We start from the raw sequence: 214,113 nt of genomic DNA on the forward strand, positions 1-214,113 counted from the left end.
CATTGTGGCCTTAACGGTTCTTTCCTAGCTAGTCCCGGATCTAAGCTTCTGCGCGTGCGAAATTCCGACAACAACCCGTCGTCCGGGACTTCCACCACCACCGAGGCGGCGATCCGTAAGGGCTTCGGCGCACGCGCCGCTCTACCGCCCTCGACGGAGCCCCTTTGCGACGAGATGGCGGAAAACTACACTCCTGCTGTCTCTGCCCGTGTTTCCCCAGGGCCGTTATTGGACTACAATTCCCATCAGCCCTGACCACTTGGGCCTGCTAGCTGGGCTTGATGGGAGTTGTAGTCCCCCCAAAAAAAAGGCCTGGAGACCCAAGTTGTGGAGGGGGAAAGCAGCCTAAAGCACCAGTGAGGGGACAGACAGAAAGGGGTCCACAACCGCGCCCAGACCCACGCACCCCGTTCGAGTACCACAAAGCCGCTTCCGGGCCAGACCGGAAGCGGAACTGGCGGCGAGAAGAAGAGTGGGTGAGGAAAGCGCAAGGAAAGTGCTTCCGGCGGAAGTGCCGCGCGCCGCAGCCTTGTGTGTCGGCTGCCCCTCGCGAGCCTTTCGGCAGCCTCATTCCCTGCCGCAACCGTCGCGCGGCGCGTGAGGAGGGAGGGAGGGAGCAAGAAGTCGGAGCCGCTGCCGGCGCTACGCGGAGCCTCCTCCTTCTTCGCCGGCGGCGGGTTGTCTGTCATCCCGGCTTCCCTCCCCCCCCCCGACCCTCTCTCTGAGGCGGCAGCGCTGACGGTTCGCCTCCGGGCGCCTGAAGGGATGTTGTGGCGGAGGCGGCGCCGGTGGTCGCCGTTGCTGTAGTGACGCGGGCGGCTGTGGAGGAGCCGCCCGGGGCGGGACGACGAGGGGGTGGCCGCTTCCCGCCGAGGCTCCCGTGTCGCTCTCGGTCCCGTTCCTGGCAACCTCGGCGCGGGGCGGCAGTTGGGCCGCCCCTGCCGTCTCCGGCCCGGAGCCCTTCCCCTTCGAGGAGGCGCTGCCTGGGCGGCCTTTGACGGGGCTTCCCCGCCATGGCTTCTTCCTCCGGGAACGACGACGACCTGACCATCCCCCGCGCCGCCATCAACAAGATGATCAAGGAGACGCTGCCCAACGTGCGGGTGGCCAACGACGCCCGGGAGCTGGTGGTCAACTGCTGCACCGAGTTCATCCACCTCATCTCCTCCGAGGCCAACGAGATCTGCAACAAGTCGGAGAAGAAAACCATCTCCCCGGAGCACGTCATCCAAGGCAAGGGGCAGCCTGCTCTCTTACCTCTTTAGTGCCCAACCGGAACAAAGCCCTTCACTTGCCACCCTCTGGTCTCATGCTGTGGGGTAGCTCAATCGGTACAGCATCTCGATCTCAGGGTTGTGGGTTCAAGCCCCACATTTGGGAAAAAGGTTCCTGCATTGCAGGGAGTTGTGCTGGGTGACCTTTGGGTCCCTTCCGACTCCACAATTCTGTTATTCTCCGTAGGCTTTCTGTTGCTACAACTTCAGAATTGGTTAAGCGGTGCATCCAACCACCGCCACACTCTTACAGTGTGCTGTGTAGCAGAGAATTACAAAAGGCTGGATTGCCTGGAGGACTCTGGTGAGCTGTAGACTAGATAAACATTTCACCCCTTCAGGCAACTGCGTAGCATTTGCTGAGAGCTACAGCTTCATTAAGGGCTAGAAACGCAGAAGATCTTTGTGTCATAAACTCCCAGGCACGTCTGAGAAACTTGCTGATGTCAGTTGAACTTCCAAGTAAAGTTATTTAAAACTCCTTGCAAATTATAGCTATAGGTTTAGTAAAGTGAGCACTTTTTGTGTTTAGCTACATGAATCTGAGTTGAAGTAAAATCCTCTTGTTTTGGGGTTTTTTAGAAACAGGATGTAAGAGTTTAAAGAGTATTATGAGAGGGGAGTTCGCCATTATGCAATTGTTCTCACACGTGTTCATTTTTTCCACTACTTTTCATTTAGCTAGATTTCTAAACCACTTCATCAATTAAGGCAAGCAATCCTAACCCCACTTACCTCAATAGGACTTACTTCTTTGTAGATGTGGTTAGGATTGAACCTTAAGATCCCAGGGTAGTTTACAACAATTACACCAAAACAATAAAATACAATATGTTAAAATCCCAGAAAATATTAATTTTAAAAAATTATTATTTATTGAATTTATATACCGCCCAGTATCTGCAGGTCTCAGGGCAGTTCACAGGATAAAATCAGAATACAAAACCGCAAAATACATAATCAAAATAAAAACAACTACAACCCAATAACCCCCTCCAAACACATTTTAAAAGGCATAGGATGTCGATGACATCAATTATAGCCAACATTACTATAGATTCCTTGCAGTTTGTTGGAAACAACTTTTTCCTCTCTTTATTTCCTTATCTAATTGTTTCCATTTTATAAAACTAGAGGATTTTAGTCAAATATATATAGTTGCTCTTTCCTACAAAAAGGAGGGCAAATTTCATTAGGCTATTACTTTGTTTTATGTTACTTTCCCTTTAAAATTCATGTTACTCATGTTCAGTTCAGCATTCAGAACAGCAAAAGTGAAAGTAGCTGGAGTCTTGGTTTCATTCAGCTGTTGCTTAATGATACTACTTTCAGCATTAAGAAATGTAAGATGCCTGAAATGAAAATTCTGTTTTTAGAGTGTAAGAGCAGTACAGCTGGATTTGATCAAGGGCCTGTCAAGTTCAGCATCCTGTTTCCCAGTGTCTTTGGGAAGCTCTTGAGCAGAATATGAAGATAATCATCATTTCCCAGCAACTGGTATTCAGTGATATGCTGCCTCTGGGCCTGGAAGTAATGTATGGTTGCCAAGGCTAGTAGCTGTTGATAGCTATAGCCTTTCAGGGTATTACTGCTTCATCTTGACTTTTGTGCAGTGCTGCACCAGAGAAGTTCTGCTTTCATAATGGCACATTCGTATCAGCTATGCCCCTACAAAATCGGCTCTGGAGCTCCCCTCAATTCGCTGGAACTGATTTTGAGATCACAGGGAGGGTTGAAGGGGACAGGAGAGAGAGAGGAAGTTCTGCTACATGAACAGAAGTCTGTTGCATGCACAGAGCTGTAGCACAGGAAATAGCTCTTAAACTTTTTTTATTGTAATAGGAAGACCCTAATACAGTATGGGAAGATACTTTGGATGATATACAATGTTAAGTCATTCTAAGCAGACCCACTGAAATAGTGGGCTTAGAAATATTTGGATATCACCCTGTATTGAGAGTTGTGTGCCACTTGTGTCCCTGACATATGTAAATTATGCTAATTTCTAAGGTTCTTTTGCATAATTGCAAACTGTTGTTATAGGAGAAACAATGAGAAATTATGGGCACTGAAACGATGACGACTGGTTAGGCTGCTTAGTTTCATCGGGCTGTTGTGAGCAACCTTTCCCAACTGCTGCTGTACCAGATGTTTTTGGATTCCAACATCACCCCCAGCCAGCAGGGTCTGTGGAGAGGGATGAAGGGCAACCAGCTGGGGAAAGCTGCTCTATAGAGTTCCATCTGTTTTTGAATGCTTATCTTCGCAACTGAAAACACATATCCAAAAATGAAAACTAAAGTCAGGATGTTGAAATATGAACCCGATATCAAATTCTGCATTTTTTTCCTGGTAGAACACACAGAAAGCTCTGGATTCTTCTGAGTACAAAGTTAACGGGCTTGTAGAAAACTACACAGGGCCCACACACATTCAGTAAGTAATGTCTCCAACTCATCATTTTGTGCTGGGTTGGATGATCGATGAGTAGAATCGAGGTTTCCATATATAGGTGCAATATACACCATAGGTTTCAGCACCCGCTACTGGATCATTACCTGATCTAACATGGGTTGCAGCAACAGCACTGTCATCATACAGATACATGGTAAAAATATTAAGGGCTTCCACACTGATGGTTCGGTTAAAGGAGAATCCCAGGTCTGAAAAGGTTAAAAATTGCTGACTTATTTAATTCACCTTTAAGATGTTCCATCATCTTGCAAATAACAATTACTGCCTCCTAAGAGAGCACCCCAGTGGATAACTGATGCCATGGTGGCCGTATACATAGGGTTCTTTCTAACTTCTGGCCACAGAAGCATTGTTATTTGACCACTTACAGAACTAATAATCATAGAATCGTAGAGTTGGAAGGGACCACGAGGGTCATCTAGCCTAACCCCCTGCACTGCTGGAATATTTTGCTCAACATTGGGCTCGAACCCATGACGCTGAGATTAAGAGTCTCACGCTCTACTGACTGAGCTACAAGGGTGGGGAACTTTCAGCCTGCAAGCCTAATTAGCCGTCCCAGGCCTCCCCATTTAGCCCACGAGGCCTTTTCGACCAAGCGATGCCCATCTGCTGCACACCTGACATCTGGTGTGGGAGAGGTAGAGTGTCTGGACCAAGAAAAGGGTTTGTGGGTGTAGCTGATTGGGGGCATCTGCAAAGCCCTTTGCAGGGTTATTTGAAATCCTGATTATCAGCTGGTTGGGCCTCAAAGTGCGGTGTAGGGCTTTCTGCAGCCACTGAGCTTGTTGGGGCTTGAAGAGAACCATGCACAGCCAAATCCCTGACAATCAACTGAGAATGGCTGCACTTGTCTGTCCCGTAAACTTTTTCACTCTTTCCAATGGTGTTACCACTAAACCACAAACTTGAGCAAATTGGGCCACTGCACTTTCAGTTTTGGTTTTGACTTTTTATATTCACTGTGCCTGGCTTAAAACACCAAGACAAGCTGTGCAGTATCTCTCTGCAGGTTTGGAGCTTATGTTTCCTCCCTTTCAACTGCTTGCTACCACATGTCGAATTCTATACTGTCTTTGGGGAAAGTTCTTTGTATCTAGCTTAGTCATTTTTGTTTGCGTTTATCAACACATCTTTGGTAAACTTAAGTCTGACAATGCTCAATGTAGTCACTGCTGTTAATTTTTCTTCTCTTTAAATTAGATTTTTTAACTCTTTATATGTTGGATATAATTTGCACACCATGAAAATAAGGAGGGATAGCCTTAGTTGGTAGAGTCTGAGACTTTTAACAGTCTCTTAATATCTGGTTTGCGGGTTCGAGCCCCATGCTGGATGAAAGATTTCTGCATTTGACTAGATGAGCCTGTGGTCCCTTCCAGCTCTACAATTTTGTGAATGTGTTTCTATGGAGTGATCCACTCATTCAGCAGTGCATTCCTTTAGGTTTGCTACTACATGGTTTAGAAATAAATATTTATTATATCCTGCAGTTCCCAATCATTCTCTTGGATCCACACATGCTTAGCTTCAACACATCAGGCATTCTCAGGCCATTTTCATGTTTCCCAGTGTTAAACATCTTGTGTATAAGTTGAATCCAGACTTTCATGGAAGGGACTTAGATCCAGTGGATGCTGCAACTGGAGGAAGACAATTCGCTGCTGTCACTCATTCCCACTTCCCTTGCAAACCCTCAGCATCGTATCCCACTGTTTTGGAGGGTTTCCGCAATCCTCCAGAGCAGATTTTTAGGGGGCTGCATAGGGAAGGGAGATCTGGTGAATATCAGCCCCCCCCCATTTGTCAGCATTTATTTTATTTTTTAATATTGATAGTCCACCCTTCATGAAAAGACCAAAGGGCAGTTTATAACATACAACATTATAAGCAATATATGTCAGTATATAACCTAATATCCATACAATACAAGAAAACCAGAACAGTTATATAAAAACAGTTCATACTAATAAATAATACATAATTATTAGTTATTATTACTCATCCCAGCACTGAACTCCACAACGCCTGTAAAATGCAGTGTTTCATGGCAAAAGTTATTACCTACTTTTCTCAGGTGCAATTATGAAACATAATGCATATCTAGTAACAACAGCCTTCTGAAAAAACATGGAGAAATCAGCAGCAGAATATCTAAAGTGCAGAAACAGTATACAAGTACATATACTTATCTGCACAAAACTAGCTGTTAATCCCTTTGCCCAATCTCAGAAAATGAGAAACCCAGCTCTCACCTGGGATCTTTCCTTTGCTCTCAGGTTCTCACTTTGGGAAATCTTCACTTCCTTGCTTCTCACCCAGAACTGTTCCACCATCAGTCTGCCATTTTCATTGGGTACTTGCCTCCTGTTGCGCCCCATGAAGGGGAGGCACCAGAGGGGTAATTTCCTGTGGACTTTCCCCCTCACGGTGATCCCCACTAGCAACAGCCTGTCATTGGACAGCCTACTGCCTGCAGAATGCCCACCTTCTCTCTCCCCATCTTGAAAAAGACCTTAGGTTGGGTAGTCTGATCTGCCTGCCTTTGTGCAGCAGCCGCCGCTAAACAGTACCATCTCATGTACCAAATTGCTCGTAAAGTAGAAAAGGCTTCCCTGTCAACTTGCATATATCCACCCCATACATAGTCTATAACAGATTGTTACTCAGCTAGTAGAGGGATAGAAGTCAATAATATGTCACTTACTTGCGAGTGCTGCCCAGTATAAGGAATTGTTTTTGATAAAGGTAAAGCTTGCTTAAGTGAAGCTTCAGATCATATAAAAATATTCGTTCCAGTAGCACCTTAGAGACCAACTAAGTTTGTTATTGGTATGAGCTTTCGTGTGCATGCACACATCTTCAGATACCTGATATCTTCTTTAGATATCTGAAGCTCATACCAATAACAAACTTAGTTGGTCTCTAAGGTGCTACTGGAACAAATATTTTTATTTTGTTTTGACTACGGCAGACAAACATGGCTACCTACCTGTAACTTCAGATCATATGTTCTTTGTCCTTTTAAAAGAAGTGGCCTGACTTAGATATGTCAACCTGTGGATTTCTGTAGTCCAAAATTACTCCCTCCCTCAGAAGGTAACACTATATAGCAATCATTGTATGTTTTTTTGTGGTAGTGGCAATTGTGTCTGATAGGTTAAGTTGGTGTCTTGTTGCCTAAAATGCTTGAATTTTACTAACTAGAAACCTTTTTTTTACCCTAGCACTTGAAAGCTTAGGTTTTGGCTCCTACATCAGTGAGGTAAAAGAAGTTTTACAAGAATGCAAAACCGTAGCACTAAAGCGAAGAAGGGCTAATAATCGTTTGGAAAATCTTGGCATTCCTGAAGAAGAGCTCCTAAGGCAGCAACAAGAGTTATTTGCAAAAGTAAGTGAGGAAACAATATATGCAGTGCTTATCTTTCCACATTTAATTGTGGAAAGATACACAGTTTGTGAAGATGAATCAGCTAAGCATCCTAGACTTGGATATTGCATACAAATCTAAATTTTGGAAATGACTTGAGTTTTCATTCTTTGAATATGCAAAACTTAATTCATTCAGCTTGGGTATAAATGGATGTGACTGTCTCAGTATGTATTAGCTTGAAATAGCTACATCAAATAATGTGTCAATGCAAAAATATAGGGTTGCACCTGAACTTCGTATACTCAAGTGAAATCAATGGGACTTCAGTTAGTTATGACTGACTTAATTCTCATTTATTTCTTTGGGTCTCTTTTAAGTACAGATAATTTTTGGGAACTAATTTGGGCTGTAATCCTGTGCACACTTATTTTGGAGTAAACACCATTTGATTCAGTCAGACTTCCTTGGTGTCCTTTCCACTTCAAAATCAGGATATCATTAAAAGCCTGTCTCCCAAAATCCATTTCTGACAAGGGTTAATGTAATTGAAATGGTATAGGTTTTGGGTTCTCTCTGATTAATTCCAGATTGCAGAATCTATCTGGAGTTATACATTAAGCATACCTGACAGCAATGCAAATGGCTGGGATTAAGGGTTGGATTAGGTGAAGGTGTCCCTGTGTCCTGCTCTCCTTGCTCAGCTGGCCTCTTGCTGGCTGCATGAGTGGGCAGGTATGGCCCCTGCTAGTTGTATCCCTGCCAGTGGAAATCTCTAAAATTGAGTGTTCTGAGGGAAGGGCTGAGTTGGCTGAAAATTCACTGGATTCCAAGACACTGTGTGTCATGTGATGGCATCAGGTCCATTCCAAGTCCATTGGTTGTGCCTGCCTGAAGCCTTAGTTGACAGAACTGTTCCTACTTTTAAGCCCTTCTTGTACTGAGAAAGGAAGTTGAAATGGGAAAGATGCAGGAGTCGAGAGGGAGAGGAGCGCAGTCCCTGTTCTCCCCACAGCAAAGGAGAAGTTGTGGAGGGGAAACCAAATCTGACTAGTACAAACCCCTTCTTCCAACCAACCTGAAAAGTGCAGTGGGACAGGGGAAATGATCTCTTTCCCATTCTCCCTGCATTGTCTGAGAAAGACACTCTTCAATCTAGGGCAGGGCTTCCCAAACTTTGGTCTCCAGCTGTTTTTGGACTACAGCTCCCATCATCCCTAGCTAGCAGGACCAGTGGTCAGGAATGATGGGAATTGTAGTCCAAAAACAGCTGGGGACCCAAGTTTGGGAAACTCTGCTCTAGGGAATTTTAGCTCTTCCTAAAGTTCTGTACCTTTGGAAATACTTTTTCTCATGAGCATTCCTCATTTGGAGTTTGTGTCAAACCCAGCAATATGTTTTTTTAAACACGACGGGAAGTTCTCAAGTGTGCAGCAGGGTTAGGCAACCTATGGACCCACGGATGATGATGTTGTTTCACTTGTGAAGTAGTGGTCCTAATTTCTTCTCTCGAAACAGATCACGAGAGGATGCCATAATGTTCTTGGCTTACCTCTTGCACTGATCTCCCCGTGCGCATGTGTGTGTCTGTGCACAACTGTGTTAGGTCATGCTATAGACACTGAACTTGTGGTTTTGTGTCCCTAGGCTAGACAGCAGCAGGCAGAGCTAGCCCAGCAGGAATGGCTACAAATGCAGCAAGCGGCCCAACAAGCACAGCTTGCTGCTGCCTCGGCCAGTGCATCCAACCAGGCAGGCTCTTCTCAAGATGAAGATGATGAGGACGACATCTGATATCTTTTGGGCTGAGTTTCAGTCCCCGCAAGGAAATAGTTTTCGCTGGTTTTGCTGTGCAGGACATGAATGCTTACCCGTAACTTTTGTCTGCATCTTGGACCGGCCGTTGGTATTTTAGGGATGTCTGCTGTTGTGTGCTGTACATGTCGAAACTGTCTCTTTGAACTCTTGAAGACTTAAGGTTCAGTATCATATCAACTTTGGATTTTTAATGGTGTTTATGGAAATTTTAGATAGCAGTGTGTCACTTATTTGATCAACAAACAGTGTTACAATAAAGTTTATAAAATATAGCAAAATTTATACAGAGGCTCTAAATTCACATTTGCATTTCTCTTCCCTTTTAACCATAGAATCTTCTGTAGAAATTTTTAATTTGGGTTTTGTTTTGGTTTATTGGAACGGAGCAGCCAAGCAAAGGGTTCGGCATAATTGAATTCTTTATCTTCAAAAACGATATATATATGGCAATATATACTCTGTGCTCATATACCACCAATCTTGAAAAATGATACGTTTTTGCCAAACTAGGAAAATATATGTTTAATAGTTGTACAGATTGAATTTCTTTTGTATAGAGGTGAAAACAAACCCAATACTTTATTATGTCATCAATTCAGTGTCATGAGCAACATTAATATTTCATTTCAAATATTGTCTGCTTTGAAGAATTAAATCTGTTCCTGTTTCACAGCCATTTAATTTTAACTTTAGGTGGTATTAACATGCATCGTGCATGTTCCAAGTGTTCAAATGGAGTTTGGTGGAACAGAGTTGTTTTAATTCTGTTTTGACTCAGAATGCTGAAATAGTCAGGCCTATGAAAGCAAATATTGGAACTAATAAGCATGCTTGCAATGAGAGGAATCTTCATTTAACTCCAATGTACTTTTTTTTTGTCAGCACAATATTAACACGACGTTTTCAAGACTAGTGTACCAATAGAGAAGTTTTATCTGTGAAACTGGCTGCTTCTACATTAGAAACTAGTAGGGTACTAGTTCTAAGTGTTGCAATTCCAAGTTCAGTTTGGTGACTGAGCCCCAAGACTGACCAACAAGACCTAATTATTCTGGGGCATTATAGGTGTGGATTTTATATATATAACAATGCTTAGATTGTTATTTGTGTTGATAATAAGGAACAACAGAGTCCTTTTTAGAATCTGAAAATATACTTGAAGATACATCAGCATATTTTTCTGGTCCTTGCTTGCAGGGAGGTAGAATCTCATGCATTGCATATTAATGCATCATGCAACATTACCAAGACTGCAATTTTTAAAAAAACTTTCTAGCACAGCCTTGATGGCTATAGAAATTTATGCAAGAGCTGAGAATGAATGGAGAAAGTCTTGTCTCTGAAGCAGAGAGCCAAACTGAGAATCAAACTACGATCTTGAATTGCAGTTAGCTGAGTTTTATGGAGCTTCACCTGAAATAACTTGCACCCTTATTTATACACTGGTAGCCGAGAGATAAATTAGTTTGAATGTTAAGCTGAAACACATTTGTGGGTTCAGCAGGAAAAGTATTGGGGCAAAATCTGGTGAAAGATTGTCTTCATTAAGGTCGAAGTACAAAGGTAGAAACACTAGGCTAGTAAAACCAAGTTAATGTGCAGTGTTGGCTTTTCTAATTTGTACTGTAACACCCTTGCCCTTCCTATTTGAAATAAGTCTTCTTCTTTTTTTAAAGAAAGATATACATTTTCACACTTCTTTTCTGATGCAGAATTCAGGTTAATATTTTACTGCATCTGGTATGTATCATAATATGTTTGAATCCCTGTGACCTTTCCTTTGGACATTCTTGTGCTTTTTCATATGCTGTATTCCTCAAGCAATAAAATTCAAATGTGTTTTTATATTCCACGTTTCAATATCCAACTTTCACGGTTTGTCATATAATAGAGAAACTTAATTTTGTTCTGCCATGAACCAACTTTGCAAACTTCACGGGATCAAGATGTTCTCACCAAAGAGATGCCTATAATCATCCTTCGTGTTAGGGCTGGTTCTTTTCAATTTGCATAATTTTCTTCCAGGGACAGAACGTATTCTGTCTAGTCGCATCACGTACAGTTTGCTCGTAGATCCTGTACCATTTCAGCACGTTTTGGACTACCATGCTAATCACACTCACCTGGGTGTCAGCCCCAACAGGACTTCCAAGAAGACATGGTTAGGAGTGTGCTGTTTTTTAAAAACAAATCTGTCTAAGTAAGTACTTTTTAATTTGTTTAAGGAACCACATTAATTTACTTTTATAGTTTGAGATGACTATTTAGATATTTTGAGAAAGTGTTATTGATATGACTTACTGGCTATGATCCAAAAATCCAGTACATATATGGAGACTTCCCCTGACGGGAGCTTCCATTCTTCTCCATGATAAATTTCTGGTATGCAGAAATACAGTGGTACCTCGCAAGACGAATGCCTCGCAAGACGGAAAACTCGCAAGACGACAGGGTTTTTGGTTTTTTGAGTTGCTTCGCAAGACGGATTTCCCTATGGGCTTGCTTCGCAAGACAGAAACGTCTTGCAAGTTTGTTTCCTTTTTCTTAACACCGTTAATACAGTTGCGACTTGACTTCAGGAGCAACTCATAGCACGCGGTGTGGTAGCCTTTTTTGAGGTTTTTGAAGAGTTTGGTGATTTTTGAAGCTTTCCCACAACTTTTCCGAAATCGTGCTTCGCAAGACGAAAAAACCGCAAGACGAAGAAACTCGCGGAACGAATTAATTTCGTCTTGCGAGGCACCACTGTATGTATGTGCTGTATTTTCATCTCAAGCAGGATTAAATTCATTGTGTATAGAATGCAAGATAGATCACTTTTTTCATGTCAGTTTTAATGGTTTTCTCTTAAATACAACATTATGTCAAATAAATGCCGGATTTGTGAATAATTCAAGAAGTATATCAGCTATTGTATAGTCTTGCGTTAAAAGAAAATTGCAATAGAAGCAAGACAATGTCAGAGTTGGAAAATCTCCAGTTTCCGCCAAAGTAATCAGCTCCTTACGTTTTGTGTGCAAATGTTCTCTTTGGATCCGCTATTTAAAATTTCCTTTCTGGTATTAATTTGCGCTGCTTTTTAAAATTTCTCAGCTTCTGGAGTTGAATGTATGAAAACGGGCATTTTTTGTTGCGGAATTCCAACGCTTGCGACTGGAAGAAGAACTAGAAGTATGCTAAGAGCACAGAAAGACCTGCATGGCCCAGAAATTGCAAAGTAAGAAATTATAAAATATCCTGAAGTTATTTTCCTACAGTACTCCCAACCTCCATCTTAAGTAATGTTAGTCATAATTGCAGTAATGCTATTGTGTGGTTTGGGCTCAGGTTAGAAGCTGTTTCCACATCCATCTCCAAAGCAGTTCGTTAATAAATTGAGTTGGGTGTGCATTTAATATTTGCTGCTTAGCATGTGTAACAGCTTTTCTGGCTGCAGTGCACTAGGCAAAGGTTAATGCAAGATCAGTCCCAGGGTGGTGATGGCATAATTAAATGTTCCCAAGCATGCTTTGAAATGAGAACTTGGGGCCTGGGAAAGTGTGGAAGCATGACGCTGCCTTGCATAGGAGAAGACCTTGGCTGCGATCCAAAATGCTGCGCAAGTACTTCCTCCGTGCTCAGAGAGGCCTTTGGACTCGCTATCCTCAAACAGAACCTCTCCCTGCCACATGGCAAACTCAGGACTTTCAGAAGCGGTTTCCTTTTTGTCTTCAGTGGGAGGCTCCTGTTCAAAGAAAGCAATAAAAACAACTCAGCAACAATCCTGCTGGGTGTGCCGAAATCCTTGGGTGTGCCTGAAGTCGCTCTTTGGATTCCAGCCCTTGTCCTGTTTTCACACAGGAGGGCATTTTCTCTGCTTAATGTCGGAATATGTGCATTACCAAGCGAGCAGCCTTTTAACAACAACGAAAAGCTTTATCCCCAAATCAGATGAGATGAATTCTCAATTTAATTTGCTTTGTTTTCCTTCTGTTCCCTGCCCAAGCCTTGAGCCAGGGGTAGTTTGTAGAGAGACAGACAGGCAGAAGCGAGGATCAGAATTTTTTTACTTAATATAAAAAAATCCTTGCTGGATCAATCTAGCTTTCTGTCTCCTGCAGTGATGGACCCCATTTCTCCTGAAGTAGAATATAGTGGTACCTCGAATTAAGTACTTAATTCGTTCTGGAGGTCCGTTCTTAACCTGAAACTGTTCTTAACCTGAAGCACCACATTAGCTAATGGGGCCTCCAGCTGCTGCTGTGCCGCCAGAGCCCAATTTCTGTTCTTATCCTGAAGCAAAGTTCTTAACCTGAAGCACTATTTCTGGGTTAGCGGAGTCTGTAACCTGAAGCTTATGTAACCTCAAGCGTATGTAACCCGAGGTACCACTGTAGTAATCTTAGCAAGACCAGAAATTTGTACCAAAGGAATGCTGTGTGTTCTGCAGCGCAAATTTCACCACAAAGAACCAAGCGAGACATGTTGCGGACTTCCTTTATCTCCTTTGCAGAAAACAGCTGTTTTATGCGTAAGGGTGGGTATATAATTTTCAGCACAGAAACAGCAAGAGGGGTGGGGAGGAGTTAAGCAGCCCCTACCCTGCTTTCAGCTTCTCAAGAGTGGCTCAAGGAAAATCACACTCAAATCCATGCATTTAAACAGAAATAAAATTTAAATTTATTTAGTTCTTCAATATATGGTACATGTTATTAACTGACTTCTTCTGTGTCTCCTCCGCAGTCTTGTTTCTTTTAAAAGTAATCAGCAAAGAAGCTCCACCTAGTGATCAGCCTGTGTTTTCAAAAGCGATGAACTAGAAAGTAAGTGTGAAACTAGGGCCGTACGTTTCTTTCCTGCTTTGAGCAATTCCCTGCGACAAGTGCTACACATAAATTTAATTCCACAATGTCATGCTGTAAGTTCATTACTATAATATACAAAAAACACTGGGCTACTCAGTGAGCTGCAAGTACTTGATTAGCAGTTTTCTGAAGGGAAATTCTCAAGTATGTCTGTTGAAAAGAGCAAATGCTTTCATGAAATATCTTGACTCGCACAAGCTTCCTGGAGGACAAAATTTTTTTGGGGTCGTTTTGTGGATGTCTTGAGTGCAATTAGTTCCCGCCGAACACTCGAAAGCTACTGGCCCAGTGTTGCTGCAAAGGTTTAAGTTACAGGATCTGCTGCACAGCAAAGTGATTGGTTGTTACAACTGAGCCTCCAATCTCCCCAGAGACTAACTCATAACTACTGTCATCTACTCATGCAAGAAAAATTATTTTGTGTGTTTCAAATGTAGTTATGTTTGGGTGGGTGGGTGGGTGGACAGCTGTAAGTATGTTGTCCCACTAGGTACCACTAGGTGGCGCTCATGCATAACACAATAATTTATTGCGGCTGCCTGAGAAATGACGTTTCATAGTGAAACTTTCTATCTTAAGGAAACTTTCCTTTAATTATTACAAAGGTTTGATGATTACCTTTAAAGAAAAACAGGGATATTTTTTTCATAATAAGTATGAGTATTTTAAAATGTTATGTGCGTTAATCTCAGCATTGATTTTAACAATGTAGGGCCCAGATATCCGAAAGATCAACTCATTTTCTACAGGCCCTCTTGGGTGTTAAAAGACTATCCGAGTGGGCCCAATTGGTAGTTCCACCACTAAATTAGTTGTGAATGGAGGTGGAAGCTCTATAGTTATTAAATTTGTTCCCCACAGAAGTGAGTCTGGCCCCTTCATTATGAGCTTCATGTGGTATGCTGAATATATATATACCTGAAATATAGATATACATAGATATAGATAGGTAGATATATGGGCTATTCTGTTCTCTTGACTTTTTTGCACATTGAATGATGGGTAAGAAATTGAAATTTATCTGTATTTCACGAGATTTATATGCTGCTTGATGGTAATAAAATGTCAAGGCAGTAATAATAATAAAAAAGCTAAAAACAACTATTAAAACATAATTAAAATCAGTGACAAGCTGAAGGCCAGGTTGAAACACACGTCCACATCCTATGCAATAATGAAATAAGCAATTCTATATTTATTGTTCATTAGGGGTTTGGAGCCATGTTACTGCTACCCAACCTTTCTGAATGCATTTTGATACTTCTTTAAAGCTGAAATCTGCATCAGAAACGCTGAACAAAGTCCAGGGGATTGTGGGTTGAGCAATCTTATACATAGCATTCACCAGTTCAGAGATAGCACTGCTATGTTGGTGGAATGGCTTGCCAAATCCTATGCCCCTCAGTTTAGGCAGAGAGGGTAAAAAGGAAGAACAGTCACAGAGGAAATAGAAATGAAATATATATATTTGGTGGAGGAAGCATGTTTACAAATATGCATCTACATATGAATCTTCAGGCACACTACTCTTTTTCCTGCATTGCCGGGGGTTGGACTAGATGACCCCTGAAGGGTTCCTTCCAACTCTACAATTCTATGATTCTATTATTATTTTGCAAATTAATATGGAAGTGCAATGGAACAGACTTATGGGTGAGTCCACATGAAAGTGACACAGACTAGAATTTGACTGATCTGGCTATTCTTACCCCAGAGTGGCACTCGCTTTATTTGGTTTCTTGATCCGAGATCTACAATACAGGACGGGGTATAAAAATTAAATCAAAAATTCAACAAAGGATTAGTGGTTACTGACAGTCAGTTAGATTAGCTGTCTCCCCGTACATTTGCATAATATCTTTGCACTTATGCACAGACATCTTTGGCCCCTAGCCTATGTATTTTAAATACATTTTGATTATCAAATAAAAATTTCCTAATAATGAAGAATCAGATATATGGGTAGCATAGCTTATGGGACAGGATATAGTATTGCAAGAGTACGCTTCCGCTTAGCACAATAGAACTTCACCTTCCTCTCCTCTCCCCTGCACCCCCCCCCAATGCACTCCCAAAATCTTTTCCAGAGGGTCCACCAAACCCCCAGAACAGATTCTAAGGGTGTCAACAGCACTGGACACATTCTGTGTCTTTGGCAGCACTGCAAAAATATGCATGGCTTATACTGGACGTCGTTTGCCAGCCAAACCACTGTGATCTATTTACTTACTGATCTATAATTGCCTGCTCCTCATTAATGCATTTTCCTGAACTTTGCCTCGGCAACTGGGGATTTCCATCATCTCCTGGGGAGATTTCTTATAACCATACCACATGCAAATCCCTGCTTTCTGGCACAAAGCTATAAGCAAATCATAGCAAGAAATGTGCGCCGATTATGCTAATCCAATGTTGCGATTGACATTTTGGCCTCTGAACTCCTCATCCATACATCTACATCAAACATGGCAATTACAAAGCATGACAGCTGATGTCATGCTCCATATGCGAACCACTGTTAAAAGAACAGTTTAAAAAGGGATTGTGCATTTCAAAGCGAGTGTTGTGTGTGCTCTTTTGCTTGAGAAACCTGGGAGTACTGCTAGATCTAAGAAAAGGAGGAAGAAGCTATATATTTTTTCCACTTTCAGCAGTTGTTCTGTACATTTTATTTATTTAAAATATTTACAGGCCATTATTCACGACCAAAATGGCATTGCAGAGCGGGTTACACTATTAAATTCTTCAAACGCCAACATGAAACAAAAAAAAAAAAAGCAGCAAAAACAGTATAATTTCATCAGAGCAGGCTTCTAATCCAGTAATGACAGCAATATCCAGTCACATAAACAAGGTACTTCCAGTTCCTTGATTCTCAGAGAATTATATCTTATCAGCAGGAAGCATACTTAAATTGTATCATCAGGATTTTGAGATTCCCTTATTATGAATCATCAGATTGTTATGGGAAGATGAGGTGCATTTTCAGCTCCCCCCTCCCCGTAAAATGGTACCCTTCTACTGTATGCCACTTTTATCTGTTTTAATGGTATGCTATATGGGTTGCGAAAAAGGACTGAAAAGAAGCATGGAACCCCACACCCCTCATTTTTCCTCCTAGCATGGGAAGGGTTGAGGTGGCTATGCTCTCGCCCTGCTTCCTTTTCTCTGCAAACAACAGGAGCTGTCTGCATCGCCTGCGCTCCTGAGCAATGTTCCACTGTAAACAAAAGGTTGCCAAATAATGGCAGCCTCACAGAAAGAATAATCAGCGTGTATCCTGGTGATAACTTGCCCCTGAAAAGCTGCCAACGTTCAGATGTGCCAGAACTTTCCAGAGTTTTCATTTGCAAGGGGCTAAAACAGCCAGTTTGTTCAGTCCCAGAACGGTTCAAGCAGAAAGGTGAGGGACAAGACTCAGAAGAAATGAAGATGGAGCACAACCTGCCAGCCTCAGCAGCAGGGAGGAGGAAAACACTGCTGCTTCGTCCCGTCTAGTAGCAAGAGAGAGGTTGTGTGAGCAAAGACCCCTTGTTTAAGAACGCTTTGAAGACCAAAGGGAGACCGCACCTCTTTAGAACTGACACAGCTAACACATTTTTTTTTAATGCACTTCTACAATGTCACATCAGGGGCTTCAATTCTCCTTTTTTCCTATTTTACAGAAGTATTGTTGTGGTACCGATTTTTCTGATCTTTTCTTATTTTAACAAAATATCCTTCCAGTGTAGGTGTGCTTGAATCTGTGGCATGTTTCCAAGGGATTAGCTTCCCCATGCATATTTCCTTTAATTAGTCTGCACAATGTGTTGTTTTTCTTAGAGGTCTTCCTCCCAAGTTAACAATGTCCTTGTTTTCACATTCCTTACTTTATGAGATTTGATCCAGTCCTCCACGGAGATGCTGTACAAAAATGCAACTTCCTTTTTTTAAGGGTGGTAAATTTCACACAAGACTCATGATTCTTTTTTACCATTCACTTCTCTCTCTCTCTCTCTCTCTCTCGCTGCATCTATTATTTATTCTCTTTAAAAACATGATTTGTCTTGCTTTGTTTTACGATTATGGTTTATCCGTAGAAGCCTATACAGTGGCACCATACAGAGTTATATGGGTTTCTACCAGGGGTGCTGCTAGGTAGTTAAAAGATCTGGGATGGCACAGGACAAAGTTTTGCCTCTGGGAAGATTCAGGTGGCTGGGATCTCATTGGCATGGTGCTTTGTAGTGTGCCCAGCCACCTTGTAAGCAGTGGCTGAAAAGGGGGAGGAAGAGACTTAAGATCTGGGGTCCAGAACAAAAGACTTTGGGCTTGTGCCCCATTGGGCAACCCCCAACAATGCCCCTGGTTCCTGTCCCCCAAGGAGCTTAAAATCTAATAGATGATGGGAAGGGGGAAAAGGAAGAAAAGTAATGACACTGGTAAGGATGAATGAAAATAAGCAAATATAGTAGCTATTCAGAATGTGGATTAAGGGAATGAACCAGTGACCACAGAAGAAGTGGGTTTGGTTTCAAGAAGAAAGCCTACAAGAACATTTGTTGGCATCTGTTTGCCTCAAGATACAATGGTGTGCTCTTCCGGGAGTGAAGTCAAACTGCTGTGTTAGCAGCACGTCGTGATCTCTCCTAGGCACAAGCCTGGGCAGTGTGTATGAGGTCCTGGGCTGCCCAGACAACAAGACCCACATCTTGGCCTCGCTAATGTCATTCAAAGGATATCAGAGGTCCTGGGTTGCAGCAGATGCCAGAAGGAGGTGAACAGGGCTCCATCCAGCTGTCTTGGGGACTCCACTCTGGATTTGTGTGGGGTTTACTTCTTAGCCTTTTCTTCTCCTAAGACATGGGTAGGCAAACTAAGGCCCGGGGGCCGGATCCGGCCCAATCGCCTTCTAAATCTGGCCCGCGGACGGTCCGGGAATCTGTGTAGAATGAATTCTGAGTAGAATGTGTCCTTTTATTTAAAATGCATCTCTGGGTTATTTGTAAGGTAAAGGTAAAGGTACCCCTGCCCGTAGGGGCCAGTCTTGCCAGACTCTAGGGTTGTGCGCTCATCTCACTCTATAGGCCGGGAGCCAGCACTGTCCGCAGATACTTCCGGGTCACGTGGCCAGCGTGACAAGCTGCATCTGGCAAGCCAGCGCAGCACATGAAAACGCCGTTTACCTTCCCGCTGGTAAGCGGTCCCTATTTATCTACTTGCACCTGAAGGTGCTTTCGAACTGCTAGGTTGGCAGGCGCTGGGACCGAGCGACGGGTTATTTGTAGGGCATAGGAATTCATTCATTCCCCCCCCCCCCAAATATAGTCCAGGCCCCCACAAGGTCTGAGGGACAGTGGACCAGCCCCCTGCTGAAAAAGTTTGCTGACCCCTGTCCTAAGATATCCAGCAAGGCAAAACAAGGGACTTGGAAAGTGGTTGGGTGATGGATTGGTTTGAAGTTTGCGGCACAGCTACAACTAGGCCAAATTGTGGCACACATTGGGCTTGTTGGAAATATGTGAGTTGCCTTGAAGAGAGGACAGCCAGTCATTAAGAGTTCAGGGTGGGGGGTGGGCATCTTTTACTTGAACCATTAAGCTGTATGACCCAGCTATGCCCCACTGAAGCAAATCACACAACTTAATTTTAGCAATTGACTCATCATCATCTAATTATCCAATCATGCTTGAGTAGTTCATAAGTTTCTGTTATGACTCAACCTACCTGTCATTTGTTTTCCTATTTTGCAATCTACCCCTCATTTAAATACACAGAGTATGCTAGGTGGCATCTTTCCTCAGACTAGCAACATGTTTTTGCTTATGGACGTCTAGCAATGAAAAGATGTCACTGATAAGGCTGAAGATGTTTTTCTTGCAAAAATTTCGTTTGAGAGGATTTCCCTTTCAATATATTTTCTACCAGTTTGCCAGAGGTGGTGCTGGGCAGACAAGTTGCTTTTGCTTTCCCTTTGCCAACTGTAGTCTACATTGGCTACACCTTCCCTTCCTTTCTCTTTTGGATAGCTGCAAGGGTTCTCAAGAAGTGCCTGTGCTCCAAAATTTACCTCTACACTACTGCTTGAAAGTCAACTGCACGAACGCCAACAGAACTTTCTTCAGACAAATCTCGCTATTTTTCTTTCAGAAATCCAACATGGGAAACAAAACTTGCTTCCCCATAAATGCACTTTACCTTTTCCGCAGCCCCACCCCCTCCAATATATATTTCTGGTGCTACCTCTGCAGTTTAGAATTTAATGGACCTAAGGTAGCCATGTCTGCTATTTTCAATGGGTCTACTCTAAGTAGGATCAACATTGGGCACAGCCCAAAGAGTTTCTTTATATATTTGTCCAAAGATTTGTCCTATGGTTTGCCAACCCTTTCCAGTGTTCATATTGCCCTCTGGTATCTCAAATATCTGGAGGCTAGAAGTGTCCCACTTCTCTTCAGAAGGTTACAAGAGGCCCAGGATACATTCCTCTACATTTAAGTCAATGCCAGGGCAGTATCGTAACAAACGAGGTTAATTCGAGGCATGGTCATTGCTAATGGGCTGTTTTAATATGGCTGTTTTAAGATACAGCACCTAAGCACATTCTACTTAATTACCAGTCCATTCACATGGCTCCTAATTACTGTATTTTCTAATTTGCTCATTAAAGAATCTCACTACTACACTGTTCCTTTGTTGTTGTAAGAAAATGGAAGTGCCCATTAACTCACCTGTATGAGACAATCCATACTACTTAGTATTTTGATTTTTTCCCCCTGAAGAAGTGTAATGCAAAGAATTTCCACTAAAGCCACTTCCGGCCTGCCCAGGAGGTGGGGTTGCGGGCTTCACGCCCACCCTCCACGTGAGCGGGGGCTGGTTTCAGCCCCCGCGAGAGCAGGGGAATCCCGGCCGTGTCTGCCCCCCCAGCCAGCCAGTCGGCTGGCTGGGGGGGTGCGTGACCTGCCCTATTTAGGGCCGACGCAGAGGGGGCTCGCCCTCTTTTCGCCGGCTAGCCCCCACGTTTTCCCACCCTCCCTCCCTTTAGGTAGGCTTTAGGTAGGTCTCTGACTTTGCTATGGACTTCGGTCTGTCGCCGCAAGGGGCATGGTAGGAATTTTTCCCAATTGGCAATTTCAGCCATTTGGTTTTTCGCCTACCTCGTAGCAACTCGTCACAACTTTTCGGCATTGGCGGTAGGCATTGGTAAGAAGGGGTTAAGAGGATGTGGGGGGGGAGGAACGCCATCACCTCCCCCCAGTGAGCGAAGGGTGGTCCGTTAAAGGACTCCGGGGGTCGTGGCCCTGTCCGAAGCCTATGGAGGTGTGGGCCAAAGGCACGCCCCAGAGCGGTGACCCGGGGGAGCTCCTAGTCGACGTGACTCGGCAGGAGACTCCCCCGATATAGTGTTAACCCTTCCCCGTGTCTCCAGCAAATGGGCTGGAGCCGGATAGTCGCTAGGACCAATGCCTAAGCCAATGCCTCTCATTCCTGAATTCAATAAAGTTGTGGCCTAATTCGCCCATTTAACCTTAAACTATGGTGTCTCGTGTCTTTATTTATCCTGGTGGGGGGCGGGAACTCGCCACGCAACAGTTAAAACCATTATTTCTGATCTTCGTACTTTGTGTTTCCTGTGGTTAAAAGCAAAAAAATATAGGGGTGCTAACTGTGCCTGTGTGACTCATACAATGCCAGCTTTGATTTGTTTTTACTTACTTTTGTATTAGATGTTACAGTTCTCCTAGCGTGTACCACATTTAGATAAACTGAGCATTTGGGGATAAGAGTTTGTGACAAGATTTAAGAGTGTCCATGAGGGGTATAAAAATCCTTATAAATCCACAATAAATTATTTCAGATAAGTTGCCTAAACCAGAAATAAAATTGAGAACACAGGCCATAAAAATTAATGACCAATACCACCCTCAAGACCAATCTTTAAAACTGGGTGGGTGCAGGCAACAGATTCAAATCCCCATGCAACCATGAAGTTCATTAGAGACCTAGCCTCAGTTGCTATTTCTTAGACTAACCATTGCACAGGGTGGTTGTGCAAATGCAAAGTTTTCAAGTTATCATATTGCTTCACTTCCAATCAGTGCATATCCTGTAACTTTTAATGCTGAAATCCTGTAACTTTTCATACTCCAAATGTGCTGTGGGGGTGTTGTCCTGCTTTCATTGCACAATAGTCTTTTCAGACAGTGAAAACGTAAAATTGGGGAAGCATCACAGAACTAATAAAGCAGAAGAAACCCACCACTAATGTGCTATTATTGTATCAAGAACGCGTCACATCTGGAGAGGCCTTTTATTCACTCATTACTATACAGTATCTAGTCCTGGAGCACCTTGAATCTGACTTCTGTGGAACTGAATGTTTTGAGGTTTACAGAAGGAGGTTACATTCACACAAACAGTTATGCTGTTTAGCACTCTAATTCTCATGAGCCACCAAGTCATTCTATGCATTCAATTAGTGGTCCTATTCATGTTTCCCCCACTTGGCAAAAGGAAGATGGGCTGCATTTGACATTACTAAAATGGTGCAGATGCGTAGGGAGTAGCATAAAGAAACCACTTCCTATTCTGTTCATTCCTTGATCAGAAGGACTGGCCAGACCTGGAAGTATAATGAGTGCAAACCAAAAAGTGTGCACTCCTACAATCTTTCCTCATTCACAAGTACTAATGTTGAACAGGGGAAGTCAGGAGGGTCTACTTTCTCTCAAACAGTTATTGCTGGAATAACAATGTTTCACTGCAATCAAAAGCAAACTAATAGTAATTTGTGAGGCGGCCTATAAGGTACGGGTGGGACGTGGGTGGCGCTGTGGTCTAAACCACAGAGCCTAGGGCTTGCTGATCAGAAGGTCGGCGGTTCGAATCCCAGCAACGGGGTGAGCTCCTGTTGCTCAGTCCCTGCTCCTGCCAACCTAGCAGTTCGAAAGCACATCAAAGTGCAAGTAGATAAACAGGTACCGCCCTGGTAGGAAGGTAAACGGCGTTGCTCTGTGCGCTGCTCTGGTTTGCCAGATGCGGCTTAGTCATGCTGGCCACATGACCCGGAAGCTGTACGCCGGCTCCCTCGGCCAGTAAAGCGAGATGAGCGCTGCAACCCCAGAGTCATCCACGGCTGGACCTAAAAGTCAGGGGTCCCTTTACCTTTACTTTTATAAGGTATACAATGATGGAGCTTTTTTCAAAGTGGGACTTCATCCCTGGTATTACGGCTATTAGATGAGAAGCCACTTTGAACAGGGACCCTGCTTATCTTAAGCAATGCACTGAGTGCACTGAATTTTAGATTTCACTGAAGGTAGTGTGACTTCCACACTCAAAACAACAATTAGCAGCCAACATTTTTGTTTCTTCACTTTGCTCCAGCAGCTACAAAAAATTCCTGGCCATCTCCTTCCTCCTCGAGCTTGGCAACTTTTACTGGAACCTATTCCAGACCGAGTGTTTCTAAGCATGTGCAGAGTGACCTTTCTTTCTGAAATGGAAGATTACTAGCTTCTGTCTTTAAAAAAAGACCCACGGATGCATTACCCTTCAAAAATGGCTAGAACCTGTACTTCCTGTTCTGAAATTTGGCCAAGGGCTTGGTTGAAAAAAGCTGCCTGCCTTCACCTTGAGGCATTATCGCAGTCTCTGACTGTGCTCAGATAAAACGAGGTGGCCGAGTTTAAGGTGGTCGTAGCGTGGATTTTACCACTCAACGTTTGGAATGCCCCCTCTAATTAAAAACAAGAAGCCCAAAGCACCTAACTAGGGAAGCAGCAGGGCAGGGAACGGTCTGTGTGCTAGAACCTGGATGTCACAGCCAGTACCATCATTAGGCTAACTAGGCATCAGCCTTGGGCACAGTCCTCAGAAGGGCTCAGTACTAACTTTTGAGGGGCACAGTTATGCAGATCCTCCAAGTGTCCCTATTTTCCAGGGACAGTCCTGGATTTACAGAAGCCATCCCGGTTTCTAATTTGATCCTGGAATGACCTGCTTTTCCTTAGGACGTCCCTATTTTCATCTGAGAAATGTTGGACGGTATAGAGTTATGCGACTCCCGAGCCAAGTAGATAAGTAACTATAGTATATAGTATAAGTATATAGTATATAACTATAAGAAACAAGACGACATCTGAAGGCAGATGAAGTTTTCTTAATGTTTTATTATGTTTTTATATATGTTGGAAGCCACCCAGAGTGGTTGGGGCGGGGTATAAATATTATTACTACTACTACGGGATAGGACCTACCTTTTTCAACGGAGGAATGTTGGAGAGTGTGTTTTATACGGATTATTTTTGTTGCCTCATAAATTTCTGACAGTAGTTCATTTTATATTTCGAATAATTTTATCACTTTTAAAGGAATTCATACAAAGACATTCCTTTTGAAAATCGAAGCTAGTCTTTTTTTATTGTTTTGGAGAGGGGTGCAAGCAGTCGGCCTTGCCGCAAAAGAGCCTGCCACCTGCGCTGCTTGGCGCGCTAAATTCCTAGGCGCAAAGAGCGGTTTGCTCTCAGGAGGAGCGCAATCCGCGCCTCGCCTGCGCTCACCTGCCACCTGAAGCGACCCAGCTGCCGCCTCCTCTTACCTCCGACTGCCGCGCCTCCTCCCGGCGCTGCTTTGCGCGCGGAGGGCGCGTCCCTCGGGCGGGAACAGGAAGCGTGCCGCCCAAGCCACCCCCGACGGAGCCGCAGCCTCGGCTCGCGTCTTGTCCCAGGGCCTCCCTGAGGAGCGGCGGTGGCGGTGGCCGAGCCCGCCCCTCTCCCAGCCTCCATCGCGGCTGCCCGCCTTCCTCCTCCTCCTCCTCTCCCAATTCCCATCCCCAAGCAAGGCGGAGCTGGAGATTGAACCTTCGGCTGCCGCTACCGCCGCCACCTCTCCGCCCGTCTCCCAGGCGCCCGAAGCGAGACTGCCACCCCCTTCCCTCCCGGTGCTTCTTTCGAGGGGGCGACGCGGGGGCAACAAACAAGGGGCGGCGGGGGTCGCGCCTTCTCCGGCGGCAGCAGCAGCAGTAGCCGAAGCCGCAGCAGCGCCCTGACGAGGAGCGCCACAAAGGAGCGCCAGCGGCGGCGGAGCTTTGCGCCGCCTGCGGAGTCGCCATGAGCTGGGGCACGGAGCTGTGGGTGAGTAGTCCGCCCTTTCATTGTGTCTGGTGGTTGGGAGGGGGGGTCGGGTCCACGCTCTGAGGGAAGAAAAAAGAGGGAGGCCGGCTTCGTTTGGGGGGGGGCGCTCCTTTGGGGAGGCGCCGTGCCGGGGATGCGCGCGGGTGGTCGGGGCGCCTTTGTCGGAGGAAGTGTTGTGGGGAGGGAGGAAGTGTTGTGGGGAGCGCCTGAGGGAGGTAATGGGTACTGAGGGGAGGCGAGTGGGTTTTTTTAGGGGGGGGCGGGTCGGGGAATTTTCCCTGGATAGCCGAGCAGAGGGCTGAGGAAGGGCGGGGGACACCACACAAATCCTCATTTGTAATTTTCTTAGTGGAGGCGACCCCCTTATTCCTCTTCCACCCCAATCTCCTTCTGGCGTGTAAAGCGGGGTGCCCCTCATTTCAGGACCCTGGGAGCGGTGAAAGGCGGGTGAGACCCCCGCATCGGCGCCCCCTCCTCCTCCTCTATGGGCGGTGCGTGGGTTGCTCTGGTTTACTTGCCATGCAGGGCCCCCCCCTTTCCTCTTTCTCTGTCTTCTTTCTTAAACAAAGGAAAGGTGTTCGGACACAAGCCAGCAGTGGCACATTGAATGCACGGCTGGGTGAGATAAGCCGGTGGCTCTGCGCGCAGTTTGTGTATGTAGCGAACCCCTCCCCTCCCCCCCCCCCCGCTTAAGAAAATAAAGGTGAAAATGACTTTCAGGTTTGATTGCTTCCCTTTGGTGTGAGTCAGCTGCGCCTTGGATCCTGCTTGAAGAGTTTCAGACAATACTGGGCCACTAGGGTAGGGCTACGAAGAGAAAGCGATGTGCTGGGGGGGGGGGGAGTCGAAAAAAGACAAGGCGAGGGGCTTTTGCTGAGGGCGCTGCAAGCTCCGTTTGGAAGACAAGTTGCAGATCCAGCCTTTATTTGCGTTCATTCGAACTCTAGGGCTAAAGTCAGAGGAATTGCAGTCTTATTGTTGATGCAGGTCAGGCAGGCAGGTCTGAGTCACTGGGAAACCCATATATTAACATTCTAAGACGCTGCTCCTTGGTGCAGAAAATTTTGTGCATAGTACTACAGTGTTTTCTGACAAATCCTTGGGTGGGTCAAGAAACAGGCAAGCGGTTCGTTTTGCTGTTCAGGACCATGCAGTCTCCTTTCTTGAAAATCTCATTAGTTAGAGCTTGCTGATTGCGACAAGGGTAGGAAAGCCAAGGTAAAAACAGCTCCATGGAGCCAACATGACATAGTGCCTAAGGCACCAGCTGCCACTGGTCCGTTGTACAGATGACCACTCCCTCTGTTGGTTCAATAAATGGAAGGAGGCTCATGGTGAACATTTGAGGTTGGGGAAATAATTTTGAAGCCCAATTCTGAACCATATAGTGGCTGGTGCATGACAGTCTTTGACTAATAAAAATGACGTAGGACTATTAAAAATAGGTTTTTGTTGTGTGTATGGGCTATCAGCATGCCCTGTCATTCAGTGGTTATGCTTGGCTCTAGCTTAAGGGGTACTTTGATGTTGGCTTCAGTAGACTGCAGAGATTTTCCCGTCACCATCTGCATTATATTCCAATAAGCATTTTTACAAAATTTAGTATTATATCAAGTGTTTATACACACCATTAGCAAAATAAGGACACAGAAATACTGTATAGTCGTACCTTGGAAGTCGAACGGAATCGGTTCCGGAAGTCCGTTCGACTTCCAAAACGTTCAGAAACCAAGGCGCGGTTTCCGATCGGCTCCAGGAAGCTCCTGCAGCCAATCAGAAGCTGCGTCAGACGTTCAGGTTCCCAAGAATGTTCACAAATCAGAACACTCACTTCCGGGTTTGCAGCGTTTGGGAGCGAAAACGTTTGAGTCACAAGGCGTTTGGGATCCATGGTACAACATGCATTTGTTCACAAAACTACATTAGCTACAGAAGGAACTCATGTTTCCGAAGAGTAAGCTTCTTAACATTTTATAGCCTGTTGGTGTCATGTCAGGTTATAGTGTTTCCGAACCTGTTGGTTTGAAAATAAAATACATATTTTATGTGTATGCGGGCAGCATCAATAAAGCTTGAAATGTGTCTGTTCATAACCCCTCTTTTGGAGGGATAGGTAAAGGAATCAGGCTAAGCATTAAGAATATGGTAAGCAAATCTGCAATCCTAACCCTGTTTGGGAGTTAGCTGCAATGAACTCAATAGGAGTTTCTTCTGATTGGTTACAGTCTGATTGACTGGATTCTGCCATAATATGCTACTTGAAGTAGCCCTAGGTATCATCTTTTTTACTGTGTGTCTTTGTGTGTACCTGACTGCAGTATAGTACATAGTGGCAGGCTTTATTCAGAAGAAACAGTGCAAAACATGTACTGTACGCATTTGTTCTTTACTATGTCATTTACCAGATTTTTCAGGTTTTCTTATTGTTTTCTCATTTTCTTGTTTTTCTGGATTTAAAGCTGACCTGGAAAATCCTTTGAAGATACAAATAAAAAACCTAAACTTTCAGTGTGTTCTAAAACACTTAGTTTATTCTTAAAATTAGGCCTACGTTTATTCCTTGACTTTCTGTATGAAATAAACCTAAGCCTATGTCTTTCAAATTGCCGAAAAAACAATGCTTACCATTCCTCCTGTTGACTTGGTGCCATTTGTTTCAGGTTGTCAGACCCTCTTGACCTGTGTAGATGATCTGCTGATACGTTCCTTTCTAAAACCCTGTCCTGTCTTGTTCTATGCCTCCTGAGTCATAACAGCTTCTGAAGGGAAAAGCGTGCCATTTCTCTGTCAATATATATTGGGCAGTAGTGCAAGTAGCTGCTGCTGCTTCTTCTTCTTTGGCGATCACTTTTAGCCGAGTAAGATTGTCTTCCATAAACACGGTTTTAACAATGAGTCTGTGAGTGACTGTGGAGGCCAGTTCTGGATCCACACGTCCTTCCATAGTGGGGACATATGTTTCCGGGCGGGAGTTGATCACGGTGAGGGTTTGCCAAGCGTGCCTTCCTCTTAGTATGGTTCTCCCTTGCGTCCTGAGTTCGAGTGTCTTCAAAGCCCATGACACCTTTGGTAAAGGCTGTTCTCCAACTGGAGCGCTCGCAGGCCAGTGTTTCCCAGTTGTCAGTGTTTATACTACATTTTTTTTAGATTTGCCTTGAGACAGTCTTTAAACCTCTTTTGCTGACCACCAGCATGACGCTTTCCATTTTTAACTTCGGAATAGAGTAGTTGCTTTGGAAGACGATCATAAGTAGCACTACTATTCTGGCATATGCAGTATTAATTGGAACCAGAGAAAAAATATTTATGCAAAGGCAACAAAGCATTCTTCTGCACAGCCAGTAGAAATGGGCATTTATTTATGCTTGTATTATTTTTATTTGTCACCTACTCTTCACCTGTTATGGTCCCAGGATAGGTCACAACAATTTAAATTGCTTCATTAGAAACAGTTTTAAAACTTAAGCAATCACAAAAAATAGGGTGGGTCCTGAAAATATATACCTCAAGTGTCAGAGGCCAGGGTAAATGAAGCCTTTATAATAGAAAGCAGTATCGAATCTGCTAGGTGAGTTTACCATCTGTAATATCACCCGCCGACTGCAGATTTCTCCTGCTGCCAGTGCCACTGCTGCTTTTGTGTACAGTGGTACCTTGGAAGTCGAACGGAATCTGTTCCAGAAGTCCGTTCGACTTCCAAAACGTTCGGAAACCAAGGTGCGGTTTCCGATTGGCTGCAGGAAGTTGTGAACGCTGCGGGTTGCGAATGTGCTTCCTGCATGGATCACATTTGCAACCCGAGCGTCCACTGTACTAGAATATGGAGTACTGGCCTTAGCTGGAAGCAACCATAGCTGGAAATACTTGTGCCTCATGTGACAGTTTTGGAACCACCTGGGTTCCTAGCCTCCTGCTTCCATGTTCCAGCACAACGGAGTTATAGTAAAAACTTTCCACCCATATTAACCACTGAACCCTTGTGTACTGGCCAAAGATTGAGGTTTCTGGCAAAACATGTCATCTTTGGTATAATTTATATCATGGTAACATTTAGTCTTTAGCCCTGAAGACAGTTGCATTAGCAGGTGTGTCTCATTAATTTAGATGGGGATCAGCATATGTATCTGGGACAGCATTGGAGCTCTAAAGCAGAATAAAGAAGAGAACTAGTGTGTAAAAGTAGTAGCTTTTCTCAAGTCTTGCTATGAAAATCGTAGAACTGTGGAGTTGGAAGGGACCACGGGGGTCATCTAGTCCAACCCCCTGGGGCTCTCTTTTGCCCAACGTGGGGCTCTTCCACTGCTCCAACACTTTTATGGGAGATGAACAAGAAAAAATCCGCTCTGCACCTGAGAATTAGGATTAGCTCCTGTTTGCACAAATAATGATGAATTAGACATTTGAAGGATTGCAGATTTTGATAACATTGATGGCAAAGGAAGACATGTCATGAATTGTGGTGGCAGACTGTCTAGAATCTGATTGCAATGAGTAACTGATAAATTTCGATTTGTATCTGTATTTCTAATAGTATATGCTATTGTATATCTGTTGTAGATTAGTGGGGGTTTTTTGTTTTAAAAGCACTTTACGAATTTGTTCTTCTGGCTATACTTTGTGCCTCATAACATTACTTATAAAACAAGTGCTTCATGTGTAAGGATTTACACTGTGTGCTCATAATACTTAGATATTTTTGTAACTTTTGATACAGAATTGGAGTCTGGCAAGTTCCAAAAATGATAATGACACACTTCACAGCTGACCTTTGGAAAGCTATAAATCTGTTTCTTTATAGTGCAGGAAAATGGCTTCAAGGCTTCTTTTGAGATGTGTGTCCCCACAGATTATAGGCACTCCCTGAAATGGCTTAATCTCTGGTGTGTTGTACGCACTTGCTTCCCCTCCCTCCATGACCATGTTTTTATTTTTGCCTTTTATGTACCAACAAATGATGTATATTCATTACCTCGATTTGACTACCTTGTTTTGGGAGGAATTCAACATTTGCCAAGGTGAACTTTCCACCAGTGCAAGCATTTCAGCTTGCTAGGCACAATGATCCCACCTCTCCTCCCACCTCCTCTCCTGGCTCCCCCAACCACTGGGGGGGGGCAAGTGTGGGGAGGAGAGGGGGCAAAAGTTCTTGCACAGGGCTCCTGGTAACCGGACTTGTTACATGGATCCTGCGCTTTGTAATTAAACAAATGATTGAGAATTAGCTGAGGGGCTTAACACATTTAAATGCACGCCTGCTCAACAGTAAACCCCACTGATTTCCCAAGCAGTGTTAGAAATTAGCCAGGCGCCAGGTGCGTTTTGCAACTGGCACAGGTCCACATGTGACCAGAGATGGATATCTCTGGATGCGAGGTTGGGGACTGACATCTTCATCTGGCTGGTTCCTCCATCTTTCTTAAGCAGGTCTGCAGAACAGCTGATTTATTCCATGGAGATTCCCACATTTTTCTCCAAGGTGTACATGGTTCAACCCCCCCCCCCAGTTAATCCCTATAACACCCCTGTAAGGTAGGTTCAGAGGCTGTGACTGGACCAGGGTCACCCTGTAAGCTTCATGACTGAATGGGAATTTGAACCCTGACCTCGTCCGGCACTCTTAACCATTGCACCACACTGGCTTCCTACAGTTATTCTGCTCTGAGGTAGCTTTATAAATTAAGTAGGTAAATAAATAGGGTGAAAGCAAAATGCCACTTAAAGAAGGATCTGAAATATTTTCCTTGAAGCCTGGATTGGTTTTATTCTGTATTGTTCTATTTGATGTTCTAATGTGTTGCAAACCGCTTTGAGATTTTTTTTCTTTAAAATATACAGTGGTACCTTGGGTTACATACGCTTCAGGTTACAGACTCCGCTACCCCAGAAATAGTGCTTCAGGTTAAGAACTTTGCTTCAGGATGAGAACAGAAATTGTGCTCAGGCGGCGCGGCAGCAGCAGGAGGCCCCATTAGCTAAAGTGGTGCTTCAGGTTAAGAACAGTTTCAGGTTAAGTATGGACCTCCGGAACGAATTAAGTTCTTAACCTGAGGTACCACTGTAAAGCGGTGTAGAAATGAAATGAAAAACAATAATAAATGCCATTGCAAAAAGGCACCTAGTCATTCTATGGCAGGGACCTTAACCCAGGCTTAAGGTGACACAGCATCCTTTGTAAATCCTTTGTAAATTGCCTCCATGTTGGGGCATCTGAAAGGGTCCTGAGGAGACCCCTAAGGAATCCATCTTTGACTTGTAGCTTAACTTACATTTTACTAGCCCCCCCCCCCGACAGTGTATTTGGAAAAGAAAAATGCAGCAACTGTAACTCTATCTATTAATTTCTTTCGGAATGCTCTCTTGTGCTTAAGAGTAGGAAACTGTAATGGAATGTGGTTGTGGCAGATAGATTTCTCAGCCACGTATTGCAAAACGTTATGACTCTGGACTATGATGCAAGGTTTTTTGTGTGTGTGTGTGTGCTCTTGAGTGAGTGCTTTTACCTTTTTAACCGTGTTTTTTATTTATTTATTTCATGTGGATGCTTTCAGACTTGAGCTGATTCTTAGATAAGGGCTTTTTCCTCTGCAAGTTCCGTAATGGAACCGACTCCCTTTGCTTCAGTGCTGTGGATAGATAACAGAAAGCCCACAGAAATGTTACCAGTTTTCCTGCTCATACCGTAGAGGCAGCTTGAGTGACAGGTTAGGTGAGTTACTTGCCTGGAAGGAATTGTTATTGCCCACAGGTGAGTTGGGTAACTGTAATGCTACCTTACTCTAGAATGGCAAAGTTCGTTGAGGCATGAAAATGTAATGGGGGGGGAGCAACTTACTAGGCCAATTGCTGTTCCAACTGAATTTTGTTTTACTTCACCCTGTTAGTCAATATTTTTCCAGCAGTTGTCTGAGTCCACGGACATGTGTTTCCAGGGAACGTGAATCACTGATCCTGAGGGTTTTTGTTTTTCTCCATTAGTTAAATCTTCCAGATTGACAGGGATATTCCAGTGGTTTTCAACCAAATTGTTCTAACTTATCTGCTGAAGTAAAAACTCTTCTCTTCAATTATAGTTTATCTAGCTCAGTAGTTCCCAGAACTATTTGCAAAGTGGACATGGTATTATTTTTCAAAATAATACCATCTGTCCCCATTTTTACTTTACTAAAACCACGTAGCTTCATTTTTTGCTTCTTTTTTTTAAAGTTAGATTGTCTACACTTAACAACCCCCTGCTTCTTAAGAATTAAAAGATTTCTGATAAGAAGCTACCTGTCAAAATATCTGGCATATTTGAGACCACTGAAGTGCAATTATTCCATCACAGCTGGGGGTGAAAGAATGAGGGAGGCTAATATCAAATTAAGCTTGAAACCATGGCATAGTGGAAACACAAATACCGGTAATACATTCTGACAGCGGGATTTGTGAGCGTTGGCTGGGATCCAAAGGGCCACACAAAGTGTTCTGGATGTGCACTGAAGCTTTTCAAACTCTTCCTCCACCATGATCACCCAAGTTCTTTGTATGCTCTGAAAAGCCAGTTCTGAATGCCAGGCAACCCACCTGAGCGGTTTTCATTGCCTTGCAAAAAGTTGCATCCGGAAGAGGGGGAAATTAGCAATCCCTTCATGTGCGGGTAGTGAGAAAAGGAGAGGCCTAGGTGGTGGTTGTAATGGCTACTACTCAATTTATTTATGCACCATTAAAATCGCAGAATGGTTTACGGGATTAAAGCCAGTTCATCAAGTAAAATTATAAATGCTTAAACTGGCAACAGCAACAGAGTATTTCCTGTAGGCACAAAGCAGCTTGATGGAGGTTGAGCACCCAGGTGGCTGTTCTGGTCCATGGGATCATAGAATTGTAATGTTGGAAAGAGACCCTGAGGATCATCTAGTCCCACCCCCCTCTGTCCCCTGCAATGCAGGAATTTGCAGTTGTCCCATACTGGGATTGAACCTGCAACTTTGGTGTCATCAGCAGCATTCTCTAGCCAGCTGAGCTATCCAGGTCCTTTTTGGAACTTTGTCCTGGCATGGATCAGCTAACTGGAGATAGAAACAGTGGGTTAGACAGAGGGACCTTGTTGCATTTCCATTCTGCGCAGCGATAGCCCTTTCAGTATTGCACAGCAAAGAAGTTGACCGGGGACAAGGACAGGGTTCTCTTCCTCCACGGTCTGCTTAGTATTTCTGAGCTTTGTGTCAACTAAAGGCGAACCAAGTTTCTGTGTGTGAGAATGGGATGTGAGCTTCAGCTTTACCCACTTTGAGGTAAGCAGCCTCCAACCCACTTTCCCCTGGGAGAATGTGTCCATTGGTGGCTGTGGAGAGACTTTATCCCTCCTTCTTTAGTGTGTAATGAAACACCGTGTCTGTTCAGTTCCATGTTTCCAGGCTTTGATTCTGCAGTTGTGAGTATGTGGCCAGCAGTGGCAGTGGTTGGAATAGAGTGCGTGCACATTACCTGCTTGTGAGGTTTCATGTCCATCAGCTTCCCCTCCCCTCCCCTTCTGCACCGTGCAAGTTTACCTTTGCACCATCTCTGTGGGAGACATTGGTACTAGCTGTTAAAATCATAGAATTGTAGAGTTGGAAGGGACCACAAAGCTCAAGAACCCATGACTCTGAGATTAATCTCAGCAGAGCTATCCATCCCAGTGAGAAAGCATTGTTTCACCACTGCAGTTTAGTGAAGACAGCATACACTTCAGAGAGAGGGAGACATGGGAGATGCCCTGGTTACTTGCGCTTTGTCCTTCTGTCCACAGACGTAGGCAGATGCTGTTGGGGACTCGTGTCTGACAGTACACTTGAAGTGGTTTGGAGTTTGCAGTGTTCTCTTAATGTTTGTACAGAATGCTGTCTTTTAGTGCATAGTACCCTTTATCCAGTTTCAGTCACCAAAGTTTCCCCCTTCTGAGCTCTGCAGTATGCATAAGTTTAAGCTGCAGGCATATATAGCCCATGCTGTTCACACTGGCTGGAGCTAATGGGAATTATAGTCCAAAACATTTGAATGGCACCAGATTTTTGCAGCATCACATGCTGTTTATTAGTGAGCTCTGTTTGGTGCCTTGGCAGAAAGTTTGTGTACTCATCCTTTCGGGCAATTGTCATTTTTTCCAGCTCTATAAAATCTTGAAAAGGAGGGGGTGGGAACAGAAGGGTATAATTAAATGTGCGCCCTCCATACTGACTTTTATTGCCCAGTGCAATTGGTCCCCCAAAGTACAGAATCTTGGCTGATCTTTGTAGCTGTAGTTCCGTCTATAATAAGTGTTGCTCAGCAGCAGCTGGGTGATCCTTGATGAAATGAAGGCTGTCAAACAGCAGTATTAGGCACAGGGCTCCTCACATTTCCAAACACCAAAATGGTACCTCATTAAAATAAAATAAAAAGTTTGGTAAATGAAAGACGTTTTGTCAAATGCATAGATTTTCCATAACTCTGAAACGGGTGTGGAATCTGCAGTCCTCCAGATGTTATTGGATTGCAAATCCATCTCTCTGACTGTTGGCTATGCTGATTGGGACTGATGGGAGTTCGAGTCCAACATATGAAAGACTTCAGACCCCTGGATCTCTGTTCTCAAACACTGCTTACTTGCTCTTGTTTTGTATGCTGTGAAATCACACTGGGTATTATTGTTCTACGAATCAAACACTTCCTTTGTATGATACTCTCGTAAAAGACACATTGTAAAACATCAGCCATTGAAAATATCATCTGTTTCAATAAACTGGTTTATTTTCTGGTACATAGTATTTGCTCTTTAACACTTATGCTTATCTGATATTTGCTGAAGAGAGAGGGAATGTGGCAGAGGTTTGGGCGCAACAAATAATGCTTCGTGAATGCTCCATTCAAACTCTAATGGATTTGCATGTTTCCACCATTGTGAGGCAAATTGCCAACTGCTAATAGAGGAGGCCATTGATAACTAAATTATAGATATATAAAGCACTCTCGAACATATTTATAGCATTAACTATTACATAAGTAATAAGACTAACTCTACGGTCTTTGTACTCTTGGCAGCTGCTACCCTGTTTTGATGCTGGCATAATGTGGTAACAGGGCTGTTCAGCCAGCAGCAGAGTCTACATCACTGCAATAGCTGCAGAAACCGCAATTTACGCTGATAGCTAGTTCCACAATCCTGGGAAGTTCTGTCACCAGTAGTTGAGCACAGTGTTGCATGCTGATTGCGCCCACATTACTGAGCAGAAAAGGCAAAGAGATCAGCAGCTACAACTACAATATACAGCTGTCTGCAGCTCAGTGGGAGAGGGCAACGTGAGAGGAAGAGAATATCGGTCTTGGGAGTCCTTTCACTGGAGGTGTAAATGTGTCCCCGGCAAAGCAAAGCCTATCCTGAGATGGTCCTGCCAGCACCGGTAATTTCAGGGCATGCATTTCATGGGTTTGAGTTTATTTGTCACTGTGCGCTTAAAGACCACATTCAAAAATGGACACATTGGCTGCAATGAGGACACACAGCGTCTGTGCTTGTAGGCTCCTTTAGTCTGTTCTATGAGCCAGGGAAATCCTCTCTGTGCCTTGGGGACAAATGTATGAAAATGGGAAGCACACGTGTATTTGTGTGTGTGTATGTAGCTCTGTTTGAGTCTGTTTGAGTCTACAGAGTTTTACGTTGTGCTATTAATAAATCTTTGACTAGAACACCGTCTGTGTTCGACAAGCTTAAGCCTGTTTTAATCACTTGTACAAATACGTTAAATGTAAGCAACTCGTCCTACAGTTGTTGTTGTTGGGTTTAATTGGTGGCAGCATAGTTAATATCACAGCAGTTGATTAAATATTAAACGGAACTTCTGGTTCAGGCGTTATGTATGCTGACTTAGCTCCACATTAAGAAATGGATCTACTGTTCAAAATACATGATCGATACAAATTTGCTCAGCGTGGATTAACGTACCACTTCCTTCTCTGTCAAACTTGTAGACATCTTCCAAAACAATGTTAAGATGGGCTGCCAAAGAGAGGCAGATGAGAACTCCCACTGTGAACCATGAAAGTCTTAACACATTTAGATAAAATGGAAAAACTGGTAGTTAACTGTGAGCATTAGAAGTCTGTGCTCTCCCACGTATTACTGAAATCTGTTGGATGGGAAATTAACCCTGTATCAATTGTGTCCACCAGGTTTCAAGATATAGCACCAATTTAAATTTGAGGAAGCATAGCCCTGGTCACTACGTACTCCTGGTCAGGTACCCTGTTCAACAGTTGGCCTGTTTTTAGTTCTGTACCTGGTATCTGTTTTAATCATATTGTTTTATATATTAATGTGATTATTATTAATTTGTTGTAGTTTAAGGAAAGGTGTTTGAATCTCCTTAAATTATGGATAGGAGTGAATGATTGCACCTTAGCACTCCAGTTGGATATGGGACAGGTAAGGAAGATAATATCATGTTTCTGTTTCTAGTCCAAAGCATAATCTTAACTTATATTTTAAGGAGCTGTTTATAGTCTCTGGGCAGATGTTGATTTTGGTAGCAGTATTTTCCCACTTTGCTTTTTTGAAGAATGAAGAAAGAAAGAGATCCTTGGGACTACTAACAACACCACATGTCACCCGTGTTTGACATAGCTATTGATGTCCAAATGGGGGTGGAGTGGGGGATCTAAGATGGGTAATCATTTGGCCTGGTGGGTCAGAAGCCTGCTAGCCTACCATGTGCTTGTGGGTGAGACTGGTTGGGAAAGAGATGGGTAGGACTACAGTTAAAGAAGCCAGCTAAGACATCTGGCTATAAAATACATGCTTGATTGGTATAACTTTTTGCAATATTACATGAGCAGCCATAATAATAATAATGCTTTTGTGACCTTAGGAGGCTGGCATACGTTGACTGCAGTGATTCACTAGCTTGGTGGGTTACAAGTTTCAAAGCCTGATATAAGACATAGGGGGAGTTGGGCTACATGTCTGCTCTGTTCTACTCCTGATATATTAAGCAACTTCAACAGCACTGGGGTGAAAACAGCAACAGCTGGAGTCATTTAGGCCAATATGGAGAAATGGTATTGCCTGGTTGCACCACATGGTAGCTTGGTTAGTGTGTACACACACACACACACACACACACACACACACACACACAAGTCCTGCCTATTGTACTCCTCACTCCACCTATAGAGTATTGCCAGGCAGGCCAGTATAATGTAGTAATATTCTGCTTGTGTGCCTAGAACTTCAGGCATGAAATGGTTTGCAACATCTATCTGGGTAAGGCTCAGATAAGGCCACCCAGTGGGATGTGAAACTAAGTGGATTCAAACTCTCACACATTCAAGTCTACAACACACCACACTGTTATATGCATTGCATATAAAGCCTTTGCTTTTTTAGGATGGAAAAATGAGGTTCCCACCCGCATACATTCTAAAGAGCTTTATTTTTTTAAGTTCAGAGACCATGCTCAAGTGGAGTTGGGAGAGCAAACTGACTGACTTTTTCTTTTCTTAAGGCTTACTAAATGCTTTAAAATCAGCAGACTAAGGAATGTGGAAGATGTATTGCTGTATCTAGTCCCAGAGACTAAGAAATATAAGGCACTTGCTTAACTTTGTGGCCCAGGGAGGATAGAACACCATTAACGTGACTAATATCATTGTAGCTGTTAAAGTGACCCACCCTGTCCCTAACTGCTGGGATAAAAATGAGTTTAACACTTCTGGATTGCTTTGTAAGTCTCTTTTTTTGAGGGGGGGGTCATTATTTCACAATAACGTGGGGATGCCTCTAATATTTATGTAGGCACTTGCAGTCATGATGTCAAATTGATCAGAAGGTCGGCAGTTCGAATCCCCTTGACGGGGTGAGCTACCATTGCTTGGTCCCAGCTCCTGCCCTCCTAGCATTTTGAAAGAATGTCAAAGTGCAAGTAGATAAATAGGTACTGCTCCGGCGGGAAGGTAAACGGCGTTTCTGTGCACTGCTCTAGTTCACCAGAAGCGGCTTAGTCATGCTGGCCACATGACCCGGAAGCTGTCTGTGGGCAAACGCCGGCTCCCTCGGCCTATAGAGCAAGATGAGCGCCGCAATGCCAGAGTCGTCTGTGACTGGACCTAATGGTCAGGGGTACCTTTACCTTTAAGGCTGCAATACTAATCCATTTACCCGCGAGTAGGCTCCATTGAATTCTGTAAGTCTTACTTCTGAGTGGACATGGTTCGGCTTACAATGTGAGTCCTGCTTAACTCAGTGGAACTGACATCTGAGTAGACATACCTAAGATGGTGCTGTGAATTTATCTCTTGGAAACTCATGGAATAGTGAGTGACGCTAAATTTTTCTGTTATGTTTGCTCCAAACTAGGATTGTATATACAGTGGTACCTCGGGTTACAGACGCTTCAGGTTACAGGCGCTTCAGGTTACAGACTCTGCTAACCCAGAAATAGTACCTCGGGTTAAGAACCTTGCTTAAGGATGAGGACAGAAATTGCGCGGCGGCAGCAGGAGGCCCCATTAGCTAAAGTGGTGCTTCAGGTTAAGAACAGTTTCAGGTTAAGAACAGACCTCCAGAACGAATTAATTACTTAACCTGAGGTACCACTGTAATGTAAATGGAAGCCAGATGGGCCAAATAATAGTTCCTTCAAGTGAGCCACTTGCTAAGATCTACCCCTCAAACATCCCTTTTCTGTCCAGATATATAATAGACCAGTAGGCTGGTAAAGTTTTGGACACATCTTCCAGACTGTCTTATATAATTCTGTGCTCTGTGACACCTACCAATGGATAATTTCATGAATGGAAGCTATATGAAATATAGCTGACAAATAGATGACTAGCTTTAGTAATTTATTTCAGTTTCAACTAAACCCTGGACAATCTTGTTCAACAGACAATTCAGAATTTGACAGCTGCCAACGTGGGTTAGTCTTTTCATTGTCTACTAAATATGCTTAACACATTGTTCTGATTTCTACAACAGACTGTCCTTGCTGCGAAAAAGTTAGTAAATCAATACGCTTGCTTGACTGCCCTATCTGGGAATGACTTTAGATGCATATAAAGCATACAAAGCCTTTTTCATAACAACCAGTGTTATGAAAAAAATGCAAGGTGATCATACAAGGCTGTATAAAGTACTGAACTTTGCTTCTGAGTAGTATGACAGTAGCTGAAAAGAATGTTACATCATACAGTACAGATTGTCATTTACTTTTCTTTCAGTTGTTATTTACTTTTCTTTGCTTAACGGGGCTTCATCCTCAGTGATGCAGTTCTAATTAAGAAATGCTGCTGTCAGCTACTTTGATGTTCGGAATAAAAGTGCAGATAGGGTTCTTTTTTTAAAAAAAGAGGATGTAAGAAAAGCTGCTGGGTTGGACTATCGGGTCAGCAAACTTTTTCAGCAGGGGGCCGGTCCACTGTCCCTCAGACCTTGTGGGGGGCCGGACTATAGGGGGGGGGGAATGAACGAATTCCTACGCCCCACAAATAATCCAGAGATGCATTTTAAATAAAAGCACACGTTCTACTCATGTAAAAAACACCAGGCAGGCCCCACAAATAACCCAGAGATGCATTTTAAATAAAAGGACACATTCTACTCATGTAAAAACATGCTGATTTCCAGACTGTCCATGGGCCGGATTTAGAAGGCGATTGGGCCGGATCCGGCCCCCGGGCCTTAGTTTGCCTACTCATGGACTAGTTCTTCATCCTGCTCTCAGAGTTCACAATCAATTAGCTATGGAAAGTCCTCAAGCAGCACATTAGGGCAATGGCCCTGTCCCTTTGTGGTCTCCCAGAAACTTGTGTTCAGTGAAATATTACCTCTGATCCTGAATGTAGCACTTCAGTAGCCTTATTCTCCATGAATTTATATTGATTCCCTTTTAAAGGCATCTAAACTTGCAGCCGTCGCTTCATCTTATACGTGCTGTGTGTAAAGAAAGCGCTTCTTTTTAATCTGTCTTGAATATCCTACCATTCAGTTACATCAAATGGTACCCTATTATCAGTTTTCTTCACAACATGCATAATGTTATAAATAAATCTGTTATGCCTTTCCTTACTCATCCTTTTTTTTTCTCTCAGCAAAAAAAGCCCCCAAACATTTTAATTTTCCTTGGTTGCGTCAACTTCCCCAATCATTTTGGTCACAATTTGCTTTTGGTTTTAATTTATCTTGCTGAGCTTGTTCCTGATGGAAAGCTGGGGTTTGTAAGAGGTGGTGTGGTTACTGCCCTGGCTTCCTTGCCCCCGTTGCTAAACTTGGGTGCTTCAACTTCTATTCTCCTTGCTAGTTTCCTCCAACTTCTGCAGACAAGGAAGTCTGCAAGATATTTTGGAAACGTAATTGTTCAAAAAGTAGAAATGCCAGAAATATCCCTAGTAAGTTTGCAAGCAAAGTGGAGCAATGGGGGAAGGCACCAGCTGTTGGAAAGGAAACTGCTAAATATAGGAATGCTGGTTAGGGCTGTGCAAAATTTTGTGGGTGAGATGGAGGGATGTCGTTGGGGTGTGGGGGCAGGGGAGGGAGAAGGGCTGCAGCATTTCCAATGACTCGGCATAAGCAGAGTCATACTTGGGGAAATACCTTTGCATTACTAGGGCTATTGGTGCGGACAGAACAATTAACATGTCCAGAACTGCTCTGACAGATTCCCCTTAGCTTGCTGGAAATGCAAATCAGAATCTCTTCTAGCTTCCCCATCCAAGCAATGGGGTGAGAGAGAGGGAGGAACAGAAAAGCATGCAAGGCAAAGCCTTCCACGCCCACTGAAACTCACTCCTTCGTCAGGCTGTGTGTCTGCGTTCCCACTTTGCCATTGCTCAGCTTCTTCCCAAACAACTGAGCTGCAGGGGTTAAATCTCCCCAACTCAAACTGCTTAGTAGCCGATACAGAAACAGCTGATTTAGGGCCAGGAGGGTAGTAGTTCTCCCACTCAGGGTGCTGAGCCAAGGGGGGTGCAAAATTGAGAAGATCCATACAGTGGTACCTCAGGTTAAGTACTTAATTCGTTCCAGAGGTCCGTTCTTAACCTGAAATTGTTCTTAACCTGAAGCACCACTTTAGCTAATGGGGCCTCCTGCTGCCGCCATGCCGCCAGAGCATGATTTCTGTTCTCATCCTGAAGCAAAGTTCTTAACCTGAAGCACTATTTCTGGGTTAGCGGAGTCTGTAACCTGAAGCATATGTAACCTGAAGCGTATGTAACCCGAGGTACCACTGTAATTAAGAAGATGCATTTGGGGGGTGCCAAATTTTGGCCTTGCATAGGTCACTATATTACGAAAGATTATCCAATATGCCTCTGCCAATTTTCTTCTTTGTCTTTTATATGCTGTAAGTGCAGCAGTGCTAACTGTGGCACAGAGAACAACACCTCAGCCCAGTAAAGCAGAACTCAAGGCTACTTCGGGAGGAGAAAAGAAACACTGAAATAACTCTGCCAATTTTTTATTTTATTTTTTTGCTGGAGGAAAGAGAAGAAGTGGAGCTCTGCAAGTGTGAAAGCGGCACTTCTAATTCCTTGAACCAAAGATTGTATTAAATGCTTGACTGGGATTTACAAACATACCAGCTTTTCTTAGTACAATGGGTTGATGAATGTGATATTTTGACCATTTGCAGCCCCTTTTAGCAGAGTTTACATCAACATTTTTGCAATTTATTTTTTAAAAATGATTTTGTTGCTCACTTTTTATTTTAACTTTCAGACCGCTCAGGAATTGGTGTATTTGCTCTTATTCCCAGCTAGTAAAGCTTCTTTGCCACTTAGGGAGGAAAAACCAACAACATTAAAATTGACATAACAGATTCTTAAACTCTATTGTAAGTTCTGTAATTCCCACAGGTGATTCAAAGGGTGTTTTCTCTTCACTCTTGACATTGGTATAAAGAAGATTAGCATGTGTAAATAGGTTATGAATTTCTCAGTACGCATTAAGGGCAATGATGATTTTCAGTTTTCACCATATTGTGGCTAAGATGTTAAAGGCATGTTCAAAATACCGACCCCCAATATTCTGCCTGGAGGTAAAATTGAGAGTGGACCTCAGTGGTCCTTTATAATCCCTTCTCCGACTCATTCTGGAAAGAAAGTTACAGGTCAGCTGGAAGGTTCTCTGTTTGTTTGAATGCATCCTGGAAGGCATCCTGTGTTCGTTTGAATGTGTTACTTTCTTCCCACCCCCCCACCCCCCATGGACGGAGCATAAAACAAGATGCACACTTCTCATTTTGGAGAGCCAGGTAATATCTGAACAAGCGCTAAGAACTAAGTACTTTTGAGAATAAATCCAAGCCACCATTAACTTTGTCTCAAAACAAACTCTGTTATGCGAGATGTAGACCTTAGTTGTCAGCAGTTGCAGCTTTGATATGGATCATTTAACAAGTTTCTGACCGAGTAATTGTTGTATTGTGGCACCTTTTTTATTGAGATATGATTTCTCAGAGTAAGTTATATTGTTCAGCGTGGCAGGGGGGGAAAGCTGACTCCAGGAGTTTTACCACTAAACAATATAACTTGCGTAATTTTCCGTAGCGATAGCTATCCTCTGAACAACGTGAAGGAAAATTGTGAATAATGAACTGAGAAACTATGAGCAAACAGCAAAAGAAGCCATTCCTGATTTAGGACTTCTTTCCAAAGATGACATTTTGGAAGGAGTTTACAGATCTTACTCACTTCAACGTAATGTGTAAAATTACAACACAATGATCATCACAGTCTCTCAGGAAAAAAAAAAAAAATTCCAACCAGACAACTTTAGGACCAGAACTCTGTGTAGCTGACCTGGTTTTCAGCTGGCAAGGCTGTGGTTCAGATATTCTGTAACAGAGGTGGTGTCATTGGGGGTCAGTCAGCAGATTTCAGAAGAAAACAAAATGTGAATTCAGCTGGCTTTCCATAATAGAAGGTTTTACATAAGTGCTTGACAATGACTTACCATTGGGCTTTTTAGAGAGTGCAAGTTTAAACAGGCAGATCTGGAAGGAGTCCGCTTAAACATATAACTACCTGAACTTTGAGAAGCCTACATAATACAGTTGTTTACACTAGTGACTTCTGGATATTTCAAGCATTTAGTGTACAAAGAAAGAGAGAGAATCTGGCAGTGAGGTTTCATTTGTTGTGTCTTAGATCTAGAAAAGTAGGATTTGACTCATGGGAGCTGGTATGATACAGAATGATTGTACAATTAGAAAAGTTTTGACAAATATTTAATACTAGCAGGTACTGAGTGCCCAGTGCTGCCAGGGTATTCTTAGAAGCCTCAGAGTTGTGATTTTTAAAGAGATAATATAATTTGTGAATTTTGACCTGTCGGGTAATGTGTTTTTATCTTGTATTTTATTCTGTGAACCACCCTGAGATTTCGTGATGAAGGGCAGTATAATAAATTCAATAAATAACAATAGTAGTAGTAATGTCAAAAATCAGGTCAAGTTACACACAGGTAATGCTCAGTCTACCATCTTGATTCAGAATGGCACCTGGCACTCCCCATCTCAGTTCATGCCAAATTTGGCAGCTGAACCTATGCCAGAAAACAGGTGAAGTCATGCCAAAGTGACATTTCACTCCACAATATTGATTCAGCATGGTGCCTGGCGTCCATATGACATTGAAGTCCACCACCCATGCCTCGGAAATCCCTATGCTGAGTTTAGTGATGATACCCTGACAGTCACCCAAACACAGAGACCACAAACAGACAAACCATTTCCCAACATATATTGTATATATAGTTAGATGCGAATTTAAAGGCCACTAGGGAAGAAGGTGCCAGGGCCTTTAATTACCACACTTTGAATGTTTTATTGAAGTCAAGGAAGAGGATAGATCTAGAAACCTATCTTAGATATTTAAGAAGTCAGTACTTGGGCTACTGCACAGTATTTCTGGATTAGTCATCTTGAACAGGAGCACCCATAATACGTTTTCTGAAGCATCCAAGTGACCTATGCAGATCAAAGCTTCAAGAAAAACACAATTATCAAAAAGTGATTTGCAAAACTAAAATGTTTTTCTTTTCTAGAAAACTTAAGCACGGGGTATTTTGTATAGACGTTTTTGAATGAAGATGGAGCTACATAAGGCAAGAGGGGAAGCCCTGTGTGGAGTGCTGATATAACTTACTGGTTATATTTGGTGTCATTAAGGTGGACATCTTTCTGCCAATGACATGTAGTGGGACACATAACCAAGTGTACTAACTTAAGATAATAGGAATACCGTTTTTGGTGGTGACGCTGTATTCTGTTCTTAGTCTCTCCTGAAAGGAGAGTCTTTTTGGATGGGCAGATGTTGGTATTTTGGAACGCTTTCAACATAGTTACTTCCTATGACAACAAGTGAGCCATAAAGGGACTGTGCATATTAGTTCCATGTGTACATTTTCAAATAGTCTAAATTGTGGAACAGTGACTCTTAAGCGTGTCCTTTCCAAAAACCATTAAACAGCTGCAGAAATGTAAATTCTCAGTTAAAGTACTTCCTTTTGAATGCTCCTCTGCGATTCATTATAGGCCTTAGTAGACTATGACTCTCTCTTCTGGTATGAAAGCGTTGAGCTTCATTCTGTTTGAAAGCTGAAGTTAAATATCTGCTAGGGCTCATCATCATAGCCCAAGTGACTTAATAATGATAAATGCAACATTAATTAACAAGTCATACAATTTATAGTTTTATTGTTAGGAATAAGTGTTGTATTAGCTGGGGAGGTGCTATGCTCTAACTCTGGCAATAGCAGACAAGTATAATTAACCATAGCAATATTTTCCACAATTTTCTCTCTCTCTCACTCTCCCCCCCTCAATCCTGTCTTTAGTACTCATCGAAGGCACCCTTCACATGCCTCATGCTGATTTAAGATTCTTGGAAACAGATACTTCAGTCACTATGTGTTGTCAGTTAGTCAACTGCCCATTGCTGTTTGTTCCAGCACTCAGAATGTATTGCAGGTGAATAGACCACTTCTTCAGTGCTTATTTAACTTAGTTCCCAAAGGAACATGATTGTCTTTTAAGTCTTAAATTCCTTGAGGATTAATGTTGGGGGCGACCTAAAAAAGGGGGCCAAAAGCCACACCTGCAAAGGTTATCAGCCATCCAGGATCATAAATACTCTGCAGGTGTACATATCCCTGTCATTCTTTATAAGTCCTTTCTTTTACCTGTGACAACTGAGGTACACAATGGAAAAGATTAAAAGGATCAGTCCTAGTGGGTTAGATAGACCTAGTTGGATAAGAGTTAGAATTAGATAAACCCAATGAGAAATCCTTCCAGAAATAAAATATCCAAGCTTGAGTTCCTAACTGTCTTGGGTTCAGCTTCATTATTAGGTTCTATGGAGAGTGGTAAATACATATATTGTGTCCACCTTGGCCTAACCACCATCTTAGGGATGTGTACAAACAGGTTACCACTGCATATGTTTTTATATTATTGTAATACGATGCTCATACTTGGTCCCTGTTCATTACCTTGTTGCATATATATTTTTTGTATCAAGTGAAGGTTGAGATCCTTTTTGAAGGCAGCACTACATATTATACATCATAGCAACCTTACATTGACTTACAAGAACATGAATCTTTGCAGCAAGATCATCCTTATCCATAACAGGGTGCAGTTGGTGCACCAGATGATGTTGGTGGAAACTGCTTTGTACTACAGATGTCACTTGGGTAGCTATAGACAAAGATTGATCACCACCACCATAAAGGGAAAATGCAGCATTGTTCAGCACAGGCTGAACTCCTACATCCTGGTTAAGAAAAAACAAAAAGCCTTGCACTTATAGTACTTCCTTTGGAAACCTACAGGGAAGCTCTTAATATTCAATTTTCATATAGGATGGCCCTGTGGTTCCTTCTGATAGTTTGAGAACCTCTAGTCTTCCTACATGCATTAAAGCAATTCTCCACTTGCAGTTGCAAAATATGCCAATCCCTGTTGACTTTGCTTTTATATTCTATTTCAGTTTGTGGTTGTAATATTGATAATGGGTATATTCTACTTCTACTTTGCCTTGCTTATTTCCTGCGCAGTAGAAAACTGTGTGATAAGATGCCACCTTCTTCTGCTCAATGGTAATGAATGCTGTGTTTGGCTGTAGGAATTCTGAGATACGTTTTCTATTGCCAGTGTCTCAACTCTTAATATGTGTATACCCAGTCCTCCTTCAGTCTAATCTGGGGGTGGCCAACCTGTGGTCCTCAAGATGCTGCTGGACTTCAACTCCCATCAGCCCCAGCTGCATGGCCAATGATCAAGGTTAATGGGAGCTGTAGTGAGGCAGCATCTAGAAGACCACAGGTGAGATGCTCCTGGTCTAATATCTCTAATCACAGGGGAACATGGAATCTGGGCATAAAACTGAACACCAGTTCTGAGAGTAAGAAGTGAACCCTAACAAATGACAAAGCCACTATACATATTTCATCTTGTGATAATATTATCACAATAGTTAACTTGGGCATGGTGCAGTGTAGATTGATCTTTGCTTTGCTGCCAAGTGAGCCTGGTGACTTCAACTTCTAACAAAAATAATGTAAGAGGAGCAGTGCTGGATCAGACCAAACAGCTATCTGGTCCAGCATCCTCTTTCTCACAGTGGCTAACAAGTTGCCTCTGGAGAGCCCCAAAACAGGACTTGAGGGAAATAGCCCTCTCCTGTTGTCCCCCAACAACTGGTATTCAGAGGCAAAGTCATGAACTGAGAATTCTCCTGGATTATGAGAGTGACAAGGTATGAGATTTTACTCCATTAATCAGATTTGTCTTGATCAAGTTGCACTTTGGGATCCAGTGGTAGGAAAGTAATTGCTTACATTGCCTCTCCCCCCCCCCCAATTTGCTTGAGTTCTGTTTGTGAGGAAATCTAGCAATGTTTTTAAAAACGGCACTTGACTAGTTTTCCACAGACCTGGCAGCTTGTCAGAACAGTGAACTAAGAAGTCCAAACTAGGACAGCAAAAGCATTGTTCTTGTGTTCACGGCAGGAAGCTTGTTCTAATGTCTCTGACTGTTGGTTCAGTTCCAGAGCACCTTATTGGAGTTTCAGTGCAAGGATGAAATAGTCAAAGCAAATGGATAAAAGCAGAACAAAATGGAGAATAGCCAGATTCTAGTAACTATTAACTTAAAGAAATGCATTATGATGAATGGATGAGATAGTTATTTCAAAGCTGTACATGCGACGTTACACCTTCCCCCACCCAAACGTTGCCTTGCCTACTTCCCAGCGCATACTTGGACTCGTGATTTAAGATCCATAGTGATGTGCTAGTACCGTATCACACAGCACAGACAAGGCTGTTGTCCAAGAATGGGTGGTGCTCTAGCAAAAATATGGCCATATTTCAAGCTAGGTTTTCACTTACGGTAAATTGTGTGGTGCAGATGTATCACGTCTCTGTGTGGTTGAGGCAATGGATTTATGGAGATGCTCTATTGTTGTTCTTCCCCCACCCCCAAAATGCTTCATCGTTTGCAGAGAACAAGGTTCCTGGATTATTAACCTCTTCAAGCTAGAAATGCTTAATATTATTGAAGAGTAGAGCACTACAGTGGCCAAGCTGGTCTTTAAGGATCCACTGTTTTGAGTTTGTCAGCAGCACATCTTCACATTCCTTCTCATTGATTCAGTGTTAGTCCACATACTTGGGTTGCAATGAAGAAGTAGATGAATTATAATGTGGTTGGGATGTAATATATGGCCATATTTACCCAGTATGCTGGATATAACTGAGAGGATAATAATAGAAACCTGATAGCCTTCATTCTTTTTAAGGCCGAGTTTTGGCTTCCATTTGCTGCCTCATATCGCTTTACCATCTACCATTGCCATTAATTTTTATGTATCGTCTAATCTTCAGGTGTTATATATATATTCTCAAATATATTGCATGTAATGTAAAATGGCTTTAATGGCAGTCTGAGACCATGCACATGTTTGGAATATCAAACAGTTAATTACTAGGTTTGTTGAACATTAAAGCTAAAGTTGCAGTTGAAGCAATCGTCTTAAACAAGGCAAACTAATAAAAATGAAATCAGCCTGAAGCGCAAGTTTCAATTATGGGCATGCTTTTAGAACTAAGCCTCTTGGCAATCATGAACAGTTCAAGTGTAGTCTTTGTGCACTGAAGCATTGAGGTTTCCCTTTGTCTCATCTTCCTCTTCTCTGTGGCCCAAACAGTAGCTACAGAGCCTTGGTTTATTTACTTCATATGTACGGTTTGCTCCTCTATGTTGAGCCCACTCAGGTTCACCACACTGTGGCGTATATATTGGGGCACATTGAGGCCAGGAGATAAGCATAAGTAGAGTCTGAGGGAGGCGACAGCCACAACTCTGCCACAATTGTAGGGCCTGGGTGTTTTTTCTAAAGTGGGGGGACACGGGTAAGAAGGAGCTATCTGCCAAAGTGAACTCCACCGCCATTACTAAGGAGAGAATCCAGTAGGGACTTCGACTGAGCTCAGAAAGCACTACAACCCCAAACCTGGGTTTCCAGCTGTTTTTGGACTACAATTCCCATCACCCCCAACCACTGGTCTTGCTAGCTAGGGATGATGGGAGTTGTAGTCCAAAAAACAGCTGGAGACCCAAGTTTGGGAAACACCACAATAGAAGGTTCCTTCATGCTCAGCTATCTGAATCCTAGAGCATATTTCAAATATGTACTATAATCTGTAGTAATTCTATGTAATATACAGTGGTACCTCAGGTTAAGTACTTAATTCGTTCCGGAGGTCCTTACTTAACCTGAAACTGTTCTTAACCTGAAGCACCCTTTAGCTAATGGGGCCTCCTGCTGTTGCCGCGCCACTGGAGCACGATTTCTGTTCTCATCCTGAAGCAAAGTACTTAACCTGAGGTAATATTTCTGGGTTAGCGGAGTCTGTAACCTGAAGCGTATGTAACCTGAAGCGTATGTAACCTGAGGTACCACTGTATATTACACTGTATATGTAAGTGCTGTGTGAGAGAATCCAGCAACCAGGTTGCTCACTTGGGTGAGAAGGTTTGAACATATAATGCCCATCCTGGCCTGACTGCACTGGCTGCCAATTAGTTTCCAGGCCTGGTTAAAATGCCACCTGCTCCCCTATAAAGCCACAACGGCTCGGGACCACAATACCTCAAGGACCACCTCTCCCCATATAAACAGACCTGGACCCTGCAATCATCATCTGAGGCCCTTCTTCATGTGCCTCCTTCATGAGAGGCCCAGAGGGTAGCAACATGAGAAGAGGCCTTTTCTGTGGTGGCTCCTCACTTGTGGAATGCTCACCCCAGAGAGGCCCGCCTGGTGCCTTTGTTATGTATCTTTAGGTACTAGGCAAAACCACTCCTCTTCTCCCAGGCCTTTGGCTAATTAAACAATCTATGGCCTTTAAAACTGTGTTGGGGGGCATGTTTTTGTTTTTGTTTCTAAGTATGTTACATATTTTTGTGTTTTTATTTTGTAAACTGCCCTATGATCCTTGGATGAAGGGCAGTATAGAAAATTGATCAATAAATAGAATAAAATAAATAGATACACTTGGTACAGAAACCTCCAGTGACTCACTATGTAGGATGGGCATTGGGTTGCTGAACTAGAGATGAGAAATTGGTCCCTAGCAAGGGGGTGGGAAGAATATGGCTCTTCCAGGGAACAGGGGAGCTAAGTCAGCAGCAAAAGAGTAACAGAGCCTGGGATTAAAATATATACTGCAAACTCCACAGTTCAGCTCCTTCAATCTTGACCCCCGACCCCCCAGCTGGACCTCCTTTTCAAAAAATGCTGAACTAGATAGACTGTCAATTTCATTCAGCAGGACTGCCCTTATGATTGTGTCTTTCTACAAACAAAAAAGTACCTTCTGTATTGAAGTACTGTATCCTAGTATCTGTTTTCTTTGTGTGATTATGTTTATATTTTCAATTCACTAAATGTGTAGAAGACAGAACGTAGTATCTGAAAACAATATGGGTATGTGTCATCTTGTTCAATTTAGATTTTTTCCCTGGCTTGTGTTTTACAGGATCAGTTTGACAATTTAGACAAGCACACACAGTGGGGCATTGACTTCCTGGAAAAATATGCAAAATTCGTTAAAGAAAGGATAGAGATTGAACAGAATTATGCAAAGCAATTGAGGTAAGCTTTATTTTACAAGTTCCATTACCCTTTAAACTTCTGTTACCTTTTAAACTGTTTTGGTGTTTTGTTTTGTTTTCATTTCCTAATTATATTTTTAGTTAAAAGTAGTTCCTGTACTGTAGGAGAAATCGAATATGCAAATATTGTTGTCCTGGAAGAATAGCCATACTTGATCCACGTAGCCAAAATCATTTTTTCTTTTCCATCTGAATTGGTTACTCCTTACTACAGATTCATGGGCAACATGATTTTTTATCCCCCTGTTGCGGCAAAAGTAGAGACATGTTTGTCATTCAGCACAAACAAACACAAGCTTGCAAGTAGCATAGCATGCTTTGCAAAGCAAGCAAGGCAGAGATGGACTATCTTGATCAATATGCATTGAATGGAGGAACCCCTTAACTGTGTTACACTGAGGACTGGTGCTGTGGCTCACATTTCTTCCATTATGGTTGCTATGGGGAAGGGTGCCCGAAAAACCTCTGAATTAAAATTCGAGCGCTCCCTTATTTTCTTTTAAGGCTGTAAAGCTTATCTGTGTGTAAAGGCGTAAATATACTCGCATCCAGAATTGCTTTGCTGCATCCACTGCAGCTGCTTTGTGTTGCTGAAGAGGCAAGCTGTGTTGTTTTTGTGCTTCCGTCAGCATGTGGTGCAAACATCAAAGAAACCTCAGCATTTTCCTCTACTATCTTCATTTTCATTTGTGGGTAGGCACCACTGGCCACCTTTGGAAAGCAAGGGGAAATCCTGTTGCTCTAGTTTTTCTAGCCAGTTCCCCTTGCATGTACTGGGAACTGTAGACATGTTTATCCTGGGGCTTTTGGGTGAGTTGTAAGAGGCACTGAGCAGTGACCCTGCTCTGAAAGAAACCCTTCTGCAGCACTAAAGTACTGCATGGAGACAGCCTCCCCTCTGAGTCAAAACAGTAGTGCTGAAGACTTCTGTTAGTTTTATGTAGGAGCATAGAAGATCAGCAGGGAATCTTGTAATGGATTCTGGAGATCCAGTCCTTAAATATGCACAGCAAAGCATAGAACAGGGTTTGGCAGGGTTTACCTTGCCTGGGCCGGTTCACTCCAGCAGAGATCCCTCTGTGGGCTGGATTGTGCGTGCGCCTGCGATTGTCTGCGTAGAGGTGATTTCCAGAGTCTTTGCAGATGCTATTTCCGGCATCTGCGCAGATGTGATTTCCTGCGCCGCAAAAGTGAGTCCCCACAATGCGCTGCGCCACTTTAGCGCAGCGTGCGGGGACTTGCCAAGCGGGCGGCTCGGTTCAGGGGCAGCTCGTGGGCTGGTTAAACAACCCCTGTGGGCTGCTTGTGGCCCATGGGCCTTAGGTTGCTGACCCCTGGCATAGAATCAAATTATTTGACCCATTGAAATGAATGAACAAGATAGTAATATTGATTAATTTCAGCTGGTTGCTCCACGAAAAAGAATGAGTTGGCTACCACCTATCATGTCTTCGCAAACGAAGCTTCAATTTTTTTTTCTTGTTTTGACACATGCAGAGTCTGTATCTCTGTATTATCAGAATTGCAGGAAAAATAAATGTAGGGCTGCACATTAAAGTGTGTGCACTGCTTTTCTCTACCAGTTTATTGAGTGGCCTTTTGGCTGTGAACTTTTCCACATGGAACTTAACCGATATATTTTAAGCCTCTTTTCCATGAACAGTGTAAACAAGTAATCTGCTTACATGTATTATTTTCTGTGCGGGGGTCCATAGGTAAAAAGCGACAACTGTTTTAAGTGTATGCGTATCTTAATCTTCGGTGTTAACTGGTCTACTATATATATGCATTTTTTAAAAGACTTCACCTGTCAGCTTTCAAGTAACCTGGGCTTGTAGTTTCTTCTGAAATGGTAGTAATTTGGGATGTATGCCGATGTGCTCTATTTTTACTTCAATCTTGTCTTAGAAGCTAGTACTGTAAAGAAAAATCGGGAATTACAGGATAAATAATGGGGAACAGTCTTGATTCTCAGAAAGTTCTGGATCTGAGCCTCAGTTGCTCTTACCTTCTCTGTCTGCATTCAGTTGCAAACAGGACCTGAGCCCATTGTGGAGTTTTTGTTTTTGTTTTGTAATTATCCATTCTAATCCTAGATACATAAGGATACATCAAGTTATCAGCTGTTGTTTATGATTAAAGTAGCCAATGTTGATTTAAAAGGGGAAACAGTTTGTTCTGTTTACTTCCTCTCTTGACTACAGCTAAGTGTTCTAAAGGCTAACTTACTTTCTTCTTATAAGCAACTGTTGTTGTTCTTTTCACATTAATACTCATGTCCTGAGTTCAGCTTCGTTGAGCTGTATATATAAACGCTCATCTTCATAATAACTGAGTGGCTAGGAGACAAAGGTTTTGCGAATTTGCCTGACTTTTTCTCTCTGAAGAAATGAGTAATGTGTATTCCATATTCTAGATTTCCAGTCAAGGACAATTCCGTTGTAACACGATACAGCAAGGTATCTAGAGGGAATTCCTTGATTTGGAAGCTGAAGAAAGTTGCTTAAATGGCTTGATTATCTTCTGCAGTGGGAAACTATGTAATTGTGCACAGCCAAATGAAGATTTAGTTACCTAAATGACTATATTTAGAAACTTGGCAAGCTGTCTGGATGCTCTACTAGTTTGAATTCTAAATTGGAAACAAATGGTCACGATGTGGGCCCTTGTTTCTGAAGGCTGTTCTTCTTTAATTGAAATTGAAAACATAAGATGTTGATTATTATCCAAATGTAGATGTGGCAGACTTTCCTTGAACAACTGTGCAAATGGACTCTTATTCAAAAGAGTTTCTGTGCTGAAAGTTATTCCTCCCCATTATTATTTACAAAAGTTTTTATCGGAGGTAGAATGCCTTTGTTTCATGAACAGAATGCTGCAGCTAGCCTGGTGACTGGGAGCAGCCTCCAGGACCATATAACTGGTCCTAAAGGATCTTCACTGGCTCCCAGTATGTTTCCAAGCATAATTCAAAGTGCTGGTGCTGACCTTTAAAGCCCAAATGGCCTTGGCCAAGTGTACCTGAAGGAGTGTCTCCATCCTCATTGTTCACTGAGGTGAGGTCCTCTTCCGAGGGTCTTCTGGCGGTTTCCTCACTGCAAGAGGTGAAGTTACAGGGAACCAGGCAGAGGGCCTTCTCGGCAAGTGGCGCACTCCCTGTGGAACACCCTTCCTTCAGGTGTCAAGGAGATAAAGAACTACACAACTTTTAGAAGACATCTGAAGGCAGCCCTGTATCAGGAAGTTCTTAATGTTTGACGTTTTACTATGCTTTTATATGTGCTGGAAGTCGCCCAGAGTGGCTGGGCAAACCCAGCCAGATGGGCCGGGTGTTGTTGTCTAGTCGTTTAGTCGTGACCGACTATTCATGACCCCATGGACCAGAACATGCCAGGCACTCCTGTCTTCCACTGCCTCCCGCAGTTTGGTCAAACTCATGCTGGTAGCTTCGAGAACACTGTCCAACCATCTCGTCCTCTGTCGTCCCCTTCTCCTTGTGCCCTCAATCTTTCCCAACATCAGGGACTTTCCCAGGGAGGCTTCTCTTCTCATGAGGTGGCCAAAGTATTGGAGCCTCAGCTTCAGGATCTGTACTTCCAGTGAGCACTCAGGGCTGATTTCCTTCAGAAATGGGCCGGGTATAAATAATAAAATTATTACTATTATTATTATCATTATTACATGCAGTGCGCAATCCAGCCAGAGTTGGTTCTGAAGACCCGTTGATTTCACTGAGAAAGTTAAGCAAGTGTTTAAATTTCTTCCAGTGAAACCTAATTAAATACAGTGGTGGTGGCAAATTCTTTTTTCCGTGGAGCATTCTGGAGATAAGGCAGGACACCACTGTGAAAAAGGCCCTATTTTTAGTCACCATTCAGCTATGAAATCGTGCGTCTGATTCATTACTATGTAACCGTACAAAGTGAAATCCACTAATTAGCGTTCCTTTTCTTTTGTGAATGCTGTAGATAACAATAGTACTAGAACTCTGATCGTAACCATTTAAATTAGATTTGTGACCATCACAAACTAAAAATCTCGGGTGAGAGTTCTATATGAAGTTGAATCTGAGCAAGCAAAAATAGTACAGCTTCTATCTGAATTATTTTTTTTAAGTCTTCAAATCAAAAGATTCCAGGGCAATGTACAACATTAAGAAGACGTTTTACAGAGCATAATACTAAAAACATAACAAAAACCATAATACAATAATAATAATAAAATAACTATAACAACAGTCTCTGCCCCCCACCTCCGCCCCCCAGCTTTAACAGGCCATAGATTATATAATGGCCAACACCATGGGTAAAGAGGAATGTTTTGGCTGGCACTTAAAGATATATAATGATGGTGTCAGGTGAGCCTCTCTAGGGAAAGCATTCCACAGACAGGGAGCCACCACAGAAAAGGCCCATTCTCATGTTGCCACCCTCTGAATCTCCTGAGGACTTAGAGAAGGGCCTTGGGTGACAAGCACAGGGTCCAGGTCGGCTCATATCGGGAGAGGTGGTCTTCATAAAGTATTGAGGTCCTGAGCTGTGTAAGGCTTTATAGGGAAGTGGATGGCATTGTGGTCTAAACTACTGAGCCTCTTGGGCTTGCCGATCGGAAGGTTGGTGGTTCGAATCCACGTGGCAAGGTGACCTCCCGTTGCTCTGTCCCAGCTCCTGCCAACCTAGCAACTCAAAAGCACACCAGTGCAAGTAGATAAATAGGTACCGCTGTGGTGGGAAGGTAAACAGTGTTTCAGTGCGCTGTGGCACTCCTCACGGTGCCCCGTTGCGCCAGAAGTGGTTTAGTCCTGCCGGTCACATGACCCAGAAAGCTGTCTGTGGACAAATGCCAGCTCCCTTGTCCTGAAGCGAGATGAGTGCCACACCCCATAATCAACTTTGACTGGAAATAACCATCCAGGGGTCCTTTTCGCCTTTGCCCCCTTTACCTTTAGAGGTCAACATCATCACATTGAAACTACTTGGCGGCCAGTGCAGCTGGGCCCAGATTTCTAGTTGTCCTGGTGGATTTTTATGCATTGCAGCCTTTTTAGGAATTTAGTGCCAATACTACCGTATTGCAAAATGGCAGAACCTGGATTAGCTATCTGCATGGCAATTAGTAATCTGCAGTTGTGACCCTCCCCCACTGTCAGTCCAGTCTGTCAGGGAGTATGCATGCGTGTGCTTTCCTGGTAAGTATTTTCCATTCTTATCTGCAACACACCAGAAAATCTCTTCAAAAGACTCTCTTGTGCAGTTGCCTGGTTACAGCATTATTGTTTCGTCTCCTGAATAATAATGAGTTAGATTTTAAGCCTTCCCACTTTGCTCAGCTCTGTGCAGCAGACATAGAGATTAAAGATGGATAACGTAATGTAGAAAGGTATGGCTTTAGGTAGCTTAAGAATGACATTTCCCTCTTTTGGGCCAGATCTATCGTCGTCAACCTTTAGTATATGTTTTCCCAAAACAAGCGATGTAGTCCAGTATCTAAAAATTCTTCAATATATTCAGAGTGCTGCCCCATGCCATAATAAATTAATATTTATATTTGGTAATGGGATTTTTATTATCAAAATCTGAATACTGAGACTTCCTGAAATATGGAGGGAAGCATCAGAATCATGTGCTTTGTCATAACAGTGTATCTAGTAGGTGGGGAAACTGGTGAGATAATAAATACCCGACAAATTCTACAGGGACACATTTCATAGCAGGCTGTAAAGCAGGGGTCGGCAACCTAAGGCCCATGGGCCGGTAGCGGTCCACGAGGCTTGTCTAACCAGCCCATGGCGACTCTCGCTGCCCACTCTTACCGGCGCAGCGTGGGGACTGACTTCTGGGTTAATGGCGCCTGTGCACATGCACACGGGTGCTCCTCCAACCCGGATGTGCGCCGGAAATAGCGTGCGCACATGTGTGGGATGGAGAAGCGCATGTGCATACACTATTTCCAGCACACTTCTGGGTTGGAGGAGCGCCGGAAATAGCATGTGTGCATGTGCACGGGCGCTGCTCCAACCCGGAAGAGCACATGTGCGCACATGCTCTTGCCCATCCTCCGACGGTCGTAGTGTCGACCCACCCATCCTCGGATAAGGTTGCCAAACTCTGCTGTAAAGGATTGTGCCTACCTCCCCAGAACCCTTTTCACCATGGGAATGCTTTCAGCTGGGGTTGTCAGCCAGCTAAAGTTTTTTTAAACTGATTTATCATTTTCGTCTTTGCCAGTTTGTCAATTACCTAGAAATTTTGGGGGGGGGGCGGGATGGGAAGGTGGCATGGGGTGGGGAACGGAATAGAGTATCCCAAAGGAGGGTGGCTGCCTAGCTGAACAGGAGCACTCCTGTTCGGAGGTAAGGCTACACTGCAACATTGTGTTGCCGGTTGCTTTGTGTTAACGAAGCCTCTACAAAGGTGCCTTTTGAGATATTAAAGGACGTGTTAATATAATGTATGACTTAATGAACAAGAGATACTACTTAAGAAAGGTCTTTTAATAGCTGAAAAATTGTTCCCTTTACAGTAACGTATCAGAACCCAAGGAGCCTTGAAAAATAAACATAAGTATCCTTAACATTCAGACTCGCTGATTAAAATTGTCTCCTTCCCCCCCCCCCAACCTTGATTTATCAACAGACTAAGCTGATTAAAACTTGCATTCCGAGTTACACCATTAAGGAAGGTAAAAAACCTAACAAGCGCCTTCTAAAAATAACTTGTTTTTGCAAGTAAAATCACGGCTGCAAAATGCACAGGCTGTTACGGCTCAGTGCATTATTTGTGTAAGGCAACTTCCCTGTTGTATATTACTGAAGCATGAGAGTATAATCTGAATTTTTAAATGCACAAAACTATAGCCCACTCAAATTGCTGCATAATAGTGAACTCTTTACTATGTGCACTCAGCGATGACTCAAACCTTTGGGATGCAAACCTTTGGGATCCAGTGGTGCACCTTCAGTGTTCTTAGGTTACATTGGTCCTGTTTAACAGGGCTGTCTTACACATATGCGGCGCAGAGGCGGCGCCCCCCCCCCCGGTTGCCCAGTCTCAGGTGCGCAGGAGGGCGGAGCCGCCTGCCCGCTCAGCATCTCACTGGCTCGGTCGCCCCCGAACTCCCGGTGCAAAGCAGCACTCCGACCAACGGGTGGGCTCTTCCCCAGACTCGACTCTCGGCCTGACAGCCCTGAGCCCGGGTGCTCTGCACCCCTAGCGCTTATGAGTAAGACAGCCCTGCTGTTTAACTTGATATGTTATAAGTGCATGGTTTTCTTCCACACGTGTGGAAGATGGAGTGTTTCATTCACTCAATTCTTTCTTCAAATGAACGAAACAATATAGTTTACCTTCTATCCCTGGCAAGCACATACTTGGTTTGTTGAACATTAAAACTAGCCTATTTTTTCCAATCCGTTGTTGTTGTTGTTGTTGTTGTTGTTGTTGTTACAACAGAGTTGGTGCCTGTTTTTCCCCAAATAGCATTAAATTGGAGCGTTGCCCTACCTCCCCCTTAGTATGTAAGTGTGAGCATCCAGATAACCTTATTGTCTGTTCCTTGTGTAATATATTTGGAACCCCTGCCCTTATCTTATATTTGACATTCCTGTTGAGCCCAGTAGGATTGGGTTTGTGGCACCTTACGTTGACTGTGGACCAACTAGAGCCAGTGTGGTGTAGTGGTTAAGAGCGATAGTCTCGTAATCTGGGGAACCGGGTTCGCGTTTCCGCTCCTCCACATGCAGCTGCTGGGTGACCTTGGGCCAGACACACTTCTTGAAGTCTCTCAGCCCCACTCACCTCACAGAGTGTTTGTTGTGGGGGAGGAAGGGAAAGGAGATTGTTAGCCGCTTTGAGACTCCTTAAAGGGAGTGAAAGGTGGGATATCAAATCCAAACTCTTCTTCTTCTTCATGCGTCTGGCTTGGCTGTGCTAGTTCTTGGTCACGGAAAAAAAGCAGCTGCACAAACAAAGCGATTTGTCAGAAATTCAGAATTTTCCTGGGAAAGTACTGTCAAGTTTGCAGCTATTTTCCCCGAGGATGAAATTTAGTAAAATGCTATTTCAGGACTTTGGCATGTTTGTGTGTGTTGTTGTGTTTCCGGATCTTATAATTCTGCTTGCATCCGTTCTTGACATCTATTCCGTTCTGATAAATTCCAGAAAGTCTTGCTTGTGTAGCTGCACCTTCTTTGCATTACGTGGTTGTGTTTCCATTATCTATATTGCCCTAGAAACTATTTGGCACTTACATAATGCCACTAAACAAAAGTGTGATTTGTGGGAGTCTTAGCTTTGGAGTGGGCCTTCCATACTGCAATAGTAGGGTTTCCTAAATTTGTCGTAGCCAACTGACTTTCCCTTTGGAAAGAAAACCAATTTACTGCCATAAGGAAAAAGGGAACTAAATATCACTGTTTGCTGTGATGTATCACACAATTCTTTCTTTAGTGTGACCTAAACAAAGCTGTTAGCTTTACATTTCACATACAGTCATACCTTGGTTTTCAAACAGCTTAGTTCTCGAACGTTTTGGCTCCTGAACGCCACAAACCCGGAAGTGAGTGTTGCAGTTTTCAAACATTCTTTTAGAAGCTGAACATCCAGCAGGGCTTCCACAGCTTTCAATTGGCTTCAGGAGCTTTGGTTTCCGAACGTTTTGGAAGTTGAACAGACTTCCGGAACGGATTCTGTTCAACTTCTAAGGTACGTCTGTACTAGTAGACACAAGTGCTTTTTGAAGAGATGGGTTGAGAACCCAGATCTCTGGTATAACAGAATACATTTTCATCAACATTCTATCATGGCCTCTTAAACTGAATGTGTTAACCATATGTTAACGTTTAAATCAAACCATCTTCCATAGTTTCCCTTTGTGGGGAAAGTTTCCTATTGTCATCAGCTCTTGCTATTTTTAAATAACTCAAAAACCTCTTTATTTCTTCATTGCTAACTTCTGTGACTTTTCTTTCCCTGGGATTATGTGAATGTTGTAGTGTTTAGACGCAATATAACTTTTATATACCCAATGAGTATAGCAAGAGAGTTTGACTTTAAGGTTTGATAATAAAACCAGGATCCGTAGTGGGACTAATAGCCCAAGGGGAAAGTTGTACAGAAGTTTAGTTCCATTTCTTTAATGCATCGCTTGGGGAAAGAAAATAGATTTCCTGCTGAAGAACATGAAATATATACATTATTCCTTTGTGGGAATATTTGTGGGCAGTGAAGTAACTTGAGGCCTCTGGAATCCTTGGAATTCCTGCTGAACTCTTTAAAATGTATTAAACTAGGCATTCTGTTACTGCTGCTGCTCTTTAACATCATCTGGAGAATAGCCTATTCTGTCTGGCTGAAAGAAGGCATCTTTTTACCATACTGGAAAGAGGCTGCTAAGAAGTATATTATAATTATTCATTAGAAATTAATTTGCAGTGTCTATAGGACAATTCTCATTCTCTCTCTCTCTCTCTCCCCTCCCCCAGTTTTTGGCCCCCGTCTTTGTTTTAGTCTTTCTACTCTGGATAAGCATAAGATAAAAACAATAGGTTGGCTTTGTTCCTAGTTGCTCAGCGGTGGAACAATTTTCACTCCTTCCTGCTTGAAACATTTGCGAGAATTCAGGCACCCATGTTTATTAGTACCAAGGGCATCGTGCATTTATTTTGTCCAGAAACGGATAGATATTAAAACATGCACCTCACTTTGATGCTTTTCGTCAATCACTTCATTCTCCTCAACTTATAATATTGTAAGCAGGAAAATAAGCTTCTTTTCTGTTTTGGTTTCTGAGAAGAACAAATTGTGACTGTTTCATTATCATAAACTTTATCTTTAGCGTGTACTCCTGGATCCTTGTTTCTGATAAATTATTTATTGTCAAGAAAAACATCTTAATGTTGTGAGGAATCGAGGTATATTCTGACGGAGGTGCTGGCATTCAGAAAGGATTACATCACAAGGTGTTTATTGAAGTAGGTCTTCTTCACAGGAGATATGTGAACTGTAAAGTGAGGACAAAGGGCTGTTTCCTTATTCACCTAGTTTTGAGACTGATCCTTAGACAAATACTAACAGAAATTTATTAATGTCCTTATTTAGTAGAACACTATGTTTTCTTCCCTTAACAGAAATCTGGTGAAGAAGTACTGTCCTAAACGTTCATCCAAAGATGAAGAACCCAGGTAAAATGAGCATTAGTTTTCTATTGTCTGTCAGGAAGAAAAATATCACAGAGTTCAATGACTGTTATTCTCTGGAAATACTTTGAATGAGGGCCTCAGTCCTAAATATTTTTACACGTCTGTACCTTTGTGATAGGCTGGTGTGTTTTGTTTACCTCCACTTGCGTGGTAATAAGCTCAGTTTAATTCAATAGGACTTACTTGCAAGTAGACCTAGTTAGGATTGTTCCATTAATTTCATACCAGCTTACATCAGAGTTTGGTTTTTAATGACCAAATATAAGGGTTCTGTATTCAGAAATCAGAAAGCGAAGGCATTATTAACACTTTCTGCACTGCTTTCCAAAGGATGTTGAATATTTAAGTTTTGAGATCATGTTTAACTATTCTGAGAATCCCTAACATGTAGCTTTGCTGTGAATTCTAAGACTTGGTTCTCACACACAGCAGATGAGGAAGTAAATTAGACTTTGGGCTGTACCACATATTTTAGGTGGGAAGTAATGGTTGAATGCTCTACCATCCAAAAGAAATTTCATATGCAGAAAACTGGCATATTGGGAAGAATGCTAGAATTCTTCTCCCTTGACATCTAATTTTCTTTGAGGAGTTAATCAGTAGTATTCTGCATTACTACTCCTCATGAGTAGCCCCATTGAAGTTAATTGACATGGCTAACTTAGGTTGAGAAATTTTAACGGATCTGGTCTAAGTAGGACTTAGTTGAATATCACCAAGTGTTTCGTAGGGAGAATCGCCAAACCACACAATCTCCCATCCGGTATCTGAAATAGGTAAAGCCCAGAAGCTGTTTTATCTCCTCATTTTTGCTGTTTTGCCAACTAGACCTGAATTCATTATTTTAGCAATGTTCTTTTTGTTGCATTTCTAGACACCAGCCATGGCACATTAATTTTCTTTAGCTCAAAGCCAAACTTAAGTATGGTGACACTTTGCAGTGTCAGCACTCCCTGATTAAAAGGGGGTGAGTTGAGTGCTACAAAGTGTGTGTTTTTTGGGAAAAGGTTCCTTTGTGAAGCTGTACATTGAAAATACTATAGAGGAACGCTGCAAAGCTGTATGTCCTTGTCAGTCTTGGCTTTTTGGGTGGGGTAACTTTCTCTCTATTCTGTACTTTATATAGTTAACAGTCTTTCAGCATAGTATAAGGGAAAAAATAGCAAACACTCACCACCAACAACCTACTAACATTGATTGCTTGGCCATCCTTAACACAGGGGCGGAGAGTGAAATTCAGGTTATGTTATTCCATTATTACCAGTGTGGACAGCACAGGAAACATCAGTTTTTTCAGATGCCCTGGTCGGAGATTGTTCAAGGCTGATTTTACAATTGAAGGCTCTCACTGAAGGAAGACAGTATTCACTGGGTTACAAGAGACCAAATTTGGTCATCTAGCCCAAAATCCAATTATCGATGAGATTTAAGTTTCATCAGCCAAACACTATTTCTCATGGAAGATCATTTTGAGCCCCTCTGCTTCATTTTAACCTTTTTTTTTTAAAGAACAAAACAAAACACAAACCTAGATGACAGGACTTCCAAGAAGCTGATATGGAGCTCAAGACCTGAACATTTAAAAGAGATGGCAAACATTCCACAGGCTTATGAGGTCTTAAAAAAAAATAAAAAAAAAATACAGTGACATGTTTGTTTGTTTCTCCCTTCCATACACATTTTCTCCCCTTATTTTTTCCTCCTCCTTCCCACCCTGCTCCCCCCTTTGTTTTAGTGCCAGCAATAGTGTGGCACCCTTCCCCTCCAACCAAAGAGGTGAGCAGGCAAACAGGCAGCTGTCTTCAGAGCTGGTAGCAAACTTGTTCAGTAGATCCATCCATCGGGGTGCATAGGAGTGGCATGGTTGGCATGTTCCACCCTCAAGATCAAGCAAAATCATCTCTGCAACAAGTTCAGCTTCCCAAGCCTAGGAAATTAAGTCCATTCCTAGGCTCAGTCCTTCCATTTCGCATCTTAGGAGATACCACTATACTGCAGGGCTTTCCAGGTAGTGTTCTTTACTCTTTTCTACCTTTTGAAATCTGTTTTCATTTTTAAAAAAAAAAAAAAAACAACCAATGTGTGTGAAGAGAAGTGTATTTGGGGCATCTCCACTGTTCATCTTTCTGCAATTCGTTTTATCAAGGTTGTATCCCATGCTAACTGTGACATGTTTTATGGTCCATTTATGGAACAAAAGCTGTAACTTCCGGATAAACAGAAACATGACATTTGTTTCCCTCCTTCTTCTTCACTGTGTATTGCCAGGTTTACCTCATGTATAGCCTTTTATAATATCCTTAACGAGTTAAACGACTACGCGGGACAGAGAGAAGTAGTAGCAGAAGAACTGGGACATAGGGTATATGGAGAACTGATGAGATATTCCCATGAACTCAAAACAGAAAGGAAAATGGTAAATCACGAGGGGTTCACGATTGTAGAATTTATGCGATTATTCTTTTCACTGTTCTCAAGGTCTCGTCTGTTCAACCAACTCTTCTTCGGTGTAGTAGTGGTGCACAAATTTGAGTTGCATGGTTTTTTCCATACTTCTGTGACAAGAGAACAGTGTACCACAAAAGCATGCATGCTTCTGAACAGAATGAAAGGCCGCCCAATTTAATAAAGCATTGCTTGCTATGTTATCTTTCAGAAAGTTAGTGTTTGTGCAGTGCATTCCTCCAGGTGCCTGCTTAGAAGCCAGTCGCACTGCAGCGCATTAAGGAATAACGGCTTGTCCCTTACTTGGGTGTGTTTTAGTATTGCAGCCTTTTTTTTATACTTCGATTGTATGCCTCCTCAGGTGTTATGGAGAGTCGGAATACAAATGACTGAAATAAATAACTTTGTGTTTTTGATTCTGTGGACAACTGTTGTCTGTTGTAAAGGCATTTAAAGTACAGTCGTACCTTGGTTCTGGAACGCCTTGCGACTTGAACGTTTTGGCTCCCAAACGCCGCAAACCCGGAAGTGAATATTGCAGTTTGCAAACCTTTTTTGGAAGCCAAACGTCTGACGCAGCTTCCGATTGAGTGCAAGAAGCTCCTGCAGCCAATCGGAAGCTGAGCCTTGGTTTTTTAACCTATCTGGAAGTTGAACAGACTTCCAGAACGGATTCCGGTTGAGAACCAAGGTACGACTGTATCTTTTAATTCTCACATATTGGTCTGAGAATTAAAACGTGTGTCACAGCCCAGAGCCATGCATTTAAGGGAGCTGCACGTGCATTCGCTGGTCTTTGCCACTGTACGCCAAGTTATTTTTATTCAGATTATAAAGTCATGAGCCTGGGCCCTTGTAGATTTGAATGTTGCTGTCTGGTGCTTGGAACATTTTAGGTGCTTTTAGAATAAAATGCTAACCAATGATACTGTTATGAAGATGCTGTTGAGTTTTAATAACTTGACCCCATCAGGCACAGGAGATGCGGTATCAAAAACTAAAAGACAAAGCCCCAACTGCATTCATGGTGCAGTTTTCTTGTGCACATTTATAATGTCACCATAGAAATAAGGTAATATTTTCAAGTAGAACTGATGTTTGTCCAATTGTTTCACTTTAACAAAATGGGTGGAAATCCAGTTCCTTCTGCTGTATTTCAGTAGATTGGAGAGCAGTGGAAAGTGTGGAACGTTTTTCTTTTGGAGGAAGCAATGTGCACTGTGGTTTGCTAAAACAGGTTTGTTTCCTCCATGCAGTAGTGAGGAGAAAATAAACAGACCAAAGTAGGTTTACTTTGAGGTGCAAACTAGGCCACTGTTGTTGTTTGGGTTTCTTTAGTACACGCAAGTAAAAGACTGTAAATACCATATCATATTTTCAAAGAAAAAGAAATTAAAACCCTCTCGTTCGTAATTTCGCAGCACCTTCAAGAGGGTCGAAAGGCTCAGCAGTATCTTGACATGTGTTGGAAGCAGATGGATAATGTAAGTTTTCTTCTCTCTTCTCGCCCCTATCTTTTCCTGTTTACTTTTAGGATTACAAAGTTTGGTGGGCAGTTGTTCAAGAAATTAACTGAAGATTAGCTTTGTTATCATTGTTATCTTTGTTAAATAGACCAGATAGATTGCTCTGTTTGCAGAGATTATTACAGCTCATAACTTCTCAGTGTGCAACCTATTACACAATTCAATGCACAGTTCAACAGGAATTCTGCCTTGAAGGATTTACAGACTTCAACTATGTCAGAATTTATTGAAAATGCCTCCCAGCTCTATGATTCTTAACATGGTTGCTGAAATCAGCCCCCAGCACAGTAGAATGGAAGATCTAAATATATGTTGCTTTCGGGATCTTTTAAAAACAAGTGAGAATTTTGCAAGTGTCTTTTATTAGGCTTGAACTATAACTTCAGTGTTCGTTTACTTTTTTGTTTGGCTTTGCATAAAAATCAAAATGAACTACGTAAGACAAAACCTCACTTTTGTTTAAAAGTTGTCAGTCATAGTATAATAGAAATTAGTGGGATTCCACCATATTAAATAGTTGAGTGAGAGCAAGTATATGAGTGTTTATATGGGTATACACATGTGAACTTTAGTGTGTCTTTTTATAGTATTTTGTAAAACAACAACAACATGATGATGATGTTACCATTGCAGAGTAAAAAGAAGTTTGAGAGAGAGTGCAGAGAAGCAGAAAAAGCACAGCAATGTTTTGAGAGACTGGACAATGATACTAATGCCACTAAAGCAGATGTTGAAAAGGTAAATATTATTATTATTATTATTATTATTATTATTATTATTATAATATTCCTATTACGGTATTTGCATTTTTTCAAATAATGCTATCTTATTAAAACTTAATGTGCCAGCCAAGGGGACAGTGAATCAATGGCTGCATTCAGACATCATGTTTTGTTATTCTCCAAAGGTTCGGAGGATCAGGAACAAATTCTGTGTGTATGTGTCCCAACACCACCACCTTCATAGGGCCTAGTTTATTAGAACGGTTTCTCATTTGATCAAGTCACGGTTTGCTGTTACATCTGAATTGCCAGAGCGTGGTTTGTGCAATCTCTTCAAACCAGAATCGCAAGCCACAGTTTGCTCTTGGTTTGCCGTTCTGTTTTGGAGGGTTTGCCAAAGCCATAGTTTGCCGATTCAGAAGTAGCAGAGAACTGTGGCTTGATCGACCAGGACGTTTTGTCCAGTGGAAGTTGCAGTTTTCTGGATGGTATCATCTTGGTTGCCACTGGTGAAAAGAAAACTTTAGTGGCTGAAATAGGAACTTTCAGCAATATGGGGTTGTGTGCCATATTTGTTGAAATGAATGGAATTGTACAAGTAATGTTGGTGAGACAGTCACATATTGTCTCTCTTTCTATACGTGTACATGGCAGTTCCTTATTTTTGGTCATTTTAAAATGTTTTGTTTGAGAATAGCATGGAGAGATGTACATGCCCAGCTTAAAAGATGCTTTTCTCTAAATAAGAACAAGCTACTACAAATGTTTTGGAGTGGTTATGAATGTTTATAAAGAGAAGTTTATATACCTTAGGTTGTATTCAAAGTCCTGTGGTTCCTCCAATCCACTGAAGCATATTTGGGTACAACACAGGGCATACACAGGGGAACAAAAGGTGGAAAAGTCATTCTGCTCATGCATTTATATAGTTGAATACTGTCTACTGATCCTGCAAATGCTAATGTAAGGTAAAGGATACAAGGGCATCTCCAGGGCTCATGAAAGGTGGTGGCATTTCACTTACAATGACCATGTTGCTAAGTAAGATTTTGTTTAAGCAGAAGACTTCCAGAAAACACTGTCATTGAACTGTCTCTTATTAGGCAAAGCAGCAATTAAATCTCCGTACACACATGGCTGATGAGAACAAAAATGAATATGCTGCCCAGCTGCAAAATTTCAATGGTGAACAGCACAAGCATTTCTACATTGTCATTCCTCAAATCTATAAGGTGAGCTTTAGATCTAAATTTTGTTTCAATCTTTATTTATTGCATTCTACTGGGTGCCCAAAGTACTTTACAATTGTAAATATATGGAGGGGAAAACATTATTTAAACTGCTAAAAGTGTGACAGTGACTTCTAAGCTCATTCCCACTGCTGCTCATCACATGATTTCTAGGCACAGGTCAGAAATGTTTTCCTTTTGTTCCTTCGCTTTCCCCAGGAAAACCCACTGTTTAGTGCTGAATCAAAACAAACATCAGTCTGAAGAAAACTCAATTGACGTTTGTTCCCATTCAGTGCTAAACAGCCACTTTTCCTGGGGAAAGTGGCAGGAAAAACCTTTTGGACCCATGCTTGGATTTGAGATGGTTTGAGAACACTGCTGTAAACATAAAAATTATAAATGTTTTATCAGCACCTTACATAGTTCTGCTTTAATCCTTCACTGTTAATTTACATTAAACTATGGTTATACAATATTTGAAAAGATATTTACAGTAGCATATCATTTGTCTTGCTTCCTGACATTCCCTGTTGTTTTTAAATGAAGTAGATTATTGATTTCCATTCATTTGCTGTTCCTGTATACTTATTTTTAACTTTGCAGTATTCAGTTGCTCTCACAACTCCTGGTTCTAATTTCCTTGGCACTTAAAATTCTTGCCATTGCTAAAATATGTAGTACTTTTGTTTGATATATTTGTGGAACAAAGCAACCATGCAGATAAGGGTTGAGATGGTGAGGGGAAAGAAAAAAGAAAATAAATCCTTTATTAAGTTACTATAGTCCCAAAATCATTCACCTTCTGGTACTTCCACTGCAAATGATGAATATCACCTTTTCTTTCTACACAAAACTAGCAATTACTTTCTCTGGTTTTCTTCATCATTTTGAACTTCCATGGTGACTGTGGCCATATTATCATTATACACCTTTAGGCGCCAGGCAAAAACGTTCCTTTTTAACCCGGCCTTTGGTTGATCTTACTGACATCCAACACCCTTTTAGAATGTGGCTTTTGGAGGTGGGGGTTATTGGGTTATTGCTTTTGGTTTGATTTTATATGTTGTGATCTTGTTGTGAACTGCCCTGAAACCTCTGGGTATGTTGTTGTTGTTTAGTCGTTTAGTTGTGTCCGACTCTTCGTGACCCCATGGACCAGAGCACACCAGGCACTCCTGTCTTCCACTGCCTCCCGCAGTTTAGTCAAACTCATGCTGGTAGCTTTGAGAACACTATCCAACCATCTCGTCCTCTGTCATCCCCTTCTCCTTGTGCCCTCCATCTTTCCCAACATCAGGGTCTTTTCCAGGGAGTCTTCTCTTCTCATGAGGTGGCCAAAGTATTGGAGCCTCAGCTTCTGGATCTGTCCTTCCAGTGAGCACTCAGGGCTGATTTCCTTAAGAATGGATAGGTTTGATCTTCTTGCAGTCCATGGGACTCTCAAGAGTCTCCTCCAGCACCATAATTCAAAAGCATCAATTCTTCGGCGATCAGCCTTCTTTATGGTCCAGCTCTCACATCCATACGGTGGTGTATAAGTTGAATAAATAATAGTGGCATAGATTGCAGCTATGGAGAATGTTACCCAAAACAAGTAAGCAAACAAAAAACAACGCATACATCATCTGGCCCATACATCTCTAAGCATGTATCATTGTTTTTGAAAATGAGTTTGTATATTTTGTGTAACTTGTGTTCCTTTTAAAAGCAGAAAAGCCTTCACAGCTACCTTTTTGCAAGCCAAAGTTTCTCATTCCTTATATTAATTTTTTAACTCGGTTTCCCTCTGTTTATCCTTCGCTTACGTTGCAATCTGTTCAAGGGTGTTCTCATTTGATGAACCAATAGAAAAACTGTTTGTATTAATCTGTACCCAGCCTGATATATGCCACTTACCCAAACATTGAACTTCCCTAGTTGTGTCCCATATTAAACATTCCTTCACTAATATTATGCTAAAGGGGAAATTTCTGATGCTAGCACTTCTTTTTAAATCTATCCCAGGTTTTTAAACATGTGCCAATAACATAATTGTATCTGTTACAACAGTTTTTCCTAGTACTTCCATTCATAATAAATTCTTTACTGTGGTATTCATTGCTGTTTCTTCCATTGGTCTATATAATAAGAGTTTTTGTTCCTAAACAAAAGGACTCCAGCTCTACAATAGCTCCATTAAATCCCCCTCTTTCTATGCCTTACAGCTTACATTTTTAGGTTCCTTAGCTCTTTTTAACATTCCATATAAATACATTGTTTCTGCCATTCTTGAATAATTTGGCCTGAGATTTTGGAGCAGGAAATTTTGGCAGTGCACAGACTTTTATTGTGTTGGTTCTCCCCAATAAAGACAGTTTCAGGTTTTCCCCATCTTCATATCTGTTTCATTAGCATTATGTAATTAAGTTCACACAGATCCTCTAGATGTTTTCTTTAGCATTGGGTTATTGGCAAGGGAAGTATAATGTTTGCTGAGGGGCACCTACACACTTGTGCAAATTAATTGAAACAAACAATGTAGTTTACTGTACAAAACTCACATATACCTGTACAAAACTCACATATACATACATTAGTAACGGATATGACCTCCGCTATTTTTAAGCAGCATTTGAACATGGTTTGGCATGGAGTCTACTAGTTCTGAACAGTCACTGTTGATTTTCAGATCTCTGTACCACACTTGAATCAGAGCCTGAATGAGCTTCTCCATAGTCATACAGTCTGCAGCATGGAGGCGACTTTTGCATATAGCCCACAAAATTCTCAATGGGATTACATCTGGGGAATTCCCTGGCCAATCAAATACCTGTATTTGCTGCTCTGTCATGAATTTCTTCACCACTTTCAATGTGTGACAGGGGGCTAGGTCCTGCTGCAGTATCCCAGTATCGTCAGGATACCTCTTTTCCAGCTCTGGAATAACTCTCTTTCGTAGAACCTCAATATATTGTGGCGAGCGCGTCATTCCTTCTATTGGCTGCAGGCTTCCGACACCATAATGATCAACTGATTTTTCGTGTTTATTTTAAGTACAGGATTACAAGTAAGATAGAAAACATCCTTTGTTTCAATTAATTTGCACAAGGGCATACATTGTAGCAGATGGGGCATCAAGTGGCTGAAAGAAGTTACCTCTTCTGAGCTCCCCCCCCAAAAAAAAACAAAAAAACAACCCTGAGTAGCTACGTCAATGTGCTCTCACACCTGGTGGTTCTGTTGTTAAATGCCAGGTTAGAGAATGATATTCCTTGCCAAGAAACCTATTTGCCTGGCAGCCAGATGTGAGCTACAACTCCTCGTGTTGGGCCAGAGAGACAGAACTGCTTGTGGTGGTCTTGCAAGACTTCAGGGACCATACCTGGTCCGCCTCAACTGCTCTAGCTCAGCACTTCATGGTCACCGTGACAAACATGGAGCTGTCTCAATATATTGTGGGGCCAACACATATAAGTCATCCCCTCAGTCTGGTTTTTGCAATGGAGCAGATGAGGTAGCTGTCAGGGGAAAGTGTGCATAGGATTGCAGCCTCTGGTTTCTTTCTGAGGTTCTTAACCACATCCCCCAATTATTTTGGGTTTTTTCTTCATCATGTTTAATACAATACCGGCAAGCCATTGCAAATGAACAAAATTCCACTGGAAGGCTATCGTAACATTTACAAGGAAATACTCTGAAGGAAAATCATGTTTGCTTCATAAACATGAGCAAATTTTCAACAAAATATTTGTTACAAGATAATATAGAAGCTGCAGCAGTAAAGTCTGCATTCCGTACATGTAAAAACGAGCCTTTTATTTATGATGTAAAATGAATCTTCTATAGATGACAGGTAGTTAAAACAACATAAAACATTTATAAACAATAGTTTTTCTCAAGCATAAAAAGAAATAAGTAAATGAATGAATAAATTACTAACTCACTATGAAACTGAAAGTGGGAGCTTTTCATTGCCTTGCAGATGCTAAAGAGGGAAGGGAGCCCTGGTCTTATTTTCCTAACAGGAAACCGTGGTTAGGTTAACCTAACCATGGGTTCAGTTAAAATGAACTTTGGTACACTCCTATGTCACACCAAGCCTAGGTAAAGGTTCTTTATTAAAGAATCTGGTACAGGAAAGCAAACTCAGCAAATTGGTGATGCTTTAAACAAAATTGGGAGGAAATGTAGCCCAAATACACAAGTATCTGTATAGTGCTGTATTGTCATAAGAATACTCAGGCTTTTTCTTTATAATTGTAGCATCTTCAGGAAATGGATGAACGAAGAACCATCAAACTTAGCGAATGTTATAAGGGGTTTGCAGATTCTGAGCGCAGAGTTATCCCAATAGTCTCGAAATGTTTAGAAGGAATGACTGCTGCGGCAAAATCGGTTGATGAACGCAGGGTAAGTTGACTTTATTTTGTAGGATTCAGATTATCAGTGTAGAACTCATTGCTTTGGAAGTAAATCTAACTAATTGTGGGTCTGCTCATGTCCTACCACAACTAGGCAAGGAATTAGTCTGATCAAGCCTATGAAACTTGTTTTCCATGAAGCCAAACCAACAGAGGGTTTATCAAGTCTCTTGCGTGCCATAACTCTCTGGCAAACAGCTTTGTTGGGTCATGAGACCTAGTGCAAGTAATTGTGGAAAGGAGTCTGTGTTTTATTCAGACTTTTTTTTATTTTACCCATTCTCTCTTTAACCTCTCTCCCTCTTCCTCTTATTAATTTATGATGCCCGAATAATAGATTACTTTATTGATTATAGATTACTGTTGATTATACAAGTCTATTCTTGCAGACTTTGTTGTTAATCTTGAGATGAAATTTCTTCAGCGGTCTGAGTAATCCCAGGGTTTGGGACTTCACCTTGGCAGCTTATGCATTTCCTGGATGGAGGTACAGTGGTGCCTCGGGTTTCAAACACCTCAGGTTACAAACACTTCGGTATACAGACTCCGCTAACCCAGAAATAGTACCTCGGATTAAGAACTTTACCTCAGGATGAGAACAGAAATCACATGCTGGCAGCACGGCGGCAGCGGGAGGCCCCGTTAGCTAAAGTGGTACCTCAGGTTAAGAATGGACCTCCGGAATGAATTAAGTTCGTAACCAGGGGTACCACTGTATATACAAAAGTTTCATTTCGGATGTGATGGGATGTGGAGGAGCGGGATGCTCAGGGCACAAGCATTGTTTGTTCTCTCTGCAAATGCCCTGTAAATGCCCTGTAGATGGTAGTCTGCAATTTCCCTTCTGTAAACGGACTTAATTCTTTCTGGAAGATCAGTAATTTCTCCTGCTGTTTTAAGTTACTCATTTTTCATCTGCTGCATTGGTAATAATATCATTTCAGTTAAGCCATCAGCTCTCTTGAGTAATCATTTTTTTAAATAAACATTGCATCTCTCCCATCAAGGACTCTCAAATAGTAATAGACTCCTTCAAGTCTGGTTTTGAACCTCCTGGAGACTTTCCATTTGAAGATTACAGTCAGCACATTTACAGGACTGTTTCTGACGGAACAATCAGTACACCAAAGCAAGAAGGGGTGAAAATCGATGCAAAAACCACCGTGGGCAAGGCTAAGGGCAAGCTGTGGCTTTTTGGAAAGAAACCAAAGGTACAACTTTTAAAATATATTTCACATGAGAACACACTCAGGATTTGTGGTTAAGGGATCAAATGTAGTCCTTTGGATCAAAATAATGTTGTTTTGACCTTATATAATTTTGAAAGACAGTTTGCATTGCCCCGACTGTCCATTTAGGAACTTGGTTTTGGTATTATATGTCTGTTTTGCTCCACCTCAGCTATAGTATTCTAGCAGCACAGGAAACCAGTACAACTGGGGTAGCAAAATGCCGCACAGTAACTTAGCTGCTGGCTTTGCTGGAGCAATTACAACAGTAGTTAGTGACCAGGAACTGCAAACTCCTGGTAACATGTTCCACCAATACTCAAGCGCAGGTCTTGCGAAGGAGCCTGCTGCAACTATTTTGACCAGTAATAGCATCCTCTGTGGCTTGTGTATCCTCTGTATATGTTGGAGTTTTGCTATTGTGTTGAAACTGGAGGGAGATCAGATCAGTTGATTCTGATGGGTGTGTCAATCATCTCTTTAATATCAGAGATTCAGCCGCCTTCTGGCTGTGGTCCATTTAATTGTTTTAGGTACTGGAGGAACTTGCATCCTGCCTGTAATGTGCAATTTTAGAAACTGATGTTTCCGTTCGAAGTGCATGGTTTTGGCAGGTCAGTTTAAAGATATTCAAAGGCACTTGAAGGTTAAAGCAAAGCAGGTGATATATTCAACACTGATTAAAATTTCATGCAGTGTGTGAAAAAATTGTGTAGAACACATGAGAACGGAATAACCTTCCTTTTCCAGCTGTGCAGTACATCTCCATTACCTTATGAATGCCATTCCTTAAGTCTTCCTTTCTGCCCATACGATTTGAGGATATAAGAATTTTAACATTAGAACACTTAGAATAAATTTTACTGGGGTGCTTTTTTTTTGTAGGGGATATGTTTTAATTCTTTCAAAAAGTTCCTAGATGTAAAACAAACAAATCTAAAGCCTGTTATCTTTCAGCAATGTGTGTTATCTGAAGGGTGGTTCTTGGTGTTGTTTCGAAACTCGCATGTAAAAGGACATTTTAAACCATTTTAACATCGTAACTAAATAGTCACCCTCTCTTACTTTTTAAATTTCTTACTGTGTTGTATATTTCTGATGGTGAAAACAGCAGAGAGCCTAGTGACACCTTAAAGACCCAACACATTTATTTGTTATGCCTTCAGCTTTCTGATTATAATATCTGATGGTGGTTGTTATGGGGTGGGGGGAGGGCGGCTGGGACCGATGGTCTGCTTCTGTATTGAAAGGGGGGGGGGAGACAGAATTTTCAGTTCAATGTTTGCCTTATCTGTTCCTTTCTTTATTTCCGCATCAGCCGCAGTCCCCTCCCCTTACCCCTACTAGTTTATACACGTCCAGTACTTCTAATGGTTCCCAGTATCCCTTATGCTCGATTGAACAAGTCCATTATTGCATGAGTGAGATAAAAACAGGGAAGCCCAGAATTTCTTCTTTCAGAAGCCTCAAAAGAGGGGTAAGTTTTATGACGGGTTTTAGGTGCATGATAGTGCTATGAGCAGTGTGCTTGTGGTGTGTGGCTTTTCCCAGTCTTCTCCACCCTCATCATAAGGCTGAAGATCCTATCAGAGGTCATTGTGCTTTGTAGCTCCTTGTTCAAAATAGCTGGCTCTTCGAAGGGTGCTGGGTCCGCGTTCTCACAATTTTCTCATTCGCAGCCATGAGTGTGTTTAATGCATAATATGTTTGGGGGAAGGAGAAGCCAGGCCATTTTAAAGAACAGAACAATAATTACCGTATTTTTCGTTCTATAGGGCGCACCGGCCCATAGGACGCACCTCGTTTTTTGGGGGGGGGAAATGAATAAAAAAAATTTATTCCCCCCCCAGCCGCGGCTGCCGCCCCAAGCCTTGCGCACACCTGCCCGAAGCACGGGGCGCCCTCCGGAGGGCTCCGCATGCTTCGGGGTGCAGGCTGCCGCCCCAAGTCTTGCGCGCCCGGCGGGAGCTCCCGCCGGGCGCGCAAGGCTTGCAGACACTCGCCCGAAGCACGGAGAGCCCTCCGGAGGCCTCCCCGTGCTTCGGGTGACAGGCTGCCGCCCCAAGCCTCACGCGCCCGTCGGGACCTCCCGCCGGGCGCGCAAGGCTTGCAGCCTGTCGCCCCAAGCACGGAGAGCCCTCCGGAGGCCTCCCCGTGCTTCGGGCGACAGGCTGCCGCCCCAAGCCTCACACGCCCGTCGGGACCTCCCGCCGGGCGTGCAAGGCTTGCAGCCTGTCGCCCCAAGCACGGAGAGCCCTCCGGAGGCCTCCCCGTGCTTCGGGCGACAGGCTGCCGCCCCAAGCCTCGCGCGCTCGTCGGGACCTCCCGCCGGGCGCGCAAGGCTTGCAGACACTCGCCCGAAGCACGGAGAGCCCTCTGGGGGCTCCCCGTGCTTCGGGTGACAGGCTGCCGCCCCAAGCCTCGCGCGCCCGTCGGGACCTCCCGCCGGGCGCGCTAGGCTTGCAGACACTCGCCCGAAGCACGGAGAGCCCTCGGGGGGCTCCCCGTGCTTCGGGCGACAGGCTGCCGCCCCAAGCCTCACGCGCTCGGCGGGACCTCCCGCCGGCACGCAAGGCTTGCGGACACTTGCCGGGGCTGCAGGCTGCTGCCCGCAAGCCTTGTGAGCCCGAGGGAACTCCCGCCGGGCTTGCAAGGCTTGCGGATAGCTTCCTGAAGCCTGGAGAGCGAGAGGGGTCGGTGTGCACCGATGCCTCTCGCTCTCCAGGCTTCAGCGAAAGCCTGCATTCGCACCATAGGACGCACACACATTTCCCCTTCATTTTTGGAGGGGAAAAAGTGCGTCCTATGGTGCGAAAAATACGGTAGTTTGCTCTTTTTTCTAATGATAATAATAATAATGTTATTATTTACACCCCTCCCATCTGTCAGGGTTTCCCCAGCCACTCTGGGCGGCTTACAGCTTGTCTAAAAACATCAAGTGTTAAAAGCCTCCTGATATAGGGCTGCCTTCTAACATCGGTACGTGGATTTCATCAACACATTGTCAATTTATTTGCAAGCTGCCAATTCCAGAAAAAGCACACACTATAAGAGCAGCTTACAATTGGATGAAGAGCAACAGCGTATCACAAAATCAACATTCGCAGTCACCGTTTCATAATAATAGCGATAATTAACACTACCTAGCAAATGTATCGGTGCAAGTTTTAATCTTTTTTTTAACCAGAAATAATAATAAAAATTAAATAAATAACAAAAAGCATATACAGACCACAAATGTAACAGCGTTATTCCTCTCTCAGCAAAACCAGCAAGGGGCCAGATGAACTTTGAAAAGTTTCATTCTGTTCCTAAATGCCACAGCCATTAACTGCTAAATCCACTAAAAGGTAGCTTGGACCTTTTGAAATTTCTATAATATTTGTTCTTTCTTGTAGTCTGTGCAGCAGAGCTCAGGCGCAAGGCAGAAACCACAGGGTTATTTTTCCTTATCTTTTATGAACTGGCCCCCTAGTGGGCATTTGAGTTCAGTTCTTTCCTAGTCAACATTCCGCACATGCACCCACTGACAATGCCCCATTATCAGAGCATATGGTTTGTTTGTTTTTTAAAAAAAGGATGTTAGTAAATGGCTCAAATTGTTAATTTAACCAGTATGTTAAGGCATCTTCTGCGAGTCTCTGCAGGCCGTTTCATCTCGTAGATGACAGATTGCATCGGCCGACTTAAAACACAGTTTATTGGGGAAAGTATTTCAGAAAAGTAAGCCAGTTTAACTGATAGGAGTACATATACCTAAAATGTTTTTTTTTTAATTTATTTCAATGTAGTATGATTTTTCATGCAATGTACTTTGACTTAAAACATTTAATTTAGATTTGTTTTCTTGGGGGCTTCGGGTGGTTTTCGTTGGTTTTGTTTTTGGTTAAACTGCATTCCATTCCTGGATAACTGCTAAATGCCACTTTTTGAGAAGAATCAAGGAAGTATACTTAACTAATTTATACTGGCATATTCTGCAAAGTAGCATTTGTTCTAGGGATCAAGTGACTGCCAAACATTGATGATTATGTCATGATAAATGAACCAGCAGTAACTCCTTAGGTCTATAAAATACCGTCTTTTGTATATGAGAAACTGATTTTTTTTGGCTGTTGATAATCAGAAGCTGAATGCATTTGCCAATATACAAATTATACCAGTCTTAGCTGGGGCATGTTGTTCTAGAGAAGCAGATCATAGTCCATAGATATACTAAGCAATGCCGGTTAATGATTAGAGGAGTTCTCGCTGTTATGGGAAGGCAGGTCCTTAACTTGTGGGTTTTAAGTTGGAGCACCACAGCATGGTAACTTCTCTTTTCAGCAGTTTGATCTGTGCTCCTAAAGATTTTAACTCTACACCCCAGAATTCTTAATTCTGCATTTGCAATATATTCCCTTTATCAGGAAGTTTTAAATGTTTGATGCTTTATGATGTTTTATATATTCTGCAAGCCGGCCAAAGTGGCTGGGGAAACCCAGCCAGATGGACGGGGTATTAAAAACTTAATATTACAATTATTATTATTATTATTGCAAAAATTGAGAGTTGCTTATATTTTATTACATTTCCATACCTTGTTATGTGCTCAAAATTCAGAGTTTTGGATACGTTTTTGGTAAGGGAGAAAGTAACTTTGGCAAGGGTTATTTTTGTTGGTAAGGAAGAAGTGGAGACAGCTGGAGTTAATATGTTTTCAGGGTGTCCTCACAATCCATGGAACTGGATATTTAGCCAGGTTCTGCACTAATATTAGATCTTATGCTCAAATTGCACATCCATAGACATGCAAATGCGCACAGGCCAAGCCATGCTCAGGACACAGAACATGTGTTCATGATCAGGACCATTCTAAGCATAATAACTTGTTAGCACAGTAGCACAATCTGATCCTCAATGAGCTGCTTTGGAAGTTGGCTGAAAATGCTCCTGTTGCACTTGTTCTTCCTTTCTCCTATCGATCGATCCTGCTGGATATGTTTGCAATTATGTGTTACTATTTCTTTATTATAGACGAGGAAGTGGCTACCAATTCTTTTTAGCATAGTCATGGAAAATTAAAAGGTGATGGGATTGAAATTACCGTATTTTTTGCTGTATAAGACTCACTTTTTCCCTCCTAAAAAGTAAGGAGAAATATGTGTGTGCGTCTTATGGAGCGAATGCAGGCTGTGCAGCTATCCCAGAAGCCAGAACAGCAAGAGGGATTGCTGCTTTCGTTGCGCAGTGATCCCTCTTGCTGTTCTGGCTTCTGGGATTCAGAATACAGTGGTACCCCGCTAGACAAATGCCCCGCTAAACGAAAAACGCGCAAGACGAAAGGGCTTTCCGACATTTTTTCTGCTTCGCAAGACGTTTTTTTCTATGGGGCTTACTCGCAAAACGAATTTTTTTCCGTGGTCTCCCTTTTTTTTTTGCCTTTTCTGAAAGGCGCTAAGCTCCTTATCTCTAAATTGCCGCTTATCCGCTAATCCGCTAAGCACTAAAAGCCGCTAAGCCGCTTAACAGCTGTTTTACCGCTTATCAGCTGATCGGCTGATAGCGGAGCTCCGCAAGACGAAAATCCCTGCAAGACGAAGGCTCCCGCAGAACGGATTATTTTCGTCTTGTGGGGCACCACTGTATTTTTTTTTCTTCTTGTTTTCCGCCTCCAAAAACTAGGTGCGTCTTGTGGTCTGGTGCATCTTATAGAGCGAAAAATACGGTAAATTTTATTTCAACATTTTCTCATCGCGTTGTAGATTTGATCAAATTACTATCAGCAGTTACTAGCCTGTCACGTTGCATCCCTTGAAATATGCAACCAAATCTTTTTTTTCTTTGATTTAAAGAAACAAGTTCAGGCCAGAGGTGCCTTGTGAAGTGCACATGTATTATTTATCTCTCACTAATTCCCTGCCAGAATCTGCAAATAGAGATTTTGGTGTGAATGCTGTTGGCTGGAAAATCTTATAGGGAAAAACAAGTAGACCTGGAGACCATTTGTAATTTAGTTACCCTCTTGCAAAATCCCTGGAATTTAGGGGTGTGACTGAGCACATATAGAAAACCCAAGGGTTCAATCCTTAGGGATCTCTAGCTAAGAACTTTTTTTCTACAGCTCCAGTGGATTCGAATTAAAAGAAAGGAGATTCCAACTAAACATTAGGAAGGATTTTCTGACAATGAGAGCTGCTTGACAGTCGAATGGACTCCATCAGAAGGTGGTGGACTCTCCTTCCTTGGAGGTTTTTAAGCAGAGGTTCAGTAGCCATCTATCACAGATGAGAATCCTGCATTTCAGGGGATTGTTTCTATTCTCGATAGGTGCCTGCTACGTCATGCTCAGTAGTTTTTAAAATTCCCATAAGCAAGCCTGCTGTTTGGCAATAATTAAAATGGGATTAGATTAGTTCTTCATGTAAGCAGTCGGGCTATTGTCTTGAACCAATGGCTGCACTGCACACGTAGAGCACCAGTTTGTGAGGGCTGGAGCTCTGCTATCTTCCAGTGACTTGTAATATCTGAGCAGGTATAAAATAGTTTCCTTGATATAAGGTAAAGGTAAAGGGACCCCTGACCATTAGGTCCAGTCGTGGCCAACTCTGGGGTTGCGACGCTCATCTTGCTTCATTGGCTGAGGGAGCCAGCGTACAGCTTCTGGGTCATGTGGCCAGCATGACTAAGCCGCTTCTGGCGAACCAGAGCGGCGCACGGAAATGCCGTTTACCTTCCCGCTGAAGCGGTACCTATTTATCTACTTGCACTTTCATGTGCTTTTGAACTGCTGGGTTGGCAGGAGCAGGCACCGAGCAACAGGAGCTCACCCCGTCGCAGGGATTCGAACCGCTGTCCTTCTGATCAGCAAGTCCTAGGCTCTGTGGTTTAACCCACAGCCCCACCCGCGTCCCTATCTGAGCAGGTATAAAAGAGGTTCCTGGATATAGAAGAGCGTAAATAGGCTCTGCATGTTAAAGCCCAGAAGCCCACTGTGCAAGATGTGCACAGTGTTCCAACTATTTCTCTTGGTGTAATTGACTATTCATGCTATATAAGCAAAGTAATGGATGGAAAACTTCTGTTCATTCCTTGCTCTTGCTGCCATATGTGCCCTCCAAAAAGCCTCTCTTGGGGGAGGATAATTGCTGCAATTTGGTCTTGATTTCCTGTCACTTCTTCCTCGCCCCCCAACTCCATGCCTGGCCTACGATATTTAAGATGGTCTTCCAAACTTCCAGTGAGACCTTACTGCAGGAGGAAGAAGAGGGTGGGATACTTTCGTTCTAGGACCTTTCTTAAGTTATCTTAGGATCCAATCCATAGTTTTGCTGGTAGGGGCTAAATTTGTCAAAGCCTCCCAATCAATCAATCAATCAATCAATCAATCTTTATTACGGTCAGAGACCAGACAGCAAAGCCTCCCCACTTTCTAGTACATTAGTGTTTTAACAGGCTTTTTAAAAGGCTTTTAAAAGGAAAAAGAAAAATATTAGTAGAAGTCGCAAGTGAGGTGGTTTATGGATAACCTGAGAAGCAAAGTATTTTAACTTCTTCTGCCTGCATAAAATATTACTCTAGACACTGGAACATCATAAACTCTTAAACTGCTCTCTGCTTCATCCATCAGGAGTCCCATCCAGCAGCAGCTGGGCATACAGAAAAGAAATGAAAACTAATGAAATCTTCACGGGCATTTAAGTCTGAATTGTTGACATTGTCCACCCAAATGTAATAATAAATACAGCTGTAGGCCTTGTTTTTTATTTAATACAAAAGAGCAGAGGGAAATGTAGCAGATGTCATTTGGTAGAAATCACGACATGACACACAAAGCTAGATATGATGGATAAATATTTTTATTGTTTGTTTATTGCTTCCTTTTTTAAAGGAAAATTTCCAAATGTTTACACATGGGACCTTTTAGTGCTTCAGTTTGCCAGGGAGACAAAAATACTGCAAGTGTTGGTTTGGATATTGGCCCCAGTTGTGAGCTACTTTTGTTTGGAACTTAATAATTCTCTCTCTCTCCCTTTCTCTCCCTCCCTCCCTCCCTCCCTCTCTCTCTCTCCCTCTCTCTCTCCCTCCCTCCCCCCCCCTCTCTCTCTCTCTCACACACACACACACACACACACAGGGTCTCATAACTGACCCAAGTTGTAGCCAAATGAACAAATAGTGTGCTTGATTTCTGTTATCTTTCTACCCTTAGGGGGAGGGGGGGAAAGTAGAAATTGGGTAGATCACACATTTCTATGCACAAAGCTACTCCTTTTCTTTTCCGGCGTTCCCTCATCCTCGTAAGCTAATCACCAGATTCAGAAAACCAGTTTAAGTGTGCAGTCATGATGACTTTTAAAATGAGCAATCCTGTATACCAGACAGCCAACCTATACCACAAGACTCAATTGTAATCATGGTGTGATCCATGAACGTTCCTAATCACAGTGACTTAACATTTCATCCAGTTTTGCCAAGCAATAACCTCCAAGGATAATTGCTAGGGTAGAGAGCAATCTCAGCCATGTTTTCTACTGAGTCCTGGGATCCCAAGTCTAAAGATTTGTACTGGTGCGTCACCTACAGCAGCATTTGCAAAACTGATACCCTCCAGATGTTTTGGAGTACAATTCTCATCAGCACCAGCCACTAAGGCCATGCTGTCTGGGGCTGATTATAGTTATAGTCTGAGACATCTGGGAGGCACTAGATTGGCAAAGATTGCCCTACAGTGTTTAGTGCAGTGGGTCTACAGCTCTGCCATATGGTCATATTATGTGGTACACCCTCTTAGTCACAAGCATGTTGTTGCTCCAGATTCTGGGTTCCAATGTATATTTTGGGTGTGCCCAAAGGCTTATGCCTTGGTTGTGGCTTTCTTTCATTGGGGCACAAAAGGGTGCTGTTTTGGGGAAAAACCTCCAAATGCTGCTTGGATAGATAGAACATATTGCACAGAATTTTGAGCCTTGGCTTTTCATCACTCTGTATGGTCCAAAGCAGTTTTCACAATTGATTGTTTCACAGTTCCTTGTTCTAACCCATATTTCAAGCATCCTTAAATGGAGTCCTTTATAAAGTCATTGGCATTTTCTGTTCTCACATCATAATACAAGGTTGCTAATTAAGAACCTTAATAGGAAGGCTTTTCCCAGTGCTTTTCAGCAAAATTGGATACTTCCAGAATAAGATAAGAAGCCATCTGTTCTTTAAAAAAAAATTTCATGCCCCAGAATCAATCTGTGTATGTCTTTGTACCCTTTCCCCATTTTTACTGGTGATTTAGAAATGATACGTTTCGTAACGCTTGAGTATATAATAGAGTATACACAGTCATATGTAGAATTATAGACTATTACTATATAATAGCCTCCAGTAATAAATATTTTGATCTAGAATCACTTTGATTAGAAAGTGTTGAAGATTTTTCACATGGGCTTTTGGGAAATAGTCTTCCAGTTATTTAGTTGCAAAAGTGTTGCTTCCTCTAACTATTAATTTGAGCCTTACCGGTAACTTGAATCTGTTTTTGAGCAAGGATGATGGAAGTCCTCTGATTGCCTAATAGGATGGACTTCTTTGGCCACGACATTTCTTTATATCAGCCATATCCACTTTAGTGACATTGTGTTGACCAGCCAGCTACGTGCCCAAAAAGATGAAACCTAACTGTGGAAACTAGGAAAAACTGGGTTTCAGAACATCGTAAAGTGTTGCTGTTTTGCTCCCGGAGCTTCGCTAAACAAGACTCTGTTTACAGTAAACCAGGTCATTGCCATTGTCAAACGCTTCTGCTTTGTGTAGTGTTCCTGTGTGCTTTGTTGTCGTTTCCTTCAATGTAGAAATACGTTAAAGAGATAATAGTTCAACAAGATTATACTGTATTGCACCTTTTCAAGCCATAGGCCGTCATCCCATGACTTGAATTGTGGCTGCCTTTCCATTCTGCAGTGCCTTAGACAAAAGTTAAAATGTTGGGAACTTTATGGGGTTCTATTAATTAAGGTTAAAATATCACACACAAAATCTTACTTGGCATCAAGCCCCACTGGGGATTATTCCCAAATAAATATGCAAAGGATTGGGCTGTAAAAGACACAGATATATCTTCCTAAATAATGCTTGGTAGCATGAAAATAATACCCTGTTTCTTTCTGTTTTCAACTGTACCGGTCAGTGGTCTGTGAAGACGGTAAGGCCTGTGTGCTGTAAACTTCGTAACAACAGCATGAAAGTAGCTTATTGAAATCGTGTCCATCTCATAGTTGCTTTGAGTGAATTGGTATTCAGATGCGTATTCTTAGTCACTCTTTGTCTCATTATCCATTTGTGCTTGGTGTGAACAAAATAGACTCCTGACATTGCACAGAGGAAAGGAATTCAACCAATAGGCAAGGATGTACTCCTGTTTTGCCTCCATAATATGAGAGTGGTACCTACTCAATCCAGAGCTTCCTTTTCCTACAAGGTGCTTGTGAACGAGGCCTACAAGGGAGTCAGTCCTGTGCATGCCTGGAGCTATACTATCTGAGTCTTATATTTTAAAAACATTTCATTTAGTCCATAACTGATAACCATGGTAGTTATCGCAATACCGTTCCTGAAAGTCTTTGTTGAAGACAGCAGAACCTGATCCCCACCCCCCACCCCACTTAACACATTCTCTTACACATGCAAAGTAGATGGATTTTCATGGCCAGGTAATAACAAATGAATGTACTAAGCGGTCATCTTCTGAGTAGACCCACTGACTTAACTTAAATCCATGGATTTCAACAGCCATACTCTATTGAGGCTTAGCCAGATGTCAGTCACTGTTATTAGGACTTGGTCAAAACTGCTGTTGAAAACTTTTAGCCAATGATGGTGGTTTGTTTAAAATGAAGTCGCCTGGCTGTTTACAACAATCACTGCTATTTAACAATAAATGAAAATAAAGTAATTCAATAGATTAAAATTATTCTGATTAGCGTAAAAAGGCAAACTTTTCTTCTGAGCTTTAGTTGTATTGATCACAGGAGAAATATGCCTCAAAGCTTTACTAGTTTCTCTGATGTGTATAGCATTGTTCATTGATCATAATTTTACATAACTTCTTTATCCTTATTTGTAAAATCAGCAATTTTATATAACTAAATTCTACAACTTGGTTAAGTGTTCACAATAGGTGTGGCCCGACAGAATCTGGAGAGGAGGATTCGAGATAATCTGTTTCCTTTGGTAAAGGAGGCATGAAACATAAATAAGATGCCTATATTTATCCCAGTACTTAATATTTACATATAGATTCATATTTTTAATTGTGTTCAGTACAAAATAATTTCTGTGGCAGGAAGCTGGTGGCAAATTTTGCTCCTTTATTGCAGACAGTTCCATTTTATTTCAAATAAGGTTTGAAGGTAGAATTATGGCAAAAGTACAATGGAAATGAACAGTTAAGGGGTTAAGTTCCATTGATTCTCATGGAAATTAGAAATGCCAATTTTTTGCGAGATTGTTTCCATAGTTTCTCCTTTGTGTATATTGAGTGAGGCCTTTATTATGCTTAAAAATAAAAGACAATTATGTGAGAGCAAAAGTTACCTCTTATAAACTACCTTGAGCGACACAAACCTAAAATCCCTAATGCAGCTCATTGTTCTTAATTAGAACAACTTAATATAATACACAATGCACGATAATTTTATAGTTTTGCATTTAAAATCATGATTTATGTAGGAGCTGTTTAGCACAAGTTCAACACACAGAGCAATGCTTTTAAAAGGAAGGCTTACAACTCTGCTGAAAAGGAGATTAGTATGAGATTTTGGAGGGAAATTAACTTAATAGGCCTTATTGTTTTACAGCCCTTTGAAACAGATTCTCTGAGCAGATGGCAAACCGTAAACACAAACAGACTTTTGAATTCTTGTTTAGCTTGTAATTACTGGTTGGTGCTATAGTTAACTTATTAAATGTGCTCAAGTAGGTGGATTTGTGAGCCTTTTCATTGAAACACCCTGTTTGTAGCTCAGAACTTGTTAATTATAGTCCAAACCAACTAATGTTGGATGTAGTAGGAACTTTTTGCATTGACTTTGGTGAAAGCAACTTTACAAGACTTCGGTAAATTGGAGGTAAATTGTCACATTTGCTTCTGAGCATGTCTGCATTGATATTTGGCAGATTTTAGCAAGACAAATCTTAGTTGGCCTATTCAGTGCTTTCTTCTTCTAGAAAAATAGGTGCTGGTACGCACCATGAAATTGTTACAGTAAGTGCCATACTTTTTAACAACAAAAAGAGGTGCCAGTACTGTAAATCCTTGAGTACCCCCTGGAAAAACAAACAAACATGATGGGCCTATTTCTAGTGAATATCAATAATAATTCTTAGCTGTATTCTGAACCAAGTGGTAGAGGGAATAAGTTAACTTCTGATCCATCAGACTTCCATGTAGACTTCATGCTGCTTTTGATATATCCTGTGGTTAGAGGATAGATAGAGGGAACAAACTTAGATATAGTATGAAAATGCTGTGATGGCTACCACAAGATGTAGCGATGGGTACCAACTTAGATGGCTTTAAAAGGATTAGAGAAATCTGTGGATGGCAAACTGCCAGTGGATGGCTGAGCACTGCCTCTCATCTTGGGGATGGGATGCCAGTTATTGGGGAGAGTCTTCAAAGTAAGCTTGAAGTGGCAAAGCAGCTTCTCTCTCCTCCAGATTTCAGCGTGATGGAAGAGAACCTCTGGGAGGTTGGCCTGTCGCCACAGCAAGCTTGGAGAATGGAATTGTGGAGCGTTCTCAACAGGATAAAGAGTTGCGTGCAACTGGGAAGCCTAATAATGTATTCTGCTGTTTCTAAATTGCAGAGGACTTTGTTGTCACCATGTTTGCCTATTTTAACGCCATTGAAAATGAGTTAAACCACAGTTTGGCAAAACAGACTTAAGAAATGGAGTATTATAGGCTTGGTTCTGCTACAAGGCCTGCTTCCCTCCTTGCAGCCTCTCCCCGGTGCTGATTTCCCCTCCCTTATCATCACAATTCCCTGGCAAAGAGATTAACAATCATTACTCCTAACCAGGATTTCCCTTAAGTCAGGTGCCCATTTTAAAACTGACATTTCAGATCCCTGGGTTAAGCAGTGCTCAAAAGTTTTAACTTGGGTGCCAGTTAACTTTTTAGCCGCTATTCAGGTGAAAGGGAACTTGCTCTCACTGGGGAGGAAAGCCTCGGGATGGCTTTCAGTTAGCAGGGAGCCAGCACTTCATCTGTGCAAAGGAAATGCATTTTAAAAAAAATGTATGTTGTGGCAAAAGGTTTAATGAATCCAAGCTCCTTCTAGGAATGATGTCTCCTCCCAAAGAATTTTCAGAATTTGAATAGATCTATGGGATAACTACCCTGAGACGGTCATCCCTGCACTTAATGTGCACAGTTCAGGGATGTTTTCAGATCTGTTTAATAAGATTTTGGTTAAACCTCCGGGTATGCAATGTAAGCCACTTAATAACATCCCTGTTGCTAGTGCTTTGTTGTTGTTGTTGTTGTTGTTTAGTCGTTTAGTCGTGTCTGACTCTTTGTGACCCCATGGACCAGAGTATGCCAGGCACTCCTGTCTTCCACTGCCTCCCGCAGTTTGGTCAAACTCATGTTAGTAGCTTCGAGAACACTGTCCAACCATCTCGTCCTCTGTCGTCCCCTTCTCCTTGTGCCCTCCATCTTTCCCAACATCAGGGTCTTTTCCAGGGAGTCTTCTCTTCTCATGAGGTGGCCAAAGTATTGGAGCCTCAGCTTCAGGATCTGTCCTTCCAGTGAGCACTCAGGGCTGATTTCCTTCAGAATGGATAGGTTTGATCTTCTTGCATCCATGGGACTCTCAAGAGTCTCCTCCAGCACCATAATTCAAAAGCATCAATTCTTCAGCGATCAGCCTTCTTTATGGTCCAGCTCTCACTTCCATACATCACTACAGGGGTACCTCAGGTTAAGAACTTTGCTTCAGGATGAGAACAGAAATCACACAACAACAACGGGGCGGTGGGAGACCCCATTAGCTAAAGTGGTACCTCAGGTTAAGAACAGTTTCAGCTTAAGAACGGACCTCCAGAACAAATTAAGTTCTTAGCCTGAGGTACCACTGTACTGGGGAAACCATAGCTTCAACTATACGGACCTTTGTCGGCAAGGTGATGTCTCTGCTTTTTAAGATGCTGTCTAGGTTTGTCATCGCTTTTCTCCCAAGAAGCAGGCGTCATTTAATTTCATAACTGCTGTCAGCATCTGCAGTGATCATGGAGCCCAAGAGAGTAAAATCTCTCACTGCCTCCATTTCTTCCCCTTCTATTTGCCAGGAGGTGATGAGACGGAATAACAGTATTATGCCAGCTTTTAATACCTCTTTGGATATTCACAGCCTGTTTCCTCCCCACCCATTGTTTTCCATCCCCAAGTTCCTTACGGGTTCTCTTAATGAAATTTTGCCTTCTCTCTGTGATGAGGCTGGCTTGACATTTAGAAGCCCGTATAGATCGGTAGAAAATCTCCTGAACTGGGAATTTGGCAGCTCTAATAATGTTCAGATCCAATAATTTTGTGCTCTGCTAGTACTTTTGGGCACAAATAGTTTCATGTTGTCCCAGTAAGCTCCCTGTTGAGAACACCATGTTGGATATTTCTGGCATCGCTGCTCCTTATGACATGGATTACGTCACATTACTTGTTGGGAAAGGGGTTTCCGTGTTCCAGAACTTCCTCCCTCCCTATTGGAAAAATTGGTGAATAATCTGTGGGGATCGTCTTCAGTGGTGGGGAGGAGCAGTGTGGGTGAGCTTTATCGGGGTTTGAGGTTCTCGGGGAGCCTGGGCTGATTTAAGTTACTTTTTACGTGGTTATCAGCCACGTTTTACATCTCCTAATGCAACTTCTTCATGATTTGGTTTTTTAAAAACTGCCCAAATTCCCTGTAATTCCCAGTTTGGTTCTGACTGCCCTTTTTATTAACAATAGAAAATACCAAGGCAATCTATGGAACTTGGCAATGAAAATGTTGCTTTGTTAAAATCTTAATAATTTGGAAATGTGTCTGTCAAAAATCATGTCAAGACTGAGAGTCTCGCCACACTTCAGATTCATTGTGGCTTGTGATTTTGAGGGGTAGATGTCTTATCAGAGGCAGTAATGTTTGTTACAAGAGGCTAAACATGGCTACTTTTACCATAATTTACCCTAAACCTGTCTAGTCTTGCAACTGCTTGTTCCATAACGACCAGAGGTTTTCCAGCAGTGTCACCGATTGAGCCTACACTCCCCTCATTCAGGCATTTGAAATATTTTGCAGGGTTCCCCCCCCCAAATTAAAGATCCTTTTTTCATTCTGGTTCACTAGTATATTTCCACACACACCCCTTCTGAGTCTATTGCCTCTGAAATGGATTTGCTTTCCCTTCAAGATTATTTAACACATGGAAGAACTGTTTATAATCTGTAACATCTTGAAAATCTCAGATTGGGGGGGGGGGGAGGAATCACAGACCATCAAGAAAATAATTCAGTCTGATGTGTGCACCACCCCCCCCGCCCTGGAGCTATGCTTTGCAGCATTGTGGTGTTTAAAAAAACAGTTCTTCCTCCAGTGAGGAAGTCCTGTTGGTTATGTGTGAGGTGCCAGCAGAAATGTGAATAGCTGCACTTTCTGAGGGTTGTATTTTCACTTGGTTTCAGGGCCCTGCTCAAGAAGATTTCAGCCACCTGCCTCCAGAACAAAGGCGGAAAAAACTGCAGCAGCGAATTGATGAACTTAACAGAGAACTACAAAAAGAGACAGATCAGAAGTAATTTTGCTTTTCTGTTATTGTATCTTGACCTTATCTTTACTGCTCTTTTCCTAGGCATCGAGATGTCTCTTCTGCAAACATCAATTTAATCTTTAATTTTCTCTGTGTTGTTCATGAGTCCTCTCAAACCCCATAGTTTTGGGGGTGTCCTGAGTGTTAAGAAATTGTACTGCTTTCTCTTCCTCCCTCCTCAGTTTCACTGTTGCAAGGAAAACAGTTTTCTAATTTGATATACTTCTTTTTTCTTTCTACAGAGATGCGCTCATAAAAATGAAAGATGTATACGAGAAAAACCCGCAAATGGGTGATCCGAGCAGTCTTCAGCCAAAGCTGGCTGAAACTATGAGCAACATGGACCGCCTTCGAATGGAAATTCACAAGAATGAGGTTAAAATCTATTAAGACATTTCGAAAGAAGGCTGGTATAAGATTACAGATGCCTCTAGATAAGGAATCCTCAAAAAAATTCTGAAAGGGTATTCATAATGTGGGGGAAATCCTGGTTGCTTTTGCACTCCATCCATTTACAACAACTGCCACTTTAAAGCCACCTGGCTTTAATGTTTCCAATTTAGTTAACAAGGAGAGATTTGTAAAAATCCTATGGCAGTCCTTCTCTGTACCTTTAGAGATGTTCGAGCCCTGAAACAAGAAGCATGTAGCTATTCTCTACAGAACCAAATAGCCGGAAGAGCACTGGTTTGAAAATATTTTTGCAGATTCAGTTTTTCTGTATCTGTGGTACCAGAGCTGACAAATCGTGCACTTATGGGTATCGATTGGGAGACTTCCTGAACAGATGAGTGAGTTAAGAGAAACTGAAGAATTTTTAATATAGTACTGGCGGCGTGTGATACTTGTATATACCCATCAACTGCCCCCCCCAAGGGACATCCCATTTTTTTCTTGCAAGAGGACAGCAACCAAAATGGCCGCCACAACCTCCGGCTGCACTTTTTTCGGGCATGGCACCGCAAAACGCATATTTTTTGGGTGCTGTGCCCCAAAAAGCCCTTTTGGGAGGAGCCACGAACTTGTATGGGTCATGTGACTTGTGCAGGAGTGCAGCCCGGGAAGATGGCATCCTAGTTTTTGTGCCCCTTCATATTGCTTGTGGTGAATTTGGTAACTCACAGTTCCAGAATATTGCTTTAGAATACAAATCTGTTTTGAGAACAGTTAAGATGTGTGTTTGGTCTCTTAAGCATTTATTTTGCTACTGGTGCCAAATGATCTCTGTCTGTCTCTGTCTCAAGGCCTGGCTTACTGAAGTTGAAGGTAAAGTAGCAGCAAGAGGAGACCGTAGACACAGCAGTGATATCAACCACCTCGTAACCCAAGGACGAGAGAGGTCACTATATTTATCTTTTAAACTAAGTTCACTGTCTTTGCCACTGTCGTTTGCATCCATCTAGAATTTGATTAAACAAAAACTATTGCCTTTGCCCCCAGAACCTCCCCAAACCCTTTTCCACTTGGTTTTCTGCCCTCTTCCCTCTCTTTCCTTACTTCCCAGAGATCTAGCCCAGGGGTGGGGAACCTGTGGCCTGCTGCATATTGCTGGGCTCACATAAGTCCCAGACAGCACGGCGAGTGAATAAGACTGATGGGAGTTGGAGTCCAGCAATAGCTAGAGGTTGATGGGTTGCCCACCTCTCATCTAGGCACTGCAGTTGTAATTGCTGTGTTACACAAAAGCAATGTTTTTGTTGCTGGAGCTGAAAAGAGAAGGTGGAATTGCAGATAAATTAGGACTTCCTCTTCAAATCTTGTCTTCACCTCTCATGTAACTCTCTCTCTCTCTCTCTCTCTCTCTCTCTCTCTCTCTCTCTCTCTCTCTGTGTGTGTGTGTGTTTCCAGCACACACACACACACACACACAGAGGTGTGTGTGTGTCCAGCACATTTTAGTGTTCGTTTTGTACACCTTTTTAATTATGACCATTTGAATGCTTGAAATATGAGTGATGAGTGTTTAAATTTATAGGCTTTCCCTTGGAATGCTTTTTTAATTATTGTATCTTTTCATTGATTGCAACACTTTAAGATGAGCAGTATCCATTTTTAAAATGAATTATTTGCTTAAAGAATTGCACCCAACTTCAGATAGTTTCCTATTCCCTCCCTTCTCCTTAAAAGGGCCGGTGAGGTATTTAGCTCTCCTTAGCTGCAGTTAAGGAACAACTGCTCTTCACCTTTTTGTAACTAGCAAGGTAAAACTGAGGCTTAGACAGTCCCAGCAATGACCCAAGGAATGTGGCCTCTGATTTAGAAAGCTGTATCAAAAAGATGAAAACCACACACGTACAATCTGTATTTTGGGTAGCCGATGAGGAACAGAGCCCGTACCTTATCTTTTGCCAACAAAGCAAACTTCAAGGACTGTGAATGTTCTTGCTTCATGAGTACAGTGGTACCTCGGTCTAAGAACAGTCCTGTTTAAGAATCATTTGGTTTACAAACTCTGCAAAACCGGAAATAGTGTCCCGGTTTGAGAACTTTTACCCTGGTCTAAGAACGGAATCTGAACAGTGGAAGGGCACTGGCAGCAGGAGGCCTCATTGGGGAAAGCGCGCCTTGGTTTAAGAACAATTTTGGTTTAAGAACGGACTTCTGGGACAGATTAAGTTCATAAACCGAGGTACCACTGTATTAGCATGCATGCAGTTGTCTTTTCCACTCTCACAGCCGTGCATGGTTCTGAGGAGAGAATGATAGCAGTTGCATAATTCTGTTCCCATAGACAGAGCTTTAAAAGAGTGTTTCTGTATTCTGTCTATTTGGATCTAATAGGCTCTGTTCTGAAATCAGAGCTCCTTCTTCATCTAAGGACTCTCCTTGGATTCTTATCTATACTCCCTGGCTACGCCTGTATTCATCCGTAGCAATAAGTATTTATGTCAGGGTTTGCCATGCATAGTTACTGTGAGCTGAAACAGAGTCAGCAAATGTTATGATAAGCGTATGGGAATGTTGGTGTTCTTGGTTTGCAAAGTCTGAAGGTTCCCTTGTCTCAACCATTGCATTGCAGCCCTGAAGGGAGCTACACCGATGATGCCAACCAAGAAGTTCGAAGCCCACCCCAGCAGCACGGCCCCCATAATGAATTTGACGACGAGTTTGAAGATGACGATCCCTTACCAGCCATAGGACACTGTAAAGCTATCTATCCTTTCGATGGTAAGATTAGCTTAAGGGAAATATATTTACACACACGCAAAAATGTGTGTGAATCCTATATATGGCAATTACCTTTTGCCTTACCTAGATAATAATTGTCTGCATATAAACGATTCTAGCAGCTGGTTTTGGTTCTGGGAAATCATGCCATAAATCATTTTTGTTTAACGGCAGAAAAATGCGGCAGCGTGGTAACAAAACAAATATGTTAGATTAGAAAAACAGCCATTGGCGCGCGTTCAGCTTTGCAACAAGAGACCATGTTTTGTCTCCTGGCCTACAATTGGAACATATGCTCTGCTTCACAGATTTGACGTATCCTCCCATGGGTGGAAAACGAGAGCCGAGGGAGCTTGCATTTAAACCCTGCGAGAGCTGTGGCGAAGGTTTTCTTATTGTGAACGTATATGTGTATCCCCGTTTCCTTCTAGGTCACAATGAAGGCACTCTGGCGATGAAAGAAGGGGAGATTCTGTACATCATAGAGGAAGATAAAGGGGATGGGTGGACTAGAGCCCGGAGGCAGAACGGAGAAGAAGGATACGTGCCAACATCCTACATCGATGTAACTCTAGAGAAGAACAGTAAAGGTGCAGTAACCTATATCTAACCTCCAGCCCGTCGGCTTAACAATGAACATTCCTTAAAGAATCCTGAAGCACACAGATGGATGGAAAGTGTTAAGAGCGTTCGGGAAGCCTTTCAATCTGTTGTTCACCATGTGAGCTCGTCCGGGGATGTCTGTACTGAAGCTGGAAGAACGTCTGCCTTTCAATGAGTCTCTTGACACAGCTTTGGCCAGTGCCATGTCCATAAGTCTTCTTTCTCTGCCTCTGTCTGCTTCAGGGCTTCTAAGCATTATCCTACAATCAATGGTTAATCTGTTATGATTTTGATGGTTTATTTTTTGGGGAGGAAAACTTTTTACTGGCTTAAATGTTTTTTAAAAAATTGATCACTATTACTATTATTTCCATGGCATCAGTGTATACAGTCCATTAGCCAACCCTTGCCCCCTTCCCAAATCCACCCCCCCAAAAAAAACATTTTCCAATACCCAGCTAATAACTATAAGCCCAGTGCAGTGAAAATGGCCCTGCTGCAAATAAAGTGGGCAAGCAGATCTGCTTTTGCTTTTCTGAATGCAAGCCTTTCTTCCTTGTTCTCTTGCCCTGTTCTGCATTGTGCATGGAAAACGGCTGACAATCTAGTGCAATGAGGTGCAGTTCAGAAAACAAAGAAGCCATTTCTGCTGTGAATGTACAAGCCATTGCTTAGGTGTAAGAGGTTGCTGCTAACGTTTACAAACGTGCCTGTCGCGTACGCATTATTGCAGTTTTTACTTTGCAAAAATCAACGAGCGGCACTTTCCCATCCTACAAAGGATGAATGTGGAAGGTAGCTGGGGAAGTGCATAGCTAGTAACTGGGGACTCCGCAGGCGTGCAGCATTCTGATGTGCCCCTCTTTACTTCGTTCCTACCTGTTAAGAACTTTGAATGTAACGTGGGTTGCTGAAATGACTTCCTTCTCCTTGGGATTCCTGACGAGGTTATTCTGTCGGTAAAAGGCAACTTCCTCTTCTCTTGCACTGACACTGAAAAAACATCTCTCCTGGGAAATATCTGTTCCAGAAGTCCAGGCAACGCTGCATCTCAATTTCATGTGCACAAATTCGGTGTGGACCACCCCATTCAGTCCACCAGAAGGAGCATATCTCATACGTGAAGGAAGGTGGATGCTGATGAGCTCCCCTTTGCTCAAATGAAAATCCCTGTGTGCACATTGGAGCGCCCGGGCCTGGAATAGATCGCTGGACTCTGATGATAGTCGCTGATGCACCTATATAAGTAGAATTTTCTAAGTGCTACTAGATAACCTGTACATTTTCACTTGGGCTGGGGAGTTATTCTGGTAGCAAAGTTGCACTAATTTGCTACTGGATGAACTGCTGTCTGGAAGCTAGGAATACGTGAAAAGACTTGGTGCCATTACCTGTGCATAGGATTTATTTTCTAACCATTTAGAGGGGTTATTTTATTTTATTTTTTACTTTATTCTATGAGCACACTTCTCTCTCTGAAGGCCTCTGGTAATTCTGTTCTTCTCTTTTTTCCTCTTGGACTGCAGGTTCCTGAAGCGGGTTTCTGAGAAAATGGGCGAGATGTTGAAGGAGGTTACATGCAGCTGCTTTTTTTATTTTTAGGGGGGTGGGCGAGGGAAGGAAGGGGGTGGGGAGTTAGGCCCAGCAAGATGGGCAAAAGCCAGTTGCATGAAGGCATGCAGGCAAACATGACTCACTAACCATGTTAGCATCCCTCTGTGTATTCAAAATCGTTACAGTAAAACCACAGCTCCATTTCAGCAGAACCAAACCACCTGAAAACGCATTCCTTTTGTGGTTCTGAAAAAGCCCTACTTTTGCTGTCTGCCCGTTGCATTGCCTATTGGCTGTTTCGGCTGCCTCGTTTCCCATGCCCATTTTGAGCTGGCATTGAATTGAAGCCATGTCATCCTTCACAGTCTCTGCCTGTGCCACCTCCATTCTCGCCCTAACCTCCTCCTGCATGTCTAGATACGTATCAGGACTGCCTGCCTAATGTTTTTGTATTTCCATAGCTCTTCCTCCTCTTCTGCATTCGTAGCAAAACCCACTTTACTGTAGTTCTGTTATCTCCAGCACTAAAGTTTGTTTTCCTTTTCATTTCAGTTTCCACTTAATGCTGCTATTGTTACCTTTATCTTCTCATTATGACCATCATCATTACATTCCAGTTCTTCTTTTTTGTGTTGCGACTGATGTGCAAAAACCTAACATTCATTTTGATTTGGGGGAAAGGAACGTGTCCCAGCAGCCCATCCTCAGCACCTCAATAACCTGTGAGCACTGAAAAGCCTGAGATTTAACAGCACAGATTTTTTTTTCCACCACAAGACAAAACGACTGTTTTCAGAAGTGCTTGCCATTCAGATGCTGCCTTAAAACTCTCGAGTGCCTAAATCTGTTGATTGCCAACGCTTACCACTTCAGTATCCCACAAAGGGCTCTGAGCCTCTGCTCCGAATGACCTCCTGCATCTTTCTACAGTACTACAGCTGCTGGTAGCCTTGGCAGATGCTTTCTGGGCCTCTGCCACAACATGATACATGGTGCATTGTAAACGTTATGCATTGGAAGCAAAACACATGTATCGTTTTCGTTTTATGTCTAAAGAATGTTTTTAATAGGATTTTTATGGAGCCTTTTTTTCTCTCTCCTTAATTGTCTCTTATTTCTTGAGTTGGCGGGGCAGGGTTGGGTTGGGGAAAGACTCCAGTTTCTAATTAACTGCAGTGCTAGTCTGTTTCCAAGTGACGCTTCATTGTAAGGACCATTTGAAAAATTGGAGTGATACTTTGTAATGATCTATGTGCACTTTTACTTGTAAACATTTGAGATATGAGAAATGTTTATACATGTAAATATCGTTGTCTGCAGCACACACCCCATATTGCCCATGTTGTTTTGTCTGCCATTTGTGAGTTCTGTTAATGAAATCATCCCTACATCTAAAATAAATAGGGGAATCTTAGAATATGGGGAGTTGGGAGGGAGGGAGGAACCATTTAAGTTAAAAGCTTCATTGATCCAGCTTTTTTTGCTGTTTGTGGTAATGTTAAAAACAAACCAACCGGTTTTCTAGGGGTGGGGTGGGGGGGTGAAGCAATATTTGGACACAGCAGTGCTGGATTCCTTTAGAACTTTTTTCAGTGTTATTAGGAATTGTACTACCAGTAAAACTAAAATCTGTGTGACTATTGTGGTCTCTTCTTTTTCTTATTAAGTGTGCCACTATTACGCAAATGACATAGTGTATTTGCAGGGGCGGCGGGGGGGGAATTAAACACTAAAGGTTAGATTTTTTCGGATATTGTAAACAGGGTTATTTATATGATGTGACCTCTTTACTCATTACTGACAAAACTACATTGTATTAGTCATTCAGCTTTTGGGTTTTTAAAAGACCAACCTAGTGGGTTTGTTTTTTAAAAAAAGAATATTATTATTTCAAAGTTAAATATAATGAGAAAATGTTCTCAATATAACTTGCAGCCGAGAGCCCTGTAGATTGTGCCTAATGAACTCATGGGCTTCTACTAAATAACTCATAGCAAAGGACTAATAACCGTTCTTTCATGCTACTGTTTTTCTAGGAACAGGATTTGTTTCCTCAGGAGATATTCTTTCTGTGGTAAAAGGCACAGTGAATTTATGAGGGTTATTACATTTAAAGGGAGGGGGGAATCTTTGTACTTGCACAGTTAGCTAAAATCATGCTGAAATTTTGAACATGATGAATTGTCTTGAGTCTTACAACTTTCCAGTAATTTTTAATCTTTTGTGCACGTGTTGATTTTTAAATGTTTAAATGCTTTGTTAAAAAATAGTGGTTCTCTTGAAAATATTTTCATGGAATTAAAAGCAACCTTTTCATGGCCCGGACAATTTCCTTGTCTTCTGTTGCAGGCGAAGGAATAGGTGGCTTTAGGTGCCTCCCCTTTTTAATGTTAACATGCTCTTTCTTGGAATAAGGCAAGAGCATTCATTTGGTTAGAAGGACAAAGCCCCCCGTTTTCCTGTTAGCGGGCCCAGTTCAGACAAGCAGATTTAATCCCTGGTGCCAAAACTAAGCCCCCAAGTTACCTGAACAATTCCTTTACATGATCATTTAACTTGCAGTTCTATAACCCTTAACTTAGTTCCACTTGAATTTCTTCACATGCTTTAGGAAGGAGTTAGAGGATGGAGCAAGCTGAGGGGCAAAGAACCTCTAGTAACATCAGAGCCTTTCAGCATGCCTGGGTAAGTGACCATATAACAAATAAGCAGCATTGTTTTATCTGGTATGCAGAGGTGGGTGGAGTACAGAATTCGGGGGGGGGCAGCTGGTGGTTGGGGAATTCGGGAGGATGGAATAGCCTGGGTCATTGTAGCCTCTATGCAGTTCCACATATGCAGAAAAGAGCTTTGCAAAGTTTTTGGAGCAAGTGTCTACCCAGCCCCCTCTCCCTTAATCAGTGCCGTCTGTATGTGTGCCAAGGAGTAGCAGCCATTCTCCATTTGAGCCCTTTCCTTGGTAGATCCTTGGGCAGCTGCCTCCTTCTGTTGGCTTCAAAATCCAGAGCGGGCCTTTTGTGTGCTCATTCCTTAGCTTTCTAATGCCAAAGAAGTGGAAACTTGTGTCAGAACTTTGTGACTCTTGACTGGGAAGCTGCAGATTAAGACATGCCTTGTGATGATTGCAGGGCATGTGCTTGAAAGCAATGAGGAATGCACTAGAGTGTGAAAGCTATCAAAAAAAACCCCTTGCCATTATTTTGCTTTACTTCTTTCTTTTTTAAGTGTCACATTTCCCAACTTCGCTAGTTTGGTAAAAAGCTGCAGGCCATGGTAGAATTGAGTGCCTTTTTTTATGAAGTCTGGTTGTTTGGTCTGTCTTGGGATTCCTGTCATAGTCACCACCATGCCTTCCAGCATACAGGCAGAATGATAGATGGGTGTTTTTTCTTTGAGCCATTGTTGGACAAACTGGTTGCAGGGAGAGAATGTTTTTGCCTGTATAGTTCCCGGATACTTTACGAGGAGGGAACGTATATACTTTAAATAAACAACAGTGTGGCTGGTGCTTTATGAAGTACCACAATCCAAAGTAGTCACCTTCCCTCCCAAGCCTTTGTCTACTCGTTCTCTATATACTCTGCAGACGGCTTGATTCAGGCATCAGGGGATCTGAGAAATGTTACATGATATAAGTAATGAAATACATTTGTGGTAACAATTGTGGACAGAGGGCACTGAGGGCTCTCAAGGCAGGAGAGCAGAACATAAAAGCAGTTTTAGCCAAGGAAGGGGGCCAGAATTACAATGTTGTATGACGTGGTGAACTTCCAGATGCTGCTGGATGCAACTTCCAGCACCCTTTATTAGTTTTGAAGGATTTTGTGTTACAAAACAGACAGGGGTACATTTATCATTGCCACTTCATTTACATTTAGTGATACTTTTGTTGCAGACATCTTGTGGCTGGGAGAAAAAAGTGTGTGGGGGGGGGGGTACTGGTCTTTTGTTCTGTTGCCTAGTGTTGTAGGGGTTTGGGTCAGCATCACATGGGTAGGTCCTTTGTTTATTTATTAATTTTTCATTGGTATTGTGAGAGATTGGGGGGTCCTGAGCTTGCTTGGTTGCAGTGTTGCTTGTGTATATGTGGGGGGTCAGGTTAGTCATATGGATTTGTATGATTTTGCAGGGGGATAGGTCATTGTCCTGTGTATGTGATTAAGGGGAACCATACTGGGGTGAAGGCATCCTCCTTTGCTTGTCCCTGTGCTAGTTTTAAGTTTGTTGTCCAACTTTTCTAAGAGAGCAGTTTTTGCCATACATGTTGGTACCAGTGGTCTATGTTCATTCCTGATAGGTCCTTGCAGTGTCTAGTTTTGTTTCTGGCTGCTGAGAGCAATTCCATCATCCTTTATCACTACCCTTGCTGCTTGGGGCTGATGGAAGTTGGAGAGAGAAGAAAGTTCAGGAGCAAAGATGAGCAGGTCAGTTCTGGACAGCTTGGGCCCCTCAGTTTATCCACTCCCATTTCACTGAGGCAAAAAACAAAACAAAACACTTCCACCATGAGATGCTTTAATTCACAAGCACATGTACAAGTTTCCCTATCCATTTTAAGGGATATCATACAACTGATACCTTCTGCAAAGCCATTCCTGTAACTTCTAGTCTTACTTACATTACAGTTTATTAATAACATTATTTGATGCAAGACTAAAAATACTCTAATAAAACCACTGTGTCAGCAATACTTTACGTAACAGGACAGTGTCTTTGTTGAGCGAGAGATAATTAAAGATATCCGTAATAAATAAATAATGATTTCTTTGTAAATCAGTAGTCAAATCTTATTAGGCAACTAAATTTTTTTTAAAATGCACATGGTGCAATTTACAAATCCCGAAGGTGCTGCAAATGAAACTGCATACAGCAAAAGTATGCAAAAACGACTGGCAGTGGCAACAAGTACTCTCACACCCCCTTCAGCAATTCTCTATCGATTATGACCCAGAAAGCGCTACCCTTTTTCTCAAGGGGCCGTGCATGTGAATTCACATTGTGATCCCTGTTTTGGCTGGAATCACTACTGCCAGTAAGGAGACAGTTTTTAAGAATGTGCCAAACAAAAAGTCTGTCAGGGAATGCAAATATTCCTGGAAAATACTTTTCAGGAAGTACTTCCTCCCCAAAAGGCACCCTCTTCTTAATCTGAGGGGATAGGGAAAGGCAAACATTTGATGCAGGCCTGTTTTACAGTGTATTTTCTTTAAGTTAAGTAACTGAACCAACTATATAGTTGAGTGTCCATTGAGCATTTCACTGCTCAATCTGCTTTGCTAAAGGGGGTTCTAATTTTCGGGAGAGTGCAGTTAAGATCTGGTTGAATTTCTCATATCTTTCACTTTGGTTAACTTGTGCTCCTTTGCTGCCCCAGAGCAATCTCATCTGAAATTCTGTTTTGAAGATCTCATTCATCTCATCATCTGGCTGAAAACCTGATGGGAGGAAATGGAAAATAAATTACTGTAAAATAGCCTTCTCACCATGAAGGCATCCAAGACAAGCACCTTTACTGCAACAGACTGAAAAGGCCAGCTCAGAAGTCTGGCAATGCTGCTTCTATGCAGGAGCATCTGTAGAAGCAAACATCATGATCTGGTGATAAACCACGTTGTTTACCCTGCTTTCCTACCACAGCGCTGCAAGGTGTCAAGAGTGACATCGCTGAGGCGGTTTCGCCCCAGTGAGGAAGCAGCTTCGCAACCCAATCCTTCTGCTTCTCCACTGGCTTGCACAAGGCTCCGTTAACTGCTTAGCTAAGGGAAGCAGCAACCACACGTACCTTTCAGCAGAGCAGTTTCACGGAGCTGCCACCTTGGGCAAGCTGGTGGCTCCATAAAACTGCTTGGCTAAGGCAAGGACAGCCACGCTCCTCAACAGAGCAGTTTAAAGAAGTGAAAGAACAAGCAGTATAGGCACCTCACCGAAGCAGCTTGTTCCTCCCTCTTTACTGGTATGAGGGCAGTTTCACTCAGTGGTATATCGCAGGTGAAGCTGGACTCAGGAGCAGTGGCAGTTTCACCCACAATATACCACCTTAGTGAAGCTGCTGTTGCAGTCTTCCCATAAGGCAAAGGAGCCGCCACTGCCCCAGCCACCACACACACCCCTCCAATGCTACGCCACTGGGTCAGATTATCATTCTTCCACATGACTGCATCCCTAGGAGATGCTCTTCATATAAAAAACTAGCCACTTTGAGGAGGGTACCCAAAGTGGAGGGCTGCCTCCCATCCCCCCAGTGACCAAACTGGATAAACAAGGAAACTAGTTCTGGACCTGCCAATCTCATCCCATAAAGCTTTTGCCATCTTAAAAACCTATTCATCCAACCATACTTTAAACCTGGTAATGAGAAATGTTTCTCATAGATGTATCACCTACAACAAAGCCTAAACATCAGCTTCTTAGGCCCAATTTGAAGCTGTTGTGCTATATAACTAGTCATGGCTAGTACCTAAAAAGGGCAGGCACTTTGTTCCTCAGTTCAATCAACTTGCAAGGCTTGGCTGATTCCAGCTTACAACACTGTATAGACATGGGCAACAAGCACAGCGTACACCAAAGCTGCTACTTTATGCAGACTGCAAATACCAGGAGCTGCGTTTGATGCATACCCATCCTGCAACATCACTCTGCAAGGGAAGATCTAAGAAACAAGACCTGTTTTCAACAACCCTGGATGTGATTCCCTCCCCCCTCATTTCTGTGGAATTAAACAGTGTGCAGCAAGTACATTCCCCTCCTACCTGCTAACATCCTTTCCGCATTTGCACTGTACAGGTCAGCATTCTGCGCTATCAAGCGAGCAGTTGCCAAGTGTTTCAGCATTATTTCGCAGCTTTGGTCCGTGTTCTCCCACACGTCCATTCCATCAAACACAACAGCCTGGCGCTCCAGAAGCATAACAAGAGGCATCAGCAGGGGGACAGTGACCACATTTTGTGGAACGCAGGTTGCCTCTGAAAAGGAGGTAAAAAACAAAACATTTACATTTTGCCCCCTTGCTAGCTAGAGGAACCAGCCTATCTCATGTCATACACAAGCAGGATTTCATTAATTTGCTGGCTACGCAGTTCTGTAATATGACCACCAATTCGCCCCAAGCAAAATGCTGCCTGATGCAGATACAACCCCTTTCGCTGGTTCCTCCTTCTCTCCCTAACCATGACTTGTGCTCTTTGCTTGGCAAGTGGATAAAAAAGTTGACCTGGCCGTAGGTTTCTTCTTGTTGCATCACCAGAGAAGCAAATTAGATGTTCAGTGGAAATTATTCACTGTTCCTGAAGATCTAATTCATGCATTGCACATGGATTATTTTGTTCAAAGCATTTCAGTGACAGGGAATGATAGAATACCCCTCCTTCCTGAGTTATTTTTCCCACACAACAGGAATGAACCATGAGTAAGGCAGGATGTGGTTACATCTAATGCATTTTGTCCGTTACCATTACTTTTAGGACTTGGGCTTTCTCCCGCACTCTCCATTAATGCAATAACAGATGTGGCCTATGGACTTGATTAGACTCCACTGATGATGACAGTGATAAATGTGATGCAGCTGCCCTAACTTACCTCTTCCTTCATGCAAGGCTTTGCTGAACGGCTTTAGCTGCTTCTCATATATAATGGCTGTTTGTGTGTAGCAGTGCCTCAGAGCGGTCCACGTTTGCTCTAACCTTGTGACCTGTAGAGGAAGAATAACTAAACTGTCAAGCAGTCCCTGAACAACAAAAATTGAACATGGTGCAACTTAAAAGAAGGGGTATTTCTGAAGCCGTCCCAGCCACCAGCCCTGCTAGGTGTTTAAAAACAGCTCATCCCAGCGAAGGGCTGCAGCAAATCTGCAGCAAAGGACTCCCTTTTAACAGTAAGCTTGGTTGGGCCCCCCAACCTATTCTACTCATCAGATCGTCAGGGTTTCCCGAATTTTGGCCTCCAGCTGTTTTTGGACTACAACTCCCATCATTCCTAGCTAGCAGGACTAGTGGTCAGGGATGATGGGAACTGTAGTCCAAAAACAGCTGCGGAGCCAAGTTTGGAAAACCCTGTAAAAACAGTTCTTCCCAGGTATCCAATCTGATCCCAACAAAGGGGTATAGCAAATCTGTCACACTTTGGAATGACTTGTTTTTTAGCAGTAGGCTTGGGCCCTCCCAAGTCAGCAGTTTAACTCAACAAACCCTCCAGCCTGCCATTTTACTTGTGGATGGGCATTACCCATAAGATCTAATGAGCTTGGCTACAGTAAAGCTAATACCTGTATAAATGATGAATTTGCATATCTGGATCGCTGATCACCCAGCATATTTCTTAGCGCCTATTAGGAATCCTTGTGCATCTTGAACTACAATTGTAAATGCTATTCTGCGGTGCCGGAATAAGAAGCACTGTGCGCAAGGATGGGAATGGTGTCTACTCGACACTGGCTCAACCTCTAGCACTAGGTTTACTCACCATATTTTAGTAAAGATACAAACAAATGTTAGCAGTAAGGAGGACAGCCATAAATACAGTAATGTCGCAGGACTGCAAACACTGGCCAACCCCACTTGATGATCAGGGAAGATGGGACTAAATCTGGAGAATCATTCCAGACAGTAAGGTGGCGTGTTTTTTACCAGCCCTGTGGATCATTTTTACCTACCAGTGAGTAGCATTGAAATCAGTATGGATTTTTTGCTGCTCTTCACTCACAGGTCTGTGGCTCTTAGCCTACAGTTAATTCCTTATACTAGAAAAGGCTTCTTAATTATAGTTGAGGAAATCCAGGCTTACATGCTACTTATTAAGGTTAGTAAGCCAACCTTGGTTAATGAGTGAACTTAAACCACAGTTAGTTGACGATAGTTAAGTTGCTGCGATGGGTTCAGACATAATGCTAAGCTGTGATTTAATAAACAATGGCTTAGTTTTGTGTGTGAACCCCTCACGTGGGTGCAATCTTACTGTCTGCAAGGTGTCCCAGGAGTCATAGGATAGATTGGATCCACCCATCCAGTATCAGAGAGGAAGAGCCAATGTTGGAGACACCTCTTTGGTCAAGCCAGGGTGTTGGGAGGAGGAGAGTCGGGTTTTCCAAAACAGGAAATGAACAGAAGAATGCCAGAACCTTATCCAAAAGGCACAAAAGGCAGTTCCTCTTTCCCCACACCTTAAGACTGCATGTTAAATAGTTTAATATGGGGAATTCCTTTTACCTGAGGCATTTCCAGAGCTTTCATTATAGCTGAAAATGCATACAGATCCCCCATGGAGTCTTTGAGTTCCACAGCGACCTGGATGATCCTGTTTAACGCTGCAACTCGTTCTTCTAAGTTTCCTGTGCAGCCGAGAATATCAACTGCTATTCCTATTGCCATGGTGTTGTGTCTAAAGGGGGAAAGAAATCAGAAACAGTCTTAAGATATGAGGAGAGCCATAAGATTTCAAGCTGCCCGTGGAACTGAATCCAAGCACGATTATGACCTTAAAGTACTGTGGTGACGTCATGCAACATGCATTTATTTATAATAAAGCAGGAGATCTGAAGAAAACAAGTGCTCTCTGTTCTTAGAGGTTGCACAGCACACTCGCAAGCAGGCACTTTCTTAGTTCCTTAGTTCCTTCCTTCCTGAGGAACGTTTCTGAAAGTGTGTGTGTGGATATGGGATGAATTTTTAAAATTATTGTTTTTATGGCTTTAAAAATGCTTTTCTTCTTACTGGTCCCCAAAATAAACTGTCCAATTAATCATTTAGCCGATCAAAATATTTAAGTCAATTAAGTGAATAAAAATTGCAAATATTGTTACAATACATTTCTATCAATCTACCACAGTGTGACAAATCTCTATTTTCATTTAGAAGGATCACACCAGAATAATCAATCTGCCAGCTTTGATTGGCTTAATTAATGGTTTATTATAAATGTGGAGATGGCTCCCTCTTAGCTCATTTCTTTGTGCATGATCCCTGGGCTTAGATTTACATCCAAAATCAGAATTGTCATCTGTTCCACTCAATCAATCCAAGATTGGCTTTACTCTATGGTTTGTTTGAAGCATGCCAATGCAGGAATCATTGTTTGTTAACTCTTGTTTGCACTAGGAAAGGAGTGCAGTGGGAGCCCTTTCCATGTTTACAATAAGCCATTATCTATGGTTAACCATGATGTGAGAACATAGCCATTGTTTCAGTATGGAAACTAGCCAATCATCAACCTAATTGGCAGCTTTTCAAAATCTTTGGGGCTATTTAAGCAAGCTCCAGCAGTGAATTTGAGAACATTCAGAGTGAATTCTCTCAACGCCCAACGATCATTTTGACAATACTCTCATCGTAGCTACCCTCCCTTTCAAGGAAGAAGAAAGGGGAAGGGGAGACAGTAATGCCTGTGACCAGGCATGACAGGGCAACAAAAGAATGCCAGCCCAGTTGGAAGGGCCTGGGAGGAAAGAACTTGCCAGCCCCCATGCTGGCAGCAGAGGTGCCAAGACTGGCAAAGCAATTTGAAGATGTCTGTCACAAAAGCACAGGAGTGGGTCATCTCGTTGCTTGGCAAGAGGAGCAGGAGGAGCTATTTGCCAGTCAGACCATTCCGTGCAATGGGTCTCTCTCTGATATGGAGCAGGAAACCATGGCAACCACATGGTTGGCTAAAAGCTCTAAACCACTGCATGCAACTTTTTGAAGAGGAGGGGCGGCCTGGTGGCTTTGAATGCAGACAAGGTATTATTCTGTAGGCCTCAAAGGAGGCTTTCAGAGTCCCTGAAGAGATGCTTTGCACTTAAGATTCCTGGGATTATCTGTGTTCGCGACATGTGGGAACATAAGGCATTTAGTTTTTCAGGTAATGCTACAGATCTTTTTGGACTTTTTTCCTGCTGAAGAATATCTTCCATTTAAAAAAAAAAATACTTCCCTTGATATCATGGTTTATTTACAAAAACCTGCTCACAGTTCATGATTAAATGCTTCCCAACCCACCCCCGCAATGTTGGTGTCCATGTAAACATGCTCAGAAGCTAATAATAATAATAATAGGTTCAAATTTTTCCTTGAATAGTCATTTTGTAAAAGGTGCTCAGCCTCTCAGCAGCCCACCAAAATCACACCCTATCACTGGGAATCTATTAGTATGTCATCTGTTAGGAATCTATGCCATAATAGATAAATAGTGGGAGGAAAGGCAGAACTGACAAATACTTTTTTTACAGAGAACAACAATGAACCCCTGACAATTTTCCTCGGCAGCCTGATATTTTCCGCAGAGCCTACAAGGGGAAGGAAACATGTAAGGTAGCAATAACAGCGTTTACCTTTCAATTATGTCGAGGCGCAGTTGGTGTCCATACGGCAACGTAATAAGTTCCAGGCCTGAATTCACTCCCATGATTCTCCTCATCTCTTCGGAGACCTCCAGTATCCTAGCAACCTGTCAAGTGCAGCAAGAGTGCGTACGGAATGAGTCAGAGTGGAGACAAGGCAGCCTGAACATTAACCAACATTTATGCTGAAAACCCTCAGCAGCCCGAATTGCTCCTTGCTGCTTTACATGCCAGAGCAGCTACCATCCAAAGGCTGCCAGCTTGCTCAAGCAATTCATAAAACGTAAAGCAGCTTCTCTCTCCAAGGGACACACGATTGTTCCGTTCAAACGCTTCATGGGGATCCAGTGTTGGTTATACAGAGCTCCTGCTAGGGTTGCCAACTTTTCAGCCTGCAACTGCAGCTGTGCTTTCAATAGCTGCTTTTATCAGATGGTGACGCTTGTCTCCACACTGTGAAAGGGTTCACCTGTTGACTTCTACACATGGGTACTTTTAAAGCGACAAAAGAGCAGGTCAGTTTCCCTGCTCCTCCCCACCCCCAGTCAGCTGGCAAACCCCCAAGCTCCCCTTTCTTGCTGTTCCTCATTCCACTGCAGCCCACCATCAACCTCAAGAGCTCTTCCCCATAGACAAAATTCCACTGAGGTTTCCTTCTATGGTCCTCGCTTGGGTGGAACAGTTATTGAGCTCACGGTTCCATTCGCATCTTAACACTTAGTCTATCGACATGCTAAAATTTGTTGCAAAAAGAATTGTTTCCCTAGTTGAATTAGAAACTTTTTTAAAAGCCAAGCAAATATAATCAAGTTTTTAGATTTTTACTGCATACAGTTTAAGCTATAGGTCTGTTTCAGCTGTGTTGGGAAAGAGTAATCAACAAAAATTGTCCATTTGAGCACAGCTTAATCCTAGCAGGCAGTCCCAGGACATGGTATAGGAAAGGCACACAATGGGGTGTTGTCAAACATCCCAAGGGCTGGCCTTGTTGAAGCTACAGAGGTACTACCAGAGAGCCCTCTGTGTGAGATCCTAAGTTTCATCATGGAAGGTGAGTTACAAGCATAAGAAACAGTGGTATGGCTTTCTCCTAACTGCAGGTGGAGAGGGAGGCAGAGAAAAAGCCCAAACAGAAAGGCAGCAATCTCTAGGCTTGCCAGTGGAAAGGTGAACCAATCAAGAGATCAATCTATGTTAGGATTTGTTTAACCTCCCACACAGGAACACAGCACGTTTGTTGCACTAAATGACATGAAGCAAAGCAAATGCACCTCAAAAGGTGAATTTAAAGCGGTTTATTAAGGCCTGACGTGTTTTAAGTCAGACAGCTCTTCAGGGCTAAACGAACCCCTAAGGAATGGGGTTTGGCTGCTGGCGGCTGTCTTGATTAAACTGTTGCCCACAAGTCAACCGCTTTGAAAAGCACTTGGGCCTTTCAATAAACTGCTTCAAATTTACCTCCTTCCTGCATTTTTGTAACCCTTCTGCTAATTGTTGCCATCAACTGGTCTCAAGAGACAATGGAGTGCACCTCTAGGGGTAAAGTCAAACCACTAGAGAATCACAGCACCTGCTGTGGCTGCAGAGACCTCTAACTCATAACTGCTGCGTTACCAGCACCAAAGTGACCTCTCCGGGGCATAAGCCTGGGCAATGCATATGGAAGTCCTGGGCTGCCTGAACAAGTCCTCCCTCTCAGGCTCGCTGATGTGGTCCAAAGGAAAGTAGAGCAATATGTTTGGCACCAGCTTGACTGCAGGAGTTGCCAGAAGGAGGTGTACAATGTGCCACCCAACCACCTGAGGGACTCCACTCTGGATTTGTTTAGAGTTTACTCCTTAGCCTTTTCTTCTCACAAAGATGTCCCGCAAGGCAGAGGGTTTCTGCTAATAGTAGCCATATTATACACAAATGCAACCCGCATCAGTTGGAGGTGACATGACCCTCGCTGCTAACAAAAGGGGCATGCCGGTGAAATACCGTGGTACCTCAGGTTACAGACACTTCAGGTTACAGACTCCGCTAACCCAGAAACAATACCTCGGGTTAAGAACTTTGCTTCAGGATGAGAACAGAAATCGCGCAGCGGTGGCAGCGGGAGGCCCCATTAGCTAAAGCGGTACCTTAGGTTAAGAACAGTTTCAGGTTAAGAACAGACCAGAACGAATTAAGCTCTTAACCTGAGGTACCACTGTAAAGTGTATTGTCTCTTCCTTGGTGACCACCATGTTACCGTGATTTGAAGTCACTTGTGCGTGAGATCGTCTGGGTTAGCCATTCACCCCCTTCCCAAGATCATCACCAGGAGATATGTTACAGCAGCAGGCCTGTGACAGCATTGCCAGCTTTATCACCAACAGATAAGACAAGAGAAGCATCTGGCACATTTTACAACATCCGCCAGAAATCTTTGATGAGTCATAATGGCTGTCATATTTTACAGCATCGTCCAAGTATCCAGCACCATCCTCAGGAGGGACCTCTAGCCCCTCTGGGCTGCAGGCAGGTGGCACTAAGTGTCATTAGTAATATTACCCTCACTCTATCTAATAACGGGCCCCAAATGCTACTTGGCTTAACCAATCTCATCTGGAGACCCTCCTGTGACCGGGGCAAATGCAATGTCAGGGGACAGGCAATTCCTCTAGTGCCCGGTTTAAACTGAACATAAATATAGATTAAGCTCTCAGGGTGGAGTGCTCTAAGTAATGAGGAGAGTGCCGGAAAGGTCCTCACCATCCCTCTTGGTGCAACGGAGTGCAGCTGATGCCAACTTGATTTACAGAATCCTCAAAGAAGCTGTTGATTCTAACAAGCCTGTAATAGCTTTAGGGGGAAGCATTCAAAGGAGTGTCCCTGAACCGATGACAGAAAGAGGGGAGATAACACTGTGAAGCTGTGTGTAGATAATGCCATTTGACACCTGGGTGGTATCAAGCAGGGATTCAAAGTAATGGGTCATTCTCACAGAAAGTGAGCGGGGAAGATGTGCTGCAGCACAAAAGACTGCTTTTAATCCCCACCTCCCAAATAAAAACAAAGCTTATCCCGTTAACTTAGGGTGTTTCCATATAGCAAGCTCACCAGCCAACTGTTGCCTCTAAACATGAAACAAAACCTAGAAGAGGTACTTGTGATCACAACAGCTTGAGGGGACCACTGCGGGTTTGTATACAGCTGTTGCCATATCTTCCCACCCTGCCAGTACATTTGGATAGGCATTCGTCAGCATGGCTCTTGCAGTATGCAATGTGACCAGCCCATAGAATCACAGAATGGTAGAGTTGAGAGAGATTCCCAAGGATCATCTAGTCCAACCCCCTGCAATGCAGGGATATCAACTAAAGCACCCATGACAGATGGCCGTCCAACCTCTGCTTAAAAACCTCCTCCAAGGAAGGGAAGTCCACCATCTCCTGTTAGAATCTCCTTTCTTGTAACTTGAATCCATTGGCCGTACCCTCCAGAGCAGAGAAAGCAAGCTTGGTCCATCCTCCATGTACAGCCCTTTAGATATTTGAAGATGGCTATCATATCATATCATTTTTAAAAAAAAATCTCCTAGACTCCCTGTGGCATTCCTAGTGGTATCTATCACAAGGAATCCTGTCCTCTGCAAAACCCTGCTGCTTAAATTGGCAAACTCTAGAGCCTGCTCCCAAGTATACCCCAAACAACTGCCAGGAGGATCTAAATTCTTTGTTGCTACAAACACAGATAGCTTCACTTATTTCAAAGACAGCTCCGCTAGAGGGCAGAGTTAGCATGCCAGGAATCTTGGATCCAGCTGCTGTGGAGTCTATGTAGTTATTAGCTACCTTGCTGGCTGGCTGCATCCTGGGACAGATACACGGGAAATAGAAAGTGATTTGGGCTTTTACCAAAACTCAGGTGAGATCAATACTCCTACAATAAATGAGCATTCCTCTCTAGCTCTTGCAGCCTCTTCTGCCGATACAATGCACAAAACTATTTCCTGGAGCTGACTGCTGTCTCCTGATCCATTCTGTCTTTCACAGAAACACAGCCATCTAACCCAACCCCTTCTCTCAAGACCAGAAATCCTTTAAGTTTCATCAGACCACCTCACCCCAAGCAAACAATATGGTAGCACTCCTCTTGTGCAGACTTGCAGTCAGTTACTCGCCCAGAAGGAAGAGTTTTTATACAGTGCATCCACTTCCTGACAGTCACAATTCCTTCTGGGCAAGTAACGTGCCAGAAACCACTAGCCTTGATCTGTCCATATATGAATGCAGCCAGTCAAATCAGCAACGGCACCAACCGGCTGAGCTCAGAGGAGGCAGGTCTAAATTCAGCTCCCTTCTGCCCCTCTAATTGCTATGATTTAATTGAGGCTACGCTGTTCTGGCTGCTAAGTCAGATCTGGAGTCAAATGTGCTGCATTATGCTGTTCTGCATTGAGCGTGCAGAAGCAGAAATCAAGCACCATGTGTTCTGTGGCTCAAAAAATGCCTTTCACCAGAGATGAGTTGGTGCACAGGCTGCATGAACCCTCTCCTGCCACACTGTCCTGCTTGTGTTAGGGTCCGCGTTGGATTACTGCAGTGCACGTGTTATGCAAGGCTGCTTTTGAACAGCATTTGAGAACTTACCACTGGTCCAAAATGTGGCAGCAAGTGGTGGAACCACCAACACAATAATTTTAAAGAACATACTGTACACATATAAAGCACAAGAGAACCCTGGGAACTGTAGTTTCCCCTCATAGAGCTATTACTTCCCAGCACCCTTAACAAACTACAGTTCTCATGATTCTTTTTTGGGGGGTGGGGATTCATGTGCACTGGATGTACTTTAAATGTATGGTGCAGATTGGCTCCTTGTCATTAAGGAGGATCCATCACAATGAAATGCCCTTTTCCTAGGTTACTGGTTTAGACAAACTCCTGGTCTGATCTAAAATGGCTATTACTCTTGAAAGGACACTTCCATTTATCCTTATTTACCGTATTGGCCCGAATATAAGATGCACCCGCAAATAAGCCGCACATTTAAAATTCAAGATTATTAATTTATCTGCATCTGCTTATTATCTTCTTTCTCCCTGTCCTGACCATCCCTCCGAGGTTATATTTAATATTTATAATCTTGCAATTTGGCTGGTCTATTTACTTAACCGACCTGGAACAATCTACCAGAGAAAAGGCTGCCGTCCATGGGACAGAGGGTCATTGATGAATGATAATCCAGTTTCTACCTAAGGTTTTAATAGGTCATAAGATTTTATGGTATCTATATTTGTAATGTATTTTTGTCGGTGTTTGTTCTTCGATGCTACGGCCTGTCGGCTATGCAAATAAAGTCTATTGATTGATTTAAAATTCAAGGCTTATTTGTGGGTGCAGCCCACTTCCTGGCACTACCTTCCCAAGCCAGCGCTGGGGGAGACTTGGGAGTGGCGGGTAGGCGGCAAGCCACTGCCCTGCACTCCCGGGCTGCTCTGCGGGGGGGGGGGCGGGAGCTGTGCAGCTTTGCCAGCGGCCTCCCCCCATTCCCCCTTCCTTAGGAGGCTTGGGAGCAGCGGGCAGGCAGTGCGCTGCTTCCTTGGGGGGGAGGAGCTGCGCATTAAGGTCATGAATATAAGCCGCTCTTTAAATTTTTACGGCCCAAATTTGGGGGGAAAGTGTGGCTTATATTTGGGCCAATACAGTACTACTACCTTTTTTTAAAAGAAACAGACAGTTTACCTTGCAGTCCATTTTAAGCATATGCAGAGCGATTCTCTTTGCACTGTTGTTTGTGAACAGCTCCTTCACCCTTTTCAGCATGGCTGTCTCCAAGGGTTTGTTTTCCGAGGGAAGGAGCTTGGACTCAAAATCGTTAGGCCTGAAACTGGAGAACATCTCAAGAACAGGTGCAACAAAGACGCTGCTCTCTTTGCCCATCTCCGTCTGTGCCACGAGTGGGTCCGCAGTGCTCAGCAAAGAGTCATTGTCGCCCAGGATCAAGTAGCTCCTTTTGGAATGCCTGGATGAATGTGTCCCATTCTCCCTCGTTGCCAGATGCTCTACAAAGCTGTCCTTCTGGCATAAAGGTTGCTTTGTCACCCCACAGTCTGTGGGAAACGCTGCGTTCAATTCACAATACAGGGCCTCCGAACCGTGCGGTGGCCTCAGAAAGGGGACTTTGCTGGGCTTGGGCGGAGGCCTGGGGTACAGCTGGCTGTCAGAACCCCTGAGAGCATCGATGAGCTGCAACTCGGAGGCAGCTCTCCGGAACATCTGAGGGCTCAGTGCGGGCTCACTGCCTGTCCTGAATGCTGGCGACTTTGGACAAGGGCTGGTTTCAACTTCAGTTCCCTGAGATGGGTACCTTGAACCTGGAAGTTAAAAGGAGGAGGCAACACAGGTTAGGAGGTATCAAATGGCAAGGGAGCAGCGCTTGTCAGGGAGACAGAGAAGGAAGAAGACTTCCAAAATCTAGAGTCACATGCCTTGGCAAGAAATGGCAGACTTTCCTTCCCATCACAGTCATTGCACAGGTGATGGGTGAGCGAGGTGTTGAAAGGCCACAAGTGTGGCTGACCTCAGGAGTCACTCACACAAAAGGGTATTACAAAGCAATCTACCCCTATCAGGTTTTCACACACTGAAGTGGCCTTGTGAAAGTGTTCACTCAACAAATTACTGGCTGGTTTTTGAAGGGTGGCGCATGCAGGCAACATGCAGCCCCCAGGCCCATCTTGCCTCCTCTTCTGTGCACTGCAATGTACTCACATTCAAGATCTGGAGTCCCCTGAAGAGCACAGAGGGAGGGAGGGATGCACAAACCAGTCATTCTCTGTAATGTCCTGGAGCTGAACAGAGAGACATACTAGGCTCCCTTGTGCCCTTACTAGAGGAGCTGAGCCAGAGTGGAAAGGCATGATTTTTGCACCCCTCTGGGCCTGTGCCCTTGGCAACTGGGCCAAACCCTAGGTACGCCCTTGTCTGGAGAGGCAGGAGGGTTCAGAGAGAAAGAAATAGGGTTCTGTCAAGCCAAACAGGCCTTGCTCTTCAGGCAAGTGCTGCACTCTTGCACAAAGGCATCATTTCCATGCTGGACTTTTCATATCTGAACATAATGAATATGTCACCCCTGGAGCCAATTCTGTGCACTCATTATTTCCTTGGTTAAAGTATTTGTTTGTTTGTTTGTTTTTCTATCCCACCCTTCATCTGAGGATTACAGGGCAGTTAACACAAATACACATACCATAGTTACAAACCAAACAATATATTTGGGATGCCTTGCATTCTTCCCAATGCCACATACTTAAGATGCATAGTTTAGAGACAGTGAAGCGTAAAGCTCCACCAATATACAGGTCCTCCCCCCCCCCCAAAAAAAATCAGAGATATACAGAGCAGCTGCACTGTCACATTATTCTGCAGTGAGTATGATAATGTTCCAGGCTGTACAGTCAGAAGTGGAAAATCTCCAGGGCTTGGGATAGGAACTGGTTTGTAACTGAATCTGATGGGTAAGAACAGAAATGAGAGCTTGTGACTCACAAGAAATAGCCCCACATTTTGCACGGAAAGAACATTTTCCGAAAAGGGAACCTGAGTGCACAAGGAGTTATGACAGGAATGGATTTCAGAGCATAGCTCATGTAAAGCTAATTGTTTCCAGAATGTAGGAAAATACCTACAAAGACCTTTAAGACACATGAAAATCCCGTCATTGTAGATGTAAAGCTCCAGGTGGCATGTGAGATTTTGCTGAGAGCAACTTTTGCTAGGTGGAAAAAGCAGGTGGGCAGGAGGGGGGCAGTGTCCCACACTCTCCAAAGTCTTGTGAGGCAAGTCCAGCCAACACTTCCACCTCTTGTTTGGTTCTTCAAAATTGGGGGATAGAAAAGAAAGGCGGGGATTATGCAATGAATGGGTGGCATGTACTTTACGCACACACAATGTGTTTGTTGTTTTCTTGTGCTCAGACAATAAAAAGCGTACAATTCCCCAAGAACATGTTTAAAACAGAAGCTCAATGAACAGCAGCCCACCGCCGCAACACCCTCCATTTTGCTCCAAACACATAACTCAGGTGACACATACTGATAGGCAAGTAACTTTCCGACTGGTGAGCCTTCAGGGGGAATCTCTTCTCCTGAACATGGTCCAAGCAGGCTGGATGGCTACCGCTTTTTTCTTTGTTTCTGTAAAGGGGAGGAACGTCACAGTGTTAATTCAAGTTAATTAATTTTTTTTAAGTTCTCCATTACGCCTCTGCACACAGACCATACTCTTTGAGCCATAGGCTGCACATTCCTGCCTGATCTCTTCATTGCCAGGCCGCCAGGCATCTGACTCTCTTGACTGATGATCCCAAAGCACAAAACCACAAAAAAGTCTGTCCCCACCACCATTGTCTATAGACATGGTAGATGTCTATAGACATTCTCACTCTGAACCCAAGCCACCCTCGCAGGATTGTTCTGAGGATAAAATGGGGTGAACTTTGTGAGCAAAAGGAGTGATATTAATGAATGTGGATTTAGTTGATTTGCAATGCTACTTAAAAGCAGTGCTAGGAACAAGGATGTCTGGATCTCTAGAACCTTAAACAGCTGGAGGATGGGGGAAAACAGGGAGATGGACTTGTAACAGCAGCACTGGGCGTGGGGGTGCCTAACCTTTCTCCCAGCAACAGAAATCACTGCCACAAAGCTACTAATAGGCTCATTCGGGTGGGGGGAAGAGATAAAAACACAGGCACCAGCCTTTTCCCCAAAACAGGGCTAATAGATGTTTTAAGAGCAAAGGGTTGATAGATTTTAAAAGAGAACCAGGCAGGGAGAAAAGGCTAAAGAGCCCTTCCCAAGTAGTAGTAGCATTTATTAAATTTGCATACCAGCCTATACCTGTAGATCTCAGGGCAGTTCACAGCATAAAATTACAGTATTAAAAAGTATGGCTTCCCTCAGCCATTTCAGACAAACCAAAGCTGTTTTTTAGGCTTTTCTTTTTTTAAAAAAAAAAGTCAAGAAACCCAATCATGGATCTTCCACACGGATCCATGAGTACAGATGGGCTCCCCTTGGCAGACAGTTGCTCTTCAACATGGAGTGTGATGGGAAGGGATAGAGCTTCCTTGATCATGTATACTCTCCTCTCCTCCCTTGTATAATTAGAGCCACATTCTGATCTCCTGAGTAGGGCGTCCATCTCAAACTCTCACAGATGCTGCAAGATAGTCGTACCTTAGAAGGTTTCCTCGGGCTGAATTCTGCTCTCTGGCCTGGCGAGTGCACATATTAAGGCTCAGTCTTTTTGGAGTTTCCACTTTTCCTTCCGGAATGCTGCCCTCCCTTTGCAGGGCTGGGGAAGTGCCATGTTTTTCTTCCAGACACCTCAATGGGACAGTCCTGTTGATGGGCTGAAATATAATTGCCCCGCTCTGCTTTGAGATTGGCCGGCGGTTCCCCACATAGCACCGGACTAGGCCAGGGATGCTGTCGAAACTTTCGTCCTCAAATTGGTACTGAACACGGCAGTAGGCTTCGTTGAGCCTCAAGACGGTTTTGTTGATCTTGAAGTGCTGAGAGGTGTTTTTCCATTGACAGGTAAGGACAAAATTCCCAGGGCTAGAGAGAGAGTTCCTGATCAAGAAATCTCCATCTCTCTGAACAAGGCTTTCAGACACCTTTAAGAGAAAATCAGAATGAGATTAGCCACTATTGGACGATTGTACCCTTACTTTCTTTTACTGAAAACCTCAGCGTATATATATATTGTTTAAAGTTACAATGCTTCATTGTAATCTATCACAAAAGTTGTTGTATTTAAATAAAATAGCAAAACATTAAATATATATCCTAGAGCAGTGTTTCCCAAACTCAGTCCTCCAGCTGTTTTTGGACTACAGTTCCCATCATCCCTGACCAATGTTCTTGCCAGCTAGGGATAATGGGCACTGTAGTCCAAAAACAGCTAGAGACCCAAGTTTGGGAAACACTGTCCTAGAGTAACCATTCCCACAACCTGGTGTCCTCCAGGTGTTTCCAGGTGTTCATCATCCCTGACAATTCACTCTGAGGCTGGTGTGAGTTGTAGTCCAGCTATAGTTCTGGAATAGGATATACCACTATTCAACATAGTCAGCTAAGCCACAGGCCCTTCTCCTTTTCTGAGCTTCCCATACAGTTTTTCCATCTCAGTGATACGGAAGACTTCAACCTGGCACTCTGTCTTCTGGTATTGTGCTTAGGCTCCAACGCCTGACAAAGATAGTTCAAACTGCTACTTTTAAATTTGGACCTTGCAAAAGACTAAGATCAGCTTCGCAGCCCAAATTCTGATTAGCCTAGGAATATAAGTAGAATCCATAGGATACCCTGTCACGGTGAAGTTAAATTCCTACCCTTGTTTACATCTGGAAACAAGGCCATGGAATCCTTTGAAGTTCTGGTAGGCACCTGGCACCCCAACATTAGGAAAGGGGTTCCTCATTCACAACTCTGAATTACTGGGCACACTGAGATCTGGACTGGAAGCCAAGACACCTCCATTCCTTCTTCCTAACACTGAGGCTATGGACACATTACAGGCTTAAAACACAGCTAGGTTTTTCCTTTTCTCAATTAGCATGGAAGAAATGGAGAAATGCATAAAACTGCAGTATTCCATAAGGAAAAACAGGATAGACATGGGTTGTGCACACTGCTTCCTATACCAGTGGTGGTAGTGTACAGGATGCAGAGTAAACATGAGTGTGCATGCAGCCTGTATAAGGATTGTGAATGGCTCTCTCAATAAGAACAGTTGAGTGCCATGTGGTCATGTACTGTACTCAACTGTGTACTGCTTAAGTAGTCAGAGAGTGTCTCATTAGCCTTAGCATCCCACTGATTCACTTTGTTTTCAGCTCAGATGAGGATACCTGCTGTGTTTTCAATCCACCTAACACAGCTAATTATGAAGGCCGTAGCCTGCAGGAGCCCAAACCACAATAAACCACAAACAGTTTAAGATTCCACACAACAAAACAAAGCCTTTTTTAAAGCTGCTACAAAACAAACATAAAATACGCTTCTGGGATTTTTACGGGCACACCAAACTGTAATCTGCAAAGGCAAAATAATAATAAAAATCATGACGTGATCGGAACACAAAGAGCTTTCAGCATCCCAAAGCTAAAAAGATGCAGAGCTGTGTGACTACACAATGCGGTCAAAGCCAACAGAGCTTACAGTGGCTCTCTCTTTCCAGCTAGTCTCCTATATTCCCAACATGCTGCATGTCAGGGACAAATAAATTGTGTGAATATAAATTAATATACAATTATTTAAAAGAACCATAAACTGCTCAAGCAGCAGAAGGAACACTTGTATAATGAAGGAAAGTTTAATCCTTTTCCCCTTTGTGGTGGTGCCCACTCCAAAACTGCTACTGGTGTGTGAAGAACTTTGCACTAAATACATCTATCTGTTTCTAGCTTCAAAGATGGGATTATCTTCCTGGGATAAATTCCTGTTCCTGCTAAAAGACATGGATAAGTATTCTGCATCTAGGACAGTGAGGTTTCCTGCTTGCATACCGCTTAAGTGCATTAATTCTAAAATATTAATGGAAATGCTATTGATTACAACAGAGATGCTTGACTTCCGTGTGGCATCAATATTTGATATTTTAAATGTATTCCTCCCTTGAAACTATTTCTGAAATCTTAATTGTATGTGCAAGATTTGTTTCTTTGCTATACAGTCATAACTTGGAAGTCAAACGGAATCCGTTCCGGAAGTCCATTCAACTTCCAAAACACTCAAAAACCAAATTGCGGCTTCTGGCTGGCTGCAGGAAGCTGCAGAAGCCCCGTTGGACGTTCGGTTTCCAAAAGAACGTTTGCAAACCAGAACAATCACTTCCGGGTTTGTGGCGTTGGGGACCCAAAACGTACAAGTTACAGGGCGTTCGACAACCAGGGTATGACTGTATAGCCCAGGGGTTGTCAACATGGTCCCTACTGCCCACTAGTGGCCGTTTCAGGATTCTAGGTGGGCGGTAGGGGGTTCTACAGCACAAGCTGAATCCGCCTTCCATCGAGCACTGGTGGCCGGTAAGAAAATTCTACCATCAAGAAAGATGCATTAGTGGGCGGTAGGTATAGAAAGGTTGACTACCCCGACATAGCCAAACCAGCGCAATAGCAAGTGGCTGTGTCAGAATAAATGCATTCTGAATCTGAGTGAGTCCTGCTGCTGCTTATCCACAGCTGAGGGCAAAACTAGACATAATGGCCAAAAGCACCAACTGTAGCAGGCTGCATTTCACCACCTTCTCAAAATGGCTTGCTGGAACAGGGCCTTCTCGGTAGTGGTGCCCACCCTGTGGAATATCCTCTCATCAGATGTCAAGGAGATATACAGCTTTTAGAAGACATCTGAAGGCAGCCCTGTATAGGGAAGTTTTTAAGTGTTTGATGTCTCACTGTGTTTCTATATTTTGTTGGAAGCTGTCCAGTCAGATGTGCGGGATACAAATAATAAAATTATTATTATTATTAATTATTCCTAATCTTACATAAATGCAGCTTCTTCTGCACCCACAAATGAATTCTGATACTCCCTCTTTTTTCAGTTACAAAAACGAAAAATAAAAATAAAAAGCAAGAGATAGTTAGAATGGCAACTACGGTAACTACCAGGTTTTCACCCATGAAAAAATGTGCAAATGATGGCATTTTGTATGTATTTTACTATGGTGGGATTTTTTTCTGGTAAGCACAACTTTAGAAAACTCGCAAATACAATCGGATTCACTCTGTTTTCTCTAGATTGTGCCCATTGTCATAAAGTATCCTCCACACAACCAAAACCGTAGCTGGGCTTAGGTAGAACTTTTTATTTAAATTGACCCTAAAAGTGACCTCATCAATGCCTTTCTTCAGTGGGTTCAATATACTGGCTTTCTTTACCGTTATCTGGCACAATTACTCCATACTCAAATTTTTTAGGGCTCTCGTCTTTTTCATCAGACAAGCTTTAGCCAATAAGCATGTACATCACATGGCCACCAGATTCTGCTATCTCTGAATGCTTTCCAGGGCTGATATCCACAGGGAGGCTCATAACTCCAGAGGTCTGCACTTTGATGACTAGCTCATGCTGTTTCAGTTGCATTAGATTAAAATAATAATGTCTGCTTTCAGACAGATGTGGAAACGCATGTAAATATGGTGAAAACCAAGAAAAAGCAATGTGTTGCTTAATACTTTAAAATGGCCTCACATGTCCTGATTCCCAAATTATCACCATTATAACATTATTCTGTTTCCAGTAAGGATCAAGCAATTTCTGTAGCTAGAGCATACATTATGTGCTAAAAATCTTGCAAATCAGTAAACCCGATTCCTGCAATCAGGGATAAACGAAATAAATTAGAAATATCTGGCTGATTTTTACATAAATTTAGTCACATTTTCCAATAACATGGATCTCTCTTCTCCAGGATAGGACTGACAGGGAGCAAGAAAGGAACAGCAAAATTATCAAAGCTGTGAAAGCTATCAGCTTGCTTGTTGTTTTTTTTATAGTAAAGATTCTCAGAATAGATTGGAGTGTCAATTTCTGTGCCAGAAAGGAGACTTAGCGGTTGTGTGGCCAACTCTCTCATAGCTATATTCCCAGCTATACTTAAAGCATCGCCTGGGAGTTTATTTTAGCATTGAACCTCTGGTGATATAATTGGGTTCAAAAACTAACTAAATGACAGTTCCTGCGAGTCTCTTTAAGATAATCTTTATACTAAATAAACAAGCTGAGGGATAATTACAGGGAGAGTAATATTGGGATCTTGCAGGTTTCCTCCGTATCATTTGCGACCGCTCTAAATGGGTAGCAGGCGTGACTGAACTGGATCTAGGCTCAGAGTCAGGACGGGGATAGGTTTCTGCACTTCCCTCTATATATGCAATTCTTCCTCCCATAATAACATCCTCAGGTTTTCGCTTTTCTTTTCCATGCTCCATAAATGCTGGATTTGAACTACTGATCACAAGCGCATTCATAATAAATTTGAACCGATTTGCAGAAGAAGAAGAAAACCAGTGGTGGTGGTGAAAGATTTGAGATAGAATTGTGAAATACCTGGATTTAGTAAGCAAGGAAGAAAGAACAGGAAAAGAAAACAAGCTGGCAGAATTACCCAACAGAGAGACCAAAAAGGGACACACCTGTCGTGGAATACGTCCATGATACCAGGCATGGCTGCGCAGATCTTCACTGCTCAACTGGAGCTCCTCTTCCAGCTCTTTCTTGAGCTTTTCTGGGGAACTCTCCATACCCGGCCTGTCCATAACATGCTTTTCCTTGGAAAACTGCAAGAGGGAAAGAGAAAGGAGACTTGATCACCCCAGGCCTGACGGAACGCCTTATCTTGCTCAAAACTTTCATTCTGCCCTATGGGCCATGAGACTCGCAACAAGCCAATGAAATCCGCACGCCACGTTTTACGAGCCTTTGATCCCTAAGCAGTATTTGTGGAAGCTCCTGCCAGGTGAGAAGCTAGGTAATGATTACATGCTGCAAGGTGATATTGTAAAATGTCCCACCTGGATGCCTGCGATAATAACTGGCGTGCCTGCTGAGTCATTTCTGCACCTTTGCAATAATAACGCTTTATGGAGAAAGGAAGAAAAAGAAGATCCCAATTTGGGAGAGCCATAATTGCTCAGTCCTCAGCCATGCGCTTTGCATGCAAGAGGTCCCCCAGGTTCAATCCCTGACATCTCTACAGGAGGGCTGGAAAAGAGTTCCTGTCTGAAACCACTGGAGAGTTGATGTCTGTCATTGGACAATACCAGCTCAGTATAAGGCAGCGCCAGCAGACAATTCCATGTTTTACACAAGTTACACATTATTGCTAAATGATTATTGCCAAAAAAGAAGAAAAAGGTGCATCAAAAATTGATTCATGTGACCCTGCAAAGTACACCATAATCACATTGTTTTCCTTTGTGACACCTCCTGCAATACCTTCAGCAACAATTTAGCTCTCTCTCCTAATCACTTAGGCTGGTTCGGACCCCATCTGCATATAAAATAATAAATGGGCTTGGGTATATTTCTGTTACAAAGCTTAAAGTCATGTATAGCACAGGGTGTTTGTGGTTTGGCTTATTTGTGGATGATCCTTATCAGTTTTACTTCCTCCTGTGAAACTGAGCCTTGTCAATTTCACTTTCCCACTTTGGACTGCAGAAGCCAAACGGAGAAAGCTCAATTTTCCAGCAAAGGAAACTGCCTTATACCCAGTCATACTACTTGTGTGTCTACCCCAGAACTGTCTACCTTGACTCTAGAGTCTTGGGCTTATGACTTTCCCAATTTCTTTATCTGGCAATTCCAGACTGAATCTGGGAATTGTACAAATAACACACTCTACATTACTGAAGGTAAATAGTTAACCACTGCGGCGGGAATGTAAAAGTGTTACCATGTGCTCTGGCTTCCTTCACAGTGTTCCATTGCGCCGGAAGAGGTTTAGTCATGCTGGCCATATGACCCAGAAAGCTGTCTGTGGACAAATGCCGGCTCCCTCAACCTGAAAAGCAAGATGAGTGCCGCACCCCATAGTCAACTTTGACTGGACTTAACTGTCCAGGGGTCCCTTACCTTGTCCTTTACCTACACTACTGAGCTATGGTCCATCCCTAGAGCTCACTCCAAAGTGCCCCCTTTTTTAAAAGAAAGGGGGGAACAAATAAAAGCCAGAGGGGGTTACAGTTCTCTCTCTCCCCCCTCCACAATAATGCAGCCTCCTATCACCTATATCCTGTCTTAAGTGTAGCAGTGTTCAATATTAGGGATTATTAGGAAAGAAAACATATTTGGCTTATTGTATACATTTCTAGTCACGACATATTTTTTTATAAAAACAGTGCAGAGCAAATGGCAACCCAACGCTATCGTGTTTAGGGATTTTTTTTTTAATATATAAAAAAACTACAGAGATACAAGATACAGTGGTACCTCCGGTTGCAGACAGGATCCGTTCCAGAGGTCCGGACGGATCCCAAGGTTTCCGCAACCTGAGGACCGCTTCTGTGCATGCATGCACTGCGAAACCCGGTAAAATACTTCCGGGTTTGTCGCGCACACATCCTGAAGTTTACGTAACCAGAGGGTTACATAAACGGAGGTACGACTGTACAGATATATAAAACTATTTGTGGTGTGGGCACAAAGATGTTTCTCCCCCTCTCTTGGGGGTCATCCAATGAAAATGATTGGCAGAATATTCAGAATGGACTCAAGAACACACAGACAACCCATAATTCACTTACAAAATTTGTTGCCACAAAGAAATTATGTCCCTGAGCCACAGTTGTTGGGACAACACTGGGAGATGTGCTGAAAGCGGAGCAATCACACAATGCCAGTTCATTCAGTACACAACTTAGATGAGACTGTTCTCATTCACATTCTCAACACACCACCCTCACTGTGTCAAGTAGCTCGCGCTCTCTCTCTCTCTCTCTCTCATCATCATCATCATCATCATCTTCCCTTTCGACAGGGCTCTGGCTAAAATACCCCCACAATTCTTCTTGGCATGATGTCAGCGACCTGTCCAATGAGAGATTCTCGTCTCTGGCACTCTGATTAAGGATCAGCTGCTTTGTTCTTCACGAACACTGAATTAGAAGATGCAGGGTTAAATTAAAATATGTGGGAGCTGAGCTTAATCCCTCATCTTTGTTCTCTCCCCTCCAGTCTATGCCTGCTCCTTTAGTTCAAACAGACAGCTCACAAGGCTTCAAGCGGCATTTTAATTAAGCCCAGCTGGCTCTCTTGCTGCTATTATTGCAGATTTTGTTTCAAAAAGAAGGTATCCGTTACAATGATTTGTCCCCTACTCAGACATATTTGCTTTCTTTTCAATCTGGACGGTTTACATTTTGCTTTGTATGCTGTGACCTGGTCCCACAACACAACCAAAAACTGAAGAAACAGAAAGCTCTCTCATCAAATCAGTGACTGATGCAAGAAACTGGTCCTGTGTTTCCCAAGACTCTGCTAGTCACACACAGTAAATAATAGTAAATTCCTGGGCACGCTACAGCATTATTATCACATGGTCTGATCCCTAAAGCCATTTTCACAAACAACACTTTAAAAGATTTATTTTTTTAAATGCCCATCAATTTAACAAAAAGGTCATGTGCACTCACTCCCCCCCTCCCCCAGCCTGGTCCTCTTTTCTAAAAAGAAAAACAAAATATTGCCTGTCTCTAGCCTTAAAAGGTACTTTCACAGTGTCTATCACTTGTCTATACACACACACCTATATCTGTATCTATAAATCTGGGTATCTGCAGCAGCTTGCTGGTTGCTAAATAAATCCTTGCTTGCTCCTTCCAAAAACAGCAGCACGAATAAAGCAATGCAGAGTTGGAGACCCCATTGACTGTAGAGCGTTACCATGCAACAACAACAGCAGAAACATTCCCCTCACAAATGGCTGTGCATTTCTTCTTAGTAACTTGGATGAACCCCAAGGCCTCAAAGTGATGTGACTGCGACTCTGCGGTACTTGAGAAAGACCAAAGGATGCAAGTTCTCATCCTCCAATCTAGGTTTTGCTATGAATGCTCTGATCTTGAGAGCTCATCCTCCATTGTAATGCACTGTAGGAGGCATTTGCTACAGACTTCCTCGTTGTGCTGCTCCCTTGTGCAGCTAGTCTATTAAACTACCGGTAATTGGCCATACCGTTAAGAGGGCATTGTTCTAAGTGGAACATTGCCAAGAAGAAAGACTGTTGTTCTTAGCTGACCTTTTTAATGCGATGGGAGCCAAGGCTGGCTCTATCGTTGATTTTCCTCTTGTGTTTTGCTTTCAATGAGCAATGCTGTAAAGTCAGGGGTCAGGGAGAGCATCACCAAATGATAGCAGTTTATATACATGTATGATGCAGGTTAGGATAAGGTTGCCAGATGTCCCCGTTTCCCGGGGACAGTCCCTGGATTTACAGCTTTCTCAGAATTCACATGTGCATAGCAATAAGTGTCCCTGGATTCATTGAAAAAAATCTGGTAACCTTAGGTTAGGCGCCTACCAGAATTTAGAAATACCATTTCACATCACTGGATATTTATTTCTACCAAGTTAACTTTGACCTGAACCCCCCCAAAAAGGGGTAGCTCACTGCCAGTTTTTAATTGTGTGAGTAGATTGCAGTCTCTTGGAAGTTGGTCGTCCCTGACTTAAGTCGTAGTGCCATCATGGCTGCAGGAATAAAACGGGTCTTCCTTTTACTGACCTGATAGTAAATACATTTATTTGTACCATTTTGTTGTAAAAAAGGATTAATATTTTTCTCTACATAGTAAGAATGTAGTGCCTCATCACAATCCTGGATTTGCATGAAGTCAGGACAGTAAAAAGGAGCACAGGAGAAGGCTGGTTCCACAAGAGCAGTTGCCATGGTATAGGAACAAGAGAGAAGGGACACTGAAATGGGGGAAGTGATGGTTTAAAACAACAGCAGAAGTTTGAGTAAAGCAGAGATGGAAAGGACTGAGAGGAAAATGGAGACGACGGCCACACGGATGTTACTAGCCCAGAGATGGAAGACGACAAAGTCCCTACCAGAGAAGAATGGCAAACTGGGGAGGCCTGGCCAGATGGGTGGTGTATAATTTTGTTGTTGTTGTTGTTGTTGTTGTTGTTGTTGTTGTTGTTGTTGTTGTTGTTGTTGTTGTTGTTGTTCTATGCCGAAATGGCAAAACTGACCAGAAAGCTCAGGAACCAAAAATACCAAAACTTTTATAAAGAATGGGAAAAATTTATAACTTATCCGGGAGAACACTGTAAGCAGATGAAAACATTAGCAGGATTACAACACTTGTAATGTTGCAAATATTATGGACAAAATGGAGTGACATAAAATATGGATTACTGAATAATATGGAGTTGAATGGGTTGACAATAGGACCCATGGAGGGCAACGTGGGAAGTCCAGAGATTCGGATGAATCTCTAAATATGGATATGCATTTTGTATTGTTATAATTTTATACTTGTAAAACCAAATAAAAATTATCAGTAAAAAAAAAAGGACAGAGGAAAATGGTGGGTAAGTGCTATGGAATATTTGAGTGCTTTGCATCCTTCTTCTCTCACAAATAAGGCGGCTGAGGAACGGAAGCAAGAGAAGCTTGGGTAAAGTGAGAAGGGAAAGACACTGAAAGGGAGAACAGCAGAGGTTGAGTAAAGCTGAAAGTTCTCATCATATTGAGCTGATAATGTTGTTTCCACTCCAACATTCACATTATAATCTGTGGTGCAGAGACAATAAAGCTGAAGGTACAATTCTCAACAGTTCCCTTCTCTTCCTCTCTCCCCTCCCTTTTCAGTCTTGTGTAAATCATACCCATATTACACATTACTGTACATTACATGCATTCACATTACATTGCGTATACAAGTTTTACCCTCAAGAAAGGAATCAGCCAGGTAAACAATTGAATCAGCCTTGAACCAGCAACTGAACCTGCTCTAAATGTCAGAGCTCAGCCTTGGAAAATCTGAAATGATGGGAAAGTGCTCCTATACAAGGCAGCTTAAACCCAGGCACCTCTCGCTTTTTAAATAAAACACTCCAATCTCATAACACTCCAATCACAAAACAAATACTCCAATCTCACAACAAGTTTCTTCACCCCACCCCCAAATTATGAATTCCGTCTCCCAGATTTAGAAAGTCTCCAGATTGCCATTCTTTTTCAGGAGGGATTCATACAGATACCAAAACATGAACAAAGGGTTGCACAATTTAAGTGCATTAAAGTACTCCAGTGGCCTACCCCAACAAATCCACTTAAAAAAAAAAAGCAACCTAGCCAGATGTGTGGGGTATAAATGGTGGTGGTGGTGGTGAAAGTGTTATGAAAGTGACAAGGAAATGCACTGTGGGGTGGGTGGATGAGTAATCAGAACCTGTGTAAATGCCCTGTAAGCAAATCAGGACAAATGCAGAATGAACGGCCACTGGTGTATGATCACTGTGTAAACAAAACAGAACAAATGCCCAATAAAGACCAGGCATTGTACAACCAGTGTGTAAGCTTTGTGCAAGCAAATCAGGAACTGATGCTGAATAAACAGGTCATCTGGAGGAACCCTTCACTGAAAATAATCTCATTTTGTTTTGGGTTTGTTTTTTCTCACAACAACAACAACAAAGCCCCTGGTGAAATAAAAGAAAACAAGACAGTGACTTCAGTTTTTTTGTTCATAATCTCTAGTCTCTCTCTCCTCATTAGGGGAATGCATTAGCAATCTTCTCCATCTCTTTCGTAAAGTATTATTTACGTCTAGTGTACCTAAAAAGTTAGTGTGGCTTCCTGCTCTCTATGATTAAAAAAAAGGAAACCTGAAACCCTGATGAGATTTTGAGTAAGCTGTTTGTGCAACTTTTTGATGTCCTCTGCCTTCCTAGCAGGCTATCAGCCTTTCCTGCTGCTATGCATAGAGCCCTGCCAGGATACACTGAAATTAACCCCAGGAGCTGCCAGTCAAGGCCTTCTCACTTATGACAGGAAAGACCTCTGTGAGCAGATTTCACATTTATGATGAGACAGAATGCAGCATATTCAGAATACTCTCTGAATCTACCTAAACTACTGATCCTACAGATGCCCACTTAGGAACGGCTTGCAGTAAAAAGTAGCAAAATACAGGAGGCAAGTAGGCCAAGGAGCCTATTATAATTTAAATAGCAAAATACAAGAAGAAACTGAGCATACTATAAGGTTGATGGGGCTGCCCTAAGGTTGATGGGGCTGCCCTAAAAGCTGCTCCAGAAGCTGAAGCATGACCCTATTGTGCTCATCTTATCGTGCTTAAAGCAGTTGCATTGGCTGTTAGTAAACTAACACACATGGTTTTAGTCTTGTCCTATAATGTCCTAAACAACCTGAGACCAGAATACCTGAAAGAGTATCTTCTCGCTTACTGCCCCCCATGACTGCTACAATCAGCTGATAAGGCTCTCCTGTACTGCTGTCTGTGGAAGTGTGATTGATATCAACCAAGCAGAAGGGCCTTTTCTGTGGTGGCTCCCTTGTTGAGGAAACATCTCCCCTCAGAGCTTAAGCAACTGCCCACAATGATAATGTTTATGCACCTTCTAAACACACCTCTGTCCTCCCAAGCAAAGTCACCAAACTTTTAAACCCTTCCCTGAGTTCTAAGGGTTTTTTAGCTGTTGTTATTTTAATGTTAGATATGTATTTTAAAATTGATGTACACTACCTCATGATTAATGTGTGAGGCGGTACAGAAATGTTTTCATAAATAAGCAGCAAAAAAAAAAAAACCCCAACGCGAAATATGGGTAGTCCAAATGACAGCTCATGCCCACAAGAGACACAAACAGCAACCTGCTTACTACAGGTCATTCCCCTTTGTACCATAACTGCTGCACTGTCTCTGCACGGACAAGAATATAAAATGATGTCACATAATTATGAATATTCATTTGGAATCCACCCTGACTGTTGTGCTGCCAGCTTCTAAGAGAGATGGGAAAGAATTTGTGGTAGAGGCTCATGAGATCAAGAGCAAGACCTTAGAGGATTAAAGACAAAGCTTTGGGAGGGTAAAGGGGTGGAGCTCACGGTACAAACATGATGCTCATCTAAGGCAGAGGGCAGCCAATGTGGCACCTTCTAGGAGTTACTGGATTATAGCTCCAAATATCCCTGACCACTAGCGAACAGGCGTGGGCTGATGAGAGTTGTAGGCCACACCACCTTGAAGGCATGTTGGGTATCGCTCATCTGAGGTGCATGGCTATTCCATATGCTTTCAAAGTCCCCTGCTACCATGCAATAGGGCCTAGCAATATTGGTTGGGAATGTAGAAAATAAAAAGCTATCCCTTGCAATCTTATTGGACTACAGTGGTACCTTGGGTTAAGTACTTAACTTGTTCTGGAGGTCCGTACTTAACCTGAAACTGTTCTTAACCTGAAGCACCACTTTAGCTAATGGGGCCTCCTGCTGCTGCCACACCACCGGAGCACAATTTCTGTTCTTAACCTGAAGCACTATTTCTGGGTTAGCGGAGTCTGTAACCTGAAGCATATGTACCGTATTTTTCGCCCTATAGGACGCACTTTTTCCCCTCCAAAAATGAAGGGGAAATGTGTGTGCGTCCTATGGGGCGAATGCAGGCTTTCCCTGAAGCCTGGAGAGCGAGAGGGGTCGGTGCGCACCGACCCCTCTCGCTCTCCAGGCTTCAGGAAGCTATCCGCAAGCCTTGCAAGCCCGGCGGGAGGTCCCGCCGGCTCGCAAAACTTGCAGGCAGCAGCCTGCAGCCCACAAGCTCGGGGGATAGTGGGGAGGCGGAGCGCCGCCACCCCGCTATTCCCCGACCTGATCTGAAGGTGGGGGGGGGGAGAAGCAAGCTTGTTTCCCCCCATCGCCAGCCCCATAAGCTCAGTGATAGCGGGGAGGCGGAGCGCCGTCACCCCGCTATTCCCCGACCTGATGTGGAAGCTGGCGGGGGGGAGAAGCAAGCTTGCTTCTCCCCATCGCCAGACCCACAAGCTCGGGGGACAGCGGGGCAAGCCGCTGCCCCACGGAGGCTAGAGAGGCTGTCCCTGAAGGCAAAAGAGGGAGACGGAGCGCTCCGTCTCCCTCTTCTAGCTTGGGGATGGCTGCGCAAACCTGGGGGGGGGGGAATAAATTTTTTTCCTTGATTTCCCCCCCAAAAAGCTAGGTCCGTCCTATGGGCCGGTGCGTCCTATAGGGCGAAAAATACGGTAACCTGAAGCGTATATAACCCGAGGTACCACCGTATAACATTTCCTCAGCATCAAAGTTTATACCGTATTTTTCGCACCATAGGACGCACTTTTTCCCCTCCAAAAATGAAGGGGAAATGTGTGTGCGTCCTATGGTGCGAATGCAGGCTTTCGCTGAAGCCTGGAGAGTGAGAGGGGTCGGTGCGCACCGACCCCTCATGCTCTCCAGGCTTCGCACACCTCTCTGCAAGCAGCGGGAGCCCAGCGCTGGGCTCCCGCTGCTTGCGGAGAGTTGCCAGCATGCCGAAGCCTGCGCGCGCTGAGCTCAGCGCGTCCAGGCTTCGCGGATCTCTCCGCAAGCAGCGGGAGCGGTCCCGCTGCTTGCGGAGAGTTGCCAGCATGCCGAAGCCTGCGCGCGCTGAGCTCAGCGCGTCCAGGCTTCGCGGATCTCTCCGCAAGCAGCGGGAGCGGTCCCGCTGCTTGCGGAGAGTTGCCAGCATGCCGAAGCCTGCGCGCGCTGAGCTCAGCGCGTCCAGGCTTCGCGGATCTCTCCGCAAGCAGCGGGAGCGGTCCCGCTGCTTGCGGAGACTTGCCAGCATGCCGAAGCCTGCGCGCGCTGAGATCAGCGCGCCCAGGCTTCGCGGACCTCTCCGCAAACAGCGGGAGCGGTCCCGCTGCTTGCGGAGAGTTGCCAGCATGCCGAAGCCTGTGCGCGCTGAGATCAGCGCGCCCAGGCTTCGCGGACCTCTCCGCAAACAGCGGGAGCGGTCCCGCTGCTTGCGGAGAGTTGCCAGCATGCCGAAGCCTGCGCGCGCTGAGATCAGCGCGCCCAGGCTTCGCGGACCTCTCCGCAAGCAGCGGGACCGCTCCCGCTGCTTGCGGAGAGTTGCCAGCATGCCGAAGCCTGCGCGCGCTGAGATCAGCGCGCCCAGGCTTCGCGGACCTCTCCGCAAACAGCGGGAGCGGTCCCGCTGCTTGCGGAGAGTTGCCAGCATGCCGAAGCCTGCGCGCGCTGAGATCAGCGCGCCCAGGCTTCGCGGACCTCTCCGCAAACAGCGGGAGCGGTCCCGCTGCTTGCGGAGAGTTGCCAGCATGCCGAAGCCTGCGCGCGCTGAGATCAGCGCGCCCAGGCTTCACGGACCTCTCCGCAAACAGTGGGAGCGCTCCCACGGCTTGCAGAGAGCTGCCTGTTTGGGGGCTGGGGTCGGGGGAAGCTCGAGCTTCCCCCGCCCCAGCCCCGCGCCTGGGGGAAAAATAATTTTTCCCCTTTATTTCCCCCCCAAAAAACTGGGTGCGCCCTATGGTGCGAAAAATACGGTACTTCCAAGGCGGAAAAGGCCTGCAGGGCAGGGATCAGGTCTTCTAGGGCTCACAACCAATAATAATATACAAAACTATCTAAGCTCCACAGCATCCATAAAGCTTCACAACTATATTCTTAGCGTGCTTCTATTTAAACTAATGTACTGGCTCTGGTCAGAGCTAAGATCCTGCCTTACAATCTTGTCAGCACAGATCTAGCTGAGATTCCTGCATTGCAGGGGTTGGACTAGATGACCCTTGGGTCCCTTCAAACTCATATGATTCTGTTATCCATTTCAACTTATATCCTCAGAGAGCAAAAGTTAAGTTGCCATCTCTGGTCCACTTTTTCTATGCTTACAAATGCTTTAAAATAGAACTTTATTGAACATGAAGCAGCAGAGATCTCAAAAGTTCTGCAGTGCATAACCAGCCTATTTTGAAGAGCTGGGAGCCTCTCAAATAGAATCTTATTTCTGAACAGGGCCAGATGGATTTCTATATAAAAATAATGTCCCCCCCCCCCATCATCCTGTTTCCCCAGAGGACATGTGGATTGGGTCAATGGAATGTTACCATGACAACATGCTGCATGATTTTAGGTATTAGGCCATTGTGCCAAGATAAACAACATAGTCAAGAACTGTAGCTCTAATTCTACTTTGATAATGAACACTAAGTCTCAAAATTCACATGGAAGTTTTTATACCAGCCGGGCTAAAATAATGGCTTTTACAACCTTACTCATGACCTTAAAACCCCTTCTTAAGCGGCGTGTTTGAACCAGCAGCTTTCTTTCCATTTGTTCTTACATCACCCCGCAGTAAATTCCTAAGTTGCTCTTCTGCGAATTGCAGTCTACTAAACAAAGAGAAGCATAGGGGACTCCTTGTGAGTAAATGCCTTCCAAGACAAGTTGACATGCTGGCTTTAACAGCTGCATGCACAGCAAAAACTCAACATGTTTTCCTCAACATCAAAATATAGTAGCTTGCATGGGCATAGCCAGGATTTGGGAAGGGCAGGCCTTTGGGGGGGGGCAGAACCTCAGTTAGCTATGTATTTGGATTGATTTTGATTGGTTGGGGGGCAGCTGCCCCTTCCTGCCCCCCCCCCGTGGCAGGGGTAGCTTGGTGCAGATGAGAGATTAGCAGGACCAGCCCAATCATCAGGCAGATAATGGCAGTTACCTCAGGAGGCTGATAGCAGGGGCAGCAAACAGTGGTGAGATAATAATGTGCTGGGTGGTTTGCCCCTCACCCCCTAAACTAGCCAGCTGCACTGAGGTGGTCTAAGATTCTGCCCCATTACCAGTGTTGAAGTAAAATTCTGTTTCCAGTCTGGTAACCTTCTGTACCTTGGAACAGAAGAGGGACACTATCTTGCCATTTGCCTCAGGCAGCAAAATGTATTGGGTCATGAAATACTCCCCGCCACCCTGCTTGCCCTATCACCATTCCCCTGTCAGGGGCCCAGGTAAGCCCCACTCCACATCACAAAATGCAGTGTACACACACCATATGAATGGCAATGCCCATCAACTTTGTTGAGGCCTGGCCCCCTCAAAATATTTTATGGGGCACGGGCAAAGGGCCTTTGATTCCCTAGAGGTTGGCTCCTATATCCCCCAATGCAAGTCTGTACCCAGACTAAACCATGCTGAATCATAACCAGGATTTATGCTCGTAACCAGAGTTTGAAACCAGGATTTGAAGATAGTTATGTAAACCCTGGTCATAATGAATCAATCACATAATGAATAGATCACAATGAATAGATCACTAACAATTAAAACCACAATAGGAGGGCAAAATTCACAAAGGGAATATATGAGTCTATGGCATGTTTCTGACCTCCTGAGGGATGGAGTCACTGTTGTTTATGAGTGTCATCTTTTGACAGTGATTGACTAAGATTATCCTTAGAGTTGCATACTTAACAAGATCTGAGATTTTGGTAACATAACGCTTTAAAAAAAAATGTATATAAATATATTTTGCTAGACCCTTTTCATGAAACTCAGTAAAAGGTATCTGATAAAAGAAAGTACATTGTGTTATGAATTTCTATATTAAGTGCCTGTGTATTATTTTTAGTCATATAGCATATCACTTTCAGTTTCCCGTAAAGAAAAGCAGAGATGTTTTGAATGCTTTATGTAATCTGATAACCAATTTGTAAATAAATCCTTTTTGCAACTACTGACTTCACATTTTCTTTATGATGCAACCTTCTGTCTGTTTACAACTTCAGGTTAGCAGGCAGCCTAAAGTTTAAAACAGGGATTTTTGAATAATTCAGTCTTAGTAAATTTCAATGCAAGCTGACCTGATCTGCACGCATCTTCTAATCTAGACTATTGTTATTATTATTAATACTACATATTTATTTATTCAGACCTCATCTTTTCCCCTGATGGAACTCAAGGTGGATTACAGATAAAAACAAAAAATCATGAAAATACAATTAAACATTAATAGAATTAAAACTATGTACATATAGCAAATTGGTTGAAAATATACCAATAATTACAATAAAAGCAGCACAAAGAAAAAAGCATGGATCAGAAAATATTTATTCACCCTTCCCAAATGTTTCAAAGATCAAGACCACATATCAAAATATGTTTTTAAAGGCATCTTTTAAAAGGAAGTATGTTTAGAAGAGTATATCTGGAAAGAAAGGATGCATATAAATGTTATACGCATGAGTTTTCACGCAGATTTTAAAACAAACATTGCAGATTAATTGTGGAAATGGCATGGAAAGGACTTGTGGGTAAAAGAATGCAAAAATTACCCAGACTGAAAATAAGACTAATTTTTCTTATTTATCTTTTCAGCTACTAGTGGTCCTTATACCATTTCTATCCACAAGCAGTTCAGAGTGGCATACCTGGGGATTTTCCACATTTTATCTGCGCAAAATCTTGTGAGGTAGGAGGGAGAGACTTGGCTAAGATCAGTCAGTGAGCTATGCGGCTGAGCAGGATTTTGAACACAGGTCTCTGTGGCAGACTCCAACACTTTAACCACTACACCACAACTATGCCTGGACAACAGTGTGTAACAACATAAAAATGTGACCTTTTCTTGATCTGTAGATAGAATATACGTGTAAGTACAATCACACACACTTCCTTAACATTACAGACCACCTACCTTGACACCAATAATGGCCTTGCGGTGATAAAAACAGCAGAGAGATGCTATGAGCGTTTGAAGAACATTGGAATCTTTCGGCATTTTCAGATCTTTTGTCCCGTAGACCAACAACCTCCCTTGGCACACAAGAGGAATGGTCCCTCCCAGCTACTTCCAAGAGCTCCCACTGAGTTTAGCTCCTGCTTTGCTGGGTCTTCTACACTTCCCCCCGCCCTCCCCAACCTCATATTTTAATCCCAGACCGTTTCCTCAGTGAAAGCTGATCCTGTCATCTAAGAAGGTCATCTCCCGCTTGCTTCCAGCAATGGATCAGAATCATCATGGGACTTCATTCAGCTTGCCAATGAAATCCTAACCCTCAAAGAGAGGGAGAGGAGGGAGCGAATCTCTGTTTGGGAATCCCCCAGATTACAAACCACAAATCCCCAATCCAGCAAAAAAATCATCACCTTGTTCTTCAGCACGTAATATATTGAGTCATTGGGCCCAGAAAGGTTTCCAAGTCCAGTTATACCTCTGCAGCTACACACACACAAAAAGCGATGCCCATGCTTGCATCAGTAACATTGCTACGTACACGACTGATAAGCAGGATTCGGGGGTGGGGGGAGAACAGTTGGTTGCCTAGGGGGTTGCATGTCTCTGTTACTCATCATCTACAATGTTACATCCTAGCGCACAGGTAACCAAGGGAAAAAAGTCGAGACTGTTTGTCTTGAAATAGGAAGCTGCTGACAACCTGTCATGCAGCAACAACAGAGCGCAGCCAGTAGCATCATCACAGCCGCTGCTAGCGTCATAGAAGCAAACGCAGCCTTCCTCTATTTAATTAGAAGATAAGTCGGTCAATTGCCAGAGCTGGTGAACGCAATTATGCAGCCTTCTGGAAAGCAGCACTTACTACAGCTCTCTGGGCAGCCTTTGGGTAGGAGGCAACTGAAAAACCACGGGATTGTTGCCATTGATTTCAATTGAAACAGGAGATTTCAGCTTCTGGGGTGGGTGGGGGCAAGTTCCTTTGAAAAGTCAAGTTAAGCCAAACTTTGTCGCTGGCAGACCAGAAATGAAGGTCAGTCAATACCCTATGGTTCTGGACATAAAAAGCTCAACACAAATAAGGATTATGCAAGGCACTATGCACTTTTAAAACATATCCCTTTCAATGCTTTCCTTTAATTATAGGTTGCATTGCAGAATCCAGACCACAATGCGCCGTGAGCAGAAAGTGGAAGGCCTGTAGAAAGGAACTTGCAGAGTAAAGGGTCCCAAATGTGTCAAGTTAGTGATCCAAGCCATATACTGCAAAGAACGAACAACATACATATAAAAACAAGCACACGGTGCATTCTCAGCTGGAAGAAAAGCTGCTCCAAATCTGCAATACAATGGTCAGACCTCTAAGCAAAACTCACCTACCAAGTCATGTCAAATGACATTTTGGTGCAATTTCACACCATCTAAAATCCTGTCCCAATGCTGAGGCAATTAATATAGAACTACAGTGGAACCTTGGGTTAAGTACTTAATTCATTCCGGAGGTCCGTACTTAACCTGAAACTGTTCTTAACCTGAAGCACCACTTTAACTAATGGGGCCAGCTGCTGCCGCCGCGCCGCCAGAGTACGATTTCTGTTCTCATCCTGAAGCAAAGTTCTTAACCTGAAGCACTATTTCTGGGTTAGCAGAGTCTGTAACCTGAAGCATCTGTAACCTGAAACGTCTGTAACCTGAGGTACCACTGTACACTCTAACCCACTCTACTGTACACTCTAACCCAGAAATAGTACCTCGGGTTTAGAACTTTGCTTCAGGATGAGAACAGAAATCACGCAGCAGCAGCACGGCAGCAGCGGGAAGCCCCATTAGCTAAAGTGGTGCTTCAGGTTAAGAACAGTTTCAGGTTAAGAACGGACCTCCAGAACAAATTAAGTTCTTAACCCGAGGTACCACTGTAGTAGATAGGAAACCTCCAATATAACTAAGAAACATTAACATCGTAACCTCATACATTTCTATTCAGAAGCAAATCCCGTAGGTTATGTGGCTACAAGACTGCAGCCTAAAAGGTAACGGAGCTATCTATGCATTGAAAAAAACAACATGTGGTTCAGTCCTTTCTGGACTCTTACCATCTCAGAGTGGAGCAAGGATTTGCATGTTTGAATACACTCCCATGTCAAAAACCTTTGCCTGTAGAAAGTTTGCATGCTGTAAATAAAAGAGTTCTTGCATAGCATCCTGTATCAATTCCAGTTTTCTGTGCTTAGATACATGTGACAGGGTTGTTTTTAAATGTGGTGGGAACATTCCAACTTGTGATTTCTAACCAAACATCTGAAACAGAGTACAGGCCAGAAAATATTTTTTTGAACATGAAAGTTCCACAATGCAGGCAATATGAAAGAAGTCATCTCCCCCTCCCACTTGACATTATAAAAAGTTACTGGAATTCTCCACCACAATATGTTTATTATGAGGCAAGCATTTAAATAGCTTCAAGTACATGACCAGCCATATATAGTTTTGAAAACATCCAAATGTTTAATTTTAGGTGTTTAATTTTAGATGGAAGCAGAAATCCCTTGTCAAACAGATGCATAACTTGTCCATAATGTGTTCACAGAGCAGCCAGACAGGGGATGGATTATGGGAACAGCTCTCTTCCTAACAGCCTTGTTCTATAGTTTCGGTAAAGAATATTTTTTTCCTGTTGTTCTGACTGTATCTGATGGAAATTCTAAGTGCAGACAGGGTAGAAGAGCTATGCTGGATTAACTAATCCAAGCTTCCTCAAACTCAGCCCTCCAGATGTTTTTGCCTACAACTCCCATGATCCTAGCTAGCAGGACCAGTGGTCAGGGATGATGGGAACTGTAGTCTCAAAACATCTGGAGGGCTGAGTTTGAGGAAGCCTGAACTAATCCAAAATAAGAAACACTGCAATGAAACTGAGACGATCTAGTTGGATAGTGATTTATTACAATCCCTAAACCTGCTGTGTCAGCAAACAGATGCTCAGGAAAGCAGATTTTGATTATAGGCCTACTGGTGATGTGATAAAAGTTTTGCTGATCCTTGCAGGGACATTTCTTTGCAAGTATAGGAAACGCACATCTTTTTTTGGTATATTCATATTCCATCAATGCTCAGCTCAAGAGAGTCCTGCAATAGCTTACGAAACAAAAAGTGTTTTTCAGAACAGCTAAAAATGACAATAATTCAATAGGATGGTCACTTAGGCATTGTAAAAGAAAGAAAGAAAGAGGTCACAGATTTGCATAAATGTACACCTCTTAAGTTATATGGACAGATACAAAATTAAAAATAACTGTTTTAATTTAAACAGAAATACAATGCATCTCACCATTGTGGAAAAGACTATGACCTTATATAGAGATTTCAGAGCTCGTTTTTTGGGAAACCTTTTGAGAGCGAGAGCTGGTTGGACCCTCACTCATCCCAATTGTGATCTTTTGGCAGGCCACAATAAAGCCATTACTAACAAGGTGGCCATTTTTTTCAATAGCAGCTCAAAAAAAATCACTATAGTTTCCTAAAGACTTCTGCTGTGAACAGCGAACAGGACCCCTCACAATAGTATGCTTGATGTTCTTGTTAATCTCAGTTTGTATAGATAATTATTAGTGTCATATATTATGAGTGCTATTTTCTGTCCCTGTTTCTCTGGTGTCTCTCTTAGCTGGAGTCCTAATCTGCTACTAATTTGTGATGGTTGGTATCTGTACTATTCCTCTGCTTTGTAACTGTCATTGTGACAAACGCAAATAAAATCGATCAATTCTATTCTACTCAGTTTGCTCTCCAAATACGGGCCCATTTTTATGGTTTTTTATCTTTAAAACTGACTTGGACCAGGACAACCTTTCAAATAGGACTGTCCTCTGCAAAGCTGAACACATGACCATTCTACATCTCAACTGTTTCCACTTAGTGCCTACTTTATTGATCCAATTTCACACAAAATGGATTGGGCTTCTGCATCAGACGAAATCCACTGAGGGCATTTTGCGCACAACACTGAAAGTGTATCTCTGCATTTCCTGTCCCTTTAATGAGAATGTAGAACCAACCTAGGATAAGTCACTTTGTATTTGATTTAAAAGTAGCTCTCCTGCTTTTTATCCCATGGGAATGATATACACAGATGGGAACAAACTGCCAGGGAGGTTCAAAGGTCAATTTTAAGGTCATGAACAAAATAACAAAGCAGCAGTTGTCATATATTCCCTAAGCCTACTAATTGTGATGATATAGCTGGTTACTGAGATTCGTCTGGCAAGGAATTGGTGTAGGAGGTTTGTTGTCTCTTCACATAAAAATAAACTGAAAGTGTATTGCATGAAAGTACAGCATCAGATCTACCCAACAGAAAAGCTCTAGTCAGCACTCAATTATAATCTGCCAGAATATGGATGTAACAGTCAGAGGAAAGCATCTGTTCGTAGATTCGAGCTCAGAGTGGGTGAACACTGGAAACTATTCTAACAACACACCTCATATTAATGTGACCATTCAGAATTAAAACAGAACTTACATAGCTGCAAAAATCAAGCTACTGTTATTTTAAATACAGTGGACGCTCGGGTTGCGAACGTGATCCGTGCAGGATGCACGTTCGCAACCCACAGTTTTTGCAACCCGCTTCTGCGCACGCATGGGTTGCGATTCAGTGCTTCTGTGCATGTACAAAGCACGATTTAGCGCTTCTGCGCATGCGCGACCGCCGAAACCCGGAAGTAACCCATTCCGGTACTTCCAGGTTTCAGCGGTCCGTAACCCAAAAAAACGCAACCTGAAGCGGCTATAACCCGAGGTATGACTGTACAGTCAAAGCCAAGTGACTGGCATGTAAAGTAAGTCAGAAGATGAACACAAAGGACTTCTAAATCCCACTGGTTTCAAATTTTAAAACACGCTTCTACTGAGTTCTACTTCAGCAAAATCTAAATTGCATCTTGGCAGGTTGGAAGCCAGCAATGTGCTATTCCATCCATGTATGCATGCACTTACATATAGTCTTTTGCACGTGCCCTGTTTTTGTAGCATTCATATGGCATTTCTGCACATTACATAAACAATATGACTCCACCACTGAAGTCTTGCACCACTCCTCTAAAGAACTGCTGCCACTGCTTAAAGGTCAGCAGAAAACAAAGCTTTCCACAGTGAAGCTCAACACACACAGCAGTTCTTAAGTGACTTAATGGTGGTATGAGAAGCTTTTCTGCTCATGGTGCACTGTACATGAATATTCTTTTGTCCCACTGCTACCAAATAGAAGGTTCCTGGTGCAAATGGATGCCGCTTCCAGCTCGCGACATGTGGGGTTGCCAATTTCCACTGGTTGCCCTCCCAACTCTCCCCACCTTGTGGAACAACACAACAATCACTCTGCAATATTCTGCTCAATCAGTGTCCTCTGACTTTGTAAGGACTCGCATTACAAATTGGTCAACTGATGTCTATTTGCAGCCTTTCACAGGGTCAAACCATCATTTTCTCTAGCTGAATCCTGTTTGCTCTGACTAGCAGTATCTCCCACCCTTGTTCATTGGATCATTTAAATGGAGATGCCAAGTATTTAACTAGGAACCTTGAAGATGCAAAGCATGAGTTTCATCTCTGAGCCACAGCCATTTCCAAAATAGTGACAGCCCAGAAAAATATTTTTAGTTAGAGACCACGGCTCAGCTGTAAGAAACATCCTTTGCATGCAGGAGGTCCTAAATTAAATCAATGGCATCTCTAGTTAAAAGGATCTGGTAGTACGTTGTGGGAAATACCTTCTGAAACAGGGCCAGGAGGCCGAATCTAGAACTGGCTGACCCTTCACAGGCCATTCTGACAGGTGGGCAGGGCCGCTTACCTGACATTGTATGACACCAGCTGAGTCAAAGTTCAAGCCCTGGGTGCAGCCAAAGCCTTATCTCTGCTAAGATGGAGATCAGCCTCTTCATGCTCTTTGAGAGTAAAAGGCAGCAGCACAGGTTTGTCTCTGCCCCAAATGGCCATATGGATCAAATTCAGAGACCTGGAAGGCATGGTTAGGCACATGGGCTGCAGGTTCCCCACTACTGCTGCAGAACCATTTCCATCTCCGATAAGCAACACTAGGCTAGATGAATAAATGGTACAAGGACAATCCCTAAATTCTAAGCTATATATATCTTTGTGTCATAAGGTCGCAAAGGAAGTTTTCATTCCCAAGAAGCAATATTGTCCTCCCCGAAGGCAACTGCAACTACAGCTATTGTTTTCTATTAAAGGACAAGAAACAAATGGGTGTTGCCCATGCTCTAGGAAGCAATTGTTCTTCTATGAAATAGGGTGCATATAATCTGGACAATACATGTAAAAATGTATTGACAAAGCTTATTTTATGCATGCTACTGCTAACTAAATGGCCCTGCTGCATGGAGGAACACAATGCACCTCTTTTGTGTTAAGAGTCTGAATCTAGTATCCGCATGGCAAGAAATTACACTCTGGCACCCCCCTATGGATAACAATAATATGTTGGGAGAGTTTATTTTAAAAACAAAACACTGCAGTGCAGCTCCTTTATTTTCCCTCTTTTGAGCAGGAGTTGAGAAATTTGCCCAGGCTGAATCTCCAGCAAATGGTTTTGAGTAAGGTGCAAAAATGTCTCATTCTACTTTCAGAACTTTTTAGTAACCAGGGTGCCCCAAATGTCAGCTTTCTGAATTGCCTAGAAATACCTTTGCCACTTAGGAGTGCAGTTTTTAATCTCTCTTCCTTCCCTAGGTTTCTTATCCACTACTTCTTGGGCATCTGCATTAATTGAAGGATATGCAGATCTGTGAACCTGTGTCTATTTAAAAACCAACCAACCAACCAACCAACCTGGATTGAGAGAGGACTAAACATAATGTGATAGTCTTGAACCAACGAACTGTACACATACTAAATTTTGGAGTTCTAACCCATATCAGATGTACAGTTTAAATAACCCTGTGAGCTAGTAAGGGCAATCAATTACTGAGGCCCAAAAGTTGTGGTTCTCAAGGGTGTGGTAGGGGAAGATAAAGTGAAACAGGAAGATTCAATGACAGACAAATAAATATTTAAACATTTCAGTATTAGTATTATCAGTATGGGCTGGATAACGATTATTGTTAAAGCAGTTATTTTATAATTATCCTTTTCCAGAGAATCTGTCCAAGTCCAAAGTGAAGTTTAAGCAGAGTATCTAACATTTTAACACCAGATAACTGTTTTCTTTTTTGTATCAATGGGGGAACACATCATTCTACTTGTCACACTAGAGGGCAGTGTATTACCACAAGGAACATTGCATAAGTGGATCTAGCAACAGCTAAACCACAGTGATTTATGTTCAACCATTTCAATATAAGTCACCTGTCAATTACTGCCTTGGTCTGCCATTTTCAGAAGTTTAAATAAGACTGAGCAGTTAAATTGAAAATTAAAACAAACACACACACACACATGAACGTTTGTGGGTATATACATATCCCTTTTTAGATTAATAAGGGACTGAGGGGCAGATGGGGCTCATCAACTTGAGAAGGTAGCCCCATCTAGAAGAAGGAAAATTCTGATTCTAAACCTCTGCTGCCTTGCGGCTATACTTTGTGCAAGACTTTGAGAGTAAACCCCGAGGAAAAACCTGAACCCACTGCCTTGTGGGACATCTTTGGGAGAAGAAAAGGCTAAGGAGTAAACCCTACACAAACCTGGAGTGGTGTCCCTAAGACAGTTGGATGGTGCCTTGCATGCCACCTCCTAGCAACTCCTGCAGCCAAGCTGGTGCCAAACATTTTGCTTTGCTTTTCTTTGGACCACATTGAGACGGGGGGGGGCGGTCTTGTCATCTGGGCAGCCCAGGCTTGCACCCTGGACAAGTGGGATGGACAACAATAGCAGTGCTTAAGGCTACCAGCATCACAAGGAAAGGGCAGATAGAAGCAGAAGCATTGTCTAGTAGGATTGCCATATTCTGAAGACCAAAAAAAGAGGACACATCTGTCAACTTCTACTTTTAACTATGGATCACTATGACAACTCTCATTTTATATACCCATGCTTGTTTAAAGTTGTTGCCTCCTAGTTTCCATCATCAGTTACCTTCACTTTAAATATGTGTAGAGAATCTAAATGGTGCAACTGTAGATGATGTGCAGATTCCAGAACAGGCATGCATCACTCTAAAGCTGGATAAAATGAAATTTGGATAGGATATCCTTATTACAAGAATGTGACGTTCCTATATTTGGTTTTAAAAATAAAACAGTGCTTGGTCATGTTCATATATTTATGTAATTGGTTATTTCTTTATTTTCTAAAGTCACATCCATATCACACATTCAAAGCACTCTTATAACACTTTAACAGCCATGGCTTCCTCCAAAAATTCATGGGAACTGAAGTTTGTAAAGGGTGTGAGAACCTTTACAGAGGTACAATTCCCAAACTGCTCTGAGTACTTACTCTACAAGAGCAAAATACAAACTACAAATAATTTGAAACAGTAAACAAGATGTTCTCTACTCAGTTTTCAAAGCCATTCATGATCCACACGAAGCACCATTCTTAATAGATTTCATATGACCCTCTTAAAATCTAGTACTGTCAAAGAGATGAGCTTCAGAAAAAGCCAACCTTCCGTGTCCAACAGAGAAACTGTTTCAGTTTATCTTTTTTGGCACAAACATTAATCTGACATGTGGGTGTGTGACCCACAATGGCAAGAAGATTAGTGCCGGTAACCGGTCACGAGTGCAATCATTGTCCAAAGAACCAATGAGTTGCAAAAATGTGCTTAGCTTTAATTTGGCAAAAGTAATAAAAGCAATTGCTCTCAGTTCTCTCTTGATTTACCACCCAATAAATGTCACTAGATGAGTACCAATGTTTCCTACAGGGGAGGTCGGCTCTATAAAACACCAGCCTGGGCTGCAAAGCCATGCGGATCAATGTTTCCCAAAGGAAATGCAAGGGCAGAACCAACAATGAGTGGCGGGAACTGGGTGGGTGGGTTACGAGGCTGAGGGTGGGTGGTCAATGGGCATCAGGGACAATTCTTATTTTTATTATTCTTATACAAATTTAGAGACCACTTCACAGCATAAAGCCATCAAAGTGATGTCCACGGTAAAAACAAGAGTACACAAGCTCTAAGAACAATAAAATCAGTTCAGCAAACTTTGAAACAATAAAACTTTCCATACAAACAAACAAAACAAAAAATGGGTGGAATTCAACGGCAAGCTACTGTGATTATTCCATCTGCCCAAGCGTTTTAGCCAAACAGAATGTGACATACTGACCAATCCCCACACATACACACATGCTGTTTTGGGGGTTCTTGTGAACTCCCCCCTCCAAGCCATTTTGGGGTTGGGGGCACAGGGCAAAGAAAGGAACCCCCCTGTTCAAGCAGAAGGTCTTGTAGAAGGCCTCCATGGTGGGGCTCCTTAGGTGAATGCTGCCCAGCTGAACAATTTCATCAGATATTAAACTGATCTTCCATAATGAATGGGTTTCACTTCAGCAGACACCTAAACATCACTGTCTGGTTGCAGCTGGTAACTGATTCCAGAGAGCTGGAGCTGCAAACCTAAAAGCTCAGTTTCTAGTATTGGCCAAGTGCACCTATGGAGAATACGGTACTCTCAGAAGCGGCCCATATGAGGAGTGCAGTCGCTGGCCAGAGACAGAGTAGGCAAGGTGGCCCCTTAGATGTCATGGTCCCAAGTTGTTTAGGGTTTCAAATGCTAAAAGCAGAAACTTGAACTGCTCCCCGTAGCATGTTTGCAGCCAGTGCAGCTCCTTTAGCAGAGGAATGAGTCAATACGGTGTCAATGGATCACCATAGTCAACACAACCTAGCTTGCTGCATTCTGAACCAGCTGCAGCTTCCAAGTTAAACGGCAGAGAAGTCCCCCACAGAGCAATTGCATAATCCAGCCTTGAGAGCACCAATACCAAAATCACAGGGGCCAAGCTATCTCTGTCCAGAATCAATGTGTGAAAGAAAAGCTTAGAATGGAAGGTTCCATCTGAGAAAGAGGGCAAGGCTAACATGTGGTTCTTCTTCAACAAGATACAGAATTCTACCAGTGGGTGTCTTGGGTATTATCACAAGGGACCATATGAACTTCATGATTGGTTCCTCTCTGCATACAGTTGAAAGTGAATTCATGTTGCAAGGGCTTAACACAAGTTTTCCAACCTGTGGACAGTAAATTTGCAGTCCTCGTTTAAGTCTTTCCTTCATAGTATCATTGTCCCTGTTTTGCTGTTGGGGGGATATTTTGTAGGAGTGACTTTTTAAAATGTTCCTTGCATGTGCACTAGAGATCTTTAGATTTCAGAAAAAGAAACCTGTTATGATCACTTTACTGGGAGCAGATGCTAGACAAAACCAAAGGCCTATCTAGTCCAGCATCTTCTGTTTCCCAGAGTGGTTAACCAGGTGCTTCTGGGAATCCTGCACGCAGAAAACAAGGGCAATAGCATTCCCCTGCTTGTGATTCCTCAACAACTGGCAATTCAAAGAGTTACATCCCTACAGGTGCTCTCAGCGATGCCAGTGGGAAAACTAAGAACATGCCTTCTGACTGTAATCGCTGGGGAAACTGTAATAAATTCCACAGTTCTATCCCATCAGACAATCCTCCGCCAAGTCATCTATAAAGAACTATTCTTCAAAGCTTGCGCCCAACATCACTATTCAACAGTAATATTTCCTTTTAAGGCAGTGATGGGATTCATTCTTCCACCTTCCTTTCTCCAGATCCATGCACAGCAGAAACAAACCTTCTTCTATGCAAAACAGATTTTCAGCGCTGACAGTGGGTGAGGAGGGAGGCCATGCCAGAGAGCTTCTGCAAATTTTATTGTAAATGTTCCAGTACTGCTCTCTTCTGCACTCACAGCTGGCACTGTCTTAGCTGCTCTCCCCCACAGAGAGAAGGCATTTAAGATGCTCATGTGCAGTCTCAGGCAAAGGCAGACAGTGAGGAAATCCTCTAGAAGCCAGTTTGCCTTTCCATATTATTAAAAACAAAACATAAAACAAAACCTCTAAGGTGCATCTGACTGTTGCTATTATTCTGCCTTATTAAAAAGCATTTCTCTTTCATGAGGAAATGCAGAATTTCTTTCACAGCTCCTTGCAAGCAGCCATCCCAAAGAAGACTTGCCTGTTTTCACTTGGGGAATAAAAGCCCAACTCTAAAAGAGCCATTTAACTGTGACCAGTTTCATCAGAGCTCACAGAACAAAGGAAAAGCCCTCGTCATATGGCCACATCTCAGTACTGAGACTCCAGCAGATCAGTACATTCGCTTGTTCCCGAGACTGGTTTTTGTATAATTAGCAGCCTCCTTTTTTAATCCACAGAATGACCTAATGCATCAGTACTTTAGAGGTTATAAAATGCATTCATTTGCATTCAGCTATTAACGCTAACACATACGACCTAAAGAACCATTAAGAATGCCTCCTCCCCGAGAATCTATGCAACAACAGGAAAAAATGAGTAGGCTAAAAATATCCCTCCCCACACGTCCCTGAGCAACATTAATTCCTTCTGCTTTCAGTCTCCACTGCTGTATCCAAGGCAGGGCTCTTAATTTACATCCAAAAAGCAAGACTAATAATTTGCTTCGGAGACACAGAGAAGCGTTTGTCAAACTAGAGGAAAGCACAGATGATGAAAGGTATTGTTCAAAATGAGACTATAAATAGAGACTATAAATAGAGTTTAAATGGCCATCATAGCTCAGTACTGTTTATTGCATAGACACATGCAGGCTGTAATTATTTTCTTAAAAACTGGAGAAACTTTTATCTTCACTCAAATAAGTCTGGCAAGATCACACTTTATCCACTAAAGGCAGATGCCATGACTATTTGCTTAGTAGTAACATCGGACCAGCAAGTCGTTGCATTGTCCCACCAAGATGTGGAAGTGAATCTTACCCCTATTTCTGCTGCTGATAAGCAACCTGGAAGTGGGCCAGTAGTGGTGGCAAGATTCCTAGGCATTTGGCAGGACAACACTAGCTTCTAAAGTGGCTTAATCCTATTAAATGCTACTATGTGATCCTTTATCAGGTCGGTGGTGAAAAAGTTGCTTGGTACTAGTTGTTTTGACTCTTCTGTCATTGTTCTACCACTAACAGAAAATACTGAAGTATTTCTACTAGTGTATAATCTCCATGCAATCTTAAAACAAATTGCAGAATGTCCCCGTGCCACACAGAATTGTAAAATCATAAAGTTAGAAGGGATGCTGAGAATCATATAGTCCAAGCCCCTGAAATGCAGGAATATGCAGCTGCCCATACGGGGATCGAACCTGCAACCTTAGTCAATACCTGCTATAACCAACTGAACATGCCACTGCAATCTTTGAGCTGAGTTCATCCTGATCCCTCATTCCTGGAAACAGGAACCATAGTCAGAGAAAACAGAGACACAGATTATTATTGTTTATACCCCACTCATCCGACTGGGTTGCAATGAGCTGAGACCTAGAGAATCTGTACTACAGGACATCTTCCTATGTTTTGAAATATAAAGAAGACTGAAACTGGCCAATGCAAGAATTGAACTGATGAGAAATTTAATTTTTATAAGTAAAAAACATTGAAAATGAGGAAGTTGGGTTCTTAAGCTTGCAGTACAAATTTGCAAATATTCCTTTGCTTTGCATTCTTTATTCTCACTCTGCTAGTTATGGGAAAGGGGAAAGTGCTTTTCTAGGCCTGCCCTACAAACACTAGGAATCTTATTCAGGGAAATTCTCCCCATCCCACTAGCTATTGCCTTCAAACTTCTGAACAGATCTAAGAGCAGGGAAACCTTGCTTTTAATTAAAAATAAATAAAAAGTAAGTTGAGATACAAGTGACAGCACTGTACCTACTCCTAATTTTTGCACACGTATGGTACAGCTATAGCATCCACACCATAGCAGATGCTGCAAAGCTTGCCATGTGCCTGTCCCAAGGTTTATCACTGCAAGAGCTTTTACTCTTCCTGTCACATGCAGAGAATTAGTCCCAAAGTGGGTCAAACTAGGAGGAACTATTGCATAGATATCCTATTAGTTACACTTGAGAAGGCTTCAATAGCTAACTTCCAAACTTGGGTTTGGCCTGGTGGGTCAAAGTCTGAGACCCTCTGACCTATAGCTTTAAGCAAATGAATAATTTACCCAGACGTCTGTGAAATCCATTGATTGCACATATGCGACTATAAGCCCGTGCACATCCTCTCACGCCCTTGATGTGTCATGAAGACATCATTCATCCAGGCTATGGTTCCTGCCTCAAGAAGCTCTACAGAACATTTCTGGGACACCAGCGGGTTGGAAGGGAACCCATCCCATCTTAATGTATTTGGAATCAGTCCAAACCACATCCTTCAACACCCCTGAACGGAATCTGCCGTGTGTAAAAGACACAAATTGCTGAAGTGAGACTTTTCTGCTCCCAAGCAGGACTGTTGTCTAACAGTCTGATCTGTTCATGATTACTTGGAATGAGTGGTGCTTACTCCCAAGTAAGTACACAGAACTACAGCGGAAGGCCTATTTTTATGACTAGCTTCTTATCGAAGTTGTTTATTTCTATAAAAAGATTACCGGAAAGGAAGAGGTGAGATAACCAACAGACAGCCCAGAATGTGATTTAACTCTGAGCTCAAGGAAAACAAGCAGACTTTGTGCTTCAGTTGCAACTGCATTTCTTGTGCAACTTTAACACAAAACGAAGGGAGAATAAAAGTTAGTTACTTAAAAAAAAAACCTGAGCACCCTCAGGACCTGACTGTGCTATTGTTTGACTGTCAACACTAATTCCATCCCATTCAGAAAGGGAGTTCAAATAACATATGGAACCTTTTTATAATTATTGGGCTATCTATCTATCTATCTATCTATCTATCTATCATCTCTCTCTCTCTCTCTCTCTCTCTCTCTCTCTCTCTCTATCAATCAATGAATTACACACACACACAATACTATGAAATTTATATGTAAATGGTGAACATTCCCCTAAAATGCATGGTTTTTAATCTTTTTTTCTGGAGAATATTCATTCTCACACACTTTTTTGGGTAACTGAAACTGCATTGCAAAATCTGAAGAAGTGTGTGCTCTGGCTTAATAGCTATGTACATATAAAACTGGAAATGAATAATTTAAAATACCGACTGAAATAATTTTCTCCATCCCATGTTTCAGCAACATTCCCCAAGCCAATGTTTGTCTGCTTTCAGAACTCTGTTAATGACCACCACATATTTATATATGAGACAGACAGAGAGAGTGCACACAAGCCTATGACTGAGTGTATGCAAAACTAATTCAGAGTTGAAATAAGTTGATGCTCTGTATCTCAAATACACAAATCACGAGAATGACAGAGTGCTTCACGCTCCACTGCCTGGACTGTCCCTCGCTGCCTCCAAACTGGGAATGTTGAACATTTGAATACTTTCCATTATATGAAAATATGCAAACTCTCCCTGCAGTTAGAAAACTAGCACATAATGGAGATGTTTGCTATGAGTGGCAAAAAGCAGCTATCTGCAATCGCTTAAACACATACCCCATGCCAGATGTTTCAATTGGAGAAACATTTAATAATGATGTTGCAGCAGCTTCAAAGTGTGATGCAGTAACTTATCGGCCTGTAAGGCCTAGGACATTTTTTAAAGGCCTTTTACATGATGGCGTCACAACATACGAAAAATGACTCCCTTCTAGAATTGCGCCTTCTAAAATTTTATTTATAGAAATAAAATATATCCCACAGTGGCTTAAAACATAGGCAATTTGAAACCCTATAAAATATCAAAACTATACACTATTAACGTTCAGCAGAATTAAATCAGTATTTAGATCAATTTCGATATGGGTTCCGTTCTGGCCATGGTCATTGTGATGGATGACCTTTACAGAGAGTAGGGCCAAGGGGAATGAGTGCAATCTTGCTCCTGCTTCTCAGTCTTTCTGCAGCTTTCAATATCACTGACCAGAGGTTTTCAACCTTTTTGAGTCCACGGCTCCCTGGACCAACTACATTCTTTCTGTGGGGAAACATGCTCTGAGCCCCAGAAGCCCTTGCCTGTAGAGCCAGCAGCCCCTCACCCCTTTTCGAACCCTCCCTTGCGGAGTGTTCCCTCAGCCTCCTCTCCTCTCTCCTTGGGAGTCTTCCGGGCGGCTACCAACCCAGTCTCTGAGCTGCCCCCACCCCAAAGAGAGGTGCCTCCTCCCTGGCCAGCACCAGAGTCTTCTGGGGAGCTTGAAGCCAGGGGTGTGCACACCTTTGGGAGGCAGAGACGCAATAGGGCATCAGAGAAGGAAAGAGGGACAGAGACCAGTGTTGCCTGTGGCACCCCTGACCGTCATTCAAGGCACCCCAGGGTGCTACGGCTCACTGGTTGAAAACCGCTGCCATTGACCATGGTATCTTCCTGGACTGGCTCTGCGGGAAGGGAATTAGAGCGCTGTGTTACAGTGGCTCCAGTCCTGTCTACAGGACCAAGTCCAGAAAGCATTAACAGGAGAGTGCTTTTTGACCCCTGGTCGAAATGCTGTGTGGTGTGGCTGTGAACTATTCAATCCCCAGTGCTATCTATCTGTGGAACTGACACTATTACAGATGCCTTATAACACCTGTTCCACACCTGTAAGTCAATCTTTAAGTGTGGCAGCATCTACAACTTTGGAACTCCTTGCCTACTGACATCAGTATTCTTTTTGGTGCCTGCTTAAAATGTTTGGTTTTTGTTTTTTGTTCAAGCAAGCCATTCCAGGCATGTAGAAGCTTACGTGTGTTTTTAGCTACTGTTGTTTTTAATCATCTTTTGACTGCTTTCAAATAAACTGTTTTTATCAATAATTTTAATGTTTTATTTTAAATTTTTGTAAAGCCATCAAATGGCATATAAAGCTTGTTTATATAAATATATAAACAAAATGTATTTTTTAAAAAAGTATAAACATAAAAATAAAATGTTCCCTTTTCCTACATAGGTCGGTATTTGACTCTACTCAAAGTGCCCTGTTCCCAATGCAGTTTGTGGCACTAGGGATCAAATTGCAGATGCAAGACCATGAATACTGGAATATAATCAAAAGAAAATGAAAAAGCCCTTAGTGACAGTGCTGATTAATTACCAAGGTCACAAAGTGACCTTATCTACTTTCTACTTGTTTGATACAAGCACTCTAATTAGCTACCCCTTTTTTCCTTGAGAATCAAATCACCATAATACTGTGGAACAATGAACCAGAGAAGAGATACACTTGCAATTATTGGCATTTATTAATAAGATAATGAATTTTAGCCTCTTTTTTTTTTACAGGGACTTGGAAGTAATTAAATAATATTTCATACCTTTACATACTCCATAGCTGGGTCCATAGCATTCTGATCTCTGCAAAGGAGAAGTACAGCAATGAGTACAAAGGTTTTGTCTGATTTAGAACAAAATCAACATTTTATTTGCTTTTTGGATCAAGTGGCATGAATAATGCAACACACTACGCGCACAAGTTGAAAGCTTAGGAACTGTAGAGCATCTGTTTATTTATCTGCCATTGTTATAATTCACATACTATGTGCATCATGATCATGTTCATCTTACCGTATTCAAAGGCAGAATTAGAATCAGTTTACACAACCACTTTAAACGATTGTTTACAATTCATGATCACCTTTTAGAGAGATGATTATATGAACATGCCATGGCCAAATAGGAAAAAAATACTGAAGACTGCATCTCTCTCATTTATATCTCTTTAAAAACCAGATGCAAGGAGATGTGAAACTGCTCAAGTAAATGAACCCATACTATCAAAGGCACACATCAGAAAAATACAGGACTGTACTGTGTTGTAATAATAAAGGGAAACCATCACAGAAGTAGTCCCTCTCACTTTGGGGAAGGGGCCATTTAAGTTGAATATATCCAAGAGGGCCTTTAAATGTGTCTGATGATCAAGCTCTTCCCCAAGTGAAATAGAAATCACAGTTTTGGCACACATTCAGTTTGTATTGTCAAAATGTCAACACACATTGAAAATAAACACACAAAAGTAACTGAAGCCCTTTCTATGGATTTCTTAACTCGAAATAAGAAACTCCTGAGATACACATGAGGTAGGCCTGGAAACGATGCAATAACGAATTCTATTTACAAGTAGGTAGCCGTTTTGGTCTGCCGTAGTCGAAACAAAATAAAAAAAAATTCCTTCCAGTAGCACTTGACAGACCAACTAAGTTTGTTATTTATATGAGCTTTCGTGTGCATGCACACTTCTTCAGAAATGCAGAATGAATTCTATATTTGCTTTCAACTTACTGTGTTGACTGTGGATTTTATACAAAGCATGGGATGGTATTAGTTCTATTCAAACAAACAGTGAGCTATGCCAAAAGTTACAAATGAGATGTGGACTGTACCCATAGTCTTAATTCTTCAGAACCACAAGAACTAGAAATCAATTGCATACACAGGCTATCATTTTACTGCATTTTCTACCACACTTTTTATCACATATCTGCACCTGGAAGAGCAATAAAATCATTATTAACTCTTAGCAGTGAGATACAGATGATCAAGCTACTTCAAGGATAGGTTGTCCAAAGGAAGCTTGGCTTACTACAGTCATCCTGCCAAACAGTAACAAAAGTATTATAACACACCCTTCCAACGGCAACTCAGTGTGCCGCACCACAACATCTTGTGTTGTGAAAGTTTCATTTGGATGTTCAAATTAATCTATTCTGGAGTAAATATGAAGAGGGCCAGCTGTGAATGTGTTTGTTTGTCTAAGGCGGCAATGAAAGTAAATCCCACTGAAATCTGAGGGCCTTACTTTGCGATAAACACATTTAGGACAGATTGTGCTGTATGACGAGCATCTTCTTGGAGGACGTTTGTTAAGTTGATCTTCTGCTTGTAACTTGATATCCAAGTTCAAAAAAATTTAATGGGCTGCAATTTACTTTCTCTGGAGCCAATTTGATAAGGAATTCTGTTTTCCAGTCTCTGCATTGTTTCAGAAAAGATTATTTTAAGCTCTCCAAAATCCAGAAGTCTATAAACTGAGGTCCAATATTCATGCTCATCTGAGGTAAATGACATGTGCACAGCTTCTGTCCTGGCTGGGATACAAAACTAAGGCAGCAGCAGAGTAGAGTAAGGTACCAGTTCAGAGTAGAAACAAAGATTGGACCAGGTTAAATACAAATGCCTCCCATTTGCCCCATGTGTGGGCCCATACTGGGGAGTAAGAGCATGTTTTAGCTCCTGTCCACCAGTGCCGTAGGAAGGGGGGGATGGAGGGGGCAATCCGCCCCAGGTGCCACTCTGGGAGAAGTGACAAGATGGCCCCTGCCTCCCCCCAGCTGTAGAGCAGCCAAGGGCGCCTGCAGTCCATATGGGCGCCACTCGTGCAGCATCCATACGGAATGCCACACATGCGCAGTCCGTACAACTTGCACCGCCCCAGGTGCCGGAGAAGGTTCCTCCGTCACTGCTGTCCACCCAGTGCACCTGACCCATTTTTGTTGTTCCTGGATGTCACTGGATTGTACGCAAGTCTTATTCAAGAAAATAAAGAGAACCTGCTGGATCAGGCCAATGGCCCATGTAGTCCAGCATCCTGTCCTCACAGTGGCCAGCTGGATACCCCTGGGACCCACAAGCAAAACTTGAGCAGAGGAGAGCTCTCTCCTCCTGCAGAACTGGTACAGTGGTACCTCAGTTTACGAACTTAATCCATTCTGGAAGTCCGTTTTTAAACCAAAACCATTCTTAAAGCGAGGCACATTTTCCCTAATGAGACCTCCCACAGCCGGTGCCCTTCCACAGTTCGGATTCCGTTCTTAGACCGAGGTACAGTTCTCAAACCGGGACACTATTTCCGGTTTTGTGGAGTTTGTAAACCAAATTGTTCTTAAACCGGACTGTTCTTAAACCGAGGTACCGCTGTATTCTGAAGCACTGCTGCCTCAAACTTTGGAGGCAGAGGATAACCATCATGATGAGCATCCATTGATGGTTTCATGGAGGATAAGGCTATCCTCCAATAAACTCCTTTAAGTTACTAATTTACAGTACCATTTATTGTTGCAATGTTTTAATGAAATGATTTCTTGTAACGAAGCTCTATTTTGAGCTGTCCCCTGACATTTTTCCCATTGAGAGGAATTCATGCATGTGTGTGTGTATCAGAATTGAAGATGGCCGAATCCACAAGGACGTGCTCTACAGGGAGATGGCTTCAGGCACCAGGCCCTTTGGCAGACCAACTCTGTGTTACAAAGATGTATGCAAATGTGACCATGAGGGCTATGGCAACATCAACCCTGCCATGCGGGAAGCCCTTGAAGATGACCACAGCGCCTGGAGATGATCAGTCAGGTTGCGTATCCACAGCAGTGACCAGAGGAGGAATGACCACTGGGAGAAGAAATGCCATGGTGCATCTGCATCTGCACAACTGAATGCCTTCATCAGCCCCAGCTACAAAGAAACATGTCTCTCCCATATCGGTCTCTACAGCCACAGAAGACGCTGTAATCTTCCAACGGTTTGACCTCACAAAGGCACACTCCTCCATTGTCTCTCAGGACAGATAGAGGACAGATAGATGCCTGCCTACCTACCTATATAAGCCAGGCTTCCTCAAACTCGGCCCTCCAGATGTTTTTGGCCTACAACTCCCATTATCCCTATGTAGCAGGACCAGTGGTCAGGGATGATGGGGATTGTAGTCTCAAAACATCTGGAGGGCTGAGTTTGAGGAAGCCTGATAATAAGCTTTTTCATACTGACTTGCCATCTGTCTCCCCACCCCACAAACCAAAGACAGCTGGCTACAGGCTTGCGTACCTATGTGAAAACATTCCCAGAGCAGTGCCTCTTAAGGTTATCAGCTACAATCCCCCTCAATTTATTTCTCTGCAAGCAACATATTAAAGAGACCAATAAAGAAAACAAACCGCCACTGTTACAGTCTCTTACCACCAATTCTAATTAGCCATGTTTATGGGGTCACCGGAGATAAATCAACAGGATTACAACTGTGCTCAAACACAGCTGCTCATTGAGACCTTGAGTATCAGTTGCAGTTGAAAGCTTGTTTCGCTGCCTTAATAAGCCATCTTTCATCTGGCATTATAAAAAGTTCCTAGTTAAAAGGGATCTTAACTTTCTGTAAGAACCCACCTACATCACTACCTCCCTGGGGTTTCTTTTGCTGTTTGCTTACAGGCTGCTTTCTACTTGCATATATTATGAAATCAAGTAAGCCGTGGGGCTCACATAAGTGTAGAGTTTGCACTGTATGTTTGGCTTCCCAGTCATCAGATAAGTCTTATTTCCATGTCAACAAAAGAGCATTTGATGTAGAGAGTAGCTCATTAGCATTGGAAAGGAAAAGATGTTTTGTTCTTTAGAAGATAAGAGAACAATTATAACAAAAAGCAGCTTCTCAATTGAAGAATAGCATCAATTTAGGAACTATTTGGGGGTGACATCACAGACACTCAGAAACTGCACACTAGAGGCAAAACAACCCAATGTTGCTTGCCTTTAGAGGAGGTGATAAGCAAACTTTCAGCAGGGGGCCGGTCCACTGTCCCTCAGACCTTGTGGGGGGCCGGACTATATTTTTTTTGGGGGGGTGAATTCCTATGCCCCACAAATAACCCAGAAATGCATTTTAAATAAAAGGACACATTCTACTCATGTAAAAACACGCTGGTTCCCAGACCGTCTGTGGGCCGGATTTAGAAGGCAACTGGGCCGGATCTGGCCCCTGGGCCTTAGTTTGCCTACCCATGTTTTAGAGTGCTAACCTTTTGGAGGCATCAACATTTCCCTCCGGTTTTAAGCATCTCTCTCTCACACACATACCTCTGACTTGCAAATCCTGCTCCTAAATGAGATATTTCTATTCAAAGCAGCAAAGACATTACTGTTAGTATGATAGCATACTGCAGTTGTGCTGGATCCAGAGAACAACTCAGTTGTAAGCCCTTTTTAGGGTGAAGTCTTGGTGTGGTGCTTCAGTGCTGGAAGAAGAAATATTCGCCTTCCATACATACAAAAATTGATTAACAATTTTCACTCCATGTCCCTGTCTGAGTTGACAAAGTTTTGATGTGACTGCAAAAATGAAAAATACACACACACTAAAATGAGCCTTTCTTGAGACATATGTCCCATAGATGACAGCCCAGTTTATTTGTGTTCATAATTTATATTGTTAATGTACAAGATGAGAACATTAATAAAATGAAATTAATGAAACAAATTTGGAAAACTACGATATCCTTTTATTGAATTTGCATGTAAAAAGGGAAAACCACTTTGCACCACCTTGAATGCATGGTAACCTATGGAAAACTGATCTTGGTTAAATGCAGTGTTTTTTTCTTTAAAAAATGTTTAAGGGTACTCTCATTTTCCTACTCATATTGAAATACTGCTCCTCAATGAGGTCAAACTTAGATTCACAAAAAGTTTAGGGGTATGCGTCCCCCTGTGCATCCCCCCAGAAAAAGCACTGGATAAATGTATCATTTTTACGTCCTTCTCAGTACTGATTGGGGATGACTGACCTGGTGACCTGTACAACTGCTCGGTCTGCTGTCAAGGTGCAGAATGTCAATGCACAGCTCCAAGAACCCTGCTCTCCCTTCTTATGGTTCTTTATCAACTTGAACCACACAACCATTCAAACAGAGAACTGTAAACAACTAGGGCACATAACCACCACGTGTCAGTGGAATTTCAGAACCCCTAACTTCAGCAGGATCATGCATAAAGAGTTACATAACATTACATGTGCAAGTGGCTCATCACAAGACTGATCCAAGAAAACTTTTTTGCATCAAGTAAATTTAGTTCACATTTCTACTGGTTACAATAATCTATAGCATTTTAGCACTGCATTTTGCACACAATATTTGAATACAGTCTTTGAACAGTATTTTCACACCAAAAATAAAAGCTAAAAAGCAGTTTCCTTTAGGTTTCAAATAGCCCCACTTCTGTCATCTACCAAGCACTTCACAGCTGGACTCCAATTCATTATCAATGCTCATTCTTAGGACTCTTAGATGCATAAATCTCTTGAGATGAGAATGCATTCTTTGGCATTTGGTATTTGTCAATTAAGTTAACCAACACGTACACTCCTCGAGTACATGGCATGTGCTCATTTCACAAGTAAAGAGTTGTCCGTGTGTGTGTGTGTGTCAGTCACTAGTTCAGGAGATTTGAAACTGAGTAAGCGTGTAAGTGTAAAACAAATTTGAAAGGCTTCCCCTACCCAAACTTAGAATCACCAGAGCAAAATGTGAAAGCTAAGACACAGCATTGCAATGAAGCTGGATCTCGGAAGCCTTTTTAAAACAGAAGAACCAAGTGTTTGGGGGACAACTATATTGTTCATTAAGTTCCTTAAAATACCATTCAAACCTGAACTGTGCAAACAGAACTCCTATAGAGCATCCGTACAGCATTCGCTGCCAGCAGCTTCTGAACTTACTGCAGTTCTGGGGCAGGCCATTACAAATCGTTCCTTGGTGTCACTGTGCTTACTTTTCCCAAGCTCCCAGCATGCAGCTCTACTCCTCCTGTACACAATCTGCATGCCAGGGGTGGTGTGGGGAACAGCAGGTGTGGGGAACAGCAGGTGTTAGGATGCCTGCAGTTAAGGTGCAGAAGGACCTTGGCTGGACTTACATGGCCCGACTTGAGCATTTGCCAAACTATACCTGTATGTGCAACCAAGACTTCAGGAATACATTAGGATTCAAACGCCAAAGCAAATCCCAACAAGGTCAACAGGGTATCTTATCCATCTACCAAAGAAGAATGCTGGTATGTGAACTCTATATACCAACATTGCAACAGACCACACTGTGCTCATAGGAAACTGTGGCTTCCAGTTCTCTGAAAATTCACTTTTCTTTTCTTTTCTTTTTAGCTCAAATGCAAAGAAGTGATCTCAAATGCCAAGAGGTCAGAATGGAAGTTATTCATGCCTGAGGGTTCCAAGTTATGCTCTCCCTCTACCCCTCCCCATTTTGCTCCTCTTTTACATCAGCAATGGACATAGAGTTACCAAATGGTGCTGCAACAGTAATTTCCTGTATTGGGAATAGATGACCTTTGAGTTACCTTCCAACTCCAAGATTCCAAGTCAGATGAGGCTTAGGGAAGCCTGGCATGAAGTCAATGAGCCAGGAGACAAAGCCTACCAAGCAGTCTTGAGTCACCTAATGAGCCTTCCTTCTATTTTGTTGAGGTCCAAAGCAGTAGAACTCCCAGCTGATCTCAAAATAATTTCTACCATTCACTTGCAGCTGCAGGAGAGCTTCCTAAGCCATAACAGCAATATAGATGGTGCTTCCATTATCCATGCAGCTGATGGACATTTGCAAAGCAATGTGCACATCAGTGCTCTCAGAATTAAACAAGCCCTGTGTGTTTCAAATGCTTATACCCCCTCCTTTAACAAGCATGCTTGCTCCTTTTAAATAGCCATAAATCTTTCCAGGACAAAATTATCAACAAGTTTATGTCTCTGCATTCTCACAGCAGCCGTTCTTCGCTATGCACTTTTGAAATACTTTTAAATACTTGAGTAGCTGATACTGAATGATGACTTGACTGAGCATCATGAGATAAGAAAGGAATTTTTAAATAAAGTAAAAAAAAAATTGAAATCCGTATGCATAAGTTGCCTGAAGGGCACTGTGCATTCCAGAGACCTACTTGCATTTTTCTTCCCTGCTTCTCTCTCATTTTTAATGTCTTTGTAATGCGAGTTAACTTCTGCTATGCATTCACTTTCGCTCTAGAGTGCCAGTGTATATTTGTATTTAAAAATATGTATCATGATTTTGCAACCAGAGCATTCCTGCATTATAGCCAAATAGAATTTTTGCACTACATAATCAACTCTACAGGTTTACTCTGAGAGTTACAGAGCCAAACAACAACAGTTGAAATCAGGACACTTGGTTTGGTCAAGCCTCCTCAGGAACGTGCTCAGAGGTAGATTTCAATAAAACTGTAATATACACAAGTTATAAAGCTGAAAATACTCTGCCATAGCTCACAAACCATATGTGCTCTCAGATATGCCAGTAACAAAAGCTTCTCTCAGGAATGATTTTACATTCTACAGCCCGGGACACATGCCTGAACAGAACGTGCATGTCTGCTTCATGTGCTTGGATATGTATTTTACAGAGCACCAAAAAGGAAAACATATGAGAGCGACAATGAGGAAGCTATCATTTCCCCATTTCAAATATATTTTGGAAGGGACAAGTGTCAAAATATAAATGTCATACTAAACTGTTGATGCATTTTGATGATTCAGGTATTATTTCTTTTGTGCATGTCTTATTTATTTATTTATTATTTTATTGTTTATACCCTGCCCATTTGGCTGGGTTTCCCCATTCACTCCAGGCAGCTTACAGAATATATAAAACTTAATAAAGCATCAAACATTAAAAACTTCCCAATACAGGGCTGCCTTCAGGTGTCTTCTCCTGGACATCTGAAGGGAGGGTGTTCCACAGAGAGGGTGCCACTACTGAGAAGGCATTTTACATTTACTATGTAAAATAAGTTTATATACCACCCTTTTCCATAAAGGCCTCAGAGTGGTAATAAAAAATATATATAAAAGGCATATATCTGAGCACTGGCAGCAAAAGGGAGATTTGGCCCAATGTGTCAATAAAGGCAACTCAAGGCAAACCATCTCAAACATTCTAAAACTACAAGACTGCTTTGTTTATACTGATAGTGAAAGTGGAAAAGCATGTAGCACCAGCATAATGTTCTCCATATAAGCTTGCAAATGCCAGATACTTGGGACTGTTCTTTATTACTTCATATATGCTGAGGAATGTTCTTTATTACTTCATATATTTCTTTCTTTAAAGAGGAGACATGGCTAGAACAGTGACTCAAACAGTCTTTTGTGTCGGCAGGCGAGGGTTTTTTTTGGGGGGGGGGGCATCCTAGGCGTTTGTGAATTAAATTTTAAGACACACTAAACTTGGGACACGCTATTGTGCCCAGGAAGAGTTTGGAATTATTACACCGTGTTAAGCAAAATCTCTGCCTGCCCTCTTCCCAATTTCCAACTGCCAAGGCTGCACAAAACACCACTGTTTATGTACATGCTAAACAGTCACCTGCATTTATAATAAATAATATGCTTAAACAGCTACATTCTCGCTTGCTTGCTTGGGGACATAAGTGCAATCTCTTACCCCACTATAGCAACACACTAGATTGCTTACGTGAAAGAAGGCCTGTGAAATCCAGCAGCAGAGCATTCTTCTTCTGATAGTATCTCTGCCTATTTGTACCATCCAGTAAAATAGCAAAAGTTAGACAAGGCAATAAGTTCATAAACCAGCTCAAACAAGCAGCAACCTTCTGATAAGGTTGCTCTACAACAACAATAAGCCCCCTCCTTAGGGCATTTCTTTCCATGTGATCTCAATCAAGAAGACTCGCACAGCAGGGCCATGCACCCTGCACCACACAATTGTACTCCATGACAGCTCCTCCCAAACACTGTTGACATGGTAGAGGACGGTCTGAAGAGGATATATCTAATGACATGTGTAGGCTCTATCCTACACATGCCAATCATGCAGCTCATGGAGACAGCTTACAATCCATTCAGCTGGATTTCCCCCTTCAGATCTTCCCATGACAGGTTGACAAGTGTGAGGGTGGGGGCACAGACAATAGCACACACAGGGTAAGCATGTGCTAATCTGCTGTCCCTACGCAACTGAGATCACATGGAGGGAAACACAGGGGCGGGTCTACTATGAAATTAATGAAGCTTAAGCTTCAGGGGCCCTAATCCGGGAGGAGCCCCAGAAGCAACTTTAGTCCACATTGCTTAAAAATTTGGGGTCTGGTAGACCCAATATAAGTCACACTTGGATGTTTACATAATGTGTCTGAACTCAATCAAAGTTCATGTACGTAAGTTGACATTAAACAACAAAAAAACCCCATATATTTACTGTTAACATTGTGATTTCTAGTATCTGGACTGCTTGTTCTTCAAGCCCTTTTCAAAGCCAAATTATAAAGTTCAGGGAGAAATAGTACCTCACTTATAATAGCAAGCCATTCTTTCTTCTTTACTGTGCAGTAAATGTAACACCGTATTTTAAAAGATGTATTATCACAGATCTATAGAACTATTGTCCAAATAGGTCTCTAGAAGTCAACCGATTCCCACACCCTTCTCTCTCTCCAGCATTCATCATCTGAAGTCTATCCACCTGCATGGAAAATAGGATTAACACAAACCACTCAAGAGATGATTATACACAGCTACTTTATAAAAGCTTCCAGAGCCAAGGATTCCACAACCTTCCCTTGGTGACTCAATAGCTGTTGGACTGTGGTAAGCAATATAATTACTGAGGAACACATCACCCACCACTGTCCCACATTATAGTACTTTGTGGCTACCATAATTTAAGGAAAAGTTGAATAATGAGTTCCATGGTGAAGAGATACTTCGCATTAACAATCCAAGTACCAAGTTGAGCAAACTAAAACATTTTAGACTAAGAAAAGATACCTCGAAGTTTTGCGCCATTTGCAAAATTGAATAAAGATCCCCTCCATCGCTTTCATCTGAGTAGCTGATAAAAATGTTGAAGGGAACCAGGTCTAGAACAGAGCTCTGCAGTACTCAGTTTGAAACCACCCTTCAGTTTGATGAGAAACCATTGGTGATCTGTGAGTATAGTTTTCCAACCAACTTTGCTGAAATCAAGGTAAATTACATCCACCACATTTCCATAATCAAACTACACTACTAACCCAAAGAGAGGCAGGGGATCAGGCAGAAGTTACACTCAACAAATCCATGCTAGGCTTTCTGCTAATCACTGCATTGTTATGAAGATGCTTACAACAAAATGCTTATTGGGACTTTATGTTCTAGCACAGTGGTTCCCAATTAGATAATTACTGAGGACCCCCTATTTTTCAAAAGCCAAGCCACAGACCCCTTACTTTTGAAAATTTTGATAACTCTATGGTAGTTAGCTCTACAAAGCATTTTTTTTAACAAAATGTGGGGTAGCAAAGGATTTTAGGTATACTAAAAAACACAGACCATAAAATTTGTGATATTACCATGCAAAAATGACAAAAAATTAGTTGTGGGAGAGGCAAGGGATGGGGCCACAGACCCCCAGGGACCCCTGGACCCCTAATTGGGAACCACTGTTCTAGCATCTTCCTTGGTAATGACGTCAGATTGACCAGCCTGTAATCTACTGAATTCTCCCTCTTCCTTTTTTTAAAAGATTGGCCATCAGCCTGTTTCCTGTCCAGTAGAGTTCAAAGTATAACGTAAGGAGGCACACATCCCTCTGCATATCAGATTACTACCCCTAGAGTTTCCAGTGTTCACCCTCTGTTCTAGAGAAGGTCCTAGATGAGCAGCAAACCATTCATAAAGTTGTTTGTTCTGTCTGAATGCTGCTTTCTGCAAACCCACAAGATTATACTAGAAATGGCCATCCCACAATGATACACACATCTGCATAAATATCCTCAAGCATGACAAAGCACAGCCTTAGAGGTTTTCCTCACAGTGATGGGTTGCAGCCTGGGCTGGGCCCAAGCCCTTGTGGAATGTACCCATCTTTTCCGACCTTGCCTAGACCTTGCTGTAGGGTGAAGCGATGACACACCCAACCTAGTCAGACTTCAGGTATTCAGAGACTGTACAACTCAGTTACAAAAGCTCTCAGGCGGCAGTCTTCAGCCTGTAGCATCTTAGCTCCTGGACAGTCCAAGAGCAGCTGCTGTAGCCAGTCACAGCAATAGGAGCAGCTGCTGCACAGCAGCTGCACCCCATGTGCTTCCAATGCCAGGTATGCCAGCGGTTTGCCAGGACTCAACTGCCTCCATTGGTACATGGCAAGGGAGAAAGTTTTGTGGATTGTGCCTTTTGCTGCTAAGTTTTGGAATAAATATTTGCAACATGGTGATGTCAATGAATTCTTCTAACTATGCTTTAGTCAGAGTAGATCCACAGAAATTAATGGGTCTAAACTGGCCGCATCCATTCATTTCAATGGGTCTACTCAGAGTATGGGTCTACTCAATGGGTCTACTCAGGGCGCAGGTGGCGCTGTGGTCCAAACCACTGAGCCTAGGGCTTGCCAATCGGAAGGTCGGAGGTTCGAATCCCCGCAACGGGGTGAGCTCCCGTTGTTCGGTCCCAGCTCCTGCAAACCTAGCAGTTCGAAAGAACGTCAAGTGCAAGTAGATAAATAGGTACCGCTCTGGCGGGAAGGTAAACGGCATTTCCATGCACTGCTCTGGTTTTGCCAGAAGCGGTTTAGTCATGCTGGCCACATGACCTGGAAAAACTGCGGACAAACATCGGCTCCCTCGGGCAGTAAAGCAAGATGAATGCCACAACCCCTGAGTCATTCACGACTGGACTTAACTGTCAGAGGTCCTTTACCTTTACTTTTTTTACTCAGAGTATAACTAACATTGCACACAACCCGGTCTTTTTATGCCAACTTCACTTTCCTGTCCCCCAACACAGAGAGACCTAGCAGGATCTCTAATGAGACAGAGCTCCCAATGTGTCAAATCAAAACTAAAGATGTTTAACCAAACAAGACATGCTGTTGCAAACGGAGGCCAAAACAGACAAAGAAGCAATTTATGTGACAGATGCCTGCTGCTTTTGTTTGAGAGATGAAAGACGGACACATCTGCTAGTCTTTTTTTTTTTTTTAAGGCTAAAAATCATTTCCCTTGTTAACTGCAATGCATAAGAAAGAACAACTGGGCACTGCAAAAGGAGCACATTGCTACAGTTACTGCTAAAAAGGATGAGCATCAAATGTAATATTGGTTCCTCTCAGGGCTATGCATAGAGAAAAGAGAGCCAATAGATATGGTCGTTTTAGGCATGGGCAGGGGAAGCAAGATGGTTTACTTTTATTCTGCCTCTGTGCCTGCTACTCACTTGAAAAAAAAAGTTCAAGTTATTTACATATGAATGGCTGCTATAAACAAGCAAATAAAGCAACATCTGTAAAAGGACAGCATATTTACTTATGATGAGCATAAACAAATATGTGTTCACCTATGCATTGCAATATTTTAAGCATCACTAGAAATACCAATAAACTTAGGTAGCACCCACAGCAGGTTTAAAATGTAACATGATTTACCTGTGGTGGAAGTTCTCACTCTTGTGGTTTTTCTGGAAATACTCCCCTATAACACCTTGCATCAAAGGTTCTTGGGGTCGATGTGCTTTGGAGTATGGCGAAGTCCCCATGTGGCTAAAAACATCACAAGGTCCAACAGGAATGGTCCCTTTTTTCTTCCTCGGAAGGGTGCCATGAATGGAAACATCTTGACAGGTATGGGAGCGATGGTCTGCCAGAGATGGTTTGCTGCTCAAAAGGTCCATAGAAGATGCCAGCGAGAACTCATGGCTCATCTGCATATTTCTTGGGAGACTTGCAAATTTCCCAGCTGCTATCATTCTTAATTCTAGAAAACAAAAGTTGTGCATGGTAGAAGTTAGAGAAACACCAAAGCTAACTTCTTGGATCAGGGTAGGCTAAATCATGGATCAATTGTTTCTATTCAAGTTGCTCATGTATATTAGATTCATAAAGGAAAAAAGAAAGAGCATATCCCTAAAATTAAGGGTTGGCAACTGAGAGCTCTGAAAGCAAGAAAGGCTGCCACAAATATACCCAGTTTTAGATTCTAGTGTCCTGGCTTTCACCACAGTAGCTGCTGTGACTTCCAAGTCAACACTGCACTGGCAAGACTTTGAAAAAAATTAGATGGAAGAGTGTAGTTGGAATAAGAACAACATGGGTAGCTGTTGATAACCGCTCAGTCATCCCTGATAGCTACTTATAAAGGTAACTGAAAATTCTGTAAAACAAGAGGGAAATCTGCAATAGTAGTGTCAATGGCTACTATTGCTCTGATATCCAACGTGAGAGCAGCTCAGGTCACCAAGCTGCAATTGTATACTGGTCTCATCCACTGGCATATTATCTTACACACTGCTTTGCCAGTACAATGGTTTATAGGGTTGGCTCAATATGCATGACAAGACCCAGGGCTGGAGACTCAAAACATACACGTGAGTGTTCGGAAGGATTTCTGGAGGTTAGGCTGTTATTACCGGCAACATTTATCTTTCTAATTGTTTTTTAACCCCCAAGTTTTTAAGCAGGTCAAACATCAGCCAAGAATCATTAACTACAGCTAAGCTGTCAGAAAAGACTGATATTGTACAGACTATCCTCAATTTAAGAGATTACAAATCTAAGCTCAGCAAGGGGTGCCATTTGAAAAAAATATCTTTAGTGCTGCAAGAAAGTGGCTTGAGAAGCAAAGGTATGCTCATGTATCTAAATGCCTGCCAACAAAAAATGCACACACATGCTTGGATTGTGAGTTCCTATGAGCAAAACTCTGCTAATGGGATGTTCCCTCCAGCGTAAGCAGGGGGGGGGGCAATTTTCAGATTCTCTATCCCCTTGAAAATCTGTAGGGGCCCTTCCAGAACAATTAAGTGGGAATGCAAGGAAAGGAGGAACTGGCAAAAAGTCTGTCCCTGTCTTCTACCTGTAGGAGTCTATGCTGGATCAAAAGACCTTTGACAAATGGAATGAGACTTTCTCAAAAAACTGCAGCCAAGGAATTGCAGTCTTACAATAGATATAAATAGGGTGCAAAAGTAGGCAAGGACATAACAGAGGTGTCAGTTGCAAGCATCCAAATGCCAACGCAAATCAAAACATCCGATTGAAATGAATGGAGGGCAGGGATAGTTGTGGGTAACACCAAAAGAAATAATATCCATTTTATGCAACTGTTAAAATCTGAGTTCTGGGCTGGGGGGAAAACTTGTAGCATTTATCCCATGGTAAAGTTAAGTGTTCTCAGTGTAAATTGTACAAATAGGTCACAAAATTACCTTCTCGTGTACTTTTCTCATATGTTTTTCTCATACATGTCTCCTCATCTCTACTATTTGTAGCTGCTGCACTGTATTTGCACTTACCTAGGAGTAAACCCCTTTGAACTAAATGGAATATACTGCCGGGTACACATGTACAGAATTACACTGTAAGAGGGTTATTCATATTCTGTGTTATTCCCCTTAAGGTACACACTCCTGCAACACTTTATCCTAAAAACACCATGGGTGGAATTCAATGTCACACTATGTTGAACATCCCACCTGTGCAAGCATATTAGCTTGCCAGTTGAAATTATCCCCTTTTCCCTGGTTTTCTGGGGGTTTTCATGAGTCCTCCTCCCAACAAGCCAATTTCAGGAGTGTGTGGAGTGGAGCCCCTTTGAGCAAGCCCAAACCCTTGCATGGGGCTTCTACCAACAGGGTTTGTTAAGTGAATCCTGCCCTATGGTTTTATGTAACCCTTACAGGAGGCTTAAGAAGGAATCTTCCTCCCCTGGAGGGAATTCCCCATGCAAATCAATATCCCAGCACGAAAACATCCAAGACATGCTTACTAATACAGGCAACCAGCATAAAATGTTCACAGATACGGCTTTTTGCTGAGCCTAAGCAGTTGTAGAAGTTGTTCACTACACAGCTGGGAGATCTCAAAATGCCTTAAAGGATATACAGTGGTGCCCCGCAAGACGAATGCCTCGCAAGACGGAAAACCCGCTAGACGAAAGGGTTTTCCGTTTCGGAGGCGCTTCGCAAGACGAATTTCCCTATGGGCTTGCTTCGCAAGACGAAAACGTCTTGCGAGTCTCGCCATTTCCCCCCCGCTTCCCCCCCCCTTTTTCAAAGCCGCTAAGCCACTAATAGCCTTTTAGCAGCTTAGCCGCTAATCCTTTAATAGCCGCTAAGCCGCTAAATCGCTAATAGCGCTAATCCTCTTAGCCGCTAATGGGGTTGCTTCGCAAGACGAAGAGAATTGCGGAAAGGATTATTTTCGTCTTGCGAGGCACCACTGTAGTATTAAATTCAGAGATGAGTATTGCTGAAAAAGCAGATTTGCTAGGCAATACTCTTTTCTTCTTTCTCTGCCAGTGTCAGCTCAGTCAACCAGCTTCAAAGGTTGGATCAAGATGCTGGAGGGGTTTATTACAAAAGGATATGGAAACAAGTTTTGCATGTCTTTGCTGAAGTGCGATCAACTACAAAGCTTCAAACTCTGAGAACTAAGGTGACTTGGTACAATTTTTATCTAGGAGTTCCATGATGTCTCCAGTTAAAGCTACCAACTTTTGAACCAGCCTCCAAAATAAGACCATTTATCTCCATGCTTTACAACTGTTCACACTGATTTCTACATGTTAAGCTGCTATTTAAAAGGCACAAGTGATATCACAGGGTATTTTTCCTGATGAGTTGGCAACCTGGTGATGAATCAAGGTGTGGACTGGGAAACCCACCAATGTTGGTTGAGTAGACATGCTTATACATTCTTTCCACATTATTATTTTCATCAAGAAAATGACTACAAAAATAACCCCAGGAAAGCATTTTTTTTCTGTTTTCCTTAGAATGTTAGAGTAAACAGAATAAATGCAATGTAAGGAGCCTGTTGGATAATGATTAATGTGTGTCATTGTTAATCAGTTTCGAGTCCATTCAGGAAACCAGCAGGTATGAAGTACTACAGACTCATGTCAATCATCAAAACTCTGGTTGTTGGGCACACCCACAGGGATAGACTGGAGTGACATCACTGCTTAGGTACTACAAACCACAAGAAAAGTTATGAAGCAGACTGTTAAATCTTCTTGAATGCCAGTACTGTGGTTCAATCTACGCTCATTAAAAGTTTGCAAAGCACAGTCCCAAACATTCAAGTGAGATCATTAGTGTCCTTGCCCTCCTTATCTTCTTTGATTTGACTGCTTCTTGGCAAGGTTGTTTGAAATGAAGTTAAACACGCCATCAGACCCTTTTGAAAGTTTTACACCAGTATCAAGGGTATCAAGAGTGAACATTTTGTTCACTCTTGTCCTCAGGGAGCAAAAATATTTTTTAATTCTACATACACCATATTTCCTGTTCCACATTCAAACATTCCAAGGCAGGGATGGCCAACATCTTGGGGGTGGGTGGGGTGCTACTTCCTCATGAACAGCAAGACTTCCAATGAGAGCTTCCCACTTACTGATCACACAGTGATCAGGGCAGGACTTTGGGGCAGAAGGCCAATGCCTCACCAAACAGAAGAAAGAGGTGTTCCCGAAATGCACAAGAGCTAGCTAATAATAATAATAATAATAATAATAATAATAATAATAATAATAATAATAATAATTTATTATTTATACCCTGCCCATCTGGCTGGGTTTCCCCAGCCACTCTGGGCGGCTTCCAACAAAACACTAAAATACAATAACCTATTAAACATTAAAAGCTTCCCTAAACAGGGCTGCCTTTAGATGTCTTCTAAAAGTTTGGTAGTTATTTTTCTCTTTGACATCTGGTGGGAGGGCGTTCCACAGGGCAGGTGCCACTACCGAGAAGGCCCTCTGCCTGGTTCCCTGTAACTTGGCTACTCGCAGTGAGGGAACTGCCAAAAGGCCCTTGGCGCTGGACCTCAGTGTCCAGCTTATCACATTTTTAAGCAAATTAATACGTGCTACCATCAAAAGAGCGCCCCCGCAGAAAAAAATTAAGTAAAGAATCTAAAATTACTTAATTGCACCACCGAGAACATGTGTGAACCAAGTAGCTAGTCCAATGGTGCAGCATCTTTGAACAAGTGTACACAGAGCTGACCTGATCAAAGTTGGGAAGAGTGAATCTTTATTATTTCAGCCTTGCATCTTGCAGACACTGCTGGGTCATGAAATTGGATAATACTGGGATCCAGATCAAATAAAAATGGGATTCGGCTCTGGGACAAACAAAGAAACAAAACCTTGAAACGACTTAAATTGCATCTCTAGAAACATGTTCTCTTATTAGCTGGGGGAATGCCTAAAACCATAACAAAAACAGATTCCAAAAACAACAAAGTATTATTTTAGTTTGCTTCTTTTGTATCTTTTCTTTTCAACATGTCACAGTAGAATTATATCTGCAGCATGGTCATTAACCCTAAGGCTAGTTTTGTTGACAGAAAGCTACAAGGAAGAGATAAAAGAAGTTAAAACCTCAAAACTCACAGAGAAACAGGTTCTTACACCAGCAGTTAAGTTTACAGTCTGTGGGTAGAAAGTTACACTTAGATCTGGAAGACTTGGGCTGAAATCTATCCCCACCACAGATGCATTTGCCAGCCAATCCACTTATTCAAACTAAACATAGTCTGGCACTGCTGGGGCCCTGCAACTTGAGAATGCAGATTGGGGGTTGTGGTAGACATCACATTATCACTGTCTCCAAACATCTAAAACTTCTTGCCCACAAAGCTACCACATCAGGGAGCATGGTTTTGGCCAACCTTCTCCCAGATGTGCTTGTTTTTAATCTGTGCCAAGAGTTTTTATACATGGAATCACTAAAAACATCAAATCCCACACACCTGAATTGTGAAATGGCACAATGCTAAGGGCTGCTTGATATTTCTGAAGATGTAGATTGGCAGGAGCCACTGCCTGCAATATGGGAATAACTATATTAAAGGAAATGATGTTGTGGAGCCAAACACATTAAGGTAACTCATTTGCAATTAAATTTGTCGTCGATAGGAGGAAGAATGACTAAGATTATTTTAAAAGACATTCGGGTACCAGATGAACTCCTTTCACACACAGTTTGAGTCTAAGGATACCACTTACAACATATGCCTCATCCATCCTTTGGAAAGTTCAGAGCAGCCTACATGAAATTCACAGGTAGTTTTCCATCCATATACGGGTTAGGCTAAGATCAGCTAAGTTTCCACAATCTATCTCAGGGGACAGCAAACTTTCAGCAGGAGGGAGGGACTATTTTTTTTGGTGGGGGGGGGGAGAAATTATGCAAGAGCACCATGAGCCCCAGTGGCTGCTTACCTGTGTCTTGCGAGTGGCAGGGGCTGGAGGCAGGACAATGAGTGGCACGTGAAAGGGCTCTGGAGAGGGGCTGCTTAAAATGGCGGCCACTCGAGCACTGCTGCTGCTGGCACCAACAAAGCCCAGCCCCCTTCCTCCTCTAGGCAGGGCGGGAAGAACCCAGGAGGGAGGGAGCGAGGAGGCGCCGCCGCCGTGTGAGGAAGAGGGAGGGAGAGGGAAAGAATGTGTGCGTGCTGGCGATCCACGCGGCGATTCCCAGACCATCCATGGGCCGGATCTAGAAGGCAATTGGGCCTGATTTGGCCCGCGGGCCTTAGTCTGCCTACCCATCTAACTGTTCTATGAAGCCTAAGGTGTCTCTGGCTCCTATTCCCTACTATGACCTGCTTCAGTTGTGCCATTATTAGGGTAAAGCAAAATAGCTTTCTATACTGATCCTAAACATATTTATTTCAACTGAGCCTCCATGTGAAAAGTTTAGGATGACAGAATTTTAATGAAAATATAGATTCTGAGAATCATGAGTTCCCTACAGATAAATGACATTAAATTTTTGAGCCATTACTCTTTTGGATAATCTGTGAGGACAGATTAACTGTCTAAACTTTACTGACCATATTCTGGTCTACATACACCCAGGCTCTAGAGATCAACTTCTCTTCCATATTTTGGTCTAATGAAGATGCCTGTGCAATAATATCTGTTAATATTTCTATCAATAGAAAAAGCTAAATAGCCTGGTCTGGCCTAAGTTGGTTTGCATTTCTGTTTTCACAGGCACAGTCTTCCAATATACATAGGCACCGCAATGCAGAAATCCAGGGCTTGCTTTTTCCTTTTTTTGACAAATGAACCTTTGAAAAGAATACAAAGGGGCTGTGGAACACACAACCTGATAAAGATAAAAGATTATCTGGAGAGAATAAACACACCAAAAGCAAAAAGTCTGCTTAATTCCATCACCAACAACTGTGTCTGCCAATTGTCAAAACTCCAGATATCAAAGGGTTCCACCTTTGTGTAAAGAACACAAGAATAACCCTGGACCCTTCCAGCCCAGATCTAGTCCAGCATTCTGTTATTACTGTGACCAACAGATGCCTATGGGAAGCCCACAAGCATAACATGAGTACAATAGTTCCCCCCAGTACTAGTCTATGGCGCTACACCAGTTTTATAATTAAAAATGCTGACTCATCTTTAACATACATTATGAACATCTGAATGCGCATTGGAGCAGCTTCCCATGACGACAGCATTGTGCTGAATCAGCGGGATGAGCATGGCAGCTTCATTTCTACCCCAAGCCAAAAGTGAACACATTTGTTGGGGTAGCTCTTAGTTGCTTGAGCGAACTCTTTTTCTTTCTGTCCTTTTTTTACTCATTACTCATGCCGAGCCAGCCAAAATCATAAGAATTAATGATTTATTTTCCAAGTAATTTTAGAGCCAATGCATAGCCCCAAAGCAATCTATCTTACAAAAGGAAAAGCCAGAGCAGCAGCACGATACAAATAATTGAGTCACCCAGTGTGGGAACTTTTATTGTAATGGTTATGAATGTATTTGGTGAAGCTTCCTAGGCAGGTTAGGGCAGGAGCAGACTTCTCTCCCATTCATACGCAGTCACATTTTTGTCTGTGCTACCTCTGCCCTCCATTCTCCTCCAACGCCAGTATCTCAACCCCAGGACACCTTGTCATTGAGCTCTGGTGCTAATAAATTTGTGTATCTTCTCTGGTGTTGCACTGACCAACATTACTGAGAACCAACAAAGAATACACTTTTAATCCCACTTTTATTTTGGGGTAGCTCTTTTCTTGGAAACTATACAATAGAGCTCTGGGGAACCTCTAATAGATCAATGACAGGTTCTCCTGTTTTGTGCTGTTATTGGCTACAATTGCTCAGTTGGGATTTCAGCTTTTCCCATCCACCAACTATAGCATCCTGGGGAAATATTCCTCTTGAAGAACAGACCTTAAGTGAGGCAGAACAAAATACCTGATGAAATCACACCACAGCCCTCCCAGGTAATGAGGGTATGCCAAAAACTGCTTTGACCAATTCTGCAACCTGAAGTGAAGCTTTTTCTTGCCTTGGAGAGAACTTGATAAGATCAAGTTTTAGAATCACAGTTCTTAACACAGCATGGTGCAAAGGCCTTTTCAACTGGTATCTCCATATGCCTCCTGCAGTTGCTTCTAAAGTCAGGAGACCATCCAGAGTGGGATTCAACATGCAAAAGCTTCCATCAGAACACAAAATCAGCAACCCCTCTCCCTACAAGCCTAAGCACCTTTTGCTCATTCATATGGGTGTTAAGATCCCTGAATCTATTAACTGCCAGCTAAAGCGACAATTTTATTCATATCTTAATTGTTTTAAATAATTGTTTTTACTATTATACTACTTTGATGTGAGGCTACCATGCAGGTTGCTTATCAAATTATGTGGTCCATCAACACTGGAGCAATTGGAGCTCCCAGGCAAATTACTGGACCTACATATTCTTAATATGAATTATTCCTTTCTATGGGATTCTATATGACTGTCACATTAAACCATATGCATCTCTTTTGAGAGTGAATTTAAAATACACTACAAATAACATTATACAGTCAAAAAGCAACTAATACTATTTAAGAAGCTTCCTGCCACTTTTACTGAAATACTATCATTTATTTTTAATCCATTGATTGCTTAAAAACAGGCCCTTGACTTAATACGTTCTGCTGACAGCTCAAATAAGAGCTAATAAGCAGATTTCAGAGAGGAATGCAATTCATGATTTAGCTCTTTTGATCATATTATATGACTCTTTGTGAAAGGTTCCCTCCATATTGAAGGAAGGGAACTACATTTAACCTTCTCAAATAGCATGTCACTCAGTAACATGTCAAGATATTTTACAGCAGGGATGATCAACCTTTCAACATCAGAGCTCCAAAACCCTTAATTCCTATGTAGAGAAAAATGAATTTTGAACAGATGAACTTCAGTCACGCCACAGGGCTGAACAGCTTAAAAAGCCGCACCTTCCAAAATATCCTCTTTTATACAACTATGAAAGTACAGGATCCCTATAGCTGAAAGGTTGGTCATCTCTGGTTTACAGTGAGAGCTCTGTAATTCTTACCAGTTAACAAGCAGCAAGCTCCCCAGTCCAGTGCATGCTTACTCAGCTGTTTATTATCAGATTTACTTAAAGGTAAGGGCAGATTCTAAAAGGACCGCTATGTTAGTCTCTTGCAATAAAATCAGACAGAACAACCCGGTGGCACCTTGAAAGACTTAACTAATTTACTGTGACATAAGCTATTATCTGCCTTGTCAGATGCATGAGAGAGATCATGAAAATACTAAGCAGACAAAACAGAGGCCTGGTTTGCACATAACACTACGTCATGGTTTGTTTAAGCCAGGGATTGCTAAAGTGTAGTTTTCTAGATGTTGCTGGACTGCAGTTCCCATAACCCTTGACCATTCACCAAGTTGACTAGGGCTGATGGGAGCTGGCACTCAACAAAATATGGAGGGCCACAGGTTCCTCACTCTTGATTTAAGCCGTGGTTTGTTTAACAAACCACAAATTTCCCCACATGATTATATTCTAGCTTGTTTCTCCAAGGTTTCTTTTGTTTTCCAGCCGTTCTCACCTTTTGCCTTTTATTACTTGTTGAGCCTCTGGAGTTGAGTGGCCAACAAACCATAGTTAACGGTGCTGGGTTCCTGCATAATGCCAAGCAATAAGGCAAACACAGTTTCATAAGCAAACAATAAACCATGGCTTCACACTGTGATCTGCTGGTAGCAATTGTGGTAAGCTTCTGGGCAGAATTCTCACGTAACACTAACCCATGATTTAATAAGGTATAGCTGAAAAAACAAAGTTTACAGTTATGTGCTAACCAGGCCAAACAGTCATACATCAACAATCTTCACTAGCTTCATTCTCACTAAGGTGGTCAAAGGGGAAAATTTGCCATGTGAGTCCCCAGCAGGATATATGGCAAGATGCAGCCCAGACACAGGCTAACCACCTCCATGAGGACAAGCAAGCTCTAGTCCAGAGGTGGCCAACTTATAGGCCTCAGGATGTTATTGGAATACCCACCATCCCTGAACATCAGCTGTCTGGAGGGACACATGTTAGTGACCCTCTACCCCAATGTTTCTCAAACTTTGGTCCCAAGCTGTTGTTGGACTACAACTCCCATCATCCCTGACCGCTGGTCCTGATAGCTAGGGATGATGGTAGTTGTAGTCCAACAACAGCTGGGGACACAAGTATGAGAAACACTGCTCTAGCCCATTAAAGACTATGGCAAAATGTGCTAAGTCTTTAAGGTGCCACAAGACTTTGCCGTTTTTACATCCAAGTATGCATAGTTGAGATTGCAACCTTAGTAAGGACTCAAATTGGACCTAAAAAAAAATAAACCTAGTGACCAACTAAAAAAAGGGGGGGGGGGAGTCCTCTGCCTCTCTTCTGCAACTAAGCAGACTTTTTTCTTTTCTTCTGCATGTCGAGTCCATCCATTGTCCTCCCACCATTCCGTTACCATGATTTCTGAGAGTTGTCATGGATATGCATGTGAACTTTCCCAGACAAATAACTTTCCTAAGAATAAACCTAAACACCCTTTTTTAAAAAATAATGGACTTCTAGGGAAATAAAGAAAATGAGAGAGAATGAATCCAGCCCAAAGTGGTTTATTGATGTAATCAAAGTATGTTTTCATTTACTCATCCAATTAAAACAGCCTAACTATGTAGTTAGCAAAAGTGGAATATATTTCAGGTACAATCCAGAGTTATGGACATCCTTAAATGTCTCCCAATGGAATACAAAAACTTTAACACACTTAATTTTGACTAGATTGGACACACCACTGTCATTTTTCTCATTCCCTGCCCCATCCCCTAATCCTCTATTATACCTTCTCACGCCACCCTTGCAATATAGGCTAGCCTGCGAGATCCAGAGATCCTCTTGATTACTGCATCAAATGCAGTTTCAGTTTTTGCTTTGAAAAAATATTAAAAATTGAGTGGAATCTTTTCTCTCTCTCCGTATTTACCAATCTCAAGCCATTTCCTTGCCTATCTAACCCAATAGCACACCGGCTCCACAGCCTCTCTGTCTCTTAGTAGCTTAAGATTCACATCAGTTCTTCACAAAGAGAGAGTTCAGGGTGAGTCATATCCAGAGAAGTGGGCTTTTCTCGTCTCCCTTCCTCCTCTCAGGGACAAACACAACCAGCTATTCATTCTTTGGCCAAACAAAGCAGGAGAACAATGTTGTCAGCAGAGTTACACAGGCAGCCCACTTCTCACTCTTTACTAACTTTCCAAAACAAATTAGTTAGGAAGCCAGCCCCATCCTAAAGTCCTGCCTTCACTTAAGCCTTGCCCATATAACACCGCCAAGGTTTCCTGGGCCGTTCAACAGTAAGGTAATTTGGGTGCAAATCAGTAAAACGACTGAAAGGGGTTAGGTTAGGGGGAGAAAAGCAACATAAATGTAGTTAATTCCCAACTATAAGAATAAAATTCTATTTGATAGGACTCCTAACTAAAGAGGTAGAATTTTTTTTAAAGGCCAGCACATTTTACAACCTTACTTTAAGAGGAATGTTTTGTACTTCAATGCCAGTTGTGTCTGCTGAGAGAAAATCAGCTGGGATGCATAATGGGCAAATTCCATCACATTCTTACTACCATAGTAACCTGCTTTTTAAACAGACACACTTGCCTTTTACAACTCAAAATACGCAATTGCTGGCAACTCTTTAATAAAAGCTCTCTATTACTAACATCTTTCTAGTCCAAAGGAATCCCTGGCCAAATTAAGCAAAGCCAACATAGTGGAGAGCACAAGCATTAGTAAACATCTTAAAGGCATCTGAATAAGCAGCTTAACCCTCGCAGAATACCGTATACACTGGAAACATTAGAATCTTGTATACTGGAGAGACAAGTGAGACAGGTTGGCACTGAAAAGTACAACAGAGCTGGTGATAATTATGATTATTGTTTTCTGAAGCACTTCATGGTACTTTACAAAATACAGAAGGGCAGGTCCTCGCCCACAATGAGTTTACAATCAAAAATTCAACACATGAAGACAGAGAAAGGAAAGTGAAGTGGAGGTGAGGGAGATGTGCTTGCTGCTGTTACACATATATAGGCTTAGGCTGCAAACACACCATACTTTTAAAGCACATTCACACACACCCCAGAACAAAACACAGCTTGGGAACTGTAGTTTGTTATGCGTGATCAGCATTGGAGCTCTGTGTGGAGCTAAATTACAGTTTCCAGGATTCTTTGGGATATAGGAACGGTTCACAGGCGGTCCCGTAAGACACAGGAAGTACAGTATTATATACCTATACACTGATGAATCACAGAAAGAAATTTAAAAGCTCTTAAAAGACCATCTCCAACCTCCTAAGGGAAGATAACCCACCAACTTTGACTCTCACTGGTAGTTCCAACAAGGCAGAATGTTACAATAATAAGACAAGTGGATTAAGGAAGGGGGGGAAATCAGTTATGAATATTTTACCATATTATCCAGGATAATCTTTGACAACTGAATTTTTTAAGATATATTATACAATCATTCCACACACACACACCTTCTTTACATCTTCAGACTACCATCTCTAACTCTAACACAATTAGTAAGCCACATCATGTGTGCTATTTGCCAAATGTAAGTCAATAATCTTAGACGTTTTGTTATTTACCAGTTATTTGACTTTGTACATTTAAGTTAGCTCCGTTCAAGGGTCTTTATATTAATCTTTTTTGGGGGGGAGGGGGAGAAATAAACATGCCATATCTATATACATGTATCAGCCTGTATTCACAAGCACTAAACCATTGATTACGCTCTTCACTTTAATGCCCCATCAACATGACTCTAACGTGTGATGAAAAACCCAACCTTTCGCTCTCCCTACTGAGGTTATGAAGGGAACTGTTAAGTAATCTGCATTCAACAATCTTGTGTAGCCTTTCCATAGAAATCAATTTTGTTCCCCAAAAGCATTCTCTTCTAAAACCTGAGTAGGCAATTTCAGAATGGAAGCTATTTCTCCTAACTACAAACCAAGCAGCATTCCTCTTGATGTAGTAGCCCAGGGGTAGGCAACCTAAGGCCCGGGGGCCAAATGTGGCCCAATTGTCTTCTCAATCCAGCCTGCGAACGGTCCAGGAATCAGCGTGTTTTTAAATAAGTAGAATATGTCCTTTTATTTACAATGCATCTCTGGGTTATTTGTGGGTTATATAGTCCGCCCCCCCCACATGGTCTGCGGGACGGTGGACCCGCCCATGGCTGAAAAAGGTTGCTGACCCCTGCAGTAGCCAGAAACCCTGTGCGCACTTCATGGCGAGTAGGCAAGCCTCGTTGGATCCGGTAGGGCTTACTTCTGAGTAAACATGCAACATGGGCCCGGACTACACACAGCCTTCTTTCCCCTCCCACCACAATTTACTCCCGTCAATAAAAAATAATAATAATAAAGTAATAAAAACTCCAGCAGCATGGTCGAGGTCCGCAAACCTTAAATCAACCCGGCGTTCTTTTTGCTGTTGCATCGAACAGAACTTTCCTTAAAAGAATACACCGGGGTGTATTTATTTTTATTATTATTTTGGAAACCAACCACCCTGCTCAAGTTTTTCTTTCATCGCTCTACAAAACCAAAAAGGCGCCACTCTTACCTCAGGGGATGCTGGTTCACGGCGCTGGAAGGGAAAACCTCGGCAGCCGCGCACTCCTCGCCCCAATTTGGGCGGCCGGTGAGACTTAGGACGCCGCCCCGCTCGTCGGGCGCGGATCCTCCGCAGGTTCTCTTCGGGCTCCGTCGTTCACCTTCAAGCGGCTTGGCCGGGACAGGAGCGCTGCATGGTTTCCCGACCGCTGAGCCGGCGGTAGTGCTGCTGCGAGGCAAGAGTTTCGCAGCTCAGGCAGGCAGGCAAGCAAGCCGCCAACCAACCCCGGGCGGCGCGCGCTGCAAACTCAGGCAGCTGCAGGCACGGCGGCCAAGCCCCACACGAGGCAGCGCCGGCGCTCCGGGAGTGATTGAGAGCCGCTCCGCAGCCACACCCCTGCGCCGCCGGAGCCCCCTCCAGAGGAGCTATTTACATACGGTGACCTCCCGTTGCCCTTTGCCGCGCCGAGAACTTTTCCTTTAGTCCTCCCCATAATTCTTCCCTTTAAAATCAGCTCCCTGAAAAAGTCATGATTTACTACTTCCTAAAGGCAACCTTTTTTTTTATTTTTTTGCCGCTAGGTCAGGCCAGGCTGTTAAGCGCAGCTGATTTCATTAGCTTGAGCCCCTCCCTTGACTGGCATCCAATCTTCCCAGCCATAGTTTGTGGTGGGTGGTTTTTTTCTTCTTCTTTTTGGTCTTCTTGTCAAAAACTATTCACCGTGTCAGCCAAAGGGGCCCGCATACCAGCAAATAAGCACGCTTAATTAAAACAGCAGGTGAGGAAAGCAATAAACAAGACAGCCCTCTCGCCCCTGTGTGATTTCATCCTTCGCCAGGCTTAAGGAGAAGAGAAATTTATACCACCGCCCACCAAATGTGGATATCTGACGGGTCAAACTGAGCCGCAATACTGGCTGCCTCTGAACGGTCATATTATTGCCACGGTTCGAAGCAAAGCCGGCCCTAACATTGGGCAGAATTCAAGTGGTCCATCTATAACAGTGCATATACCTGAAGGAGTGTCTCCACCCCCATTGTTCAGCCTGGACACTGAGGTCCAGCTCCGAGGGCCTTCTGGCAGTTCCCTCACTGCAAGAAGTGCGGTTACAGGGAACCAGGCAGAGGGCCTTCTCGGTAGTGGCACCCGCCCTGTGGAACACCCTCCCATCAGATGTCAAGGAAATAAGCAACTACAGTGGTACCTCAGGTTAAGTACTTAATTCATTCCGGAGGTCCGTACTTAACCTGAAACTGTTCTTAAACTGAAGCACCACTTTAGCTAATGGGGCCTCCTGCTGCTGCCACGCCGCCAGAACCCAATTTCTGTTCTCATCCTGAAGCAAAGCTCTTAACCTGAAGCACTATTTCTGGGTTAGTGGAGTCTTTAACCTGAAGCATATGTAACCTGAAGCGTATGTAACCTGAGGTACCACTGTATCTGACTTTTAGAAGACATCTGAAGGCAGCCCTGATTAGGGAAGTTTTTAATGACTTGATGTTTTAATGTATTTTTAATCTTTTGTTGGAAGCCACCCATAGTGGAAACCCAGCCAGATGGGTGGGGTATAAATAATAAATTATCATCATCATCATTAATTAAAATATTTATCACAGGAACCACAGAGGTATATTTAAGGCAAGGTGTAGGTGGTTCAAGGAGGTCCAAGGTTAATTGAAAAGGGATCCCAACAATACCAAAAATACAGTTCAGGAATACTAGAGATCTGTAGAAGAACTAGAAGATTGCTGTTTGGAGCGTGTCCTCTTTACTGTCAACATCAGTTCTCCCTCCCTCTTCACAACTAACTTCTGCTCCAAGGCACAGCAAGCAAGGCATCACAGTCTGTTTCTGAGTCCTAGAGTTAAATCTCTCCCTCTCCTTTATCAGCTAGCCTCCTGACCACAAAAGCAGGCATTGTTGTGGGGGCCTCAATACCCCTGGTCCATCTTGGGGGAGAAGGGCTGTGGTCCCCTCGCCCCCCTTTAGAGTCCCAGGTGTATCAACATGGCGGAAACACCGTCTGAATTTTCTGCATGACTCTGATCTAAATAACTACTTTATGAGCGCACAAGGACTTTGGCACACCCAGGAGGATTTTTTACTTTGAGAAGCCAGTCAGCTCATCCCTTCCCCAGCCCCTATCATATCACAAACTGCTTTAGAAAGTCTCCTCATTTTCAACAGGCATTTGCCTTGCAGCATGAAAAACTGCCCGTTCCAAAATTCAAGTGCTTATAAATCTAGTTGCTTGGATCCAGCAACATGCCCAAGGCATGTTTTGGTAAACTGTTTTGGTAATCATGTGGAAAACATGATTATATGACTTAGCCAAGAGGGACTATCATCATTAGTTGCCATTCGGACTGAACTGGGACTAGAGGCATACCTGGGCTTGCTTGCACATTTAGCAAGGCAATGTATTGGCACGAGTGCAAACCCATCTCCATTAAAAAACATGGCGTAATTCACAATCACAAATCGCAAATGACCCTTAAGCTGGGCATTTAACAATGCAATCCTATAAATGTCTAGTCATCAAGTTTGTTGGGGTTTACTCCCAAGAAGCTAGGTGCATAGGACTGCAGTCTAAATCTAGCAAGCCAACTTCAGACAATACCTCACTTGCCTTCTCACTTCTGACGAGGTGCCAGAAATAAGCCCCACTTAAGTCAATGGCCATTGCTCTCTGGGGTCTTGGGCGGGCTGCCCCTCTGCCAGATTGCTTGATCAGGTGCCTTTTCCAGTAGCACCAACTGTGACTTGTTGGGAGAATACAACTGGGCAAGACAGCTGGCCAGCAACAAACAAGCATCTAACCAGCATCAGATCAGGAGGGCGGCAATTGCCAGACGGCACCATCCACACACAATGTCCAGTGTCTGCCACCTGAAGAACAAACCATAATACTTAGCCACGGTTTGAAATTGGCTTAGTTCAATAAGTCACAGTTAACACTAGCCACAGTCTGAGCTTGTTTGGACAGAATGCTAAATAATGGTTTAGTACGGTACTTACCGTAGTAAGCGGGCTTTGGGCTTAGAAGCTCCCCTCACATGGACGTGAGGAGGAAATCTGAATCTGTGGCTTGTCTATTTACCTAACCACAGTTACTCACTATGTTGAAACCCAGGTAAACTGTGGTTAGTCTTAACTTTGATTTAGGGAAACATGCCAACTTCAAATGACAGTTCACGATCTTTCCCTAAACCATTTTTTGCGGTTTGGATAAATCATGGTTAATTTAAAATGGAAGCAACTGCTTCCACACTCCCTGTCATACATGTGCTGGTGGAGGGAGAGTACCTGAAACTGAGGTAGTTTAGTGTTTTGTCTTAACCAGATCATTTGTTAGGCATGAGAAGTTGTGGTTAGCTAAAAACAGCAGAAAATGCTTCCAATTTCCTCTAAGCCATACTGGAGGAGGAGGGGGGTATATGGGCCTGAGGTTTGTGTATGTAACACTAAACTATGGCTTAGTGTTGTATCTAATACAGTACTGTATATAATTTTCCATATATGTATATTTTGTTATTTTGCAAAACTATGTGAGTACACTTTTAAAAAAACCTCCCTAAGAAGAAACCATTAATTTTGAGATAAGACAGCCACAGGCAGCCTCACCCAGAAATAGAAAAAGGACTTTCTTTCTTTTTAATTCTAGGAATTACTGTACAGCCTTGTTTATTCATAAGGCATGGAAGAGATATAAGAGTCTTTCAGATAGTCATGCTTTCTGATAAAGCAGAGGGTAAAGTATACATTACATGGGGAATGTACTATTAATATATAATGCAAAATAAGATAAAATTAGAATTTTTAATAGCCCTTTCTGATAAGAAAAGTTCTACTGTCTTCTCATGTGTTGCTCTTTTTTGCAAATAGTTCCTGGAATAGCACTCATCTATGTGGTCTTGCAGGAAGAGAACTGAATTTGGTTCTGGGTTGAAATTACACATCTGCCATGACCTCAAGTATGTGGCTTTGGGCAAATTACCGTAAGTATCTTTCAGCTTTGTTTGAAAAGAGCATAATAGTGACTATTACCTACCTCACAGTGCATTGTGAGGACAATCAATAAAGTATTATGGGGAAGGGGAACAAAAGAATGAAAGAAAGCAAAATAAAATGAGTTGTTCACTAGAGACTTTGGTAGTATTCTGCAGTCTTCTGCAGCCCAGAATTACAAGGAACTCCAGTTCATATTGTCCTGTACCGCATGGGCCTTATTTTCCATTCAAATAGCTGTAGACTTTGTTTCTAATGATTGATTCACACACTTACCCAGCTAATTATCATTGTTCTGTGGTGGAGGGAGCAGGCAGGCATGTGCACCTTGTTCTAGCCTAGGGCTAAGCACAGAAGTCCAATTTGCATGATCCTTCCTCCTCATTAAAGGGAGGGAAACACTGCATGAATTAGATCCATGGACTGGAGTTCACCATGTGAATATATGAATTCAGTCCTATTATATAATCTCCGTGTTTGGTTTCTGGGATTAAGCTAAATGCCTATCAATAATCCATTCTTTTATATGTTTTGGGCATTTCTATACACCTCATAATCTAAAAGAATTTGTGTTTTCAGATTTGCTTCTTCTTATTCAAGGTTATGTCCTCTTGCTACCAGTTCCTCAAAACTCCCACACTGCCTGAGAGTTGCCTCTCTCTTTCCTTGAATGTTGACATTCTGCAGCTGTGTTGTGTTCTGTAATCCCCAAAAGTTTTTCTTAACATTGTTCTATTACTTTCTTTCCTTTGTCTGAGTTCATAAGCCAGGAGCTCAAAGGCTTTCCTGCTACTACATTGGTAATAATTCTGCCTTAGCCAGCAATTTATATTTCTAAATAAAACAACGGTTTTTAAACAAATACTGTTCCATAACTTTTGTCAGGAGTCTTGACTGCTTTTTAGATAACAATATTTTTTAACAACTTCTATTCCAGAACCTGTTGTGTTTTCATCTTTCTCTTCATTGCAGAAAGCTATTCCAACGAATGTTTTCTTCTCAGGCTATAGCTAAATGACTACAATCAAATTCAAACTGTGTAGATCTGTTGACTCTATCTCAAGGGTACCATGATCACAATGATTATTTTAAAACAAACTGTGGGTGAACATAATAATTGTGTCAACCAGAAATCTTAAGAGTCAAGGGTATGTGAAAGGCACACACTGAGCTGGCTGAGACATACAAATCTTGGCTTTGTGCCTGTGTGCTCCATCCTCATGCTGCCTCTTCCCGCCTCAGCCTGCTCAGATTATATCTATTTAAACCGTAAAATATAGGATACAGCATAGACATAAAATCAGAAACATTTTTAAAATAGCATCAAAATAAAACCAAAGCCAAACCAGCAAAGGGAAAGCAGTAGTACCAAAGACCTGCAAAGCACTGAAATACTTAAAAAAAACCAACAGCTGTAAAACCTGGAAATCTCATAGTTGTAGAGTTGGAAGGAAGCCCAAGGGTCATCTATCTAAACCAGGCATGGCCAAACTCGGCCCTCCAGCTGTTTTGGGACTACAATTTTCATCATCCCTGACCCCCTGGTCCTGTTAACTAGGGATGATGGGAGTTGTAGTCCCAAAACAGCTGGAAGGCCAAGTTTGGCCATGCCTGATCCATTCCAACCACCTGCAATGCAGAAATTTTAACATGTGGTTCCCCATCCAATTTGAAACCATACCAGACCCTGCTTAGCTTTGCAAATGTGCTAGCAGTTTCATTGCTGCACCACTCTTCACCTGGTGCTGAAAGTACCACAATGTAGACACAAAGCAAGCTTCTTTGGGAAGAAAATTCCACAACCAGGGCACAAATGAAAAGGTTGTTTTCTTCATAGACACACTCATCCAGAATGCAGATGGCTTCTATTAACTGCAGTTTCCTGCTACATCTGAACCAGAAAGCCATGGTTACCAGGTTCACAAGCAGTCAGAATCTGAAACCACAGTTTGAACTTGACTTAAGATCCTACTTTGTTCTGAAACTAGTAGCCATGATTTCCCAGTTTGGACATAACAGGAAACCCATGGCTAATGGAAGACTTCCTGGGTCAGTGTGCTGAGGAATAAAGCTCTTTTTTGCTTATTTTAGAATTCCTCTTTTTGCTGTCTTTTCTTTCGGACTATCAGGGTCATTGAACAGTAGATTGTTTTCACTTTAACAGGCTTCTGCCTCATCATCAAACTTGTCACAGAAGTGAGAGCAGCTGAGAGGCAAGGACAATTATTTCAAGATAACAAGATCCTGACAGCTGTAAGAATGTTATAAATACAGTCACTCACAAGGGCAGTAAAACAGATGAAACCACTGGAGAGTAGATTTAATTCACCTCAGGTGTCACCTTTCTCCTATTCTTTCATCTTCTTTGCACCTTAGCCTAAAATATTTATTGTCTTTCCTTAAGCCTTTTTTCTAACCCGAATGATCTAGAATTGGATCAAACACTCTGTTTTAATATTTCCACCAGACACTGTCTAAAAAAAAATATCAAAGTATCTGAAGATTATAAACTGTAAATTTTAAAGAAGTATTGAACTAAATATGGAACGTAGGCAGAAATTACCTTCAAAACATTCATCTGCAAAGGAAAGAGGAAGCTCCAGTGGATTTGGAAACAAAGGGATGAAAGGAGGGCAAATAAAACTTATCGCTAAGAACATAAGAAGAGCCTGCTGAATCAGACCAAAGGCTCACCATCCTGTTCTCAGTGGCCAACCCAATGTCTATGGGAAGCACACAAGCAAGACCACAGTGCACCAGCACTCTGCCCAACCCTGCCATCTCCAGCAACTGCTCTTCGGAAACCTGGTGCCTCCAGCAGCAGAGACGGAACACAGTCATCCAACCACTAGTGGGATCACAATCCATAGTTTAACTGTGCATGAAGAAGTACATTCGTTTGCCTCTCCTGAATCTTCCAGCATTCAGGTTCAACTAGGAAGTTAACTCAACATTTATTTATTTTTAATGGGAACTATACTGGGCTGCTTCACAAATTCATCTGGCTTGAGGATTACCATGGTCGATAGTGTAGACATAAATAAGGCACTTTGCAAACTGCGTGCTGTGGGATGAAAGCATCCCAAATGCCGAGTTAAAAAGGGTCAATGCTCACAAGGGCTATAGAACTGTGTGATGTCATTATGCCTGAGGCAGTTATTTCAGTTGGTACAGTTAACGGCAGTTACGGAAAGTCTTTTAACAGTTTGAGCAGCAGGTATGTTCTGTTGTGCTGCTGCCTGCCTCAGAGTTAGTCTGTATTTATCTTGGATGCACATCTATGTAAGATGTCTTGGCAACATAATCAACGCCTATCTGCGTTGTATATTTTAATCTGCAAGTGCAAGTACACTAAGTAAAATGTATTTGTTATTTAAACTTTAAAAGAGAGCACCTTGCATAGTTTTTTTACGAGGGAAAAGGGAACTAATTGAAGGGTCGAACAACCCGGGGAACTAGAGTTTAAATGGGAACTAGAGTGTAATTCCCACAGGTGTGCCATACACAGGCCCAAGCATACATAGACTTGAATGGCACAATTTCCTCCCAGCCTTAAGGAGCAGGAAGAACCATATGCATTGGACCTCCATAAGTACAAGACGATAGCTGGAGTGCCCGGTTTATGTCTTATATGCACCATGGGGAGAAGTGACTGTACCTGCTCCTTCCACGGCAGACTGCCAGTCCGTAGTTATGTCAGTGTGTAAGCTGAGCTTTTGCACCCACCATGCAACACATTTCTGTTATTTTTGGGGGGATTCTCCAAATCTTAGCTGGCCTTGGTAGCTAGTCATTATTTGTGGTTCTCTCAAGCCTACCCTACCTGAGTCCTCTTTCATACGGAGAGTATTCAAGGGAAGGGAAGGGCCAGCTATTAATTTTGTAGTGATATTTGCAAGTGTTTGGAAGTAGCAAAAAACCCCACATCTTGTTGCTTTCAATCACCTTAAAAGGATGACATATAGTAGGGTGTTTTTTTGTTTGTTTTTATAAAATGATTTTTTTAAAAAATTGCCCCTTTTGCCAAGTTCCAGAGGAAGGGCGACAGAATAACCTCTCACTTCATGCCTGGATTTGGAGGTGCTCAACGAAAGCAATAATCCCTAGTTCTGCATATCCTGGAGCCATGTGTGAGACTGCATTCCTACCAATCCCAAAGTCTGCTCCATACACCGGAGGATCTATCTCTTCCACGCATCACAAAAAAGAGACCCCCCCAACCTCCAAATCTGTTTCAACCAGTAGTCAGCATGCTGTCTCCAGCACAGTGGTTCTCAAGGGGTGTGGTGCGCCACACTGGTGTGGCAGGAGAGGGTGGCAAGTGTGGCAGGAAGATTTGAGGGCAATCAACATTATATTTGAGGAATGATTCATGTTCTTATGTAGCTGCATTGTTTTATAGTTTCTGCATGTCCCATGATCATATTATAAAGTAGTTGTGTTCTGTGTTATATAAATTAGGCACTGCTAGGAATTCTTTCTTTTCGTTTTGCAATGTATTTCTCATCAATAAGAAATCCGGAGGGGCGTGAGCAAATTTTTATTCTGAAAGGGTGACCCAGAGGAGAAACGTTTGAGAACTACTGCTCTAGGAAGAACAGAAGAAGGACATGAAGGCCCTCCATTAATTTGTGACCCCGTAACTGACACAGCAAATTGGTGGCTAATGCCCCCAAATGCAACCTTGTCTGATTGTCTCCAAACAGGTGAAGAAGAGTTTGGATTTGATATCCCACTTTATCACTAACAGAAGGAGTCTCAAAGCGGCTAACATTCTCCTTTCCCTTCCTTCCCCACAACAAACACTCTGTGAGGTGAGTGGGGCTGAGAGACTTCAAAGAAGTGTGACTAGCCCAAGGTCACCCAGCAGCTGCATGTGGAGGAGCGGGGACACAAACCCGGTTCACCAGATTACAAGTCCACCACTCTTAACCACTACACCACACTGGCTCTCCGCCAAAGTTTTGTGCTCGTTTTGTGCCACTTTGTGCTTCAAAGCCCACATTTTGTGCCAACCCCCCCCCCACCAAACTGAGTAATCAAACATTCAAACTGGGGTCACAAGTAAATGGCCCAAAACCCAGCCTTGTCTGATTGACTCCAAACTAATCCCAAGTTGTGTGCTGGTACATGAAGGCAACAGTCCTTCACGGTTAGTAAAGGTAAAGGGACCCCTGACCATTAGGTCCACTCGTGACCGACTCAAGTTGTGGCACTCATCTCGCTTTATTGGCCAAGGGAGCCGGTGTACAGCTTCCGGGTCATGTGGCTAGAATGACTAAGCCGCTTCTGGCGAACCAGAGCAGCACATGGAAATGCCGTTTACCTTCCCACCGGAGCGGTACCTATTTATCTACTTGCACTTTGACATGCTTTCGAACTGCTAGGTTGGCAGGAACAGGGACCGAGCAACGGGAGCTCACCCCGCTGTGAGGATTCGAACCGCCAACCTTCTGATCGGCAAGCCCTAGGCTCAGTGGTTTAACCCACAGCGCCACCCGCGTCCAGCATATAGTACCCAGAGGCCTCCTCCACTTGGCTATAATGGTTAATAGCCTTTGATAGACCTATTTGTGTGAATTTGTGACATCCTTTTTAAAAGAGTCAACAAAGCTAGTGACATTCACTATATCTTGTGACGGTGAGTTCCATAAAGTCAGGGATGGGGAATTTATGGCACTCTGGGGTTGTTAGACTCCAACTCCCATCAGTCCCAGGCAGCATGACCAATAGTCAGCAATGATGGGAGCTGTTCTCCAACATCTGGAGGGCCAGAGGTTTCTCATCTCTGTGAACATATTGTGTGAACAAGATTTTTCCTATTTGCACTTACAAGAAGCCCCCAAATATAAAGGAAATGCCTAGTGGGTGGATTTCATGCAGGGTAGAGTGAAGATACCCAGAAAGAAGATGGAATAGTTCTCATTTTTTAAATGTTTGAAAAACAACCATTTATTTAAAAAAACAACCAAAAATAACCTCTCTTACATAAATTGTGCCTGGCTCAATTTATAAACTCACTCTGGAAGTTAATTCAAGTTAGTATAATGAAATATCTCATGTTGTCTCAGCAAAATGGCTCCTTTCCAAAGTTCCAACATAGCAAAAGGAGATTATTTAGGATAAATTGCTTTAAATAACATTTGGAGTTGTGTAAGAATTCAGGAGCCTATGTCTCAATTCAAAACAGTTTTTGTCACACTTATAGAAGAGTAAGTTCGTATAACATTCTGACATCTGGCACTCAGTAGCTGTTATACAGAAGTTCGTTTTTGAAAGTTGCTGGTATAATTCAGAACTGTAGTGGAACACATACATTTAGCAGAAAATTTCTATTAATTCAATAAACTATATTAATATGCAGTGCAAACATGATAAAAAGACAGAGGCCACAATCCATTAACATCAATTAACAAATGAGTCATAGCTAACTTACTTACTGAGCAAAACAAACTTTCACAAGAAAGAAACATAGAATTGTAGAGCTAGAATGTATCCCAAGGGTCATCTAGTCCAACCCCCTGCAATGCAGGAATCTTTTGCCCAAAAGATCTCACCTGAGACTCCAGGGGCCACTACCAGCCAGAATTGACAATATTGTGCTAGTTGGACAAACAATCTGACCTGATATAAGGCGCCTTCCCGTGTTTCTGCATTTGTGGTCTGGTGACCATAAGACTGTGGCTCAGAAAATGTAATACATCAACACAGTCTAAAAATATACTAGTTAAAAGCAGTTAATAAATGGTAAAAATACCAGTTCGTTAAATGCACACATTGGTATATCATATGATTTTTCAGTGGTCACATTACTATGAGTACAGCAAAAGAAATTAACACCAGACTTCCTCATGAAACAACCAAGTGCAAGATAATGATGACAATTACTCGGGTCATGTGATCATGTATCACACATATCATTCTTCAAATCATGCAGCATTACTTCCTATTAGTTTTCCATTTCTTCAGATTAGTACTTGCAAATGACAATAATGAAATGCAGAAGGACTTTGCACCATTTCCAGAGTTAAGAATGGAACTATTGCTTTAAACTAAGAGCTACCACCCCCGTCCCCCTAAAAAGGAATTGGACTCTGGGTCACAGTTCCTTTCTATCCACAAAAGGGCAACTCAAGATTGAAGCTCTGAGTGTCACAATGGCAACCTTATAGATATTCCCACTATTTGAAGGATGACTGGATCACTCACTCACTCACTCACTCACTCACTCACTCACTCACTCACTCACTGTATGGAACTTCAAATGAGAAACATGATATCTTGCAAGGATAGAAATTGCTTCAGTTTCTTCCAGCAATACAGTGGTACCTCTGGTTACGTACTTAATTCCTTCTGGAGGTCCGTTCTTAACCTGAAACTGTTCTTAACCTGAAGCACCACTTTAGCTAATGGGGCCTCCTGCTGCCGCTGCGCCATCGCTGCACAATTTCTGTTCTCATCCTGAAGCAAAGTTCTTAACCCGAGGTACTATTTCTGGGTTAGCAGAGTCTGTAACCTGAAGCGTATGTAACCTGAAGCGTATGTAACCCGAGCTACCACTGTAATACAAAATGAGCAATAGCTTTTCTTTGTGTGTGAAGGTGTCAGTGATATTTTTGACTCAGTTTGTGATGTCCACAAAGATGTGGCTCAGTAGGGTTCTAAACAGAAAAAAATAAGGATACAGCTGGAATCTTCAAAGGATAGGGTAGTAGAGTCATTTGTCTCCTCACCCCACCCCAAATAGAACTTCCTTAACGACATACAAAAGCCAGAACTGTTTGTTTATATTATTGGCAACTAGGTCTACGCATTCAGCTCTTCTTTAAAAAAAGTAACAAGATGGTCTAGTAGTCTCCAGTTCTGATAGCTGTGAAGGGTAGCCAGAAGACCACACAGGTACTGATAGAATATTTGGATGAATAATAATATGGAAGAGTTTGAAATGGAATGCTTTGTCGGCTGGCAAAGCTACTAGAGGGCTTGGCTCCAGTCTGTAATTTGCAAATCAGAGCCAATCAAACACACACTTGCTGTGATAGTGAGGATTTTAAACATTATCAGAAGAACAGGCAATGATCACTACTTTGCTATGAATGTTTACTTGATTGTTTTTGAAATGCTGCAATTGTAGCAGCATGTTGCTGTTGCTCTTGGATTTGTTTCAAATCAATCAGCATAGCTACCTGAAATTTTTTGAGAGATTTTACATTCCAGTTCAGTACGGATTTGCTGAAATAACTGGGTTCAGAATCAGTACGATTTTTAAAAAATCTATTCATTTTATCCTGCAGTGTTGGGAAAACTTTACGTAGAAAAAAAATATTTTGCAAACAGAAGGATAAAAAGCAACAATAATTTGATGCTCAAGTGTAGTTCAAGTGCTAAAACCAAGCATTCCCAGAGTAACTGATCATGCACTCTTGCTCCTAGACACAGCACTTTATCCAAAGCAGACACAAAACAAAAACTCTTCACAATGGGCTGGAGACCAGATAACAGCTTCTCATCCCCACTATGAAAACAATAGCCTGTAGTCACAGCTAACTGACACAACAGATCTATTTAAAAGCAAGATTCCCAGGCCCTTTGAATAGGATGAACCTAATCTATCACCAGCAATGCTGTGAAACAAGGCAAAGATATAGTTCAGAATCTTAGTTCTACAACTTGTAGTTCAGTTTGTGTCTAAAAAACAGGAGCAGAAATTGTTCCTGCCATTGATTCTACCTCTTTTCATCAAGGTGGAAACCCTTCCAGCTTCTGAGTTCCGTCCTCAGTCAGTTTGTGTCTAAAAAACAGGAGCAGAAATTGTTCCTGCCATTGATTCTACCTCTTTTCATCAAGGTGGAAACCCTCCCAGCTTCTGAGTTCCATCCTCAGTCAACACTAGGCACTCTCATTTGCACATGCGACATAAGATGTGCAATTAAGGAAACTCCCACACATTTATCAACAAACAAGAGACTCAGCATGCACAGCAACGACATAATATCCTATTCTCTAGCTGTGATCAAGAGATGAGGAGTAGGATGTGGAATTGTGAACTCCCCAGCCCCTCCTTTTTCACACACATATTTCTCACCATATTCTTGAGTGCCTTGCCCGAAAGTGAGATGTTTGATGCTGCTGGATGAACATTATAAAGGGCAGGAAGATCTTTTTCAATACTGGTTTTACCACCACTTCCTTCAATGTTGTTGGAACGATGTCCTTTGCTCCCCAACCGAATCAGCCTACCCAGCGTAGGCTTCCTTAATCAACCAGGAAGGGCAAGGATTAAGCATGCCAAGTGATGAAGCTCCCAACTTCAAGAATTCTGTCTACATCCACAGGCTATGCAAACTAAGAAGTATCCATAGAAACAGGAGAAGCAGCTGCATCTGGTGCTGCCCTCAATTTGGAGTCAAGGCAGAAATATCTATTAGAGATGTTGACTACAAAGTGCTTGGCAAATAGGGCACACCAGGTAACCATCTCCTCTCAGGAGCCACTTGGAACAATTCTGCCAGACAACTCTGTATGGACAAAATGGTGCCAGAAAACCAAGACTTATTTTCCACCATCGCTGCCATGAGATGAGCTCTGAAATGAGCTTTAGCCCAACTTCAGTCAAATTCATCATGCATTTTCCTTTGTGGGAAGTGAAGTTTCATTGCTCAGGGAGCCTCAGAAAACTAGGGAGCCACATGGGCTCACCAAACAGCGAGATCACTCTGGAGTGAAGATAGCAACTGCTCATGTAGTTTCCCCAATCCAGATGTTAGCAAGCGCTTTGATGGGACTGCCAGCATTACATTGCCCCAGAGCCAGCAGGACTTAATCTGGACTGGATCTATTTTTCTCTAGGGGCAGATTGTTCTAATAAGCCCTCCACTCAGTAAGCCTAAACCCTGCCAGGCAGAGCTCTATCCATGCCAAGGGAACCATGTCAAACTTCTCCACCCATGATCACCATCCTGTTCAGAATATAACACCAAATCAAGTGTATGACCAGCCAAATGAAAGAGGCCGGATATCAATCGAAACAGATATTGTTGTCATGGAGACCATGAAATCCTGATCTGCAACAGATGAGAGGGCCTCAGCAAGGATGCTTGAATTTGCCGTTCCCATTCTAGTCCTGCAGAGAAGCCCACTTGGCACCCACTGACATGTTGTTGGGAAAATGATGATGATTGATTTATATGCCCACCTGACTGGGTTGCCCCAGCCACTCTGGGCAGCTCCCAACAAAAAATAGTAAAAAGACAATACCACACAATAAAAACTCCTCTAAACAGGGGTGCCTTCAGGTTGAACAGGGCTGTCTTCAGGTGTCTTTTAAAAAAATCACATGGTTGTTTATCTGTTTGACATCAGCTAAAGTGCCTTCCACAGCGTGGGCAAGACTACTGAAAAGGCCCTCTGCCTGGTTCCCTTTAACCTCACTTCTCGCAATGAGGAAACCACCAGAAGGCACTCAGAGCTGGATCTCAGTGTCCGGGCTAGATGATGGGGGTGGAGATGCTCCTTCAGGTATACAAGGCCGAAGCTGATTGGAAGGAGGTAGAACTCTCATATGTCTAACCCCCCTTATCCTGTAACAAGCCAACATAATTCACACTGCCATACTTCCTGCCACACTTCCTGCAACTGCCCACACTCAGAATCATGCCATCTAGGCTACACACACTGCCAATGCTCACCACTAGATCAAAGCAAAGTTTTAGTAAGACCAAAATACAAGGCAAATTGCTTCTGAATAAGAGTTTCAAAAGCAGCATGGCAGCACATTACTGAAAGTTGGGGGGGAAATAAAAAAATTCACCAGGGAGGCCAATTCTCTCTCTCACACACACATATATGCAAAGTTTTCAAGAAAAAAATTAATATGAAACCACAGATTGATGGACAAAGAATTTGATGGATAAATAGTGCCTACAAAGCATATACTATCCCTTTTGATAATGGCTTTAATTGCAGAGAGGCATTCATTTTCTCATATTTCTCTTATCGCCCAGGACTCCTCTGTGATTATGTGTTTTGTTTTTTAAAAGTTCTCCTCTGCATTCCTGAGGAAAGCTCTTGAGTTTGTTGATCCTAAGCTGGCACTGAATCTGCAGAGGATGTCAACATTCACATTTGTTCAGGACAGTTCTTGCATGATAAGTCTCTTTTCTGTGCTTTCCTCTGCTCAGCTTCAATCGCCCCTTTCAGTAAAATAGAGGCAAGGACAAAGTAATGCAAAAAGAAGGCTGATTTGCTGGTAGGGACTGTTAATCCACAGTTTGCACAATCAAAACACTATTAGGAGATGAATTTGCTGTGTCTTCAAGAATCACAATCATCTTTCCAACAGGATGCAAAATAAAGTGTGTAACGCGTATATGAAACCTATGCATCAGAATGTTCATGTGCATTACAAATGCTTCTCTTCCCCACTATCGGCTGTCAGACACTTACTTTAAAAGCACAAGAGAGGATTAAAAGTGATTTAATCGTAACTGTTTACCTTAAGAACATAAGAGCATTGTTCTGTGCTTTAAACTCCCAAGGATCAGCTGATCGTTGGTGCTTCAGAAGGCAGGTGTGCAGCACTTCTGAAATGCTCCCTGATGGGCTGATCGTTGGAACTTAGGATTGTGGACTAAGTAAACTACAAGCAATAAAGATAAACAATTGTACAGTTAATATACCATAAAATGACTGGATTTACCCTTGTGGAATCTATCCTGGTTCTTCTTCAGGGAAGGTTACAACATTAAAACACATCTCTGAAGGTGAAATAAATTTTAAAATTGTCCAGTAGCACCTTAGAGATCAACTAAGTTTGTTCGGGATATAAGCTTGCTTGTGCATGCACACTTCTTCAGATACTTAGTTGGTCTCTAAGGTGCTACTGGACAATTTTTAAATTTCAACTGTGTCAGACCAACACGACTACCTACCTGAACCTCTGAAGGTGGACGAACTACCAAGAAGGCCCCAATCTGCCAGTCTTAACTTTCCAGAGTGTCTGTAATGTAAGGAAGGAGATGATCTTTCAGACATTTGGGGCTTGAGTCATTTAGTGTTCAAATGTGAGTACCTTGAACTGAGCACGGAAATGAATTGGCAGCCAGTAACGAAATGTTTGTTTTAAATTCACCAATAAGACTGACAAATTAATTTTAGCTAGAACCTACTTCTTACCATCTTTTCTTTCTGTTTCCTTAAGGAGCAAGATGTTAGAAAGGATGTGTATCTGGTGGATTTGATCCTTAGCTCCCATTTTCTTCAGTTCAGCTTCTGTCAGGTGGAGCAAATCCTGGAACCGGCCCAACAAAAAAGAAGATGGTTGAGAAAATATTAACTTTGTTCATTTTTTAAGAAATAATATTCTTTTAAAAAAATGATCCAACATTTTATTGCAATAAATTAAAAGCATCCAGAACATAATCCCAGAACATAACAAACACTGCTCATTTTTCCATAGGTACTGCTAAGAATTAACACCTAACAAATGAATGTATTGCCAAAATACAATGCTATCAAAAGGTTGTTTTTCAATAGCTAATTCTTGTTACTTATTTGTACCACCCTCCTAACCATTTGAAAGCACTGTGAGAAACTCTTTTAGTTCATTATCACTTTTCACTTTTCTCTCTCTCTCTCTGTGCCTTGTCTCTGAGGATCATTAAAAGACACATTCTTTGGAATTTACTTTGTGGAAGGAGTTCTTAACATCCAGGTCTATTGGGGGGGATTTTTGTTTGTTTGTTTACAAGAACTGGCATCTAAGCTGTAGGGCCATAAAACACAGACCACACCATTTAATTACTGTCAGTGTATGGCAAAGAACCACCTGCAAGCAATTTCTATTTTAAATTGTGCCATGATCTGAAAAACCTAATTGTTCCCACCCAGCCACCCAGAAGTTGGTGGACTGGACAAAAGAGCTGCCAATTCATTTAGGAAACACCCTCCACTTAATTTTCTTAACCTCCATGACCTGTAAAAAGCTGGAACATGATGGTAGACTTGCACATTTGAAAATGTCTAATCATTTAGTATTATATTTTACTATAAAACCTTTGTGTGGCACAGGGTTGGGAGAAATCTCAGTAAGGAAACAGCTTCTAAAACTGTAAGATAGTTCATAGATAGAAGAATGACCTCAACAAATCCATTGTATCCAGGATGCCACACTAGTCAACCAAGGAGGAACAGTTAATTCCTACCTTCCTACCCCCTCAGGCAAAGGTTCTGGTCTATTTAACTATGAAAGCACTTCTGTTGTGCATACTGTATTATCTTCCAGTTTGCTGTCTGTGTGAACTCAATCTTTCTCTTCTTCAGTTGTATAGTGCAGCCTTTTGTGTGCATCTCAAAGAAAGAAACATGCTCCAACCCAATGCTGCAGATGCTGACTGCCTACCTATTGAAGAATGGAACTCTCTGGTGCGGAGGGATCACTTGGGAAGACAGGCGAGGAAGAAGCAAAGATCACCAGTGTTAAAGCAATATCTCTTCAACATCAACTTTGTTGGACTGGTCATGTTGTGCGGATGCCTGATTACCGTCTTCCAAAGCAACTACTCTATTCCGAACTTAAAAATGGAAAGTGTAATGCTGGTGGTCAACAAAAGAGGTTTAAAGACTGTCTCAAGGCAAATCTTTAAAAATGTAGTATAAACACCAACAACTGAGAAACACTGGCCTGCAAGCGCTCCAACTGGAGAAGAGTCTTTACTAAAGGTGTCATGGGCTTTGAAGACACTCAAACTCAGGACGCAAGGGAGAAACGTGCTAAGAGGAAGGCACACAGAAGGACATGTGGTTCCAGAATTGGCCTCCACAGTCACTTATGGACTCACTGTTAAAACCATGTTTATGGAAGACAATCTTACTCGCCTACGAGTAATCGCCGAAGAAGAAGAAGAAGAAGAAGAAGAAGAAGAAGAAGAAGAAGAAGTGTGTGTGTGTCCCACCCTTCAGAAGCTAGTACTGACTCAAGGCTATCTCTGAAATCATTTTGTCTTTAATAATCAGTCTAGATTATCAGACTACATTTCCCCAAGAAGTCGTTGGCAATCTGAACAGAGGCACAAGGGAAGCAGCAGTCAGAGGGGATTGGAAGTAGGTGTAAACAGGGGAAGAATGTGTGATTATTTTCATTGCAGTCACATATTCTTCGTCTGTTTACACCTACTTCCATTCCCCTCCAACTGTTGTTTTCCTTGTGTCTATTCTTAGATTGTAAACTCCTTGGGGTTAGGATCTGTCTTCTTCCTCTCATTATTTTCTAAGGTTCATGTACATACATGATGCTATATAAATAAGCAAATAAAAATAGCCCTAGTTTATGAACAGCACCAGATGGGCACTGTCCATTGTCTCTCTGTTTGGGAAGGTTCTACAGCTGGGGTGGGGAACCTGTGTCCCTACAGATGTAGTCTAATCTTTCCTGACCACTGACTATGCTAGCTGAGTCCAGCAACATCTGGAGAACCAGAAGCTCCTTGTCCCTGTTCTACAGGACAGGGCAGATAGTGCTATTAATAAATCAACTCCATTTAGCAGATTAAAGCAGATAAAATCTCTCTTGCTCAAATCAATCCTTCTTTCCTGTGATTTTAAAGATGGCAAATTGCATCTGAATCAGCTGCAGGGCCACCAGAACTCAGGGAAAGTGGCATGAGAGCACACCCTCTCTGCAAACAGCAAAAACATCAAGCCCTAAAACACAAAAATAGTGTTATGGCTAGGACAACCACATTGGCAGACATCACACTACAGGAGTTGGGTTTACTCACTAATAAAGTTTAGAGATTTTCTTATGGGAAACAAACGGGAGGGTTACAGGATTTGAATTACATTATATCTGGTGTTGGGGGGAAATAACGTTAAGTACTGATCCTGATTTAAATGCCTACTCTGGAATTGACCACCATTTACATGTGAATAATGTTTGATTTTCCTTACACAACCTGGTTACTTGAGCTGCTGGGCTTTAAGAAACATGCTTCCACTTACAGAAAATGTATTATGCTCTGCTTCATGCCTTGAGATTTGCCTCTTTTGTCCATTACCCAAGCAAAAATCTTTCTGCCTGTTATGCAAAAAGAGAAAACTAAGGAAATTATGGCTTCTTGGCATCAAAACCACTTGTTCTAGCCTGCTTACATGCTAAATATGTTACACACACATTTGTCAACAGGCTGATGTCATATGCCACAGACTTGAGGGCTGGAGGAAGCTCAAGGCAGGCATGACATAAAGCAGTTTCAAGATTACTCCAAGTACATGGTTCCTTTATTACTGGAAATGTTGAACAAGCATTCAAGCAAGAAAAATGACAGCTCTGTTAGCAATATTTTGGAAGCCACCAAGGACTACAACTAGACCTACAATAGACCACTGGTCTGACTTGAAATAAGGCAACTTCTGATATACCTATAACATAAAGAAAATTTAGCTGGGAAGTCCTAGGAAGCAAGCACAATTGATTCCCCCTGTTTTCTCATCTCCCCTTCCATTTGCATTTAACAATTTCTAGCAGTTCACGTTCATCTTTCTCACTGGGAGGACTTAAGGAAGTCCTAACCAACGCTTCTTAACCAAATCTATATATCTTGCCTGCCCCGCCAGGGGTGTACGATGATGTCAAAATCACAGCCTTTAAATATCACTTCCCTTAAGCCTCTTAATTAAAACAAATTTTGAAAATAAATTACTATGCAGTGAAACCCCACACTAAGCCCTGCAATTCTCTTACCCTTTTGCTTCATCCAAGTTCAGAAAAGTTAAACCTTCCAGGCATGTTGCAAAGTCTACCTTTACCTCAATCATTAAAGCATTTGGGCCTTGATCCAGCAAAACATTTATAGACATGCTTGAAGTTCATCAAGTGCGTATATGGGGTACTGCTGACTCAGTTGTTCGCAAAGAGGCAAGTAAAGTAAAATAAAATAAAATGAAAGAGGTAGTAGATGCATGAATCTAAGGGGAGCACCAACAGATAGGCATCACCAGAGCTTGCAGAGCTCATTTCAAAAAGGAACAAGCTCTAGTTCAAGTTCAAGGTGTCCAAAAATGAACTAATTCCAGTTCAGATTCGTCCCTTTGCAAAACAAACTAGTTCAGCCCATGTTCAATTTGCAGTTCAAGTCCATCCAAATGATCCTCAGCACCCCCCATCACATTTTGCCCATTCTCGGAACAAAATAAAGCAATATTCTGAAGAGTGAGCAATTAACCCATCAAGCTCTACACAGAGTCATTGTGTCTCTCTATGTGCAACACGCTCTCCAAGAACTACAAGTCCCAGACTTCTTTAGTTCCTGCTGGTCTTTTCTGTGCATGGGCAGGTAGAGGCCACATCAGAACACAGCAGTAGGCAGCACCATCAGTAATTTAGGGGCACTGAGGACCAGCACCATCAGTAATTTAGGGGCACTGAGATAACATTTACAGCTCCCCGGAATATGTGTGAGTTGGGGCCTGTAGTTTCCTGAGTTTATAGGAGAATCGACCCTTGGTCCAGGGGCAAGGGAAGAGCAGCTAAATGTCATTTAACTTTATTTGCCAAAGATGTAAGAAGCTTTAACAAAAAATAAGGACCCAAAGAAGCTCAAGGGCAGACAAAGGATTTGGGGATGGGGTCTTGTATTTACAGAGTTGCTCCAGGCCCAGATGAATTACCGTATTTTTCGCCCCATAGGACGCACTTTTCCCCCTCCAAAATTGATGGGGAAATGTGTGTACGTCCTATGGGGCAAATGCAGGCTTTCGCTGAAGCCTGGAGAGTGAGAGGGGTTGGTGCGCACTGACCCCTCTCGCTCTCCAGGCTTCGTGCAGATCTCCGTAAGCCGTGGGAGCCCACACAGGCTCCCACGGCTTGCGGAGAGTTGCCTGCATGCCGAAGGCTGGGCGTGCTGAGCTCAGCGCACCCAGACTTCGCACGGCTCTCCGCAAGGCGCAGGAGCCCGGCGCTGGGCTCCCGCGGCTTGTGGAGAGTTGCCTGTTCTGGGGGCTGGGGTCGGGGGAAGCTTGGGCTTCCCCCGCCCCAGCCCCGCGCCTGGGGAGGAAATAAATTTTTCCCCTTTATTGCCCCCCCAAAAAACTAGGTGCGCCTTATGGGACGGTACGTCCTATAGGGCGAAAAATACGGTATGTTTGGGCACTGTATTCAGATCCAGTATATCCCACAGCACATTCTCTCTCTCCCCCCGCCCCTCTCCCTCTCCCTCGTGACCTCATGCATTGATGCTTTGTGAGCTTCCAGAAGCATTTTGCTGGTTGGAATTGCGAAGCCAGGCAAGGTGGACTTTGGTTTCTTCCAGCAAGGCAGTTGCAATGCTTATGTGGTTGTCTGAGCCAAACCTTGGTTTTCCAAAGCTCCTAATTATTAACATGTTTTGTGTCTCCTGACTATTTTACCCGCCACCCACACACTCCTGTTTTATCCAAAGATGTTAATGTCCTGTACAGATCAATTGGATTCAATGAATTTTACTGTATTTTAGGTTTATTAATGTAAAGCTTTTCTTTTTTTTAAAGTATGTGGCATTCAGTATGAGCCCTGCCCTTCTTAGTGTGTTGAGGATTGCAACCCTCATGCTTGACAAACACTTGCAATGCAGATCTGCTGCAGTTTGTATAAAGATTTGCTGCACTTTTAACCTCGGGACAAAGAGAAATGCCAAAGGAATTGGAGGATTTACAGAAAAGAGCACATACTGAACAATGAATGAAATAATAAACAATAGCTATCTAATCTCCCAGGGCCAGCTGCATTTGCTCTGCTATTAATGTGCTAAAGAAAACCCAAAGGCAAATCTAATAAATACAAGAGCTCTATGGCTAGGCCTCACAAAACTCTGCTTTCTATATATACTTAACTGTTTCGTGTCAATGCTCTGTGGAGCATTTCTTCCCACACTTGCAGCTTTCCATATCCAGAGCAGATAAAGGTTCTTTCTATCTATAACTAAACAAGCTGATCTAGCTGTTCCATGCATTTGGATGGCCATGTTTGTTGTACTTCACAGACAACAATCCTCCACTTCAAGAGCAGTAAGAAGAAGGCAATGAACAAACCTCTAATTGAAGGCATCCTCTGTTTTGGGAATGGGAAATGTTTTTCATTCTGAGGTGAACCAGAGACAACTGTGGATAGAGTAATGAATATAAAATTTATATTTGTACAGTAGGATAGTTTCTACACCCTCATTCATGTACTCTATCCTCCATGCAGTCAAGCAAGAGGCGTATCAGATTTTCAAGGATGTCATCATACTTCAAGGTTGGGGACACATGTGGCCTAGAGAGAGCGGGTGTGGCTTAGAAGGACGTGTGGCCTGGGGAATAAATAAATAATAGCAACCATGCGACCCCACCAGCATGGGGTAATGTGTTAACCCCTTCAGCTGCTCACTATTTTCTGAGTTGCTATTAGCTCAGCTAAGCAAAGTACATGGGTAACCACATATAACTGTTATGAGTTTGTGGGTGCTATACACCCTAAATTCCCTGGCTCCAGTAGGTGTTAGAATCTAATCAAGACAAATCTCTAAATATAAGCCAGGCCAGTTTCCTGACCAGGAAATCGCCTCGGGTGAGAGGCCATTAGGAAGACAAAAAGAAGGCAATGAGCCATTAGGAAGGCAGAATGAGTGGGGGCTTTGTGCCAGAAGGCAGTTGGGTAGGGCCCCTCCTTCAGGTGAGAGAGATGGTTAGAAGAACAAAAGCCAGGGTTAAGAGTTTGAGTTGGAGGGGTAAAAGGTTGCAGTCTGGTAAAGGCAGTAAGCTGGAGAGAGGGTCAGAACACGATGTCTGATGTCTGGTTGAATCCTAAGCTGTGGCTATGGGAGAAACAATACCCTATTAGGGTGTTGTTGCTGTTGCTATGATGTGGAGGGGTTCACGACACCCCAATAGGGTCAACCTCCTTCACACTGCCACACTCTCAGTCTGATTCAGCAATGCCCACTGCTGCTATTATTGTTTGTTTGTTTGTTTGTTTGTTTGTTTGTTTTAATGTGGCAGACCCTGTTCACACGAGCGCTAGCATCATGTCCATTTTGGCCCACAGTTCGGTTTATGCAGTTTTGCAAACGTAGGCTTCAGCTGTAAAGACAGCATGGACATTTCTTTAAAAGAAAAGAAACACAAAGTAGGTTATGCAGTTGATTCTCCCAAACACCCAAAAAGAATTCAAACTGTCCACATTAGGCTTTGACATGTGTGACAATGAAGTCACACTAAATTCGTTGTGCGGACAGAACCCAAATTGCCGAAAATCTTCAGGACCAAAGGCAGAGAAGATACTAAGTGAACTATAAACAACAGATTACTTTATTCCTTTGTTTTTACAGCATCCAGACAATCCTATTCCTCTTTCCTTCTTCCACTGGTAACCTCCAGCAGCAACAGGTTGTGCTATACCATGGGTAGGCAAACTAAGGCCTAGGGGCCGGATCCAGCCCAGTCGCCTTGGACCGCAGACAGTCTGAGAATCAGCGTGTTTTTACATGAGTAGAATGTGCCCTTTTATTTAAAATGCATCTCTGGGTTATTTGTGGGGCCTGCCTGTTGTTTTTACATGGGTAGAATGTGTGCTTTTATGTAAAATGCATCTCTGGGTTATTTGTGGGGCATAGGAATTCATTCATTCCCCCCCCCCAATATAGTCCGGCCCCCCACAGGGTCTGAGAGACAGTGGGCTGGCCCCCTGCTGAAAAAGTTTGCTGACCTCTGTGCTATACTGTAGCTTCTGCCTTAGAGCAACAGCTGATAGGATAAGGCATTTTTTTATGGGAGCTCATGGGAGAAACTGCCACAAGGATCGTTATTTTCACTGTAATTGATGAGCATCATTTAAGCACCAATAACCAGCAGAGAGGCAGTTAACTAACAGAATAATATGTTGCCATTCATGGCCTGAGGCTCAGTCCCTGCCATGCAGGGATGGATCTGCTAATGGAGACCATGAAGAGCTGCTGGCAGTCAGTAGACTCCAACATTCCAGAAGAGGGGCTGAAGCATGCCATTAAGCCCTTGGTACCATGGATGCCCCTATTCCCTCTGCCAGTATGGACAGTGATATTATCCAAGGAAAGTGAATAGGAATGCACCAGACTCCCTAGTGCTACCTGCACAACAGCAGGCTCACATAAGAGGAGATGCAGAAGCCTCAGAATTGGGGAGAAAGCACAATACCAATACCCGTGCTTTGACTCACTGGGCAAAGGGGAAGGTGGAACACTAAGAGACACTGAGCCGATGCACTTTTACCCATCATGCACTGGCTCCAGGGCTTCAACGCTGGTTAAAACAAACCACAGTTTCCCTGTTATGCCTGGAATGAGAAACTGTAGCTTTACTGTCAGTTTACTAACCACATTTTAATCCTGGTTTCAGATCCTGATTAGCCACAGCAGAAGAGGATTTGGGGGAGCATGACTGGTGCAGTCACACTGGGCACTGAGTCTTGGGGGCAACGCCAGGGACCCCACAAATATGATTTACAATAGTCTTGCAAGAGGTGGAGGGGCGCCGGGTTTTAGCATTGTACAGGACACCGCTGAAATTTGAGACCCCAAGATCCACCACTGGGCAGAGTTTCTAGTGTTGGATTTATTAGGAAATGGATTTGCTTTAACTGAGATCAAAGTGCTAAAACCAGCATATGAGGAAGGAGAGAGGGAAGGCATGAGAAATGAACTTGAAAGGCTAATAGTCATTCCTAGCTTCATATGAAACCAGTATCCCTGTGTCCGAACTGGCTCAATTATAACTTGTTTATCACACAGTTGCAATGGTAGTTCTAAGAGCTGACTAAGATCAGTGATGCAGTTAGGTAATAGGGGGGATTATTTAGATGGCAATGTGCTTTCCAAAATGTGTACTTCTTCAAAATGTGGTGGCACAACCCTGCTTGAAAGAATGTACACATTTTTAGTGTAAAAAAAATAAAATTGTGCCTGAATATAAAACGTTTCAGAATCACTGGAGCAGAATATTGCCCATGATATAATTCAATAAGATTCAATATCTCTTCTATACAAAAAGTATTTGAAAAATGGATAAAATATCTTCATGCCCTTAGTCCTGGACATGCATACCAAAAAGCTTTTTTAAAAAGCAAAACCTGGCCATAAAGTAGCAAAGCATGCTAAGTGGATTTAGACAGACATTTTTCAAGTGTTTCTGTACGCCCTGAAGCTGAGACAGCATCATACTCATCAGAGCTCAGCATTTGCTGCCAAATGGATAAACCCAAAGGCATGCAATGCATTTTCTTCCTACACGTCACACCAGACTATAAATTTGTTCGAAATGCACTACAGAAATTGCCTTGGAAACATTTGGCAAAAGACAGCAGATTTTAGGCTGCAGTGTGAGAAACGTTTTAGATTCTAAATAAAGCACCGCTTTCCCCCACAAGAGATTTGATTAGGCAGGAACAATAATTATAAATGGGGAAAAGAGCTGTAACGAAGCCAAATCCCTAAATTAGAAGCACTTCCAAAAATGGAAGGAGAAAAATTGGCTTCTGAAACTTGAACTTCAATGGAATAATCAAGGCCCCTGGAGCAGAGTTAGTCATTCAGGTTGTTATATCCACAAAGAGAAGTGAAAGGCACTCGGAGGGTTTGGTTCATTATTGAGACCTTTCCTTGTGTCTGGTGAACTGTGAAAATGCCTTTGTCCATACTGCAGATGTGCTGGATGCAATAACTGCACTGAATCTGGATCTGTATTTCAAGTTCCAGTGCAACGTGTAGGTGCAGATTGTGCCTTCTTTGGTACACTTCACTATCTTATCCCAAGATCAGTTTAGACACTTCTTGGCCTCCCTCAAAAGAAAGTGCAGGGCATCCGCAATCACAGTCAAACTGAGATTAAGGTAGAAATTGAATGTGAAAGGAGAATGGGAGAAGAAATTACAGGAGATGGGTGAAAATAGTTTAAGAAGCATGTGGGGGTAGGAAGGGGGGAAATATATAAATGAAAAAGTCTTCTCTACTTAGAACCTTTGGATCAGCAAATTCTGCCTAAAACTAGGAGGCTGAATCATAATACTTGGAATGCAAATATCTGTACTTGGCTTGAGTAAAGCCAAGGTATGGAACTCCTTGCCACAAGGAACATGCCATGGCAAAGAATTTCAAAGTTTTCAAAGATGAATTAGACATCAGCAGAAAGTGGTGTCAGTAATTGCCAGCTGATTATACCAAACTCTACCTCCATGTGCCACCATTTTGTGACAGATTTGCCCCAGCACCACCATTTTGTAACTGGTGGGCGTTGGTAATCTTCAGCCATCTCAGGTGGACCCTGGCAGTAGAAAGTTTGAAGATCTCATGCTTTCGAGATCCTCTTGGAAGGCTGATGCTCTGAACCCCTCCATTGTAGGCTCAGGTTGTATATATGTGTAAATAAACCATATATTATAAAGACATCAGAGTCTCCTTTGTGCTCCTTATTTTCTAAAAAGAAACACAGGCACTTGGTAAGCACCTGAAACTGTCTGGAATCTTGCACTGCTGTGGAGACTGGGGGTGGAGTTTAACAATATTGTTACAGATTTGGGGTAACAGAGTTTGGGGGTGCAAGGGCACCCATAATTGCCAAAGTTAGTGAGTGTTAAAACTTATTAAAACGGTAGAATTTAGATAATATTTGGTGCATTGAAAGGAAGATGCAGGCCAGTGGAAAAATACCGGCTAAACTCCCTTTTCAGTCCAAGGTCTCGCTTGGGGATAGTAGCTGTTAAGCATAACAAACAGTGTTGATATCCCATCACAGGAAAATCCTTGAGTCTGTGGCAATGGAGGTTGCCAAGGTTATGCAGAGTGAAGACGTACGGTTACAGGAAAATGGAATAGCAAAGGGGCAGGGCAAGCAGACAGAAATGCAAGGTGTTCTGGGAACAAGAAGGAAGCAGGGAGAATTTCATGCAACAGCTGAAGGTCCGAACCATCTTCACAGGCTGGCTGAAGGCAGGCAGGGACAGAGACACGGAGATGCCTTGGAATTAGATGCTGCCCTGCTGTAAGGAACAAACCCCTCTTGGGATGTGGATGCTATCAACTCTGCACTCCCTCCATTGAAAGCTTCCAGTGTAAAATAAACCACAATACTTAAAGTCCCCCCTGAGTCTTAATTCCCAACGGATACACGGCCTGGAACTCCCTGGAATTTTGCTACAACTCAACAGAGATTGGGGGTGGAGCGCAACCTTCGTAGCAATAGCACACCTTCATTTCAACTGCAGGCAGTTTCATTTTCTCCACAACAGGGCCTGCAATTGTTTAATTGCCTCCTTTAAAAAATGCCTTCCTGAAGCACCGAGCCTTGCCCCAGTGGAATTGTAGTGTCATGAGGAAGGGAAAAAACACACCTCTGGGTCAGATCTCGGCAGGTACAAACCAGCAAAGTGCTGCTCAAAGCGAAAGAGACTTGCCTGTCTGCATTAGCTGAGGCGCTGAAAATTTGCATCCATCTGAGGCAGCCTCCCCTTTTGTTTGCTCTTTCCACTTATACTTCATAACCATTCAGCTTGCAGAAGCTATTTCCATCTGAATGAATCTCTCCGCTTTATCTGAATAGACTACTCTGTTTAACCAGTTGCTTCTCTGAGGGCTCAAACTGTCACAGACATTACGCATACTCTTCAGTCTGAAATGAGACAAGAGGTTCCCCGCTCCTCCTCAACAATAGCCCAGATCAGCCTGAACGAGTACTTTAGCTTCTGCTTACAAGTAGGCAGAGGCCATATCAAATAACTCACCGAACAGCCCATCAATAACCCCATTCATACTTTATAATCCCCAAACTTACTTTGTTCAAATCATTGTGCGGAGCTGCCATAACCAGGGGCCATTAGCCACGATCCTGACAAATTGTTTGCCACACAAAAACTCTGGCCACTTGAAAAGATACTATTCACATGGTCTGTGGTGAGCAGACTCTGCTCTCAGACTTGAATATGCAGCTCATGCCCACGTTTTCGCTGGATCATATACTACAGAGAAGCTTGAGGGTGAAACACAACTCAGGATCATGTTTTGGTAATGATACCCTCTCACAAGCAACTGCCTCAGCATTTCAAACACCCTTTGGATCAGCAAGTCCGCTTCAGAATTAAAATTAAAGCTTCAATTATTATAAAGAGGTGTTTCTTACGAAGGTCTTGTGTTAGAAGTCGCCCGTTCGCCCCTCCACCGGGTGAACTCCCCCCTCAGTCATGTACGAACATGACTCTTTGCTGCTACACATTTTGGTTTCCTGGTGATATTCTCAAAGCTCTATCATTAAAACAACACAGTTAAGTCATCTCATCTCACCCCCAGCTGGAACTTTGGTGTCTCCTGTTGGGCAGGAAATCTGCTAGAAGACTCACCATTGTTCTTCATGCTCAGATGAGTATTTGTAGCATGCTGGAAATGGCCTGCTAGCAGTTTGTGTCAGGGCCTGTCAGGCAGAGTTAGGCAACTGCTTCAAGTGGCAGACGCTGGTGGTGAAAGCCCCCCACCCCCACCCCAAAACCCGAGCCATTTTCCTGTCTTGGAAATCAGTTGTGCTGCTGGATTGGAACTGGGATTGTTAACTTTAAAACAACAGCCTTGCTGTGTGTGTCAAGGTAACCAGGCCTGAAACACACATAGCCTGGGATTTTCCTTGAAAAGCGGCAAAGAATCAAGCAAAATAGAGGTTCAAAAGCTCTGTTTCCTAACCAGTTTTACACAGCTAGGGCTTCCTCTCCCTAATGGAAAACTACCCTTGAAAAAGGGAAATTGGAATTTGTAGAGAAAAGAGTTATCCTACCTAAGCAGACTAAGCAGACATATACTAGGGATGAGGTAATACACAGACTCAGGAGCCTGGCTGGGGATCCTTGTGGCAAGCAAAAATAGGAGAAAGGTGAGGTGATGAGAGAAGGAGATGCTGCAGATATGTTGCCTCTTTGGGTTTGTTGTGGAACCTTCTCTGAACTGGAACAGAGAGTTATGTGACAGAAAACTAAGACTATGTACATGTTAGTGGCTTGAAATACAGTGAGGTCGTTTCCCCCAACTGCATTTCAAGTTGCTTTCTTATGTTCCTATGCAAACCAGGGTGCAGGGCTGTCTTCGCCTGATACGCATTGTTTTATCCCTGCGCTGAATACCGCAGCTTCTGTTTTCTAATCAGATTGATTGAAGCTGGTTTGAGGGAAAGTGCATCCAGCAGGAGTGTTACTCAAGAAGCTACAGGATACAGATGAATTCTGGCTAACATCATGTATACTTCAGACATCAGTAGTATGTAAATGGTAATGTGTACAAAGCCTGCTGGGTCCATTCATTTTAATGGACCTACTCTGAGGAAAACTTAGTTGAAAATATGCACAGCACCCAAGTCTAGTCAAGTTGTTTTGACATCTGAGGCAGATATGGCCACAAGGACCTTTCCTCCTTACTGGCAGTTGTTGTTATCCTTTTTGTAAACCACTTTGAGGTTTTCTTTTAATAATCAAGTAGTGTGAATTTTTTGAAATGAATAAATATTCTTTTTAGCTACCTTTTCATGATACCAAAAATCTGCCTGAAGTGGCCACCTCACTCTGCCTAATTGTGTGCATCCTTTCATCACACTTCAAGACTCAAATTATGCCCCCCACAAAAAATATGGAAATATTGTGTAATTCAGCCCCATTTATGGAATAAATGCCATAGGTTATATTATGCGTGGTGGAGGGGGATTTCAACCTGCTGTTATGAATCTGCTTTGGACTTGCCTGCTTCTTCCTTCCACCCTCTTTCCCTTCCCTGCTCCAATTCCCCCTCTCACTGCCTAGTTTGTGCTAACCATAGTTTGCTGTGACATCCAGATTGGGCAAGCTATAGTTTCCACATGCTACAGTTTACATCCAAGCTGCTGTTTGAAGTGAATTTGCAATTCTGGTTTGGATTCAAATTATTGCTCTGGGTTTGAGGGTGGGTCTGAGTGGCCTTTCAGGATGTCTTGTAAGCCAGAGATTTTGAGCATAAGAGGTTCAGGGTTAGGAAGAGTGCAGGAATCGGTTTGGCAAGAACTTTGCCTGGACACGTCCCTGTGCTAACTGATGGTTTTTAGCTCAGCGACTACCTTTGTGAAGGAGCCTGAAAGCTGGTGTAATGATTCATATTTTTGCCCTCCGTCTGTTCTCAAGAAAGAGGACAACCTAAGCCCTTACATTTTTAAAATCAGTATCTGAAGAAAAGATCAGGACAAAGGTCAAAGAGTTTAGAAGATTTCTTGGGTAACCTTTGGGGATCTCCCAGCCAGTGTGGTGTAGTGGTTAAGAGCGGTAGACTTGTAATCTGGTGTCCACATGCAGCTGCTGGGTGACCTTGGGCTAGTCACACTTCTTTGAAGTCTCTCTGCCCCACTCACCTCACAGAGTGTTTGTTGTGGGGGAGGAAGGGAAAGGAGAATGTTAGGCGCTTTGAGACTCCTTCGGGTAGTGATAAAGCGGGATATCAAATCCAAACTTCTCCTGCTCCTCCTCCTCCTCCCATACCAATCATACAGGGTAGATTCACAAATGACAGCATCCCTCCCTCATCCGTTCTTCGCACACCACAAAACCATTCAGCAACATCTGCAGTCTAACGTTCCCTTAGAATAAATTATTTTAACACCCAGGAATGTATTTCAAAGGCTACTGAAGCTTAAGAGGAAAACCTCCCTTTGCCTTTAGGGAGCTTTGGAGTGGATTATAGATGACTAAAGCATTGCAAACAATTGTCTCCTCATTTCAGATGAACCAAGTTCGGTAGCCAGAAGGCAGGAAAGCAAGGTAGGTACAGGACATTCAAGTAACATTACATGCGCCACAAAATCACTCCCTTTCCACATGCCACACCAGTTTGTCTGCTGAGGAACAGAGGAAACAGACTTCCACCTGCTGGGACCGCTTCTCCCAAAGGGTCTTCTTTGTTACTGGCTCTCCCAGAATCGCGAGCAGAGAAAAATATTCAACGTTACCTGCTGCCTCTAACAGGAGACAGCAGGGATTGAAACTGGCATCTTCTGCATACAAGCAAGCATCCGCTCTACCACTGAACTAGGTTATTTCTCCTGAGACGTGCCCCCCATGCACCTTGCCATGGAACCACCCACACAGCACAGAAAATCCTGTAGAAAGTCTGAAAGGGTCCACTCAGTTTGCAGGGGGCATCGGAGCTTCGTTACACCCCTTCATGGGAGTCTACCCAAAAACAACCAACACTCCCTTGTGGTTCCACTCTTTTGTGGATGATCAGAAGTGGTGTGCAAGTTGTCTTTCTGGAAGACTTGTCTGCTGTTATGTATCTGCTCCTAGAGGAATCACAATATGTCCTTGAGGAACCACAGGAGCACAGCGTTGAAAATCCACTAACTTACTGGTGAAGGTATGCCTTGCTGTTTCTATTCTGTGATAAAAGAGTCCTTGTCTGTCATCTTGAGGAAATGTCCTCCAAGCCTTCCACGACAGGATGCAACCCACTTATAGGCCAGAACATACAAATGCCATGTATAAGACCTACTGCTTTTCAGACCCTTCTGGTATAATTGCCAAGACTGTGCTGTCCTCTGTTGCCTTAGAGTCAAATCTAAGCTCATATCCTTTGCACATTCAGCTTCCAAAGCAATGAAGGAAAAGCCATGTTTTGTAATATACAAAATGCAGAAAGAACTAGCAAAAATGTTTTTATTAACTAACGATAGCAATGAAGTGTTGTCTATTGTCATGCCGCCTTCAGAAGCTCGAACCAGAAAAGGCTCCATTTTCTCCCTCCTTAAAGATGAAACAACTGAGCAGAAACTGGACTTAGCTGCCCAGGACCAGTGCAAAAGCAGAAAGAAATGAAGTTTCCAAAGCATAAGAAGATGGTACCAAGGATAGGTACTCATAAAATACTGACTAAAATATTTCCAAATTAGGAGGCAGGCTGTAAACCTTTTCTTGTCCTAAGATGAATTGCTATTGTTAAGGAAATAACTGGGGTGGTGATACCACCTCTCTGTGCATATGGTCTTAGACTTTTGCATTTGTATTATCTTGAAGATGCCATAATAAAAGCAAAACCTACAAGGATCCCCACACCAAGTCAGCAAAGCAGATGTCTGGAAGTTTCAACTGATACATTGCTTTGAGTACAGTGGTACCTCGGGTTACAGATGCTTCAGGTTACAGACTCCGCTATCCCAGAAGTAGTACCTCAGGTTAAGAACTTTGCTTCAGGATGAGAACAGAAATCGCGTGGCAGCAGCTGGAGGTCCCATTAGCTAAAGTGGTACCTCAGGTTAAGAACAGTTTCAGTTTAAGAACGGACCTCCGGAACGAAAAAAGTTCTTAACCTGAGGTACCACTGTATTTGTAAAGTTACAAATTACTGTTATGGTACAATATAACTCTACCTCACCATGTTCAGTAAAGATCAAATCCCCCCAAAAGATAAATATGTCAGGGAACCTGAATACCACCATACAGTATGAAAGTTCCATGCAAAATTCCAGGAGCCTAGGGACTAACCTTGTCTCTTGAATCTAAGCAAGGTGTCATCTTGACAAACTAACTGCTTTGTTTCAAATGGCTTGCATTTTACAAGCTGGTAGTATGTTTTCCATGGAGTGTTCTTGCTAGTGCTAGTTTCCTCTGAACTATGAAAAGATCTCAGAAGCTATCCATGATCTCATGCTTCCTGGAATTTTCCTAAATACATAGGAAAGTACACAGTGGCTCTTGTAACTTCATAGCAAGGAGAAAGACCGAACAAAAGAAATGCCCATCTCTTGATGAAGCAACACTGTAATTAGTACACATAGTTTGAGCATGAAGGTTGCAATCGTGCACAGTCAGGATGGGGAACCAGTGGCTCACCAGATGTTGTTGGACTCCGACTCCCATCAGACCTAGCCAGAATGGAAAATGGTCAGGAGTTATAGGAGCTGCAGTCCTATAACATCTGGAATACCACAGCTTTTCTATCCCTGGCAGTGAGTCCCTTTGAACTCAATGGGGCTTGCTTCTGAGGAAGCATGTATCAGATTGCATTGTAGATTTCTTAGGCACATACTGGGAAAGCGTCTTAAAGATACACCTCAAGTTGTTAAGTGGTAATGTGACAACATGTGTTTGCAAATACGTGTGTCGTAGAAGTGCACTTGTCAAGGAGCACTGGGTAACTTGGTGGCAAACCCACACTTGTCCCTGTATAATGTTTGCAATGCCCCTAAATTCCCTTGTTCTTACATGGTTGACATGCATATTTATGCACAAACAGGGCCAGCCCACCCATGAGGCAAGGCAAGGTGACCACCTCAGGTGGCAGGATCCACAGGAGCAGCAGGTCTGGCGTCCAAGAAAAGCAGATCTGCCAAGGAATGCAAATCTCCAGATCTGACACTGCCTCAGCAGCTGCCCTCCCAATGCTACCTCTAAAACCGTCTCTCGGATAATAGAAGGCACTGCTCGTCTCCTCCCACCCTTGTTCCTGATGCAGATCTTCACTCACTCATTCTTCCCTGGCAGGGGGCATTTTGTCGTTCGCCTCAGGTGCCAAACTGTCTTACATCAGCCCTGTGCATAAACTATCCCTACCGTTTGTGCAGATAGACAGTATTGCAGATAGAAACATAGCAGGTGCTTTTCAGATCAAAACTTAAGAACTTCTGATTCTGTCACCCAGTTCAAACCCATTCTTCACAATTCCCACTCCTCTTAGCTAATTAAATGGTGAAGCTATCATGATAAATTGCTAAATCAGCTTTGTCCAGGAAATGTACATTTGCTAGATTGGTCTTTCACTCCTGGTTGCTTGAATCAAATGAGATTAGACATATTTAGGAAAGCAGCACTAATCTGATAACTATTTCAGTATAAAGAGCAACCAGCCTTCAGCAAAAGCAGATGGTTAGGGTGTTGTACAATTTGCTGTACAATTTTGTTTCTTTTAAAAATTTATTCATTTGCAGTATTTTTATTGGCCACCCAATAACATAGTTATCTTGTCTGCTCACAACTTCTTTTTAAGGACTTCTTATAGAGGGTCAAATCATACATTGTTTATATTCCGACTTCTTCTGCTGTTTGTGTTCACAATAACAAGTAAACCTTTGTAGGTTAAAATTAACAGCAAGGCAATGCTGCCCTGAAGGCCTCAATTTGTAGGAAACAAAATGTTTGTTTGTTTGTTTGTTTGTTTAATTTATATCACACCCTTGTTACCAAATGAACCCCAGGCAGGAAACACACAAACAATTTTAAAATCTGCTTCTGTAAAGATCCAACTATTTTTTCCCTTAAAAACATAAAGCTGTATAGAAATGAACAAATAATAACGATGTCCTCCGGATTCGGTTGAACCCCCACTCACATCAGCTGTAGCCAGCATGGCCAAAGGTTAGGGTGAGATGATGGTAGCTGTAGTTTGACACATAGCTGTCAAGTGTCCCTTATTTGAAGGGACAGTCCCTTATTTCAGCGCCATGTCCTGCTGCTGTCCCTTATTGATGGATGTCCCTTAAATGTCCCTTAAATGATGTCCCTCAAATTTCAAAGGAAGCAGCTCCTCTCCCTCCCTCCCTGCCGGCCAGGGAGGAGGGAGGCTCCAACTGTGTTGCTTGGCTGTGTTGCTCACCCAATAAGAAGTCTAAGAACGACTGGGGGGTGGAGCTTGCATGCCTTGTGTGTGGCTAGTTAATGCAAGCTGAGGGGTTTTTTGAGTGCTGGACGCCATTTTGTTGCACGTGCTGCTGCAAACTTTGCAGTGCAAAGCCAGGCCGGGGAGCCATCTTAAGTTGAGGCTGCATAGGCCTTGTGGTGCCTGTGATTCAGATTCTATTCAGTTGAACCTCTGGTTACAAAGTTGGTTGGACAGTGTTCTCGAAGCTACCAGCATGAGTTTGACCAGACTGCAGGAGGACAGGAAGACTGGAGTGCCTGGAACAGGTGAGGCTGCAGGTCCCTTATTTTGGCTGCTGGTCCCTTATTTTCAAGGCTGCTGGTCCCTTATTTTCAAATCTGTAAGTTGACAGCTATGGTTTGACAACATTTGGAGAGAACCAGGGCAAGGCTGCTTTATAGCCTGTATTCTGGCCTTTGGGTTCAGCTTGTCTTTTGCTGATGAAGGGCAAAGGAAATCAAGGGTGACTGTCAATGAGTACAAAGCATTTTAAAGTGGGGGATTTAAACAAGAGGTGTAAAAGACTTTGGGTTGTGTCCAATGTTAAGTTTTACTCAGAGTAGGTACATTAAAATTAATGGATTAAAATTAGTTGGCAGTTTTTAAGTAGAGGTTAAGAAGAACTAACATTGGACACAGCCCCTTAATTATTGTTATAGTGTAAAGCTGAAGTCTAATGCAAGAACAAAAGCAAAATCCAACTATTTTCCCCCCTTAAAAACATAAAGCTGTATAGAAATGAAACAAATAATAATAACAAACTATAGTAAATAATGTGTGGGATGAGAGTTTTCATATTCTCTGCTGTTTCACGGTACACCATGCTGCACATTTTCTACAGAAAAGTGATCCAAGCATTTTCATTTTTTAAAAATAACTAAAATATGGTGCAAAGAAGGTGGATGTATAGGACAAGATCACTTCATGCCCTTGACCATTTTAGATACTTCTTTGTTCAGACTTCCCCTCACCAGATGATTGGAGCTGATGAGGATTTTCCTAGCTTAATAGAAACTGAGTAACACGGCTGAAGTGCAATCGGCAAAATCTTGTTATGAACAATAAGGTGATTTTGAAAGCTGGTGGTTTGCCAGTGCTGAGATTAGTCTTCTAGTAATAAAAATAGCTTGGAAACTAATGATCATTTTATATATATATAAAAAGCTTACTACTGTTTTCCCCACACACATTTTAAACCCTACCTTTCAAAGTTCCCCACAGCTAACCTAAACTATTGTTTGGTCTTTTTCCCAGGAAAGTGAGCGTGGCATGGGGTGGCTGACTAACTCTGACTCAGCCACTTGCTTACTCCCCATGAACCGCTTACCACAGAAGGTGTAGGTCTGTTTACATATGATTTACTGTATATTAATGTGCAAAATAGCCACCAGATGATCTACCAGCTTCAAGAAAATGAAATGCAAATGAAATGTTATCTGAATGTAACACAGCCATGCAATTTAGAAGCAGCTTCTCTTCCTAAACTGTACTCCAGCACTGACCATATTTGCCAATCCTAGCCCTAGGACAAAAGGTGAGGTTTCTGCTGGGAATACACTTAATAAACCTACTTCCTTCAAGCCTATGCTGCACTTCTGCTCCCTCTTGTGGCACCTAGCATTCATTGCCATTCTCTGTGCTTTGAGGAGTAAGGTTAGTGCTGTGGTGAAGGACTGATTTTTCAGAGAACAATGATGTGCGCAAGGACAGAGCAAGACCTTTAGGAGAGATCATCCAAGCTCACAGATTCAATATTAAAATCTTTCCACTGGTAATAATAATAATCCCTCTTCACTGGGGAATGGACCTAACTCCATGGAAGAAAACAAGTTGTGTGCAAGAGTTGCACTGAATTCTGTAGATCAGGCTTCTTCAACCGTGGGCCTCCAGATGTTTTGAGACTACAATTCCTATCATCCCTGACCACTGCTCCTGCTAGCTAAGGATCATGGGAGTTGTAGGCCAAAAACATCTGGAGGCCCAAGGTTGAGGAAGCCTGCAGTAGATGACGGGAAAGAACTTTGCTTAAGACTTTGGAGAGCAGTTTCAGGTGCTCTTTGGGTCTTACATTTATCATGCAACACCAGCAAGAAATAACTTACATGCACATTCTTGTTCCTGTGGTTTGTTTCCTTTAGTAATACATATTTACTAACCCTATCTCAATTTTGCCTACACAGTAATCCAGATGACAAGGAAGTAATTCATGAATGCAATAATTTATATGTTGCATCAACGTTTTCTTCCTTTCTGTTGCCGAAGGCAAGAAGGGATTCTGGTTAGCAGAATTGTGAGGTACTTATCTAAGCCATAATGCTGTCAAAATAGTGGGGGAAAAGACACTGCACCACTTCATAATGCCAGTGTCCATATTAACACTTCCTATCATCTTCCAACAATATCAAATTATGGACTTTGATATACAGTATATACAGTTCTCCCATTCTGTACTCTTTTCATTGCAACTCTATTGTGAGAAAGTTTAAATATATACATCCAAATGTAAGTAAATTAAGTCAACTAATCCATACATTTCTAGGGCTTGCTGATCAGAAGGTCGGCGGTTCGAATCCCCACGACGGGGTGAGCTCCTTTAGCTCGGTCCCAGCTCCTGCCCACCTAGCAGTTCGAAAGCATGTCAAAGTGCAAGTAGATAAATAGGTACCGCTCAGGCGGGAAGGTAAACGGCGTTTCCGTGTGCTGCTCTGGTTTGCCAGAAGCAGCTTAGTCATGCTGGCCACATGACCCGGAAGCTGTCTGCGGACAAAAGTGAGATGAGCACCGCAACCCCAGAGTCATCTGCGACTGGACTTAACGGTCAGGGTCCCTTTACCTTTTCAGCTTCCCTGCAAGGGCTGCTCCCTTAGTGGGGTGCCACTAAAAGTTCCAGGGGGTGAGGGTTACCTGCCTCTCTTCATGTGACAGAGGCAAGGCTTCTGAAGTGGATCTTATGGTTAAGATAGGCACTTACAGTCCTACAGGTAACCTAGTCCCAAGCCATTTGGGCTTTAAAGGCCAAAAGCAGCACGTCTAGAGAACCTCCCAAATAACACAGTGTAAATAATAATAATAATAATAATAATAATAATAATAATAATAATAATTTATTTATACCCCGCCCTCCCCAGCCAAGGCCGGGCTCATAAGACAATAAAGCACAAATTTAGGACTTGCTATTTTAACAGGTGTGACATAGCTTATTCTATTTTCAAATGCAGAATAAATGTCTTAGCTGAGACTCCTTAAAGCAGCATTTTAAATCTGTCTCTTGCATTTTAAATCTCTCACAGACAATGTAGCTCAACAAAAGATCCTCTTAATATGCACCAAACAATTATTAGCCCATTCATTAAATTTTATAACCCAGAGACTATTGCATTAAGTATTAACAGAAAAGAACACACAACCGTTCTTCCTGCTCAATCGGCTACCATTTCCCACTGATATATCCTTGTAACTGAAATGTCCTCTCGTTGAAAGACATACCTTGAAAAGTCCTTCCCAACCAACAAAAGATCAGACCTACTCAGATGTCAACAACTTGTGAATCATACTGCGAGGGCTGAATTCTGAAAAATATTCCCCATTCCAAGCAAATTTAGAGATTTATTTACATCTTAAGAAATACTTCAATGCATAATTTAAAACACCATTGCTGTCTTTCTGCTATGCTGTAGTACATCTAATACAGCCTTCATTATGTATCAGTTGGGTCATGTTGAACTAATAATTCCTGCCAGCAGTGGAGGGAGAAACCTAAATGCATAAAAATTCATATAATATATAATGCAGAAATGAGTAAGTGCCAATAAGAGCCTGATCCTATATGCCGGTGATGGGGAACCTGTAGCCCTCCAGATATTGCTGAACTACAACTCGCATCAGCCCTAGCTACACGGCCAAGGCTCATGGGTTGGACTCCCACAATATCTGCAGAGACAAAGATTCCTTATCCCTGCTATACATGTTTACTTAGAGATAAGTCCCACTGAATTCATTGGAATTTATTCCCAAGTAAATGTGCATAGGCTGGCAGCTATGTGTCCTTATCTTATTGTATACTTGGAAATAAGGTCTTCTGGATAGCTCAGTTGGTTAGAGCATAGTGCTAATCATGCCAAGGTCACAGGTTCAATCCCCATATGGGGCAGCTGCATATTCCTGCATTGCAGAGGGCTGGACTAGATGATCCACAGGGTCCCTTCCAACAATTCTATGACTCTAAGTCCCAATGTAACTTATTACCAAATGTCAGAAGCCCTGCTGTGCTCTCTGGTTCAACGCCAGATATGATGCTGCCGTGATAGATGTGCCGGCAGAACTCTCCTGTTATGCTGACAGAACCATTCTGCCTCTGCAGCAGCCAAAATAAGGCAGAGATGGGGGTTCAGATAGGGCAACAGGGGAGGAGCATATTCCTCTACTCCTTTCAGGCTACATCTACATTGCAGAACATTCTTCTAGACACAGACCCTGGTGCAAGAAACTTCACTTCAATGGGAGATTTAAGAGAGAAAAGCTTGTCCCACTTCAGTGGGAAGGTCTATAAAAAAATTAAAGAACTGTCTCCATGACCAAATGTCTCCTCTTGGTTTACAGATTCATCTGTAACTTTTAACAAATCAGAAAGTCAAGGAACACATGCAACCTCTCTCCTATGCATGTCTTCTCAGAAGACATTTTATAACCACTGGAGAATCCTAGATAGCTAAAACCTCCTCAAAAATAGATGGATGACCTGATGAAGTAGTCTATATTTGCAGGCATGCTTTCATAATATGGTTAATTAATATGTTACAACAATGAATGTCAACAGCAGATAATGCAAGTAATTCCTGCCACTCACATTCCTGTTCCTATACCCTTGAAACTGAAATATCCTCTTGTTGAAAGACATATACTGAAAAGTCCTTCAATCATTCATCTTGACATTCCAAGTCAAAATTGGTTAATGTTTTGAAATTCACATTTTTCTCATCTGTTGGACATACTCCAGTGAATAGTGACAATCACCTTCAGGCTAAGATCCACATTCATATTAGCACTATACCTTTATTAGCACAACCAAAATGTCACAAATTATTGTACTGT

At 42.7% G+C, this 214,113-nt stretch overlaps 3 protein-coding genes and 1 long non-coding RNA gene across 9 annotated transcripts; 3 read left to right on the forward strand and 1 right to left on the reverse strand.

The window, feature by feature from the left end:
- Positions 1-497: 497 nt before the first annotated feature.
- Positions 498-10,784, forward strand: DR1 (down-regulator of transcription 1). The gene is made up of 3 exons (XM_053391662.1): positions 498-1,233; positions 6,977-7,140; positions 8,767-10,784. Exons 1-3 carry the CDS (start codon positions 1,014-1,016, stop codon positions 8,911-8,913), a joined length of 531 nt encoding a protein of 176 aa, XP_053247637.1. The 5' UTR covers positions 498-1,013; the 3' UTR covers positions 8,914-10,784.
- Positions 10,785-24,474: 13,690 nt separating this feature from the next.
- FNBP1L (formin binding protein 1 like) lies at positions 24,475-97,772 on the forward strand. 4 transcript variants are annotated; one of them, XM_053391670.1, is made up of 17 exons: positions 24,475-24,898; positions 49,941-50,056; positions 60,203-60,256; positions 62,543-62,690; positions 64,141-64,203; positions 64,879-64,983; positions 66,071-66,199; positions 70,442-70,588; positions 71,607-71,810; positions 73,147-73,305; positions 81,985-81,999; positions 87,519-87,628; positions 87,886-88,018; positions 88,888-88,982; positions 90,663-90,811; positions 91,243-95,653; positions 97,266-97,772. In XM_053391670.1, exons 1-16 carry the CDS (start codon positions 24,875-24,877, stop codon positions 91,419-91,421), a joined length of 1,830 nt encoding a protein of 609 aa, XP_053247645.1. In that variant the 5' UTR covers positions 24,475-24,874; the 3' UTR covers positions 91,422-95,653; positions 97,266-97,772. The 4 variants fall into 4 exon arrangements, with proteins under 4 accessions (XP_053247645.1, XP_053247642.1, XP_053247643.1 ...); XM_053391668.1 differs by lacking the exons at positions 73,147-73,305; positions 81,985-81,999 and having other exon boundaries at positions 24,482-24,898; positions 91,243-91,401; positions 92,941-95,653; XM_053391667.1 differs by lacking the exons at positions 73,147-73,305; positions 81,985-81,999 and having other exon boundaries at positions 24,481-24,898.
- Positions 97,467-190,492, reverse strand: BCAR3 (BCAR3 adaptor protein, NSP family member). Of its 3 annotated transcripts, XM_053391664.1 has the most exons (12): positions 174,359-174,896; positions 160,819-161,146; positions 147,922-147,961; positions 118,455-118,598; positions 113,485-113,927; positions 112,340-112,440; positions 109,988-110,619; positions 104,268-104,383; positions 102,169-102,340; positions 100,544-100,655; positions 99,718-99,930; positions 97,467-98,403 (listed from the first exon to the last, which is right to left on the reverse strand). In XM_053391664.1, exons 2-12 carry the CDS (start codon positions 161,136-161,138, stop codon positions 98,225-98,227), a joined length of 2,472 nt encoding a protein of 823 aa, XP_053247639.1. In that variant the 5' UTR covers positions 161,139-161,146; positions 174,359-174,896; the 3' UTR covers positions 97,467-98,224. The 3 variants fall into 3 exon arrangements, with proteins under 3 accessions (XP_053247639.1, XP_053247640.1, XP_053247641.1); XM_053391665.1 differs by lacking the exons at positions 147,922-147,961; positions 160,819-161,146; positions 174,359-174,896 and adding an exon at positions 131,499-131,681; XM_053391666.1 differs by lacking the exons at positions 97,467-98,403; positions 99,718-99,930; positions 100,544-100,655; positions 102,169-102,340; positions 174,359-174,896 and adding an exon at positions 190,288-190,492 and having other exon boundaries at positions 104,264-104,383.
- On the forward strand, positions 181,581-191,037 carry LOC128415457 (uncharacterized). The gene is made up of 2 exons (XR_008330967.1): positions 181,581-181,703; positions 190,557-191,037. It is a non-coding gene; the product is annotated as an uncharacterized LOC128415457 (long non-coding RNA).
- Positions 191,038-214,113: the final 23,076 nt, after the last annotated feature.

The sequence above is a fragment of the Podarcis raffonei genome, chromosome 6 (assembly GCF_027172205.1).
Source record: "Podarcis raffonei isolate rPodRaf1 chromosome 6, rPodRaf1.pri, whole genome shotgun sequence".
In the NCBI taxonomy this organism is placed as follows: domain Eukaryota; kingdom Metazoa; phylum Chordata; class Lepidosauria; order Squamata; family Lacertidae; genus Podarcis; species Podarcis raffonei.

Excerpts from the sequence above, each read along its gene's own strand:
- FNBP1L (XM_053391670.1), top strand. The coding sequence starts at position 24,875 with ATGAGCTGGGGCACGGAGCTGTGG. Across the intron at positions 62,691-64,140 it reads TCAAAACAGAAAGGAAAATG|CACCTTCAAGAGGGTCGAAA; the intron begins GTAAATCACGAG and ends GTAATTTCGCAG. Across the intron at positions 70,589-71,606 it reads AATCGGTTGATGAACGCAGG|GACTCTCAAATAGTAATAGA; the intron begins GTAAGTTGACTT and ends TCTCCCATCAAG.
- DR1 (XM_053391662.1), top strand. The coding sequence starts at position 1,014 with ATGGCTTCTTCCTCCGGGAACGACGACGACCTGACCATCCCCCGCGCC. Across the intron at positions 1,234-6,976 it reads CCCGGAGCACGTCATCCAAG|CACTTGAAAGCTTAGGTTTT; the intron begins GCAAGGGGCAGC and ends TTTTTACCCTAG. Across the intron at positions 7,141-8,766 it reads AACAAGAGTTATTTGCAAAA|GCTAGACAGCAGCAGGCAGA; the intron begins GTAAGTGAGGAA and ends TTGTGTCCCTAG.
- BCAR3 (XM_053391664.1), bottom strand. The coding sequence starts at position 161,138 with ATGATAGCAGCTGGGAAATTTGCAAGTCTCCCAAGAAATATGCAGATG. Across the intron at positions 112,441-113,484 it reads GCCCGAGGAAACCTTCTAAG|AAACAAAGAAAAAAGCGGTA; the intron begins GTACGACTATCT and ends TCCCCTTTACAG. Across the intron at positions 110,620-112,339 it reads GGAAAGTTACTTGCCTATCA|GTTCAAGGTACCCATCTCAG; the intron begins GTATGTGTCACC and ends TTTAACTTCCAG.